Source organism: Mustela erminea, chromosome 1 (assembly GCF_009829155.1).
Source record: "Mustela erminea isolate mMusErm1 chromosome 1, mMusErm1.Pri, whole genome shotgun sequence".
Classification (NCBI taxonomy): Eukaryota; Metazoa; Chordata; class Mammalia; order Carnivora; family Mustelidae; genus Mustela; species Mustela erminea.
The window spans coordinates 14,590,984-14,865,375 of NC_045614.1; the positions used below are offsets into that span (position 1 = coordinate 14,590,984).

Here is a 274,392-nt window from a genome sequence, read left to right on the forward strand (position 1 = left end):
CCACTCTGGCTGTGACGGTAGGCAACATTTAAGGGAGAAGCTCCTACAGCCCCAGGTTGGGGTGAAAACTAAACGAGATCAAGAGGAACTGCTGACCACACACTCTCCTTAACCTTGAACGCACTGGGCTCAATCCTGTTCCAGGGCCTTTACACTGGCTATGCTGTTACCCAGGCATGGGGCTGTCTGCTTGCCGCACAGCCAGCCCCCTATGGTCGCTCAGGTCTCAGCATTGTCCCCAGTTAGATCCTGTCAGGATTCCCACTTTCAGATGAGGCAACAGAGACAAGAGAAGTGGAGTTTAACTGGGTGCAAACTTCTGCAGAGGCCACCTGTGTACCCTGAATGCATTGCCCCACTTCTCCAGGTCTCTCCTGCCCTCTTTGTAAAGCAGATCTGCCGTGGCCTAAGATGAGATGCCCCCACCCCCGCTTTAGTCCCGCATGACCCTGGATGTGACACAGGTTATCTCTGGCCCAGCCGCAAGTGACAGCAAAAGAAGGGACTGGAGGCAGCAGAGTGCGGGGTAGGAGGCTTTATTTCATTGAAGGAGTGGGAGGGAGAACCTGGACAGAGGGCAGCAGGCGGTGTGGGTGGGGACTGACACTTGGACAGGGACTGGGTTGGGGAAGGGCTGCCCCCAGGCCTGTTGGGAAGGAGAAACTGAGGCTGGCCTCTGTTGAGACCTAACCCAGGGGGATGGGGGTGGGGATGGGAATTGGGTCTGGAGGAATGAGGGCCCCCTCCCTCTGGGCTGGACATGGAGCCCGGGCCCTGCCTCACTTTCCTCCTACAGGGCCATAGTCCCTCCTGTCTCACTGGGGCCATGTGGCCCCCACACCTCACTGCTCCTGCCCCAGAGGAGGGGGCTGGATCAGACAGGGCAGTGGACAGGGAGCCTGGGGAAGTTAGGGAGCGCGGGGTGGGGTCCATGGTGTGCAAGGGGGTGGTGGCCACCTGGGTGGTCAGTTCCTGGCAGCGATGACCACGGAGAGAGCCACACCCCCCAGGGCAACAGCAGTCGCCCCAAACAGCCACTTCCAGGGGATGGACTGTGGATAAAGGGGAGGGAAGAGAAGGCTGGAGAGTGCTCAAGATTGATTCCCCAGGCTTCAGCTACTAACATGGCCCCAAAAGGCCTCCCAGCAAACCACTGCCTGACAACGCCTTTCCTACCTTCTGGCAAACTCCTACTCATACATCAAAACTCAAGCCAAGTGTCCCCTGCTCTAGAACACCTCCCCTTCCCCTCTGGAAGAGCTATCTCTGCGCACCCTGAGCCCTCCAAGTCTTCTTCCACCTTCTGCTCTAACCCTGACTGCACAGGGCTGAGGCTTCTCTGTGTTCCCAACATAGTCCAACACAGCCCAGCTGACATCAACGTTTGCAAAATGAAGAAACTCCTTCTGGGTGGCATGCCCCACCCTTAGCCCCTGCCCCTCCTCTGGGAACATCCCTGCGCCTGCCAGCCCCCGCTCACCCAGGCACCCTTGCCAGGACACTTGGCAGGCAGCCGGCTGGGGTTCCCCAGCATTTTCCGGTACAGGGCGGTCTCTGTGCTCCTCTGGGCCGCGTGCTTCTTCACCAGTTTTGAAAGCTCTGCGTGGATCGTCTGCAAGAGGTGGGTGTCAGTTGGGCTAAGAACATGCTGTGGTAGCAGCCAACCTGACCATCGTCTCCGATGTTCCGCCTTTCTGAGGAACCTGGTCACTTTGGGGCGAGGACCACTGGGACACGAAAGTTCCATCTGCTCCTCTCGGGACATCAGCAAAGTAGGGGCTGCCATCTCTATCCCCCTAGGCAACCAGTGGATGGGGCAGAGTACAAGGTGGCCAGGAGAAAGGAAGATTTTGGTAGAAAACCTGAGGACACTGACACTGGCCATGTTGGTAGCACCCTTGGCCTCTGGGATTCTGGCTGGGGAGGGGTGAGCCCAGACCATCTATGCAGGGGTCATAAGGGTCTCAGCAAGCTGGCTGGGGCTCTTCAGTCACCCAGCCCCTCGCCGTCACTGCCTAGGCTAGAACCCCAGGAGAGCCATAGCAAGCAGGACAAGGCAAAGACCACAGGATGACTTCCCAGACAAGCTAGCAGGGTAGGTCCCAAGGCTGCCTGCCTCCTTTCTGCTCACCTTGTTGGAAGGTTCCAGCTTCAGGGCTGCCCTCAGAATGGGGATGGCCTCACTGTACTCCCCTTGCTGGGCCAGCACCTGTGGAAGGAAATGGATGGCGTCATTCTAGAACCACAGTGCACCACGATATTCTTCAAAAGGCCCAGCCTTTGGGGCACCTGGGTGGCTCAGTGGGTTGGAGCCTCTGCCTTCGGCTCAGGTCATGATCCCAGGGTCCAGGGATTGGGCCCCGCCTTGGGCTCTCTGCTCAGCAGGGAGCCTGCTTCCTCCTCTCTTTCTCTCTGCCTGCTTCTCTGCCTACTTGTGATCTGTCAAATAAATAAATAAAAATCTTAAAAAAAAAAAAAAAAAAAGGCCCAGCCCTGCTAGGCTCCTGGTTATCCTGACTAGTCCCAAATCTATCACCCACAATCACACCAGGGACCGCAGCCACCCTTATACCGTCCCTGAGCCCTCAGACGACATAAGTGCCCCACTAGGCTCAGTGTCTCCCAATCTGCTCCCTCCTCTGCATGTCTGTCTCAGCCTTTGCAGGAAATCTGGGTGCTGGCCTCACCTCCTCCCTTGCCACCCTAGCTGGCTCAAGAAGCCAAATGAGCATTTCCAAAGCTTTGACTACAGTGAATGATTCAGAGCCAGCCAATGAGGCCCACCTGAACCATGCAGGTGTCACTGACAAACATGGAAGCCTTGAACTTTCTGAGTGAGCAGGTAGAAGCACCTTGGTCCTCCTGAGGGGAAAACCCACAGCAGATAGGCACAGCATCCCAACAACATTGCTAATACCTGGATCCAGCCATGCCTGAAGCCAACACCCTATAATTGGCAATTCCTAAGTTATTAATTCCTCCTCTTGTCTGAAACTGTTAGGATGGGTCTGTGTCACCTACAACCAGCAGATACAAATGTGAGGCTATAGGAGCAGACAATTCCACTGCCCCCAAGAGCATCAGACCCCTGAAAAAATAAAGATAGCATCTTCTTCCCACGTTTCTACACAGAACCCTACACACAAGTGGTTTAAAAATGCTGATTGGAGGGAAGCCCTGCTCATGCCTCTCATTGACAGGCTAGGTGACCCACCATTTCCTTGTGTCTCAGTTTCCTCAGTACTGCTAAAGGCACTGAATTCCGCCCCCGCCCCCCCGCACCAAACACACATACATACACACACACACACACACACACACACACACACACACACAGGTGGAGATGAATAGCAGATGAGGACAAAAGCAATTACGGTCAAGTCTACACAGGCCAAATTCATCCCTACATTCCACAGCATTTACTGGGCACCCACTGTGTACCTGGCCCTGTTTGCATGGCTAGAGATTTACCAGTGAGTGAAATGGACAAAATCTCCAGCTTCTAATAAGGGACCTAACAGCCACGATGACACCTGCCTCTGCTAATGGCACCACGGTGAACATGAAGACAGGGCAGGGGGTCAGGTGGGTGTGGGGGGGAGAGCTTCCTGAGGAGGGGAATCGGAGCAAAGACCTGAAGGAGGTGAAAGAGGGACCCATGGGGCGATCTGGGGTGTGAACGGCTCAAGCAGAGGGCAGAGCTTGTGCAAAGTCACTAGGGTGGGAATAACCCCAGCCTGGGCAGCAAGCAGTGAGGAAGCTGAGCAGGACGGAGAGAAGGAAGAGGAGAGATGGAGGGGATGGTGGGAGGACCCGATGACCCAGAGTCCCAAGGGATGCAATGAGGACTTGGCTTTTTACTCTGAGACGTGTGAACCATGGAGGATTATATACAAGGAGCAGTCACCAAAGGGCCACAGGGCAGTGTCAGCAGTTAGGAGGGAACTTAAGACCTACGGTTCAAGTCTGGCTTGTCAACAAATTGCTATGATCCAGACCACACCCCAGCACCTGTCTGGGACTCAGTTTCCCCACCTGTATCCCAGAGAGCTTGGCTGGCTGATGCCGTGCTTGTCTCAAATCCAGCATTTGGAACCAGCCCCACTGCTCTGGGTGTGGGGCTATCAGTGGGTCCACTGGCCCGCAGCTCACCTTGCCCTTGCGGAAGAGAGCCTTGATGTTGTCGGGCTGGTGCTCCAGCACAAGGCTGCAGGAGCGCAGTGCGGCTCGGTAGTGGTCCAGCTTCAGCTGTGATGCTGCCAGGTTGTTCAGACATTTCACCTTCAGCTGCAGGAGCTGCTCCTCCTCCTCAAATGTCATGTCCACTGCAACGGGGGGCAGGGGATGTTGGTGTTCAACCGTGGCCTTGGTTACCGCACCGCCAGCCCCACACAGCCAGCCTTCTGTGGAGGGCTGGCCACATTTGACCCCAGGTAAAGGCGCCCCACACACTGTGACCCAGGCCAAGGCCCGCTCCCTCTGGACCTGGTGGTAGAGGGGACTGAGTGGGGAGGGCCTCGGAGTACCCCAGTCCCAAGAGACTGAAGAGAGGGGCTCTGAATTCCCAGGAGCGGGGCCTCCACCGTCTATTCCTTGGAGGACCTCAAGCCTCTCTGGTCTCAGTTTCCCTATTTCTAACACGGGCCAAGACCAGCCCATCCTCAGGGCACTCCTAAGGAGTAAGACCGAGCCTAAGCAATGCGAAGACCTAACCACAAGGCACATGGATTGACATGGTCCCCAGTCACTCACATTCCAACATCTACCCATGTACTATTCTGTTGATCGAGGACATACCGTAAGTCTACAGTGGACTCTAGTCTAAGGGTCAGGAATAGTTGAACATCTGTCCACATTCTGGAATATTCTAGATCATTCTGAGTCTGAGTCCTTCTGTGGCTGGATGCTTCTGGCACGAGTGGATGGCTTCACGGGGCGGGGGGCGGCAGGATTTGACTTGGCACTCACCTTTGGCGCTAGAGGTGATGGCCTTGATGGCGAGGTCGTAGGAATTGGCAGCCAACACGAAGTCGGCCCGCTGGTAGTGGGCATTGCCACACTCCCGCTTCCGGTTGGCCAGAGCCACACGCTCCTGCCCTGTGAGCATTTCCAGGTCAGGCCCATCTACGGCAGTCTTCAGGGTCACCTCCAGGCACAGGGCCGCGTGTGGGGGGATGTACGGGCTCCTGCTGGGGGATGGGGCAAGAGCAGCACTCAGACCCAGCGGCCACCATGAGCAAACCCCAGACACACTGGGTTGGCTAGGGAGCAGGGGGGAAAGGGCGAGGGCTCAAGACTTGGGAGCTGGCCCCACCATCACCCCCTCCTCAGTGAAATAAATGAAAGGGAAATAACTTGCCACCCATGGGCTTCCTGACTTGGTGAGTGACTTCCCCTCCCTAAGTCTGTTTCTTTTCCTATCAATTTGGTGGGCAAAGGGGTCCCCCATGGGGACCCTGCTGGTAACAGGTTCTCACCTGCCCTGGGGGCCATAGCAGTACTTGGAATCAGCAGTGACCATAGCTGTCTCCCCCACATCCATGAGTGGAACGCTGAGATCCAGGGCCTGGTGTGTGGGGGCAAGAGGGTCAGGCAGACTCAGGTACAGAGTAGCAATGCCATGCCCACTCCGACCCTACCACCGCCCTGCCCCCCAGCGGCCACCACCTCCCCTCAGTCCCCGCAGGCCTCCTCCACTCAGCTCCAGACCAGCGGCCAGGGCCCTTGAGCCCTCCCACCTGGATGACGTCACAGTCGCCCAGGGTAAACACCAGCTCTGGCTCTTCCTGCACCCGAGTGCCGTTCTCCAGCGAGGTCTGCAGCTGTACAGTGACTACCTGGCCTTTAGCTGGGCGGCTCGAGCCGGGTGGGCCTGGGACCAGCGTCTTCTTCCGTAACAGCCCGTTCCCTGCCAGGGACCGGGGACGAGCAGCCTATCACCACGCAGGTCAGATGGGTGCTTGCTGCCCCAGCACCCCTCTCCTAGCACCCAGCTGAGCCTCAAAGAGCTGCTCGGCCACTTACTGGGTAGGTGATCCCATGCCCCTGGAACTGTCCCTGGCTGGACACTAGGCATGAAAGGATCAATCTGAGGGGTGACAATTATGGCCTGTCTGACCATTATCTTAAGAAAATTTAGGTCTGGGATGCCTGGGTGGCTCAGTTAGTTAAGCGTCTGCCTTTGGCTCAGGTCATGATCCTGGGGTCCTGGGATTGAGTACCGTACCGGGCTCCTTGCTCAGTGGGGAGCCTGCTTCTCCCTCTGCCTATCACTCCCCTGCTTGTATGCACATACACCCCTCTCTGACAAGTAAATAAATAAATCTTTAAAAAAAGAAAAGAAAATTAAGTCTTGGCCCGGACAAAGAGCTGAGAAAAGTCATCCTGCCAAGCAGAATCAGGCTGGCAGGGATGTCCAGGACAGACTCTGGAGCCACCCTCCACTCCCTCTCCTGGTTCCCAACCAGCCCTTCAACACTGGGCCTCCATTTACCTAGCCATGAAATGGACACATCAGGGAGACCCCTGGTGACACCCAGTGAGCAGTCTGCTTGGTTATCAGAGTCTCTGTGACACCAGGATGTGTCTCTGCCAAAGAAGCACATCACTACACTTCAAAGTTAAGCAGCCAGAGGGCCTATAAGCAACAGTGTCCCTGATGGGCCCACAGCCCATGTCTTCCTCCAAGCCCCAAGCAATCACAGGAATGGCCAAATGGCCATGGTGAACAGCTACAGAGCAGCCATGAGGCCCAGCATCCTCATGAATCCACTCAAGGAACCCGCACAACAAAGAAAGCCACTGTCATCCCACGACCACCACTGAGGCAACTGAGGGCTTACACCTGTGAGGACCATCAGACTAATACCTGCAGTCATCCATATTCCCAGCATTTACCTGGATTCCATAATATTCCACTAGTTTGGGATATACTCTAACTCTGAATGGACCTTTGACTAAAGGTGAGGAACAGGGAAATAGCTGGAGTAGTCTAGAATGTTCCAAAATTTCTGTACTGTTCCCCACTTTGTCCATGCTCTACATCCAGTTTCAGAACTCATCTAGTGGCTCCCTAGGAATCCCTGTGTCTCTTAAGTTTCTGGGCATGAATGGTGGATGTGCTGGTTGGGTTATAAGCAGGCACTGCCTCTTCTCTCAGTAGACTCTGGGCAAATCATGTACCCTCTCAAGGCCTCAGTTTCCTTGGACAGAAGCCCAAATTCTCACCTCAGAAAGCAGCTGCCTCAAACATAAATGGACAGTCAGGTTCGTGCTCAGAGGGAAAGCAGAGCAGCTCTTAATATCAGTAAAGAAGAGCTTCCCAAATTCTAATACAGCCAAGGAAGCTGTCTGCTGGGCAAGCACCTCCATTCACTGAGCCTCAGTTCCCTCATCTGTAAGACGGGGAGATGGTGGGATGCCTGGGTGGCTGATTTGGTTAAGCATCTGCCTTGGGTTTGGGTCATGATCCCGGAGTCCCAGAATTGAGTCCCGCATCTACTTCTCCCTCTGACCCTCTCCCTTCTTGGGCATGCACGTGTGCTCTCTCTCAAATAAATAAATAAAATCTTAAAAAAAAAAAAATGGGGATTTGGTAAGATTACATTATAGGGTCATTGTAAGGCTAAAATATGATGTGTGGGCCTGGCATGGACCCAGTGTTCAGCAAATATTACCTGGTGTTATTTTTATTTTTTGTAATGTTATTATTTATTTATTTGAGACCTAGCAAGAACGAGAGACAGCATGAGCTGGGGTAGGGGCAGGCAGAGAGGGAGTAGCAAACTCCCCTCCAAGCAGAGAACATGATGTGGGGATGTGGGAACTCGATCCCTGGACCCTGAAATCATGACCTGAGCTGAAGACAAATGTTTAACTGACTGAGCCACCCAGGCACCCCAACCTGGTGTTATTTTTAGAAGTGGCATTTCTATCAGCAGTAGAGATGATAACAGTAACAATTTTGCATTATCAAATCAGGATTATTTGACACTATTGTTTTAATATCAGTATTTGTGATCCTATTAACGATGTTTCACTGCCATCATTATTATTTAATATACCAAGTATCAGTACCAGTAACAGTATTTCTCTCTAGTTTCCGGGGTCACTATCATGGGGTACATGATGGGGCATGTGTGTGGGATCCCCCAGTTTCTTTCTTGTAGGCCTTCTCTGAGCAGTTGCAATGCTAATGCATGCTATGAGTCAGAGGATTGAACAAAATGAGATGTCTTCCAGATCTATTTGACCCCTGGACACATTTTCAGAGAAGAGACACTTGTCAGACAAATGCCAAAAAAAGAAGCAGTGGGGGTTGGGAGCTGCCAGCACCTGGAGTACTGGCTGTGTGGCCCTGGGCAGGTGACTCAGCCTCTCTGAGCTGCTCTTAGCAGCTCTGAGAAACAGGGCTAGAACACGACGTGCATGTGTGCATGTGACAATAAAAGGGGTTCTTAGATATGAAGTGTCTCAACCAGTTGCCTGTGGCAAGCGATCACCGTGGTTACATGTTTGACTTCCAAACTACTGCATAGCAGAAAGGGGGAAATAAGGCTCAGGGGAGAAGATGGCCTAGGCCAAGGTCATTCCTGAACCTGAGCTGTCCAGGCCATGTGGGTCAACCCAAGCCACCCCTGCTCCTTACCCAGGATGTCCAGCCACTCATCCGGGGCTGGGGCGGGCTCGGGCTCGGGCTCCATGGCGGCCAGGAACTCTCGGGCCAGGGCCCCAGGCTGCTCGGCCTCCTCCAGTGGAGGCCGCCCCACGTCTTCAAGTGGTGGCAGCTCACTCAGGTCTTCCTCCTCCTCCTCCTCCTCCTCCTCCTCGCCCTCTGCGTCTTCCACCCCATCCAGCACTTCGAAGTCCTCGAGTGGTGGGACCCCAGCAGGCGGTGGGGCAGTGGGCTCAGGCCCCGAGGCAGAGGGCTCAGCACAGGAAGCCATGCTGCTGGGGGGACGGGAATTGGCCCTGGTGGGGGGAATGGATGGGGTAAGAATCCCACCCTCACATTCTCCTCTGCATCCATTCACCCGCTGTGTGACTTAGGGGCACCCGGCCTTAATTTCCTCATCCGTACAGCGGGTAAAGAACAACCCAGGCTTGTCCCACACATCGAACCCTAGCCATCAATCAGTCTCAATGTTAGCTGTTTTACAGCTGATTATTTTTTAGTTTTTACAAATACCCAGAGTAGGAAACATCCTCTGCCCCCATATTTTACAGAAAAGTAAATTGAGGCCCAGAGGGGTAAAGCTATTTGCCCAAGGTCACAGAGCAAGGTAACTGCAGGGACAGAATTTGAACCTGGGGTTTTAAACGCCCAGAGGGGGTTGCTAGGATTTTTTTTAGGGTGACTTAAGTCTCAGGAAGTCTGTTTTTAGAGCCCAAAGGGAACTGAATCTTTACCAGGACTCCCACCTCCAGCTGCCCCTTCTCCTAAGGGTTGCCACTAGAAATCCCAAGACTTTTCTTTCCATACCCTGAATCTAATACCACTCCCCCAATGCCAAGGACCCTGGCCCATACCCTTCCCTGGGAGCCCTTTCTCCTCTCCTCAAGACTCCTGACCACTCTCTCAAAGTAGCCTCCTTTACAGGGGTGGTCAAGACCCCCAAGGGATTCTACAGCCTCCTCTTCTGGCTATGAACAACTGCCCCTCTTCCCCAGGCCCCAAGCTCAGAGGTGGTAAAGCCTGGCTTTCATTCTGATTCTAACCCACAGCATCTCCTCCCTAACCCTCACCTGCCAGCTCCTTCCGGGCTCCGGCCCCATTTTCTGAGACCCTCCCAGCCCCCACCCCCACAATCCCCTGCGCCCGCATAACTCGCCCTCCCCCCTCCCCCAACCACCGCCCCCAGCCTCGGCCAGCTCTCCCCACAGCCGCTCAGTCGACCCGTAAACACCCTGATGTCCCCAGACGCCCCTCAACGGATCGCATCATACCCTACACCCTCCAGACGAGCCCCACACCCGGGCCTGGCTCTCCGTCAACCTCCCACCCAGGCCCCCAACGCCTCATGCCTGTTTGACGCCACCAGTCTGGGGCCCCCGACCCCCCGCACCCCTCGGGGCCCCTGGACCTGCACTTCTCTGCCAACACTGCCCCCACCTACTCCCCTCAGTCCCCTTCGGTTCCCACCCCCAGCCGCCCGCGCTCGGCCGCGCCCCCTCTAGCACTCCGACCCTCCGCGCCCCCCGGCTCGCCTCCCCCCGCGGCCCTTGGCCCCGCCCATCGGCCCCAGCACCCGTCGCCCCGGCACCCAGACCAGCCCAGGCCTGGGCAGCGCCCCCAGCCGGCGCAACCCTGCCGGCGCCCCGGGACACGTGCCTCCGGCTCCGGGACCCCCGCCTGGGGTCCTGCGCCCCCCTCCCCGCCCCCAGCCGCGGCCGCCGCGCCTCGGGAACCAGGCTCCGGCGCCCGGCCCCGCCCCCGCCGTGCCCATTGGCCGCCGCTGCTGCGACTGTAGCATCCATTGGTCTGTGCGCACATCCGTCTCGGAAGCAAGCACCACCCCCTTCCTGCTTGTTTCCGCGGGGCGTTCTTAAAGGGGCAGAGGCTGCCGCGCCACCCGGAGCGGGGGCGGGGGCGGGGGCGGGGGCGGGAGAAGGAGAAGGGGGTCTCCTGGGTGTCTTCGCCAATCAGCGCCGCGCTGCCTACCAGAACTCACCGTTCCCGTTTGAGCTTCATCTTGCTCATCTGAGAAATGGGGATAAACACTCCCATGCACGCACTCTCACCTTGTGGGGCTGTAGTAGGACAGCCCTAAAAGGTGTTGCCTTAAGGAGCTCAGACGTGACAGTCAGTGCAGCTCTGGGACTGCTGGACGAACCACCCTTAAGCACTAATTATAGATATGGACCCAAGGCCTCGAGGGGAGTGATCACCCAAGGGCACGCAGAACCTCTGTCACCCTCGCATGGTCTAATCCCTGAGAAAGCTTTTCTTTTGCACAGAGAAGAAACACAGTTAATGGTTAGGGAGTGAGCAAGCAGGGCTGCTGGAAGGAGTTTCTTCTCCCTGCACCCTCTGCCAGAGGGTGATAAGATACCCATGGCCTCAGGAGAAGGTGGTAGCTTCGATTAGATGGGTTTTTATGGATCTTGTTTTGAAAAGGAGGGGGGACACTTACTCTTCCCTTGTTCTATTTTGTTTCTTTCCCAGGAGTTACCATTTGCAGATCTCCTTCGTTCTTATACCACTCTGCTCCACCCTGGGAAGAATTTTGCCTGTTTTGTCCCTACTGCATCCTTGATTGATGCCTAGCACCTATGGTATGGGAGTTGGATAAATGAATGAATGAATGAATGAATGAGTCACTGGCTATTGGAGGTAGCTAACACCAGAGGAGGTAACTGGCTTTGGAGGTAACTAATCTGTCAGATTGGTGCTCCTTCCAAGGTCACCTCCTACAGGACGACGCTCTCCCAGATCCCCCCAAGGCAAAGCCTGATTGGCTGCCCTCTTAGCAGGATATCACTAGTTATGAAGAATCACTTCATAACTGATTTTATGTCTGTACTATTATTTGACTTAACTCTGCCTTGCCCACTAGGTTGGAAAACCCCCATAGTCTAGGAAGGGTCTGTTGTTTGTCATTGTTTTAGCACCGGGGCCTACACAGTGACTGGCACAAAAGGAGAGGAGGTGGGGGAATTCAGGGAAATCATTGTGGTTGGAAGGCAGGCAAGCTAACCAGCGAAAGAGGTGCTAGGGTGGTGAAGATATGTGAGAAATTTCCTGGGAAAGAACATCAAATAAACCCTGGGCCAGTGTTGGTTCTGAGGGACTTGGGACTACTCCCTATCCATCTCTGAACCTCAATGGTTTTGTCTGTTTGTTTGTTAAGATTATTTATTTATTTATTTGACAGAGATCACAAGTAAGCGGAGAGGCAGGCAGAGAGAGAGTAGGAAGCAGGCTCCCTGCAGAGCAGAGAGCCCGACTCAGGGCTTGATCTCAGGACCCTGGGATCATGACCTGAGCCAAAGGCAGAGGCTTTAACCCACTGAGCCACCCAGGCAACCTAGTCAGTGTTTTTATCTGCATAGTGGAATCTCTTACCCATCCAGCCCCATCTCTATTATAAGGGCTGGAAGAATTGTAATAAACACTGATACTAATAAGTAGACAACCAAATTAAATATAAACTAATAACAGCAACTATTGAAACACTAACAGTAATGGCTGACACTCAGACTTCACAGGTGAAGGCAAACATTCACATGTATTTAATCGTTGTTGTATGAGCCTTAGGAGACAAATGCTCTGATATCTGAAGATCATGTCATTGACTACATGGTATTGCAATTGTCATAGTTTTCCTGGTGAACTCGACTTTTTATTGTTATGATGTGTTCCTGTTTATTTCAGTGTTTCTTGCCTTGGAGTGGAGTTGTCTCATATTAAGATGACACACAGTTCTCTTTCGGCTCATTGTTTTTTCTTTGGCTCATTTTTTTAAAGACTATCTTTATTTATTTGTCAGAGAGAGAGCACACAAGCAGGGGGAGCAGCAGGCAGAGAGAGAAGCAGGTTCCCCGCTGAGCAAGGAGCCCAATGTGGGACTCAATCCAAGGATTGAGTCCCCCCGCCAGGATCACAACCTGAGTCGAAGGCAGATGCCCAACTGACTTGAGCTACCCAGGTCACCCTTGGCTCGTTACTTATTTATTTATTTTTCTTTTTTTTTCCCCAAGACTTTATTTGACAGAAATATAGAGAGACAGGGAACACAAGCAGGGGGAGAGAGAGAAGCAGGCTTTCCGCTGAGCAGTGAGCCCAGTGCAGAGCTTGATCCCAGCACACCAGGATCATGACCTGAGCCCGAAGGCAGATGCTTAACTGAGCCACCCAGGTGCTCCAGCCTCATTTTTAAAATGCACCATTCTTTTGCAACCTTTATCTTCTATCTTTCTGTATCTTTACGTTGTATGTGTCTCCTGTAAGTAGCACAGAATTGGGTTTTGCTTTTTGATTTAGTCTATCTTTTGTCTTTTAACTGGGGCATTTGGCCCATTTACATTTAATATAATTATGGACCTATTTGACTTCCTATGTGTTTTTTCTCTGACTCACTTGCTCTGTGTTCCTTTTCTCTCTCTTTTCTTGCCTTTTCTGGGATTGGATGCATGTTTTTTGGTAAGACTATCCTCATCTTACAGATGGAGAAACTGAGGCACAAAGAAAGTAATTGCCTTGTTCAAGGTCACAGTGATGAAAAACAATATAGGTCAGGTCTCTTCCCCATTGAGCTTTTATTTCACCTAGGGAGCGGGATATTGCACAAACAATGATTCAGGTAAGTATCTAATAGCAGCTGTGATAAGCACTAAGTGGGAAATAAAACTAAAAAAGGGGCAGAGAGCAGCTTCCAGTCCCCAGACTCAGGCCTCCCCCCAACAATGTTCCCATCACTGGTCTGAGTGTCCCCATCACTTTTCACCTTCTCTCTTGAATACAAAAGAGAAAAATATTTTCTTGTCTCTACTCTGCACAAACATTTGGGGCCAACCAAGACCCTTTTAGCCTTGACCTGTACCCCCCAGCCCTTCCAAGACCCTTACGAAAATTTCCTGGCTTCCCACAGAGCCTGAGGGACCCATTGAAAAGCTTGGTTTTTCCAGCATGGGCCACTTCTGGTGCAGTCTGCAAACAAAAGCCATGGTTCCCAGCATCCCGCACCCAGGCTCTTCTCTCAGCACTGGCTGCTGCCTGACTCACAAAGCTCCACAATTCTTTCTTTCTTTTTTCTTTTTATTATTATTTTTTAAGATTTTACTTTATTTATTTGAGAGAGAGAGAGGGCATGAGAAGGGAGAAGGTCAGAGGGAGAAGGAGACTCCCCACTGAGCAGGGAGCCCAATGTGGGACTCCCGGATCATGACCTGACCGGAACCGGAAGGCAGTCGCCCAACCGAGCCACCCAGGCGTCCTCTTTTTTTTTTCTTTTTAAGATTTTATTTATTTATTTATTTGTCATAGAGAGACACAGCGAGAGAGGGAACACAAGCAGAGGGAGAGGGAGAGGGAGAAGCAGGCTTCCTGCCAAGCAGGGAGCCCAATGTGGGGCTCCATCCCAGGACCCTGATACCAATCGTGACCTGAGTTGAGGGCAGACGCCTAACGACTAAGCCACCCAGACGGCCCATATATTTGTATTTTCTAACTCTTACTGCTGAGAGGATCTCTGAGCAATGAATGATACCCCAGTAGCAGTGAGCACACCAACCACCCAGATCTTAGTTTCTCAACACCATTTTCCAAGAAGAGGAACCAGTCTCCCTGGAGAAATGGCTGATTCCAGGGATATTCCAAACCAAACATGGAACAGCTTGTAGTGCTAAAACTAAGGACGTTTTCAGAGAAAGATGGAGACATATTTTTTAAAATATTTATTTGTGGGGGGACAGGCAGAGGGAAAGGGAGAGAGAGACTCTCAAGCAGACTCCCCACTGAGCACAGAGCCTGATCCCACGACCCTGAAATCACGACCTGAGCTGAAATCAAGAGTCGGACACTTAACCAACTGAGCCACCCAGGAGCCCCAAAGATGAAGACATATTAAAAGAACATAGAAGCTAACCTAAAGGGGCAGCAAAGTAAGTAGTGAGTTAATTATAGGGGTGCTGGCTGGCTCAGTCTGCAGAGCACGTGACTCTTGATCTCAGGTCGTGAGTTCAAGTCCCCTGTTGGGCATGAAGCCTACAAAAAAAGAAAGAAAGAAAGAAAGAAATTATTGTAACCCACAAAATAAAATAAATACTCATGAGTTCATAGTGATATAAATACTTGAATAAATGCATAACTAGAGAAGAATGGACAACTCTTGTTTACAATAGAATTCCAATTTATAACTAATTAATAAACAGAAATCACCACAGCAATTTTTGCTGGTAAGAGCCATGGATAGATGCTAAAATTAGTGGATGAAAATACTTTAAAAAAGAAAAAAAAGTAGGGCACCTGGGTGGCTCAGTCAGTTAAGGGTTGGCCTTTGGCTCTGGTCATGATCTAGGGGTCCTGGGATGGAGCCCCACATGGGGCTCCCTGCTCAGCGGGGAGCCTGCTTCTCCATCTCCCTCTGCCATCTCCCCTCCACCTCCACCCCCACCCCCAACTGTGTCGCTGGCTCTCTCTCTCTGTCAAAGAAATAAATAAAAAATTTTTTAAAAGTATTAAAAAAAAAAACCAACTAGGGTATTTGCATGGTCTCTTAAGGTATCTCCCCATAAGATAATTACTGTAAAGGGGAAAATGGTAACTTAACAGTTGAGAAACGGGCAAGCAATACCTTAAGCAAGTAACCAACGTCAACATCGCCAATGATGAGACACATCAATAACCTGTGACTCCAGATATGACATACTGAGAAGAACACATCCCTTCTGTGGGATTCCTGCCAAAAGTGAGAAACTTCCGTCTAATCATGAGGACAAACCCATATCGATGAGTAGTCTACAAAACCAGTACTCTTCCCAAGTATTAAGGTCATAAAAGATTAGGAAAGACTGAGGAAATGTCACCGAGTGGAGACTAAGGAGACATGACTAAACCTAGCATGGGATACTTCCTGGTTGGGATCCTGGACCAGAGAAATGTCACCAAAAGCGAAGCAGGGATTTTTGAACTGGATGAATCTGATTCCCAACCTAGAAAATAGGTTGTCTGGCTCTGGGTAAACCACGGACCACTTTAGCATGGCATGGCCTTGAGGGAGTACCTGTCGCTGCTGGACCTCAGTCTTACTATCTGTTAAGTAGGCTGTCTTTTAGAGTCCCTCACCCACTTCCGGGCTGTCGGGCATCTCAGGCCTTGGAAACCACGCAGGCGCGAGGGGGACTGCTTGATTGGCTATTCGTTGTGACGCACTCACGAGCAATAACAGCACCTAAGCCCCACCCCTTCCTGCCGCGCCTCCTAGCACGCCTATCGGCCCCGTGCACGACGCTTACACGCGCGGTCGCACGCATGGTGCGTGGTGACGTTGTGGCGGCGGGGGCGCCATCCCGGAAGCGCGAGCAAGGCCGCCAGATGTGCAGGTGCTGCTGCCACCGACGCCGGGGCCGAGTTCGGGGTGGGGTTGGGGCGCCGGGGCCGCTGGGTAGCCGGGCCGGGTCGGGCGCCGCCCCCGGGCTGTGGCGGGGTGGGACGCGCCGCTGGCCACATCTGGGCACCCCTCTTGCGTAGAGGCCTCAGTTTCCCCGGACGCGCAGTGTAGTCTCCGGTGGCTCAAAGGGCCGGTTCCGGATCCGGGGCGCGGGAGCTGGGGCCTCCTGTGTTCAGGCTATGCAGTGTCACCCGGAACCGGGCATTGCCCTCTTTGGGCCTCAGTTTCCCCGCTTTGCAGGGGCGGGGCGTGAGGGGGTATGCGAGTCCCACCTCGCTCGCGGGTTTTGCTGAGCTTGGGCCGCCAAATTAAATTCTGTGTAAATAACTGGGTGGAATCACGGCGCCTCTGCCTTGCGGTGTGACCTTGGATAACTGAGCCCACCCGTCTGAGCCGTCGTTGGCCTTGGAGATGGTAGTGTTTACTTCATAGGGATGATTGAGGATTAAATGAAGTGCTGTACAAGTGTTTGCTCCTGTTCTTATAAGTACCAGGGAGCCCCTTGCTAAAATGTTGGTTCCCGGGCCCCGCCCTAGGACTTCGTACTCTCTTTGGAGAAACAGCCAGCTCCGAGCCTAGCTCCTTATCACTCTTGGTTTCAGCCGCCACAGATAGCGCTGTGAGATTCTGATTATTTGTTACTCTCATTTTCTGGATGAGAAAACTGATCGGGGAGGTGAGAGGACTCTCCCAAGGTCACACAGCCTACTTCTCTGCGTGTTTCCCTCATAAATATATTTGGAGCAGAGACCAGAGCCCTTGCTGTCATTTCCACTTTGTATGTGGGCCAGACTATTAGGGAAGTTTTCCTGAGAAAGGCAGCTGGGTGGAGAGTGTGCCTTGAATCCATCAGCCTTCACATCTGGGAGCCAGAGGCAGGAAAGAGCTCTACTTTGAAGCAGAACCCTTTTCTACAGGTCCAAATCTTACACCTGCCAAGCACTAGCTAAGGGGCTTCCTGCCACCGGGCTCTCCCCTTGAGTCCAGGTGTCTTCTTGATACATGATCACGCTTCTTTGGAAGTCTGGATATTGTGGGTGTTGGTACCTGGCACATAGTAGGAATTCAATAAACATAGTGGTTATTGGGTGAGGGGGAACTTCACCAAGTGTGTTAGTTTATTTCCAGAAGGCCCCCAGGGGCTGCAACTAAATAACTTCTGGTCTCCATGCTTTGCAGGGAGAAAAGTACTAGCTGCTAACATTTGTAAATGAGGCAATGTCACACACACACACACACACACACACACACACCCATTCACGTTTCTGGAAAAATTCAGAAGCCTGGCAGAAGTCAGTTGCCATAAGAAGTAACCGTCCTGGCATAGGTGGGCACTAAACATCTGTTCGGATTCACACCTTTGCAGATCCTGTAGACTATGGGCATTTTGAGTTGTGACTCAGGTTTACTGGGTTTGTGGCAATGGTCCATTTCCTCAGTTTCTGAGTCTCAGTTTCCTAATACATAATTAAGGATAACAGTTCTGTGTCTGAAGCTTAGTGGTTTATTTTTTTTTATTTTTATTTTTTAAAGATTTTATTTATTTATTTGACAGAGAGAAATCACAAGTAGACAGACAGGCAGGCAGAGAGAGAGAGAGGGAAGCAGGCTCCCTGCTGAGCAGAGAGCCTGATGCGGGACTCGATCCCAGGACCCTGAGATCATGACCCGAGCGGAAGGCAGTGGCTTAACCCACTGAGCCACTCAGGCGCCCCTGAAGCTTAGTGGTTTAATAGCATACAGTAAGTGCTCAATAAAGTGGAGGGTGGATCAAGTGGGCTCTGAAAGCCCTTCCTGGTCCTGCATGTGAATTTCAACCAATTGCAACTGGGCCTTTCTATCGGCAGTTAAATAATGTGGATCCCAGAGCCAAGCTATGTCAAGATTCCGGGTTTTGCCTGATACCGCCCCCTGGAGGGTGAGTGCTGAACCTGTGGCCCCTTTCTGCCCTGGCATGGTCCAGGAGCCCCCCACCCTCCATGATGGTTATTTGCCTAGCCACAGAGCCATCTAGGTTGCTGCGGCCCACAGCCTGACTGGAATTCTTGGCTTTAATTTGCTAATAAAAGTCTACCGTCAGAGCTGAGTTTGAAAGCTGCCAAGCTAAGTTCTGGTGATCCCTTGCTGTAAGCTGGGTTCTGGGCTGGGCTCTGGAGGCAGAGACATGCTTTGTTCTCTAGAGCTGACATTGTTTTGGGAGCCACAGGTGAAGGGGTCAACTGAGGGGGCACCTGGATGGCTAAGTCAGTTAAGGTTCAGCTCTTGGTTTCAGCTCAGGTCATGATCTCAGGGTCATGGGATCGAGCCCGGGGTCAGGCTCTGCACTCAGGAAGGAGTCTGCTGGAGATTCTCTCCCTCACCCTCTCTCTGCCCCTCCCTACCACTTGCGTGTGTGCACGTACACTCTCTAAGATAAATACTTGTTTGGAAAAAAAAAAAAAGACAACTGATAACCAAGATAATTTCAGGACAAGATGAGCTAATGAAGCAGTAAAACGAAGTGCTAAGTGACTGGAGTCGGGGGTAGTCATCAAAGACCTGGGAGAGAAGATCTGGAGATGCTGATGATTTGAGGGGGCAGTCATGCATATGGGGACAGCAGGTGCAAAAGCCCTGGGATGGGATGAACAAAGTCAGAAGGATGTGGGAGGAGGCTGGTAGATCTGTGCAGGTGGAAGGTGGCCATGGGCTTGGGATCATGGAGATGGGCGGCCATAGAGGTGGGTGGGTGATGGGATTCTGATGTGCTGGGATACAGTTTTAGATATACATCCTCTCAACACCCCTGAATCCTCAGGATCATGAACAAAGCTGAGACTCAGGTGGTTTGACCCAGGACTTACGGTCATGGGGCCCAGGGTTCCCAGCCCCTCCTTTCTACCCCACCTACCCCACTGCCTGGTATAGACTGAAGACTCTCTTCCTGCCTGTTTCAGGCAGCGGAGGAGGAGGAAGAGATGGACCCCCCGGACTCGGCCTCGAGGGTCTTCTGCAGCCGCATCCTGAGCATGGTGAACACAGACGACGTCAACGCTATCATCCTGGCTCAGAAGAACATGTGAGTGGTGGCCAAGGGCTGTGGGCCCCAGGCGTGGGAAGGAATTCACCCGCTGGCCAGCATTCTTGCCCTGCCCGCCCTTACCCTGGGCCCACACTGGTGATAAAATGAAGGAAATGAGCAAATCTGCTGGCTGGCTCCAAAGTAAATTCCTTCATGGCCTGGAGGCGAGGCCTTGGCACAGGAAGCAGGGTTTTGGGATGGTTTCACAGCTGTGGATGGCTTGGCAGGGGCCGCAGCAGCTCCTGTCCCAGGGCCTGGGGGTGGGGAGTTGGGATAGGAAGGGGCTGCAGGAGGGGATTTAAGGAAGCCAGTGAGCTGGTCTCTGTTAGGAGCCTGGTCTCTGAGAGCCTAGGCTGTCTCTGGAGAGTACCCATGGTCTTTTGGAGGGGCCATCAGTAGCTTTTACCCTCGTTGGGGCTTGGCACTGTGACCACCACAGCCTCACCCTAATTCCAACCTGCTCTGTGGGGAAGAAAATCTTGCACAATCTGGGGTAGAAGAACAGCCTCCTGTGGCTTTATTTTTGTGTGTTTAAGACAAAGCTTTTCCTGCCATTTATGACACAGCACAGACCTGATACCCTTGCATTTCTCTCATCCAGTGACAGGGGTGCTGGCTTTGTCTGGGTCAGATTTAGGCCTGCCCTGGTGAACTCCCACAGTGAGGGAAGACAAAACTAGACACGGACCTTCCTGGCTCCATGGTGTCAGGGCTGGGCCAGAGGAATAGCTGGGTCTAGAAGGTCAGGGGAGTTGGAGTCAGAGTCTGCTTGCTGGAGTGGGGTAAAGGCTACATGGTAGGGTTTTGAAGGTTGAATAGGAGTTTGCTAGGTTGCTCAAACAGTAGGGAGAGTTCTGCAGGGCAAGGGAACAACACATGAAGAGGTCATGGAACAGGAGGGAGCTTAGCATGATTAGTTTGTAGGGCGTGGTTTGTAGGGCTGGTGCCTTCTCTCTGCTGCCAGGCTGGACCGCTTTGAGAAGACCAATGAAATGCTGCTGAATTTCAACAACCTGTCAAGCGCCCGCCTGCAGCAAATGAGCGAGCGCTTCCTGCACCATACAAGGACCCTGGTGGAGATGAAGCGGGACCTGGATAGCATCTTCCGCAGAATCAGGTGGGTCCTCAGCCCCTCCAGCCCTCTGCCTCCCCGCTCTGAGCCTCGGGTTCCTCCCCTCTTCAGTGAGGACCATGCATTCCACATAACAGAGCAATGGGGACATTCATTTGTTTTATGAGGCTTCAGCACTCACTTAGCATCTGAGAAGATCTGAGCTTCGGGAAAGAAAATCTTGAAGTTTCTGAATTTAAGTTTTATTTATCTTTCAAAAAATGTAACATAGCAGCAGATGCATCATGCAAAAAGGCAGGCAGGTGCAGCCAGGGAAAGGCAAGCCTCTGGTCCTCCAGTCCCCAACTCAAGTCTTCTCTCAAGAGGCCTATGTGATTGCTGGGTTTTGTGGGTCCCCTTCTGAGCTGTTTCCTGTGAGGACAGAGAAAAATGATACTCCAGTCCACAGGCACGCAGAACACTCCTGCAGCACCTGGAGCCAGATGAATGCCACCGCTGCCAACCATGGTCACGTGGCCGGGTCTGGAATTAGCCAGAGCAGCAGCTGGGCAGCCGCCCCCACACCCACTGGCACACTGGGGAGCAGAAATCAGGAGACAGGCCAATTAATTCCTTTATAAAAGCATATATTTTCTGGGGCATATCAAGCTGGTTGCCTAGGCATGGTGTTTGGGGGTGAGCAAGAACCCTTCAGGTTGGCGCCCTTCGTGCGTATCTGTGTTGCCCAGGAAGAAGACAGTTGTTTCTGCCCCTTGGGTGGGGCACCCAGTGGTGGTGGTACTTCTGGGAGGGACTGGTTGGCCATAGTCACTCCTTGACTATGAGAAGGGGTCTTTCCATCCCAAAAATCCCTTTCTCATTCTTTGTAAACATGACTTCATAACTTTGGGGGAAAAAGGAAAAAGAGCAGGTTGAAAATGAAGCAGGCCTTTCTCTGTGAATGTCTGTTTAACGCGTGCAAGTGCTCAGTGTCTGGGGTGTGAATCGTCACTCCTGTCCCCCAGACACTCTCATCTCACTGATGGGGGACAGGGTGGGACAAGTCACCCATAGGAGTGACTGCTGAGGAGGGGGTGAGGAAGCTTCCTGGAAGGTTATCTGGGCAGAGGAAGGTTGGACATAAGAAGAGCATGGCAGGTAGAGGGCCCAGCCAGACCCAGCACTGAGGACCCACACAAGCTTGTGACAGCTAGGTGGCTGCCATCTGCCCTGTGGGTGAGAGGTCTGCAGGGTTGAGCACGTGGGCCGGCCTCCCTCCAGCTGAGAACCAGAGAGTGACAAGCAGTATGTGTGCGGGAGGTGGGCAGTTCCCATCCCCACCCACCTAGAGCTGGCAGCAAGGGTTCCTTGCACCAGGCCCAGCCTGTCTGCTTGGCAGGTTCAGCCCTGTATGCCTTCCCTTCCCCTGCAGGACGCTGAAAGGGAAGCTGGCCAGGCAGCACCCGGAGGCCTTCAGCCGTAAGTGTCACCCAGAGCTCCTGTCCCCCACGCCTGGCCTCTGCACCCGCGGATGCCTGTGCCTTCATCCCAGGGCTTCCTTCTAGAAGGTCACCTCAGGGGCTGACACTAAGCCCAGGCCCTGGTGGCCAGTAGATCCAGAGAGACCTGGAGCAGGGGGCAGGGATGGAGGTGCTTGGCTGGTCTTGGCAACTGGTAGAGCAGGTGCCGGGACCAGGATCCCCTCCCTGGGGAGAGGTTACATGGGGGAATGTGGATAAGAAAGATGACAGTCCTTGCCCAAGTGGATGTAACATAGCCCTATGAGCCAGGCTCTTACCTGTAATTCCCCATGAAGTGGGGGCTGTGAGTAGCCCATTTCGTATAGGGGAGACTGTGTAGCCTAAAGGAGCAGTGACCTCTCAGAGGAAGTGCAGCATCCCCCATGCTGAGCCTCAGTTTGCCCCCTCTGCCAAATGGGCCAACATCTCCCTGTCCCAAGGCTACTAACAGCTGTGGGCACAAAGGCAATGCTGTTGGGGCATCTGGCTGCCTGAGTCAGTGGAGCATGCAACTCTTCATCTTGGGGTTGTAAATTCAAGCTCCACATTGAGTGCAGAGCTTACTTTAAAAAAAAAAAAAAAAAAAAAGGCAATGCTGTCATCAGGCCTGGTTTCTAGAGCAGAATGCTGAGGCAAGGATGGTGAGAGGACTGGCCCTGGCCACACAGTCAAGAAGCCAGAGCCAGGCTCAGGCTTGACCCCAGAGAAGCCAAGTCCTGGCCGCACCTTGCAGGAAAACCTCTCACCTGCCTGGGCCTCAGTTTCTTCCTCTGTAAAATGGGCCGCATTATCCCCCATGGGGTGGCAGGGGAGCTGTCAGGGGTCATAGGCCCAGGTAATCCCTCATCGTGGTGCCCATCACAGTGACTAAGCCAATTCCTGGCCTCCATCCCCCAGACATCCCAGAGGCATCCCTCCTGGAGGACGAGGATGAAGACCCCATCCCACCCAGTACCACGACCACCATTGCCACCTCGGAACAGAGCACGGGCTCCTGTGACACCAGCCCTGACACCGTCTCACCCTCCCTCAGCCCTGGCTTCGAGGACCTCTCCCATGTCCGGTCCAGTTCCCCTGTCATCAATGGCCGAAGCCAGACGGATGATGAGGAGACACCGGGCGAGTAACACCATTCCCTGGTGCCCCGAGGGGTCTCAGGGCAGTGGCAGCACTCCCCCGGTGTCTGCGGTGGCAGCAGGTAACCCTGCCTGGAGATCAGCAGCTTTGCCACCCTGTTTTGTCACCCAGGGCTCCCCGGGGGACCTGGCTCCCTCTGGGGGTGTGGAATTCCTAGGGGGTCTGTCCTTCCTGCTTCCTCATTGAGAACATCTGTCTTCTGCAGACCCCTCTGCCAGGCCAGGGGATAACCAGCTCAGTTGGAGTTGTTGGGCAGGGTGTAAGGGAGCTTTTCCAGAGCCAAACTTGAGGTCTGCTCTAAACAACATTTTTTTTTTTTTTTAAAGATTTTATTTATTTATTTGACAGAGAGAGATCACAAGTAGGCAGAGAGGCAGGCAGAGAGAGAGCGAGGAGGAAGCAGGCTCCCCATGGAGCAGAGAGCCCGATGCGGGACTCGATCCCAGGACCCTGAGATCATGACCTGAGCTGAAGGCAGCGGCTTAACCCACTGAGCCACCCAGGCGCCCCTGCTCTAAACAACATTTAAAGGCTCCCAGAGACCACAGCCAGATAGCCCCTGCCCCAGTGCCCTGGTTGAGACCTCCTCAAAGTGGACCAGCACTGTCTTGTCTGAGTTCACCCCTGCCCATCCCTGTACCCACTAATTCTGGTCTCCCTGTCCCTTTTTCCAACAAAAGTATTGAATACTGTCTCCAATAGGTATCTCAAGGAGGTTTCTGAGATAATTGTAGAAGGCTCAAGATGGAGGCTGGCTATTCAGCTGCAAGCCTGATAAGGCCTATGTTTCTCTGACCAGAGGTGTGAACCTTGAAGGCCCAGCAGGCCTCTCACAGGGCCTCCATGGAGCAAGCTGAGCCACCTTGGAAAACAGAGTTAAACGGAATATTTTTGTACCCGATGTTTACAGATGCTATTGGGAAGTTATCAATAAAAAGACTCTGTTACTAAAAAGGGAAGGGTGTACTTAACAGTGGCTTCCTTCCATCCTGGGGCCCAGCAGGCCATAAGGGGAACAAGTGCAGGATGTGAGACAGGAGGGGTATGGCAGCCAGGCACCACTGACCGAGAAAGAGATGTGTCCGCTCTTGGTGGAAGTCTCCAGTGGTAGCAACCTTAATAACCCAAGTTCCTATCACCACCTATGTATACTCACACATGCTGTTCCCACTGCTCACAACACTGTTCCTTATCTCTGTGAAAAACTTCATCTGCCACAGGGAGCTAGGCTGGGTCCATTCCTCAGCAGACACTGTGTAGAGTTTCCTCATCTTTTAAGCACTTAGAAATTGTCACTAAAGGCATCTTCCTAGACCCAAGAGTGTGTGCTTTTGCCTGTCGATAGGGGGCGCTGGTAAGCGTTCAAGGAAATAAAGAGCCACGCTGCCAAACCCATAGGTAACATCTCAGCCTTCTCCCTTATCGCTCCCGGCACTTTTTAGCTATCCACGAGACTCCTTAGTCCTAACAGAAGTTATCCTTGGCCCAAACACCCTGGGACGCACCCCATTTTCTTGAGTGAATGCAGCAGCTCCACCTGCCGTCGCTGCCCTGGTAAGCGCCGCCTTGAAATTTCATCTGCGCACAGAGTCCAGAAAGTTTTCAAACAACTGACTCCTGGTGTTAGGTGGCTCCCAAGGGTCTCGCACGTCCCACCCCCGTGCCTCCTTCTAGCTTGCCTGTCCTGACTCCGAAGTCAGGGACCAGCTGACCCCCTGCTTCATTTCTTTGCTTTAGCACAAATGGTCTCCTCTCTAGTCAGCAAGCATTCCCCGAGAGGCCGCTGTGTGTCATCAGATTTTGGCCAACCCACAGACAACAGGTGGAAACACCTGGAAAGATGAAGTCGTCTCCTCACGTGACCTGGAAGAAAAGGCCCGAGCCCGGAAGCGGGTTGGCGACACTCGCCCACAGACGCCACGGCTTCGTTCGCCAGCACCTAACATGGCAGCAGGGCGGGGCCGGGGTGGGGTAAAACGCGCGGCGCGGATTGTGACGCAAGTGCGCAGCGTGCTCGGTGCGCAGGCGCTCTCGGCGGCAACTCGGCGGTTTCCGGTTCCGCCGCCCTCTTTCTCTTCAACGAGGTGGCGGAGCGGTTTGGTGGCGGCGGCCTTGCGGATTCGCGCCAGGTGGGGGTCGGGCGGTAGACTGGGGGGGGCTGCGGGCGTTCGGGTAGCGGAGGAGGTGGCCCAGAACCCGTCCGCGCGGCCCGGGTTCCGCAGGACAGCCGGGTCGGCTCAATTGGGCGCGTGGCGCCGGGGTTCCGAGCGGGACCGGGCCCCGGAATGCGAACCGGCTTTTGGGAGAGGGTCCTGTGTGCCCCGCCAGCCCAAGCTGTCCCACAGGGCCTGGGGGCGAGGATGGTCTTCCTGGACAAATCCTTTAATGGAGGGGTGGTATGAAGTGTATAGCTTTTTTTCCGTGCCATGTTGTGTGCCAATCGACTTAGAATCATTAAGTTTTCTTCCCCTGCGAGGTTTTTTCCTACCTTTTTCTTCCTTCTACCTGCCTTATTTAATATATCCGTAAGGAGAGGGTGGTAGCGCCCACCTTCAAGGGTTTTTTGTCGCGGGTGTTGAGGGACGACGATGGAATTATGTGTAAACAAGTACCTGGCACGTGGTTGGCAGATACTGTTTATAGGTTGGAGCAGACGCAGGAAACGTGGTCTGGCGAGTTTGACTATAAACTCGGAAGGAAGCCAGGGTGTTGGGTGTCTGAGCGTGGAGTTGGAGAGAACTGCAAGGCAGGAAAGAGTGTTGGAGGGGTGGCTACTAAAATGGAATTCCCAATCAGGTTGCAGGAAGGGTTGCTTGTGGAGCAAATGTGGCTTACAGAGTGGTAGGGAGGGGAGGGTGGGGAGATCCCATCTCCAGACCAGACACCAGAAGAAAAGCTATAAAAGCAAAATAGTGCCCCCCGCCGGGTACTTCTCATTCCATCATAAAAGTTGACAGAATCTGGGGTGCCTGGATAGCTCAGTGGGTTAAGCCTCTGCCTTTGGCTCAGGTCATGATCTCAGGGTCCTGGGATAGAGCCCCGCATCGGGCTCTCTGCTCAGCAGGGAGTCTGCTTCTCTCCCTCTCTCTCTGCCTGCCTCTCTGCCTACTTGTGATCTCTCTCTGTGTCACATAAATAAATAAACATTTAAAAAAAAGAAAAGTTGACAATCTCATTTGCTCGGCCCAAGAAGCGTAACCACAGCCCTCATTCCCATGAAGCACACTTTGCCACAGGGGCCCTGGGGTAAGGTGGAGGAAGCATGATCCTTGATTATAGGACAAGTTTGGGCTGCAGGCTTAGAGGGGTGAAGGAAGCAGGCCCTGGGGTGAGCCTGTAGTTGTGCTTGATGCTGGCACAGGGGCTGTTGGGGCCAAGGCTTGCCAGCCTCTGAGCTCAAGCTCCTCACACCTGCAGTTCTCACCCTTCCATTTCTACTTTCTACTCTCCAGCAGACGCAGAGATGCAGATCTTCGTGAAGACCCTGACGGGCAAGACCATCACCCTCGAGGTTGAGCCCAGTGACACCATTGAGAATGTCAAAGCCAAAATCCAAGACAAGGAGGGTGAGTTGGGCTGAGTCCAGAGGCTATCCCGCGGGAGTCCCCAGCCCAGAGGAGCCATTGTCATGTGCAAGATGGGTTGTCTAGACCTCAGCCTTGGCCAGGACTTGACTTGTGTGAGCTTGGGAAGGCAGCTTGTTCTCGTTATCTTAGTTTCGCTTTTGACAGATTGTGGGTAATGCCAGAGCATCCCTGTGGATTATGGAGAAGCTGCCAATAAAATGCTTGCCAGAGCCTCAGTAACTGAGCTTTCTTTTCTCCAGGCATCCCCCCTGACCAGCAGCGTCTGATTTTTGCGGGCAAACAGCTGGAAGATGGCCGCACTCTGTCAGATTACAATATCCAGAAAGGTACTAAGGATAGGGTGGCTGGACAGGGCCCAGGAGGTCTAGGACCCAGGATCAAGCTTTGATGGCCTCGTTGGCAACGCTGGGGGGGGGAGGAGAGAGTGGTGGCTGTCTTAAGGTGAGGATCAGATGAGGCTGATGAATTTTCTTTTTATGAAATAGTTTTCATTGGAGGCAAGATCTTAACTCCACTTCATTTTCCAAGTGGCAGTGGTTTCTAATGTTCTTGCCTTTTTTTTTTTTTTTTTTTTAAAGACTGTTTTGTTTAAAAATGCGGTAAAATGGTATCTGGCTGGCACAGTCTATAAAGCATGGGGCTCTTGATCTCAGGGTTGAGAGTTCAAGCCCCATGTTTGGTGTAAACATTACTTAAAAATAAAATCTTAGGGATGCCTAGATGGCTCAATCGGTTAAGAGTCTGCCTTCAGGGACGCCTGGGTGGCTCAGTGGGTTAAGGCCTCTGCTTTCGGCTCAGGTCATGGTCCCAGGGTCCTGGGATCGAGCCCCGCATCGGGCTCTCTGCTCAGCGGGGAGCCTGCTTCCTCCTCTCTCTCTGCCTGCCTCTCTGCCTGCTTGTGATTTCTGTCTATCAAATAAATAAATAAAATCTTAAAAAAAAAAAAAAGAGTTTGCCTTCAGCTTACGTCACGATCCCAGGGTCCTGGGATTGAGTCTCCCATCAGGCACCTTGCTCAGTGGGGAGGCTGCTTCTCCTCTGCCTGCCCCTTTTGTTTGGTTGTTTGGTTTTTGAGGGGTAGGTTGTTTGTTTGCTTGTTAAGTTTATTTGGGGCACTTGAGTGGCTCAGGAAGGTTAAGCAACCGACTCTTGATGTCAGCTGGGGTCGTGAGCTCAGGGTCCTAGGATCCAGCCCCGAATCAGGCTCAGCAGGGAATCTGCTTGAGGTTCCCTCTCCCTTTTCCTCTGTCCTTTCCCCTGCTCATGCTCTCTCTCTAAAATATTTTTTTTTAAGATTATTTGTTAGAGAGAGCGTACAAGCAGGCAGAGTGGCAGGCAGAGGCAGAGAAGCAGGCTCCCCAATGAGCAAGGGGCCTGATGTGGGACTCGAACCCTGGACTCTGGGATCATGACCCAAGTCCAAGGCAGCTGCTTAACCAACTGAGCCACCCAGGTGTCCCTAAAAAAAAAAAAAATTTTATTTTTTAAAGAAAGATTTTAGGGCAGGTAATCAGGATTGGAATCAAGTCCAGCATCGGGCTCCTTGCTTGGTGGGAAGTCTGCTTCTCTCTCTGCCTGCTGCTCCCCCTGCTTGTGCTCATATGTGCATGCGCATGCGTGCTATCTCTTTCTCTGACAAACTCTTTAAAAAAATAAGTAAATTAAAAAATACATATTTTTATTAGGAGTCACATGCTCTACTGACGAAGCCAGCCAGACACCCCCTTGATATCCCCCCCCTTTTTTTTTTAAGATTTTATTTATTTGTCAGAGAGAGAGAGAGAGAGCATAGGCAGGCACAGTGGCAGACAGAGGCAGAGGGAGAAGCAGGCTCCCTGCAGAGCAAGGGGCTGGATGTGGGACTTGATTCCAAGATGCTGGGATCATGACCTGAGCCTAAGGCAGCTGCTTAACTGATTGAGCCACCCAGGCGTCCCTTGATGTCCCTTTTTTTAGGAACTAGATTTAATTATTTTGCTCAGCAAAGTGAAAGATCATCTTTGCACCACTTAGAAGTAACCTTGTTTGTCAGGAAACCCCGATGCACACTATAGTTGGCACATGTTAGCCTCAGACTCCCCAAGGGCTAGTGGGAAGCAAGATGGAGGTTCTGTGGGCTGGTTCTTGCCAGTGTGTCCATCTGTGTATAGAATACCCCATCACATTTGAGGAGCTCTGGTCTGGGGGACCCTACTCTACCTGAGGTGCTGGGGCCAGGCTCAGTCACTGTCTCTTTTGAACCCGCCCGTAGAGTCCACCCTGCACTTGGTGCTTCGCCTCCGGGGTGGCATCATCGAGCCTTCGCTCCGCCAGCTGGCCCAGAAATACAACTGCGACAAGATGATCTGCCGCAAGTGTGTACCCTGGGGGGAGGGGCGGCCCTGGGAAGGAGGGTGTCGGGTTGGGCTGTGGCCTCACCACTCTCTCGTCTTGTGCAGGTGTTATGCTCGCCTGCACCCCCGTGCCGTCAACTGCCGCAAGAAGAAGTGCGGCCACACCAACAACCTGCGCCCCAAAAAGAAGGTCAAATAAGACCCCTCCACCGGCTCTTTCTTTGCCTGCAAGGCGGCCTCCTGCCCGAGCCCCAAGGTCCTGGCGCCTCAATAAAGTTTCCCTTTCATTGACTGGAGCAGTAACTGGTGTCTGCGTGGCTGGTCTGTCCAAGGGAGAGCTGGTTGAGTCGTGGGTCTCTTCCTTGGAGACTCCCTGCCACTTGATTGTGCATAGCCCTTGAGTGTCCTGTGTCCTTTGGTTCTGGTCATCTCACTTGTATAATGTGCTGTGGTCTCTCCCCTCTGCCACATACCCTGATGAGCCTGCACATCTGGGTTTTGTCATCTATAAATGGGACTAACCCCCAGCGCAGGCTCTCTAGGGACTGCAGGTGAGCCACATCACTGACAGCGCCCTCCTTAGGCACTTTGATGACGTTCATGCCTGTGCCCTGGAGGTGTCGTGCTGTGGGTAGGTAGACACCCCACCTCGTGTAAGACCTCTGGTCTCTGCTGAACCTGAGGAGCACCTGTGCCCTACCTGATGCCTGTGACATCAGTCTTGGTGGGGTGGGCCTGGGTGTTTCTAAAGTTTGTGCTGATGCTCTTGAGAATAAGGTGAGCTTTGTAGTTCCCGGACTGGCCCTGGTAAGGCCAGCCTTTTATTCATCTCAGGGTGACTTGGACTTGGTGTCAGATGACAACCCAGGGCAGTGATACTGTTGTACTCCTGACACCCGGAGTGCCTGCTGAAGGCTGGTGTCTCAAGTTTTTCCACAGGTCTCCCTGTCAGCTGCCCTCTGCCCCCCAGGATAGGCTGCCAACATCTTTCTGGTCTAATCCCACGTTTATCCCTGGAAAAAAGCTTCCCAAAGCTCAGACTACAGAGTGTACCCCCAGCAGAAAGCTCTGAAGCCTGCCTTGCACTTAAAGTGAGACCTTGTTGGCCTTGCACCTACACCAGACTCTGGGCCTTTGCACAGGCCCTCTTCAGGTCATTTCTGAGGAAGGCACATAGTACCTGCCAAATTTGTTAAGCAGCTGGAATACGGCCTTTTGGGCTCTACAGGATCGGAACCACTTCAAATCCAGTCACAGCCATGTTACCATGGAAGACAAAATGTGACTTCTGGGGTTTTGTTTTCTTTATTGGAGTGAGGACAGGATGTGAGGGTGACATGAAGTCAATATTGGGGTAAATGTATACAAGCCGAGGGATGCCCTTGCTTTACATTCGAGGGCAAACACGATGAAAAGAAATGCTCGCGTTCGACGGGAACAAGCAGGAGGATAGGTCAGGCCTAAGACCGCGGTCTTTGCTGCAGGTCTTCAGGTTTCGCTTTCGGCTGGCCACCTGCTTGGAGTCGAAAGACCTCCGGGCCTGCAGGGGGCGCCTGGCGCAATGGAGCGCCCTGGTCCTGGGCGGGGCCGGGGCTGCGCAGTCATGATCACTGCCAAGGCCTCGGTGGACTCCGCTGTCCCGTCGGTGCCCGGTGCTGCGGTGGCTACCGGTGTCCCGGAGCGCGAGGAGCCAGCGTGGCCCTGGGTGAGCCCGGGCTCAAGCAGGAACAGGCGCGGGGTGGGCGGTATAGGCTTGGGGGGACCGGCTTCATGCCCCAGCCATGCCCCCTGCTCCGTAGAAAGATGCCCCGATCCGGACGCTGGTGCAGCGCATCCACCAGTTGCAGGCTGAGCGCGCGCAGGCCTTCCGCCGGCTGGAGGAGTAAGTGCGGGTGCAGGGGCGGGCAGGGGTCGCAGAGTGCAGCCCCCGGCCGGCTCCGGGGATGGCCGTGAGCGGGGGCGGAGCTGGATTCCCCTGCGGCTGCGTTGTCAGAGGTGGGGCGGGATTCGCTGGGGGACCAGATCTCTGCTTTCCCCCTCTGGAACTCAGGGCGCGGCCCCACTGTCCGGTGGACCACTGCGCGTGGCGCCTCTCCCTTCCCCAGGCGCAGGAGTGGGCCCATCTCCGGTTACCCTGCGGGAGTCAGAGAGCGTCCTCCACACTCTGGGGTCCAAGGACACTTGCTGGGGGCTTTCAGGTGGCCAGTGCGAATGCAGGGCCAGGAGAGCCTGAGGGCGTAGCCTCAGGACCCCCACCTGCCGCAGAGGCCACCTCCAGTACCAGCGAAGCGGTCCTCCCTACGACTTCCCGAGCTACCGGAGTACGGTGCACGAGGTGACCCAGGCCTTCGCCGCCGCCTCGCGGGAGGTGCTGGCGGTGGAGGCCGAGCTGGCCGGACCCAGAGGGCAGCCGCTGCTCGCGAGCCATGTGCGCAGCCTACAACAGCTGGAGCAGACGCGCCTGGCCACGGTGAGGCCCCACCCCCAGCCCCGGTCCCCTGCACAGCGCCTGGTCTCTCACGGCCCACTGTGCGCCTCCGGCGCCCCTGACCCCACTTCTTTCTTTCCCACCTCAAAAACTCCACTAAGGTTTCACTTGGGATTCTCTGGCCCTGATCTCTCCAGTCCTTCTCCGGGTCGTTCAAGTTTTGTTTAGTGCCAGGACGTGCCCACTTCATCTCAGCACCCCCTCCCGCAGTCCCCGCGCTTTGCCGGGAGGCCCAGTGCCCTCCCACTCCGCTCCTACCCCTTTGGCAGTGCCCATTGCTTCCGTTCTGGTTCTCAGCCCCCTGAATATTGGAGAGAGTGAATTTCCACGGCACACCCGGCCTTGAGTAACCCTGTATCCCAGCCTAGGTTCTGGGCCTGCCCCTCCGCGGGGCGTTCCAAGGCCCCGCCTACTCTGCCCTTACAGCCAATCCTGGCCGAGACACACTGTTCCCAGACCAAACCCACGTGAGGCCACGCCCACATCGTCTCCAAACTAGGATTTCCAGACCACGCTTCTTTTAGGAGACCCCAATCCCAGTCTAGGTGTTCTGCCTACTTCCACCCTGCCTCATCCTGAGCAGACGAACGCCTGCTCCACCCCTGCCCCCAATTCCTGGCTGAGCCTTCTCCGCTCTTCCCATGCCACGCCTTCCTGCGACCATACCCACGGGGCAGCACCCACACACTCTAGGGCCTGACCACTGGGTCCTCCTCAGCAGCCCCTTTGAATCCCAGACTCCTCCCGTGCAAAGTATCGCCCCTTGAGACTCCGGGTCATAGCTCCCTTTCTGGGCGCTTCTGTGTCTCCCTTCCTGATCTGTGTGGGAGGGCCGGAGGAGGACCTCTGCCAGTTATGATGCCCTCCCTGTTGCCCATACCAGGTGGCTCTGCTGCAGCTGATGGGGGCACCAGAGCTGTCTGAGCAGGAGAACACTCTGGAGATGCGCCAGCTGAAGATGAAGTGAGCACTCCCTCCCAGTGGGCTGGTGGTGGTAGCTTTGCACATGTACCTTTAGGCACCCGTTCCTAGCTAGGGGTGTCCCCGAGCTGGCACAGTCACACCGGCTTGACCCTCTGGACCTGCACGCAGCCCTCAGGGTATGCACACCAGGGCCCTTACCTGGGGGTACCAGACATACGCACACATTGCCCCCAGGACCTGCACCCTGCAATTTCACACCAGACTCACTGTGCATTTCCAGGACACATTTGGGCACCTCACACATGCCAGTCCCACTCCCATGGCTGGACTTAGAGCTTGGACATGGTTGCCCAGGCCCACCAGACACAGGCTGCACATTCCTGCCCCCAGCCCTGCTCCAGCACGCACAAGTGCACTCCCACTTGCTATATGCTCTGTGACACAGCACAACCTTCGGATGGCACCCGCCCAAGATGGCTTTTTCCTCTCTGCCCACTCTCACCCACAGACTACCCCTCCTCCCTGGCATCCAAATGGTTCTCTTGGCCACTGGTGCTGCCTGGAACTTAGGCGGCAGGCAGGAGGGCCCGGGGCTTGCCACAGCCCCCTAGGAGCTGCGCAGTGGCGGCTAATTTGCTCCATCTGGGTTTTATTTATAGTTCCCATCCACTCTTGTAGGGTAATTAAAACCATGGAAGCGATCAGCGAGGTTCTTCAGGACCTTAGATTTGATGCAGAATCTGTTGAGTGATGGAGGCTCCCTAGGGACACGCCGAGGGATACGGAAAATGGGGTGAATGGCACCCAGCCCACCCCTGGACTGTCAGCTGGCTGGGGGTCACACGCCACCGGGTTGCTGACTGCCCTTGAGTTTGCTGTGACTCCCACAATAAAGGACCTTTCATTTTCAGCTGCTCCACTGTCTCTGTGTCCTGGGGTGCTGGGATGGGTGTCACTGGGGAGGAGGCCCCACAAAGCCAGGGATGCCAGGTGAGAGACCCCCCCTCCCCCCACTCCCAGTAGAAATGGCATTTTGAATCACACCCTCCAATGAATTTAAAACCAGATCTTTCACATCCTGGAGAGTCTGAAATTCTGGGACCCAAAGACTCCAATGCCATAGGGCCATTAGGATTCCTCATGCTTCCCCTGAACACCACAGCCCCTACCCTGGGCCAGTCCAGCCCGAAACAGCTTCACAATCAGGGCACCTAAATAGCTTGTTTATTTAAAAAGACTTTGGATGGTGTGGGGGGAGCAATGACCCCTCTTCACCCCCAGCCCTGGGAGGGGTTCTGGGCAGCTTAGCCAACCCTCATACACACACCCACTGGAGTTGCACCCAAGAGTGGCCTCACGTGGAGACCAAAGATGTTGTTACCCTCAGAATATCCACCCCAGCTCCTGCCGAGGGTGCTTGGGTGCCCTGAGGCGAGGGTACAGAGTTAGCCCCCAGTCTGGGTGCGGCCCCCAGGTCTCCACGCAGCAGGGAGGGTGGCCCCAGTCCCTAGAGCTTATCTGGCAGGACCTGCAGGCAGAGGGGAAGCCAAGCTAAGCAGGGAGTATAGGAGGGGCCAGTACCACAGAGCAATCGAGGAAGCCCCAGTTCAGGTCCTGGCCCCATCACTTTCAGCTTGGGGACCTCTGGTAGGGTACTGCCCCCTCTCAGGGCCTCAGTTTCCCCCATTTGAGAAGTAGGAATAATTGTCCCAAGGGGTACCCTGTGGGTAAAACTCTTGGCGCAGAGTGAGCATGCAGTAGGCGCTCATACTGGGGCGAGTATGTTCATTCCTGAGGATTATATTCCACTTTGGACATTTTCGGGGGTCAGATGCTTTTACTAGGCTGAAGGCCACAGGACCAGGCGACCACTGGGTGGTTAGGTAAACGCTGATAAATAGGAGAGGGAGGAAGGGATTCCATCTCAGCAACTCTAAGGCTGGGGGGAGGGGGGCACGGCCTGTGGCCACTAGGAGGGGCCCTTGTCTCCCTCCCTGCCCACCCACCCAGTAGGGGTGGGCTCCCCTTACCTCTCGTCGTGCCCCGTCTGCCCGAGGGCAGGATCCCCTCGTCCTGTGCTTGGAAGGAAGGAGGCAGTGTCTGGGGGCTGCGGACCTCCCCCCGCCCCCAATCCGATTCCCTCCCTGCTCCCACCACTCCATCCCTCGCCCGCCGGTCTCTCCTTCCTACCTGGTTGCGGGTCTTGTGTGTCTTCTGCATCCAGGCTCGCCACTGGTCGTAGAGGCGGAAGCTCAGGTTCGAGCAGTAGGCGTGCTTCTTGAGCCAGCCCAGGAACTGCTTGAGCTCGCGCCGCACCGGCCCCGAGCTCGGCTCGCCGCCCCTCGGCTCGCACGCCCCGCCGCCCGGGCCCGGGCGCTCTGGCGGGGGAAGCGGCAGCATTACGGCGCGCCCGCCAGAGGGCGCGCGAGGGCCGGAGAGGGAGGTTCTGCAGCTCCGCGGAAGGTGTTTCCCTTGGGCACCTCCCTCCCGGGTGTCTCCGCGGGATCGGGTCCCTCCACCGCCCAGCACAGCAGCCCAGCTGAGCCCAGGAGGAGGTGGGAGGCAGGGGAAGGAGGGGGCACTTCCCCCCTGTCTCCTGCAGGAACCTGATTCCCGTGGTCTGAACCAGGTGTGAGTGAAAGGGAGGGGAAGGAGGAGAGGAGCCTGGGCCAGAGGGATGAGACCCCGACCCAGAGCAAGGGACTGAGAAAGGGCGTCACTAGTGAGGAAGAGCTTGAGAGAGAGAGAGAGAGAGAGAGAGAGATGAAAAGATGGATACAAGGTGAGACAGGGAGCTGTGGGGAGGGCCAAAGCAACAGGGGACAGCCAAGGAGACGCAGAGGGACAGAAAAGGGAGAGGTCGAGAGAGGGCTGCTGCAGGCAGAGACAGAGACCATGTGTGTGGGGACACAGAAACCCAAAAAGGCAAAAATACAGAGAGATACAGGGTAAGAGAATGACAGAGGGATGAAGGGAGCCGGGGGCGGGGGGCGGGGGTGTGAGCCGGGAGGCAGTCCCCAGGACAGGCCTGAGAGCGCGAGCCAGTGGGGTGGGGAGTGGGCTGGGAGGGCCAGGTGGGAGGCCGGCCTGTCTGTCCAGCTGCCGGCCGCAGCCAGCCCCTAGCAGGCCGGCAGATAAGGACATCGGCCTCACGTCATAAATAACGCCGGGAACCCGCTGACAGGCCCTGGCACGGCCACGGCCCCCACCGCCCCTGCTGGCCTCCCCCGGCCTCCCCAGCCTCTCCAGCGGACGCAGCCGCCTACTGGCTCGCGTGCAAGAATCGCAGGTGCTGGGCACGAGCAGGGGCCAAGGCGCAGGCCCCTCCCAGCCGCGCTAGATCCCGCCCACCCCCAGAACCTGGAGGGGCCCAGGATGAGGGCTGGGGAACTGGCTGGGAGCCTGGCTCTGCCCCTCCCTGGCTTTGGGACCCCCTCTGGGTCTCAGTTTCCCCATCAACCCACAAGCATGGGCCTGGACTTCCAGGAAACTGAATTCAGATCCCTGTGTGGCCCTGGGGGCTTGGCTGAACGTCCTAGGGGCTCAGGGTCCTCACCTGAGAAAAGGGATTCCCTTGGGGTGAAATCATGGGGGAGCAAGAGCTAGGAGGCTCAGTAACTACTACCTGCAAACACTGAGAAGGCGCCCACCGTGAGTGAACTTTTCTTGGGTTGTCTCATTTACCCCTAACAATAGCCTGATGCGGGTATGATTATTATACCCACTTTCCAGATGGAAAAGCTGAGGTCAGATATTTCAATTAATGTATTTCATAACATTTCACAAAGGAGAGAATGGAGGATCATGGGCTTAGAGAAACCCCAGAAGGGAAGGGGTTCAATCAGACCCAGGCTCCTGGTTGTCCCCACTCCCCTGCTTGGATCGAAGGGGAACCCAAGGGGTGCCTGGGTGGCTCATTGGGTTAAGCCTCTGCCTTCGGCTCAGGTCATGATCCCAGGGTCCTGGGATTGAGCCATGTATCGGACTCTCTGCTCAGCAGGGAGCCTGCTTCCCTTCCTCTCTCTCTGCCTGCCTCTCTGCCTACTTGTGATCTTCAAATAAATAAAACTAAAAAGAAAAAGAAAAAGAAAGAAGGGGAACCCAAGACCCATTAGAGGGAGAGTTGGCAGCCAATCAGCCACAGAGGCAGAGGTCTCAAACCCACCTGCCTTTAGGGGCTAGGGAGGGGATACAGGTGGGTAAAATGGGCCAGGTGGGGAACTGGAAAATGAGACCCTTGAATGAGGAGTGCTGATGGGGGCTGTGGGCACACTCCAGCTGTGTCCTGTTACATTTCCTTGCTTAAAGATGCTATTTTTAGGGATGCCTGGGTATCTCAGTGGTTTAAGAGTCTGCCTTCAGTTGAAGTCATGATCCCAGGGCCCTGGGATAGAGGCTGGCATCGGGCTCCCTGCCCAGGGGGGAGTCTGCTCCTGCCTCTCCCTCTGGCCTCCCCTCCCAATCCGTGATCTCTCTGTCCTTCGCTCTCTCTCTCTCAAATAAATAAATAAAATCTTAAAAAAAAATAAAAAGTTTACATTTTTAAGCACTCTCTACACCGAACATGGGGCTCGAACTCACAACCCCAAGATCAAGAGTCGCATGCTCTTCCGACTGAGCCAGCCAGGTGCACCAACACTTTCTAGATCATTCAATTTTCTAGGAAACCAAGGATATTTGTGTGAAAACTTCCTGGTTTTGAATGTCTGCAAGTTGGTCACTTTTTTTTTTTTCTTTTTCCAAATAACAGGTCAAAGAAAATGGACCTAAGGGCCACCAATTTGAGACCCCTACTCCCTCAGAGGAAACAAAGAAACAGAGGCTTTGGCTGATTTGGGATGGGTCTCCCGACCACCCAGAGCTATGGGGGTGCTCACCACTACGAGGGGTGGAGGCGGCCGTGGGGTGGCTCCACTCACTCCAGATCCCTGCCTTCTTGGAGCCGTAGATCCCGAAGGGATTGCAACGCACCTGCACGAAGTAGACTGTGCCTGGCTTCAGGCCGGCCAGGCGGCACGAGGTCTGGTTGCTGACATCGTCCACCACCTGGTGGCCATGGCAGGGTCAGAGGCCAGAGGTAGGGGTGGGGGGTAGGGGAAGCACGAGGTGGGATGGGGACCAGGGGAGAGGGGGTTCGATTGTCAGGCACCTTCCAATCCACGCTGTCCTCCACTCGGTAGCGGATTTGGTACTTGGCTTGGAAGAGGAAGTCCTTGAGGGCCGGTGGGGAAACCCAGCGCACACTCAGCTGGTCCTCCAGGCCCCCAACACGGCTCACGTGCACATCGGGTGGGGGATCCGTGGTCACTGTGAGACGGGGCAGGGCAAGGCTTCATCAGCCAGCCGTCCTTGCACATGGCCAGCCCCCACCTGGGTTCAGATCTCAGAGCACATGGCTTGTCGGGGGCACCTGCCTCCGTCCTGCCCTCTACCCCCTCCCTGCTTCCAGCCGGGTGGATTACATTAAATAATGTTTGGGAAACACTCAGCACCTAGAAGCATTCAATTAATGTTAGCTGTTATCACCATTATTATCTATGACAGGAGAAATATAATCCTATCTTCGGGGAACTACAGAAAAGCAGCCATCTGCCTGGCTGATGACATTGTTCTTATTATGCCCAGGAGCTCAGGGGTCAGCAGGCTGCCAGACCCCTGGGAAGCTCCTCCTGACCCCCCACGGCCCACCTGCACTTCCAGATCCTTCCTACTTTGCAGAGGTTTTCAATATGACAGCCTTGCTGGTGCAGAGGGGAAACTGAGGCTCAGAACCTGCTCACTGCAGCTTCAGGGCTTGAGGAAGCAAAGCAGGAAGCAGACTGAGGTGGGGGGCGGCTACCAGCCTTCTGGGGATCCTTCTGGGAGCCCGGTGGGCAGCACGGAGGTCTGGCCTCTCCCCCTGAGGCCTTAGTAAGGGTCTGAAAGGGTTAAGGCACAGGCCTGCTTGGGGCTGAGAAACACCCTAATTAGATTAGGCCCAATTCTGCTCGCAGATCATCTGTTTCCTGCCTCCCGCCTGCGCACCCCCCTCCCCAGCTCCAGGCTGAGGCTTCCTGGGGCGCCTCCCCGACCTGGGCGCCCCCTCCCAGCTCCCCCCGGGGCCCCCTCCTGCACACCTGGGCTGCCGAGGGGGAGAGAGCCAGGCCAGGTGTTCTCCACAGAGTGGGGGTATCCTGGCTGCTTCAGGGGACTGGGGACCTATGGGTGGATGCCTTGTTCCTCTCGGCCCCAACCAGCAGGTTCGGGGCTGGAGCTGCAGCCCAGAGCTGAGCTAGGAGAGGGGGTGCAGGATCCCTTGTGGGCCTAGTAGTTGGGGTGGGGGGCTCACCCACATCCAGGATGTCCAGCGTGAGCACATCGGAGCGGGCTGAGCCCAGCCGGTTGGTGGCCTCTACCCAGATCTCATAGGGGGTAAAGAGAGCCAGGTCCTTGGGGATATGACAGGAATGAGGTCCCACCGTGTGGTACTCCTCACACGTGTTGTCCTGCCCGTACCACCTGCGGGGCAGGAGGGGGTGTGAGGACACTCGGAGGTCCTTTCAGGCCCTCTAGACCTCCCCAGGGCAGCCCCGGAGTGCAGACAGGACACCAGGTTTGGAGACCGTGGGCTTTAGCCAAGACTAGAACACGTGTCACCCAAGGGCCTCCACCGACCTCAGCTTGTACTTGAGAGAGTAGTTGGTGTGGAGGAAGGTTTCCCCGTGGGCCCCCGGCGTCCAGCGGCATGTCAGGTCCTTCATGTTCTTGGACCAGCAACTGATGTTGAAGGGTTTCTCTGGGGGCACTGGGGAAGGGTGGAGGGTGTGCAGGGGGCTGAGGGTCTGGACCAGCCCTCTATAGGTGGAAAAGTCGCTAGCCACCAGCTGGGCCCCCACCTTGGAGTGGAAGGAGGGTGAACAGAGTGGATGTTGGCATGACAGCCTACCAGGGATCCCTTGGGGACAGGGCGTGGGTGTTCTAGGTCCTCTCTCCACCCCATCTGCGCCACCATGCCCACTGTCAGTCGTGGGCCACAGGGCCCATGGTCCATGCCCCTCTCCAGAGGGAGACGCTGCCCACAAGAGTTACCCCTAGTTATCATGGGGGCCCACTTACAGCCAACATAGAGGCAGGAGCCCGCCAGGATGCTGCCGTCGCGAGCATGGCACACGAGGTTGTCACCAGACTGCTGCCTGGATCCGTTGAGGTTGGCCAGGGCGAGGGCCAGGGTGGACGTGTTGAGCACACGGGAGAGCTCAGGGGCTAGACGGCGTCCATTGAGGGTCCAGTAGAGGCCCTCGGCGGTGGCGCCTGGTGGGTCCCCATGCACTGAGCATGTGGCCTGCAGGGAGGAGCCGATGAGGAGCGTGGGGTCCTGGGGGCTGATGACAGCCATGTCTGGGGTCAGAGAGGAGGGCCTGTCAGGCCTGAGATGGAGTCACTCTGAACCCCCCCCGCCCCCGCCACCACCATACTAGGACCTCCAGGACCCATGGCAGTTCTGTGTGGGAGCCTTTTCCTGTTGTCTCCCTCCCATTTTACAGATAAGGAGACGGAGGTTCAATTAGGGCACATGACCAGCCCAAGGTTGGTGGCAGAAGCAAGATTCAGCCCTAGAGCTGTGTGATCCCACAGCTCAGGTCTTTCCAAGCTGTTTCTTCACAGACTTGCTCAAGGCTCTGGGAGTGGACACAGAACTCAGGCATAAATGTCCATCCAGATTCAAAGAAATCTAGCTTGGCACATAGTTCTGGCAACTATCACATTCTACTTTTTTCTTTTCTTTTCATTTTATTTTTGGCAATTAGAAAGAAAAGACTGGTATCCCTAGAACCTCACACATAGTCTTTGGAGGGAAAGATGCTTCGAAGATGGAGTACCGTGACTCATACTAGAATCCTGCTTATTTTATGGATGAAGAAACTGAGGCTCTGAGAAATCATCTCTTGCCCAAAGTCACTCAGGAAAGGGCACACAATTTAAACCCTGATTTAGTGGTCTCCAGAATTCTGCTCTGTGCTGTTACCGGAACTGAAGAAGGCTGAGGCAAACTCTAGGCTCCCAGCCCCTATCCAAAGGGACTTGGCATTGTTGTTCTTTCCTTCAACTCATTTTTCATAATCTGCAAAATGGGAACAAAAACCCTCATGATCCCTAGGGCCATTGTGAAGATGAGATGGAAAGTGACTTCCTAAACAGGATTGTGTATGGACTGGGTGCTGGGCACGAGGCTCTCAGGGATGCCGAGTCTTCCCCTTCTGGAGGTTAGAACCTAAGAGGAGTCTGTTTTTATCCAAGGAGAAGTCAAGGTCCAGATAAGGGCAAGGGCTTTCACAGATACATGTGCAAGACCCTGCTACCTCTCTCTGAGCCTCAATCTCCCCATCTGGGAATTCGGCATCACAGTATCGACTACGTGTTTGAGAGGAGTGAAAATGTCTTAAGGACAACCCTGTGGGACCATTAAGCCAGGCTGACCTGGGTTCAAGTGCCCCCAGTTCACTGGAGACAGCTTGGCCCATTCGTTTTATTTCTTTGAGCCTCTGGGAAGGGGCCTCTCCCTCCACCAAGAGCAGCTGTGAGGACTTATTCACTCACTTGTTCATTCATTCATTCATTCATGCATCCATGCATGGAGCACCTACAGTTTGCCTGGAGCTGGGGGCACAATGGTGACCAAGATACTCAAATTTCCTGCCCTTATAGGCCTTGAATCCAAGGGATCAACAGGAGAAAAAGCAAATAAATATCTAAGAATAAATAAGGAAGAAAGTGAAGTACATATTAGTGGTGGCAGCTCAATGGCCCAGGAGGCCTATGTGGGGAGGCATTAGAGCTGAGACCTGAATAAAGTGAAAGAAATCACCATGAAAATGTCTAGGAGAGAGTGACCAGGTGGCGGGAGCAGCAAGTGCAAAGGTCCTGGGGCAGGAGTGGTGGGGAGTGAAGTCTAGGAGGTCAGTAGTGCCAGACCTGGTGGGGAGGGGTTATTCCAGGGTTCTGCCCAGGGGATGATTTACATTTTAAAAGGATCCCCAGGCTGCTGTAAAAAGGGACTGGAGGTGGGGGGAGCAGCAGTGACAGCAGGAGGTAGCCCAGCTTCTCTGAGATGACAGCCAAGGAGAGGGTCATCCTGGCCCCTTGGGAGGCACTCTGAGTGCTAGCGGCTGCCCTGTGCTGGCCCTCACAGCCCCAGATGGGCGAGATGGGGTCCACGCCGTTCTCCGGCCGGCCCTCATAATTTTCCGGGGCAAACTTGGCTTGAGGGCCATTTCTCGCTGGAGCCTGGGATCACAGTTGCGTTTGGGGCTTGGCCCAGGGCTCGCCGGAGGTCTCAGCGTCCGTGCGAAGGAGCCGACTGAGCGGGCCAGAGTCGAGGAGGCGGGGGCGGCCGGGGGCGGGGGCCAGGGGGCCGCCCCGGAGGTCCCAGGCAGCCAGCCGCCCGCTAATTCGGAATTCCTTCGGCATGAACTCGGGCGTGCCAGCGTCTCTGCCCTGGCCCACCCACCGCTTCCTGCCTGGGCCCCCCCAGCAGGGTGGGAGGCATGGCCGGGCCTGCCTGGACCCCAGGCCCACTCTCAACCCTTTGGGGGTAGGTCACGCCCCTCCTGCCCCCCACCCGCCAGCAGGGTCTAGCCAGGAAGGGGCTCTCTGGGGGGTCTTGGCTGGGGGGCACTGCCCCTCTGCCACACCCGCCTGGCCTGGGCTGGCGAGGATTGCCAGCCAGCAGCTGCAGCTGCCCTCCTGGGGCTGGGCGGGGGGGCGGGGGGGTGTACAGGGCGGGAGGGCAAGGCCAGGCGGGCCTGGACAGGCCAGTCCCCCCCCAACCCCAGGTTCCACCAGAAAAGGTCAGAGGGAGGACTTCTCCTGGGACGTTGGTGCCAATCCCAGCTGGAGCACCTGAGCCACTGGATTCCCCTCTCCTGTTCTCAGTTTCCTCCTCCATAAAATGGGAGGAAAATAAGTTCTACCTGTTGGGGAGATTAATGAGATGAGATCGCCATATCCAGGACCCAGCACATTGCAGGACCTAGGAACTATTAAGGTCACAGCCCCTCCCAGCTCTGGGGTCTCAGCTGGCTCCCAACTCCCTTCAGGCCTCCCCAAACAATGGGCCAAGGCACCCAGGCGAAGCAGCTGGGAACAGCCCACTAAGGTTGTGGGGGCCCTTGCCTGGTTTGGGGGGCCTCCTAGAAGGTTCCCCAAAGCAGATCCCTGAGCTACGCTTTTGGACAGCCCCCCCCACCCCCCTTGCTCCCTGCCTCCCTGCTTTTCACACAGAGCTGGGGCCTTTAAAAGTTTTTTCCTTCTCCCTTCCCAATCTGAAGCCACTGCCGTTATTAAAAAGGAACACCATGTGTTTTAAAAGGGAAAAGTGTGAGATTCTCTGCAAGCAAGGCAGGAGGGTGGCCTCCATCCCGGGGTCCCGACAGGGGTCCCATCTCCTGTCCCGCTGGTACCTGCAGATACTTTACGACCCACCCGCCTATTGGTCAGGTGCTAAGACACACCGTAAGTAGAAACATATTGCTGAGGTGTGAGAATCTTTTATTTAATTTCTTCCCCCTTAAAGGAAAAAACACACACAACAGTCCCCCCCAACCTCCACCACCTTTGCCTGCCGCTCCAGGAGCTGGAAAACAAAGCCGGCCACGGAGAGTAGCCTTTACAGGCGCTGCTCACTGCCTAACGGAGCTGCCAGGAACCCCAGGATGTCCTGGGGCATCCCCTCACCTGCCCAGGCGCCTGGGGTGTGCTGGGCTTTCAGCAAGTGCCCCCCAGGAGGTGCCCAGACCCTGTCCTTTCTAAAGACGCACCACAGGAAGCTTGCAAACAGCTCTGTGCAGGGTGGGATGGCCTGGGGAGCAGTGTGTGCTGGCCCGAGTGGACATGAGCGCCTGGATCGGTGCGTGGAGTGGTTGTGAACGTCTAGGGCAAGCTGTGCCTGCGTGTATACCCCTGTGCTGCCTCCCCCAGCGGAATGTATGTGACCACGAATGTGTGTGTGTCAGGGATGGAATGTGTGTGTGCGCGCCCCGATGGTGTGCGAATGTGCATCTGGGATGCAGTGTGCGCTCATCTGAGGGCGAGGGTGACGGGCCACAAGCCAGTGTGTCTTTGTGTGTCTCTGGGTGTGTCCCAGAGAGGGTCTGGATGTAGAAACGGTGTCCTGGAGGGGGTGTACTTTGGGTGGGGGGACAGAGAGTGCCGCGGGCCAGGAGCTCTTGACAGGCCAGTGGTCTCGGCCTGCGAGGCTGTGGGTTCCCGGTCCCCCTCCCTCCCACCAAGGCTGGGCCCGCGGTGCCCTGACTCGCTGGCTCCTGCTCCCTCTCACTCTCACCCACTCGCTCACAAAGATTTCTCTCGCTGGAGGCTCTCAGCCACGCGCAGCCCGGCCAGGAAAGGTTCCGAGCCCGCCGGTGGCTGGGACTCCCCGGACCCCCGCGCGCGGGGTCCCGCCAGGGGAGGGCGGCGGCGCCGGCCCGCGGAGAGGCGCGTCCCCGGGGACCCCGGGCCGCGCGCCAGGCGGCCAGAGCGGCCCCCCTCCCGCCGCCCCGCCTTCCTCGCGGGGCTCATCCCTCCACTGGTGGGGGGGCCCGCCCAGGGCCAGCACCCAACGCGCCTACCGCGTGCGCCCCTGCCCGGGAGCGGTGCCCCTCGGTCTCTACGGCTCTAAGTCCGCGGGAGCTGTTGCGTGCACCCGCCGGGTCCCGGAGTTCAGAAAGTCCCAGGCCGCGGCCCCCCGACCCCCCGGGTCAGGGCCGGGTATCCCCGGCCGGGCGGCCCAGGTAAGAAGGCCTAGGGCGCGGAAGCCGGACCCTCGGGACGGGGGACTGCGGCACCGTGCGCCCCGCAGGTGAGGGCGCCCCGAGGGCCGCGCCGGGGGCGCCTTCCTTTGTTCCCGGGCCGTCCAGGTGGCGCCCGCGCCCCCTCCCCCCGCAGCTGCCCCCGGGGCGCACGCTCTCGGCCCAGGCGGGAAGAAGGGAACAGGACGCCGGGTACTCACGGGCTCCTGATCCGGCTCTCGGCGCCCCGAGGACGCAGAGTAGCAGTAGGGGCAGCAGCAGCGGCGGCCGCCGCGCGGATTGGGCGGCGGGGCCCGAGCGGCCGGCGGGCATGGGGCCGGCGCTGCCGGGGGCGCGCGGCAGGAGGCGGCGGGCGGCGGCTGCGGCGGCGCGGGGTGCGGGGCTGGAGGCTGGCGCGGGAGGGCGCGGGCTGGGCAGCCCGCACGTCGCTGGGCGCGGGCGCGGAGGCCGGAGCAAGTCTGAGCAGCCGAATTGACAAGGCGCTAATGCGCCGCTGGCCCCGCCCGGCCCCGCCCCCGGCCCGGCCCGGCCCCGGGGGGGCGGCGGGCCCCGCACCGGCCTCCCCGCCGCCCGCCCGCCCGCGGGCACCGCGTGCCCCACCCGTCCGGCCTCCGCCCCGCCGCGCACCGCGCGCGCCCTGTCCCGCGGCCCGGAAGCCCCCACTCAGCCCCTGCCAGCCTGAGAACTCTCTTTCCAACCCAGCCAGCTCCAGACTCCCCACCCCCAATCTGAGACCAGGCGCCCCCAATCCCGTTTCCATACCCCTGCCCACTTCCCTGCACCCTGCTTTCAGCCCTGTGCCCCTTAAGTGTCTCCTGCGGCCCCCAGCCTTGGCCCGCTCCTCCCCCCATCCTGTCTCTGCCCCCACCCCAGCTTTTGGCCCCGCCCCCCTGAGTGGTCCCTGAGCCCCGCCTGCTCCCATTTCCAATCCCCCTTCTTTCCCAGGGGCCTGAGAGTTGCACACCCCCAGCCCCACGCCCTGGACGCCGGGGTCCCACCGCTCTCTCGGCCCAGCGCCCCCCGCCTCCCATTTCATCCCGCCTCTCTTCGGTGATCTGCGCGCAGCCTCGGTCCCAGGCTTTGCTGGAGGGAAGACTGAGAAAAAGCTGGAAGGCAACGGAGTCCCGGGCCCTCGCCCGGGCTCAGCTGTCCCATTCACGCAGGACAGGGCTGAGTTTCCTCGGAGGGCTCCCGGGGACCTTAGGAGAGAGCTCCCGCGTGGATAGACGGGGAGAAATGGGTCTCGGTGGGAGCGCGGACCGGGGTTTGCCCAGGTCCCGCCAGTGGGACGGGAAGGATTCCCAGGAGAGCCGTAAGGAACCCTCCCGACTCAGTGACACCCCTCCCCACGGAAACATCAGTTCAGCGGCCCGCGGGTGGGGTGCGCCACGCAGTGAGTAATCGCTCCGGCGGCCGCCGCCCGCCGGCTCCAGGTAACGCCGGCTGCCGGGAGCGACGTATAGTCTGTCTTCCTTTTTTTTTTTCCCCCTCCCTGCGCCGGGATCCTTCTCCGTGTTATTATTCTTGGCCACTGCTTGGGTTTCGGGACCCCTCCTGGCCCAAGCGCCTCACCCCCCACCGCCTTCCTCTCGGTCAGCACCCGATACGGCGCCCAAGATAGAAGGGCTCCCGGCCTTCAGGGTACCGGGTGCTTGAGACGAGATTTATTTCCAGGGACGCCTCCAGCCCGGAGGTCTGAGTCTCAGCCCTGCCCCCAGCGGTGTGCCCAGAGAGAGGAAGGGCTCTAATTCCCCCTTACAGAGGGGTTCCCTTAGAGGCCTAGACCCTCTCTCCATATCCCTAACCAGCCAATGGGGTAAAAGTGTCTGAGGATGACTCAGGAGCCCCCACCTTGTTTGGTCAAGGTTACCCTCCTCCCCTCTTACTTGGATTCCCAGCTCAGACCCCAGACTGTCAGAAAAAAAGAGGATTGGAGGACAGGAGGCTCTGCACACACTGGGGACTCACTCTGCACACCCACAATCTGGATTCTTAATGGGTTTTATGAGAGGGAGACTAAAGCCCTGGAGTGATACACTGCCCTTCACAGATGCAACCAGGCCTCTCAGCCTCAGTTTTCTGCTCTGTACAATGGGCAGCTCCCAGCCAACCTAAGGTCTTCTGTGAGAAGATGCAATGCTGCGGCGCCTGGGTGGCTCAGTGGGTTAAAGCCTCTGCCTTCAGCTCAGGTCATGATCCCAGGGTCCTGAGATCAAGACCCGCATCGGGCTCTCTGTTCAGCAGTGAGCCTGCTTACCTGCCTCTCTGCCTACTTGTAATCTCTATCAAATAAATAAATAAATAAATAAATAAAAAGATGCAGTCCTACAGAAGGTGTCACATTCTAAGCCCTTGGCACAGCTCCCAGCACTGGGGGGCATGTTCTCTTGGAGCAGGGGTGGTCCCCAGGCCTCGGTTTGTCGCCTCTGAAAAACGGGGCCATAGCTCCATCTGCCAGGTGATGCAGAGGGTTAAGAGGCAGTGGCAGTTCTTAACTAGAATTGCCTTTCCAGGATACGCACACCCCTCCCCCACAACCACTGCCCTGCGAAGTTTGACTCTCTCCCCAAGGACTTCAGGCTTCTTCTGGAGGGAAATCTTAATGTTTTCCCCCCAATCTCTGCTCCTCCTCCAGTCACCCCCGGGTTTTGGGGGAAAAGCTCCCCCATCCACCCAGGTGCTCAGGCCAGAGACCTGGAGGCGTGCGTGACAACTCTCTCCTTCGCTCATCCCCCACGTCCAATCCATCAGCAAATCCTGTTGGCTCTGATTCCAAAACACATCCCCATTCTGAGATTCTGACCCCTTCTCTCCACCCTGTCCAGGTCCAGGCCCCACCATCTTCCTCTAGGATGGTGCCCGGACTCCTCCTGGGCGTCCCCGGTGACCCTCCTGCCCTTCCTTGTCTGCACGACAGGAAGAGGAAGCTTTTAAAAGAAGCAAAGCAGGTCTTCTCTGCCCGGCCACCCTATCCGCCCCTCCTCTCCTCCATTCTCCTTTTCCCTTTCCTCTCCCTCACTTCGCTCCAGCCACTGCAGCGCTGTTTCCCCAAACACACCAGGCTTGTTGCTATCACAGGGGCTTTGCAGATTTGCTGTTCCCTCTGCAGGGATGCGCTTCCCCAAAATCTCCTCCCCGCCCTGCTTAGGACCTTCTCTTCCATCAGGTTACGGGTCAAGTGTCACCTCAGAGGGGTCCCCCCATCCTTTCCAGGCACCCTTCATCCCCTTCTCCTTTTAAAATTGTCTTCGTAACACAGTTCTTTGAACATTGTCTTTGAACACTGTCATTCTCTTGAGACTTTTTTTCTTTAGACTGTGACTGCCCTGAGACCCATTAGGACCTCATGCTGGGCCCAGTGAGGGGCTCAATGAATAGTTGCAAAAAATGGAAGGATGGAGAATTCTCGGTTCTTCCTAGTGGCAAGAAAACTCAGTCCCAGTGAATCGTGCTGCCTGGGGTCCCAGTGAGGCCCACGCCCCCTGACTTGCTCGGTGACCCAAGCTGGTAGCCATCCCTCTCTAGTCCTTACCCACAGAACGGTAAGGATCGTTTGCCCAGCTCTGCCCTGGAGCAGGTAGGTACTCTCTCCCCTGGGTAACCTTCACTTCATACCTTTGACTTTAAGGAAAGAGATTTGACCCCCAGGTGCTTGCTTCCCTATCCACGGTTCTCCCAGAGGTTTAACCCCTTCCTTCCCAGTCCCACTGCCTTTTGCACTGGAAGGGGAGCCAGCATTGACGGAACTTCTGGCAAATATTGACCCAAGTCCTTGAAGGTGGCTGGGAATGTACAGATGGAGAGAGGGCCCCACCTAGGATGGAGAAGGGCTCCTCCTTAGTCCACACACTCTGCATCTAAGGATTAAGTTGAGGGCGAGCCTCTGGCCCTAGCTCCCTGTATAACTGAAGGGCATTGAAGGGACCCTGGGGAGAAGGCAGCACCTTCAGTGGCCCATAGGAACCCAGAGCCCGTGGGAGGGGGTAGAGCACAGCACCGCCTCTCCCATGCTGAGACCTCCATGCTCAGGGCTTCTCAGTTTGGGATTAGCTGCCCGTGCTCCAGGCCTGTGTTCCCAGGAAGCGGGGCCAGTCAGGGTCCAGACCTGGACATGGGTTTGGGACAGCAGAACTTAGGTTCAGGACCTGGGTGCAGGAGAAGGTGGGGCTTCGTTATTTCTACCCTGGAGCTTTAGCCTGGGTAACTGGGATGCCTAGGTTCAAAGCTTTGTGCACTGAACTTGAAAAATTCAGACCCCATAGGCAGTGGAGCTAGGGCCTCAGGAATGCCGCCTAGGTCTAGGTCAGGGCCCCTGCGCACCCGCCACGGAGGCCTGAGTTCCCTGCCCCTCGGCTTCCTGGAGAACCTCAGATGTCTGGGTTCTAGGAGGTGCCAGCTGCGGTGTGTGTGAAGGGGGTAGACAGCTGTGCCCCTTTCCCTCCCCCACTCCCCCACTCCACGGCCCACTGTCAGCAAGCGCCGGCGCCACCGAGCCGTGCCTCCTCCTCAGCCTGTACCCGGCTTGAGGGTGGGGGTCAGCGGGGTCGTGGTGAGGGCGGCAAGGGACAAAGGGCGCTTGTCCGATGCCCGCCCTGACCTCGGCCGCCGCTTCCCGGACGCCCGGCCAGCCGCTGATTCACGCCCAGGCCGGCCGCAGCGCCCCGCGCCTGCCGCCCCCGGCCGGGCCGCCCCGGGGGGTAGGAAGTGGGGGGGGCGAGGGGCGGCGCCGAGTCAACTTTCCCTCTTAAGCCCCGAAGGAATGTCGGCGGATTTCCTGAAACCCGACCCCGGCCGCCCGCCGGCCCTCCCGCCCCTCACCTGGACCTGCTCCCTCGGGAACGGCAGGAGGGGCGCGGGGGCTCACCTGGGGGGCCAGGGTCAAGTCCTCCTTCCGCTCCCGCCCCCAGCGGCCTCGTAGAGCGGAAAGGGGGGTGGGTGGGCGGCAACCAAGCCCTCTCGCTCCCCTCCGGCAATCTAGGCCAGCGCTCCAACCTCTCCAGCCTCAGTTTCCCCTTCCGCAAGAGGATGGGGGGAGTCTTTCCTTCCTGTTGCGCTTTAAGTGACGCCTCTTATGTCGAATGCCCCAACCTCCGCCCCCCTCTCTTTCCTTCTCTCGCTTGTATCCGGGCCCACCCCTTTTTCCACCCTCAGCCTCAGTTTCCTCATCAGTAGATTAGACAACGCTACCGGTACTTCCTTTTAGGTTGTTGCAAGAAAATACCTGGGAAGGGCTTTGTTTGGAATGAACGAAGTATAGTAATTGTGGAAGACGCTTAAGCGCGCAGGGCTCTGAACTGACATGTGTGGGCTTGAATCCTAGCCCTGCTGAGGGGTCCTGGAGCCTAAGTTTCCCACCTGTGAAATGGGAGACAGCATTGGTCTTAACCAATGGCTATTTCCCAAGGCACAGGCCCTGACTCGCGGGAGGTTAGACGCGGGGTTCCCTCGCTTTCGCGAAAACCGCGGGCGGGAGGCCCTTGCCGCAGGGTCGCCGCGGCGCAGCCCAGGAGGGGCGGGGCGGGGGAGGGGCCGCGCCGGGATCCAGATGTTCAGGGTCCGCCAGGCACAGCCGCGCCTGATTAAGCCACGTGGGGGCCCGCCGAGGCCGCGGAGATGAAAGCGCCGCGGCCGGCCAGGGGAGGGGGTGCGCCAGCCCCCCCCCGGGGTCCCTTCCTCCTCGGCCGGAACCTGCGGCGCCCTCTGACCTGCCGACCCCGAGAGGCTGCCGCCCCGTCTGTGGGGGCGGAGCGTAGAAGCAAGAAGCCAGGCGGGCGGCAGCGCAACCTCGGCAGGCACCTGCGCGGGGCTTGCCAGCAGGGGGGCGGGGGGGTCTTCTTTGCAGGGGTCCAAGGCTTAGGGAGGCGCCCCCCCCCCCCGCTGCCTTGCCTGGCAGAGAGGAAGCTAGGGAAACCTCTTAAACAGAGATTCATGGGGCTCCAATCCATCATCTTGGGGTGTGGCTATTATGGAAGCCAGAAGTGTCCCTGTCCGAAGTTTTCCCACAAGAATTAGGACTTCAATTCTAATTCACCCTGCTCCTACTTGCACCTCTGTGTCTCCTCCCACTCAGCCCCGGACCGAGAGGCCCCCAGTTGGAGGGTAGACAGCGCTAGATCCCCCAGGCCAGTGGATCAGGGCTGGCCCAGAAGCCGGCAAGGCTGGGGGGACCTTGAAGGGACTGGGAGGGCTTCCTACAGGAGGCAAACCAATTACAAAGTTGCCACCCCTTTCACTTGGGTGGCAAGGGACACGATGCCACAGACCTTCCAGAGGCCCTGGTTGCTCCAGCGCTGTGACCCTCACTCATGTCGCTCCATCTCCAGTGTCTAGCTCCAGCATCACCGCCCTCTTACCTCCTCTTCCAACACTCTCTTTCCCGCCTCGGGGCACTCTCTATTCCCTGTGCCTGGATTGCCCTCCCCGCGAAGCCAGCTCAAATTTTGCCACCTCAGGGAGGCCCTCCCTGAATCCCCTGGCCACGAGACACCCCATCCCATCACCCTATTTTTTTCCTTTTGGCCCCATAGCGCTGGCGGAGATCCTCTAGCCCGTGGATACGAGGGAGGTGTCATGGCACCATCGAGATGGGACAGGCGGCGGGGATCACCGTCCACCTGCCTCGCCCCACCCGCACCCCGACGGTGCAGCAGCGCGGCTCCCCCGCCCGTTCTCCGCATCCCCCGCCCGCCCTTCCCAGGCTGCCTCGCTCGGGTGACGTCAGCGACCCGGTCCCCGCCGCCGCCGCTGCATCCTCGGTGCCTGCCAGGAGCCGGCGTCCCCCGAGCCCCTCGCTCCGGGCACGGCCATGGCTTTGGTCTCACTGATGCCGCCGCTGCTGCTGCTGCTGTTGCTGCAGCCTCCACCTGCCATCCCCGCTCCGCCCGCCCGCGACCCCTTCGCCCCGCAGCTCGGGGATACGCAGAGCTGCCAGCTGCGGTGCCGCGACCGCTATCCTGGTCCGCAGCTCTCGCAGGTGAAGCGCTTGCGGCGCCAGCCAGAGGAGCGGCGATCTCTCCGGTGGGGGAGGGGCTGGGGATGCGGTTCCCTCCGCTGCGAGCGCGAGATAGGGGTTCCTCCGAGCGGGAAGGAGTCGGAAATGGGGGTTCAACAATAGAGGTGGGTCCATCTGGTGAGGGAGGGACTGGGGTCCTTTCTATCGAGGTCGGGGGTCCCTCCGAAGAAGATGGGGGTTGTTCCTCCCGCGGGGGAAGGACTGGGGGGGGTCCCTCTGTCCCTCTGATAGGGGAGGGTTTGGAGATGCGAATCCCTCCGATGAATGCGGAGTTGGGGGGGGTCCTTCCAAGGAAGGAAAGGAGAGGGGATCGAGCCTTCTTAGGCCACCTCGCCGGCTCTGGCTGTGCACTGCTGCGCAAAGACCCTCGGGGCGCCCATCCCCCACCTCCCTCAGGTCTGATAATCCTTTCCTCCTCCTCCTTCCCCTCCTCCTCTTTCTCTTTTCCTCCTCCTCTTCCTCCTCCTTTCCACATCCTCTTCCCTACCCTCCCCAAGAGCGAGCTACCAGCCCCCATTCACATCCTCACCCACCAGCTGGATCTCCATTTTCCCAGGCCAGAAGAGATGACAAACCTCCTCCTCTTACCTCCTCCCTCCTTCCTCAGGCCTGAGAATTCCCCTCAATCTCTGTCTTCCTCCCGTGAAGCCTTGGCGTGGGGTAGGGTGGGGAGGGAGAAGCATTTCTCTCCAACTCATCCATTTTACAACCATTGCCCAAATCCAGTGTCCTCTACCGTCCATTCCCCTCTCCTTTCCTCAGCGCTAAGAAGCCCTACTAATATTAGCCTTCCCTCCCCACCTCAATCACTCTGGATCTGGGCAGTGGTGGGGGGTGAGGGGGAAGGGAGGAGGAGGGAGAGAACAACAAATCTTCTATCTCCTGCTCTGAGCCTGTGCTTCCAGTGCAAACCTCCCACTACCCCTCCCCCTGGCCTGAACCCCATGTCCCCTCTCCCAGGCAGAGCTGGAGGAGGAGGACCCTTCTGAGTCCCCCAATGAGTATGACAGGGCTGTCCTGATCAGTGCTTGTGAGCGCGGCTGCCGCCTCTTCTCCATCTGCCGATTTGTGGCAAGGAGCTCCAAGCCTAACGCCACCCAGACTGAGTGTGAAGCAGGTGAGGGCCAGGGGCAGTGGGGTGGGGTGGGGTGGGGTGTGTGTGTGTGGTGTAGTGGCCAGGGTGGGGCGAGGTGGCCTGGGAAGGGTCACTCCCTAGTCACCCCTCCTGCCCCTCCCCACCTCCTCCCACCCCCAGCGTGTGTGGAGGCCTATGTGAAGGAGACAGAGCAGCAGGCCTGCAGCGAGGGCTGCTGGAGTCAGAACCCGGAGCCGGAGCCTGAACCTGAGCCTGAACCAGAACAGAAGGTGGGCAGCCTCCCACTTGTGGCCCTGGGAACACCCCCCGTCCTTTCTCTCCTCCCTAAATCCGCACTCATGTCTTGAGTCTCCCAGGCTCTGTCATCCATTCTGGGCTTACTAGGGATTCTCGATGGAGTCTTGTCTTGCCTCAAGCCTCAGTAATCATCTCTGTGATATGAGAAGGACCCTCCCCTCCCACCACCGTACAAGGAGTAAATGGCAGAAAACAGCTCGTGCTTATCCATCATTGGTCCTGGTCCAGGCCCCAAAACAGCCTATCTCAAATTCCTCATGCCACCTAGAGGCACCTGGGACAGTGCAAGTCACTCTCATTTCATGCCCACAAAGGAACTGCCCAAGGTCACATAGTTAGGGCTGGGCAAGACCTAGGATTTAAGGCTGTGAGCATGCCTCACCTCACCCATCTTTAGTGTTATCAGAGCTAACTTTGTTGAGCCCCTACTGTATGCCAGGTGCTGGTCTAAGCACTTTCCTTTTGGTGAACAGGTGGTCACTGTCATGGGGGGGCGACCCCTCAGAACTGAGTTTCAGGGAGGAGCTACTCCCCTACCCCAGGGAGAGATAACTGCTCACCCATCACGTCTATGAGTGAGTCTAGGAAACACTGTGTTGGGGGAAACTAAGGCACAGGAAACCACTTATCAGAGCCAGAGACCCCTGAACTAAGATTGCCCAGAAAGCTCCTCACCTTCACCCATTTTCCTCCACCCACTCCAGGACTTCATTGTTCGCAAAAGCACACTGTACTATATCATTCCTTCCTGTTCTGAATTCTCTCCTGATGCTGTCAAAATAAAAGTGAGGATGTGAAATTTTTAATAACAGCAGCTACCATGTATTACACATTGGTGCTGTGCCATCGTTTAACTGAACTCTCATAACAACCCCACGATGGAAGAGAATCATCCCCATTTTAGGGCTCAGAGAGGGCAATCCCCTTCTCCAAGGGCAACAGCAAGCCAAATACCACGTTCATGGCATCAAGCCCCAATGCCCCAAACTACTTAGCAAATTCCGGTCCCAGTGAACTCCCTCAGCTCACTCCCCTACCTTGGTGACATGTCTATGGCTTGGGTCTTCCCTTGGCAGAGAAAGGTCCTGGAAGCTCCAAGCGGGGCTCTTTCGCTCTTGGACTTGTTTTCCACCCTCTGCAATGACCTTGTCAACTCAGCCCAAGGCTTTGTCTCCTCCACCTGGACGTACTATCTGCAGACCGACAACGGGAAGGTGGTGGTGTTCCAGGTGAGGGGTCTGGCCAGGGCGGTGCCAGTGCGGTAGGTGGGTGATCGGGTTAAGAAGGTGGGATGCATTTGCTGTTGGCTCATGGGATGCAAAGTCCTCGGGTGATCAATGTTTGGACCCAGCTAGATTCAGGGCTTCACTGTCTCACTCCCCTCTTGAGTCCGCTTCACTTTGTGGTGGTTGTAGTCCCAGGAAAGCTCTTCCCTCCTGATGGTAGATGCCAGAGGGCTAGGGTATAACATCTCTGAAGTTTTAACTCGATGGAGACTTACTCTGATTGGCCCTGGCTGGGTCATGTGACCATCTCTCATCCAATCCCCGTGATTCTATTGACCTAGGTAGCGTTCCTACTTCAGGAGCTAAAGGATTGGGTCTGCATTGGGATGCCTGCAGCAGCAGGGAACCACAGCCCCCACAGAAGGGTTCCCTCGGCATCGTGGAACTATGTGTCAGCTGGTCATGGGACAATGTGACCTAGAGGGGACACAGAGATGTGCTTCCCAGGGCCAAGGTGGTGCCTTTCTAAATGGCTCTTCTGTGCTGTCTTGTTCCCAACCCAGACCCAGCCTGTGGTAGAGAGCCTGGGGCACGAGGGGGCCCGTCTGCAGCGAGTAGAGGTGACCTGGCGGGGATCCCACCCTGAGGCCTTGGAGGTGCACGTGGGTAAGGTCCAAGGCTAGACCAATGTTCCTTCCACAGGTAGCTCCACTGCCATAAGGAATCCTAGTGGCAAATGAACCCTGGGATTTCATCTCTCAACTCTTAGGGTTCCTTGGTCCATCTTCCAGGGTTCTATGATCCATCTCCCATGATTCTGTGGTCTGTTTCCCAGGATTCCACAGTCCATCTCCAGGGTTCTGTGATTCTTCTCCTGGGGATTCAAAATCCCTCTCCCAGGCTTCCCAGGTCTACCTCCAAAGGTTCCATGGTCTGTCTCCCAGGGTTTTGTGATTCATCTTCTTAGGTTCTGTGGTCCAACTCCTAGGGCTCCCCGGTTCCATGGTCAATTTCCTAGGATGCCACGGTCCATTTCCCAGGGTTCTGATCTCTTCCAGGACTCCGTGCCACATTGCCTTAGGTCCTGGTCTCCTTTCTCCTCTCCTGGCTGCAATGGTCTCTTGGGGAAGGCCTGGGGGCCACTAAGAGATGACCTGTCTCTCAGACCCCGTAGGCCCCTTGGACAAGGTAAGGAAGGCCAAGATCCGAGTCAAGACCAGCAGTAAGGCCAAGGTGGAATCTGATGAGCTGCAGGACAACGACTTCCTCAGTTGCATGTCCCGGTGCGTGGCAGGGCCCTGGGCGGGGGGATGGGAGTGTAGCTGGAGGGGAAGGTCTCCCAAAGCCCACTGGAACCGCTGAGCCTGCCTTCTGGGCTGGTCAGGCGCTCGGGGCTCCCTCGCTGGATCCTGGCCTGCTGCCTCTTCCTTTCCGTGCTGGTGATGCTGTGGCTGAGCTGCTCCACACTGGTGACCGCACCTGGCCAGCACCTCAAGTTCCAGGTGAGTGGGACCTGGTGAAGGGGTGGGAGAAGGGCCGCTCCTTGGCCCTGAATTGGGCTGCCTGCTCTCCCCAGGCGACAAGATCCCCTGACTCCTTGTGTGACACTGGGCAACTTGCTCTACTTCCTTATCAAGTTGGGGGTGGGTAATGCCAGTCCTTAGCTGGGGTGACCTGAGATCGGGGTGGGAAGGAGCCTCGGCAGGGTGGGGGCTCAGTAGCCTTCCCTCCCTCCCTCTTCCTCCCCCTGCAGCCCCTGACCCTGGAGCAGCACAAGGGCTTCATGGTAGAGCCAGACTGGCCCCTCTATCCTCCCCCGTCTCATGCCTTTGGGGACAGCCCCCCACCCTACAAGCTGAAGCTGGACCTGACCAAGCTGTAGGTCTCGATTGGCCCGTGCATCGCCCAGTGCAGGGGCTCCTTGGGCCTCGTTTGTCCTGTGCCCAGGAGTCCAAGTCAGGGTAGGACCATCCTTGGGCTCCTCCACTGCCCCCTCCTTCTTCTTTCTCCAGTCCCACTCCTTGCCCCTCTGAGTCCTGGGATCGCCATGCCCCCATAGGGCGGCGGGGGGGGGGGGGGGCGGGATCTGGCCTTGGTCCCTCCTTGCTCCCCCCTTCCCCAGAGCTTTCTACTTTTGCCTTCTATCTTGTAGCTTCTTGAGTATTCAATCCCCAGTTCTGTGCTTCCTCCCTCCCACCTCCTTTCTCCCTTGGAGGGTGGGGGCTGAGGGCACAGGGGAACCACCCTGTGCTAGGGCACCCTCCTTTCCCCCACCTCACCTCCAGAGATCCAGTCCTAAGAGAAGAGGCCCCTGCGAGAGTTGGTGGTGGGCAGGTCCAAGCTGGGAGGGAGGCTGAGGCTGGGTTTGCAGCATGGGGGTCGGGAGGAATAAACCATGTATATAAAAGATATTTTGGACTGAGCCTACTTCTGTTTATCTTTCCATCTGCCCTTGGGAGAAGAGCCTGAGCATGGTTATGGCCCCAGGCCACTTGGCCCTTTCTGAGTTGGGGACCGCCCTGGGAACTCTCCGTGGCTTCAGGAAGGACAGCGCCTCTGCTGCTGCCCAACCTGCACCACGCTTCCGACTAGGGAGGTCCCCGGAAAAGTGGCCTTTGTTAGCTGCTTGGGCCGGATGGGTCGATACCCCTTCTTGCCTCCCTTTTGGGGTCCCTCCTCTGAAATGCACAGGTCGAATCTTAGGAGGATGTTTGGTTAATGTTGCCGGCATCTGGCTTCCAACCCCCTTTCTTTCAGGTGTGGGGCAGCTTCGGGGCATTGACAGTGGGTCCTAGCCCTTTCCCTATCCAAGGGATCCAGACTTGACCTTGCCCTGTACTTTGCACTTGAGAACAACCTTGCAGGACAGGAGCAGCCTACCCTGATGAGGCCATGGCCTTGGCTTTCTATCCTTCCTGTCCATTCTGCAGACTCCCGGAGATCTTCCCAGAAAAATCCTCTTTTAGCTTCAGTCAACTGGAGTGGTGTCTTTCGATAGCAATCAGAGATTCCTGGGGAGAGTTTCAGATGAGGGGTGGGGTGGTCAGTGGGGTGAAGGTTTTCACAGGCCAATGGAGGCCTATGGGTGACAGGTGGGTAGGGGTGGGGTGTTAGAGGGAATCAGGTAGGACTGATTGTCAGCCATCCATCCACCCTTCACCTTGCCTTGTGTCCCAGGAGATCCACCTGGGCTCTGCGCCTTCTGCTAGAGTCAGCTGGGGAGGGGTTGGGGGTGGGTGGGGATCAGCACAGGCAGGAGGTAGGGGGAGGGAAGATTGGGAAGTCAAGGTGTTTCTCTCCTAGTGTTCCTCCCTACACCCTCCAACCTTCAGCCTGTGCCTGGTCACAGCTCCCCACCACTGCTCACCTGGGGTGGTGCACCCTTCCTGTCTGTTACCCAACCCTGCCCACACCTTCACTACAACTTCCCAAGCATCCTTTCTGAGTAGCTCCTACTTCCTGCCAGGACCCTGCGTGATACCATGAACATCACCATTCAACATTCAAAGACAATTTCGCACCCCCCCCAGGTATTGTTCTGGGTCCTGGTGGGGTTTGAAGGCACCCCCTTGGAATGTCACCAAGAAATGATACCTGGGCGGAGGTAAGAAGCAGCTGAAGACCAGTGACGCCCAGTAGAACTTCCTGGAATGATGGAACTATTATGTCTGCAACACCTCCAGCCACGTGGCCTTATGGGTCCCTTGCTATGCGGCCAATGTAGCTGAAGTACCTCATTTCTCATTTTATTTGGTTAGGGTTAGTGTACATGTAAGGTTTATCCTTTTTTTTTTTTTGGTGGTGGTGGTGGTAAAACAAATATATCACATATTTTAATCAGTTTTTTTAAGGTTTATTTATTTTAGGGGAGGGGAGAGGAGAGAATCTCAAGCAGGCTTCCCACTGAGCGAAGAACTCAATGTTGGGCTTGATCTTATCACCCTGAGATCATGACCTGAGCTGAAATTAAGAGCTGGACACTTAACTTACTGAGTCACTTAGGCGCCCCCAAATTTTTAATTTTTTAATTGTAATTTTAATTTTAAAAAAATTATTTTTTTGAGAGAGACAGAGGTCGTGAGAGAAAGCATGAGCAGGAGGGAGGGGGAGAAGCAGACTCCCAGCTGAGCAGGGATCCCAATGCAGGGCTCGATCCCATGGGATCATGACCTGAGCCAAGCTTAATTGACTGAGCCACCCAGGTTTTCCTATTTTTAAATTTTTTTTTTTAAAGATTTTATTTGTTTATTTGACAAACAGAGATTACAAGTAGACAGAGAGGCAGGCAGAGAGAGAGAGAGGGAAGCAGGCTCCCCGCTGAGCAGAGAGCCCGATGTGGGACTCGATCCCAGGACCTGAGCCGAAGGCAGCGGCTCAACCCACTGAGCCACCCAGGCGCCCCCTATTTTTAAATTTTAAATTTGTATTTATTTTTAAGTAGACTTCACACCCAGTGTGTAGTGCAATGCAGGGCTTGAACTCACGACCCTGACATCAAGACCTGAACTGAGATCAGTGGTCAGACGTTTAACTGACTGAGTCACTCAGAAGTCCAAACTTCTACATATACCAGTGAGGCACGCCCCAAATCTGGCCACACAAACATCTCCAGCCACATCTATGGAGGCTTTCCCCATCGCTCACTGTGCTCCAGCCACAGTGCTTCTCTCTGGCTTCCTGGAGCCCACCCTGTTCTTTCCTGCCCCAGGAGCTCTGCATCTGCACGTGCCTATGCGAAGAACACCCTCACGGACCTGCTCTGCCCAAGTTCTCATCTTAAAGGGCTCATCCTCAGCAAAAGACATCTTGGCCTCTCAGAGTGGGCCAGCTTCCCCTGTTATCCCCATGTTCAACTCCTACCCCTACCTTTACAACATTCATAGCTAATTAATAATCACTTGTTTCAAGGTTGGCCTGTCTTTTTTTTTTTTTTTTTAAGATTTTATTTATTTATTTAACAGAGAGAGATCACAAGTATGCAGAGAGGCAGGCAGAGAGAGGGGGGGGGGAAGCAGACTCCCCACTGAGCAGAGAGCCCCATGCAGGTCTCAATCCCAGGACCCTGAGATCATGACCTGAGTTGAAGACAGAGACAACCCACTGAGCCACTCAGTGCCCCCAAATCTTCTGCGTTTAAAGGCTTTCAGTAGGGACACCTTGGTGACTCAGTAGGTTAAGCATCTGCTTTCGGTTGGGATCGCGTTCTCTGTCTGTCTGGTTCCACACTCAGTGGGGAGTCTGCTGCTTTCTCTCCCTCTGCCTCTCTCTTCTCCCCACTCATGCTCTCTCCTTCTCTCTCTCCCTCTCTCTCAAGTAAATAAATAAATAAAACCTTGAAAAACAGAAAAATAAACGTTTTCAATACTCTCCAACCTGGCAGCCACCTTTCCTGTTATATCCCTCCTACCTTTTGGTCTGAGGACAAAATGGGTCCTATCCTCACTGTTTCCTGCGGTAGCATCAACACCAACCCGCTGTCCAGCCTCGAGGCCTTTGCTGTAGCTGCTCCTTCTGCTTGGAAAACTGTCAGATTTGATAGGAATCTACCTGGCACTTGTTGCTCCCTTCTTTCTTCTTCTTCTTCTTTTTTTTTTTTCTTTTATTTATTTGACAGAGAAACAGCAAGAGAGGGAACACAAGCAGGGGCAGTGGAGAAGGAGAAGTAGGGGGAGAGGAGGGAGGGGAGCAGACCCCCCCCCCTGCTGAGCAAGGAGCCCAATGCGGGGCTCCATCTCAGGACCCTGGGATTCTGACCTGAACTGAAGGCAGACGCTTAACCAACTGAGCCACCCAGGCGCCCCTCTTTTCTTCCTTCTTAGCCGAGCTCTGGTTTGGCGTGACCAAGCTTGCGTGGCTTAGGGGAGGCTGAGCAGCCTGACCCGAGCCTTCTCAGGTATTGGTGGGATTTACTGGGACAGAGGCCCGCGCTGTTAGCTGGGGTTGCTGAGCTGGGAGGATTGGTTACCACTGCAACAGAGTCCACCAGAGGGATGGAGAGAGACCACATCTTCATGACGTTGCTGTAAGTCCTGGATCGAACATGCTCGAAGTCCACCCTGTCCCCTTTCTTGCCTTAAGCCAGTTCACGTCGAGCTTCTTGGAACTAAAAACTTGTGACTGGTCCCAGTCCTTTCATCTCCCTCTTCTCTCTCGGGATGGAGCCCCCAAAGGTAGAATAATTCGTTGTTTTTGTTGTTGTTGTTGTTGTTTTTTTGTTATTTGTTTGTTTGTATGTTTTGCTGCTGTGTGTCTAGTATATGAATTCTGGAAGCTCTGGTGACCAGAGTGGAGTGGCTCATGGATGTGGAATGAATAATGCCAGGTAGTGTAGGGTAGAAACTAAGAGCACTGTGGGTGCGTGGTGTGGGGTGAGGAGTCCATTCCAAATATGTGGTGAGTGATGGTTGCCCAAAGAGTTGGCAGCTGACTTGTTTGGGCTTTGAGGGATGGATAGAATCTGAGAAGGCAGGGTGTCCAGATATGGGGCTGTGTTAGACGCGTCCCAGTGGTGTGTGTGTGTGTGAATGTATGTGTGCAGAGAAAAGCAATGTTCACTCATATCATCTACCCTTCTGAGGGCTTTGCTTACTGCCTACAAGGCCCGCATGGCCTGGCCCCTGCCACCTCCTGTCTGCTTCTCCCTCTTTTCCTCTCTTCTTGATATAGCATGAACCTCAGGGCCTTTGCACTGGTATGCCCTCCACCTAGAATTCCTTTTCCCTGGATAATCTGGCCCTGGCCCTGGATTCTTTTTTTTTTTTTTTTTTTTTTTTTAAATTTGATTTTCCTTTTTCTCTGAGGCCTCCTGTATCAGCTCATCATTGGCTGGGTCTTTCTCCTCCACTGACTTGTTTATGGCTCTAGGATCATCTTCTTCGTTACCTCAAACTGGATGCACTGAATGGCGTGATTGGATCTGGTGTGACCTCAGCACCCAGACTTTTGAGGAATCCCCCAGCAGGACCACCTGGGAGCTCTGGGGAGACACTCCAAGTGCCAAGCCAACGCCTTCAGTCTCCTCTGCTGAGTAGCTCCTGGCTCCTTCTGGAGTCTCAGGAATGAGAGGGCCTTTTGCCTCTGTCCAGGGCTCTTCCAAGGGGGAAGCACCAGCCAAAGGGACCTTGTGAAAGGTCCAGAGCCCTCTGAGTCTCAGTTTCCCTGTCTGTCCTCCTGCTCCATGAATCATCTGGGAAATTGCCCCCTCCACCCCTTCCTGTGCTTTCCTCCCGCACTGATACAGGCCTCATGGAAGGTGGGTGGGTGGCTGGCGTCATGGCATAAGGCAGGAGTGCCCATGTGTCCCTGAAGTGTAGCGTTGTTATGGCAACTGGCGGTCCTGGTTCCCTGGTGACAGGCCCCAGTTCTGGGCCCAGAGGTGGTAATCTGTCCAGGAAGGGAGGGAGGGAGCAAGGTGTGCCTGGCGACACTCATAAACAGATGGAGGAAAGGATAGGGACTAGGGGTGCCCAGGTGGCTCAGTCATGTAAGCGTCTGCCTCCCATTCAGGTTATGATCTGAGGGTCCTGGGATTGAGCCTCGCATGGGGCTCCCTGCTCAGCGAGGAGCCTGCTTCCTCCGCTCCCTGTCGCTCCCCCTGCTTGTGCTCCCTCTCGCTCCCTCTGTCAAATAAATAAATAAAAATCTTTTTTTTTTTAAAAAGATTATTTATTTATTTATTTGAGGCAGAGAGAGAGAGATCACAAGTATGCAGAGAGGCAGGCAGAGAGAGAGGGGAAGCAGGCTCCCCGCCAAGCAGGGAGCCCGATGTGGGGCTTGATCCCAGGACCCTGGGATCATGACCTGAGCCGAAGGCAGAGGCTTTAACCCACTGAGCCACCCAGGCACCCCAATAAATAAAAAACTTTAAAAAAAAGAAAGAAAGAGGGGCACCTGGGTGGCTCAGTGGGTTAAAGCCTCTGCCTTCGGCTCAGGTCATGATCCCAGAGTCCTGGGATGGAGCCCCGCATCGGGCTCTCTGCTCCACAGAGAGCCTGCTTCCCCCTCTCTCTCTGCCTGCCTCTCTGCCTACTTGTGATCTCTGTCTGTCAAGTAAATAAATAAAATCTTAAAAAAAAAAAAAAGAAAGAAAAAAGATGGGGACTCATGTCCTTCCCTTGGGGCAGAGTGGAGGGACAGTTCAGGCTGGATCCCAGCTGGGGGTTGCCCCAGTTCCTTCTCAGGGCCAGGAATGAGCCCAACAGGGAAGCTGAAGCTTAGGAGGGGAGGGTCCTTTGTCATGTAACACTGCCCACCACCCCCTTCCCACCCAGTGCTGCCAGGCTCCCCGTGGATCCTGGCACTCTCCCTCCTCAGGATCCCCTCACAGGTTGTTCTCTCTGCCTATAAGTTTCTGCTCTCTTCCTGGCCAGCTTTTCAGCCCAAATATCCCCCTCTGACCTCCAGGCTCAGCCTGGCACTCTAAGTCACTACGCCCCAAATCAAACCTCTATCATGTTGACAATTAAGTTATTGCTTCTTTGCTTGTGTGATGATTGGTTTAATAAATGTTCCCCCTGCCAGATGCGACACACTAGCAGTCTCGGTCACAGCTGTGTCCCACACACCAAGGAGGCTGCTTTCAATACGTCATTGTCGACACTCTCCCTTCTCACTCCAAGCCTTGCCTACAACACCCTAGACAATGTGGTCTCATCTCTGTCTCCCAGGCTCTTTCTGGCATCAGGCTCAGACCCTACACATTACTTCTACCTGGAATGTTCTGAAACATTCTGGGCCCTTCTACAATGTTCTGGAATGTCTCAGAACATCTTAGACCAGTCTGTTCCCTGCTTTTATTAAAGCTGGGACATCACCTTCTCAAAGAGGGTCTCCCCAACCTCCTAATTAAAGCAGTCCCTTGTCTAACTGGTCACTCTCAGCCATTGCCTTTATGACAGTTACCACCTTTTAGAAAGGCCCTCATCACTGGCCCATTTGTGTCTCAGGTTTGTCTTTCTCCTTGTAATATACACAGCAGAGTCTTCTGTTATGACCCCCATGCTATTGAGTGGAGGAGTCAGGAATGAGACTAGGAGTTGGGACCATTCTGATGCTCTCCTGCTGGGGCCTTGGGAGACTTACTTACCTCTCTGAACCGCAGGGTCTTTCTTTTTAATTAAGGTGTCATCTGCAAATGGCGAGGTGTGCCCATTTCACAGTTCCACGAATGTTCACACTTCTATGACCCAAATACAGAGCATCCCCCAGCCCCGGAGGACTCCCTCATGTCTTCTTCCAGTTGGTCACCTCCCAGAGGTAGCCCTGGGTCTGACCTCTATCACCTTGGCTCCATCTGACCAGTATCATTTTTTGTTTGCTTTTTAATAAGTCAGCTTTAATGAGACGTAATTTACATCCAACGACACAACCATTTTAAAATGCCCAGTTCAACGAGTTTTGACAAATGTAAACCTCCCTGTTCCTCCATCGCCAAGATATAGAATGTTTCTATCACCCTAAGAGCTTGTGCCTCTTTGTGGTAATAGCCTTTCATCCCCAATGATCTGTCCCCCGTCACAGGTTAACATGGCCCGTGCGTCATGTTACTTTACATAAACGGAGTCATATTGTGTGTCCTCTTTGTGCCTGCTTCTTTAACTCAGCATTGGTGAGATCCACCTGTGGGATGTACACGGTGGTGCTTGGTTCTTCTTCCTTGCTGTATAGTATTCAATTGTGTGATTGTGTCACCGCTTGCTTACCCTCTGACCTGTTGACAAACCTCTGCGATATTTCCATTTGGGGCTCCTATGACCACTTGAGTTCATGTCTTTGGTAAAACCATACCTTCCTTTCTGTTGGATAAATACCTGTAGTGGGTTAAGTGGTATCCCCACTTAACTCACGTCCACCTGGAACATTAGAACGTGACCTTATTTGGGAATAGAACCCCTGCAGATGTAATTTAGCTAAGGATCCAGAGGAGATAGTAATAACTGCTTCCTTCCCTTTGTGGTTCTGGTGAGAATACACAGTTTGGGGCATTGAAAATACTCTGTAAATGTAACTGATTAAAAAAAAAAGTGACAGCCAAGATGCAACCTGTCTCCATCTATCTTTATGATTTTATTTATTTATTTGACAGATAAAGATCACAAGTAGGCAGAGAGAGAGAGAGGAGGAAGCAAGCTCCCTGCGGGGCAGAGAGCCCGATGTGGGGCTCGATCCCAGGGCCCTGGGATTGTGACTGGAGCCGAAGGCAGAGGCTTTAACCCACTGAGCCACCCAGGCGCTCCTCCATCTATCTTTAAAGTCGAGTTTTTCTGCTTGTCCCCAGCTGGAGTCACACACAGATGGGGACCATCACCTCCCGTAGGAAGAGCCAGTAGAGGCTGGGTTCTGGGGTGATGGTGGGGATACTGGGAGGCCTGAGAAAGGCCACAGGGCTGAAGGTAACTAAGGTGAAGCCAAACATAGTCAACACAGGAGAACCCCATTCATTTATTCATTCATACATTCATTCATTCACCAACAGATTTGCTACCAATTGATGTAGGATGTAGGAGTCTAGGATCCTGGCGAGGTCCCAACCTAGACACAGGCTAGGCAGCCAGGCTGGGCAGAAGGAAAATAACCCTCCTCTGCTGGGCAGCCAGGAAGGCTCCCTGGAGGAGGAGACCTGTGGTGGGTGTGAAAAATGTGGGAAGATGTCCAGAGACCTCTGTGTCCCTCACCTCCCTGGAAGCCAGCAGTCTGGAAACAAAGTGTTGGCAGGCATGCTGCCTCTGTAGGCTCTCGGGGAGAATGTTTCTTTGCCTCTTGGAGCTCTGGTGGACCCAGGTGTTTTCTGGCTTGTGACAGCATCACCTCAGTCTCTGCCTCTCTCTTCACATGGTCTTCTCTCTGTTTGAATTTCCCTTTTTTTTTTTTTTTTAAGATTTTATTTTTGGGGCGCCTGGGTGGCTCAGTGGGTTAAGCCGCTGCCTTCGGCTCAGGTCATGATCTCAGGGTCCTGGGATCAAGTCCCGCGTCGGGCTCTCTGCTCAGCAGGGAGCCTGCTTCCTCCTCTCTCTCTCTCTGCCTGCCTCTCTGCCTACTTGTGATCTCTCTCTGTCAAATAAATAAAATCTTTAAAAAAAAAAAAAAAAAAAAAAGATTTTATTTTTAAGGGGTGCCTGGGTGCTTAGTCATTAAGCATCTGCCTTTGACTCAGGTCATGATCCCAGGGTCCTGGGATTGAGTCCCACATCGGGCTCCCTGCTCAATGGGGAGCCTGCTTCTTCCTCTCCCACTCCCCCTGCTTGTGTTCCCTCTTTTGCTCTCTCTCTGTGTCAGATAAATGAATAAAATCTTTTTTAAAAAAAAGATTTTTTTTAAATTTTAATTTTTTAAAAATATTTTATTTATTTATTTGACAGACAGAGATCACAAGCAGGCAGAGAGAGGCGGATGCAGGCTCCCTGCCGGGCTCTATCCCAGGACCCTGGGATCATGACCTGAGCTGAAGGCAGAGGTCTTAACCCACTGAGCCACCCAGGCACCCCAAAGATTTTATTTTTAAGTAATCTCTGCACCCAACATGGGCCTCAAACTCCCAACTCTGAGATCCAGAGTCACAGGCTCCCACTCTAGCGACTGAGCCACCCAAATACCACCCTCTCCCCCCCACCGCCCTGTCTTTCCTTCTTTTTATGAGGATACCAAGTTATGGGGTTTAGGGCTCACCCTACTCCAGGAAGATCTCATCCTGAGATCCTCACATTAATTGTATCTGCCAAGACTCTTATTTCAAAAAAAGTCTTTTTGAGCCTCCAGGTAGATATGTCTTTTGGGGGGACACCATTCACCCAGTATACTGAGAGTGTTTGTTCAATGTCTTTTCAGCGAGACTGTTTCCTCGAGGGCGGGGCTTCCTTCGTTTTGTCTGGTACGTGTGTCCCACGTCCACCACGGGGTCTGGTGAACAGGAGGCCAACAGCAAACTCTTGCTGAATGCCTGATTAAAAGAAAGGAGAAAACGGAGCCCCAGCATGGGGCCCTGGAGAGGCCTTGAGCCTCAGAGTCAGAGAGTAAGGGTCCCATTTCTTGCTCCCGAGCCTTGGCAGCCTTCTTCCACTCTCTGAGTCTTGCTTTCCTTGTTTTGCAAAGTCATCGTGAGGACCAGAGGAAAAGTCTGGGGGTCACCAGGCCCCAATAGGCCCCTAGGAGATGTAGCTTTGGTTGTGGTAGGAAAGGACACAAGGAGGTAACCTTCTAGACTGCAGGTAATTTAGAGAAGGTGGACCTAGCTCAGACCTGCCTTGAAGGAGGCACTGGAGGTGCTGCCAGCTGAAGTGACAGAGAGCCCAAGATCAAAGGCAACTGTGTTTATTCTTCACTGAGCCCACGCATAATCCTGGAAGGAAGTGGTCTATATGCCCCTCCTTTTTTTCCCACCATTGAAGCGAGAGTCACATCATGTAAAATTCACCATTTTAAAGTGAACTCTGTGATGGCATTTAGTGCATTCACAATGTTGTGCGATTACCATGGCCAAGAAGAAAAGAGAGTCCTTGCCCCTTGGGGACCTGACATTCCTGGGGGAGGATGGATGGTAAAGAAGAAAAGGAAATACAGGGGCATCTGGGTGGCTCAGTCATTAAGTCTCCCCTTTCAGCTCAGGTCATGATCCCAGGGTCCTGGGATAGAGCCCTGCATCGGGCTCCCTGCTTGGTGGGAAGGAAGCCTGCTTCTCCCTCTCCCACTCCCCCTGCTTGCGTTCCCTCTCTTGCTGTGTCTCTCTGTCAAATAAATAAAATCTTTAAAAAAAAAAAAAAGAAGGAAATACACGACAGTTCCTCAGAAAGTTCCTCCAAGAGCTACCCTGTGATGTAGCAATTCCATTCCTACAGAGGCACCCAGGAGAAGTGAAAGCAGGACTGACCTAGTCACAGCAGCGCTAGTCACAGTTCATAGCAGCGCTAGTCACAGTCACCAAAAAGTGAACACCCCAAATGCTCATCAGTGGACAAATGAAGAAATGACATGTGGTCCATCCGCACTACAGGATATTACTCAGTCATAAAATGGAAGGAAGCCCTGATAACATGCTATGACGTGGAGGAACTTTGAAAACACTACGTTGAGAAGGTCACGTGCAGTAGAATCCCGCATGTATGAAATGTCCAGAATAGGCAAATCCATAGAGACATGGGGTGCCTGGGTGGCTCAGTGGGTTAAGCCTCTGCCTTCAGCTCCCGTCATGATCTCACGGTCCTAGGATAGAGCCCCATATCTGGCTCTCTGCTCGGCAGGGAGCCTGCTTCCCCCTCTCTCTGCCTGCCTCTCTGCCTACTTGTGATCTCAATCTCTCTGTTAAATAAATAAATAAATAAAATCTTAAAAAAATAGATTTTAAAAAATGCATAGAGACAGAAAGCAAACTGATGGTTCTCAAGGGCTGGGGGTGGTGGATGGGGATTGACTGCCCCTGGGGACAATGGGACAATAAATTTTTTTTTTTTAATTTTATTTGTTGGGGCACCTGGGTGGCTCAGTGCATTAAGCCTCTGCCTTTGGTTCAGGTCATGATCTCAGGGTCCTGGGATCTAGTCCCTCATCACAGGGAGCCTGCCTCCCCGCCCCCTCTCTGCCTGCCTCTCTGCTTACTTGTGATCTTTCTCTGTCAAATAAATAAATAGAATCTTTAAAAAAAAAAGATTGTATTTATTTATTTGACAGAGAGAAAGACTACAAGCAGGGGGAGTGGCAGGCAATAGGAGAAGGAGAAGCAGGTTTCCCGCTGAGGAGGGAGCCTGACGTGGGGGTTGTTCCCAGGACCCCAGGATCATGACCTGAGCTGAAGGCAGACGCTTAGCCAATTGAACCACCAGGCACCCCTCAATTTTATTTCATTTTAATTTAATTTAATTTTTTTAAAGATTTATTTATTTATTTATTTGAGAGAGAGAGAGAGAGAGAGAGAGAACGGTGGGGGGCAGAGGGAAAGAATCTCGAGCAGACTCTGTACCAAGTGCAGAGCCCAAAGTGGGGCACGATCCCACACCCTGAGATCTTGACTTGAGTTGCAATCAAGAGTCTTAACTGACTGAGTTCCTCTTATTTTTCAATTTTATATTTATTTATTTATTTATTTGACAGACAGAGATCACAAGTAGGCAGAGAGGCAGCAGAGAGAGAGGAGGAAGCAGGCTCTCTGCTCCGCAAAGTGGGGCTCGATCCCAGGACCCCGATATCATGACCTGAGCCGAAGACAGAGGCTTTAACCCACTGAGCCACCCAGGAGCCCCATATTTTTCAATTTTAAACAAAGGAAAACTGAAATACCATGCAGTTATGGGGAAAAAATCAAGCAGTGGTTGGGACAGAGAGTGGGCGTGGGAGGGGAAAAGTACCGAGAGCCACCATGAACTTGGCGCTTACCACCTGAGCTGCCCTGAGTGCCCTATGTTTACTTCATCCTGGCCTTGCTCTGTCCTACAGGGATACTTTCAACATGTGGAAACTGAGGTATAAAAAACTATAAGGTATATTTTATAAGGTATAAAAAGCATCCTGCCCAAGGACTTGAGGCTTGCACGAAGCACTTGTAGAACAAAGGATAATAGCAAAGATAGCGGGCGTTTGGGGCGCCTGGGTGGCTCAGTGGGTTAAGCCTCTGCCTTTGGCTCATGTCATGATCTCAGGGTCCTGGGATGGAGTCCCACATTGGGCTCTCTGCTCAGGTAGGAGCCTGCTTTCCCTTCGTTCTTTCTCTGCCTGCCTCTCTGCCTACTTGTGATCTCTGTCTGTCAAATAAATAAATAAAATCTTAAAAAAAAAAAAAAGATAGCGGGCGTTTGTCTTGTTGACTGTCTCGTTGACAGAGAAGCAAAAGGAGGCGCTGGAAGCATCAGCAGCTTTTTGTGAGGTTTCTCAGTGGGGAAGGGCAGACGGGGCACATGCTGGCCCCAGCGCAGGGCTAAGGGAAAACAAGGCATCCCCCAACTTCCAGGCCTCCATTTCCTCCTCTGTAACACCTGGGGGTTACAAGGAGGCCTCTGAACTCTGACCTGGGGCTGCAAGGCCCACAGCTGGTGTGGAGCGGGGGAGCAGGTGGCGAGGCCCCCGCCTCTGGGAGAACAATGCCAGCTGTGGGCCAGATGGCGGCCAGACCTGTGGACGCTGTCTGCTGTGTCCTGCTTCCAAGCTCTGCCAGACCACGGGTCAGCATTCTTGGAGGAGGGTGTGCAGTAACCTCCATGGGCCCTCCTGGTCCCCTAACCTGCCTGTGTCCCATCCCAGATATGACAGCCACCAATCAGGCTTCAGTCTAGAACCCTGGGGGAGGTCCCCTGCCTCACTCTGCCTCACCCTCATATCCCATCTGCTGCATCTCCTGTTGGCTTCACCTGCAAAGTATATCCCAGCTAAGACCACGACCCCCCCCCCCTCCCTGGCCACTACCTTGGGATGAGCCCCATCACTTGGCCGGAATATTTGCCTTCTAAGTAACATCCCTAATTCAAGATATTACCCCTGACTGTTGGTGTTGGTTACACCCCTCTGCTCATAAGCTCCCTCCCCGTACTCTTCATTTCGTGCAGGGGAAATGCTTCCATGGTGGTCCACAAGGTCCTCTGTGACCTGGAGCATACCACTCATCCCTACCCACCCCATCTTCTCCCCTTTCCCTCTCCCTCAATTTTCCCCTGCTAGGCAACACTCCAGACATGCTCCTGCCTCAGGGCCTTCGCACAGGCTGTCCTGTGCCATGTGATCTTGGAATACCTAGTAGGTCCCTTGCTCTATGCGTCTGCAGCATGCTACATGTAAGCACACAGCCAGGGGCCCAGGGAACCTCTCCTTGCTTATCTTCAGCCATATGTCTGTGTGTCTGACATGTGGGGCGAATCTTGGTGTTTATGAAGTGTGAGTGCATATGGATGCCATTGACTGCAGCTGTATGTGTGGCAGGCGTGTGAGCTGTAGTTCTCCGCTGAGCGGAGTTTGATGCCTGCATGGGGTTCATTTGGAACAAAGGCTCAAGTGCCAACCTCGGGTGGGCAAGGGTGTATGTGCAGAGCTTGCCAGAACTTGAGCTGCTCACGCATGCACAATTCAGCATTTATAGAGTGCTTATTGTGTGCTGGAGAAGTCAGCGGGACCCCTCAGCACCTGATATCTGTCAACTTGCACGATGTCAACTCCTGAGCATTTAACACAAGCAATTGAGTATCTACTGTGTACCCACCTGATCCTTTGTGGCAGATGGATCAGTTGAGTCTGGTTCTAGCTGCAGGAGCCCACCCAGGCAGCCTCCTTGCTTCCTCCTTGCCCCATGCATGTCTAACCCTCTCTCCTAGCACTGATTGCAGGGAAAACTCTGATCTTCATTTGGACACCTGGACCCTGCTCGAGGCTGCACGAAGGGAGGGTCTTCCAACTCAGAAGGTGTAAGTATAAATGGGCACAAGGCCGGAGAGAGGATCCTGGGAACTTGGACCCTTCTAGGATGGAGATTTCAGGCTTTCAGTGGATTGGGGGTGGGGAGTGGGAAATGTCCTTGAAAGGCTCTGGAAGCTTTACAAAGCACTTGCTGGCCCTGGGCTCCATGGGGTCTGGAGTGGGGAGCAATGAAAGAAGGAAGGGGAGGAAAAAAGAAGGAGGGAGAACAAAGAGAAAAAGGAAGGATATAGACGCACAAACTTAAGCATTGGCTGAAGATTGGGTAATTGGGGAACTGGAATTTGGGGAGTTCAAGGCCATTGGGTCTGGTGGTGTGGGCTTTGGGGGTGTAAGTATGGATATGAAGGGCCTGTAGGCAAGAATTTGGGGGGATTGGGAGTTATGATTGGAGTAGAGGATGGGGGAGATAATCTGAGGGGAGGGGTTTGGGGGTGTGAAAACCAGAATTGTGGATGAAGCAGGAGGCTTGGGGATCTAAGGGCAGATGACTAGGGTCTGAAGGTAGAGGTTTTTGGGTTTGAGGGTGGAGGTTCTGGGAGGGTAGATCAGGGGACGGTTGGGACCCAAAGCCCGGTTGGAAGTCTGAGGCCTGAGCAAGGGATGAATTCCCACATCTGAGGGAGGTCTTGGGGAGTGAGTGGTCATGGAGGGGAAGGGAAAGTTATCAGAGCTCTAGGATCCGCTTCTTCTTGTTCCTCCCATCTCGGCCTTGCCCCTCCCCCTTCGTAGAATAGACTCCTCCCAGACCTGCGGCACTTCACCTTCGAGCCCGCCCTTACTTTCTGAGCCCCCTCCCAGGTCCCATCAACCCCTCACAACTCGCCTTTGCCCCGCCCCTGCCCGGAGTAGGCCCCGCCGCCTAGATAAAGCCCCGCCCCTCATCAAGAGCCCGCCCTCCATCCAGGCCCCGCCCCCTCCCTCAATTGAGCGGGCCCCTGCCTTCACAGTTCCCGCCCATCCGCAGACTCCACCCTTCTCCGCCCAACTCCACCTCTCGTTAGGCCAGGCCCCATCCCGAGTCCAGGGCCCCGCCCCCTGCAGAGCCGACCCGGTGCCGCCCCGCCCCCCCCGCGTCTCTGTCTCCCGGGCCGGCGCGCGCGGCTACCGTCACTTGAACGCGCGGCGGTGGTGGCGGCGGCGGCGGCGGGAAGATGGCGGAGTCCGGTGGCGGCGGTGGCGCTGGTGGCGGCGGCTTCGGCACGGGCCCGGGCCCCGAGCGCCCGAGCAGGTGAGACCCGTCCGCAGGCTGGGCCGGCACCTGCCCCGGGGCCAGGGTGACGTGTGGGGAGTCCTGGGGGTCGTGAGTACTGAGGAGCCATCTGGGCCGGCTCGAGGGTCTTTACGGGGGATTGCGGGCTTTAGGGGGTCATGGAGTACTGGGGGGACCGAGGGCTGCTGAAGGGCAGCTGAAGGCGGGCTGGGGACCCCAGGACCTCGAGGTATCTGCATGCGGCCCTAGGGGTTCGAGGAGGCATTGAGGAGCATGGAAGTCTGAAGGGAAAGCCATGGACTCCTGACTGATGGGACCATAGGGGAACTGGGGATGCCAAGGGATCTGGGAGGCAGAGAGGGCCTGAGGAGGGGGCCATGGGCCGTCTTGAGCTTGTTGAGGCTGTCTTGAGGACTCTAAAGGAGGGGATTGATGGAAGCTTGAGGGGCTGAGGCCTAAGGCTTCCTGGAGTGTGCTGTAGGACCCTGCCCTGAAGTGTCTAAAGGTGGTCCTGTGGGCATGCGTAGGGGTTCTGTGGAAGGCTGGAGGTAGGGCCTCAAGTGAATCTGAGGGCCTGAAAGAGGCCTAAAGGGCCTAGGAAAACCTGAAAGGGGAGGCTGAGGTTGCTGCCCAGGGGTCCCAATGAGTCCTTTTGGTCAGGGAAGGGTCTGGACTTCCCGGGGTCCTAAGTGCCTAGGGTGGGTCTTGGAGAACGTGTGGTTGGTGAGAAAACCCTGAAAGTCTAAGGAGAGTCCATCCTTGGTGCTCCGGTCTTCCATCCCCATGGGGTTCAAGCTAAAGGACTTAAAGCAAGGTCTTGCCCACAGACCAAGGGGGCAGAATTCACCCCCTTTGGTCAAAGGGAAGCTCCCTTTTCCTTTGCCCAAGTCCGGAGACGGGTTGCTTGAACCCCAGAATTGGTATAAAAATTGAAGGTGTTGATATGCATTGTTATGGCTTTTCAGAGGGGAGGAACATCTCCCTTAGGTAGCACAATCTCCCTCTTCTCACAGGGCCAGCATGGCCCAAATCCTCCCATCCTGGCCTCCCAGGAAAGCCTGCCACCTTCGATCGGCCAAAGAGGAAATCTGGGCTCTTCCTTGATGGTGAGCTTATGGGAACAAATAATTCCAGTGTGAAAAGCGATGAAGTTGTTTACTACTTTTGTCCTGTGGAGGCATTTCTCATTGTGGAGACTTGGGCTGGTACAGGCCTGAAAGACCTGATGGCTTGAGGCATGATTTGGGCTTTAGAGGCCTACAGTGGGGAGTGAGGAGAGATCAGAAGATTTTAAGACATTCAGAGGGTAGATTTGGCAGGGCTTGTTGACCAGGCCTGAGGTGACATGTAATGAACAGATAGAAGGGGACAGCTAACCCCAGGTCCCTGCCTTGGGCCCTGGGATGGGATAGTCTGGGGGCAACAGCAGGGTATAACTTATTACATACCATATAAGTCACTTATTTTAGCTGAGCATTTGATTGAGCTTTAATTAATTTATGGCATTATGTACTCTTTAAAACAATCCAGTTTTTTGAGAAGGTTTCCATCACCCCAAAGAGTTCTCTCAAGTCCCTTGCAGTCAATCCCCAGCCCTCAGACACACCCTGATCTGCTTTGCTCTCTAATTTTGCCTTTTTAGAAATTTTATATGCTGGCAACCCTACAATATGTGGATTCTTATGTCTGGCTTCTTTCCCTTAACTGAATGGTTTTGGAAGTGCAGCTAGGTTGTCACAAGTATCAGAAGTGTTTTCTTTTTCATTGCTGCAGAGTATTCCATTGTGCGGGTGGACAGTTTGCTTATTCATTTACTGGTTAGTGGACATTTGGGTTTCCATTTTGACAATTACAAATAAAGTCCCTGTGAACATCCAGATATGCATTTTTTCATTCTCTTGGGTAAATACCTAGGAGTGGACTGACTGGGTCCTATGGTAGATTAGGTTTAGCTTTTTAAGAAACTGACAAGCTGTTTTCCAGAGTGACTGTACTATTTGGACTTCTACCAGCAAATGTACAGGAGTTCCAGTTGCACTGCGTTCTCATCTTCACTTGAAGTAGCCAGTCTTTAATTTTAGCCATTTTAGTATATACTGGTATCTTATTTTGGTTTCAGTTTCTATCTCCCTAATAAGTAATGATGTTAGACACTTTTTCATGGGCTCATTGTCTATTCATATCTTTGGTAAAGTGTCTTTTCAAAGCTTTTGCCCATTTTCTAATTGAGTGGTCTTCTTATTGTTGACTTTTAAGAATTCTTTATATATTCTGGCTACAAGTCCTTTATCAGATATATGATTCGCAAACATTTTCTCCCAGTCTGGCTCCTCTATCTTTCATTCATTCATTCATTCATTCATTCATTTTCTTTCTTTCTTTTTTTTTTTTTTTTTTAAGATTTTATTTATTTATTTATTTTTATGAGAGAGACAGAGAATAAGAGAGGGAGAGAGAGCATGAGAAGGGGGAGGGTCAGAGGGAGAAGCAGGGAGCCTGATGAGGGACTCCATCCCAGGACTCCAGGATCATGACCTGAGCCAAAGGCAGTTGCTCAACCAACGGAGCCACCCAGGCACCCCTCATTCATTTTCACTCATTTTCTTAGTGATATCTTTCACAGGGCAAAATTTTGTCATTTTGATGAAGGGCAAGTTTATCAGTGTTCTTCCCTTATAGATTATACTTTTAGGGTCATATCTAAGAATAGTTTCTTTTTTTAGATTTTATTTTAAGCAGGCTCTGTGCCTGGCATGGAGCCCAGCATGGGGCTTGAACTCATGACCCTGAGATCAAGACCTGAGCTGAGATCAAGAGTTGGATGCCTAACTGACTGAGCCACCCAGGCATCCCCTAAGAAATCTTTTCTAAATGGAAGCACTTTTAAAAATATATATTTTATTTATTTATTTTTAAGATTTTATTTATTTATTTGACAGACAGAGATCACAAGTAGGCAGAGAGGCAGGCAGAGAGAGAGGAAGGGAAGCAGGCTCCCTGCTGAGCAAAGAGTTTGATGCGGGGCTGGATCCCAGGACCCTGGGATCATGACCTGAGCCAAAGGCAGACACTTACTTAACCAACCGAGCCATCCAAGTGACCTGGAGGCACTTTTTAAAAAGACATTTCCCCCACTTCTGAGATTCCCATTTGCCCCCCTCCATCCATCCTAGTGAAAAATTACAGTTGTCCGGAGCAACTGATAGGAGAGGGGCTCTTATCCCTGTGGTGCTTGAGTGGGGCAAAGGGCAAGAATCCCTTAAATGGTGAGATGGATCATGTGGGAAGAGGAGCAGGTTTTTTTGTTGTTGTGGTTTGTTTGTTTTTTAAGATTTTATTTATTTATTTGAAAGAGAGAACACAAGAAGGCAGAGAGGCAGGCAGAGAGAGAGGGGGAAGCAGGCTCCCCACCAAGCAGAGAGCCCAATGCGGGCCTCGATCCCAGGACTCCGAGACCATGACCTGAGCTGAAGGCAGACGCTCAACCCACTGAGCCACCCAGGCACCCCAAGAGGATCAGGTTTTGAGGGGGATTGTGGCACACAATATTTTGCCAGGGATCCCTTGAGATATAGAAGCCCTTGTAACGTTCTTTGATTCCTTCCTTCATTTATTCCAGAGGGGCCAGCAAGGCCTGGTGTATCACTTGCCCATGCCTCATTTCTCTTCATCCTTACCCACTCCCGGGTCCTGGCGTCTCAGAGCCATCTGCCTGACCACCGAGCTCAGTTAGCTCCCAGAATGCTTTTCCTGGTCACCTTGGATTGTTCGGTAAAATTTATATAGCATAAAACTCACCTATTAAAACTGAACAATTCCGTGACATTTAGTATGTTCACGATGTTGAGCAACTATCCCATCTGTCTAGTTCCAGAACATTTCCACCACTCCAAAAGAAAATTCTGTACCTATTGGCAATCATTCCCTATTCCTCCTACCTCAGCACTCTACAGCCATTCATCTCATTTCTGTCTCTATAAATGTACCTGTTTCATAAATGGAATCATACAATATGTGACCTTCTGTGTCTGGCTTCTTCACTTCGTATGTTTTCAGGGTTCATCCGCACTGGAGTGCGCATCAGTACTCCATTCCTCTTTAGGACTGTGTGATACCTCACTGTGTGGACAGACCACATTTTGTTTAACCATTTGACCAACAGATGGACATTTAGGTTGGTTCCACCTTTTGGCTGTTTGGATAGTGCTCCTGTCACCACGCATGTTCCAGTTTTTGTTGGAACTTTTTTTTTTTTTAAAGATTTTATTTATTTATTTGCGAGAGAGAGAGAACACAAGCTGGGGGAGCGGGAGAGGGAGAAGCAGGCTCCCTGCTGAGCAGAAAGCCCGATGCGGGGCTCGATCCCAGGACCCTGAGATCATGACCTGAGCTGAAGGCAGAGGCTTAACCCACTGAGCCACCCGGGTGCCCCTTTTGTCGGAACACTTGTGTTCAGTTTCTTGGGGTATGTATCAGGAGTGGAGTCGTTGGGTCATATGGCTGTTGTGTGTCCTTGATCATGTTCTCTCAACCCAGTGCTCCTTGGTGTGTGTTTATTAGTGGAAATGCTAATCTGCCTCATGCTGTCATGTGCCTGGAGCAAGGGTTGCACAGACGAAGTAAATGTTCAAGAAATATGGCTGGAGGTGGGGAGGGAGAGAGGAAGGGACGGATGAAAGGGGTGTGGAAAAGCTCTCTAGGGCTTGCAGTCTGGCGGGTAGGATGTCCCTTCTGTGGGATTGGGTCAGTCCTTTGCCTTTTCAGGGAGACTTGGGGGGTTGCGGAAGACTGGGGGAGGCTGGCCTTATCCATGAGGTTGGTTTTACAGTCTTCCAGGAAGCGCCTGCATCTGCCTTTTTGTCCCATGAAGGGCTTTGTCATTTGGCCAGGGATGGGGGCGGTTCCTGTCTTCCCCTTGGCCTTTCCAACGGTCCCACAACTCAAGAAACTGTCCTCAGGAGGGACTGAGTTCCTCCATCCCCCACCGCCCCCAGCGTTATATAACTTGTTTGTTCCAACTTCACTTTTCTGCAACCAAGGGGGAAAAAAAGAAAGAGAAAAGCTTATTCTCCTTCCTTCCCATCTCGAGGGATCAACAAAAAACTCGTTGCCTAGTAGAGATGGTTGTTAATAACCAGGCCGAAGCTCCGGGATGGTGGGAGTGTGGCTGTCTCAGCCGAGGGCTTGCAGAGGGGAGGCGGGGTCTTAGCTGTAGGCTCACTCACAAGAAAGACACTTGTTCTCTAGTGGCCCCCCGCCCAGCTCCACCTCAGGCCTTCCACAAGGGTCCAGGCTCAGGAGGGAAGACAAGTTTATGGCCATGTTGGGGGTTGAGTGGTGTGTGTGGGGGGGGAAATGGAGGAACTCTCCTGGGAGTTGGATGTCCCCAGCTAAATTCCGTCACTGTGAGGTACCTGGATGGCTGAGTTCCGGAGGCTTCTTGCCACAGAGGCTTTTCAGATGTTGGGTTGTTGGCATCCTCACTCCTCAGCCCATCTTCCCAAAAGGTGTCTGGAGGGGGCACAGTCTTGCTGACTCATGCAGCTCCTGGGGGCTGAGACGAAGGCATCAGGTGAGCGATGTGCTTGCCACAGGTGTTTCATGGGCAGTTAGGGCCCACAGTGTGAGTGGGTTCAGCACAGTTCAGCGAGGCAACTATCTGCTTCTGGCTTGGTGACCTTTACTTGTTTAAACTTTCTTAACAAGCTCTCTCTGGCAGTGTCCTAGATTGTAGCCACTCAGCCCTGAGGCCCTGGAAGAGTCCAGTCCCCCAAACCTTGTGTGAAAGATTGGGGGACCTTTTGGCCTTCTGAGAAGGTTCTTGTTCCTTTGGCTTTGTCCTCTTTTCAGCGAGGAGGGAGGTATAGGGGTTTGACCCTGCAGAGATGGGGCCTCAGCTCATCCTCTTGAGAATTCTGGGAGATTTGGTGATAGCAGGTGCCTTATCAGACCCACCTGTGTCTGTGGCCCCTCCTCTGGCGAGCAGGGCCACCCCACATACTCACTGTGCACCTTGGGCATGTCTATAACTCTCTGCACCTCAGACTGCTCATCTGGGAAGTGGGACCATAGGCCCACTGGGCAGGGTAGCTGGGATAAAGGAAGCTGGGGCCAGGGTGTAAATGTTAATGCAGAAGTGGCTGAGTTAGCCTGCAGTCCTGTGTGCCGTGCCCGCATGGGGCCTGACAGGGCTGCGGGCTGTTGTTGGCAGGTCTTGCCTGCGAGTCAGTGTGGCAGGTGGGGAGAAAGAGAAAGTTGGTGTATTAGTCCATTCTGGCTGTGGAATACCCAAGACCAGGTGGCTTATAAACAACAGAAACATGTTTCTCAAAGTTCTGGAGGCTAGGAATTCCAAGATCGAGGCACCGGCAGGTTTGGTGTCTGGTGAAGCCACTTTCCAGTTCAGAGATTCCTGTTTCTTCAGTGTATCCTCACCGGGTCGAAGAGGTAAGGGGGCACTCTGCGAGTCCTCCTCCCCCTTTTAAAAAAGACTTTAAAGATTATTTTTTTTTAAGTAATCTCTACACTCAATGTGGGGCTCGAGCTTATAAGCCTGAGATCAAGAGTCACATTCTCGGGGCACCTGAGTGGCTCAGCCATTAAGCATCTGCCTTTGGCTCAGGTCATGATCCCAGGATCCTGGGATCAAGTCCTGCATCGGGCTCCCTGCTCCTTGGGAAGCCTGCTTCTCCCTTTCTCACTCCCCTCACTTGTGTTCCCTCTCTCACTGTGTCTTTCTCTGTCAAATAAATAAAATCTTTTTTTTTTTTTATAGATTTTATTTATTTATTGGACAAAGAGATCACAAGTAGGCAAGAGGCAGGCAGAGAGAGAGGAGGAAGCAGGCTCCCTGCTGAGCAGAGAGCCCGATGCAGGGCTCGATCCCAGCACCCTGGGATCATGACCCAAGCTGAAGGCAGAGGCTTAACCCACTGAGCCACCCAGGCGCCCCAAATAAATAAAATCTTTAAAAAAAAAAAAAAAAGAGTCACGTGCTCTACCAACTGAGCCAGCAGGCACCCCAGGGTCCCCATTATAAGGGCACTGATCCCATTGATGGCTCCACCGTCATGACCCAATCACCTCCCAAAGCACCCCCCTCGGCCATCTTAGTACCATCACTTTGGGGGTTCGATTTTAACATATGAATTTCATGCAGTTGGGAGGATGGTGGCTCCGTTACTGGGTGGTCATGAGAGAGGGTCAGTGGCAGGGGCGGGAGGAGAATGGAACATTCCGGTCCAGGCTGCTTCTGCAACGGATGGCTCCGTGCAGGCCTGGCACCTGGCAGCAGAGCAGAGCGCACCTCTGTGGGTCTCTGCAGAGTATTGGGATGGGGGCAGCTGAGTCTGAGGCAAGCTGTGGGGAGTGCTGGGCTGGAGGCGCTAGAGGGCTGGGCCAGGAAGCTCAGCTCCTCCTCAGGGAGAGAGGCGCCCCTTTCCTCACCTTCTCGCCAGCAGGGCCCTGGGAGCTCATGATGTGCAGTTGCTCTGCAGACTGCTCACTTCGCCCTGATTGTGGAGCATTTGTCTCACAGCTGGACCGCTTCCACCTGGTAGCTGCGACTCCCCTGGGGGACGGCCTTCTTGTCGTCGGCCATTGGGGTGGAAAGGTTTTATTAGCCTCCGCTATCATAGTGCCATCTCCAGGGAGCCCACGCCATGTGTCATCCTGCTTTTCTTCACGCCAGTTATTTTTTATTGCTGATCCGCATGGGAGAGCTTAGTGAGACCAGGTCGGAGGTTTGTGCTCGCATACCCCCACCGCCCCAGATGCTTTAAAAGTGGGGCTTTCTCTGCACTCCTGCCCTTTGGTCTTAGGACATGTTGCAGACTTGGACTTGAAGGCCCCAGAGAAAGGTGGGAGGGGTAAGGGGACGGGGAGGAAGGACCCAGATAGAAACAATTCATCAACGGAGGTGACTTCTGGCATCCCTGGCTCCTTTCTCTTGTGGTCAGGACTCATTTGACAGCTTTCTCTTCCGCTGGTGATCATCGCATGGTTCGTGTACGCCTGCTGCTGTGCTTGGTGCTGGGCATGTGGGCCCCCAGGACAGTCCGGCCTTGCCCACGTGGGACATGCCAGCAGGGTTAGCAAGACAGTTGTGCAGTCATTTCTCCATGCTTGCCATAAATGATCCTGAGGCCAAGTGGGAGGTTCGTACCTTTTCTGGGAGGTTCTGAGAGCCTCCTCATGAATGAGGTTGAGCTGAGTCTGAGGGTTCATGTCATCAGCTTAGGGGGAAGTGGGTCATGAGGAAGTAGATTATTTCCTGGGTATAGGCAAGTGGCATGTGTAGGTACTGAAGGAGGAGCAACCTGGCTTTTCAGGGGTCATGAGGGCAAAGAGGAGCTGGAAGAGGTGGGAAGGAGGAGGCTGGGAGCCGGAGTGGGGGGTGTAAAATTTGAATGGGGGCAGGGACCTGGGTCAGATTGTGTTTGGGAAGAATCCCTCTTTTAAGAGATAAGGGGGCCCAGGCCTAGGTGGGAGTTGTAGAGATGGTAAGATAGGCATGAGTTTTGGGGAAAATTCAAAACTGAACTCATGCCATGTGCTGATCAGCGGGTCACTGGCTTTCAGGTTTCCTCCAGGGACGGAGGAGTGAGTGCTGGGGAAGAACTCATCCAGCAGGGAGGCAGGCAGGAGGGAGGATGAGGCCCCACTTGCCTGCGGCTGTGTTGCCTGTGAGCACCCAGCGGAGATGGGAGGCAGAGGTGGACATCTGGCCTGGAAGGCTTGAGGGCTTGTCTCTACTCTGAAAAGCCCTTATGCCTCTTCTTGCTCAAAGGCCTCAGGTCTTCCAGCGAGCAGCTCCTGGTCCCCGGAACGTCCCTTCTTCTGAGAAGAGGCTTTGGCCTAGCCTGAGCCAGCCTGGGAGGTCTCCCCAGTTACAGTTTTGCCGCCCTGCTCTGAGCTTTGCCTGGAGAGCACTCACCACACTACTATCGCCTCCCCTCACCTGCTGGCGCATCGTGCTGGTTCCACCTTTGAGCCACATCCCCGTCTGGTCCCTTCTTGCATCTCTTCTTCATCCCTGCTCTGAGCCACCATTGGCTCTTGCCCTCTAACTGCTGCCCCACACTCTGGCCAGTGAGCGGGTCCTTCCCAAGATAGGTATCAGACCACATCACTCTGCCTGCCACCTGCCAGGGGGCAGGGTGGTTCTTCACTCTCAGAACAAATTTTACTTCTCCATGTGACCCCCGCTCCCACCCTCATAGTGAGACCCTGCCCACCCGTGGGGCCCTCCGTGTTTCCACAGCCCTGCTGTTCTCCCAGCAGCACTCCTCCGGCCCCCCTCCTGGACGTTTGACCTGGCTCTTCCTTGGCTGGAGTGTCCTCTGTCCCAGTGCTTTGCACAGCTCCACCGTTGCCTCCTCGGGGCCTGGTGGCTCTGTCCACCTGCCTTTCTGCATCCGTTGCCCTGTGCTCACAGTACATTCTGTAGGCTTAGAGACCCACATCCCCTCGAATGTCTGCTCCCTGGGGCAGAGCTTTGCCGTGGTAGCCCTGATTTGCTCCAGCAAATACCCCAACACATAGTCTGTGACAGGATTTTGAGGGGACCTGGCCTGACCTAGAGGCTTCTGGAAGAGCCTGATGCACTCTGCTGGGTGGGGATCCCCCTTTTCCTCACTGTATTTAATGGCATGGTCTGGGTAGAGAAACAGAGGCAGGCATGTTGGCAGTGAATCAGCCCATTAGAGTAGAAGCCAGTGAGCAGTGCTCTTCTGCGTGTGCTTCGTGTAGTTAATGAACAGGATCTCAGCCCTGTGTGCTGAGGACGGGAAACGGCCAGCCGCTCTCCCTGTCCAGCTGCCTTCAGTGGGGAGTGGGGGCCGCGGGGTCCCCACTGCCGGCAGAGCCGCCTCCCTCCTGTGGTAGCCGCTCCGCAGCTGTGCAGCGGAGCTCTTAACACTTGTTAACCCCAAGTCTCCAGTCTCTTCCTCCTGCCCCCTCCCCTTCCCCATTTCCCTCCAGGGAGGGCTACTCAGGATTCACAGAACTCGTCCCCCACGGCTAGGAGAGCGCTTCCCCAGCATTCCTCGTCTGCGGAGCAGGAGCGGGTGTTGGGGCGCCGCCAGCGCGGTTTCAGAGCCCCGGCTGACCGGCCAGTGGCTGATTCCTTCGCACACACCACCTCACCGCACACTGAAAATATTGTGATTCGGGAGGAAGTAACCGGCACCTTTGGGGAATCGCAGACCTTTCCTGTGAGGGAAGCAGCTTCCGGAATTGAACAGCTCAGCCTAGAGGAAATCTTGAGGGGCGGACCTTTGGGGTTTTAAAGGCCTCGAGGGGGGTCACCCGAGATCGAGATCGAGGCTGAAGATGTTTTCTGACGCCACAACTGCAGAATTCCACAGGGGTCAGAGACGGATCGGGTGGGAGCGGGCTGGGCTGCATATCCGGAGAGCTGTCCTCTCCATGGGATGTTCGAATTTGAAGCAGCCTGCTGGAGGAAGCGGGAGCAGAGAGACCCGATCTCCAGAATCTACTGAGATACTGGAGTTGCGAGTAGGGCGGTCTCCCGAGGTGGGGTTGAGGAGGTGGCGCTGTGTCCTGGAGGCGGCAGGCACGTGAAGGAGCCCCACTGAAGCCCCCCGAGGCAGCCCCCACATAGAAAACTGACAGGACTGTGTTTGAAAGTTGTAACTGTGTGCTTGCCTCGGTGAAATCTGGTGGGTTTTGGGATGGTGTCTCTTGCTCTTTTCTCCCCCTCTCTGTCATGCAAGGCGGTGAGGCAGGGCAGTTGGGAGCACGCTAATGTTTACGCTCCACGTGAGTCACTTACAGAAGCAAGATGTGGTGTTTTTCTTGCTGAGGCTGATGGCATCGCACGGCCCTGCAGCCCCAGCCTTGGGCTTGCTTCCAGCATTTTAGCATTTAGAGTTGCTGAACTTTCGCAGTGGGGGACACGAGGAGCTTGCTGACCTTTCGTGGGGAGCCGGCTGTCTTGTCACAGGCGGGCAGGACTTAGGCTGGGTACCGCCACTACCCACTTGCTGCACATCGCCCAGCTTGGACTTCCGCCCTGCCCCCCACCCCCGTCCCCCCTCCCATCCCCAGAGTAGAAAGCCTGTGTGCAGGCAGTGCAGGGAGAGGCGGCAGCTGGAGAAGCGGTAACTCCCTGGTGGTTTTTTTCAGAGGCTCATCTGGAACGTGGTGGACAGGAGCCCTGGACCAGAGTCTTCTGACATTGAAGGTCCCCTTTGGTTATGAGTGCCAGAAATTCAATTCTCTGCCTTCAGTTAGAAAATAAAAGTTCATTGTTCACATTAAAAGAAAAAGTTCAGGGAGAGTTCTAGTTTTAGGTACATTGAGATTCAAGTCTGAGATGATTCCCTTGGACTCTGTGACTCCTTTCTCTCGGCTCTGCCTTCCCTCCTGGTTCTGCAAGGTGACCTGGCCTTGCAACCCCAGGGGGAACACTAATCTCCATTCTGATCCCTCCAGCAAAAGTCCCAGGGAAGGCTCTGATTGGATCACACGGGTCACACCCCGATCCTGTGGCCAGGGATCTGGGAGGCTCTGATTGGTCGTGAGTCTCCCTTTTCAACCCAGTGATGGGGTCTCCTGATTCCTACCCCTGGGGAATAGGAGGTTCCCTGAGGAAAACAGGAGGCCCTTATCAGAAGAGGGGAAGGATGTTGGCACCCCTAAAATGATAGCAGTCATGACAGGCCTCTTCCCATGCCTCAATCTGTGCTGCTGTTGGAAGGGCCAGGCTGAGCCATCTCCGTATCTGCATCTGCCTGTGCCTAGCCCAGCACCACTGGTCGTGAGCATGTGCCGTTTGGTAGAACTGTCTCTTTTGGGCCTCAGCCCCTGTCCTTCCAGGTGAGGTAGCCGGGCTGGACACTGAGATGCTGGAATTTGGCAGTGCTGGAATCGCACTGGGTTTATTGATTGAGTGATGCTTTGGGCCACGTAGTCATGCCCCTACTTGCCTGACCTGTAGAGTGAAGAGGTTTTGCTTATTCGAGTGGCTCCATTTCCAAGCCCAGTGCCATGTGAGGGGATGGGCTCTGCCTGGGATCAGCCTTGTGTCAGTGGGTGGGAACAAAATAGGCATGGCCTCAGCCTGAGCCTGGTTCACTAGCTTGTCCCTGCCCCTGCCTCACATGGAGGCTGTGGAGAACCCTGGCTGGGTCAGGAGGGCAAGCATGGCCATAGGGGAGACCTTCTCCTTTCTGAAGGCTTGGAGGGTAACATGGCAGAGGTGCATGGAGGAGCTGGCGGACTTGGAAGTGTGGCATAAGGAGGAAGGTTGGGTCGGGGGACAGGAGGAGTCAGCCCTTCAATATGGGGAACAGTATGAACAAAGTGTGGAGGTCAGACATTCTAGAAAAAAATCCTGCTGAGTGCTTCCTGGATTGAGCCCAAAGGATAACATACCCAGTCCCAGAACTTGGACCAGAAGGTTGCGTGGAGGGGATGAAGAGAGCAGATCTCTGCGGTATATATCTGCAGCGAGCAGAGATATGAGTCAGGCTCCAGCCAGCCCATGCTGCCACCTGGTAACCGTCAACCATCCACCTGGCACCTCACCCATCCATCTACCCACCTTTCCACCCACCTATCCATCCGTCCATCCATCCATCCCTCCGTCTACTTACCTACCCACTCACCCATTCAGCCATCTAGTCAGTGGGCATGACAGCTCTGAGCACGTGGTGCCAGGTGCTGGGACACAGCAGGAGACGGAACCTGCCCTGTCCTTCCCTGGTGAGGCTCCTGTTTCAGCCTTGGAGAGCTAGGCTGGAAACGGATGGTGCACCAGACAGAGCACTGAGAGGGAAGGCAAATAGAGCTGGGCTGGGGTCAGAGAGACACAGGGGCCCGGGTGAGGCTCTTGCAGGGTGACCTGGCAGAGTGGGATTGTGTCCCTCCTAGTGGCTGGAGGGTTGGTGGGATAGTCCACATCCTTGTCCTGCCTGCATCGAGGAGCCACATCCTGCCCTTCCTGCTGGCCAGCTTTATATGCAGTCATGGTTCAGTGCCCTTGGTGAGTGGTCTCAGCCCAGCTTTGGTCTCCCCATCTGTATCATGGAAGTGATATGGGGCCTACCCATCTGAGGCTACAGAAAGGCCGGCACTAGCCAGGGCCTCTTGTGTGCTGTGTGGCCTTGGGTGGGTGCCCGAACCTCTCTGTGCTTCAGTGTCCCCATCTTGATAATAGTGGTATCCTCCTTTCCATATTGCCCACCAGGAGGTGAGCTGGGAGCCACATCTGCACAACCCTGGCCCACAGCCCTGCATGGAGTAGGTGCTCATTCTGCAGGGCAGGGAGGGGTAAAGGTACGGTGAAGGCAGAGAGCTTGCTGCTGGTGAGGGAGGTAGGGTCTGGAGGTCCACTTTTCTTTCTAGGCTTGAGAAATGGCCAGAGTGGGACAGGTTGGGGATTGGAGGAGTGCTGCTCCTGGGTCTTCCTGTCCATCAGCAGTGGCTAGGTCCCTGGATGTCCTAGGCTTAGTCAGAGGCTGGTGTGATGGCACAGGGCCCAGGCAGGGGGTCACAGCCCAGCTTGCGGGACACTGGGCTGACAGTGGCCCATGAAGAAGGAGGCTGTGGAGGACCACGGGGCACTGAGGTAGGAGAGTGATGGGATTCAACATTGTTGACTTGTGCAGGTGGGAGATGGGCAGTGTCGGCAGAGTTCTGATTGTGACCCAGTGAATATTTGGGGAATGCAGGCCTCCATGTGGTTTGTCCCTGTCATAGAAGAGCGGGACATCCGAGCTGGCAGCGCTTGCCTTGAGTGGAGCTGGCACCTAGACAAGTCCGGGCTCTGTGGACATGGAATCTTGGGCGGGCTTCTGGGTGGGCTCGACGGGGCCTCGTTGTGAGGCTTGTGCTGTGTGGGGGCACACCCCAGCCACTACTCCCAGCCCTGAAGAGTTCACTTCTCGGGATGCCTGGGTGACTCAGTTGGCTAGGGTCTTGCCCTCAGCTCAGGTCTTAATCTCAGGGTCATGAGTTCAAGCCCCGTGAAGCTTTACTTCTCTCACCATGCTGGGTTCTTGGTCCTTGGGAGGGTTCGGGATGGTTCTTTCAAGGTAGATGGGGGTTCCAGAACCTCTGCCTGCCTGTCTTGATGACCTTTCCACCCTTAGGCTCCCCAGCTGTCACGTGGGGGCTCTCTGAGTTGCCAGCCCCCGGGCCCTGCAGGGGGCATGGTTACTTCCTACTGGGAACTCTTTGACACCCCCTCTCTTCTGTCACCCTGTCACTGTTTGGTGAGCCCAGACAGGCAGGAGCCAAGGACATACACGTAGGGAGATGGCTGCAGTGGTGATGCCATGAAGAAGGTGAAGTGAGCAAGTGTGGCCTGGGGCTCTTTGCAGGACCCTGGGAGGGCGTCTTCATAGGCAGCGTGTTTCCAGGATGGACTCAGAGGGCTGTGGCCGTGCCCACGCCTCCGGTACTTAGAGGCAGGTTGGGTGGGAGGGAGCGGATGAGACTCTGCCCCTGTCCATCGGCCTGGTGCACCTGCCCTCCTGGCACAGATCCACTCATGGGTGCACAGATAAGCTTTGGCTCTGGGCCTCCTGTTGAAAATTATCTCAGAAGATGTGGGGGAAAAAAACAGCATGATGAGCAGGAATGAGAAATAAACAACCACTGATGGCATAGAGAGGGCCCAGGCTCGGTGGGGCGCATGGGATCCAGGGGCCCTGGCTGGATTTCTTCTCTCCCTTTCTAGGTCTTTGTCTCTCCCCCCCCCCCCGCCGGCTGTCTGTCTGCGTCTGTCTGGGTCTCAGTCCCTTGCTCTCTGAGTCTTTGTCCCCCTGGATCTCTGCTAGTGCTTTGGTGTCCTGGCCTGTGGGGCCACTGCAGTGAGGACCTTCTTCTGCTGCTGGGCTCCATGCTTGTCCACTCAGAAGCCCTGGTCTTTTGTCTGTTCTCCTGGGAGCCCAGGGATCAAGCCCTTATCAGGAGGGACAGCCCCAGGCATGGGCCTGTTGCCCTGCGAGGGGTGAGGAGGGCGGGCCTGCCTCTGGTGAGCAGTCCCAAGAGAAAGCACACTGACGTGAGTGTGGGGGCTGCCGGCCAGCCTGAACATTTGAGGGCCCGTGCAAGGTGCCAGAACATGGTGATTCTATCCTTTGGGCTGGGAGCACAGTACCCGGAGCTGTGAAATATTGTGGTAACCGTGGCAACAGTAGCTGGGGGTGTCTGCCTTTGTTGGGCATATGGGACTCTGGTTCAGATGCACTTTTACCCACGGAGCTGCGTGCCTAGGAGCCAGCGCCTGGGGCTCACCAGTCAGCAGGTTGTGGTAGAGCAAGAAGTAAAAGCCAGTGCTGGAGCTGCTTGCGACTGGAGGGGCTGTCCTGGGCCTCAGTTTCCCTGTCTTGGAGTGGGATTCATGAAGTTGCATGCGAAGAACCACGCCTGGCCACCCAGCACACACTCAGTCAGTGGGCCTGCCTTGTTAAGAGTCAGAGGTGGATGGGAGGGAGAAGGCAGAGAAGTTTCCAGTATGGCTGGAGGACAGGGGGTAGGGGGAGGGTGTTGTGTGAAATAGGGCAGAGGGGTGGACCAGCTGGCCGCCAGAGCTTCTCCACCCACCCCGCCTCTGGGTTCTGTCTCCCTCCCTGGGTCTCTATCCCCCTTTTTCTGGTTTTCTGTTTGCCCCCCCTTTCTCCGGTCTCCCTCCCCACTTCATTCTGGGTCTCTGTCCCCTCTCTCTCCTGTGAAGTGCAGCATCTTCCCTGCTGGTGCAGCCGGGACCCTCGGGTGGAGTGGCCTGGAGCTCCCTGGTACGACTTCGGCCGGGGTGTGAGCCAACCAGCTGTGCTGCGCTGCTGTGCTCCATCGAGCCACATGGACAATAAAACCAAAATTGGCTTTGAAAGTGGAAGTGCTCTCCGTTTTGAGGGGAAGTGAGGGAATTTGCATGTCAGAACAGTATGTTAAAGGGGCAATACCGTCAGACTCTGTTCTGGCCCGAGCTTTGGGCTCCATGTGGGGGTGGGAAAGGATTTTACAAAACCCCAAAGAAATGTTTCCATGAAATTCTTTCTTGTTCTTGCCTTGCCTTTTTTTTTTTTCTCAACATTCCAATGAAAAGAACTGTTCCGGGGCTTCAGATCTCTCCTGTAGGGTTGAGAAACCAAGCATGGAGACCAGGGCCAGCAGCCAGATGAAGGCAGGACTTGGGGAGCACCCACCCCACCAGGTGTCGCTTCCAGGGCAGCCCCCACTTCCACTGTGGGGCCCTGTCACTGGGGTACGGGAACCGCAGTTGGTGTGGCCCTGCCCTTCTTGTGGCCTCCCCCACTTGGACATCTTCTCTTGGGCTGGGTCCCCCTAAAGCAGACCCTCAAACAAAGATTCCAGCCCATGGTGTTTTGGGGGTGACCCCACGAAGGACTGGTGTTTTGGGGGAAAGGAGCCCACACGGGGCTGCCAACCAGGAGCTGGAGACAACATGGGCAAAGGCCTTGGCTGTCTGAGGACCCCCAGGGGATTGTGGACGTCTTGCCATGGGTGGTCCACTCAGGGGTCTTTACCCTACCCAGTCCCACTTTACATTAGCCCTGGTGTAGGGGAAACTCCAAGGGACGCAGTGGCTGTGTCCCCAGGTCCAGCATAGGCCTGGACCTGGCCAGGGGTGCCTAATGACAGTGATAGGGGATGCACTATGGGAGTAGGGGGTCAGGACAGCCTTGAGCCCAGGCCAGGCCTGAGGGGGCACGCATAGCCCCTCAGAGGCCAGATCCAGGCCAAGGGTGCAGCTGGGGCGGCAGTAAGCGGCCTCCAGAGACGTCCTGACCCGGCTGCTGACGCATTGGCTCCGATGACTCAGTGCGGGTGACCGTGGCTCGGGTGGCCGTCTGGAGACTCGGACAGGCTCAGGGCTGCCGCCGCCGCCTTCCTGGGGGCCCGTGGCCCCGCCGCGCCGGCCGCCCCCTGTCTGGGCTGGCCTGAGTAATGGGTCCTTCCCTTAGTCATCGGTCCCAGGCCTCAGCCCTCCCTCCTCCTCCTGCCCACCTCCGCCCAGCCGAGCCTGTCTGTCCTGGGGACTCCAGCCCCTGCTGGCTTCCTTCCTCCTTCTCTGAGCTCCCCAGAGGCTGTGAGGTGTGTGGGGGGTTTTGATGGGGGCTTCAGGGACAACTGTGCCATCTGTGAGATGAGAGGGGAAAAACAACCTCTTGGGTACTGTGAGCCTTGCCAGGGGCATGAGGAGAAGGGCCTGGAGGAGGACGAGGTATGTACAGAAAGGGACCATTTCCTCCCCACACAGTGTATCTCAGGCCTCATACCTTGTAAGCAGCTGTGGAGTGGACTTGGTTGGGGGCTCTGGGTGAGGTATGTCCTAACTCCTGGGTGGGAGCATTTTCATGCTTGGAGTGTGCATGGCCTGTGTGCTCAGCTGAAGGTCAGCCCTTTGTCAGAAGGTACAATAATTCTTTATACTCCTTTGGAAGGTGTTTAGCTTGTTTCTCATCTTTGGCCCCCAGAAACGGTATTTGGTGAATATCCTCCTGGATCCATCGTCTTGCATATGTAAGTATCCCTGAGATAAATCTCACCAGACTTGCTGGATCAAAGATGTAAGGCTTTAGAATTTTGCTAGCTCTGTTGAACTGCCTTCCTGGGGATTCTTCCACTTCACACTCCCACTGGGAACTGATGTGAGTGTCTAGTGCCACACAGCCAATGCTTCTGCTCACCTAGGGGTGAAGCCACTCCCTTGCTGAGTGCACTTCCCTTATTGTGAGCCATGCTGACTCTTAGGTCTCTTTAGTCAGGTGTGCTTCCTTTCCTATGAACCATCAGCCCACATCCTTTGTGTATCTTTCTGTGAGATTGCTGGCTTTATATTGATTTTTTGGTGCTCTTTATATATGGAGGACCATGGCAGAAATACGTCCAGGCACCAACAGGCTCCAGAATGAAGTTGCCTCTGGTATGAAATCTTTCTTCTGGTGGAAGCATGTGTGTGCATGACAGTCCCTGGAGCTTAGAGGAAAGCACATAAAGTCTTCTGGCCTTGCTTCATAATCAATCAGAAACTTCTAAGAAAAAAATGAAGCTAGCTGAAAGCAAAATGGCAAAGACTGGGGTGTGGGGGGGACACATGTACAAAATTTATGAGGCAAGGTGTCCACAGAGAGGACCTGCCATGTGCCAGTGCTCTGTGGGTGGTTCCAAGCTTCAAGTTTCTAAGCACTTGGCACCATTCAGGGGCATGTGGGTGGCTTGTATGGGTGGCGGCGGGATGTAGCCCCTCACTGGGCCATGCCACCTTCTCAGCCCAAAGGGAAGCCAAGGGAAATATCTGCGGCCGCTCATTTACCAGGAGGTGATGGGGACAAGGGGGAACCTCACTGCAGCCCTATGACATCCGTGATTCATTTGACAGACAAGAAAGTGAAGATCCAGAGGACTAGGGTATGTGCTGAAGTCACAGAGCTGACAGATGGCAGAGCAGGGGTTGGAATCTTGCCCTCTCTGCCTCTCACACCAGTAGCCTGATGGAGCAAGGGCTGTGGTGTGGCCCTGGCAGGCTTCCTGGAGGAGTGTGTCTCACTCACTTAGCTGCATCTCCCCACCTTTGCGTCCTGGACCAACCTTGAAACACTCTGCTTAGGGCCAGGCTCTGGATGTCTGGGATTCTGAGGGATCCTGGTTAGGAAGATGGGATGTTGAAGCTCTCTAAGTGTCACCTTCTTATACCACCACCACCACCCCCCCCCAGCCTCTGCAATGTGGAGTGGGGTCTATGGAGAATGGTACTGCCATCCCCAGGGTGCCCACACCTGCTGAGTCCGGTCTGGGTCTTGATGTGGTCCCTGGTTATTCACACGCATGGTGAAGGTTGAGATATGCCTCTTCTCCACTCCCTGGCCCCGCTGGGGAGGCCCCAAGAGGTCACACCAGCTGTTCCTGGCCTTTAGGCCACTGTGCTTCACAAAGAGGTTGAGTGCTGGCCTTTGGCAGTAGGGCCCTGTGGCATAGGGGAAGGTGGTTCCCGGTGCTGTCTTGGTGTTGGCCGGGCCCCACTTGGGGCTAGAGGGAGAGGGTGGGCTTCTCAGGGTAGGCCTTTTGTGGAAGCCAGGCCTTTGGGGCCAAGACCCAGGATGCAGCCAAGCCCTCTGCTCCAAGGGAGAGGCTGGGTGTCACTGTCTAACAGTGGGGGTGGCAGGGCTGGGGACACCCCAACTTTCTGGCCTCTGCACATTTCTGCTCTAGGCTCCTCTCCCCTCCCCAGCTGTGGGACGCTCAGAGCTGCGATGTGAAGCCTCTTCTGGATGATTTGACTGCTCTGGGTCTCCATTCCCCAGACTGTGCAGCCAGTGAGGCGAAGGCCTCTCCATCTCGTTCATTCTGTGTGTTCCCACCCATGGGAAAGGGGCAAGGGGCTGACAATGGCAGTGAAGTGAGAGGAGGGCAGGGGGTGGGGGCTCAGACCTGAGCACCTCAAGGGTCCTTAGAGGCTCCTATGGCATGTGGGCTTATCTCAGGCGGTCTGGAGGCCTGTTGGGGGGGTTGGTGAGAAGACCCAGTGGAAGCCCTTCTGGAGGCGTCCCAGTCAGGGCTGTATGCTGGAGGACAGCCCTGACCAGAGGATGGGTGCACTTTGAAGCCTAAGGGTCTGTGAACCAGTGACATTCCCTTTATGATCTGCAGAACTTGGGTGGATTGTGGGAAACTGGAAGAACAGAGACTTGAATTTCCAGCAGCAGCCGGGTCAGGCACGGTGGTCTGGACGTAACAATATGGGAGGGGAACGGAGGCCTGTGAGGTGGGCATCCCCTCCACCTGGCAGGGAGAGGCAACCAGACCAAATTAGAGACTTGGGCCTTCTGGGCCTCTGTGGCCTTCAGGAGGGCTGTAGGCCAAATCTTCTGGGCAAACCAAGGCTCTGGCCACCGGCACCTCTGGCGTCCCCGCATTACTGGCCCAGGGGAGCACGGTGCTGAGTTCTGAAGCATGCGCTACAGCCTCCCACGGGTGGGAGGTCTGCCAAGTGCAACCATGTTCCCCTGCCGCGTCCTGTGTCCCCCATGCCATGTCCCATGTCCCCTTCTCCCACACCAGGACCCTGTGTACCTTGCAGGCCTGTGGTCAGCACCCTAGGGCCTGTAGCTCCTCTGGCCCTCAGTTGGTTTGCCCCCCTTTCCTGAGGCTCTCATGGAGGAGCCACTGAGCTGGTGGTCTGCGCAAGTCAAGGACCATCAGCTGGCAGCAGCTGCATTGACTGAGCGCCGACAGTATGCCCTGGCATCAGCTCTTCTGTCCCTAATATTGTTTTGGGAGCTGCTGGACAGTGAGGGCTGAGGAGGCTTCTTTCTCCTGCTTTCTTGGAAAGACCAGTGCCCACATTCCTGGCCCTCATTTGTGGGCAGGCGTCAGTCCCAGGAATGGGAAACCAAGTTCCAGAGAGCTGGAAGCCGTGGGGAGAAAGCAGAGTACTTGGCCTTGGCCTGGAGTGGGTGAGGGATGGGCTGGGAGAGTCCTGGTGGGGGTTCTTGACCCCACAGTGGCCTGACCCTAGAGGTGATGGCATTGTTCCCTCCTGTTGTGTTCGGGGGGGTGAAGTGATGTAATAGGGCCCCCTAAACCATTCATTCTTTAATATAGTCAACCAGTTTTTCAAGACAAAACAGCAGAGGGGACAGTGGCGCTGGAGGGGAGGGGATGTGGGGGTGAGCAGGGCAAGGGGGGAATAGAAGTCCTCATATACTGTGAGGGGGCGAGGGCCATGGCGGATGGCCATGGCAGGGTTTTATGCAGACCTGAGAAAGCTCAGATACCCTTTTGTTTAGTCTTATTTATTTAATCTGATGTGAAATTCACATAACATAAAATCTACCATTTCAAAATGAACAATTCAGTGGCATTTCGTGCATTTACAGTGTTGTGCACACATCATCTCTATCTAGTTCCAGAACATTTCCCTCACCCCCAGACGAGACCCTGTGCCCATTAGCTGTCACTCCCCACCCGCCTTCTGCAGCCCAGCAACCACGAATCTGCTTTCTGTCTCTGTGGATTTGCTTGTTTGGGACATTTCATATAAAAGGAATCGTACAGTTTACGCCCTCGCGTGACTGGCTTCGTTCACTCAATGTGATGTTTTTGAGGTTCATTCACGTTGTAGCGTGAATCAGCTTCATTCCTTTTTATGACTGAGGACTATTCCGTTGTGTGGATGACCACACTGTGTTTACCCATTTACCCTTTGGTGGACATTTGGGCTGTTTCCACCTCTTCTCTTTTTTTAAAGTTCATTGTTTGTTCTAAGAAGACCTTTGCCTCCTGAACGGTTATTTTGAGGCGCAGCAATCTCTGTTTAACTTGTCCCCATCCCCCCATTGAACTACCCCCATAGGCAAACCCATCCTCTTAGGGTAGATATTCTTGGTTTTGTGGCTTCCCCACAATTTGCTGAGACTCACCCCCTGCCCGCTTCATTGGCCATGACAGATAGGGAGATCCCACCCACTCTGTCCCATCCTGAGCCTGGGTTCAAATCCGGCTGTGTGGTCTTACAGCTCTGGTCTTACAAGTTACTTATTGTGTCCTTATCCTTGGGAGGTAGGACCAATGGGCTTTTCGCTTCCATTAGACAGTCAAGTAGACCCCAGAGCCAAAGTCTTTGGAAAATGACTTTGTGGTTGTGTGGCTGCCCTCCCCTGGGGTGCTCATTGGAGCACAAGGGGCTCACTGGGCAGGTGTCCAAGTAGCTGGGCCTCCAAGGCGGTTGGCCTCTCTTGGCCTGTGAACCACCCCACCCCCGACCCTGGGGACCAGAGCTGCCCTCGAAGCTGTAGGTTCCTCCTCCACAGCCACACTGGGGCTCCGTGCCAGCATCTTAATCCCACCCTCACCCCCTGCAGGGGACGGACAAGGGCTTTGCCCTCGGGGGCGGCTTGCTAGGGCATGGGGGTGCAGTGATGTGACACGGAGACTTGGTCTGTCCACACTATGGAATATTACTCAGCCATGAGAAGGATGACACGACAACATGGGTGAACCTTGTGACATTCTGAGCGAGAGAAACCCCATGCGAAAGGCCACACAGTACCTGACTCCATTTATGCAAAGTGTCCAGGAGAAGCAAATCCAGAGACAGAAGACAGATTGGTGGTTGCGAGGGGCTGGTGGAGGGGGGTGAGGAGAGACTGCTGATGGGGATGGGGTCTTATTTTGAGGGGATGAAGATTTTCTGGAACTAGCTAGAGGTGGTGGTTGCGCAATGTTGTGTATGTACTAAATGTCACTGAAGTGTTCACTTTAAAACGATGAAGTCATGGGGTGCCTGGGTGGCTTAGTGGGTTAAAGCCTCTGCCTTTGGCTCAGGTCATGATCCCAGGGTCCTGGGATCGAGCCCCGCATCGGGCTCTCTGCTCAGCAGGGAGCCTGCTTCCTCCTCTTCTCTCTCTCTGCCTGCTTCTCTGCCTACTTGTGATCTCTGTCTGTCAAATAAATAAAATCTTAAAAAAAAAATAAAACTATGAATTCAATGTGACATGAATCCTAGCTCAATTAAAAACCAAAATGGGCATTAGAGCCTCCTCAGATCCTAGGAGAAACCCTGGCCTTTTCACAGGTGGCAAATGGAAGCCGGAGAGGTGATGTCCCTTGCCAAGGCCAGTTGCCAGGCGGGTGGCTAATGAGATGGGGACCCCGGTTTTGTGTCTGCTTCTCCAGGGCCAGTTCTGGTGATTTTGCCTGTGCCTGGGGCAGCTTCAGAGCCCAGGTGGGCCAGCCCAGTGTCACTGGGCAGAGATTAGACAGACCTCAGGCCTCTGAGCTCAGCCCCCACCTCTGCTCTCCTACAGCATGGCTGACAAAAATGGAGCTCTCAAGTGCACCTTCTCAGCGCCCGGCCATAGCACCAGCCTCCTGCAGGGCCTTGCTGCCCTCCGTGCCCAGGGCCAGCTGCTGGACGTTGTACTCACCATCAACAGAGAGACCTTCCACGCACACAAGGTGGTCCTGGCCGCCTGCAGCGACTACTTCAGGTGAGCCCAGGTCTCGGGGGCTGGAGAGTGTCCCCCCCAGCTAAGAGGGAGTGACCTCAGCACCAGCCAGCCAGCCAGCCAGGATGGCTGTGAGGAAATGTGGCTGGTGTTGGTCACATATTCAGTAAATCTGAAGCTTTTTCTAGGTTTATAACTTTCTCAGACTTTTGGGGGACATGGTATAGGCAAGCAGAACATGCCTGGGGGCTAGAGGTGGCCCCTGGTACCCAATTAGCTGCTTCTGCCCTGGGGGAATAGCAGGGCTTGACCTTGTTTTCATTCTGTCTTTACTTGACACCTGTGTGTACCAGGCCCTGTGCTTGGCCGTGGGGATCCAGCAAAGACAAGACAGACGTAAGTCTCTGCCTCCATAGGTTCCTGTACTCAGGCTGAGTCATAGGAAGGACGCCCAGATGGGGGTCCCCATGCATGCCAGGCTGTATCGTAGTCCCTTCACAACAGGTGAGGCCTTCCTGGGTGTACTGGTCAGTCTGCTGCGAGAGCCCTTTCCTAAAATCCCCTTCCCTGTGCTGGGCTGTGTGGGGGAGTGAGGGCCCCTTAGAGCAGGACTAGGGCCGTTCTCACCAGCTGGGGACTGTCATGGGCTGAGGACAGTCTCCCTCATTTCCTCAGTGACCAGCTGGCCAGTTCCTCCTGCCAGGCTGTGACCCTGCCAGAGAGAGCTGGGGTGCTGTCCTAGGGGTGGCTTTCTGACCCTGCTTTGCCAGTGGTGGCTGGGGCGACCCTTCAGACTGTCTCGCAGAGCCCCAGCTTAGGTGCGTTCCGAGGGCTGCATGGTCCTCGAGGCTAGGGTGGCAAGGCTGGGACGGCTTGCCTGCTGCGCCCCCCAGCTGCCCGCCCCCCAGGCCCAACAAGGCTGTTCTGGGGAGCTGGAGCAGCCAAGCCATCTGGGGCGCCGTGTCTATTTTTATTCTGGATTTGGGGACGGGTGGGCCGGCCCAGCCAGAAATGCCCTTTAAAGGCTCCTCTGCGCTGGCACTGCAGCCGGCGAGGCCTTAAAAGGCAAAGCTCCCTCCCGTCGCCGTGGCTGCCTCTGCCTTCGATGGGCTGATGGGACTCATGGGGACAAGAAGGGGCAGGGTCCGAGGGGCTGCCCAAGTGCTGCTCCTAGAAGGCTCCATGGTGCTGTTGCTCAGAGTGTTGGGCAGTTGTTAGTTGGCGGCCCCACAGCAGCATCCAGCTCAGCTGTCCCCACTCTGGGACCTGAGCCCAGGCCACACTGAGTGTGTGACTGGGGGACAGGCATCTGTTGAATGAATGGATGAGGGAGGTTCCTTCTCCTGGGTCAGCCATCACAATATGTGCTTGCCCCATGATAGAAACCTCTTATGCACTCCCAGAGGGTGTTGGGGTTCTTGCCCCTCTTCCTGTTGGGGCTCCCCCAAAAGCCAGGGGGTGCTGTGACCCAGGTCCTGTTTCTCGCACTGGTGCTCACATCATTAACACCACTTGCCAGAGCAGGACAGAAAGGCTGACAGCTAGTGTCACTCACTCCCTGGGGTTGGGGGATGTCTCACAGTGAACTAGGGCTCCTGTAGGCCATTCTCGGAGGGCTTTCCTGTCTGGGCCTCTCTCTAGAGATGACAGTGACCTCCTAGTAGGTGCTCTGACCTGGGGACCCTCATCCCTTCCCCATCTGTGGGTGATGGGAATGAGACTTGGGCTTGGGGTGGTGGAGACACATGCCCACATGTATCTGCTGGTGTTGGTGAGGGGCTGGCCTCACCTGACCTCACCTCACCTCCTGAGGTCAGGATAACCATGGTGCACAGTGTTCTTGGGGTTCTTGGGGTCCCCACCCTCTCCTGAGCCTGCTGTATGTGTGGTCTTAACAGGGCTGGGTGCCAAGGTGGGGGTGGCACTTGCCTCACGGCCAAAATCAACGTTTGGCCTTTTCCTGCCCTCCTGTACCTGCCCCGCCATGAGTGGCCCCCCGGCCCCCTCCCTCTGAGCCAGTGTTCCACACCTCTGGGTAGGCTGGACGTACCCCCACACAGAGGGGCCGAGGGGGGAGCTGCTGTTTGTAGGAAGACACATGGCTTGGGTGGATTAAAAATCCTTTTCTTTTCTACATGTCTTTAATGAGCATCTGGCCTCTTTCCCCTGGTTGGCTGTGCCCTGCTGGTGGTGTCCAGGGGCCAGTCTATTCCTGGGTGGCCATGAGGCCCCCTTGGCAACCCCGAGCCCACGTGCTGTGTTTCTGAACTTCAGGGCCATGTTCACGGGTGGCATGAGGGAGGCGAGCCAGGACATCATCGAGCTGAAGGGTGTGTCCGCCCGTGGCCTACGGCACATCATCGACTTTGCCTATAGTGCCGAGGTGACGCTAGACCTGGACTGCGTGCAGGATGTGCTGGGTGCGGCCGTGTTCCTGCAGATGCTGCCCGTGGTGGAGCTGTGCGAGGAGTTCCTTAAGGCCGCCATGAGTGTAGAAACCTGCCTGAACATCGGCCACATGGCCACCACCTTCAGCCTGGCCTCGCTCAAGGAGTCCGTGGATGCCTTCACCTTCCAGCACTTCCTGCAGATCGCGGAGGAGGAGGACTTCCTGCACCTCCCGCTGGAGCGCCTCGTCTTCTTCCTGCAGAGCAATCGGCTGCAGAGCTGTGCAGAGATCGACCTGTTCCGTGCAGCGGTCCGCTGGCTGCAACACGACCCAGCCCGGCGGCCGCGCGCCAGCCATGTGCTCTGCCACATCCGCTTCCCGCTCATGCGCTCGTCGGACCTGGTGGACAGCGTGCAGACGCTGGACATCATGGTGGAGGACGTGCTGTGCCGGCAGTACCTGCTGGAGGCCTTCAACTACCAGGTGCTACCCTTCCGGCAGCATGAGATGCAGTCCCCACGCACGGTTGTGCGCTCCGACGTGCCCTCCCTGGTGGCCTTTGGGGGCACGCCCTACACCGACAGTGACCGCTCTGTGAGCAGCAAGGTGTACCAGCTGCCTGAGCCGGGTGCCCGCCACTTCCGGGAACTCACCGAGATGGAGGTGGGCTGCAGCCACACGTGCGTGGCTGTCCTCGACAACTTTGTGTACGTGGCCGGGGGCCAGCACCTGCAGTACCGCAGCGGCGAGGGCGCGGTGGACGCCTGCTACCGCTACGACCCGCACCGGAACCGCTGGCTGCGCCTTCAGGCCATGCAGGAGAGCCGCATCCAGTTTCAGCTGAACGTGCTGTGTGGCATGGTGTATGCCACGGGTGGCCGCAACCGGGCGGGCAGCCTGGCCTCGGTGGAGCGGTACTGCCCGCGGCGCAACGAGTGGGGCTACGCCTGCTCTCTGAAGCGCCGCACCTGGGGCCACGCAGGTGCCTCGGCGGGGGGCCGCCTCTACATCTCCGGAGGCTACGGCATCTCCGTAGAGGACAAGAAGGCGCTGCACTGCTACGACCCTGCCACCGACCAGTGGGAGTTCAAGGCACCCATGAGTGAGCCCCGCGTGCTCCATGCCATGGTGGGGGCTGGCGGCCGCATCTATGCCCTTGGGGGCCGCATGGACCACGTTGACCGCTGCTTTGACGTGCTGGCGGTGGAGTACTACGTGCCTGAGACGGACCAGTGGACCAGTGTGAGCCCCATGCGGGCCGGCCAGTCGGAGGCTGGCTGCTGCCTACTGGATAGGAAGATCTATATTGTGGGGGGCTACAACTGGCGCCTCAACAACGTCACGGGCATCGTGCAGGTGTACAACACGGAGACGGATGAGTGGGAGCGCGACCTGCACTTCCCAGAGTCCTTCGCAGGCATCGCTTGTGCCCCTGTCCTGCTGCCCCGGTCAGGGACCAGGAGGTAGCTCCTGGCACCCCTGGGAGCCGGGCCAGCCTCAGGCTGTCTCTGTAAGGTGTGTGCTGAGCGCACACTGGGGCCGAGAGCCACAGAACCACCCCTGGTCTGTGGCTGACGTGGTGGGGGCTGACGCCTTGGGGCCTGCTGCATTGATAAGGCCCCCTCCTGGGGTCCCTCCTTCTTTCCCAGAGCAGATCCTGGCTTTGTGCCCACTGAGGGAGGCTGCCAGCGATGAGGCTGACGTGTTGTGGCAGCAGAGTCACACCTGAGGAGGTTTCTTTACCTGCCCCATGTCCCCACTCGGAGGGAATCAGGGTCTCCTTTGAGATGTGGTTTTGTGGCTTTGCCCCACTTCTCTCCTCTCCCAGCTTGGGGGCCTCAGACATTTGGATATGAGCTCCTTAACGTCAATCCCCAAATCCCTGGTTTGCGCCCTGCCCCACTCCCAAGTTTCTTGCACCATCTATTTTTTTAAAATAAACACCACCCCCAAACTCTAACATATGGACGTCCAGGAGCTGGTGAGGTGGCAGGGAAGCACCCAGCTCAGGGTTGACCTCAAGGGTGGGCATGTTTCTGCCTCCAACAAGTCCAGGCTGCTAGGGTGGGTGGGAGGGTGGCCTTGGAGGAGTTTCTCATTTGTCTCCATGCCTGTTCTCAGTCCCAATACCTTTGGTATGTGCGGTTGTCCACTTTCAGAAGGAAAAAACATGCCCAGCTCTCAGAGACGGTCGTCACAATTGTCCAGCCTTCCATTTGGCGCTGGGTGTCTTGTGGGGCCTTGAGGAGGAACGGGCTGAGATGGCCCCGTTACCGTCCTTGCCCCCTGGTTCAAGGGGGACACCTGCTTTAGAACTCACAGTGTGTCTGCATTCCTACAGGTCTCATACTTTTTATTTCCCTCCCTTTCTCCAGCCCTCCACTCCTGCCTTGTCCCGTGTGCTGGTTGTCGTGCCTCTAGGCCTGCCTGGGCCCCCTCAGCAAGGGAAGTCAGGCGAGTGGTGTGGCCTGTTCTTTTAAGGGCTTCGCGACATCTCTGGCCACATCTGTTTCGGTGTCAAAGCTCTAAAGCTGTTCATTTTTATTATTATTTTTTTTTTGGGTGGGAGGGTTCTGTTTTGCTTTTTTTAAGACACCGGCATTACTGTCTTATAAATGGGATTTGTACCCTCGGGGCAACTTAAAGTGTCTCTTGCTGCTAATGCACGATTGATGTTGAGTCTCTGTGACCCACTCACCGTGTAAAGAATTAACCTCCTATCTTAGCAGATGTCATCTCCTAGTATTTTCCTTCATTTAATAAAAATGTTTTGGTGAAAAGATGGAGCAGGCCCAGTGCTGAGCTTGTGGGGCCTGATGGGTCACAGATTCCTCATGTCCTCTATGTGGTTAGGGGCTCCCCTCCCCTCTTTGCCCTTTTCTAGCATTGTGGGGGAGCAGGAAGGGGGGCTGGCCTTTGGCTCAGGGGTGTGGGTCAGTGAGAGGTATGGCCAGAACTCCTACTGGGTGCCTGGAAGACAGAGGGCAAATCTGTCCTGGGCTGGGTGGCCTTTGGAGAGACTCTCTCCAGGTTGTTCCATGGGCCCGGTGGCTTGGCCCCTTGCCACCAGTCAGCCCCCAGCTCCTGGCAGGTTGTCTCCATCTGCTCAGTCCTGGGGTGTGAGATGGGGGAGCTGGGGAGCCCCTCTCCCTGGAGGGCATGGTGGGGGAGACGCAGGGCAGGTCCTAAAAGAAACACGAAGTCATCACCGTTCCATATGGGCGTAAGAGCTCTGTGAATTGCCCCCAACCCCTGCTCCCGTGGCTGGCCTCGCCGCGAACTGGGCTGTACGTTGGTGGAGAAAGCTTCCTGTTCACAGACAGCTTTCTGAGAGGCGAGGTGTCCAGGGTCACCCTCAAAACGCACCCTCAGGCCTGGTGCTCCTGTACAGCGGCTATCGGGGCCCCAGAGGAAGGCTGGATGTGTGGGTGGGGGGCAGCGTTGAAGTAAAAACTTGGTTGGGAACCGGGAAGGAGCCCATGCTGCCAGGGGCATTGAAACGAAAGCAGGAGCCCTTGGGGACTTACCAGAACATTCCAGTCCCTTTTCATCCCCCCCCCAACCTGAGCTCCCCCAAGGAGAACCCTTCCCTGCTAAAGGCATGGCCCCTTCAGGGGGGCAGTGAGAATCTTTTGCCAGCTGCAAGTCCCCCCAGATCAGCTCACACCTCAGAACATCTTGTCCCCAATGAGCTGGCAGGGGTGCCGGCGAGGGGGGTGGGGTTCGGAGGGGCTCTGCCGTATCTAACCGGGTCGATTGTGCATAACCGTCTGGGCTGGTTCATGGAATGTTCTCAGGGGCCCCCTGCCCCTCCCTCTTCACCACCACCCCCCCCCCCCGCCGGAAGAAAGGAAAATTATTTTTCGTATTGTAAACTTTAAACACGAAAAAGCTGTTTTTAATTTAGCAGAAACTGGCTTGAATCTTCACTTTGTGAACGTTTGTGTCCTTCAGAGAAAGGCGGAACATGCCTTTGCACACACATGCTTATACAAATGCACGCACAGGCGTAAGCTCACATGAACACCTGCACTCACGCACTGTGACATGCACACTCACATGGTCACAACTGGTGCTCACACGGAGCCTTGCTCAGATGCCCAACGACATGCTCACGTGCTTGCTCACACAAACACACACTCACCCTTGGACCAGCCTGGGCCTCTCTGCAGAGCACCCTGAAGGGGTCTCGAGCCTGTCACCTCATCTCCTCCCTTTACCTTCCATCCTGGGCACTGGGGCCATGAATGGCCAGCCACTGCATCTAGGGACTGAACTTGGGAAAGCCCGTCTGCTTCCAGATGGCCTGCTTCCCCACCAAGGCCCTGGATGCAGCCGGCAGGAGCCTCCCTCCACACCTGGGCTCGGGCTGTGGGAAAACACTGTCTCCGGGGACGGTGGGATTCAGGCCCGCTAGAGGCAGGCCAAATGTGACTTCTGGGGCCTCGCAGCAAGAGAGGCCAAGGGGGCCTCCGGGGAGCTGTGTGAGGTGGGAATCTGCCCCGGACCTGGCCAGCTTGGAAACCTGCCCCTGGCTTTGTCTCCAAGAACGTAGCTCCTTCTCCTGTGTTCCCACAGGCCCTGGAGATTTTGCTTCTCATGGTGCAGACTCGGTGCACGGGTTTTATTAGGGGCATCTGGCCTTGGAGGCACGGTCCGAATGTTCACCACACAAGCGAGAGGTCCTGGGCTGGGGAGGTGGGAGCAGAGCTTCATCCACTCCATGGTCTGTGGGTACCATCTGCCTGTGGACCCCACAAGCAAGAGGGCCATGAAGCCATACTCCTGCCTACAGCAAGGCCCCAGCTTACATCTTGTGGCTGACCCTGGTTATTGCCATCCCGGCAGCCATTTCTCCTTCCTTGCCAACAGAGCCCTGATTTGGTGCCAGCAGCAGCGTGCCCAGCCTCGGGGGTTAATTTAGGATTTGGCTGAGCCATTCTTGGCAACGCCTTTTGCCGGGGTTGTTTTTGATTTGGGCGTTTCCCAGATCTGGCCAGCAAGCTTTAAGGGGAGGTCTGGGGTGGGGGTTTCTGGACAAGAGAGAGGCCTTATTGCCCCCTTCTCTCCCTTACTGCTTCCTTTGAGGACACGATGCCAGGAGCTTCTGCAGCCATCTTGTGGCCATGAGGAGCAAGTTAAGTGAGGTGTAGAGATGCCGCCTCCCAAAGCCCCCAAATCACAGGGCCACCTGTCCCACCCTGGAAACCTCTGACTGCCAGACTCCTTTTTATGAGAAATCACAATGCCTGTGTTGCTGAAGATACTAGTGGTCAGATATTCTGATACTTGTAACTCAAACAGTTTCAAAATTATAAATGTAACATGCTGGGGATTGCCCATCTTATATAAACCAGGGTTTTTATTGCAAGCAACAGAAACTGCCTCAGGCTGATTTAAATGGCAAAAATGTGCATTGGAAGGCTGTTCATTTCCTTACAAAAGAGGCAGGAAGGCTGGAAAACCAGGCTCAGAAAACAGTAGAAACGTAGGGGGCGAGGCAGCCAGGGCAATCAGCTGAAATCATGCCGGGGAACTGGTTGGCGGGGACACTTTTGCCATCACCATGGACTCCAGATGCCTCAATTGGCACTGCCACCTGCCCTTGGCACTCAGCCACAGCTGCCCCTAAAAACCAGATGCCCATCTCGATGCTGCTTCTTTGCACCACTTGCTCTGAGTGCAAATATCCTGTTGGCCTAGCTCACATCCTGTATCAATGCTGTAGCTGCCCAGAGAGTGGGGAAAAGGACGACCTAAAGTGTGTTAGCTGCCACTGCTGGGTAACAAACAGCCCCATGTCTCAATGGCATGCAAAAACGGATGTTTGTTTCTCATGTGTCTGTGACTGAGCTGGAGGGGGCTTGTTCTGGGCTGCCCTCGGCTGGGCATGCTCTCTACTCCGGGTGGAGTAGCCAGGAGTCTCAGACCCACCTGTCCCACAGCCTTGGACTAGCAGCTGACCAGCATGCTCTACAGTGCTACCAGAGGACAAGTGGAATCACGTGAGTCTTCCAAGGTCCCGATTGGGAAACATGTGATGTCTCTTCTGCCTGTATGCCTTTGGCCGAAGCAGATGACAGGGTCAAGTCCAGAATCAGGGCTGGGGACGTATCTTCAAACTTAAGAAGGTAGACCTGCATAGGAGTGTTGCAAAGGCCGGAACACAGGAACAAAGGGGGACAGAGAGGCCCATCATTTGATCAGTCATACCAGTGGCTTTGAGGCTTGTTAGTGGGGCCTATTTGACACTGAGGACTCCCCAGACTTGGACAGGGACTCAGACACTGGGCCACCAAAAAGAAAAGCCAGCTCCGTGACTCCTGCAGCCAATCTACCCCCTGGTGGCCGACCCCTTTTCTGTAATGTAGGTTGTGGCTCTAAGTGTCCTGGGTTTTTGGGCTGCAGGGAAGGGATCTGTGTGGGGAGTTCAGTTGGAGCGTGTCCAGGTCTCAGGCAACATGGTGTCATTGGAATGCCTACCCCAGACATCCCCTCAGCATGGGTGGTTTCCAGGGAGCCAGTGGACTGTTGGCTCTGCCCCTGTCCTGCCATCCCATAAAGCTGTTCCCTGGTTCCCTGTCCCCTTAGTTCCAGCTTCTTGTTACCCTCTTTGGCAGCCCCACCCTGTTCCCCCTTTAACCTACACTCAGCCTGGGATGGGGGGACAAGGGGCTTAGGTCCTCAGCAAACCCCTTCCTATTCTATAGTAAAGGGTGCGTTCCATGCCTGACCATTTCTGGCTTCCTTCAGGTTCTCCCCTTTTGCTTCGTAATCAAACCTGGCTCTTGCTTCGCCTTTTCAAAACTTTGATGAGGGCCTGGTTTGGAAGTCAAAGACGGGCCCTGGATGGTTTTCCTCTTTGCCTTCCCGCTCCAATGGCCCGAATTCACCTCTATGCAATGTGGGTACCCCGGATTGACTAAGATTCCATATAAGGCAGTGCAGAAAAGCAAGGCACGAAAACTAACATCTCGAGGTAGGGTTTTCTTCCCTAACAGTTATTGAATGCTTGCAAGGAAGCAGGCGCTGAGCTAAGTGCTTTACATGCTTTATCTATTTAATCTTCCCAAGAGCCTGCAAGAAGGAGTACCACTGTTCTCATTTAATACCAGACATCCTGGCTCAGAGAGGTGAAGTCACTTTTCTTTTGTCACACAGGTGGAGAATTGGTAAGGGCGGGACCACAAAGGAATGCTCAGGAGTTTAGGTTTATTTTATTTTATTTTTTAGAAGATTTTATTTATTTATTTTAAAGATTTATTTGTCAAGGAGAGAGAGAGAGCATGCGCACAAGCAGGGGGAGTAGCAGACAGAGGGAGAAGCAGGCTCCCCAATGAGTAGGGAACCCAACACAGGACTCAATCCCAGGACCCTGGGATCATGACCTGAGGTGAAGGCAGACGCCCAACCGAATGAGCCACACAGGCGTCCCTAGGTTTATTTTATTATTATTATTTTTAAAGATTTATTCAAGTAACATCCACGACCCCAAGACCAAGAGTCGTGTGCTCCTCTGACAGAGCCAGCCAGGTGGCCCAGGAGTTTAGGTTTTAATTTAGGATGTATTTAGAAGCTTTATGCTGAGGAGTGCGATAGTCTGGATGCAGAGGAAAGGCCTTCTAGGCAGGGAGAGAGCCTGTGGCAGAATGCAGCCAGGCTGGAGTTGTGGACACGAGAAAGGGAAGAGTGGGAGCTGATGCTGGGGAAGCGGGCCAGGAACAAAGGAAGCTAGGCAGAACTATGAAGCAGAGGATAGAAAACCGTATCCTGCATGCAGCAGAAAGTGGCTTAAAAGGACTCACTTCTTAGCTCACACTTGGATGTGCTATGTAATTAAAGTGGAACTAGTCAACAATTGGACCCTCTCAGACCCTTTGGGTCAGGATTGGCTGGAGAAGGACCCAGGACTGGGTGACCCTAGAGGGAGGAACACAGCTCTCCTTAGGGTTCGGGATGGACTTTCTGGACGTGGGGGCATTTGAGGTGGGTTTTGAGGGGTGAATAGGAGTTTCCCAGGCAGAAAATTATTCACTTAACAAACACTTCCTAACTCTCCCTCTGTGCCTAGTTTTCTGTTAGCTCTGGGGACCCAGAAAAACAAAATGAATAGGCAAGTATAAAATGAGGCTTAGGGGCACCTGTGTGGCGCAGTCGGGTTGAGCGTCCAACTCGTAATTTTGGCTCAGGTCATGATCTCATGGGTTGTGAGATCGAGCTCCTGTGTCAGGCTCCGAGCTTAGCAGGGAGTCTGCTTGTGCGCTCTCTCTCTCTCAAATAAATAAATCTATTTTTTTTTTAAAGATTTTATTTATTTATTTGACAGAGAGAGATCACAAGTAGGCAGAGAGGCAGGCAGAGAGAGAGAGAGGGAAGCAGGCTCTCTGCTGAGCAGGGAGCCCGATGCGGGACTCGATCCCAGGACCCTGAGATCATGACCTGAGCCGAAGGCAGCGGCTTAACCCACTGAGCCACCCAGGCGCCCAATAAATCTATTTTTTAAAATGAGGCTTAAAGTACACAGAACCTTCAAGGGATAAAGAATAAGCCTTAAGACTAAGGAATTGGTATGTCTCTGTCCTTTGTGCCTCAGACAGGGAACTTAAGCCCAGGAATGTTTGGGTAGGGTGAACATACTTTCAGCTTCTGGTCTCAGTTGGTCTAGCAGGGTGCAGACAGGACCCTGGAAACAGCTGCCTTCAGAGAGTGGGATGTTCCCAGGTCATGAGACACACACAGGGACAGATTTCCGATAGGCCCGCAGGGAGGGTCTCTCAGAGGAAAGACCTGAAAGATGAGAAGGTGGAGGGTGCCACGATGCAGAAGCAGTTAGCAGAGGCAGCAGTGCATGCCGAGATCTGGAGGTGGTACAGCAAGGAGGTTGGATTGGCTGGAATGAGAGGCCAGGGAGGCGGAAAGGGGATGAGGGCCTCCTGAGTCGACAGGAAAAGTGTGGATTTTTTCCTAAGTGTGATGGGGAGCATGAGATCCACCCTGATTTACAGAGACCATGGGCTGCTCCGAAAAGCCCGCCCAGGACACACTAGCGTTAGCAGCTTTCTTTGATGAGTGAAGAAAGCAAAAACAGTCAGGGTTGGGTTCTGCCCTGGTCACCAGACACTTCAGCCTCGCCTTCCTCGGGACTGGGGGTCAATGGAGCGGGAGGAGGGCTTGGGTCACTGTCCGGCCATTGCACAATAAGCAGGCTCACAGCTTCCTCTGACTCATCACCAGGGTTTAGGACAGATTGGGTTACTGCCTGGGTGTGGGGTGAATGGGGGTGAGTAGGGTGAGCACTGGCTCTTCACCTCTGCGCTGCGGGCATGGCCCAGTTCGGTGACCTGATAACCCCTGCTACTACCAAATCTTTTTTGTTTTCTCTGCCCAGAAACTGGCTTAGTGCAGGCATATGTAAGTGATCAGGGTAACCAGCAATTTCTGAGCACTTGTGAGCCAGGCACCTGACATGTATTAGCAGCATTTAAACCTTACAAAACCCAGTGTGGAGAAGGAAGCCAAGCTCTGCTGTCAGACGTGAGGGCTAGTCCTGGCTCTGGCACTTAACTTGGTACAGGCAGCTGCCATTCCTGCTCTGTCTCTATTTCCTCTCTAATCTTATAGGATGGTGGCTGGAACTGGAAGTCGTATTTGTAGAATGCCCAGCTCTGCACCTGACTCCCAGAAGCTGTGGTCTTAGCTCTAGAGACAGAAAATAGATCTCAAGCCAACTCCAGCAAAAGAGAGAATAAATTATTGGCTCGTATAACTGAAAATCCAGGAGAGTTCAGCTTCAGGTATGGCTGGATCCAGGAGCTCAGTGTCTCTCTAACTTTGCTTCTTTCTCTCTGTGTACGGTCACACTCTTGGGACATCTCTCTTAACTAGTGACATCTGGCACTGCAAATTTGTGTTATCCTTCAAACCAGCCATCCAAGCAAAAAGGCGCTTCTCTTTCCAGTGGTTTAAGCAAAAATTCCAGAATTGCATCTCACTGGGCAAACAGAACCACATGCCTGCCCTAGCCAATCGTGAAAGCAAAGCAATGGGCCCTGATGATTGGTAAAGACTTTCAACTTGGGAAGGCGTGTTTGTGGGGAGAGAGGGTAATGAAGCCCATGCCATCTACATATCATGGACTGAAAATTGCAGAATGTTCCCTGAAGGGCAATTGGTTGTTGGCACCCAAAAGAGGAGGGCAGATGCTTGTTAGTCAAAAAGGTTAGAAGACCACAAAAGGGGGTACCTGGGTGGATCAGTGGGTTAAAGCCTCTGCCTTTGGCTCAGGTCATGATCCCAGGGTTCTGGGATCGAGCCCCACATCTGGCTTTCTGCTCGGCGGGGAGACTGCTTCCTTCTCTCTCTCTGCCTGCCTCTCTGCCTACTTGTGATCTCTGTCTGTCAAATAAATAAATAAAAATCTTTAAAAAAAAAAACCACAAAATGACTCAAAACCATTAGAACAAAAAGGATAAAATAAAGTAATAGTAGTGCCCAAGACAATCCAAATTAAAAAAAAAATATATATATATATATATACTTAATATGGACATTTCAGCAAATAGTTGTAAAGTGTGAATAAAAGCATGTTCAGAAAATACTGGTGATCCCTCTATGATCACCACCAGCAACCCCTCCAGCCATCCCTTACCCTAGTAAGAAGTATGTTTTTAAAAAATGAATCTATCTTTCTTTCCTGCCTTCTAGTGTGCTTTTTGTTTAATTAGAGGTTTCCCACTATTCCCTAGCTGCCCCTCTTGGCTCCCACCCTGTCTGTGCCTGGAAATCCCTGGAGCCTTCTGAAAATAAACCTTTGATATTGGTGGTCATGGTTCCTCCACTTGGGAAGGAACAGTTAGATGTGGGAGGGAACAGTTAGATGTCAGAAGTTTTTTATTTCCCCTGGTCAACCTCCTGCCACTGGGAAGACCCTGCTACCCTTTTCAGTGCTGGATCTAGTCTAGGTGGGGTTTCTGGACCTTTCCTATAGCATCCCATGGCAAACCTGTGGTCCTTCTGCCTTAAGGATCCAGAAAATAGAAACTGGTCAAGTAAGGTGATGGGGAAAGCAAGGTGTTAACGATGATGCCTGGGATTTGGGACCGTGGGGGCTGCTGACAAGGTTCAGGCCTCAGCTCAAATACCAACCCCCCCCCCCCACTTCCCTGACAGTAGTGGCCCTGAGCCTCCCTCCCTATCATCGATGTCCTGCCAGTCCAGGGGCATCTGGGTGGCTCAGTTGGTTAAGCATCTGCCTTTGGCTCAGGTCATGATCCTGGGATCCTGGGATCCTGGGATCAATCCCCACATCAGGCTCCTTGCTAAGCAGGGAGCCTGCTTCTCCCTCTTCCTCTGCTGCTCCCCCTGCTTGTACTCTGTCAAATAAATAAAATCTTAAAAAAATAAACTCTGCCAGTCATTACTAGTTTTCTTTCTAAAAAATATTTTATTTATTTGACACACACAAAGACACACACACAGCATAGGCAGAGGGGAAAGCAGGCAGAAGAGGAAGGAGAAGCAGTCTCCGGCTCTAGGGAGCGTGATGTGGGCCTTGATCAGAGGAACCTGGGATCATGACCTGAGCCGAAGGCAGAGGCTTAACCTACTGAGCCACGCAGGTGCCCCTAGTTTTACTTTCCACATCACAATGATTTCCATCAGAAATGTTCTTGGGTCATTTTTTGGTTGGTTGTGTTTGTCCCCCTCCCTAACTGCGCACCCCGTCAGGTCAGGGAGCACGTCTGCTTGCTCACGCCTTTCCCCCACTGTGCCTGGCACATACAGGCGCTCAATAAATATCGTTGAATGAATGAATGCATGAATGAGCATCTCCCTGAATTGGTCTCAAAGCCAAACTAGTCCGAGCCCCAGCTCAGCATCGGGGTGCTACCTGTCCTTGTGGGTTGCTGGCCCCATCCTTGTAAATTGGAAGGTTTTGGGTCCGGCGGTCTCCTTGGGGGCTCCAGCGCCCCAGCCCGCCCGCGAACCACACTTGCCCAACAGCCGGGCGGCCGCTGTCCAGCGGGCCAGGAGTCTACTCACTACGCATGTGCTCAAACCCTAGTCTTTTTTTCCAGCCTCTCCTCAACCCCCGCCTCTTCTGTTGTACCCGAGCGCGCCGCTAGGGCGTGCGCATGCGCTGTCGCCCCCGCGCCGCGCGCCGCTCCCGTACGCCTGCGCCGCACTCACGACCACCCAAGGCGCCTGCGCACTGCCCGCCGCCCGCGGGCCCGGCCGGCGCTTGCGCGGTGGCACTGGCGAGTGGGGGGGGTGTGAGGAGGTGGAGGAGGAGGAGGAGGAGGAGGAGGTGGCGGCGAGAAGATGGCGACTTCGAACAATCCGCGGAAATTCAGCGAGAAGATCGCGCTGCACAACCAGAAGCAGGCAGAGGAGACAGCGGCCTTCGAGGAGGTCATGAAGGACCTGAGCCTGACGCGGGCCGCGCGGGTAAGGGGGCTGTCTGCCCCGACCCTTCGGGGCCGGGAAGGAAGGGAGGGAGGGGGCGCGTGTCCGGCGTGTGCACGGGGCGGGGGGCGCGCGGCGGGGGCGGGGCGCGCGCGGCTGGGCGGGGCTTGGCACAGCCTGAGGGTACAGGTGTCCCTCCGCCCCGGGCATCGTGGGCGGGACAGGTGCCCCCCACATCACCGATATCTGAAAGGGTTCAGGTGCCCCCACATCACTGCTACCTGGAGGCTGGAATAGGTGTCACTATATCATTATTATTTGGAGCGGACAGTGGCCTCTACCTCATTACTATCTGGAGGGAGTAGGTGCCACCACATCCTTGTTACCTGAGGAGGGACAGGTGTCCCTACATCCTTGCTACCTGAGGGGGTCAGATGCCTCCATATCAGTGCTACTAGGGGAGACAGGATGACACCGTGAGGTGTATGAACTGGGAGCTGCTTGCAAGCATCATTGTTACCTGGGCAGGGGGCGATAGATGTTCCCACATCGTTGGTACCTAATGCGGGGAAAGTGTCCCCACATCATTGCGACCTGAGGGGAACAGCTGTCCTCACATCATTGCTACCTGAAGGGACGGGTGTCTCTGCATCTTTGTCACCTGTACCTCCACTCCCTGGGTGTTAGAGGAAGGATAGGTATCTTCATTTGTAATCTGTAGACTTGAGGTAGGGTAGGTATTTCTCCCTTTCGGATTATCTGAAGGAAAGTTTTGGTGCCCTCTTCTGTGGGGACCTGAGGGTGGTCAGGAAGACAGATTGTGCTCATCCTGGAGCTTGGAGTGGAGACAGCTACCCCTTCCCCATGTAGCCCATATGGTGGGGACCAGGTTGTGTTCCTCCCACTGAGACAAGGGACAGCTGGCCACGGATGGCTCCTGGCCGCTCAGGACCAGGGTGGAGGGACAGTTCTTCCTCAAGTTGCTTGCTGTGTTTGGCGTGCAGGGGCAGGCCTGGTTACCTGCTCATCTCACCTGGGAAGCTACTGTGGGCCCTGAGAGGAGTTGGAGGCTTGGCTCTTCTCCTGGGCCCAGCTCTCTGGCCACATGAGTCCACTGAGGTCCCAAGCTCCTCAGTACTCTCTTTTGTCAAGTCTGTCTAGCGGGTCCTTCCTTGTGTGTCAAAGAGGAGAGCATGCTTTGCGCAGGTGACAGTAAGTCTCTGCTGCATTCCTGCAGAGTGGTGAGACCCTCCCTGCTGTCCTGCATCCTGAGGTCTTGGGAAGGGTTTGAATGGGAGCTGCGGACACCCATATGGCTGGTTTCTGGATTTGGCCTCTGATCCGACTGTCCCAGGCCGATGTACCTCTGTGACATGAGCCTCAGTCTCTGATTCTTCAGGTGGAATTTTCAGTCATACTCTTTTCTAATTAGCACCTAGTTTCTCTGTGAGATCATGACCACATAGGCTAGAATCCGTATCTTCATTTCTGTGGATTTATTTTGTTCATATTGATGGGGTGCTTACCATTGACCAGGTACTTGCCCCAGCAGCTTATGTTCTTGGTTAGCATGTAGAGGAAGAGATGGCCGGTGAATGAATCAATGAAAGCAAGCAAGCACCTTGAGTGTCCCCATAAGTCAGCGCTGCGGAGGGCAAGAATGTCCACTTTATCTTGTCTCATGCAGTCAGTGTATGTAGTGTGACAGGAAGAAGAGGGTCATACTAGGTTGATGGCTGTTTTCATGACTGGAGGTCTGGTTTCTGCATTGGGGTTGGAAATGTATTACTGTTTTTAAAAAGGTTTCATTAAAATAACAGCTTTATTGAGATCTAGTTTGTGTACTGTAAAATTCACCTGTTGAAAGTGTAAAAATTAGTGGTTTTTAGTGTATTTTACAGACTTGTGCAACTATCACCAGTGTCTAATTCCAGAACACTTTCATCACCCTCGAAAGAAATCCCATCCTCATGTGCAGTCACTCCCCATTCCTCCTTCCCTCAGCCCCTGGCAACCACCAATCTGCTTTCTGTCTCTATGGATTTACCTATTCTGGACATTTCATATACATGGGATCCTACAACATGTGGCCTTTTCTGTCTGGCTTCTCTTCACTCAGCATAATATTTTTCAGGTTCATCCACATTGGAGCGGGTATCAGAGAACTTCATTGCTTTTAATGGCCAAGTAATACTCCCTTGAATGCAGGGAGCACATTTGCTTACGTGTCATCTATTGATGGTGTTAGAAAAGATTTGTAAGATATGTGGACAGTCATTCTTTTGGTCCTGGTAACCATTTTTTGTCTCTTTCCTCCCTGTCACCTTCCTTTACACTGGGAGTTGGGCGTGAGCGCCGGGCAGAGGTGAGCTAACACGGGATCTTGTGAGAGCAGTATTCTGTACTAGGGGGTGATTCTGTCCTGCAGGGACATTAGGCAGTGTCTGGAGACATTTTGGTTGTCTTGTCCAGGGGTGGGGTGCTCCTGGCATCTGGTGGGTAGAGAATAGGGATGCCGCTCAACACCCCACGATTCCCGGATGGCCCCTACCGCAGAGAGGGATGTGGGCCCAAATGTCAGCAGTGCTGAGGCTAAAAACCCTTCAGTTTGGAGGAAATGTTGGGGGGGTGGGGATACAAGCTTTGCACCTGGGCAGCTAGAGTTCAAAGCTCTGCACTCACCTGGATGGCTGGGCCATCTTGGATTGGCTGGTGGCTTTTCCCACACCTGGTAGCAGGATGGGCAAGCTCTCTCCAGGCCCTTTGGGCTGTTGCGTGTGATGAGTGGCACATCCGCAGTGCCTGGTGCGGGGGAGAGAATCCACGGGATGCGGGCTCCCCTCCCGCCCTCCTGTGGGTGCAGCCTTCCCCTGTGATAGACGCCAGAGTGTTGCCCATACCTGAGAACAGGTGGGATGTGACTGGTTCTGTACCTCCTCCTTCCCCTGAATTCTTTAGGACAGCATGCCTGAGTGTCAATCTATAGTCCTGGGTGGTGATAGGCATGCCATTACCACATGAAAGCCAGTGGTAGTGCAGCCTGATGTGAAAATCTGTCCTGTGACCTTACCCAGGGACAGGGACCCTAAGGACCAGGTCAGGTGTGTGGATGAGTTGTGATGTCAGTGAGACCACTTTGAGGTTGCAGGGTAGAAGGATCAGTGTGGGAGTATTACATTCTTGCCCTCAGACTTGGGGGGGCGGCCGGAGGTGCAGGGAGGGCTGTGGTGCTCTGCTGTGTGACTTTGGGCAGGTCTTGCAAGCTCTCTGGGCTTTAGCATCTTGACCTGCAAGGTTGGGGCAGCACATATCAGGGACTGGCCAGGGACCATGTTGGGTGCTGGGGAAACAGCAGCATCAGAGGCACGTGAGGGCCTTGGTCTTGGGGAGCCAGGGTGGTTTTAGGGGGGACAGGAGAGAACTGCTGCAAATGAATAAAATGGATGTTCTCAGAAGCGACAGAGTGACATGTGGGGACTGGCCGGGGTGGAAGGTTGACACCCCGACAGTGAGATGGAGCCACCCAACATGGGGGAAAAATGTCCCAGGTGAGGGACAGGCAGGCACAGAGGCCCTAAAGTGGGAAAGGCTTGGCGAGATTGAGGACAGATCAGAAGACAGTGAGGCTGGCACGTAGAGAGAGTGAGAGTCAAGGTGAGGTTGGCGTGGCTTGGCGAGCCCTGGATTTCACCGAGGGAGGGGCCCCGGGAAGGTTTGTGATGGCGAATGGCTTGATCTTTTGCTTTATTGAGATATATTTCCCCATATAGTCAGTTTGTGCACCGAAAGTGTACCATTCAGTGGTTTTTAGCATGTCCACAGAGGTGTGTAACCATCACCAGTCAACTTTGAAGTGCTTCCATCACTCCGAAAGGAGGCCCCACGCCCTCTCCCCCAGCCCTGGGCACCCACTCATCTGTTTTCTGTCTCTGTGGATTTGTGCATTCCGGGCATTTTAAATATGTGGAATCGTGAACCACGAGGCCTCTTGTGGCTGGCTTCTCACTCAGCACGAGGTCTTTGAGGTCCATCCACACTGTAGGGTGTGTCAGGCCTTCATTCTTTGTAAAAGTAAATTGTGGTAAAATGTATAGGTCATAAAATTCACCACCTTCGGGGCGCCTGGGTGGCTCAGTGAGTTAAGCCGCTGCCTTCGGCTCAGGTCATGATCCCAGGGTCCTGGGATTGAGCCCCGCATCGGGCTCTCTGCTCAGCGGGGAGCCTGCTTCCTCCTCTCCCCCTCCTGCCTCTCTGTCTACTTGTGATCTCTCTCTGTCAAATAAATAAATAAAATCTTTAAAAAGAAAAAATTCACCACCTTTACCGTCTTTAAGTGGACAGTTCCGTGGCAATGAGTACATTCACGGTGCTGGGCACATGCGTCATTTCCTGTTTAAGGCTGCATATTACTGCTTTTTGTGGCCCTGCCATGTTCTGTATACGCGTTTATCCACCGGTGGACATTTGGGTTGTTTCCACCTTTGAGCATTGTGATTGTGACTATCCCTGCCACGGACTTCCGCGCCCGGGAGCTTGTGTGGCTGCAGCCCTTCTTCTCCCTTGAGTGTGGACCAGGGAGCAGAGGTCACATGACAGGTGCCAGGTCATAGGGTCACTGTCCATTTAACCATCTGAGGACTCTTCATGTCTCACGAAGGTGGCTATGGGCTGAACGGGACAGGGGGTAAGAGGGAAAGCAGGCAGACAGCGAGAGGCTGCTGTGGCACCCAGGTTTGGGATCGGGGAGCAGGCTTGAACAGGGAGGTGTTTATGGCGGAAACAAGGGTCAGGGGCTTTGGGTGATATTTCGGCAGCAGAGCCGCCCGGATGTGCAGGTAGATCTCCTGTAGGGGAGTGAGGGGAAGGAGTATGGGTGTGTCACCTGCCTGGTGGGGGCTCAGGACACAGCAGGATCTGTGTGTGACCGATCACTAAGCATTACAGGGAGCGGCCCCTGGGCCAGAAAAAGCCCACACGCAGAGCAAAGCAGTCCGTGGTGGCCCCGCTGGGGCTGCCAGTTATGGCTGCACTGAAGGAGGGTGTTCTCCCGGCCCTACCCTGCTACGGGGGTGGCTCTGCACAGGCTGGAGGAAAACGGGTCCCTGGGCGGCAGGCAGAGCGCAGCGGTGGCTCGGGTTCGCTGAGCGTGAAGGCCGCCCCCAGTCCTGGCCCCAGTCCTGGCTTTGGCACTGTTTGCCTCTGTGCCGGCTGCTTCAAGTGTCTGGTGCCATCTGCAGCCTCAACACACACGCACGCAGGGCTCCCCGAGCTGCTCTGTTTGAGAGGCTGGAGTGAGCCATCTCCCGCCCCCAGAAAGCCCCAGCAGGCTCAGTGCTCTCCAGGTTGTGAGCTGCACGCCGAGGATCGGGTTGAATAGGATGGGGGCCTCTCAAGAGATTTGTCCGTGTCCAGACCCCCAGAAACTGTGGCTATGACATTTAGAAAAGATGTCTCTGTAGATGAAATTAGGGTAAGGATCTTGGGATGAGTTCATCCTGGATTTATGGTGGTCCTGAATCTTGTGACTGGTGTTCTCGTAAAAAGTGGACACATAGGCACGCTCAGGAGAAGGCCACGTGATGGTGATGATGGAGGCAGAGACCAGCGTGATGCTCCCATGAGCCAAGGATGCCAGGAGCCCCCAGAAGCTGGAAGAGACCAAGAAAGATCCTCCCCTAGAGCCTTGGGAGGAATGCGGCCCTGCCTAGATCTGGATTTGAGAAGTCTGGTCTCCAGAACTGTGACAGAATAAAGTCCTTTTGTTTTATATTGCTCAGTTTGTGGTCCTTTGTGACGGTGGCCCCAGGTTGCTCTCTCGCTGGGCTAAGGCAGAGTCTGGGTGCCTTGTTGAAACCATCTCAGGACAGTGGGCCTCGGGCTTATCTGCAGATGCACACATCTGTCCTTCTCTGGGCTGGTCATACAGGTCGTGTGGCCTTTACCATTGAGGCCTAGAGGGGACCCTTCATTCATCTATTGTCAGGAACTGGGGACCCTCACCCCATTGCTGGCCCCGAGCCAAGGGTGTTTAAGCCAGAGGGATGATACTAGGAGCAAGGCCCAGGGGCGAGATGAAGGTTTATCCTACGGCAGTGGATCAAGTTAGCCCTCTTGGTTCCTGATCCCTGCCTGGCACCATGTGCCCTTCACTAAGTCCCCTGATTCTTTTTTTTTTTTTAAGATTTTATTTATTTATTTGACAGAGATCATAAGTAGGCAGAGAGGCAGGCAGAGAAAGGAGGAAGCAGGTTCCCTGCTGAGCAGAGAGCCCGATGTGGCTCGATCCCAGGACCCTGGGATCAAGACCAAGCTGAAGGCAGAGGCTTTAACCCACTGAGCCATCCAGGTGCCCCAGTCCCCTGATTCTTGATGCCCAGCCCCCCTCAGAGAGGAAGTGTTGTCTTCCTCACCATACAGATGGGGAAACTGAGGCCTAGTGTGGTATCCTAGCTGGGAAGAGATAGAGTTGGTGCTCAGCCCCAAGACCATCACACACAATGTGTCTAAAACAAGGACTTAAAACCACAGACTGGAACCTTCTGTTGCTTGCCAGAGCACATGTGGTCTCACTTGGGCCTTGATTTCTCTGAGATGTGGTTGTTTCTGCCGCTAAGCACATGTTCGTGCTATGACCCAGGCATACATATTTCTTGCCGTTGACTATTGTTGTCGCAGAGGTGGTGGCTCTGGGGTGCATCACATGCCCCTTCGTGTGTGACCCATGGCTCTTCTCCCTCTGAAAGTCACTGCCTAGATCAGACTGGGTGTTCCAGCTCTCCACAGCCCGCAAGAGACAAGCTCCTAAGGTGTTGTTTGGAAGGAGGCTTTGCATGGGAGTCCCAGCACTTTCCCAGCCTTTCCATGCATGCTTCCCACAGGTGACTTTTGAGTGTCCCCCACCAGCCTGAGGTCCTATGCAGAGAACCCCTCCCAAAGCTCACACCTAGCCCCAGACACCCCTAGTTTCATATACACTACAGATCCAGGAAGGCCTCCTGGATTCCTCAGAGCACGTGGGCCCCACCTCTGCGCACTGCCTAGTGAAACCATATTCAGGGCAGTTCCTGTCCTGAGCATGTCCCCATGACGTGAAAACAGGGGCTCAAGCAAACACTTGCTGGGCGAGGTTCACGGGCAGGGGGCTGAGAGACAGGCATGGGAACAGAGGGCTTAGTCCTGAAGATGCCTTCTCACTTTCTTGACTGTGACCCAGGTGACAGGGTTAGAAATTACTATTTCATGGCATCCAAGCACCCAGCAACAAACATGAAATCGAAATAACTTTCTCCAAAGAGTCCTGCCTCCCCATCCGTGGGGGGAAATTTGATAAAATCCGTTCCCTTCTGTGTAACATAGAATGCTAGTGGGAACTCACTGAATTGATTTCTAACCCCACTAATCCGGAGTTGAGTGACTATTCTTGTTTTTGTAAATAAAGCTTTATTAGAATGTGGCCATGCCCATTCGTTTATGCCTTATCTATGGCAGAGTTGAGTCATTTTGACAGAGGCCACATGGCCTGCAGAGGCTAAAATATTTCCCATCTGGAGATTTGTGGAAGGTTTGCGGGCACCAGGACAATGGGTCTGGCCCACAGCTTGAGACCTTCTGACTTAGAGCAACAGGGAAGGTTGGGAAGATGGTGGGCGGTGGTTCTGTCACTTTGGGGGCCTCTAAACCACCTATGAGATAAAGGATGCAAACTCCTGGGCTCGCCCATGATTCTGCTTCTGCAGATCCAGATCCGGGGGGAGCCTGAATTCTGAGTGGGGGCCCGAAGAGCCAGCCACACAGGCCTCGCTGGCAGTACTGTGCCCTGTGGTCACCAGGGCTGTGCCACGCAGAGGGAGAGTGTCGGCCTTGGTTGGGGGTGTGAACCAGCTGCCTGGCCCTTGCTTGGTGGCACAGTGGTATTTGTCGGTCAGTAGAGCCAAGGAAGGTGTTCCACTGTCACTGGTCCTAAAGCTGGCCCGGGGGACAGTGCAAGGTGACTCTTGTCTTTGGTTTGGACCTTTTGGTCCTGGTTGGGATTAATTAGATTTTTCTGGGTTAGAGCTGGGCCATTGCAAGCGCTGTGGAAGGGTGCACATCAGTGCTTTTCTTTCTTTCTTTCTTTTTTTTTTTTTTTTTTTAAAGATTTCATTTATTTATTTAAACAGAGAGCGAGAGAGCATGGGCAAAAGCAGGGGGAATAGCAGGCAGAGCACACAGAGGGAGAAGCAGGCTCCCTCCTGAGTGAGGAGCCCGATGTGGGACTCGATCCCAGGACCCTAGGATCATGACCTGAGCTGAAGGCAGCTGCTTAACCAACTGAGCCACCCAGGTGTCCCCACATCAGCCCTTTTCTGCTGCTTTTCTGTGCTGGGCGCTTTTTGGTCTTAGCTCAGGGGTCTGGGGCTCCTTCTGGTGCTGTTCCATGAGACGAGGTACAGGTACCTCAGTGGTCAGGATTAAGAGACCGTGGTGCTGGTGATTTCTTTTTAAATGGGACCCTCTGGAAAGTGCCATGCTGATGTCAGGGGTGGGATCCCTGGGGAGAGACTGGCTTGAGTGCAGTACCAGGGAAGCATCAGAGACAAATGGCACAGGGAGGGCTCACCCCGGCCTGTTCTGCCTCCAGGGGCATTTGGCAACATTGGGGACATTTGAGGTTGTCCTGACTTGCGCTGGGAGGATGCTGTTGGCATGTGGGGGGTGGAGTCTGGAGATGCTGCTCAGCACTCCCCAGTACCCTGGACAGCCCCAACCCAGAGAAGGATGCAGCCCCAGGCATCTGTGGCGCCCAGGTTGGGCAACCCTGCTCTTGTAGCCCCCAGTGTGCTGGGATTGTGCAGGTGCGGAGGGGCCGGGTTGAGGCCCCACATCCAGAAACTACAAGCGTGAAGCCTAGTGACAGGTAATAACACCCCCTGGGCAGCTGATGGTCTTCTCCCTGGTTTATAGAGGGGGAAACTGAGGCTTGGAGAATGTCACAGCATTAGAGACAGGTGAGCTGGGATTTGACCTGAGTCTTCTGTGTGTTTTTGCTCTTCTCATGCTGCTCTGGGACTTTGTCAGCTGGTCAGGGTGGAGCAGAGCCTGCTGGGCTCCTGAAACCCTGCGTTCGGGGAGCATAGGCAGCATGGGCAGAGCAGCTGGGAGGGAGGCGGGGCAGGTGGTGGAGGACCCTGGGCCAGACCCTGTGTGTGGGCCATGGGGAGCCATGGAATGTTCTAGCAGGATGGTAACATGAGTGACACAAAGATGCAGGGAGAGGCAGGAGACAGACTTGCTAGAGCCCATGTGCATATGCCCAGTGGGTTGTTGTAGTAACCCACGAGGAAGCCTGCTGCTTCTCCTGTTGCACAGATGAGAAACGAGTGGGAGGAGTGATTGGCTCCCTGTGCGGAGGGGCTCCCTTTGAACCCATGTCTGAATCCGGGGCTCATGTTTCTCTTCATGTAGGTGCAGAGGACCCTGTTGTATGCTGAACTTCCATTCACATCCATCTGTTGAGGATCATGGAGGTTGTCCCTGGTTTTTTGCAAACCAGACAATTGTTAACATTTGTCCCCATGGATGCATGCACCCAGCATGGCCCCACCTGTGTGTCCTTTTGCCCCATGGCGGGGAGGGGGCATAGAGTAGCTTGGGGTGGGCAGTGGGGCAAAGAGAGGGCTGATTTGGGATACTTAGCTGTTAATGATGACAGAGTTAATCAGGAGGTGAGAGGAAGGAGGGCAGGGTGGAGGCTCCCTGGCTGTGGTGGGGGAACCAGAGAGAAAGGGGCGGGGGGAGAGTCCCGCTGGGCCTTGGAGCCTGTGGGATGGAATGGCCCCTGGTCCTGGCTGGGCTGTTTCTGACTCCCTGCCCTGCCTCCTGCTACCACATCCAGCCCCATCCTGGGGCAGAGGTGGGTGGCTTGCCCTGGCTGGGTGTGGCCCCGTGCTGCTAGCTGGATGGGGGTCCAGGTGCACAAACAAGGAAGCCACGGCCTGCCTTTTGAGCCAAGGACACAGAGAGAGTCAATATTTATTTGCCAAATGGAAAGAGAGTGCAGAAAGTCTGGGGGGATTCTGTAGCAACTGTGCCCCCCCCCCCCAGGGCCACGGCTGCTGGGCTTCTCCTTGCTTCCTTGCAGGTGAGTTTAGACCTGGCTGAGCTTTCTCTGTGCTCTGCTCCCTCTCTGTGAAGCAGGGGTTCCAGTGGTCTTGGTCTGGTCGGACTGAGATCAGATTTAGGTTATTGCAGGTGGCACATCCAGAATGGGGCCAGCGGGGAGATGCTCACTGCGTGGTCGCTGCTGCTGCTGAGATTCTGGAGGTGTGTGCACAGTGAACACATGGTGGCGCTCAGTAGGCACTCCTCTGATGGGCACACTGTGTGTGTGTGAGTGCTTAGCGGGTGCTCGGTAGCTCTTGGCAGCAGGCACACGGTGCACTGCAGGTGAGCACACAGCTTACAGTCAGCAGGCAGTTAGCCTGCACACAGTGTGTACTCAGCAAGCATTCAGCAGGCACACAGTGTGTACTCGGCAAGCGTTCGGCAGGTGCGCAGAGTGTACTCAGCAGGTGTTCGGTAGGCTCAGCATATACTCGGCAGGCGCCCGGCAGGCACTCAGAGTGTACTCGGCAGGCGTCCGGCAGGTGCGCAGAGCCTATTCGGCAGGCGTTCGGCAGGTGCTCAGAGTGTACTTGCAAACACTTGGCAGGCGCAGCGTGTACTCGGCAAGCGTTGGGCGGGAGCACAGCGTGTACTCGGCAAGCGTTGGGCGGGAGCGCAACGTGTACTCGGCAAGCGTTGGGCGGGAGCGCAGCGTGTACTCGGCAAGCGTTGGGCAGGCGCGCCCTGTGTACTCAGCATTCGGCAGGCATGCAGAGTGTACTCCGCAAGCGTCTGGCGGGCGTGCAGCGTGTACTCGGCAAGCATTGGGCAGGCACGCAGAGTGTACTCAGCAAGCATTCAACAGGTGTGCAGAGTGTACTCGGAACGCAATCGGCAGGCGCGCAAAGTATGCTCAGCATTCGGCAGGCACAGCGCGTACTGGGCAAGCGTATGGCAGGCGCGCCGCAGCGCGTACTGGGCGAGCGTCTGGCAGGTGTGCAGCGTGTACTCGGCAAGCAATCAGCAGGGCCGCAGAGTATATTCTGCATCTGGCAGGCAGAGCGTGTGCTAGGCAAGCGTCCGGCTGGTGCACAGTGTGTACTCTGCAAGCGTCCTGCAGGCGCACAGCATGTACTCGGCAAGCATTTGGCAGACATTTGGCAGGCACACAGGATATACTCAGCAGACACACAGTAGGCGCATAGTGGGCATTCAGCAGGTGCCAAGCAGACACTGAACTGAGACCTCCCTGAGGGCCGGCCTGTCTCCAGTTCATTCTGGAATTGCTCAGGTGCAAGTGTCCTTTAAAAGGGCCAGTTTCTCATCACACAGTCAGGCTTCCCCGTCTTATGTAGCAGGAGTGTGATGTGTGTTCCTCTTCACGGTCTGGGAACATATCCAAGGTGCTGAGGGGCCAGGAGCCTGGTGGGGTGCATGGTGGTCTTACTGGAGCTTCAGTATGGCTGAACAACTTCAGGGAGAAAGTGTGAGTATTGACCAGGCATGGTGTGTTATGGCATGGACTGCAGACCCATATGGGCTTGGGGCCAGTGGCCCTGGGGCAGCAGTGGTGCCCTGGGACGGAGAGTAAGAAGCATCAGGATTGTCCAGTGAGGTCTCCCTGCGGTGACCATTCGTTCAGTCAGAATTTACTTACTTATTTTTAGGGATTTTATTAATTTGAGAGAGAGAGCACACACATGAGTGAGAGGCAGAGGGACAGACAGAAGGAGAAGCAGACTTCCTGCTGAATAGGGAGCCTGATGTGTGCTCCCTGAGATTATCATTCAGTATTTATTGAGCACCTACCCTGTGCTTTGTCCTGGAAAGGCCTTGCAGAACAAGTCAAAGGAAACAGTGGCCAGCTAGCTGGTCCTCAGCCCTGAAGTCATGGCTCTAAGAGAGTGAAATGGGATGGGAACCCTTTGGGGGAGGTGACGTTTGGGCTGAACCCAGGAAATGAGGATGAGCCATGGAGATTAAGAGTGTGAAGCTTGTCATGGGGGAGAGCCTGACCTGACCGAGCTCAGTGAATGGATTGCTCCTGGGCCCTGGTCAGTGGTCAGGGTCTGGTAGTGGGCTGCTCTGGGAAGGTTTTAAGCAGGGCTCTGATACAAGATGTCGGTTTAGCAAAGATCCTTCTGGCCATACGGGTGGTTCAGGGGACCCAAGAGGGGGCTGGGGTAGGGGTCTCCCCCCCGACCCCGAGATCATGGGTGTTGAATTCATTACAGACCAGGACTTGCTGACCTGGGAGATGTTCTTTCATCCTAGAATCAGGAATCTGATTCTCCAGGAAGGTGATGGGGGCAGTTTATATTATATAGTTTCGATTTTGTACTCTGGTGGCTCCTGGGCTGAGGAAAGGCATTTTTTTTTTTTAAAGATTTTATTTATTTATCAGAGAGAGAGAGGGGGAGAGAGCAAGCACAGGCAGACAGAATGGCAGGCAGAGGCAGAGGGAGAAGCAGGTTCCCTGCCGAGCAAGGAGCCCGATGTGGGACTCGATCCCAGGATGCTGGCTGGGATCATGACCTGAGCCGAAGGCAGCTGCTTAACCAACTGAGCCACCCAGGCGTCCTAGGAAAGGCATTTTTGCAGTCGAGACCTGGAGTCCGAATTTCATACGCGAAATTCCTCTTTGTCTTGTGGTCCCAACCTGACACCCCACTGGTCACAGTGTTTTCCCCCAAAAGGGGGTGTGTGGCATCTGTCCAGAGGAGTGTCTCTGCTTTGAAGGACAGTTTCCTGTCAGCTGTTCAGTGGACCAGCACCCATTCCCAGCCACAGCCTCAGAGCTCTGTGGTCCCTCCCTGACTGCCCCGGACTCCCCTGTCAAGCGGTGGAGTCCCCTGAGAACTCTCGAAGCTGCCTTCCCTGCCTGCTGGGCTTGCAGGGGAGCTCTCTGCCACACTTTTTTTTTTTTTTTAATTAAAAAAAAAAAGAAATTATGTTTCAAAACTTCGATGAAAGTTGAAAACAAAACCCAAAGCACTTCCCCTTTCTTCTGTGCATCTGACACAGCTCACCTGGGCGCAGAGGGTGGGTGGGTGCGTGCCAGCTGGTCATTTGCCTGGAAATCTCAGGGAGGAAGTGTTGGCCCAGCCAGGCACAGTGCCCGGGGCTGGCTCTGCAGGGCCAACCAGTCCTTGGGCTGGGGGGCTGGATAGCCGGGGACCGGGGGAGGCAGAGCACGTCCCAGCCTGGCTAAAAAGCGTCTCTTGGTAAGTTCAGTGGTTCTCAAGGAACTGAAGGAGCAGGCTCCTGTGGCCGTCTTCTGTGGGTCCTTGTGCACCTGTGAGCAGCGTGCTTCCTCAGTCCCTTCTGTCCTCCCAGGCAGGCAGGGTTTGATAGCTGTAATTAGGACGGGAGTGGCTCATTAAATCATCACAGAATCAATGTGGAGCCCGGGGAGTGATTTGTAGGCCCAGCAGCCTCAGTCTTTGCCTGCAGGTGGCGAGGAGATGCTAATTCCCTCACCGCTGGCTCAGCACATGCAGCGGGGGGGAGCCCTGGGAGTCCACAGCCGGGCCCTGCTGGGGGCCACTTGTGCCCTAAGAGCCTGCCCATGGCCCTGCCCTGTCACCCCAGTGGCTGGCCAAGTGGCTCCCTCTGGCTCCAGCCCTGCCTCTGCGGACTTCCCTCAAATGACTACACTTCTCAGTGCCTCAGTTTCCCATCAGTAGAGTTGCACAGCTTAGGACATGCCTACACCAAGTGCTTGACTCCTTGCCTAGCTGGCATCAGGGTGCTCTGTGGGGCATTGTGAGGGCAGGGTCTTACCCTTTGGACCCATATGCCATGGCTTGACATGTGACAGATTCCACGATGTGGCTTCGGAACCATTTGCTTGGTTTCATTTGGGGGCTGGGCAGTGAGTGTATTCATTTCTCTTCATTTTTTTCTTTTTTCCTTTCCTTTTTTTAAAGATTTTTATTTATTTATTAGAGAGAGCGTGCACACACAAGAGTTGGGAGAGGGGCAGAGGGAAAAGCAGACTCCCTGCAGAGCAAGGATCCCGATGTGGGGCTCCATCCGAGGACCCTGGGATCATGATCTGAGCCGAAGGCAGACGCTCAACTGACTGAGCCACCCAGGCACACCATTCATTTTTCCTTTTGAGATAGTTTTCGATTTGAGAGAGGAGTACAGACCGTGTCCATACCTCCTCACTCCCGCCCTTGAACATGTCACGTGACCAGCATGGGCTGGTCAAACGAGGACAGTGGTGGCACTCTTCTATTGACTAGGCTCCGGACTGCATTTGGATTTCCCCCAGACGTCCCACAGTGACTTTTCTCTGGCCCAGGATCCCATCCAGGCTCCCGTGTCATGTTTGGTCATTATGTCTCCTTGGTCTCCAACCCACGACCATTGCTCAGGGTTTCCGTGTCACCCGTGACCTTCCATCCCTGGATGAGAACTGCTCAATCTCTTTGTTGTTCAGGGTGGTTTGTCTGATGTTTTCTTGCAATTGAGCTGAGGTGGTGTGTTTTGGGCAGGAATCCCACAGTGCTAATTTTCTTTTTATATTTTTCCGTTCCTCAAATTGTGGTAAAAAATGTACATAAAATTTACCATGTTACTCATTTTTTTAAAAAAGATTTTATTTATTTATTTGACAGAGACACAGCAAGAGAGGGAACACAGGGGGAGTGGCAGAGGGACAAGCAGGCTTCCCGCTGAGCAAGGAGACTGATGTGGGGCTTGATCTCAGGACCCTGGGATCATGACCTGAGCTGAAGGCAAACGCTTAACGACTAAGCCACCCAGGCGCTCCTTACTCATTTTTAAATCTGTGGTTTGGGGCACCTGGGTGGCTCAATTGGTTAAGCATCCAGCTCTTGATTTTGGCTCGGGTCATGATCTTAGGGTTGTGAGGTCGAGCCCTGCGTTGGGCTCTGTGCTCTGTGGGGAGTCTGCTTGGTATTCTCTCTCTCCCTCTCCCTTTGTCCCACGCTCCCCATCCCCACTCATGCATGTGCACTATCTCTCTCTCTCTCTCACTCGCAGATCTTAAAAAAGAAAGAAAGAAAGAAAGTACGTGTGTGGCTCTTGGGCATTAAACACATTCTTACTGTGGTGGTACCATCCCCGCCGTCCATCTCTAGGTCTTCAGAGGGAACTCTTTGCCGTTAAACGCTAACTCCCCATCCCTTCTCGCCCTGCACCTGGTGCCTGCTATTCCGCTTTTCTAGCTCTATAAATTTGACCACACTCCTAGAAATGGACTCATAGGATTTGTCCTTTTGTGACTGGCGTATTTCAGTCAGCATAATGTCCTCAATGTTGCAGTGCGTGTCTATGTTGTAACATGTGTCAGAATTTCCTTTCAGGGTTGAATAATACTCCATTACATGTATGCATCACATTTGATTCATCCGTTCCTCATTCATCTGGGCACTTTTTTGTCTCTTTCAAATAATGGTGCTGTGAACATGGGGGTACGAATCCCTGCTTCCATTTTGGGGGTGTATACGCAGAGGCGGGATTGCTGGTTAATTTTGTGAGGAATCGCTGGAATGGTTTCCACAGTGGTTGTGCCGTTTCACATTCCCACCAGCAATGCACAAAGGTTCCAGTCTCTTCACAGCCTCACCAATACTTGTCCTTTTATGGTGTGTTTTTTGTTTTTTGTTTTTGGGGTTTTTTTTTAGATTTTATTTATTTATTTGACAGACAGAGATCACAAGTAGGCAGAGAGGCAGGCAGAGAGAGAGGAGGAAGCAGGCTCCCTGTTGAGCAGAGAGCCAGATGCGGGGCTCGATCCCAGGACCCTGGGATCATAACCTGAGCTGAAGGCAGAGGCTTTAACCTACTGAGCCACCCAGGCGCCCCATGGTAGTTTTTTTTGTTTTGTTTTGTTTTGTTCTGTTTTGTTTTTGGTATCAAATCCCTGTGGCTGTGAGGTGGTTCCCATTTTGTTTTAGTGTGCATTTCCCTAATGTTGAGTGACATTGAGCATCTTTTTGTGTGCATGTTGGCCATTTGTAGATCTTATTTGGAGAAATGTCTATTCAAGTCTTTGGCCCATTTTTGAATTTGTTTTTTGTTGTCGAGTTCTGGACACATGCTGGATATCAATCCCTTATCCAGTGTACGATCTGCAAATGTTTTCTCGCGTTCCTTGAGAACAGGGCCTTTACTCTGTGTCCGTTGTGTCCTTCATAGCACAAATGGTTTTAATTTTGGTAAAGTCCAATTTATATATTTTTTCTTTTGTTGAGTGTGCTTTTGGTTTTATAGCCAAGAAGTCACTGCCAAATCTAATATTATTAAGCTTTTCCTCTTTTTTTCTTCTGAGTTTTATAGTTTTAGCTCTCAGTCTTTGATCCATGTTGATTTTTATATATGGAATAAGGTGTGAGTCCAACTTTATTCATCGCATGTGGAGATCCATTTTTCCCAGCACCTCGTTGAAAAGACTGTCCTTTCTCTCTTGAATGATCTTGGCACCCTAGTCAAAAATCATTTGACCATGCATGCAAGGGTTTATTTCTGGGCTTTCTATTCCATTGGTTTCTAGGTCTGTTTTTATGCCGGTACCACACTGTCTTTGTTACTGTAGCTTTGTAGTAAGTTTAGAAATCAGGAAGTGTGAGTCCGCCAACTTTCTTCTTTTGTAAAGATTGTCTTGGCCGTTCAGGGTCCTTTGAGATTTCATATGAGTTTTATGGTAGCCTTTTCTGTTTCTGCAAAAATCATTGCTGGGATTTTGATAGGGATCGCACTGACTCTGTAGATTGCTTTGGGCTGTGTTGTCATCCTAACATTATGAAGCCCTGTTCTCCTCCATCCGGCTGTGTGACCCTGGCAAGCATATATCTGGGTCCTGTCAGGTTGCCCATCGCCAGTCCTCAGATGTGCTTGTGGACGGGGTCAGCTCTGTCAGCGCATGAGGAGCCCTTAGGACTGGACCTGCACGGGTTGGTGCTCTGAGGAGGAGGTGGTGTCTGCGGACTGGCTCAGGGAGCCACTGACTTAGAGGCAAGAACAGGCTATGGGAGGGTGGGGCCGAGCTGGGAGGGCTGCCTGGAAGAGGAGAGCTCTGTGGTGGGACACGAGAGGGGTAAGGCGAGGAAGGGTCATTAGAAAGAGGAGGAATGATGTGTATGGAGGCACAGATGCTTGAAGAGGGGCTGTCTGAGGCCTGACTGTGGCATAAGATGAACCTCTGGAGGGGGCAAGTGGTGAGAGAGGAGTGAGGGGTGGGAGTCAGATCTGGAAGGGCCCTAAGAGCCAAGGTGGGGAGCTTGGGCACTATCCAGAAGCTAGCTGATGTGGTACGGAAGGGGAGACTCAAATTAGCTTTGGGTTTTAGGAAGAGCTTGAGAAAAGATTGGTTGCTGGGGGGAACAAGAGACCAGGTGTGGGAGGCACGGGGTCTTGGGGAGCTCAGGAGCTGTGAGAAGTGCCTGCCAGGCTAGTGAGGGCGTGAGGCCCGATGGGGGTACAGGCTGCAGCACAGGTAGGTTGTGGTGCCACCTGCCAGGGCTGGGAGGAACAGGAGGGTGGAGTGGAGGATTCAGGAGGAGACAAGCCTGGTCAGTGGGCTGCTGAGATAGAAGAGGTTCCTCTGAGCATCAGGGGGCATTCTGAGGGCAGGGCCAGGTCCCACTCGGGAGCTGCTGGCCAACTTGGCATTCAGGGCCTCCCTAGGAGGGGTGGCACATGAGGGACACAGAGGCCTGAGCCCTTGCAGAGTCACATTTGAAGGGGTTGGGGGTGACCACAAGGCACAGGCCAGAGGAGGAGCCGTGGGGTGAGGGGCGGGAAGGGATCCTCTTGTGAGGGCGGCCATGGGTGCCAGGCTGGAGAGGCTTCGCCGGTGAACGGATGTGTAACCAGTACCTGCTTGGAGCCTGCTGGTGCTGGGAGGTGCGGGACTGCAGCTGCTCCTGGAGCAGTTGGTGCCGGGTGGCGCATGGGGACAGCCACATGGAGCACAGTGGTTCCCGAGTATGTGCGTAGTGGGTAGGGGGAAGGTGCACCTTGTAGGGGCACAGGAGCTACGGAGGCTTGGCATGGGGGGCATGTGCGTTAGAAGGCGGGCCCAAGGGGATGGTCCTGGGAGTTCCCCAGCTTGTTCTCATGTTCCCTCAGGCATGATGGACTTCATCCCAAGGGTGGTGGCGGGAACCCTGTGGTGCACAGGTGTGGGGCACAGGTGCTGGTGCAGGGAACAGGTAGGGTGATGGGAAGCAAGGACAGCTGTGGCACCTTTCGTGATTCTCAAGTAGCCACACTGGACATGAAGGAGAGAGACATCAGGAGGAAGGCTGTCCCATGCCTACATGGGGGCGAGAAAGGGACAGACAGAGTGTCTGGCCAGGGGCTGTATCCACGAGAAGCTGTGGACAGGAGTTGGGTGAGCCGACCTGCCTGTGGACACCCTCGTGGGACCCTTTGGGAAGCTATAAATCCATCCACGGTGCATCCTAGGAGCACTTAGCCCCTGGGACAGGTGTCTTCAGGTTCTTCCTGCCCTGGGCAGTCTTCCTTGTATCCGGACAGAAGCTGATCAACCAGATGTCCCATTGGGCCCTATCCTGGAAGGTACTAGAGTCAGGGGTCCCCTCCTGATCTGCCCTGTGTCCATTTACCAAGAATGAACCACCCTCTCCCACAGTGCCTACCTCACCCTGGCCCCTCAGTCCAGCTCCTCCTGGCACGGAGGACCCTGTGCAAGGGAAGGTGGCTCAGGTCACTTTGCCTTAAATCTTTCCAGTGGATTCTCATCATATTCAGAGTGAGGGTCCCATGAGGCTCTGAGCCTCCCCCTGCCCCAGCCTCCTTGTTTACTGGTGGGTGGCCTGGCCCCCTTGTCCCCTCCATGCTGGTCCTCCCCCCATCGTGCTCATTCTGACCCCAGGGCCTTTGCACTCTCTGGGCCTCCTGCCTAGAGTCCTCTTCCCAGCTCCAGTGTCACCTCCTTGGCCACCTGCCTGCTCCCCCCTGCTTCCCCCTCCTATTTCCTGCTTGTTTTCGGCACAGGCCCTCTTACTTGGAAATCCTCAGGCTCCTTCCTTTTTCTCTAGAGCACAGCAGGACCTGTTTGTGCTTTGTGCTTGGGGGCAAGCTCGTGAGTGGGTAGAGCTTGTCCTCAGACACTACAGGGCTGCTGGCTTCCTCTGCCAGCCTCCTTTCCAGCACCTTTGGGTGACAGATTCCCTCTGTTTCCAGCTGCCTGCCCAGGCCTCCCGTCCTGCTGACCCTAGGCAGTGCCCTTTGGACCCTCCCTGGAAGGGACTGGCCCTGCCTGCTGGTTCAGACAGGCAGGATGTTCAGGGACTGCTGGAGGGCAAAGCCAGGAGCCGGTGTGAGCAGCTGGGCTTCTGGGCTGTGTTGGGGTGTTCCCTCAGGTGGGTGCTTTGGATAGGGGTGTAGTGCGGGCTGCCCTCCTGGAACCTCCGGCTCTTGAGCAAGCCTCAGGTAGGCCTGGCTGCCGACCCCTCTGCTTTTACCACTGCCGTGCCCTGCCCCAGTGCTTGCTCTACAGGCCTCTCAGCATTCACTCACGCCTGGGCTGCTAATGGTTAAATGCTGAGCAGGCAGCAGTGGATTTCTTTGGGGTTTTGGCTCAGGGTGAGACCTGCATTCCGGGCCTTGCTTGGCCCACATGCAGCATCCTAGCTCTGCACCTTCCCGTCCCAGTTGGCCTGCTTCTTGGGGTGGGGTGGGGGCTTCCTCCCTCCAGGCCTTGGGTCAGGCCACGCAGCTGCCGAGCTGGAGTGAGGGCAGCAGGGATGAGCTGGGCTCGGAGGCCCCGGGTCTGCAGCCAGCTGGGTGACCTCAGGCTGTGCCGACCCTCTTGAAGCCTGGAGTTGGGTGTGGGGTGCAAGGGGACCCATGATGCCTTTATGCCTGGCCCTGCACTGACTGATGAAAATTCACCAGCCGGGAATCCAGGCCCTGAGTTGTTGGCACTTCTGGTGCTTTAGGAGAAGCCAGCAATTCTGGTGTTTAAGTTAATTTAAAAAAAAAAATTTTTTTTTCTTTTAAAGTTGGCCACCAGTTCGCATTCTTTAAAATGCTTCTCAGACCTCAGGAAGGCCGCAGCTGCAGCCACCGTGCTCCTGCCTGCCAGGTGGTAGGCTCTGATGTGGGCCAGTGGACCCTGAGGGCGTCTGGGTTGCAATGGACAGGTGGCTGTGTGACTCCAGGGATGGGTGCCTTGTGGGTCCCCCATTCCTGGGCTGCCCACAGAGGGAGTGTGCTGTGGACAAGGAGCCACGTGGCCTAGGCCCTCTTGCAGGCCATGGGCTTCCTCTGGGTACACACACGAGGCCACAGTGGCTTTCCAGTTAGATGACACCACTCTGAGGGCAGGGACGCTGTCCTTGGGACAGTCCCCTACCCATGCTTCTGTCCCAAAGGCACAGGCTGGGGATGAGATACTCTGGGCCCTGCCTGCTGCTCACCCTCATGCTGACATGCACTTTGCTCTTGGCCAGAATGTTGGGAATGCTATTCATCTCTTCTTTGTACTTTTTTGTGTGTGTGTTTGGCAAAATTCACTTAACAAAAGTCACCATTTTTTTAGCAAGCAGTTTAGTGGCATTTAGTACATTCACAATGTTGTGCCAGCACCACCTCTGTGCTCCCAGAGCAATTTTATCACCCCTGCAGGAAGCCCCAGCCCCCTGAGGAGTCAAGGCCCCTCCTGTAGCCCCTTGGCACCACTGGCCTTCGCTATGGGTTCATGTGTTCTGGACATTTCACGTAAACGCGATTGTATGATCTGTGGCCTTTTGCATCTGGCTTCTCTCAGTGTGATATTTCTGAGGCTCCCCCACGTTGTAGCATGAGTCTGTGCTTCATCGCTCCTTTTTATGGCTTAGTAATATTCCACTATGAGGATGAACCACATCTTATCTGTCCATTCACCCATCGGTGGGCCTTGGGGTTGTTTCCACTGCTTGGTTATTGTGACGAGTGCTGCTGTGAATGTGTGTGTATAAGTATTTGTCTGAACACCTGAGTTCTTTGGGGTCTATACCCAGAAGTGGAATTGCTGGGTCTTATGGTAATTCTGTGTTTCACTTTTTGAGGACCTACCAGATCATCTCCCGAGAGCAGATGTGTAAACACCTTATTTTTAAAAATTTTTTAAAATTTTGTTTTGTTTTATCTTTATTATTTTTTAAAATTAACATATAATGTCTAATTTGCCCCAGGGTACAGGTCTGCACACCACTTCTTCCATGCCCCTGGCTGCACCCCTGCTTGGGAGCTGGGGCTCTGAGCCCACTTCTGGGTCTTCCACCTGCCCTCCCCACGTGCTCCTGATTTTGTTGGGTGTGTTACTACTTTACATTGTTGAGGTTTGTGGCATTTGCTCATGGCCCTGTAATTGTAAAGCTCACTGCTGGTTGGTCTTAGCTCAGCATCCAAGGAATCGATGAAGGTTGGGATTCCTGCCCTGGTGCATTTGGAATATCCCATGTGTGTGCTAGGAAGTGAAGGCCTAGGGATGTGACGCAGCACACTCAGGGCATGGATCGGAGTGGGGAAACCCTTTGTGTGCGCAGGGGTCGCTCCTGGGTGCTTATGCCATGGCTGCCCTTGAGTCCCCAACCCAGCTGTGCCCCAGACCCATGCAGTCCATTCTCTGCCCTAGCGGGAGGGCGTGTGAGTGTAGAAACCACTTTGAAAATAGCAGCCACGTGGTCCCCGTGAGCAGCCTGTGCTGGCTTCCTGTCTGTGCACGGGGGCCTGCCCAGGGGCCTCGGAGTGAGGGTGCTGGCCAGGGCCCACATAGCACCCCCATCGGCTTGCAGCCTATGCCACGATGCCAGGCAGGCCGTCTGAAGCAGGGGGTCATGGGGGCACCAGATATCACATTGGTTCCATTTTCAGGAAGGTGGCTTAGTGTGCCGACAAGAGGGAGCCCCCTCAGTGGAGTCTGAGCAGCCTCCCAGTGTGGACCTGGGGATATATTTGCAACAAAGCGATGCTCTGGGAACAGACCAGGGCAGCCTTCTGTCCACTGATCAGATGTGTCTCCTGGTGGGCCTGTGCCGTGCTCACCAGAAGGATTTCTGCGGAGTTTTCAGTATTGCAGGATGGCAGGACTGGGGCATTGTTACCCCCCATCTGCCGTCCTAGGGCTGGTGATGACCTCAGGGGCCTCCATCCCGCGGCCAAATCCTGTTGCCTGCACCTTTCTTGTCCTCCTTCAGTGCCTCTGAGGGCCCCTGCTGCTCCCCCTGGGCTCTGGGGCGCATGGCCTGAGGGCAGTCTTGGGGAGGTTCTTCTGGGAATATTCCCAAGGTTCTGGTATTGTGTGTTTTAGTGCCTAGGGGCTGCCGCAGCAAATGACCACAAACTGGGTAACTTAAAACGACAAGAATTTATTGTCTCATATCCTGGAGGCAAGCAGTCTGAAATTAAGGTGTTGCCAGGCTCCCTCATTCCTTCCGGGAGCCCTGGGGGAGGAGACTTCCTTGACCTCTTGCAGCTTCTCGCGGTTCCCATCGTCCTCAGCCTGTGGCCGCATCACTGTGGCATCTGCCTTCCCCGGCGTGTCTCTGTCCCATCATATCAGAAGGACACCCATCATCGGGTTAGTGCCCACCCCACTCCGGAGTGGCCTTGCTTAACTTGATCACATCTGCAGATAACCCCATTTTCAAAGTCACATTCCCCTGTCCAGTGGTTAGGATTTGGACATATCTTTTTGGGGGGACATAATTCAGCCAGCAACAGGAGCTCTGTGAATGAGGCAACAGCACGGTAAAGCCTCTGAGCCCAGCTCGGGGTAGAGCATCCCCCTCGACCGCCTGACACCCTCCACGGACACCCCCGTCTTCCCACTCCACCACACTCCTCGGTGCACTGGCATCACACTCTGCCTTTGTCACGGAACTTTCAGAGCCCAGAAGAGAGTGCTGTTTGCCCGTGTGCAGGTGGACTGGCATCTTTCTGAGTTGTCCTGGGTCTTGCGGTTCATCTTGGCCGAGGAGTTAGCATGCCTGCCCTGCTTGGCGCCGGCTCGTGTTCCTTAGCCGGGCTTGCCGCGGTTGGTGCTCCTGCCCAGCGTGGCTCCCGCTTTGCTGTGGTGCGCGGCTGCCGTGTGCATCCCTGCGGTCCTAGCCCAGGGCATGCATGCTGTGAGATGCGGGGGGCCGCAGAGAGGGCTCGATGCTCTGGGCAGGCACCACACTGGGCTGCAGGCGGGAAGAAGCCTTGGGGGCTCTGAGGATTCCACGGGGGTGCACAACAGCCGTGCCCCCCCCATCCTGCAGCCCAAGGAGGGGACCTTGGCCCAAGGATCCTTGTTGGAGGTAGTGCTGGCACGCAGCTTCTGTGGAGCCTGGGGTAAGTGTGGTGGGGGGGAGCAGGGCCTGTGCTGGTAGAGGCTCCTCGGGAAGTGGGGGCCAGAGGGCCCAGTGAGGAGAGGCCCTCTGCTCAGGTAGGCAGTTGGGCGAGACTCTGGTTGCCACCTCCAGAGGGGGTTGGGGATTGTGGAGTTGATTCAGGTGCCCAGGCGGGAGACTTTTGCATTTTTGGAGCCAGAGGTGCTGGGGCTCAGACCTGGTGGGTAGCAGTGGGAGCAGGTGATGGCTGGGGGTGGCAGGGCCTGGCACTGGAGCAGGTGTGGGAACAAGTCGGGGGACTGTGTCCCAGGGGACAACAGGAAGGTGTGCACAGGTCAGTGTGCATAAGTGAGCGAGCATGCGCATTTGTGAACAGGTGTGCACACAGGAGAGTGTGGATAAGTAGTGTGCACTTGTGTCTGTGTGTATGCCTTCGGCAGCTGGGTATGTATGAACACGTTTGTGTTGGTGTGTATGCCTGGGTGCGCATGCGTGCTTCTGTGCATACACATGTGAGGAAGAGTGTGAGCATATGCTCGCCTGGGCTGTCTGTACAGTCTCCTCAGGAGCATGCAGGCGCTGGGTGGGAGGCATGAATTTGGGGGCTCCAGGAGGATCCTGACAAGCGTGAGGTGGGGCAGGAAAGAGGGCTGCTGCATTAGGGAGTGGGCATCCAAGTGGGCTTCATTCAAGGGCCGAAGAGGGTGTCCTCTGACCCGGCATTCGCTCCCAGGGGGTCTTCTAGTTTACGGGGGGTCCAGGGTGTGTGGAGCTCAGGACAAGGTCTCTCTCTTCCAGGTTCTCTGTCCTGGGTGCATTAATAGCTTCCAGATGGCAGTCCTCGGGGTCAAGCCCAGCTTCAGTCCTCTCAGGAGTCCGTGAAGAGGATCAGGGTTGCCACCGTACCCCGCATGCAGGGGCAGAACCACTGTGCGCTGGCAGAGCCAAGGGGCCAGGCCTTCCTGTCCTCAGGGGCAACCCCCATGCTACCCCAGGCAGCTGTGACACTGCTCCTGTCCTCCAGGACCCGGGGACGGAGGTAGGGAGCTGATGAGGCTTGGGGATGAGGCAAGGCTTCTTGGAGGAGGGGGCTCGGTGTGCTAGCCCCAGGCTGGGACACAGCCATCCCAGAGCTGGGCAGGTGGAGGGGCCGGCACAGACAGAGGTCCCAAGGGCGAGGGACTTGGCCATCTCCTGGAGCAGGAGGAAGAGCCGGTAGGAAGATGGCAAGGCTCGGCCAGCATGGTAATGCGGTCTGGTTTGATTTTCATCGGTCATCTATTTATTATTGAGGTGACTTTGAGAGAACATAAAATTAGCCATTTCAGATGAACAACCAAATGCCACTTAGGACATTCACAGTGTTGTACAGCTGACACCATCATCTCATTCTGAAATATTTCCGTGACCCTTGGAAGGAAACCCCATCCCCACGAGCAGACACTCCCTGCCCCACTCCCTCAGCACCCGGCACCTGGTGATCTGCTTTCTGTGTCTGCGGACATGTCTGTTCTGGACGTTTCACATGCATGGAATCATGAACCATGTGGTCTTTTGTGACTGGCTTCTTTCACTGGGCATGGGGTTTTTGAGGTTCTTCTGGGTTGTAGCATGTGTCCGGGCTTCGTTCCTGTTTATGGCTGAAAAATTCCATCCTGTGGATGCCCTCTGTTCTGTTTATCCATTCATCTGGCGGCAGACCCTTGGGCTCTTCCCACCTTTCTGGCCGCTGGGAACCTGGGTGTGCAAGTGTGGGTGTAGCTGTTAGTCTTCGTTTTGTTGGGGTGTGTGCTGAGGAGTGGAGTTGCTGTGTTGTGTGGTAACTCTGTTTAATGTGTTCAGGAGCTGCGAAACCGGGGTCGGTTTTTATTTTAAGTAGGGTGGCAACCTACTGGTGTGTTTAAAACAGGAGTGTGAGGTGGTTTGTACTTCATTTTTTTTTTAAAGATTTTATTTATTTATTTGACGGAGATTACAAGTAGGCAGAGAGGCAGGCAGAGAGAGGAAGGGAAGCAGGCTCCCTGCTGAGCAAAGAGCCTGATGTGGGGCTCGATTCCAGGACCCTGGCATCATGACCTGAGCCGAAGGCAGAGGCTTTAACCCACTGAGCCACCCAGGCGCCCCTGGTTTGAACTTCATTAATCAAGAAAAGGAGAGGAAGCGTTCCTGGCAGCGGTGTGCAGGGAAGAAGGCTTCAGGCAGGAGAACTGGGGAGGAGGTGGTGTGGGTGTCCCGGTGTGAGATGACACGGGCTGGGACCAGGGGTGAGTCGCACGTGGCCCTGGAGGTTAAGTTGCTGGGAGAAGGGGGCCTGAGTAGACCCCTCGGTGTTCCCCTGCCAGCCCTTTACCTCCTCAGGGCAGTGCTCAGGCTTGACCCCAGCCCATCCTGGCAAGCCCTCCGGCCTCACCTCTTCATGGTCTCTCTGCCATGTCACCTGTCCAGCTACCTGAGCCACACATGGTTCTGTATGGGGCCCGTTTCACGAGGCTGAGCTTGTGGTCTGAGGGCAGTGAGGCAGCTGGAGGGCCGACCCTGCTCCGTCCCCTTACCTGCAATGGGTGCTGCCCCTGGGTATTTGGGGTCTTGGGGGGCTTGGGCAAGACAGGTATTCAGGGGGTACAGAGGGGGTCTGGGTGGCCTTCAGGATCCTGCCTTCCAGACCACAAAATGGCTTTCGTTGTTATTATGTAACTCCATAGTTGTGCTATGTCTAAAAAATGGAGCATAAAGCTATTTTGGGCCCGTGGTAATGAGGGCATCTCGCTTTTGTCTTATCTTCCCGTGGCCCCTGCCAGCCATCTGGGGGGAGGCAGCATTGAAGGAACTGCTCGCAGGAGCTGGTTTCCTCCCAGAACCCCAGCAAGGCTATGTGTCAGCATGTGGGTGCCGTTTTCAAAAATCATTTGTTTGGTATCAGCCCGCGGCTGCTGCTGGCAGACCGCCCTGCGGTACCTGGGATAGGGGAGGCTGGTAGGCGCTGCCCGCCTGGCAGGGGAAAGGCTGACTTCCATGTCACCTCTGGGACCCTCCTCCCCGAGGCCGGTCGTGCACCTGTCACAGCCTGCTTTTTTCCAGGTGGGCCGGGCCGGGGGAGGTGTGGGACCCGCTCTGGCGGCAGCATCCCCGTCTGGCTCCCTGCCTCGGCCGGCTGGGGGGCCACTCACTGGGAGGCAGCCCCCGTTTCTAGTGGCCAGCGTTCCGGCTGGTGATATGTGTTATCCAATTGGTGACAAGATTTAAAATTAAACTGCGAAGGATCTGTTCCCTCAGCTACAAATAGAGACGTGTACTCGCTCGCTCCAGAAGCTGCATGCACCTTCGGGCTGTGTTCAGAGTCAAGGCGGAGAAAGGACAGGTTTTAAGTTTTCTCTCGCTCTCTTCTACGTACTGCATGCATGTACGTGTGGGGTCTCGTGGACATTCTTAGTGTCCTGGGGCCACTGTAATAAATAACCACAAAGTGGGGGGCTTAAACACCGGAAACTGATTCTCGCACAGTTCTGGAGGCCAGAGGTCCAAAATCAGGTTGTCGGCAGGGCTGTGCTCCCTCCAGAGGCTCCCTGGGAGAGATTCCTTCCTTGCTCCCTTGCAGCTTCTGGAGGCTCTGGCATTCCTCGACTTATGGCTGTGTCACCCAGTCTCTGCCTCCGTCTCCGTGTGGTCCTCTCCGTGTCTGTGCGTCTCTGTCTGCTCCTTCTCAATAAGACACCAGTCAGGGGATCAGGGCATGTCCTACTCCAGTATGCTCTTGTCTTAACTAATGTCATCTTCAGTCTCCAAATAAAGTCACATTCCCAGGAACAGGGTGGTCAGGACATGGATGTAGATTTTGGGATGACGCAGTTCATCCCACAACGGATCCTCCACCGGGTGGGTCCCCTGGCCCTCGGTGCGGCCCACGGAGAGGTACGGCGACATACCTGCCTTACATTCAAGCACATGGGGGTTACCTGGGTCACACTGAGGCCAGAGGCTTAGCCAAGTGTGGGTGGGGTCTCTGCTGTCTGGTCCCAGAGCCATGGGTTTTGTGGACAAGCACTGTGGGCCCCTGATGTCTGTGCACAGGCTTACTGCATCCTGGTCACCACGTGACGCTTCCTGTGGGAGAATCATCTGTGCACTCCGTCTTACCGGAGAGCCCTGTGTTGCAGATAGGAAACTGAGCCCAAATGATTACAAACTGGGCTGTGATACTTGGCCAGGGACTGGCAGGCCAGGGCTGGGCACGGACACAGGCCATGTGCACACCAGACACCCCTTGCTCCCCGTCAGTCTTACAGCAACCCTGGTGGAGCAGGTTGCATGGTATCCCCCAGACATCTGTGTCTGGGTCCTAAGCCCCAGAATATGTGGCCGAGACCCACTTTAGAAAAAGGATCTTTGGAGATGTGACTAAGTTAAATACCTGGAGATGAGATCATCTGGAGTAGGGCGAGCTCTGAATCCAATGAACTTGTGTCCTTCTAAGGCCACGTGAGGACAGAGGTGGAGGTTGCTGTGAGGGCATCCACAAGCCAAGAAGCACCAAGGATTGCCAAGAGCCCCCAATGCTTAATTTAATTTAATTTAATTTTTTTAAGATTTTATTTATCTATTTGACAGAGAGGGAGAGAGATCACATGTAGGCAGAGCAGCAGACAGAGAGGGGGAAGTAGGCTCCCCACCTGATGCAGGTCATGATCCCAGGGTCCTGGGTTCGAGCCCTGCATAGGGCTCTCTGCTCGGCAGGGAGCCTGCTTCCTCCTCTCTCTCTGCCTGCTTGTGATCTCTCTCTGTCAAATAAATAAATAAAGTATTTTTTTAAAAAAGATCAAATTTATCATATATTTTTTGGAGATTCATCTCCTTTATTTTGGAGGAAGAAGGCAGGCATGTAGTGGGGGAGGGGCGGAGGGCAAGAGAATCTCAAGCAGACTGCCACCCACATCCCTGCCCCCCTGCCAAGCGTGGAGCCTGATGTGGGAGCTTGATCCCAGGAGCCCGAGATCATGACCTGAGCTGAAACCAAGAGTCAGACGCTCTACCGACTGAGCCCCCCAGGAGTCCTAAAATTCACCGTTTTTCAGTGAACAGTTCAGTGGCATTCAGTGTATTCACAGTTGCCATCAGGCTATCTGTCTCATTCCAGAACATTTTCATCAATCCCAAAGAAAGACCTGTCCCCCTGAGCAGTCACTCTCACTCCCCACCTCTTTGCTCTTAGCCCCTGGCACACACGTATCTGCTTTCTGGCTCTGTGGATTTGCCTATGCTGGACATTTTGTATACGTGGAATCACACATGGTGTGGTCTTTTGGGTCTGGCTTCTCTCACTCAGCATAAAGTTCCCAAGGTTTGTCCATGTTGTAGTTTGTGTCCGAGGTTTCCTCCTTTTTATGGCTGATTGATGTTCCACTGTACAGATGGGCCGCATTTTAGTTACACCTTCATTGTGGGGTTGTTTCCCCACCTTGGCCGTTGTGAATGGCCCATCTACAGTTTATACGTTTATTTACCCCTGACCTTCAGCCTCCCCACCATATCTGTCCCTGTCTGCCCCGGTGTTCCTGCCCCTGAAGCCAGTGCTCAGGAAGTACCTGGGAGCCAGGTGTGGATGCAAGAGGCCCTGGGAAGGGTGAGTGTCCGTCCTCCTAAGGCCAGCAGGAACAGAGCACTGTGGGGCCATGGGGCCGTGGGGCTGCCCAGCCTCGGGACATGTAGCACCACCACACTCCAGTTTAACATGACAGTTTTAACGTGACACAGTTTAACATGTCAGATGTTTGTGGCTGTGGCCGCTTCAGGGCGGCGTTCCCAGCAATGGGCTTGGTGCCTGCTGGCTGGGGGACCCTGTGGGGAACTCTAGGGCATGTGCTTATCTGTTTGGTGTTTCCTGCCTTGGGGCCCTTTGGGGGTGGGGATGCCTAAAGAGCCATGAACCCTTCTAAGCCAGAGGGAAGGGGGAGTTTTTTAAGCAGGAGGGCTGCAGGGCCCAGATGGACGGAGAGGGTTGCCCGCTGGCCGCCATTGCCTCAGAGCCCCTGGAAGGCCAGACACGAGTCAGTGCGTCAACAGTCGTGACCTCCCGCATCATGTGGAGGGAAGTGTGGTGCAAACACAGGTCACCGGCAGCCTCCTCGGGGCCCCCTCTTTGTGGAGGCCAAGACGACGCGACAGTGACAGCCGTTAGGTCTCGGGCTGGGGCGGAGGTATGTTGTTTTTTGTGCTTGCGGGATGTCAATTTCATGTTCACGTTAAAAGGAAGAGGTAACGAGGTGCTGTCTGTGTTTGGGGGGGTTGGGTTTCCTGGTATGAGGTTGGGCTTCAGGGCCTACCCACCTGGCCTCAGCTTCCCCTGGGCAGGGGAGATGGCAGCCCGTGTCCTGGCTTAGGGGCACCATGCCTGTGCGTGTCTCAGGGCTGCTATAACGAGGGACTTCTGCTACAACAGCAGAAGTTTGTTTATCCCACCATCTGGAGGCCAGATATCTGAAGTCAGGGTGTCACAGGGCCACGCCATCTCAAGGACTCTGGAGGAGGATACTTCCGGGTCTCTTACAGCTCCTGGGGGTGCTGGTAGTTCCTGGCTTGTACTGTGTGAGCCCAATCTCTGCTTCCATCTCCACATGGCCTTGTCCCTGTGCATCCTTATAAGGACACTTGTCTTTGGATTGAGGACCCACCCGGCAAACACAGGAAGATTTCTTCTTTCTAATATACTTATCTTAATTTACATCTGCAAAGACCCTGTTTCTAAATAAGGTCAGTCACAGGTTCCGGGGTGAGGATGGGGACATGAGTTTTCCAGGGCTCGCGTGAACCCACTGCACGTACCTGAGTTGACCCACCTTGAGTGCTTCAGTGACACCCCCGTGACGGGGAGACACGTGCTGGATCTTGCTGTTACTGTGTTCTTGACTTTGTCAGTTTAGGGGCTTCCAACCCTGTTGCCTGCCCACCCCCCACCCCGTTTGCCTCACCATGGTTACCTGCCCCTCCCAACCTCATGCCCTTTTTGGAGGGGCCTCTCCGGAGCTGGGGAGGCCCCTCTGTCTTGAGTATACCAGGGTGATGTCTGTGACCTGCTGTCCATATGTGGGATCACACACCTGCCACTCCCCTGACCCCTTGGCCTGAGTAGGGGGAATCTCCTCTCTAAACTCTGTGGGGCCTCATGGGGCACCTGGGTGGCTCAGTCTTAATTAAGCATCTGCCCTCTGTTCAGGTCAGGATCCCGGGGTCCTGGGCTCGAGCCCTGCCATCAGGCACCCTGCTCGGTGGGAAGCCTGCTTCTCCCTCTCCCACTCTCCCTGCTTGTGTTCCCTCTCTTGCTGTGTCTCTCTCTGTCAAATAAATAATAAAATCTTAAAAAAACAAAAAACCAACTCTGTGGGGTGTCTGCACCCTGAGCATCCCCCTTCCCCAGCACCATCCAAGTGGGCTGTCCCTCCCCAGGGTCTTTGGGGAGCCCTCCCCATTCTCACAGAACCCCTCACTGTCCAGATCATTGCACTGGCCTGTGTTCAGGTTCATGTCAGCCTCTGGCCTGGAGGGGGTAACATGGAGTGTTGGGCCCTCCTTTGAGCTCAGGTGGCCTTGGTCACTCCAGTTATATGGTTCTCCACAGCCCTTCCTGTGTTCTGGAGAATTCCTCTCCTGTCCCAAGGGGCATTTATGGGGCTGCTGGCCACCCTGCTCCCCCACCTTCAATCCCCCCCAACTCCAGTGTCTAGCCCACTTGGGGACATCCCTGGAAAGGGAGTGGCCTGGCCTTACCCTAGGGCTGCCTGTGCCTGCAGGGACGGATCTTTGCAGAGGGGCCTTCCCTCCATGGAGGCGTACGTCGTCTCTTCTCCTGCGTGGAGGCTCCGCCCTGGCCTGGCTCGGTCCTGCAGAACAGTTTAGCTCCTTGCTCTGAGGACTGATGGTGCAGGAACATCTTTGTGCATAAATCCGCATTTTGGATGATCTCCCTCAGGAGAGCTTCCCAGAAGTGGAATTACTGGGTCAGAGGGCAGGAACGTTGTTCAGGCTCCCTACAGACCCTGCCAAATGACTCTCCAGACGCTGCCGGCCACCTGTCTGGCAGGGTCCCAGTTATTTCTGCGGTGGCTAATGGGTGCTAGGTGGGTCCACATGCCACCCACCTTTACCCCTCTACCCTCCGCTGACCAGCGGAAAAAACGGAGGCTCAGGAGGGATGGGCACTGCCCGAGAGGCCCAAGGATTGGCTGCAGGAGAAACCCGGGGGCTTGAGCCCGAGGGTGCTGCCGTCGTGGGAGGTTCTTGGCAGGAGGTCCGTGGCGACACAGGATGGGGTGACTATGATGGGTTGAAGGGTGTCCCCTGCCCCCCAAATTTGTGTCCAACCAGAACCTGCAAATGAGACCTTTTTGGAAATAAGGTCTTTCAGATGTCATCAAGTCAGTGTGAGGTCGACCTAGAGTAGGGCGAGACCTTAGTCCAGAGACTGGTGTCCTTACAAGAAGGCAGCACCTAGACACACAGGCAGAAGGCTGTGTGAATGTAGAGGTAGGGGTCAGAATGAGGCGTCCACACGCCCAGGGATACCACGGAACTGCTGATAGCCTCCAGAAGCCAGGAGAGAGGCCTGGATAGATTCTCCGACAGGCCTCCGGAAGGGTCCAGCCCTGCCACACCTTGATTTCAGTTGTCTGTCCTCTGGCCTGCTGAGGGAATACATTCCTGTTGTTTGAATCCCTGTGGCGTGTGGTCCTCTGTCACGGCAGCCCCAGGAAACTTGTTGAGTGCCCAAGAGTGAGAGTGGACAGAGAGCCTCTGGGGTCAGGATCCCTGCCCTTGGAGAAGCTCCCGTTTCCCAGGGCCCTGCCGCCCACCCTGTCCTCACCCCTCTCCCTCTTTCTGGCTCTTTGTTTTTGTTATGAGGCGAGGAACTTGATTGACTTTGTCCCGCACTTTATTCCCAGGCTTTTTCAGCTTGATTAGCTGTGTAGAATGGGTGATTAGCTGTGTAGAATGGGTGGTGGGGGAGCAAAACCCGGAAAGAGCTGCAGGGTCCAAATGGTTTGGACTTAAAAATATCAGCGATCTAGATCTTATCGTCTCCCGAAAGCAAATCACACTAGGACGTAGTCATAACCAGCAGCTCGAAGTGACTTGTTTAAGCCTGGTCTTTAGAAGTTGACTTGATGCCATTTGCCTCCTTCTTGAGTCCTCCTGGCCATGAGTCCTCCAGCCCTGTGGCCTCCCCAGAGCCTCTCGCCGAGGCTGGGAGAGCTTCCAGAAGTCACAGGTGAAGCCAGCTACCCCTGGACCTTTGGACGGGGCCTTGATGTGTGCCGGGGCCAGCTGCCTGTCTCAGGGGACGCTGGCCAGCAGCGAACATGCTCGGCTGTGCTGTGGGAACCGGCACTCAGATCGTTGGGTGGTGGGGTGCCTCTCGGGTGTCGGTCACCCTGTCCCCTGTGGGCCAGTCGGCTTCCTCTTCCATGGCCACCGTGACGTGGAACTAGGGGGAGCAGATAGGGGAATGTAAAAAGCCGCCGGAGCAGTGTGGGTTGTCCGTGGCCTCCAGCAGATGACAGCAGAAGGCGGCCTGCATCTGTTGTTGGCTGTGCTGGTGGCGCTGGGCTTTGCTTTTGAGCCACGTATGGACCCTGTCAAGTACTGCCCCATCTCCCACTTGGGGCCCTCACGCCTCCTCCGGGCCTGCCTGGGCTTATACAGTGCAGAGGCGGGTGAGTGAATGCTAGACCCCCCCCTGGCCTGCTGTGCGTAGCCCCGTGGGGTCCAACAACGACGTGTTGCGACCCTGCAATCAGTATGTGGGTGAGGGAATGAGAGGGGTCGTGCCGCCCAGGCCCCAGCTCACCAGATCCCACCCCAGGCCTGTAGGCTGTGGTGCCCTCACGCCGGCGGGAGGCCCATGAGCCACAACGTGAGACCCCACATTCTTCTCACTCCACCTCTTGCAGTCCCCAGGACCTGGGGCTGGGGTTGGCATGAGGTCATGGATGGAGTCTCCCATGACCTAACAGGGAGTTGTGTTTTGGGGATGGGCCCTCTCGCTGCTGCTGATGTGCCGAGACTCCCTTGGCTGGTGAGCCCACTGTGGTGTTTCCAGCCCCCGAGTCACTATCCCTCGTGCTGCCCCGGTCTGGGCCCAGCACTGCCCAGCCTGCCCCTCCGCAGTGCGCGCCCATCAGAGCTGACCTGGCCTTGTCCGTCCTCCCGCTCTCCCTGGGCCTTCACTTCTGCCCCTGCTGTTCCCTCTGCCTGGTCCCTTCCTAGCTCATTCTTTGTGGGTCCCCATGGTCGGCTTTCCCCAACTGTTTAATTTTCGGGTCCCCTCTTGCCCCAAGCTTGGCTCTGAGTGGCCCTGCCTCCCCCTGGACCCTCATGGACTCTGCTCTGCAGCGGTTCATTTCCTAGGGCTGCCACAGCAAGGAACCGTCAGCTGGGAGGCCTAAAATGACAGAAATCTGTTCTCTCAGAGTTCCAGACAACAGAAGTCAGAGGTCGGGGTGTGGGCAGCATTGGATCCTTCTGGGGCTTCTGCAGGGGGATCTGTCCCAGGCCTCTCTCCCAGTTTCTTGAGGCTTCCAGTAACCTTTGCAGTTTCTTGTCTTATGGCTACATCACCCCGATCTCTGCCTCCATCTTCACGTGGCCTTTTTCGTGTCTCTGTGTCCTCTTATCTTTTAAAGAGTGTTTTTTTTTTAATTAATCTCCACACCCAATGTGGGGATCGAACTTACCACCCCAAGTCTGAGTGACGTGCTCTACTGACTGAGCCAACCAGGTGCCCCTCTGTGTCCCCTTCTTATAAGGACAATGGTAATTAGGGTTTAGGAACCTCTTTAAAACCAGGATGATCTCATCTCAAGAGTCTTAACTAATTTCATTTGCAAAAACTCTCTTTCCAGACAAGGTCCCATTCTGAGGGTCTGCTTGGGTGTGAATCTGGGGGACATTGGCCAGCCCAGTGCAGGGGCTGAGCTGATCCACCTCAGGCTGTTCCTGCTCTGTCACACACCCTCGCAGCCACCTGAGCTGCTCTCTGGGTTTTCTCCCCCCGCGCCAGCCCATACCCCAGGCGAGTAGCAGCGTCATTTTATATTGGGGCAGTGGTGCCCCTGATTTCCCACCATCATGGCTCGCTAGCCCGGAGCATGCGCTGTTTGTCATTCTCACCTCACTGACCCTGGGGCTCTCCAGGACCAGGCTCTGGGCACCTCATAGGCCGCCGCACCCTGCATCCTGGGGGCTCCTGCTGGGATACTTCCGGGGTCCCCGGGCTTTGTTTGGGACTGGCTAGCAAGGAGTGTTCCCAGAGGACTCAGCCTGAGGTTTCACATTCCAGGGGTCACTACCTGGAGGTAGGCTCTGGTCCCTGAGGTGATCACAGGGGCCTGTGAGGACAGGCCAGCCTGCCAGACGGACACCGACAGGCAGCATATCTGTGAGAGGGTGTCGTGCACTGAAGCATGTCCCCCAGATTCCTACGTGGAAGCCTTAATCACCATCGTGCCGGTGTGTGGAGACAGGGTGTGTGCGGAGGAGGTGACTAGGGTGCATTGGGGTCATAAGAGTGGGGTCCTCATCTGCTAGGACAGGCATCCTTATGAGAAGAGGGAGAGCGAGGAGAGAGCATCCTCTCCACCCGCACGCACCACCCGGAAAGGCCACATGAGGACACGGAGAAGGTGGCTTTCTGCAAGCCGGCAGGAGGGCTCTTACAGGGACGGCACCCTGGTCTCGGACTTCTAGCTTCCGGAATTGGAGAAGTAAGTGTCGTTCAAGCCGCCCAGTCTGTGGCATTTTGTTGGGGCGGCCAGAATGAATACAGAGGGTTATTTTAGAAGGAGGGGGTTGAGGAGAGCTTCTTAAGGAGGTGATGTTTGAGCTGAAACCTAAATGATGAGAAGGAGCTCCATGGAAGTTTCCAGAAAAAGAATGAGTTGGGTGCAGGGGCCCAGAGGCAGAAAGCAGAGCATTTGAAAGGACCTTGTGGGCCTCGCTGGAGAAAGTCCCTGGATTGTAACTGAGGCCCCCTTCTGTCACCGAGTGACCTCAGGGCAAGCCTGTTGTCCCTCAGTGTTTCAGTTTCCCCCCTTGTAAAATGGAGGTGAAGCTGTGTCTCCCCGTCCCAGAGCTGCTGCAAGTCCCCACCCAGGTTTGGCTTGCAGCCGGCTGGCAGGGCCGGGGTCTCGTTCACAGGGAAAGAGGCCCCCGTGAGCCAGCTGTGCTATGCTCAGGCCCCGAGGGACCCTTCACACATCCCAGCCGGAACGTCTGTGCTCAACAGCCGCCACCAACAAGGGAAGCAGAACGTGCTCACAGAGGACCCTCTGATTCAGTCGGGGCTGGGAATTTGGCAGCGGCAACGGAGCCTGATTAAAGGCATTCCGAGGCGCACTCGGTGTTTGTGTATCTGGTTCTGTATTTACACTTTGGGAACGAGTGAGGAGGCAGCTGGGGAGTGTCTCAGTCGGCCGGGGGGCCGGGGGCAGGGGTGACTCAGCCTGGAATCCACGCTCGGCCACACGCCTGTGACGCTTTCATTCATTCCCTCATTCATTCAGTATTCCCTCCCTCACTCAGCGGACGCTAGATGAGCCACTCCAGCGTACCAGCACGCTTCCGCGGGGTCAGCCGGGTGCTCCTCCCAGCAGAGCCCTCTCAGGCCGCCAGCGGGGGCGGGGGGACCGCCAGCGACGGGGGACTGGGGCAGCGAGGGACTTCAGAATTAACTCACAGTGTACCAAAGAGCTGACTCTGAGATCTGGAAAGCTCCTGGAAGGAAACAGAGGTGTGAATCAGCCCAGACTTAGCTGAGGAGATGGGTTTTTATTTTTTTAAGATTTTACTTACTTGTCAGAGAGAGAGAGAGCACAAGCAGCGGGAGCAGGCAGAGGGAGAAGCAGGCTCCCCGCTGAGCAGGGAGCCTGATGTGGGGCTCAATCCCAGGACCCCGGGATTATGACCTGAGCAGAAGGCAGATGCTTCGCCGACTGAGCCTCCCCGGCTCAGGGGTGATGGGTTTTTAGATATGACGGTAAAACAATAACAGGGACGCCTGGGTGGCTCAGTCGGTGAAGCATCCAACTCTTGATCTCAGCTCTGGTGTTGGTCTCAGGGTGGCGAGTTCGAGTCCTGCATTGGGCTCCATGCTGGGCAGTTCATTCCCTCATTCACTCCTAGCCGTTTACCCAGAGATTTGAGGACAGGGACTCAAACAGATACTGGTACTTGCCTGTTCCGTCACAGCAGCACTGGTCACCATTGCCAAAGGGCAGAACCAGCCCAAATGTCCATCAGCAGCTGAACTGGTAAGCAAAATGTGGTCCAGCCCTATGATAGAGTATTATACAGCCACAAAAAGGAGCAGATACCAGACACGTGCTACAATGTGGATAAACCTTAAAAATGTGGATAAACCTTAAAAATGTGGTTCTGAGAGAGGAGCACCTGGTTGGCTCAGGCGGTAGAGCACGTGACTCTTGATCTTGGGGTGATGAGTTCGAGCCCCGTGTTGGGTGTGGAGATTACTTTAAGAAAACAAAACAAACAAACAAAAAAGTCGTGCTGTGTAAGAGAAGCCTGTCATAAAGGGTCACATGTGATTCCATTTAGGTGACATGTTTAGAACAGGCAGATCTGTAGAGACTGAAGGCAAGGTGGTGGTTGCCAGGGGCAGGGGGATGGGACTATTGATGGGAATGGGGTCTCCTTTTGGGATGCTGGAAATGTTCTGGACCTGGACAGAGGGGATGGTTGCAACTAACACTGCATGCGTACTGTGTGCCACTGAACTGTACACGCGGAAAGGGTGCACTTTTCTGTTATGTGACTCTTACTTCGATGAACAAGTTGAGAAGGACAGAAAAAGCCATCACGGACCTTCCTGGTCGGGTACCTGTGCATGCCCAGCTGTCTCCCTCAGAAGCCCAAGTGCTCAATGCTCTCCAGAGAGTGTTTACTCTGCCTTCCTCTCCCAGGTGGATCTTTGCCTCTGCACTTGGGCAGTGGCCCTTCTCCAGTCCTATGTGGTTGTGGCAGAAAAGTGATCCCTGCTTGGGACTCACAGTACACCTCAGTACGTCCTACACTTGTGTGTTTGTCCTGACAGAGGTTCCCCCTGTGGATGCCAGGCCCCTCCATTGTGCCAGGGTCCTTGTGGGGCTGACAGATTACAGGAGAAGGACCTCAGTCCAGTGGGTTTGGACCCTGAGCTGTGGAGCAGGGGATCCTGTGTAGGTACACGGCATTGGGGTGACCCAGTGGGGGAGGGGTGCCAGCGTGAGCACCCCGAGGCAGCGACCTGCTCTAGTGGTGGAGAGCAGAGGGCCAGATCATGCACGCCTTTTTTGGTGGTGGCGGGGGTGGAATCAAGGTCCATTTGGAGCACACAGCTCCTCTCTGGGCCTCTGTAGCATGGCCCCCACGCTGGCCTTGGCTTTGCGGAGGATAGAGCTCAGCCTTCAGCAGGTCTGTTCCCCTTAATCTCATTAGAAGGCCAGCCAGTTGCCATGGCGATTGCTGGGTGGGGTGGGGGGGAATGGGGAAAGCCAAGGGCAGCTTCATCTAGAGAGTGAGGACTGGGCGGGGCTGGCAGGTAGGGGTGTTGCTGCACCCTGCGCAGGGTCCTGGAGGACTGGGGGGCTGCCCTGGAGAAGTGTGGGTGTTTGTCACACCAGGCCTTTCCAGGGCCACCGGCCCCCATTGCCCAGCCTTGTGGCTTCCCCTCTGCCTTGCTAGAGATACCAGCAGGTGGGGGATGTGTCCAGCAGGCCAGCAGAGGCTGTGGGCATAGACAGAGGTGGGGGATGTGCACTGTGCTAGAGGATCAGCAAGGTGGGGCTGGGAGAGGCTGGAGAAGCTGCTGTTTACTTAGGGCTGGTGTCAGGTTGGGACAGGGGAGGGGACTTTGTGTGGGATAGTGGAGGGAGGTGGTCTAGGCCTGGGCTGTGTCAAGAAGTGGGGATGCCCTGTCTGGAAACAAGGGTCCTCGGGCTGGGGCAGGAACCCAAGTGGCTTTGTACGGAGAGACTTGTGTTGATGGCATCAGTGTGGTAGACTTGTCCTCAGAGCGATGCTGACAGGAGGCTCCCTGGGGAGCAGGTGTGCTCTTATCCTTAATGCCACATGGCCTCTGACACTCTCTGGTCCAGCTGCCTCCTAGTCTGCGGGGTCACGCAGGGGTCAAGTTCCAGAAGTGAAGTCTGTGCCCTGCTCAGCCACTCCCAAGCTGGGTGGCTAACAGCCTTAGGCAGTTCCCTTGCCCAGTAAGTCTTGCTTTTCCCATCTGGAAAGTGGTGTGTACTGGTGCTGCTCTCAAAAGGCCTGTCTTGGGCGCCTAGGTGGCTCAGTGCGTTGGAGCCTCTGCCTTTGGCTCAGGTCATGATCTCTGGGTCCTGGGATCGAGTCCCACATCCGGCTCTCTGCTCGGCGGGGAGCCTGCTTCCCCCCTCTCTCTGCCTGCCTCTCTGCCTATTTGTGATCTCTCTCTGTCAAATAAATAAATGAAATCTTTGGGGAAAAAAAAAAAGGCCTGTCTTGGTTGAATTGTATCCCTCCAAAACCTCTGTCCATGTGTTTACCCCAGAACCTGGGAATGTGCCCTTATTGGCAGGTGGGTCTTTGCAGATGTAGGTAGACAGCTCAGGATGAGATCATTCTTGATTGGCGGGGGGGGGGGGGGGGGGGGGGGGGGGGATCCTGAATCCAGTGACAGCTATTATAAGAGAAAGGAGAGGGAGATTCGAGGCACACAATGGGGGAAGGTCACGTGGGGATGGAGGTGGAGACTGAAGAGATATGGCCACAACCCCAGGAACCCTGGAGCCACCAGGAACTGGGACAGGCCTGGGACAGACTCTCCCTCAGAGTTTCAAGAAGGAAGGAACCAACCGTGCCCACACCTTGATTTTGAATTTCCATCTCCTGAACCGTGAGAGAGTAAATTCTTACTGTTTTAAGCCATGCTATTTGTGGTCATTTGTTACGGTAGCCCTGGGACGCTGAAGGTGGTAGGACTATTGTTGATACCTTAAATCTGAGAAGGAGCCGTGGCAGGGACTCAGGGACACTCGGGGTGCCATCTGTAACGCTTGGGGTGGGGAGTCGTTGAGTGCAGGATGGCCAGGGTCTGCGCTGTGCTTCTAGGCCATCCATCGTGGATCAGATACCTCTGACCCCAGGGCCTGCTGCTGCTTGCCCAGTCAGTTCAGACCTGAGAGCAAGGGAGTTTGAGAGGCAGGGACTGCACATGTTGTTCTGGAAAGATTTGAGCCTGCGGCAGGCTTGTGGGAGGTAAGGCAGACACGTGGTACTATTTATGGGGGTTCTGTGACCACGCACAGTCCTGTGCTGGACACAGTGTGACCAGCACACTGTGAGTCTTGAGTCCCCACTATTTGGTGGGGCCCGGATGAAGATGGTGGACAGGGTCCCAGTACAGCAAACCTGATGAGACCCACTGGAGGCTTCACACGAGTGGGTCTGGGTCAGCCAGGGATGCCAGCCTACCTCCACTTCCCTAATTTTGTCCCAGTAAGGCAGGAGGGTGGCTTTAGGGAAAGTTGAGTGAGAGGTGTTGCGGAACAGTCTTTGCAGTTTTTCTGTAACTCTAAAACCTCTGCGATGAAAACTTTATTAAGAACAACACAAACCAAGCTGGAGGCTGATGTGATAGTGACTTGGAGGGGCTGCTCCCTGGGTGGGGTGTCAGGGAGGCCCCTGTGGGATGGGCATGGAAGGGGGGGCTGTCACAGGCCAAGGCCCTGGGGGTGCACAGACTCAGGGTGCTTTGGGGCCAAGGGGTGGGGAGAGCAGAAGGCAGGAAGTTTAGGTACAAGCATGGGAAATGAGGCACTCACCCACCCTCAGCCCAGGCGCTCTGAATCTGGAGTGGAGGCCACTCTCATAGTCGGGAGGCGCAGACTCCTGCCCCAGGCTATCGGACCACAGGCCGCAAGCAAGGGGGAGCCCTGAGAGATGCAGGTCTCCTCTTCTAGCACCTGGCCTCCAGCATGTGATGGCCTCATGTGGGCCTCACTTCCCCATCTGCACTGCCCTTTCCAACAGCCATGTGGGTGCGGGGGGTGTTGGGGGAGGGAGGCATCCAAGCCCTGTTTGACCTTGAACCTCTAACTGTATTGGGAGCCATGTGGGCCTTCTGATAGGCGCTTGTGCGGTCTCCAAATGGGCCTGTTACCTGGCTTGTGAATGTCGGCCTTCGAGAGCAGGAACAGCGGTATTCAGTCATTCCCTTACTCAGGTGTGCACACGTGTATTTGTTCCACGAGCAGGTGCTGCTGAGTGACATGCCATGGCTTGGATGCTGGGTTTATGGAGCTCTGTTGGCGAGGCTTGTGCCCCACTAAGGGCAAGTGCCATTTGGGGGGGACACAGAGTGAGGACTGCTGGCTGGAAGGATGCACGAGGGGCTGTGGCTTGGCAATAGCGAGAGGCTCGAGCTTCAGCCTTTAGCTCATCAGGTCCTGCCTCGTGATGTCACTCTGCTGTCCTTCCTTCCCAGGCAGCAGGTTCTTGGGCAGGGCCCCGGGCTGGCATCTTCTCACCTCATTTCCCGGCTCCTGGGGCTTCCTGGCCAAGCCTAGGAGGGCAGTCAGCTCCTGCAACATTGGGGGGGAGCCCCAAGATCACACTCAGGTCAGCAGGTCACTTGAGGGACACAGGATTCGCGGAAGCTGTTAAATGCTCACACTTAGGGTTTATTACAAGCGAAAGGACACAGGTTTCAACGGCAAAGGGAAGGGGTGTCTGGGTGGCGTCCTGGAGAGTTCTGTGCATGAGCTTCCGGGTGTCCCCCGTCTGTGGAGTCGTGTGGACAGCTTTCAGTTCTCCCAGCACCCCGTGTGGCCACACACATGGTGTATTGCCATCCAGGGATGCTCCCTGAGCCTCGGGGTCCCGGCTTTTTACTGGGACTTTCATGGACCTGGCTGACTGCCTCTCTAGCCCTACAGGGGGCGAGCTGATTCCACGTGGCCCAAGACCCCTCCCCTAAATCACACTGTTGGCATAGACCACCCAGTGTGGCCTGAGAGTGCAGGCAAACAAAGAGAGTCTTGTCAGGCAGAATGTCCAGAGGGCTTCCACCTCTCAGGCACTGGGGACAAAGACCAGACCTCTCCAGGCCAGGTAGACACTTTCCTGTGCTGTCAGTATGCACCTGGGAACAGGCACAGGGTGCCCCAAAGAAGTGCAGGGCCCCACACACCTCCCACTCCAAACCCAGAGGCTGTGCTCCAAAGCCTGACAGTCCTGGAGCAAAGCAGGGAGGCGGGTGGGAGGCCGTTGCTAGAAAGAAGGGCGCAGAGGTGGGGCCTGGGAGGGCTGGTGTCCCAGCAGCGTGCGAGCGTGGGCTTCCTGTCAGTCCCCGGTCCTGTAGATCATCCCCAACACCAGGCTCTCTCTGGCCTGGAACATGGCGGCTCTGTGGAGCGCTTGGACAGGATGCTGGGGCTCCCTGAGCTGGCAGTTCAGCCTCTGACAAAAATACTTGTTTTGTAAGCACTTCATGTGCCACATGCCAGGCGTCCCTACCCACTCCTGGACTAATGGGAGGGGGAAACCGAGGCCATGAAGGGCAGTGGGGGGGTGGAGCACATGGTTCTTGAGGGCTGGCTGCAATGCAGGCTTCTGTCACAAGCCTCAGACACAAGCCTGTGGGTGTCTTTGGTCTGAGGTGACTCGTGCCCAGGCAGGGGTGGGGGCCCTACCCTGCTTGGTCTCCCCCTGCCTGTGGCCAGAGGCTGGCCTATTTCATCTCTCATGACTATAGGGTAGGAGGGACACAGTGGGGTATTTACAGTGAGGTCTCTAACCATCGGAGACGGATCCTGGGCTGGGCCCCGCAGACCCCAAGAACCACCCGCAAAGGATGGAATGGGGTCAGTCTCCCTCCTGACTCCACTGTCGCTCACAGGAAACAGCTGTTTACCTGGGTGAGGTACTCTACTGGGCAGGCGGCCAGTTCCCGAGTCTCACTTCCCCCTCCAGGATCCTGGGGCCCCCCAGGAAGCAGGGGCCGGCGTGGGAGAGTGGGGCGGCGCGGGCAGCCAGCTCACGGAGCGCTGCCAGGAGCTGTTTGTGAGGGAACGTGAGCCGGCCTTGTTGTGTACACAGTATCGACCCTAGCAACCGCCCTGGCCAGGGCCAGAGCGGACGCCCACCCTCCCTGAGTGCCTGGCCACCACCTCTCGGACACGACGCCTGCCTCCCAAGGGAGCAGGACAGGTGTCGTGGACCATCAGCCCTGCAGGTCACGAGTGGTGCTGACTACACCAGGGACCCAGGAAAGTGGAATCAGCTATTCGAGGGAGAGAAGGTCAGGTCCCAGCCTCACCTCAAGGCAGCCACGGCCAGTCAGAGAGCTGGGCTCCTGGGTCTTAGGTGTGGCCCAGTGGGACAGATCCTTATGTGAATGACGGGGGGAGGCCCATGCAGGCATCCAGCCATCCCAGATGAAGGCCCTCTGCTGCGCCCAGCTCCAGGGAGGCCAGCAAGAGAGGCAGAAGGAGTCTGGGGGCTTGGGCAGGACCCCTTACCACTCGGGCGGGATATGGCCGCCCTGCTTGCCCCATGTGTGTGGCCGGCGGGATCATACACCCTGTGCTTTGAAAGGTAGCCCTGGGCTTCTGAGCCAGCCCCTCTGCTTCAGGCCATTGGAAAGACAATTCCTCGTGTGTCCTGGTGTCAGCTTCTGATGTCTGGCCTCTGCCCCGGGAACACAGTCTTTAGCTGTGGAAAGAAGTGGCTCCCCTGCGTGGGTGAGGGGCCTTCTCCACGGGCTCTGGGCTCCAGGTCTATCTGATACTGTCTTGCTCGTTCACAAACGATGCACGGGAACCAGCAAGGCTCCCTGAGTTCATGAAGGCAGCCCCCTCAGGGCCTGCTGCCTTGCCTGGGGAGAGCTGCCTGGGGCACTGTGGGTTTCTGGTTCTGCTCTTTGGGGTGGAGAGACATGGGGCTCTTTTGAGTATGTGAGTCACAGGGTCCCATACCCTCTGTGACTGGTGCCATCAACCCCATCGCTTGGTACCTTTCTGGGCGCCCCCCTGGGGTGGCGCTCTTCATGATGTGCTCAGGAAGGCGTCGGGCCTGCGTTGCAGCTGCCAGCTTCTCTTACAGCTCCAGCTCCAGAAGTCTCAGTACCTGCAGCTGGGCCCAAGCCGGGGCCAGTACTACGGTGGGTCCCTGCCCAACGTGAACCAGATCGGGAGTGGCACCGTGGATCTGCCCTTCCAGGTGAGCCCTTGCCCACTACAGCTTCCCACCTGGTGCACATTGTATCCAGGTCCCACCCTGGCCACAGAGGGAGCGAGCCAGCGTGTGTGTCGGCTGCTGCGGAGAGCTGGGGTCACCAAATAATTGGTGCAGCTCGCCTCCCCCGCCCCCACCTACTCTTTTCCTGTCCCTGGGACAGCTTGGCCAGGCCTTCCCTGGATCCCCCTGCCTGTCCTCTGTCAGCAGAGCCCGCAGCGAGGCTGTGGTCTGGCCCAAGAGCGTTTCGGCAGCCGCTACACCTGTTGGCCGGCTGTGCGGCATCGGGAACCGCTCGGGGCCTCTGGGGCTTGGCTCCATCCTGCCTCACTAATCCGCAAGCCCAGCAATTCTCAGAAGGAGGCCCTGTGGCCTGACCCCACTTGTCTGCAAACGTTTCTTGGCAGGGATGCACACAACACGGCTCCCGCAGGCCACACAGCCGCCGTGCACGTCCTTATCATAAATAATGAGAGATAAGGCCCACCACCTGGGTGCAGGACTGGCCTCTTACCCCAGACTGTGCCCTGACCCTGGTCTGCAGATGGAAGCAGGGGTGAGGTGGGCCTGGGAGCGGGGCCGGGAGCTGGGGCCACCCCTAGCTTGTGTGGGCTCTGTAGGGACAGGTCCACCAGACGGCCACACACCTGCCCCTTTGTTGGGACAGGGCCTCAGAAATAGCCATGTCTATCCATGTGTTGACAGGTCAGGTGGAGCCCAGCCTGTCCCACATGGAGCTTAGTCCCCCACCCACCTGAGTCACTCCCCAGTTTCTCCTCCTCCCACACTACTGCTGGAATGCAGCAGGGCACTGGCCTGGGGTCCCCTAGGCTGGCTCGGGGTACACCTGGCTCAGCCCTGTGTCCCCCGGGCTTCTCGGAGCATGGCCTTCCTCAGATGGCCCCCTTGCAGGAGCAGACACATGGGGCCGTTGTGCCGATCCTGAGTGTGCTCCAAGAGTCTGTCCTCTTTGTCAAGGCCCTTCCTAGTTTGCGTTTTTCTCCCCTCTTCCTGCCTCTCCCCTTCCTCTGTTTCCCCCATCTCCCTCTCCCTCAAGAGGAGCATCTCTCTGGGCAGCCCCCGAGTACGGCCATGGCTAGTGCCGGCATAGAGCCTCCTTGGGCCAAGGGTGCACTGGGGCCTGTTGGGCATCCCGCTGGGGGGCCGGACGAGGCAGGAGTGTCTCAAAGTCTCGGTTCTTTGCATTTTCAGCCCAGCGGATATCTGGGGGAGGCCCTGGCTGCGGCTCCTGTCTCTCTGGTAAATGAGCCCCTGGGCTGAGGCCTCGGCGTCCCTGGCACGTGTGCGGGTGCTGGGTATCCCTGTGTGGCTACCCCAGTGGCCTGGCGGGAAGTGTCCTGTCTGCCAAAAGAAGTGGACCCACGCTGCACCTTCCCCTGCCCTGTGTGGGGGAGCGTGCGTGGTTGCGTCATGAGGGCGAGGCCCCCGCCTGGAGGATCCGAGCATGGGCATCAATGCTGCATGGTTCGTCCCTGTGACACATGCACATGTGTGTGTGTGGGTCCCAGGTGCGGCCTGGTGAGCCGGGCTGTGGCCGGGCCCGAGCTTCTCTCTGCCTCTGGCTCTGCTTCAGCTGCCTTGGTTTTCCCCCCGGCCTTCTAGGCGTCTCTGGGAGGAGATGAGCAGCCCCTGCCCTCCGTTGTTTATGCCTGGATGGCAAGGTTCCCACCTTCCCTCAGTCTCTGAAGTCTCCAGGCCCAAGGCCTTTCGGAGGCAAAAGTGCAGAAAGACCCAAGCTGGCAGGATTCTTTCTGGGTCAGGGAGAAACAGGGGGCCCCAGACTCCAGGGAGAGCTGTCAGCCCTGAACATTGGCCCAGGCATTCGGACGGGTAGGGAAGAGCAGTGTTTCCAGCCAGTGACAGTCTTCCGGAAGGAAATTGCTTTTGCCTGACTGCCCAGAGAAGGCAGAAGGGCTCGAGGGCCAGATGGCGGGGTGGGGGTACTGGCTGCCTCCAGAGCTGGCTAAGGTTGCCAGTCTCACCCCAGTCAGATGGCAAGGGGCCTGAGGGGTCCAGAGCCCCAGGGCAGGCAGGGAGCAGACTCCCAGGGGCCCCAGGGGCATGGAGCTAGGAGAGGGAGCAAGGTCTGGCTGGAGGCCTCGTGCCAGCCCCAGGTGCTGGAAGGAAGCCCCTTCTGGCCCAGCCTCGGGCCAGGGCTCCGGAAAACGCTTGCACTTGGCTCCCATGGTGGAGGGATGAGGTGGTGGGGGAGGGTGTGGGGAGCTCATCTCAATCAAGACCGGCCAGGGCTCAGTTAGGAGCCTCTGGGGAGTCAGCACTTGGCCAGGTGGGCCCCTTGACGTCCTCAGCTGGAAGCCCTGGGGGCTGTCTTTTGGCAGGCCCCTCCAGGGATGACGTAGGTGGGGAGAGGAGGCCAGCCAGGCCCAGAGAGAGAAGGCAGAGGCCTGTCTGCACCTGGCGAGGCTGGGGGGCGCTTGGGCCGTCTGCACCCCTGGCACCCCAGCCGGCACCGGGCCCCAAGCTTGCGCTGCCCTGCCTGGCCCGTGCATGCCAGCCGCACTGCACGCCTGCCGCCCGGCGCCCAGGATCCCCGGCTCGCCCCTACCCCGGCAGCACTCAGAGGCTGGGGGCCCTGGCTGTAGGAGGAAGCCTGTCTGGGCTATAGAATGGTGACAAAGGGTAACTCAGGATTGGGGGGCCCTGTGGTCACATTCTGGGGGCAGAGCTGGGTTGGGTCTCAGGCCATGGCTGATAACTGTTTGGGTTTCTCTCTCTTTTCTGGTCTCCTTCTCCCCACCTCCCCACCCCGCCTCGCCCAGACACCCTTCCAGTCCTCGGGCCTGGACACCAGCCGAACCACCCGGCACCACGGGCTGGTGGACAGAGTATACCGAGAGCGTGGCCGGCTGGGCTCGCCACATCGCCGGCCCTTGTCAGTGGACAAACACGGACGGCAGATATCTTTTACCCGGAGGACGGAAGGGGGGCTACTGGTGACTGCAGGACCCGGAGTCTAGCTGACTGAGCTGAATAAGGGCTCCCCCCGTGCTCCGGGGCTCCGGGCAGCCCTGGGGAGGGTGCACTTGTGGGGCAACCCTGGCAGAAGTGGTGTGGCTAGCCGAAGGGCCTTGGGCTAGGGCCGGGGCCCATGGGACTGAGGCCCTGGGCTGCTGGGGTGTGCAGGCTGCGGGGAGGGTTGGGGAAGGTAAGGTCGGACCCACACTGTGTTGGACGCCTGGCTGGGCAGTGGAACCCAGAAAGACTGTGACAGGGTGTCCACATGTTGGGGCCGTGCAGAGGGCAGCCCAGCCGAGGCAGCCGAGCCGAGGGGGGTCTGAACCAGACCCAGACATATCCAAGGGAGGCTCCATCTGAAGACAGAATTCTCCTCTGCACCTTGGCCAAGCAGAGATCATCAAGAGTTTCTCCCCCACCCCCAAGACTTGGCCGCCCCTTGGTGCTTGGCCAGCCAGCACGCACCCCTCCCCCCATCACCAGAGTCTGAGCGGCTGCTCTTGGGACATGCACCCCCCACCCCAAGCATTTGAGAACAGAGAAGCCTGTCATTTCCCACTTCTCATTTCCGTGGCTGGGGCAGCCCGACCAGCTGGGCCCCAGACAGAACCCTGGGGCCCCGGGAGCCACCCTGTCAGCCTAGAATTAAGAGTCACGACCCAGGTCAGCTGAATGAAACTCCCCACTGCCCCCCACGGGCCCCAGTTTCTCAGCCGAGGCCCCTCTTGGAAGGGGCGCAGCCCGCACGTGTGCTTGCAGGGGGTGAGTGCTGAGTGCTAGGTGGACAGGGCCGAACCCCGGGGGCTGCTCGCAGCCAGGCAGGAAAGGCCCCCGCCCTGCAGCCCCAGCTGTTTTCAGGCTCCCAGCAGCCTGGCCACGAGGTTCCTGGGGCTTGGGGTGGGGCCTGAGCCAACAGTGCTGTCCCCTTAACTCACACTCAAGCGGACAGCTGCCCGTACGGCACCGTGTACCTCTCGCCGCCCGCGGACACCAGCTGGAGAAGGTCAGTGACCCAGAACCGGCCCTCAGCCCTCTTGTTGGAAACAAAAACAAACTTACATCATGCTTGTGCTTGGAAAACCAGTATGCAGTCACTTTAAAATGACAAAGCTAAGAAGTCTTCAGAAGTTTCTAGAAATCAGCTCTATCCTTATAATACCAAGGTCATAGCTTTGGAGTCTTCCAGGGATTTTTTTTTCTCTTTCCATGACTTTTTTTTTTTCTTTTATAGACAGAGTTGCGATTAGGTTGGATATTTAGTCTTGTAACTTGCCTTTTTCCATTTAATGTTATATTATGAGTGGTTTCTCATATTGCTGAACAGTCACTGAAAATGTGATTATACAAGTATTATATATTTATTAGCAGAAGTTTAGGAATACACATAAGTGTACCTAGAAGGGGGAAAAAGTCAATAGTGCCATCATCTACAAAGATTTAGAATAACAATAATATAGTTAGTGTTAATGCCCACAGCAAATAGTGGGATAATTGTGCACCAGTGTGAATATGCTTATATCATGGAAGTGTATACTTAAAAATGGTTAAAATGGTAAATTGTATGTTATATTTATTTTACCACACATAAAAAAATATGTAGGTGATTTCACCGAAGACTGAAAGTTATTTTAAAAAACCTATGTGTATGTATGAAATATAATTATATGATGTATCATTCAGTAATGTAATTAAATTCCTGGGCATGTATCGTATATCAGTTTTAACCATCATAGTTATTAACTGATACAAAATGCACAGAGCTTTGGGGAGCTTTGTGGAGTTGGTACTTTTATTCTCCACGTTTTAGATATAAGGAAAGTGAGCACAGAGAGGTCAGGAGACTTACTCAAGGACACACAGCTGATTGGGGGGGAGCCGGGATCCGGACCAGCTTCTCATTGCTTGTATGGCCCCAGGGTCAGAGGTCAGCTGGCCCAATCCTTTGTAAACTGCTCTTCTCCTTGAACTGAGTTTCCTCCATGTCATTCTCCGTAGCTAGGATGTCCCTTTTGGATTCATGCTGCTCTTTCATCCCCAGATTGCCAGCCGTGTGGCTGGACCTGCCCAGCTCCCCTTGGGTGCCCACAGTTTTCTGGGTACCCAAGGGGCTCTTCTGGGGACCATCCCTCCAGGCATATGCAGCTGGGAGTACACTGAGTTACCCCATCCCTGGTGCAGAAGGCAGAGCTCCTAGCAGCTCTCATGCCACACCCCCTCCCCAGGGGCTGCATTCTTTCTGGGTTGTTCTCTGAGCCTCCTATTGCTGCCTCTCCTTTTTGCTTATTACACCTGGTTTGCAACTGAGCATCCTGGGGTGGCACAGTTGCCCACTGGTGTTTGTCACCAGAAGGGGACACAGTGATGGGCTGGGCCTTGTACTCCCAGAGCTGGGCCATTGTGGGACCGTGGGGCCCCTTCTCCAGAGAGTTTCAGGAGGAAGGCACCAGTGTTTCCCTCAAAGCTGAGAAGCCCACAGACAGGGTGGTAGTGGGGAGGGGCTGGTGGGAATGGAGGGGCATTTCTACTGTAGCTTTTTGTCTTCAGCAGTCTTTGCAGATGAAAATCAGGGTCACTGCTGTGGTTCTTTTGAGAAAAGTGTGCCTGTGGTTTTATGCAGGTTTAACAGCTCCCAAATACCACTCACCATTCTCACCCTGTCCCATGAGCATATCATGGATAGAGTGGGGCCAGGACTATCCCTTTATCCCCGTTGGGGCCAAGCCTCACTGTATCTCTCTTCTTCTCAGGACCAATTCTGACTCTGCCCTGCACCAGAGCACAATGACACCCACCCAACCAGAGCCCTTCACAGGCGGGTCCCAGGACGCACACCAGAAAAGAGGTATTAGCAGGCACGTGGGCTCCCAGAGGTCACAAGCTTATAGGTGGAGAGACCTGCCAGGGAAGAGTCAGTGGGTGGTATGGGACAAGGGGAGAGGCTTGAACATGTTCAGAAATGGTGCTGCTTGAGTTGGGTTTTGAGGAGTGCATAGGAGTTTTCTGGGCGGAGAAAACTGCCCCTGCAAAGACTCATTGGCTTCCATTCATGGATTCAGGGCATGGCCATACAGTATGCGGGCCTTGCCGGTTCTTTTGGTTGTAGAGGACAGCCAGCCCCACCAAAAGGAGGCATTTATCAGCTCATGACCAAGCAGTCTAGACCTAGATGTCTGCTTTAGGTGCAGTTCAAGTCAGGGCTTCATGCTGTACCACTTCCTGGCTCTGCAGCTCAGAAACCTCCTGGTTCACAGTCTCTGGGCCCATTCTGCCTCCTGTGGGTTGAAATGGGGCCAGTCCTTTCCCACCTCTTCCCTACTCTCCTCTCTGGGCTCTGTGTACCAGTAGCTAGGGCAGATCTGTACCCAGGCCCTCAGCCCCTCCCCAGAGCTGGGCACAGGGACAGTGTCCCTGGGATCTTCTGGGAGGGTGCATGCCATCTTAAAAATTGGGCAGTGTTGCCCAGAGAGGGGAGCACAGTGCTGTGAGGCTGCAAGAAACCCTACCCAGGCTTGATCTGCCCAGAGACACAGAAGCCAGAGAGTTAATCACATTCCGTTAAGGTCCGAACACTTCCCAGTTTTTTGGGTAGCATTGCACTGTGTGAATGTGTGAACATACCAGGGAGATTCTGCTGGTAGAATGAGGATTATCAAGCAGATCTTCACCCCTTGAGGGGCGGGGGTCTTTGCATGTGCCATCGTCCCGGGATCCCCGCTCATCAGACAGTGAAGGTGATATTGCAGAAAGAATGGGCTCCGTACTGAAAGCAGGAATTCCAGGTGTCCTGGGGGTAAAGAGAACAGGGCACCAGATGCTGCCCTCCTGTTCCCAATATTAGGAGCCATTCTGAGGGGGCCGTCTCCTTGATGGGCTCCCCAGGAAAGTGAGACTTTCAAGGTAGGCTTTCCAAGGCAAATGTCATTATCCCTTGGGACTCTGTGACCATGGAAGGGAGTTGCAATGCAGGGGCCCTTGATAGTGCAGAGTCCAGCTGTCCTCGGGGTGGAGAGAGGGGAGACATGTCACCTGCTCCCGTTTCTCTGGAAGGGACCCAAGCAGTGACAGGGTGAGGAGTTAGCCTGGCTGCCCTCCCACTCGTCACAGCTGCTCTCTTTGGGTTTGAAGGAGGAGGAGGTGACCCATCTGGCTGTGTTCAGTGTAGCTCTATTGCAAGCGAAAGACTGAACCTCCAAGAGGCATAAAGAAACTGGGTCTCATAAAGAAAATGTTTAATCTCACCTTAACCAAAAGGTCCAAAGAAAGGGGCCTTCAGGCATAGCTGGTTCCAGGGCCTTAAATGATGCCCATCCAGTCCCTCAGACCTTTCCTCCCCTCCTCTCCTCCTGTGGGGCTGGCTGGCATTGCAACTAATTCGCGAGGCTGCAGCTACAATGAGTGGATCAGTCAACCTCAGGCTGACACTGAGCATCATGGGCTGGGAGACAGGTGACCACAAGGTGGCAGGTGGGGCAAGAGTCTGGAAGAATTTCTCTGCTGTTCTCTGCAGCCTGAGACCTCCAAAGCCTGTATCAGTCCCATGGGAGGCAGAAGTAATACATGTCCTCAGCTCCAGAGCTCCTATTTTCATTTCTTTTTAAGTCACAGGGTCTCTAGTTTATTTATTTATTTATTTACTAGATTTACCTATTTGAGAGAGAGAGAGAGAGCATGCTCATGCTTAAGCAGGGGGAGGGGCAGAAGGAGAGGGGGATAGAGAATCCCAAGCAGACTCCCCACTGAGTACGGAGCCAGATGTGGGGCTGGATCCCATGACTGAGATCATGAGATCATGACCTGAGCCAGACCGTCACCTGACTGAGCCACCCAGGCACCCCCACTTATTTATTTTTTTTAACTGTCCTTCCTCTTGCTTTGCATGAAACCATATTTTGTACTTGAGTGCAGTCCCCAGAAGTTACTGTTGGGGCGGTTAGACTGGTGTCACAGTCATGATTGTGTATGTCGGGGCAGCTCCCCCCTTGGTGCCACATAGCTTCAGAGTGAAAAGGTTGTGATCATCCTTCTCTCCCCACCCCACCCCCAGTCTTACTATTAACAGTTCCAGGAATGGAGGAGACCACGTCGGAGACAGATAAGAATCTTTCTAAGCAAGCATGGGACACCAAGAAGGTAAGAGAGTCCTAAGGGCTTTTAGAAATGATTTTCCTTCTTGATCTTTTTTTTAAGTGTAGCCTGGCCCAAGGTGGAGAATTAGCCTATTGGGGAAGTTTTGCCTTCCCTCAAGTGTAACCTTCACACAGATTTGACCAGTCATATAGGCCCTTTTAACATGAATGGCAGACCTGTCAGGCTGGCAGAAGCGGTGAAAAATGAAAACCCATGTTTGCCATGGCGGAGTGTGTACTGAAAGTGCAGCGGTTCAGAGCTCGGCATGGCCGCTCCCCAAAAATGCCCAGAGTGCCCAAGAATGACGTGCAAATTCATGAAGCATTTCGGATTTCTGTGTATGGTATTGGCTGTGAACTAGACTTACTGTGGTGACCACTTCACAGTACATACAGCTAGCGAACCATCGTGTGACCTGAAACTAATACAATGTTATAGGTCTGCTATAGCTCAAAAAAAAAAAAAAAAGAAGTCAAAGCTATGGAGGTTAAGTGACTTGTCCAAGGCTATGAAGATACTCAGGGTTTAGAACTTGTACCTCCTAATTCTGAGCCTGTGATCTTCCTACTAACCCCTAGTATTGGGTCATCATCAATGTTTATAAATGTTGATGGTCATCCTTAAAACTTTTATCCATCTGCACAGTAACTACAACGTTTATTAGACTACAAAGTCTACTTGGAATTTCCAATTGAGTTGGGATTTCTGTATAATTTCCAGGTCCAGAAACAAATTTCTGAAGTTCAACCTATAAAATGTCTAGTGGTAAGATAGAATTTGTGCCAAGAATACAGATTTCAAAGAATTTGCATAGAACAAGGTACACTTAAAAACAGAGCTATTTTGAATATTAAAAAAAAAAGAACTAAAACCCATTGCTGGTCAAGTTGTGGTGAATGGGGCAACAACATGAATTGCTCATCCCCTTCAGGGAATCGTAGGGAGGTGACAAATGAGCAAACCGATGTGTTCCTCAAAGGCATGTGTTAGAGCTTTTGGAATAAACTGGAAACAACCTGAATGTTCAACAGTAGAGGATTTATAATGAAATTATCCTTTGTCCCTTGTGGAAAGTTCCACATATGTGGAGTAGGGATTTTGTTTTTTAAGTAGGCTCCCTGCCCAGCATGGAGCCCAGTGCAGGGCTTGAACTTATGACCCTGAGATCAAGACCTGGAGTCAGACATTAGGGATGCCTGGGTGGCCCAGTCTGTTAAGCGACTGCCTTTGGCTCAGGTCTCGATACCAGGGTCCAGGGATTGAGCCCTGTGTCAGGCTCCCTGCTTAGCTGAGGAGTCTGCTTCTCCCTCTCATCTCCCTGCTCATGTTCTCTTTCCCTCTCTCTCTCTGTTTTTTCCTCTTTCTTTCTTTCTTTCTTTCTTTCTTTCTTTCTTTCTTTCTTTCTTTTTCTTTCTTTCTTTCTTTCTTTCTTTCCTTCCTTCTTTCTTTCTTTCTTTTTCTTTCTTTCTTTCTTTCTTTTTTTTTAAAGATTTTATCTATCTATTTGACAGAGAGAGAATGACAGTGAGAGCAGAGGGAGTGGGAAAGGGAGAATCAGGCTTCACACTGAGCAGGGAGCCTGATGCGGGGCTTGATTCCAGGACCCTGAGATTATGACCTGAGCCAAAGGCAGAGGCTTAACCCACTGAGCAACCCAGGCACCCCCTCTCTTAAAAATAAATAAATAAATCTTAAAAAAAGAAAGAATAGGACATTTAACCGACTGAGCCACCATTCGCCCCCGGAGTTAGGATTTCTGATGGAATTTTGGAGGCATGAGTGATGCTTCTTATAATACTGTTGTGTGGAAAGAACGGGATAAAGCTATTTAGAAAGGTGTACAACACTTAGAAATGGACAGGCACACCTCATTTTATTGCACTTTTCTTTACCGTGCTGTGTTTTTTTTTTACCAGTGGAAGGTTTGCAGCAACCTTGTGTTGAACAAGAACATCGGCACCATTTTTCCAACAGCAGTTTTCTCACTTTGTGTCTCTGGGTCACATTCTGGTAATTCTCATGGTAGTTCACGTGTTTTCATTATTTTTTTTAAAGATTTTTCCAAAAAAGATTTTATTTTTTTATTTGTCAAAGAGAGGGAGAACACAAGCAGGCAGAGTGGCAGGCAGAGGCAGAGAGAGAAGCAGGCTCCCCACTGAGGAAGGAGCCCGATGCCGGACTGGATCCCAGGACCCTGGGATCATGACCTGAGCCAAAGGCGGCAGCTTAGCTGACTGAGCCACCCAGGCGTCCCAGATTTTTTTAAATCTATTAGAGAGACAGAGAGAGAGAGATGGGGGGAATGGATGGTGGGGAGGGGCAGAGGGAGAAAGAGAGAAAAGCAGACTCCGTGCTGAGCAGGATGCCGGATCTGAGCTGAAGGCAGGTGTGTTTTAACCAACTGAGCCCCCCCCCGGGTATCCCTGTTCTCGTCACTGTATTTGTTGTGTGATGTTTGATTCATGATTACAACTCGCTGAAAGCTCAGATAAATGCTCAGCATATTTAATTAAGGTACATAAGTTTGTTTTTGTTTTTTCATAAGTTTTTTCAGATATAGTGCTGTCACATACTTAACCACTGCAGGAGAGGGTGAACATAACTTTTATATGCACCAGGAAACCAAAAATTTCACTTGTCTTACTTCGCTGTGATACTTATCTTATTGGGGTGGGTCTGGAACAGAACCAGCATATCTCCCAGATACACCGTCTACACACAGATGCCTGGGGACATGTGCACGGTGTGGGGGCGGGGAGGGGGGCAGTGTCCTCTCCAGTGGCAGGTGTGGGCGCCACCGGCAGCCCTTATCCCTGTCTACATCTTCCAGTTTTAGATAGAGAACACGTGTGATTTTTGACATGTTCAGGGAAGAAAATAACTCAAAAAGAATTCTGCCAACCCCGACAGAATTGTGGTTGCAGAGAGGTGGGTAAGGACAGACATCAGGATCCTTCCGAGTGTTCAGTGTGCCACTGAGCCCTCAAGCGAAAGCGGCAAGTGTCGGTGGAAACACACTTGACATCCTGGGAGCGCGGAGAGGGTAGCAGACCTCAACATCGTGGCCCAGCTTTTAACTGCCTCGTGCGCAGATGCGTTCTGAAGGATGTCGGCAAAGGGATTCCGTTGGAGTCACTGGGAGTGGGGTGGCGTTGGGGGGGCAGGCAATGATGGGTGAGTTTTTAATACTGTTTAGAAATCTGCTGTTATCTCCATAATGTTCATGGGAATGCTTTTGAAAAGATTCTTTAGAAAGTCATTGTCTTCATGCTTTGCAAAAATCCGGTAATGAAGCGAGTGTTTACTCACAGAATTAAGGAGCCCATGGCCAAGTAGAAACCCGTTCCTCTGGCATACTCTGCAGAGGCTTAACCCTCCTGGTCGCACACCACCCCTCAGGATCCCCAGTCACTGCTGGCACACCCCCGCCACCTGCCCCCGGCCTCCCCCCACCCCATACATGCTGGGCCTGCGCATAGAGGCTGCCAGCCCAGCCCCCCACCAGTGCATCCACCTTCTTCTAGCTGATAATCCCCAAAGAACACATCAGCCTGAGGGCCTTCGAGGCGGATGGGGAATTAGGGAATGTGACACAGCTGGAGCCCTCACATCAGCACTCGGGGCTCTGTCCAGTCACGTCTGCTGCTGTCTGAAGAGTTCTCTCCTTTGTCCTTGAATGAGAGTCTAGGGTCTCTGCCTAGAGCCTGTAGTTCTCAGGTGACCTAGTGGCCCCGGCTCGAGGGCGAGAAACCAGGGCCTTGCTGCCAGCGGGCTTTCCCTGGGACCCCTCCCCAGCCCACAGGGCAGCCAGAGTCTTCGACCTTCGTCCTCAGGTGGTGGGGACGTGGGCTCCATGGATCCCTGTGAGAGCCAGAACTGGGGGACCACTGGTAAGTGAATCCATTAGGGGCGTGGGCAGCACCCTCTGTGTGTTTGTTGTGCTGTCCCGCTCTCCCCAGGAGCTCCACCGCTCTGATCTAGGAATGGAATGGGGAACCAGCCTTGGGCGCCTGGGTTTCCAGTGGTGCCATCGCTGAGCTGGTGTCTGACCCCTGTGGCATGGCCCTGGGGTTTTCAGGTGTAGAGTAGATAAGGCACGTTCTCCCTCAAATGTCTGTTCTGACAAGGGACCTCGTCACCTCTGTCTGCTGCCCCCACCTTAGGGGCAGGTGGAGCTAGGCTAGGATGTGCCTGTTGCCCCCAAGGGCAGGTGCTGGTGGTGGGAGCGGTAGAGACTCCTCTGCGTATGACTCTTGCTTTTGCCCCTGCACACGTCCAGGACAGGCCTCTTGGCTTTGAGGCTGCCTGGTTCTGGTTTTTGAGACATCGTGGGACCTTATAAACTTCCCTTCTTGCTGGCATGGTCAGCTGCGCCCCAAGGAGCCACGGTGCCTGAGGAGGCCCGCTCAGCCTCTATTGTCTTTTCTTTCAGGCGGGGTCCAGGCCCAAGTCCTGCGAGGTCCCCGGGATCAAGTAAGTGTCAGCAGGGCCCGCCCTGCATGCCCAGGGCTGGTGGGGCTGCTCCGATGACCCCCTGGCTTCCCGTCTGCTCAGGAGGCTACAAGTCCTATAAGAGGACTGCCCCGCGCTGGCGGCTGTCTAACAACCCTCACTGGGTGGGGAAAGAAGGGGCCCTCCTACCCGTCCCTGCATGCAGGGACTGAGCCCTCTCTCACCTCCACTCAGCCTCAGCTGGCGCGCTTGTCAGCCCCAGCCTGTCCTGGGCCAGGAGGACCCTCACCCCAGCCCCCTCTCCTGCGTAGATAGGTTGTTTCCCAAGGTCCCACTGGAGGTGCGGGCCAAACATGGCAGCACCTGATCCCAGGGTACCATTCTCTGCCTTCTGATGTTTTTGGGCCAGTCTCCCCCCCCACCCCCTCACCCCCCACCACAGCTCTTGGGGGAGAATGGGCCGGGGCGAGAGCTCACCTCCCCCCCCCTCTGTCTGGCCTTCCCCCCAGCATCTTTCCATCCGCTGACCAGGAAAACACTACAGCCCTGATCCCTGCCACCCACAACACAGGGGGCTCCCTGCCCGACCTGACCAACATACACTTCCCCTCCCCCCTCCCGACCCCGCTGGACCCTGAGGAGCCCACCTTCCCCGCGCTCAGCAGCTCCAGCAGCACCGGCAACCTCGCAGCCAACCTGACTCATCTGGGCATCGGCGGCGCCAGCCAGGGTAAGGCCAGGCCAGGCGGGGGCAGGATTGCCTTCCCCGGCAGAGCGCAGCATCTAGCGGAGACGACACGTGGCTTTGAATGATGATTTGGCAAGGTGCCCTCCAGAATGCCGGGTACCAGGTGGGAGCTAGAACCTATCCCAGGGGCTGGGCATTTCCCAGTACTGCCTGGGAAGGCATCCCAGGTGGAGGGCACACAGCCTGGAGGTGGGAAAACTCCCAGTGTCCCCAGGGATCAGACAGTGGTTCTGAGGGGAAACTGGGTGAGTCCAGAACATTCTAGGAGGGGAGACCCCAAGGGTTTCACTTGTGGGGTATACCAGGCTTTTCCCCTGCCTCTCCTTGTCCTCAGCTCTTCATGGAGGGACGGGACCAGGCCTGACCTGCTCCGTCCACACTCCCTCTTGCCCAGTGGCTGACGGTGTCCCCTGCTTGGGACACTCCAGCCCAGGCCATGTCCATGGGGACATCCCATGGGCCCATCACCTTCCTCATATCTTCCGGTGCTGCCCTAGTGCTCCTCCCCTAGGGATGAGCAGCTCTGTTTCCCAGTGGCTTGCCTTCTTCTCTTGCCTGCCCTGACCTGTGGATGCATCCCCTTAGCCCCACCATTAGGACCCAGCCCAACCTGGAGCTCCTCCACCTTGCGTGGCCTCCACCTGTCTTCCCTCCATCTGAACCCCAGCCTCTTCTTACCCAGAATCCCCTCGTGACTCTTGTCTGCTCAGCACCTTGCACGGGTCCTCATCTCCCTCCCAATGAAAACCCAAGACCCCTGGGGTCTAGGAAGTCCAGTTCACCCTCCAACTTGGTCTCCGCCCCCACCCCTACCTCTGTTGCCTACACCATCTTCTGTCCAGCCAAGCAGGGCCTTGACACATGCTGCCCCTCTCCCACAGTCCTCCTCTTCCTCCAGGTGGCTGCAGAGCCCCTCACCCACTCCATCCCCACTTATACCTCCTCTTCTTGGTGAGCCATCTTGGTCCCCTGCCCACACAGCCTTATCCCCGGTCTCACTCTGCACTGCTTTCTGCACTCACCTGTTGCTCTTGAGTCACTCCTTTGCTCAGGCCGAGCTCTCCTGTGTCCCCACTAAGACTTTGCTGTCCCCAAGTTCCTGCTGTCATTCTGCACCCATGTGGACTGTGGGATGTGTGGGTTTGCATCCAGGGAGGAGATAAGGCAGCCCCAACAGCCTTGTGGCGGGACAGGCAGGATGGGCTATGGGGGCACCCCTCTGTGAGTCCGCACATGTCAGGACTTGGCAGCCAGTGCGAGCACAACCTTGCTGTGCCCTCTGTCCCGCCTGGAAGCCAGCGCTCATCCCATCCATCTGCGTGTCACACCTCTGCCCCAGGTGTGATGGGCAGCACCATGCGGGGTTTCGTCACGGAGAACCACGTGCTCCAGTTCACATCTACCACAGCCCTTCTGGCTCCGCAGGGAGAACGGGCTATCGGGAGGGGCGGCAGTGCCAGGGCAGGGCCCCATCAGACGTTCTAGAGAGACTTCCGGGTGAAGTTGGCTGGCTTGGGAGCTGGGTCAGTGTGGGGAGCAGAGGACTTGAGGAGCCTAGAGTCATTCCTGGCTTTGGTGCTGACGGGGCAAAAGTCAGGGCAGGGGTGCCAAGAATAATGTAGGTGTTCCTAGGATTCTAGACAAGAACATAGAAGCCGGCACAGTACAAAGGGGAGCAAGACCCTGGCCTAACACTGAGGCTTTGTTCCTGCTTGTGCACCCCTGGCCCCGTGCCCACCCAGGTTCAGCCACTAGGCAGAGGGCACCAGCCCCTGCTGTACTCCCCCCAGCCCCAGGAAGGCCTAGAAGACAAAATGAGCAAATACAGGAGAGCCTGGGACCGACGGCCTCCTGAGAGGTGGGTGGGCAGGCAGCACCCACACAGGCCTGCACGAAGCAAGAAATCAGAAGGTTGGCTCTGGGGATGCCGGTGGGGGGCCCCTTGTGCAGATACCGCTGTTTCCTGGCCCCCCGTCTTTCTCCTCACGTCTCGCCGTGGCCTCTAGAGCACTACCCCCTCCTCCAGAGGGTCCTTGGCAGCCCCCCAGCACCCGCCCGGGAGCTGTGCACCTCCGGCCCACGCCGAGTCTAAACAAGCACAGGAAAACACAACACATGTGAAAGCCATAGACGCGGGAACAAGCGCAGACCCCGAGTGTGGGGCCCAGACCCTGGCCCGCCTGGCTGGGAGTGTCAGCCCAGTAATGTCTGACATGTGTTCGGTTGTTTGCGAACCTGCCGCTCGAGCAGCTCGCCTGGCAGGGGCTTCACTTTCTGGGCGCATTTTAAATCAGGCCGAGCCGCCGGCCCCTGGCACACGTGGAGATCACCCCCCCCCACCACCAGCCCACCCGCCAGTCAGAACGTGAGCCCCTCGAAGAAAAATGGGAGGTGTCCGCCGCCAGGGAGACAGCGGCCCCTCTCGTCCTCTTGAATATTTGCTGAGGTCGTTTTCCTGGTCGTCGGCCAGAACCCGGAGGAGGGCAGGCCCGGGTCCTCCTTCCTGGCACAGCTCCGAGGCCTGCCGGCCCCGCACTCAAGGCTTGCGTGCCTGAGGCTGGGCCCCTGCCACCTGGCTTGCCCTCCCCTGGCAGCTCTCCCTGCCCGCCCCAGACTTCCCTTCCAGCTGGCCTCACTCCTTTTCCCAAAGGTGATCCAGGTTGCCAAAAGGAATTCAACAGCAAGGCGTCTGTCCACCCTCCTGGCCCAACTGGCCTCTCCCAGGGTGGTGGCCCGCCCAGTGTGAGACCAGGAGCTCACCCTGCAGCCCAGCAGAGGATTAAAAACCCCCTTGTATTCCGGATAGACAGAGGCTGGCAGCGCAAGCACAGATGCAGCCTGCCGGTGTATTTTGTCTGGCCTGTGGTTGCGTGCGTGATGTCTGAATCAACATTTAAAAATCAGGACTAAGTACATGTTAAGACTTGGGATTTCTGGCTTCTCTTGAAGAATTGGAAGGCCCAGCAGTGGTGGGTCGAGGTTCTGTGCCTTGAGATGGTCCGGTTTGCCCCCAGCCCCTGTTGCTCCCCTGACCCTGTCTCTCCTGGCCTTTGCTTCTGCTGCTACTGGGTCCTGACATCACTGCTCCCTGGGTGTAGTGTGTTCTCAGCCTGGGGACATAAGGGCCGTGGATGCTCAGAGAAGGAGCAGCCCGTGGGCCTGATCTGAATGTCTTCCTACCAGATATCTCCTGGACTCTGCCTACTCAGGCTTCCTGTCCATGCTGTGCGTGCAGCAGCATAATTCTGGGGCCCAAGGTCTGTGCATAACCTGGAAACTGGAGCTCTGCCTTGGGAGCCCTCTGAGGTGCCAGGCCCTCCTGCGGTGCACGGCTGAGTGGAGCTGCCAGGGCGACTGAGGGGAAGTGCAGGCGTGACCAGGCTTGCCTTGCACAGTGAGCAGCTTCCCGGGGTAGAGGGAAGGCTGCCCATCCTCTCCCCTCGGTGCATGCTGGGTGTGCTCCCACTGACCTGGGAGCCCGCTCTCTCACCTGCTGGAACCAGGTTGATCTGATGCCCTTGGCAGATTGGGCCCAGCCACCCTGGGTGAGTCAGGCCCCTGCATTGGCCTTAACTGCAGGCCGGACTGTCTTCTGAGCTTGCTCCCAGCCTCACCAGGAGCCTCACAGTGAACTCTTGAGGGTGGCTGTTACCATCTCCATCTCAAGGATAAGGACACCAAGTCTGGGAGATCAAGCCAAGCCCCCAGGGCTCTCCTAGGCATCATCAGGAGGCCTGTTGCCTCCCTGGCACAGTGCCCCAGGATGGGGCAGGCCCCAACTGCTGCCACACTGAACTTGACCTCAGCTCCTTCATGACAGACGCATCCAGGGATAGGATTGCTGGGGGAGGGGCGCAGGGTGAGGGAAAGTTCAACACGGAGCCTTCCTGACGGAGCTCAATCAGGAACGTAGGTATTGTAAGAAGGTAGAGAGTGATTGAGTTTCCAGCAGGACTGGTGGTTCAGCATGGAGAGCACAGAAGGTGGAGAGGTGTGTGGGGAGGGGCCAAAGGAGCAGTTATAGGAAGGTACAGTTTTGTTGGAGGAGGATAAGGAGAGCATGAGGCTTTAGAGAAACTGCAGCCTCTGGACAGGACCAGCTTTCTTTTTTCTTTTTCTTTTTAGGTATTTTATTTATTTGAGAGCAAGCGCACACACACTAGCCAGGGAGGGAAGCGGGGGCAGAGGGAGAAGCAGACTCCCAGCTGAGCAGGGAGCCTGACTTGGGCCAGATCCTAGGATCCTGGGATCATGCATGACCTGAGCCAAAGGCAGACGCTTAACTGACTGAACCACCCAGGCACACCCAGGAGCAGCTTTCTTGAAGCTAACCCACCCCCAAGCCAGTGTAGGCAAAAAAGGGCACTGATTATCTCCCCAAACCAGGAAGCTCCAGTTAGGCCGGATGCAGGGCTCAGGTGCCGCCTCTACCCCTCAGCACCTGATTCTCCTGCTGGCTCTTCCACTTGCAGCCATGTGATGCACCTTCCTACACAGCTCCAGATGTCACTCCTTGGAGTTCATCAAAAGTCCCAGGGCAGGCTCTCATTGGGCTAGTCTGATAACATGTCCATCTGGGAGCCAATCATGTGGTGGTCCAGAAGCAGGGAAGTGCTGATTGGCAGGACCTGTGGGTCACACCCCTCTTGGAGGGATGGTAGGATCAGTGGGAGAGTGTTGACCAACATGGGGATAGGTCAGGAAGGAGAACGGAGCCCACACTAGTCTGGGGCCTTGGAAGGGGCACCCTGGGTTTGGTGATGAGGACACAGTGGATTCTGTCTGATTGATTGGGCTGTTCTCAGCAGTGATCGTGGTGTTTGAGCGGCCCTCTGGAGGCTAGAGTCATGCCCGCCCTTCTCTCCTGTCCTCCCTTTCAGGGATGAGCACACCAGGCTCCTCACCGCAGCACCGCCCGGCTGGCGTCAGCCCGTTGTCCCTGAACACAGAGGCGAGGAGGCAGCAGGCCCAGCAGGTGTCATCCACCCTCTCCCAGCTGTCACCCATCACTCAGGTGTGAGGGCCTGGTGGGGTGGGGGAGGTGTGGCCAGCTCTACCTCTCTGGGAGACCTCCCCATCCTCCCTGGGGGTCATAGACTCCTGAAGACAAAGGTTCCCAACGCTTTTGGCTGTTTGTCAAATTTTCAAACACACGGAAATGGAGTGTTTTCTGGCCTGTGTGTTTTCTGTATGTGTTTTCTTGGCCTGGAATCTCCCATACCTGTCACGGGCGGATTCGTGTGACTGAGCATTCTTCATTGTGCTACTTTCCCTTGAGGATCTAGTTGAAATTCTCTGAAATAAAAGTTTAGAGTTATTTTGTTAAACATTTTTTTTAAAGATTTTACTTATGTATTTGTCAGAGGGAGCACACACAAGCAGTGGGGAGCGGCAAACAGAGGGAGAAGCAGGCTCCCTGCCGAGGAAGGAGCTCGATGCAGGACTCGATCCCAGAACTTCCGGGATCACGACCCTAGTCAAAAGCAGACGCTTAACCAACTGAGCCACCCAGGCACCCCTAGAAAGCTTTTTGTTTGTTTTGTTTTTTGTTTCAGTTTACCGTAATTTTGTTTCATTTGCTTTTTTGGTAGCTCGTGTGTGTTTAGGATGAAAGGATAACCTTTCATCTAGGTTATCCATCGTGCTGGCATACGATCATTCATAGCACTCATAATCACTTTTCTTAAGTCTATAGTAATATTCCCACTTTCATTTTTGATTTCAGCAATTTGATTCTTTTTTACTTAGTTTATGCCCACAAAACAAGTTAGGAAGTATTCCCTCTTCATCTGTTTTTTTCTTTTTGGGGTGGGGGAAGTGTTTGAAAAGCACTGGTGTTGTAAACTCTTTAAATATTTAGTAGAATTCACCAGCAAAGCCACTGGTCTGAGCTTATCCTTATGGGGAGGGTTTTTCTTTTTTAAGTTTTCATTTAAATTCCAGTTAGGTAGCATACCGTGTTGTAGTAGTTTCAAGTGTGCAGTACAGTGATTCATCACTTCCACACATCACCCCGTGCCCATCACAACACGTGCCTCCTTAATCCCCGTCACCTGTTTCCCCCATTCCCCCACCTACCTCCACCTCTGGTAACCAGTAGCTTATTGTCTGTAGTGGAGTCTGTTTTCTTGGTTTGTCTGTCTGGCTCTCTCTTTCTCCCTCTTGCTTGCTTGCTCTGTTTCTTAAGTTACACGTATGAGTGAGATCATGGGGTATTTGTCTTTCTCTGATTGACTAATTTCGCTTAGCATTACAGTCTCTAGGTCCACCCATGTTGTTGCAAATGGCAAGATTTCAACTTTTTTTAATGGCCGAATAATATTCCATTGTTTATATACCACACCTCCTTTACCCATTTATCAATCAGTGGACACTCGAGCTGCTTCCATGATTCAGCTCTTGTAGGTAATACTGCCATAAGCATTGGGGTGCATGTATCCCTTTGAATAAGTGTTTTTGTGTATCTTTGGGTAAATCCCTAGTAGTGCAGTTGCTGGATCATAGGGTAGCTCTGTTTTGAACTTTGAGAAACCTCCATACTGTTTTCCATCGTGGCTGCCCCAGTTTGCATCCCCACCAACAGTGCAGGGCTCCCCTCTCCACGTCCTCACCAACACCTGTTGCTGCTTGTGTCATTGACTTTAGCCGTTGTCACAGGGGTGAGGTGATATCTCACTGTAGCTGTGATTTGCATTTCCTTGATGGTGAGTGATGTTGAGCGTCTTTTAACGAGTCAGTTGTCATCTCTATGTCTTTTTTGGAAAAATGTCTATTCATGTCTTCCGCCCGTTTTTTAATTAGATTATTCATTTCTTGGGTGTTGAGTTTTGTAAATTCTTCCTGTGTTTCAGAAACTAACCCTTTATCAGATATGTCATTTGCAAATATCTTCCCTTGGGAGGTTTTCGATTACTGATTTAGTCTCCTTTCTTGGTGTAGGTCTATTCAGATTTTCCATTTTTTCTTGAGTAAGTTTGATAGTTTGTGTTTTTCTAGGAATTTGTCCATTTTTTTTAATCCCTAAAAGATAATATTTTTGGTGTTTTGTTTTGTTTTGTTTTTTGATTGAGTAAAGCAATAGAAGTTTGTTAAGTAAAGATACAGAAAAAGCTCTCCAGAGTGAGAGGGGTCCCAACAGGGTCACCCACCAGGGACCTTCTGAGCCTGAGTAGGTACAGAAGGGGGTGCCCACCTCTCCGTGTGGGGCACAGCTGGAGGAAAGGCTCATGGGAGCAGAGCACTTACAGCTGGATTAGAAGTCCAGGCCCCCTCCAGCTGTAGCCTAACCCTCTGTGACCCTGGGCAAGGTCTGCCCTCTCTCAGCCTGTGCTTTCCCAGTCCAGGCTCTGGATGTCCCTTTGTTTACCTGTGACATCTTTGGTGAGCATGTCAAGCATGGGGTGTTCCCAGGGACTAGGTACTCCCAGCCTGGCCCCTCCTGTCTCGTGGCCTCCCCCCTGATGCCCTCCTCTTCCCCCAGGCTGTGGCCATGGATGCCCTGTCTCTGGAGCAGCAGCTGCCCTACGCCTTCTTCACCCAAGCAGGCTCCCAGCAGCCGCCGCCGCCGCAGCCCCAGCCCCCTCCACCGCCGCCACCCGCGTCCCAACAGCAGCCACCCCCGCCACCCCCGCAGGTGCCTGTCGGCCTCCCCCCAGGCGGCCCCCTGATGCCAAGTGCCAGCTTGACGCGGGGGCCCCAGCTGCCCCCACTCGCGGTCACGGTACCGTCCTCTCTCCCCCAGTCCCCCCCAGAGAACCCAGGCCAGCCACCAATGGGGATCGACATTACCTCGGTAAGCCCAGGATGGGGTTTTGAGGGGCCTTGCTGGGGCGGTGGGGGGGGGGCTCATGTAGGAGTATCCCAGAGGCTGTGGGGGGCCCCCACTGGGCTCCCAAGACCCAGAGACACTCAGGCATCTGGCTGAAGCTTCTTCAAGGTTCCACTTCAAGGCCAGCTTGGCCAGGGGTCAGGGCTGAAGCAGATACTGCTGGGCTGAGGTCGTCATCTCATGTGTATAGATGGGGAGGCTGAGATACGAGCAAGGATCATTTGACCCAAACTTCACTCGAGATGGGCCACCTGTGTCTGCTGCCAAGGCTCCCCCATGGTCCTTGATGCCCAGTGCTTCAAGCTTTCCCACCTGAAATGGCTCCTTGGAGGCGGGGAGGACGCAGAGCTCTTGGGGCCTGGGGACAGATTCTGGGAGCCTGAGGCACAGGGGGAACTTGGAGGAGAAGGGATAAAGCTCCCCTGTGGTTTAAGCAGCATGGTGCAGGGGCCCAGAGGTGCAGGGTAGCCCACGGGCCTGGGCCTGGGTCTGGGCTCAGGGAAATGGGTGCTAGGTTTTGACCTCTGCACCCCCAAAGCTTCTTGTTCTGGCTTTTGCCCTGGTGTCAAGGGGCTGATCTTTGGCCATATCCAAGGAATAGGGACCACGTTTGGAGTACAGCAAGCCCTCTCCACTCAGGCCATTGGCTGTCAACCCCAAGATAAATGTCTTCAGACTATCTTGTGCTCTGCAAAGACTAGACCCCCCTGACTTGGGCAGCCTGGTTGAATGGAGACCTGTTTCCAAGCTGCTCTGACCCCTCATAGGGCAGACCCTAGGGGTCCCCGGCCAGGAAAGTGTGCAAGCCTTTCCTTTGTCAGACGCACAGCTGGTATGGGAGCAGTCCTGATGGTGGAGCCTGCCTGGGGTCACCTCATTCCCTGAGTGGTGCCTCACTTCTAAGCTGGGCAGACAAGGGAGGCATGGGTGTCCGGGCCAGGGGCACAGATATCACCACCCCAGTCTTGCAGGCCAGCACATCTGCACCCAGGCACCTTCACCAGGGACTTCCTGACTTCCTTGGGGGAGGGGCTCTGGTGGCCACTTCCTTGGGTTTGTGCTGACTCAGCCAAATAAGGAGAATGTCCCTCTGGACATTTTCCTCTTTTCAACCCTGAAAAGGCCCGGGCCAGTCATTGCCAAGTGACCATGCTAGTGCTTCCAGCACTGATACCCTGTTAACTGAGCCCCCGTGCCGCCCCTCCCCTCATGCTCCACCCCTGTCCCAGACTACTTGGAACGGGCCACTGAGGAAATGGAGACCGAGTGCTTATGGGGCCCTGGGCTGGTCCTCTGGGTCTCAGTGAACAACAGGCCCGGAGAAGTCAGGCAGCCTGTCCAAAGGCACACAGCATGTCCTGGCTAGACTGGGAACAGAGCAGGGCCTAAATCCAGGTTCCCAATGCCGCCCATCCTGTCCCTGGGGAGAAGCCAAGCCACCCCCTACACCACCCCCACTCCTTCAGGTGAGGAGGTTGCTACCCCGTGGAGGTCTCAGGACAGCATACTCATCAGGCTTGTCTCCAGTGACGCTGCTGATCGAGACTGCCCAGTGCTGGCTGTCCTGCAGTGTGCCCCAGATGGCCTTTGCTGTCGGTTCCACCAGCCCTCAAGGTGGGCAGGACGTGCCCGCGCCCAGGGCTGGAGCTCAGAGAGCCGAGGGTGCTGCCTGGAGTCGGCAGGCAAGGCAGCACCTCCCTGCCCTGCCCTGGGCCTCCTGTGCCCTGCTGAGTGTGGGTGTGTTTGTACACACGTGTGGCAGTGTGCACAAGTATGTGGGTGTAGGTTGCGTTCATGTGGGTGCTCTGGAGTCCGCCGTGCCCCTCCCCCAGCCCTCCAGTGTGATTCCAGGAAGCTGGATTCTCTTGACACCACACCCCAGAGCCCCAAAAGGTGCCAGGCTCAGACTGGGTTCAGGGACCCACACTTCTGGCAGATGCTCCCCTGCCAGGTGGGGGGGGGGTCTTTGGTGGGGGTGGCCAGTGGGGAGCAGCCAATCCTAGGACACCAGGCCTGGGGCCCCTCGCGCGTCCTGACCTGTCTGTCGTCACAGGCGCCGGCCCTGCAGCAGTACCGCGCTAGCGCCGGCTCCCCGGCCAACCAGTCTCCCACCTCGCCTGTCTCCAATCAAGGCTTCTCCCCGGGGAGCTCCCCGCAAGTAAGGGACGCCGCCTCCCCTCTCCCAGCGGCCTGCACTCCAGCCCCAGCATCGATCCCCCTGCCTTCTGTGCTGCGCGCGCCTCATTCCATCCCATCTCGTCCAGTCGGGTGGGGCCGGGAGCAGAAGGCCCTGCACGCCTCCCCTGGCCCAGCCCAGGAGCTGCCACATTCCCTCTGTGTCTCTGTGGCCTCTGTGGAGACCCTCGCCTAGAGGTGGCAGGCTCCTCCCTCGCATTAGTGATCTCAGTATTGGCCCCACCCTGGTCCCTTGCCTGGCAGGCAGGGACACCTCCATGTGTGGCTCAGAGCATGTGTCCCACAGCCTGTGCACCCGTGTCCCTGCCCCCCACACCTGCCCACACGAGGCTCTCAGTGGGGTGGGGGGAGGTGTTCTCCTCCCACTTTGGGGGGCGTAGCTGAGGTGACAGCTGGCCTGTGGGTGGGGCCCCGACTCAGGTTCTCCTGTCTGCCTCGCTGGAAGGCGGGTCCTCACAGGAAGCTTCTCTGAGTGGTAGTGCAGCCTCTCAGGGCCTTCTGTCCTCGTCTCAACAGATGAGGAGACTGAGGCTTTCTCAGGCAGTGGAAGGGCTTGACCACATCATCAGACTTGGCTTTCCGCCCAACACCATTGGACCCCAGTTTCTGATGCACGTACATGCACACATACCCCCCTCTGGGTTCCTCAGAATTTGCCTTGGTGCTGCTCTCAACCCGTGGCCGAATTCCATCTGGAACATTCCACCAGAGGAGAAGAGGTGCCCACAGAACTACATCTGGGCTCGAAATTTCCATGCTGCAGAGCCTCCTCAGGACCCTGCCACTCCATCTGCAAAATGTCACCAAGCTGAGAGACTCCCAAGAGCTGCTGCCATAGGGCAGTGCCCGAGGCTCTGAAGCCTCATTCTTGGCCCAGAGGGCGATAGGACTTTCCTTCCCTGCTAAAGAAGGGAGAGGAGCTGTCCTACCAGGCAGGACCATGCAAGAACAATGTCGGGCTCCAGGGCACGTGCCCTTCTGTCCCCATATCCCCAGTTCCCAGAAATACACCCAAATTGGGCCCTGTGTTGAGATTGTGGGTGTCCTGTTCAGGAAGGCTGTCCTCATGGTCTAATCTGCCATAGGAGGGGTCCTGCTGGGACCATCGGTGTGCAGCTTCTTGCTCCACAGCCAGGTGGGCAGGGTATTAGTGAGCTCAGAGAAGCCAGAGGTCGGCCTGGTGTCTGCCAGCTCTAGACCCATCCATGTGGGCTCTCAGCTCTGTGGCTCCGAAAAGTGTCTTGTCGGGTCACATGGTGTCACAGGATGCTGAGGGAAAGGAGAAGCAAGTCCAGGCAGGGGAAGGAGCAGGTGCCGCCTGTTCCTGGGGCTGGACCTTGACTCATGTCCCTTTTTACATAGGAAGCAGGACAGGAATTTAAGGGTGGAGCCGATCTCTTGGGAGAGGTTTGCGTAGACCAAAGTGGGTTCGTCTATCCTAGGCAGGAAGTGTGTTGTCATCTCGTCAAGCCCACGTCTGTGTGTCTGTCAGTCTGTCCATCCATTCACTGGGTGCTGGCGAGGGAGGTGGGCCGCTTAAGAGGCTGTGAGGGCTTTCAGGTTGTCCGGAGTCGACCAGACCTGGGCTTAAGATGGCCCAGAGGCTCGCTAGGGGGCAGACTGTGCTGGGTGGAGGCCAGGCCTGGCTTCGCACTGCAGCTGGGGCTCTAGGTTGCATTCGGTGGCCCTATGGGCCAGGACCTCCCATCCACAACCTCCCCAGCCTCTCAGGTACACGTTCTATCTGTCTGACCATACCCTGGCCCTTAGGCAGCTGGCCTTGGGTACTGTGTTCCTCCCTTCCACTCTGAGTGGACCCTTCTGGCAAAGTCTAATGGCAACTTCACAAAAGAAACCTTAGCCTGGGTGCCCTGCTTGTGACCGCCCCTTTGAGGCCAAGGCCGTGGAGATACACAGAGATAACCCATAGACACAGATAACCCAGGACAGGAAGCAGTCCTCCTTTATGGGGAAACCCAGCCACAACCTTGCAGCTCCCTTTTCCAAACCTGAAGCTGGCTATATTTAGGGCAAAGTGGGCTTTTTTGCCACATGGGCTGTTTTTCTTTCTGCTCTCAGCTCACTCACCAAGGAGGAAGCAGAGTTGGGTCTGGGCTGCGGATGTGTTTCCTGAGGCCTGGTGCCGCGGGTGAGGTCTGGCCACACTGTCCCTCCTCCCTTGCACATTCCACCAGGCTCTATCCTGCCATCTCTCTCTGGCATCATGGGAGTAGGCAGGAGCTCCCAGCTCCTGTCCTGTTGTCTCTACTGCCTGTGAGGGTCCCCAGTCCCCCGCTCTTCTCCCAGCAGCAGACCTGGCCCCCGGCTGGCCTTGGAAGAGCAGGAGGTGGGCTCCCTGCCCACCTATGGGCCCTGGGGTCCCCCAGGCAGCAGTCAGGGGGAGATAGCCGGGCAGGGGGCTTTCCGTGTAACTGTCCTGTGCTTGCTCAGCCAGCATCTGGCTCCGTACACCCGTCCTGTCCACGTGTATATGGCCTGCCACCATGTCCCATGTCTCCCCGGGGGCCTGACAAGGGTCACCAAGTGCACTGCCCATCCTGAAATTCAAAACACCTCCCTCCTTGGCCCCCCACGTGTTTTCCTCTGGAACTTGTTGGGGAGGTTTCCTGATCCCTTTGGGCCCCCTGTCCTCTATCCGATGGCAACAGGGTCACCCGTACTTGGGCTCAAGCAGAGGAGATGGGGATGGTGCCTTGGCTCTTGGGGTAGAGAGGCCCTCCAGGAGCAGGCGGTGGAAAGAGGCATCCTGAGATGGGGGGCACCTCTCCTTCCTGGAAGGTGTGGCCTCTCTCCCAGGAGGCCTGTGAAAGTTGCTCAACCTCCTTTTTCCTGAGTGCCCTCCAGGAGGTTCCAGGGGCTTCCCTATGGGCACAAGCAGCCTGTGGGAGGCCCCCCATCCCGGCAGCCCCCGACCTGGTTTTGGGGACCATGATGACAGCAGGCCTTTCTTCTGTCTGCAGCACTCCTCCACCTTGGGCAGCGTGTTTGGGGACTCGTACTATGAGCAGCAGATGGCGGCCAGGCAGGCCAATGCTCTGTCCCACCAGGTGAGCGGGTGCCCGGGTCACAGCGCCCACAGCAGACGCTCACCCGGACCCCGCCCGCCCCTCGGGCGTGAGCTTCGCTCCTAAGGCTCCCTCCTGTCTCCAGGCCTTGGAGGGGGTGGCTTGGCTTCGCCTCCCCGGGCACTTGTGCCATGCCCACAGGATGAGGCCAACAGCAGGGGGGTGGAGGGAGGGCAGCAAACAGGGACAGGCAGCTGCTGTAGCATCGGCGCCTCAGCGTGGGCCGTGCATGTGGGTTTGCCCGGGAGGCGGAGCTGGCTTTGCGTGGAAGCAGGGTCAAGGGCATGTGGGCATGAGAAGGGTTGGTCGCTTACTGGAGCAGGTCACTCACCCATCCATCCTTCCATCAATCCATCCATCCAGCAAGCCCTGAAGGGGCAGTGTGTGGACAGGCCCGGGCAGGGTCAGAGATGGAGGAGGGGGAGACCCTAGACCATAGGGTCTCCTAGTCAACAAGCCCTCTGGGCATAGGCACTGGGCATCCCCCTGAGGAGCTGGTCCCGGCGGCTGCCGGCTGCAGAACGGACCAGCCAGCAGCAGGCAGGGCCTCAGCAGGGCCGGCCTCATGCCTGTGTGCTTCCACCCCCCAGCTGGAGCAGTTCAACATGATGGAGAATGCCATCAGCTCCAGCAGCCTGTACAGCCCGGGCTCGACGCTCAACTACTCGCAGGCGGCCATGATGGGCCTCACGGGCAGCCATGGGAGCCTGCCGGACACGCAGCAGCTTGGCTACCCCAGCCACAGCAGCATCCCCAACATCATCCTCACAGGTGAGGCGCCCCTGGCTGTGGCATCCTGGGGCTGGGGAGGGCTACTCTTGGGCACAGTGCCTCGATTGGGCCTGGCAGCTGCAAAGGGCCTCATCCCCAGGAGAGATGTCCCTGCCCTGCAGGATGAGCCATGCCATGACCAGGCCAAAGGGGGTCAGACCCCACTGATCTTGACCTGTTGCTGGACTGTGTGGAATGGGCCCTGGGGGGGACACTGCACACTGGACCAGGCTTCCTGTGTCCCGTGCTCAGAGCAAGGACAGGACAGAGCCGGTCACTCAGCCCGCCATGTGTCCTCTGCCCCATTAGCTGAGTGTACTAGGGTCACAGGTAACGGGGATGGGCCCTGCCCGGCAGGGCTCTTGCCATGCAGCCAACATACCTGCAACCGCCCCGACACTGCAGTGAGCATCCCCAAGCAGCCCAAGCGAAGTATATGTAAACAGGTCCCTGCTCCGTGCAACAGAGAACCCAGACCCTTTGCTGCCCCCGCCCTACCCTGTGGGTTCTGGATTTTACCAAAAGAAGCATTTTCTTATAAGCCAGCACTGTCTGATTGAGAGTGACACCCCCTGGTGGTCCCACTGACATCTCCAGGATGGAGGAGTCCATGCCAGAGCCACCCCCCCCACCCCACGCCATGGTGCTTCCTGCCTACCTTGGGGGTGCAGGCAGCGGTCCGCAGCAGGTGCTCTGGGAACGGTAGCTTCCAATGCGTGAGGAGGCTTACGCCCCTGTGATTGCCCCAGTGGCCCAGAAAGACTAGAATTTTCATACCCATGTCTCAGATTGGGAGACTAAGGCCTAAGGTGGCACTGCAAGTAAAGGAGAGAGCCCAGGGTTGACTGGCTCTTTGGGGAGTGGGTGGGAATTCAGCACACCCCAGGCTACTTGTCAGGGATGCATGTGAAGGCGACATCCTGGCAGAGCCTGGCAGAGCGGAAGAGGACCCAGCCCAGGGCTTCGCAGCCTTGGCACTGCCAGTATGTGGGGCTGGATCTTTCTCTGGGGGTGGTGGGGCTCACCGTTAATTCTGAGGTGCTGAGCAGTATCCCTGCTCCCCACTCATGACAACACAAAATCCCCTTAGTTGTCACCAGTGTAACCCCCAGAGGGCCAACCCCCATGTAAGTACCCTGGGGTGGCCCAAGCCCCTCTTCCCTGAACATTGACAGGGGGTCATCGAGGCACAGGGTGTGGGAACAGAGAGTCAGGGCTGTGCTGAGACTTTTGTCCTGTGCCCCCCCACCCCACCCCCAGTGACGGGAGAGTCCCCTCCCAGCCTGTCTAAAGAACTGACCAGCACACTGGCTGGGGTCGGTGACGTCAGCTTCGACTCCGACAACCAGTTCCCCCTGGACGAACTCAAGATTGACCCCCTGACCCTGGACGGACTGCACATGCTCAACGACCCTGACATGGTCCTGGCCGACCCGGCCACCGAGGACACCTTCCGGATGGACCGTCTGTGAGCTGCACACCCGGCACGTCGCCGCCCAGCCCCCGGCTCCATCACCCCGCCGGTCAGTGGTCCCGACGGCGTCTCCCTGAGCCCAGGGACGGCCGCGCTCCGTCCTTCGCAAACGGCCGAGCTTGTGATTCTGAGCTTGCAATGCCGCCAAGCGCTCCCTGCCCACCCGCCCGTCCCACCCCCAAGCTGTCCACCTCCCTCGGGAGGCCGCGTGTCACCCTCGCGGACCCTCCCTGCGCGTGCTCTCTCAACCCTCACCCTGGGCCATGAGCCGTCCCCCTGTAAGATGCGGAAAACGTGTTGGGCAGGGCCGCCGGCCTGGAGGGGGCGCTGTGGTCCACGGCGGCTGTGGGCTGAGGTGCATTTTCCGACTGTTTGTCCAGCTCTCACTGCCTTCCTTCGTTCCTGGTCCCCCCATCCCAACCCGCCCGCTACCCCCAGCCCGAGGTTAGGTAGCGAGCCAGCCCCACCCTGCCAAAGGGAGAAGGTGCCAGAGAGAGGGGCAGACACAAAGTGAAATAAACACTATTTTGACTGCTGTCTTTTATATTTCTGAGCACATTCAGAGAATGCTACGCTCCGTCCCACGGAGGTAGAATATCAAAGGTGTGAACAGAGCATGGCAAGCAGCTAAATCTTCCTGGGACCCGCACTCCCGCTTTGCCCGCCCCCAGCCAGGTCCCTCTGCGGCCGCCTTTGCCCCAAAAATGAAGCCCCTGGCCGGGATGGAGGGGCCAGCTGGGGGGTGCATGTGGGGACCGCGCGTGTTTCTGGGGGTTGTTTTCATCTCTCAACTCGTTCTCATCTTTTCTTCTCTGTACCGTGGTCACTGTTACTGTTGTTTAAAGAGCGGGGTGGGGTGGGGACTGCCAGGGTGGGTTTTGTTGTGTTTTTGTTTGTTTCTTTCGGTTTGTATTTACACTTTGGTTGTAGACGAGTAGCTGACTCCTTCAATCCAGTACTTTCCTGAGAGCATGTTTTTATTCCGGAAATCCCGTGTTACATATTTTTTAAGCTAACCGGACGCGGCCTGCGGCCTGCCGGGCCTGAGCTGAGTCTCTGGCCACTTGAGCTAAGGCTGAGTGAGGGCAGCTGGGGCCTGCTGGGGTCCCTGGCAGAAGCTCCAGGTGGCTGGGGGTGCCTCCCCTCCAGCCACATGACAGACTTCCAGGAAGGAGCCACGGCTTTTATTAAGGGTCCCTCGAAGGCCCACCCCTGCCTGGTCGTCCTCAAGGTGCCTGCCGCTCCTCAGGAAGGACTAGGCCCAGACTCTGAGGCTGGCGGCAGCAGCAGCCCCTCTGCCTCCCCTCACCGCCCCCCCTCCCCACCAGGGATGAGGCTGCCCTCTCGCCCCGCCCAGCCTGGAGAACTGGCTGACATTCATCCCTTCCAGCCACCCCTGTCAGGGCTCCTCCCATCAGGGCTGGCTCCGGAGGCCAAGAGCAGTGTGTGTTGTAGGGGCAGCCTTCCAGGAGGCTGAGGTGACCCTCGGGGCACAGCCACCGTACTGGGGACTGTCCCTGGGCCTGGGAGGGGGTGACAGGGCTATCTTTATTTTCTGTCAGCTGCCCTGGGATCGGAACTGCTGTCTCAGTCCCTCCAAAGCTGCACCTTGAGCGCTGGCTGGCTCTGCAGCCTGCAGGCTGGGCTGGCACCCTCTGCTCGGTGCGTTTCTCTATGGCGTCCCAGCCACTGTCTCTAGGTCTTTTGAGCCCTCGGCTCTGTCCTCGCGGGAGCCAGATTCCATCCTAGTCATATCCCTCCCTCTCTTCCCTCGGCCAGGCCATTAGCATCTGGCCAAGCAACTGGGCAGCCCCAGGCGTGAGAAGACCCCGTCCTCAGTCAGTTAACCCCTGCTGCCCGCGTCTGGGCTGGGGGACACAGGGTTGGTCTGTCCAGGTCGGGGGCCCAGCCTCTTACCAAGGCAGGGGCTGGGAGCAAAGAGTGAGACTTTTTCTTCTTCTTCTTCTTTTTTTTTTAAAGAAAAAACTACATGTACATAGAAGAGTTTGATTACCATTAGACTTGTGTGTAGAACTTTTTTAAAAATGGCCTTAATAAAACTACAAGCAACCTTCCTGGATGCAATTTTCAAAACAAGGCATTGGGGACCCCCGTGAGGGAGCCTCGTCCGCCCGTACTTCCCACCTGCTCAGCGCCTGGCTCTCAGCACAGGTGGGCAGGAGAGGGTGGACGTCCACCCCTGCGGTCCGTGTCCAACAGCCCCTTGGCTTGGGGGGCATGGGAGACATTGTATTTACATGGCCACTTTCGCCCAGGAGGGGCGTAGGTGCAGTTTTCCGAGGGAGGGGGTCCCAGCCAGGAGCCAGTGGCCAGGCATCCCTGTGTCCTCAAAAGGGTTCACACCCCTGCCTGGGCCTGGGCAGGCCTCCTGAGGTCGTAGCGGGGGATTTTGCTTATTTCGTAAATATTGCTTCTCTACTAAGTATTCTTGAATTGCCAAGATTTCCTGAAACAGGACAGCCTAAGGGAACCAGCCCTTTGACTTGTGATGTGAAATACTGTGATTTCAGGCGAGCTGCGCCGAGAGGGGTGGGCCGGGGCCCCTGAATATTGTACATAGACCCGCCGCCTGTGTCCTCGCTCATGTGCTTGGGACAGGCCTGGATGCTCAGCCCGCGTGAAGTCAGAGGCCAAGCCAGTCTGTCCCCCTGCTGCTGCACCCCCCCACCCCCGAGTGCTCTCGATTTTAGTCCCTTCAGCTGTGTGACCTTCTGCCCTGGGAACAAGCAGAACAGTGTGTTCCCACCTGCCTCAGTTTACCCTCTGTCCCCCAAGCTCCCAGGACAGTGAGTTGTTTACCCCCAGGGAGGCTTGTAGGTCAAAGTAGAGCCTGGGATCAGCCCCTCTGTGTCCTCCAGAGAAGAGGGCTTCTGCCCCTGTCCCCTCAACACACACCCATCAGAGTCACCCCCACAGTGTCCAGGACTCATGTGGGGGAGGAGAGGGGGTCTTGTTGGGACCATATTCCCTGCGACAGGTATCCATGCCAACCTCCATCCCCACTGAGTCCTTTCCAGGGGAAGACAGGCAGTGCTCTTCAGGACGTGCTGTGACCCCCTCCTTGTTCTACTCATACCCCCCGGCTTCCTCCCAATGCTCTTCTGGGCAGGAAGGGTTGGGGGTGCCAATCCCTTGGGGCAAGGAGCCCTGAGACCCTCAGTGGAAAGCTCAGGAGGCAGGTTGACCCTTCCACAAAATTTAGGGGCGCCCAGCTGATAGATTCAAGAACTGTGTATGCTCTCCTCTGGGGGACAAACCAGAGCAGAAGGTGCCCTAAATGGGGTAAGTCCAGTCTCCCCTGCCACTGCACTCCAGAGGACTCCCTGGGAGCAGCTAGGCCTAAGGGAAGGGCATCCATGTGTGTTTGTGGCCCTTTCCCCAGATGCACCTCCATGCAGATCTCCCTTTGGGCTTCTGAGCCACCTGCCTGCCCCGGGCTTGTGCCTTGAGGGCAGGGGTCCTGCCTTTGCAGCTCTTTTCTTGTCTCTTTTGGGGCTTGGTGGGCTGGGAAAAGGGGTTCTGATGTCTGTGTTTTGGCCCGATTTCTTTGGGTGGCTGAGCTCCCCAGAGAGTGCCTCGCTGGGTGGGCCCTGTTGCGAGGCCCATGTGTCATAGTGGGGCAGGCAAGGATGGGTGTCCAGCACGAGGAGACCCCCCGCATGAAGGGTGAGAAGGCTCCACGTCCATCCAGATGTCCTGGGGTGGCGGTCTGGTTTGTGGGCTGTGTGCCAGGTGCTAGCTGCGGCCTGGTCAGGCAGGATGGGAGCCAATGCCCGGGCTGTGGGGAGCTGGGTTGCCTACCCCCATCCAGCATCCTGGACCTGGTGAGCCCCTGTGAGGGACTGTCCTTAGAGGGGCCCTCAGTGGAGCTGAGGACACATGGAAATGCTCCCCCCTCCCCAGACCTCCACATCTCAGCCAACCCTGAGCTGGTTCATAACCAAACATCCTTCCAGACTCCCACCCCCAGCTGGATTCTGGGTTTTCTGCATTTCCAAAGAAGGCATCCCCACTCCTGGGTACAGGCTGGGTGTGGTAAGGCCTGTTGGTATTGGGAGGCCTTCCACCCCCTGCCCCGGTCCTGACAAAGCAGCAGCAGCACCCATCACCTTCCCTGGGATCTGATGGAGCCCCAGGTCAAAGGCCACAGAGGTTCTCAGTGTGGGGGTAGAGTGTGGGAGCTGCAAGGTCGAGGGTACCTTGTACCCCTGGTCTTGGCCCATTGCTCCTGCAGGTGCCACTGCAGGGAAGGGAGCTCTGGCGATCAGAGCCAGTCCCACTTGGCTTGAAGAGCTGTTGGGAGGAGGGGGAGGGGTGTACTGTGTGCTTCCCCCACTGCTGGAGGCCTGCCTAGGGTGAGTAGGCTGTGGGGTCTGTTGCTGCCCCACCTCCTGGGGGTTCCCGATCATTCCCCCATCAGGCCCTGCCTGGCTGGAGCTGACTCTGTCCTTGGTTTCTCTTGATCTTTGGTCTCCAGGGTTCCCGGTTGGGTGGGGCCCAGGCACCTCTCATTACCCTTCCTGTGCCGCAGGCAACTGGCCACAGACCCGTTCTCTCCGAAGTGGCCTCTCCCCAGGAGGGAGGTGGGGTGACCTGAACCCCCAGGCCTGAGCACTGGAGTACTCTTAGAGGTATTGGGGTGGGCCATGGGTAATGCTAAAAAGACCCTTGTGACCCAGGCCTCAGCTTCCCTCCTGTCACTGGCTCAGACCCATGGGTCTTAGGGCCTCCGGCTCCTCCCTGGCAGGGTCAGGGATAGGGGCTAGACATGAGAGCGTTGCTGGCTCCAGACAGTTCCCTCTGCCTTCTGTCTCTCGGCCAGCCCTCCACATCCTGTCCCCAGGATGCCACTGACAGGCAGTACTTGTAGGGGAGTGGCGTCGCCCCCGTTTAGCAGGGTTCTGGAGCTCGGGGGCCGTCAATGCCCAGCCCATCCTAGCCCACCACTTCTGACCTCTTGCCCACTCGGGACAGGTGGACATAGCCGTGGCCTTTGCCACCAGGCCCTGAGAGGAGGGCTTTGGCAGCCAAGGTCCACCTGCCCCACTGTGCCCCACTTTAGGAGAGTGCCCCCCAGGGGGCCAGGCGGGCCCACTGATATATGCAAACCGCCCTCAGAGCTCTGCTCCGCCTCTGTTCCTCTGTCTGCAGGCTGGCTCTCCCCCGCCCCCAGCATGTACACTCTGCTGTGGATGTCCCATGGGCCGTGGGTTGGGTGCCCACGGCGGGTGGGGGCGGGCGGCTCAGGGCGCACTCGGCCGGCCCCTGCCCATCCCTTCTGGCGTGGACGCTTTTGTCTTTGTACCTTTGCATCCTTTGTAATGAAACATAATAAAAATCCAATGTTTTCGTCTCTGCCTCCTCCCCTTTTTTCCTGCTCTTCCCCCCCACACCAGGGACAGAGCCTGGGCCCAGTCAGACAGGCCAGGTTGGGAGCCACACACAGGCACCCCACACACACACAAAACACACACATGAATATGGACACACAGACATGAGGGCCTCATCCCCACCCCTAGCCAGCTAGTCAGGGCTAATGTCTGAAAGGGGAAGGACCCCCACCCCATCATCCTGGGGCAGGCACTCCATGGTGGAAGCCCGTGACTTCAAGTGGGTGGAGTGCCGCAGCAGGCCTGTGTCCTCCCCCGTCAGGGTTGGACACCCCTAGTTGGGTCGTTGGGCCCTAACCAGTCAGGAAGGGAGTCAGCCACAGGCCTGGGTTTGGGGGTCCCTGTCCCAGCACTCCCTCTGAGGCCCCCCCACCATCTCCCCACAGCAGACCCAGCAGCCAGCCACTCCACCACCCACACTTTATTCTGTCCTCCCTGAGCCCCTCTAGGACAGCCACCCCTTGGAGCTGGGTGTCGAGTTCCCTGCTTGTCGCAGCGAGGGCAGCCACGAGGGTGGCCATCTTCCAGCAGTGGGTCGCCACCCCCCATCCCTAGGCCTGCAGCAGCCTCTGAGTCTCGTAGTCCTCTGGGATGGTATCTGCAGAGAAAGGGCAAGCAAGTGAGGAGAAATGAGCTTGGGCAGGGTGAGCGCCACACCCTCCCCGGCAGGACGCGCCCCTCACCGTTGCATCGGTAGCGCAGATTGGCCCAGATGATGTTCTCTTGGGAGAAGCAAAAGACCCCCAGGCGGCCACCCCGCATGGTTGTGTCCAGGACCACGTTGCTGTCGGCCACCAGCTCAGGGCCCTCGTAGAACCGCACCCTGTGAGGAGGACGGGCTGGTGAGTCAGGGTCCTGGGCTAGGCCCTCCCTTCTGAGGCCTTGGTGTCTGCCTTGGAAGATGGGTCCCCTCCTATCCCAGGGTGGGGGGCCCTGTGCCTCCCCCGTGCCTGGGCCACATTTACGGCAGGTGGGGCTGCTGAGCTGAGCCTGTTTCTCGGTGTGAGAGGATGGATACAGCACCTGCTAAAGCAGAATGCCCGGACTTGCTGGCCATGCGGAGTGGGGACCAAGAACAGAGTGAGTGGGACCCCACCTTCTATCTGATGACCTGCTGTGCCCTGGGTCTTAGGATGTGTGCCACGTCCCTGAGCCAGACACAGTGAATCTAATGGCGCATATCATTCCCATTTTACAGATCAGGGGACTGAGGCCCCCTGAACCTCCAGGAGCCAGGACAGAGCAAGGGACTCCTGGTCCACCAGCAAGGGGTGGGGACCCCACCTAATGTAGCCCACTTGGGGCCGGTGCTGCAGGAACCAGCGGTAGGATGTCTTGTCCTTCCAACCCACGTTGCGGGGGTCCTTCCACAGCAGCCGCACCTGGGATGCTGTGTCCCCAGTGTGCCAGAGTGCATTCCGCAGCTGTTCCCCAGGGCCTGTGGAGGACTTCACAGCCTGCGGAGCCCAGCAATGGGGGAACAGAGTCAGAGACCGCACCAGCTACTGGAGACCCCCAGAACCCTGCCTGCCAGAACAGGTGGGGAGCTGCAAGTCTTGGCAGTGGGGTGGGGGTGGGGGCTTAGGGTTCCTGGATGGGAGACCAGCAAGAAAGCTTTCTTGAGGGTCACGTGGAGATTCATAGGTGGGATACAGGGGGCAGGAATGGTCCAGGATCTCATGAGAGGATGTGGGAGTCCATGGACAGGTTTGGGGTCTGAAAGGATTTGGAAGGGTCTGCAAGAAGACTTAGTGACCTACAGAAAGTCTTGGGTGTCCATGGGATTAACTGGGGGCTGGAGGATTTGGGGGATTTACTGCAGGGTTTTGTGATATACTGGGGTCTAGAGGTTCTGCAGGAGGATTTGGAATCTGAGAGAAAGTTTAGGCTCCATGAGTAGGTTTGGGGGCCTAAAGGCAGACTGGGGGACCTCAGGGAGTGTGTGATCAGCCTGTGGGAATCCAGAGGAGGTCTGGGAGGACTCTGAGATCCATAGAATGATGCTGGGGGGCTGCAAAGGCTTTGGGAGTCCAGCGAAGGACTTAGGGCCTCCTAAGGAAGGACCATAGGGACCTAGAAGTGAGGTAGGGCCACAGACACCTTAAGCTGAATGCCAGGTTCAGCCACCGCCCGGAAGGGATTGGCCTGCCAGTATGTCTGCTCCATCTGCTTCCACATAACCACATAAAAGCTGGAGCTGTCCTGGTAGCCAAAGATGAAGCCTGCGTAGTCGTCATCCGTGACCGTGTTCACGTGGAATGTGCCTTCGAAGTCCACTCCATTGAAGGCCGTGTAACCTGGGCAAAGAGAGGGGAGCGGTGGGGCTCCGGGACGCTAGCCCTGCCCCCACCCAGCCCTACCTAAACCCGCGCCCTGTCACCCCCCCACCCTGGATTTCCACTTGCCTCCTAGACCCGGATCCCCACTCCCCAAGACCAGCCATGACCACTCCCCTAAGCCTGCTCCAACCGCCAAGGACCATGCTCGCCAAGGACCATGCTCGTTCAGAGTCCAGAACTGTCTGGCCCCTGAGCCCAGTCCCAACCTGGCTCCGCCTTTCCTGAGTTCAGCCCCGCCCCCGCACCGCCCTCCTCTGACCCCACCCTCTACTCCGCTCGCCGCACCGCCTTGCCCTTCTCGGTGTCTCACCCACAGCCAGGCCAGGATCGCTGTTCATCGTCTGCACTATCTCCATACCCTGAAGGGGTCAAAGGAAGAAGGGCCTCAGGCTGGCCGCGGGGGCCCTCGGTTCCCCCGCCCCCAGCTTAGAACCCTCTCCCATCGCCTTCTGCCGGGGCCAGGTCCCAACCTGGTTGAGCACCACCCAGTTGGGATCTATCTGCGCGTCACCCTCGGGGTCCAGTACGACGGTCTGGAAGGCCCGGAAGTCGGTGAGGGTGACCTCGGCGTTCTCCGGACACACATCGATCTTGTCCACCACCTTGTCCGCGTCGAAGTCGCCCTGGCACGCATCGCCCACTCCGTCCCCTGAAAGACCCGGACGGTGGGGTCAGCGGCAGCCCCGCCCAAGACCTAACCACGCCCACACCTGCCAAGGTCCCCACACCAGCCGCAATCCCACCACAGGCCCCGCCCTCTGCCTTACGGTCTGCGTCTTCCTGGTTTGGGTTGGGCACCAGGCGACAGTTGTCCCGACTGTCAGGGACTCCGTCGTTGTCGTCATCCTCGTCACAGGCATCACCCTGGCCATCGTGGTCCGAATCCTGCTGGGCACTATTTGGTACTGTAGGGCAGTTGTCCCGTGAGTCCTGGTGCCCATCCCCATCCCTAAAATTGGTGGGTGGGACACAAAGTGAGATTTCCCAGAGTGCTGGGTCAGGGCCGCCCACCGTCGGTCCCACTCCCACCCCAGATGGTTTCCTTACTGGTCTTGGTCGCTGTCACAAGCGTCTCCCACAAAGTCGTGGTCTACATCCCTCTGGGGAGGAAGAATGCAGGAGTCCAAAATCAGGGCAGGAAAATTCAGAAGCCTCCCACCCACCCCCAGTTCCAGAGCCAAAGTCATCCTGACCCCACGGAACAACCCACCACCACCATGCTTAGACTAGAGTTCAGTCTCCTTAACTAGCGTGGAGCTCGTCTCAGGGATCTGACTTCGCTGGGGTGTGGCCTGTGCTCACCTGGTCTGGGTTGCTTTTCTGGGGACAGTTGTCACAGGCATCCCCTACACCATCACCATCTCTGTCCTTCTGGTCTGAGTTGGGCACCCTTGGGCAGTTGTCCACCGTATTTCGGATCCCTGCGAGAAGCGGGGGTACAGCACAGGATCCCAAGATGGGGGCGGGGCCAGGCTGACCAGGAAGGCAGATGCAAAGCACGCCTCTCCAGTAGATACAAGTGCTCCTGCAGGGACCTACGTCTCAGAGACTTAATGATGGACAAGGGGTGAGGGAACAGGCTCTCACAGGGAAAGCTCAGGGGCACCCTCCACTGGTACTGTGAATGCACCCTGAGTGTGAAGACACTTAGGGTGCCAGGTGTAAAACTGGCATGTCCCTGGCCCTAAACCCCAAGCTCGCGTCCCTGTTCTTCTACTTATTCCCGGCAGCATCTGACAAAGGGCCCACCTCCCCCTCCTCCAAATGTTCCTGCCTTTCACCCTCTGCGTTGTGTCCCGGGTTGCATTTTCTCTGCCCACCAGAGCACAGCCCACCGTCCCTGGACCCCAGGACAGGCTCACCCGCTGCTGCTTCCAAAACTAGCCGAGCCCCGCCCTCAGGCAAGCCCTGCCAGCCGTCGGTGCCAGCCCTTCCCTCTCCCCTCCCCCTGCTGCAGCGCTCACGATCGCCGTCGATGTCGTCGTCGCAGGCGTCGCCTTTGCCATCCTGATCTGTGTCCTTTTGGTCGTCGTTCTTCTGGGACCGGCAGTTGTCGCAAGCATCACCCCACTTGTCGCCGTCTGCATTGCGCTGGTCTGGATTCCGCACCAGCTTACAGTTGTCCTGGGGAACAGGGCCGGTTAAGGAGGGGGGATAGGCCTGGAGGGGCAAATGTCACTCCCCTGTCCAGCCCATCTCCGAGGACCCCCCTCCTCCGCAGAGACGCCCCATCCCTCCCGAGCCCCCGTGGCCACATCTTCTGAGGCCGCTTCCCTCACCCAAGACACACACACACCCAACAGCCTTGCCTAGGACCCGACGTTGGCCCCACCTGCTCATTGAGGACCCCGTCCCCATCGGCATCCGGATCACAGGCGTCTCCAATGCCGTCGCGATCAACGTCCTCTTGCCCAGAGTTGGGCACCGTCACACAGTTGTCCTAGGGGCGGGCACAGCCGGCATGAGGGGCGTGGTCGGGGAACCCCGCCCACCACCGTCCATTTCACGCCTTTCAGACCCCGCCCACCTTACGGCACTGGCGTTCTGAGCAGCGAAGCTTCTCGTCTGGGAAGCCGTCCAAATCCGTGTCTCGGCCGCAGAGGAGCCCGTTGCCCGCCCAGCCAACGACGCACTGCGGGTGGGATAGTGAGTAGGTGCCCCGGCGTGATAGCCACCCCGCCTCACCCCTGCATACCCACGCCACACCCCTCCTTGCCCCCCCAGCACTCACCACGCACGATCGCGAGCCATCGCGTTCCAGAATGCAGTCGGCTTTCTCGTGGCACGGGCTGGGCGTGCCGTCGGGGCAGAAGCGTTCTGAGCGCCGCTTGCAGCCAGATGTCTGGTCGCCCACGAAGCCAGGCTGGCAAGGGCCGCACTGGAAGGAGCCCTGGGCCCGGACGGCGGGCAGTGAGCTTGGGCTGCCTACCACTTCGCACCCACCCCGTGTTTCGATCCTATCCACTCCTCCCGGGCCTTACCCGGGTGTTGACGCACACGGAGTTGGGGACACAGTTATGCTGCCCGGTCTCACACTCGTTGATGTCCGTGCAAACCTGGATGGCAGGGAGCGCAGAGGTCACCGCCCACACGCACAAAACCCTCAGACCTCCCTTCCAGTTCATGTCTCCTCTGCATCCTACGTCTCCCCTTTATTCCTCCCCCAACCTCAACCATCCTGATGAGGACCCTTCCTCCATCAGTCCCCCAGGCCCCGGACCCCCACCCCTTCCCGCTGAAGCGAGGCAGGAAAATGGCCGCAAGACTGTAGGACCAGTTTATTAAACAAAACGAATCCCCCATTCCCTCCTGGAGCCCACCCCTCCACGGCCCTCACCTGCTTGTTGGCCTTGGCGAAGGCCAGCCCCACGCCCTCGTGAGCCGGACCGCTGTACCCCGGCGGGCAAGCCTCGCAGCGGAAGCCCGGGCTGGTGTTGATGCAGCGGACGCGGGGGAAGCAGGGATGGGCGTTGCACTGGGGGAGGAAGAGTCACGGAGGGTCAGAGGATGCAGGTGGTGGGCCCCCTCGAGAGCGGAGCCTCAGGATCTTTCGGGCTTAAACTTAGAAAATTCAGGGACCATCAGCCAGCACTTGGGGGTCGGGGGTGCCCTGTGGGGCAGAGGCCATCGTCCCAGGGGTCAGACACGACTTTGCCTTGATGGGGCCAGGGGAGCGACCTGGCGGGGAGAAGGGAGTGCCTGGAGGGGCCTGTTCCCGGGAGCCGATGAGCTGGGTGTTGAAGGGTGGGGGAAGGAATTGCGAGGGCGGGCGTCCCCAGCAGAAGGGGGAAGTGGTCGTCGGGGCGTGCGTGCCCGGCGGTGGAAGCGTCGTCCCGGCGGGGGCCTCGCGGTGGTGCAAGGGCCGTTGGGGCTTGTGAGCCCGGGAGGTGAGGGGGGTCGTTGGGGCGGACCACTCTCGGAGGTAGGAGAGTGCTCGGGGCGGGCGTCACTGGCCACAGAGGGGTTTGGCGGGACCGGCGTCACTGGTGGTGAGGGAACCGGTCGGTGTGAGGGCCCCCTGCCGGCAAGGTCGTCTGGACTTGGCGCCCCCAGAGGTGAAGGGGTCCTCTGGGTGAGAACCCTCAGCTGGGGAGGAGATTGCTGGGGAGGTGGGTAGTTGCGGAGGCAGGCGTTAGGGGGATCGTCCGGGCGGTGGGGGGCGGGGGGGGGCGAGCGCACCTCGTTGACGTCCACGCAGTGCGAGCCATTGCCAGTGAATCCCGCGGGACAAGGTCCACAGCGCGCGCCGCTGGAGGTCTGAGTGCAGACCACGCCGGGGTAGCAGAAGCCGGGCGCGCACTGGGATAGGGGCCGCACGCTCAGACCCGGTGTGCGCGCGGGCTGCATCCCTGCAGGCAGTGATACAGGGCAGGTCAGGGCCACGCCCCGGGGCGGAGTCTATGGGACCACGCCCCGTCCTGGGCCCTCTGAGACCCCGCCCCGGGCCACGCTCCCTGCCCGCCAGATTTTCTCAGTCACTGTATCTCGGCGCCCGTCCGTTTTCGGCTTCTCCCTCAGCGTCTCTGCATCTCCCTGCATCTCTCGCACGGCCTCTGCTTCTTTTCGTGTGTCCCTTCCCATAATCTCTGTCTCCGCTCCTTGTTCGCCTCTCTCCATCCCTCGTCCAGTCTCTCCATCTCTGTCTCTCTCTGTCTCTTCCTCTTTTCCTCCCGGTCTTTCCTTCGCTGTCTCTGCCTTTGTCTCCCCATCTCTTCTCCATCTCCCGCCTGCCACGTCTCTGCCGCCCCAGCGGCGCTCACCGCACGCATCACACTCCATCACAGTATTTTTCAGAAACGTGATCTCCTTGACCTGCGGTGCAGGAGGATGGAGTGTAGTCAGCGGGGCCCCATCCTTCTCTTCCTCCCTTGGGTCTCCCCTCCCCCTCCCCCAGACTCCCTTTCCACAGGCCCACTCACCACCCTCGGATCCTCCCTCTCCCCTGCACACCGCCCCCCCCCCGCTCCGTACTCCCTATCCTCCCCGCTCCACCCCTCTTTCCCAGGGACTTCCTTTAACCCCTCACGAACCCCTGTCTTCTCCCGGGGAAACTTCTACCCCTGGGACTCCCCTTTCCCCCCTTTCTACAACTTCTTCCCCGATCTTGGTACCCAGAACCTTCTCCCTCTCCACCGGGACCTGCTTCTCCTATCCTCCTCCCCACCCTCCTCTTTCAAGCCTCTCCCCTCCTCCGCGCTCCCTGTGTCCCCACCCTGGCCCGCACCTGCTGCCGCAACAGCTCCCGCACGTCCTGCAACGCCGCGTTGGTCTCCTGAAGTTCCCGAAGCATCTGCGGGCCCAGATCTCCACCTGCTGCGCCGACAGGAGGCGCTGATGGGGCATGGGGGTTTGGGGACCCCCCACCATCAATCCTCACCGCAACGCGGCAGGGACCCGGGACGCCCTCATTCCTTGAAGTCCGCCCTGCTGCCTGCTTTCTCCGTCCTGCACGTCCCGATGAACAGTCCCCGAGCCCCTAGGAGCCTCGACCCCAGGCCTCTTGGGTCCTCCGGTATGGTTGGGGGTCGAGGCCACGCGTGGGGGAGGGGGCGGCTTACCTAGTGGTATCTGGCGCTGACCCGATGCGCCGAGGGCGGCCAGGGAGAGAAAGAGAACGCAGGCGGCGGCAGGAACCATGGCGGCGGCGGGGAGCTGGACTGCAGCTCGCTCTCTGCTGCCCACGAGGCCCTCGGGGCCTATTTATCCCGGCGGCGCAGCCGGCTCCCGGGACGGCCCACCCGCGGCCCTGCCCAGAGTCCAGCCGCAAGGTAAACAGATGGCGCTAGTCTCAGCGTTCAAGGCCCCGCCCGGTGTTACTGAACCTGGACACGACAGGGAAACTGAGTCACGGGGGAAACTGAGTGTAGAGATCGGTGGCGCGGGTCGTCAGGTGGGACCACCCTCTAGCCTTCTTTAACTTATTTATTGAGTGCCTGCTGTATGCCAAGATTGGGACATAGCTGAGTACCAGGCGATTCCTATGGCTGCTCCCCTCAGCTCACACTTGGAGAAACAGAGTCAAGGCAGGCTAAAGACTAGGGCCTGCACCCCCCGACTCTGCTTTAAGTCAGGCTGACTGGCCCTCCACTCCTTCCTCACTTGCTTCAAAATGCAGCCAATGACGTCTCTGTGCTTCAGTTTCCTCCTCTGTACCATGGAGGTAATAAGTTTCATTGTTGATGATTATCATTATAACAGGAAAATGGGGGCTCAAGTGAGAGTGGGGACTCTTGGGTTCCCTGCCCAGGTCTAGAGAGTTGCAAGTGGGTCCCCGATCGGCTTTATGGTCTTCTCTGTCTGTGGTTCTCTGGCTGGTGAGTGCTGGGGGACAGCCTGGTGGTGAGCCCACTCAGTTTCCCAATCTGTGTAATGGGCTGTGTGCAGGTCCATCCTCAGCAGGGGAGTGCACAAATTCAAGGGCTCCAGCTGGAGGAGGTCTGGGGGGGGGTGGCCAGGGCTTCTGTTTGTGGAGACCTCGCCATACCTTCCGAGCTCCGCTCCAGCTGCTGTGGGAACAGCCTGTAATAAAAATAAGAATTACTGCTAATCAGGAAAATTGTTCCTCCCAGCTCCTGAGCTACAAAACACTTCGACTTTCTGGGATTAACCCTCTCCACCTCACCCTCCAACTGCTCGAAACCTCTATTGTATAGATCAGGAAACAGAGGCTGGGAAGGGGAAGTGGCTAGCCTAAGGTCCCTGCAAGGGGCAAGAATGAAGTCAGAGTAGGGTCATAGCCAGATCTGTTCTTCTGGAAGGCTTCAGAGAAGTCACTGAGGGCTTCCCGGAGGTGGAAAGGAAACCTGAAGGAAAGGAAGGACTCAGATCAACAGAGGGAAGGTGAGGACAGCTCCAGCAGAGGAAGCACCTATGGCTTGGAGGTAGAGAAATTTCAGACACATTTATTTCTTCCACAAACACACAATGAGCATCTACTATGAGTCATGACCTAGGCTGGACTCTTGACACAGGATGAACAAGACAGATAAGGCCCCTCCCTCTAGGGGAGCCCAGGTTGGTAGGGAGGCAGCTGCATTATCCCCCAAAGAGGGTGGAGCTGCGACAGCAATACACAGGCAACAGTGGGAGCTCCAGTGAGGTGCCTGACCTAGCCTGGGGTGGGGTGGGGTGGGGAGGATCTAGGTAGGCTTTTCAGAGGAGGAGGGAACATGAAACCAGGAGCAGGAAGGTGAGGAGGACATGGCCAGGCCAAAATAAATAAATAAATAAATAAAGGTGGTAGGCATTCAGGTAGAGGAACAGAATATGCAAAGGACCTGTGACAGTTTCGAGCATGGTCCATTAGAAGGAACGATCTTAGGGTGGAAAGATGTTGGGGCTCAGGAGATGCAGTACCAGTGGTGTGGAGCTGGGCTGTTTTCTAGAGCAATAGGGAGCCACAGAGGCTAAGTAAGAGGGGATGGGTCTGGTGAGGAGACTGAGTGGGAGCAGTCAGCCCCAACCTGGGCATTTCTAGTGAAGCCTGTGCCCTGACAGTGCCCACCTTGCCTGCTGCCTGTGGCCGGGCCATGAGCTCACCTCCTGTTTTCCTTGGCTTTCAGCACACCTGGGGGCCGCTCCCGGCTAGTACTGGAATTCTTGGGAAAACCACAAACTCCAGCAGGACCTGTGGGCTTGCGTGTGCCTCATGCAGCTGAAACAAGGGTGCATGGAAGCCAGCCTCTGCCACAGGCTGGACACGAGGCTGGGACTTGGATGCACGTGGCCTTGTTCAAGGCCAGGCCATGGGGAGATGCAGGGAAGAGCATTCCAAGCAGGGGGAATGGCAAAGACAGAAGTCCTGAGGATGTCCCAGTTTGCAGATCAGAAAACAGAGGCCCAGACGAGCAGTCTGGTTTCAGGATCCTGCCTCCTGGATCTCACCGACCATGAAATCCTCCTTCCAACCAGTGACTTCTCTTGAGAACACCACACTGCTCACATTACAGAATAACTTACTCTAGGTGTCCTCCCCAGTCTTGGCAGATACTGTTCCCCATCACCCCGAGCACCTTCTTCCATCCTTCAAGTCCAGGATCCGATGCCTCCTCTTCCATGAAGCCCTCCATGCTCTTCCTGGGCCAGGCTCAGGGGCTGGTGCCTGTATGACAGCCTTCTGGGACCCCTGACAGAATATTCCTGGCAGAAAAGGCTGGGGTGGCCTGACTCAGGGAACTGGGATTGTTTGTTTGGTTCTGTCTCTCACAGCCTGGGGATCCCTCGGTGCTGAGAGAGGAGGCTGGTGAACTGTGAGATTACCTATTGGGATTAGCAGATCACTTCTTATTCCTTATTATTACTGGGACATCATTATTATTACTAATAGTAATACCTGCCCCCACTGTACTTTACAACGGACTTGGGGGCCACATGGTCTACGTTCAAATGTTGGCAGGGCGTAGTCTTGCTGTGTGACTTTGGGCAAGTTGCATGACCTCTCTGTGCCTCAGTTGCCTCACTTGTAAAATGGGGGTCGAGAGACCATGGTGGAGAGAATTGAAGGAGCTAACCTGTACTGGATGTCTGGCTCCTGCGTTAGCCTTGTTTTGCCATATGGAACGTATATCCTGTGTCACTTATACCTCCGATTGTCCTTATTCACATTTTCCTTAGAGAGGAGACGAGACAGCTCGAGGTCACACAGCAGGAATTAGAACTGGGGAAGGCAGGACCCCTAAGGCCTTCACACACACCCCCCCCATTGCCCTTGGCCCCAGAATCTAGACAGAAGAAATGCTGGCCCAAGCACCTCATTAGCTGTGAAGATTCTGCTGCCCAGGACTGCCTGGCCTGAGCCTTTGGCCGGCCGCCCCAGCCAGCTCCCCTTCCCATCACGCCAGACCCAGTGGTTCTGGGACCCCGGCCAGGATGGGGCAGAGGGGCTGGTGCCTGTGTGATGATGGGGCCCCGGGGCCCTTCCTGGCAGGGGTTTGCTGGGCCAGGAGACATGTGGGCGCCCCCAGCTTAGCCAGCCGCCTCTCCTCATGAATCCAGAGGGAAAGTATGTCGGGAAGGCAGCTGCCCTGCCCTGGGCGGGCCCGGCCACAGGCCCCGGGTCTGGGGAATTCATCAGGGCCATGAGGGAGGCCACTTGGCCACCGCTGCATCCGTAGCTGAGATCCCGACCCAGCCTGCCTCGCACGGCCCCACCGGACCCATCGGACCCATCGGACCCAGAAGGACCAAGTAGCTGAGGGTATGGGAGTGGGTGCCAGGGTGCTACCCAGACACTGGAGTCAGGCACACCCATCGTGACTTACGCTGTGAACTTCAGGAAGCCCCGCCCACACTCCCATTTTCCGTCTGCCCCAACCCTGTCCCAGTCCGGTCCTAGGAAGGTGCTGATAAAGAAAGGAGATAACAATAAATATAGTGGCTACAATTTTATTGGGCAAGTGCCAAGTGTTCAAAACCTTGCCACACGGCATGTGTGGCTTTCCCCTTTCTGCTCCCCCAACCCCCGCCCCAGGGGTGGGGAGCAGGGCACAAGCATGAAGGTCTTGTTTTCCAATATGGGGGCTGTGGGTCACGTAGCCCAGCTCTGCTGTGGGGCCTGAGGCAGGTTGCTTAACTTCTCTGTGCCTTGGTTTCTTCTTTTTTCTTTTTTGGAGGGAGGAGCAGAGGCACCTTCAAAAGTTTATTATCATGGAAATTTCGAATTCCCAACATTTGTGAGTTGTACTGAAGAGTCACTGCCAGGGAGAAAGTACTGGAATTGACCCAGTCCGATGTGACATTCAGCAGGAACTGATTTGGGAGAAAGAAGTTAGAATTTTCCAGAGATAACTGTGGCAGGGCGAATGAGCACCCCGGTCCTCTCTCCTTGCCTCTCACACTGAAGGAGAGTTTTGTGGGGTAATAGGAAAACCAGCCGGTGTCTGTGTTACAGGGGGACAGACAGTCTATGGGGCTAACTACACAAGTTTTGTTCTCTCTCTGTTAAACAAAGTGAAGCACAGAAATGGCTAAAGTTTGGGGCACATTAACAGGAGCAGTAAAAACTGAGATGAAATGGGGACAAGAGCCCCCACATCGTAGGGGTGTCAGGAGAACGGAATAAGTTAGTCCATGAGAAGTGCACTGAGCACTTTTCCGTGGGGGCACTCATGAACGTCCCCACTCTACAGATGGGAAAACTGAGGCTCAGAGAGGCAGGTTCAGCCTGTTGCCTCGGTTTGGGCACTGGACGCGCAGAGAAGGAAGTCACCCACTCCCCTCCCCACGAAGGCCATAGGGAGAGGGTCTCCCACCCAGACTTCTGCAGCTGTCCAGAGGATGGGTGGGTGGGCAGCAGAGAGCACAGGAGCCAGGGCCCCAACCCTGATTCCTCATCCTCCCTCCTCCTGCCCCTCTCCCGTCCCCCACCCCAGCTCATTAACAGGAGGCCCTTGTTCAGGCCAGGGATGGATGGCGCGGGAGGCCGAGGGCGGGGTGTGTTTACCCACCGGCGGCCTGGCAGGCAGAGGCCCAGACCAGGGCATGGGCCAGTTAGGGGAGGGAGGGTTCTGGGCAGGGAGGAGCCCCAGCCCCAATGTAGGAGGACTGGCATACTACAATGGGTGCCAAAGAAACAATTATCAATCAGTGGGATGAAATCAGACCATTTCATCCACCATACAGACCCCTTGCCTTGTGGCCCACAGGAAGGAGGTGGTCTTGGCGTCTCAGCCCCGAGGTGCGTGATCTCAAAGGTGGGCAGGTGCACGCGGTGGCCTGGAGGGCTTGCCACTCGGAAGGAGGAGCCGGCTGGTCTGCAGGAAACGAAGCCCAGGGGTCAGGGAGGCCACTGTGGGGGGACGTTGGTGCCAAGACCAGGGCAGGTGAATGGGTTCTGGCTGATGAGCAGCCCAGGCAGAGGGCATGACAAAGGCAAGAGCCCAGAAGTGGGAGGTGTCTGATACATTGGGGGTTCACAGAGAAGGCAGGTGTGGCTGGAGCAGAGAGGTGAGGAGCACTGGAGCAGGGAGGAGGGCCGGAGCCCAGAGCGGGGTGTGGTGATAGGAGCCCTGTGCAGGGACAGAGCCATGAGCCGTGTTTGGGCTCCGCAGGTGAGGAGGTGGATGGCTGGCTGGCTGGGTGGACAGATGGGAAGGATGATGAGTGGATGCGTGACTGGATGGGTAGATGGATCATGGATGTTTCTATTGCTGGATGGTTTTGGATGGTTTGGGGATGAGTGGCTAGATGGATGGCTCACGGATGGATGGATAGATGGATGGATGGATAGATAAATGATGGATAGGCAGACAGATGGGATGGCTGGGTAGGTGGATGGATGGACAGTCGGGTGGTTGGGCAGATGAATGGATGAGTGCTTAGGTGGGTCGGTGGCTGGCTGGCTGGCTGGCTGGCTGGACCCCCTGGGAGCCTCTCTGGCAAGATGGGAACCCCATTCAGAGATCACTATACGGAGTCAATGAGAGAATGAAGTTGAGGCACACGGTGGTTGTTTTTTGCCCATTCTCTCTCCTCTTTGCCCTGCCTGAGACAAAGTGCAGTGAATAGTTAGGCCCTCACCACAGCCTCACTGGCTGCCTCTCTGGGCCTCTTACCTTTCAGCTCCTCCCCATGTCAGGACCTTTGCACAGGCTGCCCTCTGCCTGGAGCACTCTTCCTCCTGCTCTTTACCAGGCTGACCCCTACTTACCCTAACGTAAACTTTACTCCCTCAGGCCAGACCAGGCTTTCTGGCCCATGTGTCCATATTAACTTTCACCACAGAGCGAGACTGAGGTGTTTAATGAAACCGTTCAGGAATGGCCAAAGCACAGCAGCTTTCAGGGGAGTCTGAGAGGGAGCTGTGGGATGAGGACAAGTCCACGGGGCCCTCTGGAAAAGGGGTGATGTCACTGTTGCTGTTGGTCCACGTGTTGCTGGGGAGGGGTCCCTCAACACCCAGCCCATGAGGCTTCCTGACTCTATTTCCCACTGGTGTGAATGACTTACTCTTTTCTAGAGTCATGAAGTTCCACGGAATCCAAGAGTCACGAGACCACAGAACAAAGAGACACAGAACTTAGGAATGACAAAGTCATAGTGTCCTGGGTCAGTGGGGCCAGAGGACCACAGGATGCTAAAGCCACAGGACTGTGGGATCCTAGAGCCAAGAGACCATGGTCTTACAGAGCCGTGGACCTGGGGTCACGCGGCTGTTAGACAGTAGGGACCCAGAGCTGTAGGATGGTGGAAGCCACAGGGCCCCAGGGAGGCTGGAGACAAGGCCAGGGGGCATCCCCGAGTCCAGCAGAACTGCCCTCTTGGCCATACCCTCGCCTGCCAGCTGCCCAGGGAGGCTCCCGGAGGCTGCAGGAGCTATGAGGCGGTTACCACCCCCCACCTCTGGAACAGCCACAGGAGAGAAAGACCACGCCATGTGCCGACTCCTGGAGCCTGCCAGCCGCCAAACACTCAGTGAGTCCCTGTGCCAGGGCCAAGTGAGGCTCTCCAGGTGCCTGGAAACAGTGCCAGCCTCCGGCTGGGCGCGCCAGGACGCTGAGTGCTCAGCAGCAAGTGGAAAGAGAATCAACGAGTTACTTCTACATCCATATCCTTTCAGAAGCCAATAGCAACAAGGCACGGAGGGGAGGATGTATCCTGGCTGCATCCCCCTCGGGGGAGGGGGCAGTAAACTGGTAAGCTGCTCCTCCCCCCCAGCACCCAGCTCTGCCCATGCCAGCAGTCCTAGCCCAGACACATCCGGGTCTTAATGAGCTCTCCTGAGACGGCAGCTGCTCACCCAGCAGACCCCACACCTGACACCCAGAACAACCAGTCTGTATTGGAGAGGGGAAACTGAGGCCCAGAAGGGAAGACAGTTGGCCCAGAATCACAGAGGGCCAGAGCCAAGACGGGAATCCAAACTGATCAGATGCTAAGCGTGAGCTCATCAGCACCCAGCTGGGCTGCTTCTCAGAGCCCTGGCCATCTTCCTCCTGAGGCCCTGGCAGTTTGCTTGAAGGTGGCACAGCACGGAAGGTGGGAACAGGGGTCATGGCAATTTCTTCCCTTTGCAGATCTCAGAGCACCTTGCTCACAGGCCTGTGATAGGCAATGAAACATCATCCTAGTGAGGGCATACTGGGACCTGGTGTTGCTAGCATAGCGGGACCTTGCCCCCCCCCCACCATCTTACAGATGGGAAAGCAGAGAGCCAAGAAGTGAAGTTTGGACACTCCTGAGGGCCCCAGGACCTTCAGTGAGGCTGACACAATGGGGGCATGGGCAAGAACAAACTTCAGCTGAATTTCAGAAATGCCAAGTTATAGGGAGAGAATGCCCATCTCTTACTGCCTTACCCCAATTGCAGGGTTGCCTTCAGGCATGGCTGGATCCAGATCCTCAAATGAAGCCTCCAGGATATGTGTCTCTCCATCAGCTGTCTTCTTCTTCCTTTATTTTTAACATTTTTTTAAAACTACTTTTTAAAAAATATATATATTTTTAAAAAATTTATTCATTTCACACACACACACACAGAGAGAGAGAGAGAGAAAACAAGCAGGGAGAGCAGCAGAGGGAGGAGAAGCAGACTCCCCACTGAGCAGTGAGCCTGATGCAGGGCTCAATCCAACGGCCCTAGGATCATGAGCCGAGCTGAAGGCAGATGCCTAACCAACTGAGCCACCCAGTGCCCCATTCTTCTTCCTAAAACAAACAAACAAACAAAAAACAACAACAAAAAACAAAACACAAAAAAACCCTTGTGGTAACATACCCATGACATAAATTTATCATTTCAACAATTATAAAGTGTACAATTCAGTGGTTTTTAGTGCATTTGTGATGCCCTGCAGGAATCCCTTCTGTCTCAGAACATGTTCCTCTTCTCCAAAAAGGAAACCTGGTCCCCATTAGCAGGCACTCCCCATCCCCTCCTCCACCCCCTGGCAATCACTAATCTGTTTTCTGTCTCTATGGATTTCCCTGTTCTAAATGTTTCATATAAACAGAGTCGTACAACTTGTGTCCTTTCGCGTCTGGCTTCTCTCACGGAGCGTGTCCTCAAGGTTCATTGCCGTTGCCGCTTGTATAGGAGTTCCGTTCTTTTTCACGCCTAACTAGCATTTTACTGGACGCACGGACCACATTTCGCGTATTCACTTCGCGTATTCATTCAACAACCTGGGTTGTTCCTACCCTTTTGCGATTGTGCGTAATGAATGCTGTGATTGCGTCGGCGCCAAGTGTCGTTTGAAGACCTGTCTTCAGGTCTCTGGAGTATGTAACTGGCGGGAGAGATCCCTGAATCCTGTAACTGGATTGTCTTTCTGAGGAACTGCCACCCTGTTTTCCACGGTGGCCACGCCACGGACACTCTCTCCAGCACTTCCGGAGGGTTCCGGCTTCTCCGCCACCCGGCCAACACTCGTTTTCGGCTTGTGATGACGGCCATCCTAGTGGGTGTGAGGTGGAATCTGATTTTCATCTCCCCGCTCAGCTCTCTTCCAGCCCCTCCGGGTGCCTATTTCTCCAAGCCAAGGTCTAAAGGAAACTGAGCGCCTTTCCCCTGATAGGCCCAGCCGAGATCTCGGGGCTGACTCTCATTGGTTCAGCTCAGGTCCCACGCCCCTCCCAGGACCAATCACCGTGCTCTGGCCCGAGACTGCCTCTCTGGGTGGGGCGGGTGGGGGCCCGTGGTGGTAGGGAGCCCCTCCTGGATTTTACTGTGAGTAGGCAAATGGTAGAGACCGGATTCCCCCACCCCTCACTCTTGGGCTCCAGTGGGCTTTCTGGATCGCAGGCTCTTACTTCCGACCTGCTTTTATGGGGGTGATTCTGGCAGCTTGCCAAGCCCCCATCCTCCCCTCTGTCTCTAAACACTAAGAGAGGCCCTTCTTGCTGCCCTCTGCCCTTGGGAAGCGTGGTGATCCCGGCACTGACCCAGGCTTCCCTGGAAGGGTGCCACTGGGGGCGGCTGCAGGCCCAGCCAAAGCCCTTCCCTACTCTGGTGGCCTCTTGACCTCTCCTGGGTACCAGGCAACCTTGAACATCACAGGAAACAGGCTTTGCCCAGAATGGCGCTGCTACCGCCGCCTGTTATTTCCAAATGGCTGGCGGGTAGTGGAGGAGCCCACAGGAGGGGCCTCCTCACCCCATCGCCAGTTCCAAGGTAGCACAAGTGATGTTCAGCTCCCTTGCTCCCAGCCCTGCTTCAAGCCCCAAAGGGCTGAAGAGGGCAGAAACGGCAGAATTGAAGGGAATCTGTAAGATCAGGGCGGTGACGGTGACCCAGATGGTGGTGGGGGAAGGGAGGTAGGGAACAAACAGAAGCCTAGAGAGGGTAAGACATTTGCTCAGGCCACACAGTAGACAAGGCGGGGATCTGATTCCAAACTCTAGCCTTTTCTCCCTTAAAAAAAAAAAAAAATCAGCTTTTTTTGTAGTAAAAAACACTAACATAAAATTTACCAACTTAATCGTTTTTAAATGGCATCAAGTTCACATTTTGTGCAGTCATTTCCAGAACTCTTTTCTATTTCTTTTAAAGATTTTATTTATTTGAGACAGAGAGAGAGTGAGAGAGAGCATGAGAGAGGAGAAGTTCAGAGGGAGAAGCAGACTTCCCGTGGCTCTGGGAGCCCAATGTGGGACTCCATCCTAGAACCCCGGGATCACTACCTGAGCCAAAGGCAGTGGCTTAATCAACTGAGCCACCCAGGCACCCATTTTTCTTTCTTTCTTTCCTTCTTTCTTTTTTTTTTTTTTTTAAGATTTTATTTATTTATTTGACAGAGAGAGAGAGATCACAAGTATGCAGAGAGGCAGGTAGAGGGAGAAGCAGGCTCCCAGCTGAGCAGAGAGCCCGATGTGGGTCTCGATCTCAGGACCCCGAGACCTGAGCTGAAGGCAGAGGCTCAACCCACCAAGCCACCCAGGCAGCCCCCTTTTTCTTTTTTTAAAAAAGATTTTACTTATTTATTTATTTGAGAGAGAGCACATGTGGAGGGAGGGGCAGGACCCTGGGATCATAACCTGAGCCAAAGGTAGATACTTAACTGAAGACCCAGAAGACCCGATTTTATTTTATTTTTTTAAAGATTTTATTTATTTATTTGACAGACAGAGATTGCAAGTAGGCAGAGAGGCAGGCAGAGAGAGAGAAAGGAGGAAGCAGGCTCCCCGCCAAGCAGAGAGCCCGATACGGGGCTTGATCCTAGGACCCTGGGATCATGACCTGAGCCGAAGGCAGAGGCTTTAACCCACTGAGCCACCCAGGCGCCCCAGAAGACCCGATTTTAAACAACCAACTTGCCCCTGTGTCCTGGAGGATTTGGGACCACCGGTGCTCCAAGCTGGGTCATTAAACGGTCCTGTAAGAAGCAGCTTACTCTCAGTTACTCTCAGAGGTAACTATTTCTCTCCCCATCACAGAGATGGAAAAACCAAGGCTCGGGGATGGGACAGCCCTTGTCCAGCGAATCCTGCCTTTCATCACACCTGCCTGGGAGGCTGTGAGGGCCGAGCCAGCCTTGGCATGTCTGACATTCCAGTCCTTGGCACCTGGGGAGAGGGGGTAGGTAGTGGGTGGGGGGCTTGGGGCCCAGTATGTGCTTCAGGAGAACTTGAGCGTGATGTGATTCTAGAGCAATGCCCCATTGTCCAGATGGGAAACTGAGTCACCCAGGTAGAGAGAGACTGGGATCCAGTCTTATGCCCTCTTGACCCCTGTCTCTGCTCTTGAATGGGGGCCCCTGGGCAAGTCTCAGGCCTGTGGGCTGGCGGGGGTCCCGGGACCTGTTTTTCCACACGGCGCTGGGATTGATGCTGGGAGGGGCCAGGTCTCAGGGCTGGTGATTATTTTTTTAACCTTTGTTGCAGCCAGAGACTCAAAGCCGAAGCCGTCCTGCACGCCCCCCCACCCCCGGCCGGGCAGTGGCCAGCGAGGCCACACGGAGTCCTGACCCACTGGACGCCTGGCCGCTGGGCCTCCTCAAACCGCACGGTCACAGGACTGCATCCAACTCCACATCTGGACTTTTTGATTTGGTCCTGGTTTCCAGCTGGAACAAAAGGACCTGGGTGGGCCCTGCCTCTTGCACAAAAGTTGGGCGTCAAGGGCTTGGCCCATGCCCCCTGCCTGTCTCTCCCTGGTGGACCCCATCCAGGCCCGGCCACCAAAGGCCACTCTTTGCCTGTAGAACCCATGGCTCTATCTGGAGCCTGGCCATCCTAGCCCAGGCACATGGGTCCAACCAGACACCACAAGTACAAGGCCAAGGTGGGGCTGTTGGTCCCTGACGTCATCCCTCCAAGTCTTCCTGTCTCAGGCAATGACCCCACCATTCACTCAGCGCCCGGCCTGAGACCTGGGTGGTGTCTGAGACTCCTCCCTGGCCCCCTCCATCCAGTAAAAATATCCAAATTCAACCACTTCTCCTCTCCTGCCCGCCAGCCCTGGTCTCTGCCCTCCCGACTCCTGCCTGGATGCCGGCCCCAGCCTCCTCCCCACGGCAGCCACAGGGGATGTCTCAAAATCATAAATCAGATTATGTTCCCCTCCCTCTCCCACCCTTCATGGCTCCCCATTTCTCTCAGAATAAAACCCACTTTCTCTCTGTGGCTTACAGAGCCCCATGTGATCTGGCCTCAGCCCATCCCTCTGGCTTGTCTCCTCCTCCCTTGCTCTCTGAGCTGCAGCTGCGCCAGCCTCCTCCATGTCCGTCCAGCACCCAAGCCCTTTCCTGCCCCAGGGCCCCACGAGTCATCCGTTCTGTCTGGAATGCTCATCCTCCACATCAACATGATATCCTTCTCTCCAACTTCAAGTCTCACCTGAAATGTTAGCCCCTCAGGGGGCCTCTCACAACCCCTGAGCAGAAATACCTCCCACTTTCTTCCGATACTCTCCAACCTTTGGAATTATCATCTTCTTGTGTTCATCCAAATATAAACTATGTTTGCATACCATGGTGCCTGGCACGTAATAGGTGGGGTTGTGTCTTCTTGGGGACAAAAGGACATACCAGTCCCAATGACAACATTTGAGAAACATCTATCTTTCCAAGGCTCCCTGACCTCCCCCGCCAACACCGTGGGATTTAAAACCAAGAACCGCTGGGAGGTGCCTGGGTGGCTCAGTGGCTCAGGGGCTCAGACCCCGCCTTCACCTCGGGTCATGATCTCAGGGTCCTGGGATGGAGCCCCACATCGGGCTCTCTGCTCAACAGGGAGCCTGCTTCCCCCTTTCTCTCTGCCTGCCTCTCTGCCTGCTTGTGATCTCTGTCTGTCAAATAAATAAATAAAATTTAAAAAAAAAAAAAAAAAAAAAAGAGGAGCGCCTGGGTGGCTCAGTGGGTTAAAGCCCCTGCCTTTGGCTCAAGTCATGATCCCAGAATCCTGGGATCAAGCCCACATCAAGCTCTCTGCTTCCTCCTCTCTCTGCCTGCCTCTCTGCCTACTTGTGATCTCTGTCTGTCTAATTAAAAAAAAAAAAAATCTTTATAAAAAAAAAGAAAGAAAGAGAATATTATCCTTTAAAAATAAATAAATAAATAAAACCGAGAACTGCTCTCAGTACATGCCAGGATGGTTGCGGCTGTGATGAGGGGTGCACAGGCAGCCATGGGGGGCCGGGAAATGGGACCTCTAAGTTCCAGCTGAAGGAGAGATAAGAATAAGTCAGGTCCAAGGCCACAGAGGGTGCTTGGGGCAGCAGGCCCCAGATGAGAACAGGCAGTGTTCTCAGAACTGGGTTTGGGGGTGCCCGCCCCACATGGGATGAGGGGAGACAGGTGACAGAGCTGGATGTGATGACAGCACCTGGGATGACAGTGTCTGGATTCCATCCCAGGGAAATGGGGAGCCCTAGGAGGTCAGGGGGCAGAAGACCAAGCAGACCTATACCCCCCTCCTGACCTGTGCCGGGCCCTTGGAGGCTCTCTCCCCAGACCTCAGCACCCTGTGGGTTCAACATGCTCATGCTCGCTGAGACCGTCTCCAGGCAGCTTTATACTAATACTTGTGGAGAACCGTCTCCGGCCAGTGAGGCCACCCGCCATCCCCGCCACCACAAAGCTCAGGGAGGTCTGTCAGTCCTCAGGATCCTTCCAGACCCGGATAACTCCCTGACAGCTGCCCGGCCCTTCCCAGCTCCCTCACTCTCCCCTCAAGACAGTTGGGTCCCCCCAAAGCCGCGGGTCTGGCCAGCACCTCCCAGCCCTCAATGGTTGCTGAAGACCTCTCTCCTTATTCCCCTGGAATTTTCCTTACAGGCCCTGCCAACGCCTCCAGAAACATATTAAAGGAAAATGTTTCCAGTCGAAGCAGGGCTGTTTTATGGCTCTCGGGACCAGGAGTCTGACCGCAGAGTGGAAAGGCCTCGTCATGCTGTTCTTCCTTCTACAGAGGGGCTCGGACCCCACCCGCCCTCTTCTGCCCTCCTTGGAGGTCTGGGCTCTGCAGAGAGTCTTTACCTGAGCAAAATCCCCTTCACGCCTGTCCCCCAGACTGGGGTGAAGTCCCCAGAGGCTTGGGCTACAGCCAGGGGCTAATGTATTTTCCATCGTGTGTTCACTCAACAAACACCTGCTATTCTCCCACTGTGCACCCGTCCCTGTCGGGCGCTGGGGACCCAGTGGGGACAAGAGGGGACCCGTCCTGCCAGAGCTCTTGATTGTCCTAAGACAGTGCCGTGGAGAGTTCTATATGTCAACGCGGCTGAGCCCTAACGCCCGGTCAACTATTAAACACCAGCCCAGGTGTTGCCGTGGAGATCTTTTTGTGCACGTGATTAACATCTACGCCATTGGACCCTCAGTAATTGGGGGGGCCTCCTCCAGTCAGCTGAAAGGCCTTGAGAGCAAAACTGAGGTTTTCCTCAGGAGGAACAAGGTCCAGCTCGTCCAAGATAAAGCCAGACCCTCGCTGATGTCGGGACAGACTTGAGTCAGTAATGGACTGTTGCATTAGGCAAAGGGCCCGGGTGGGGGTAGTGAACTCCACCTCAGTTGGGCGTTTTACAGGGAGAATGGGGGAACGGGGAGGTGGGTAAGGGGGACTTCAGAGTCAGGGAACGTGACCAAGTACCAAAAAAACTGGAAGAAGGGAGGGCTTGGTCCTTGTGGATCCCATCTGGGTTCGCTAACAGGTGCTTCTTAAAGTTTGGCCCCCGAGGCTGGGAAATGGGGCCCTCAAACGGGCAGTTCTTTGAGCAGCTTTGAGTTTTCTCAGGCAGGTACTCTAAGAGGGGCTAGGGCCATCCTAGGGATGTGGCCTTGAGCCTTGAGACACCATGTTAATTTCTGTCCGAGTCTTTAGAGGCCAAGGTTCAGGCCTAGCTGAGAAGTGGGTTCAGAGGAGCTGGGCTTGAGTTTGGTTCTGGAGAGTCTCTGCCAGCCTGTGACGACAGCACCAGCTTCTATCTGGGTCTCTGGGCTGCCTGCCAGCCCTGCGAATTTCGGACTGGTGAGCCCCGGAGACTGCATGAGCCAGCTCCTTGCACTAAGTCTCTTGATATACGCAAATCCTGGTGGTTCCCTCTCTGGGAGAACCTGGTTGCCATGCCAGGCAAGGTGGTCAAGTCCCCACTGAGTCATGGGGATGGTGAACAGGGTTAACAAATGTCTCTCCAGATGAGATGGACAGGCGGCCACTGAAGGTGTCTCTTTTGTTGTTGTTGTTTTTCTCAACGATTTTATTTATTTATTTGACAGAGAGAGAGAGATCACCAGTAGGCAGAGAGGCAGGCAGAGAGAGAGGGAAGCATGCTCCCTGCTGAGCAGAGAGCCCGATGAGGGCTCAATCCCAGGTCTCTGAGATATGACCTGAGCCGAAGGCAGAGGCTTTAACCCACTGAGCCACCAAGGCGCCCTGAAGGTGTCTCTTAATCGACATCCAGAACCTGAGAAAGGAAGAAGAGAGGAGTAGGGCGTTGAGGCCGGGTGCTCCAATAAAGAGCCTGTTTCTCAGGCCTGGGCTAAACAAAAGAGGTGGTCATGACATCCCCAGGTCCTTCCCCACAATGACCTGTGTGCAGTACTGATCTTGAGTCACCATTCACCACAGAAGGGGGTGCCCAGACATTTCAAGGATGGTCAGATGCAGAGGCTGAGTTGATGGATCCCTAGAGACCAACAAGTCCTATGGCCATCTGCAGACGGAGAGCTGGGGGTCCGGGTAATGAACAGAGTCCTGGAGAAGGTTGGGCTCACAGCGGACCGGCTCACTGGGCTCCCAGTGTGCGATTAGAGCTGATGAGAGCTGGTGGAACTTCCACTGACCATGGAGCTCCTGGCCTGGGGCATGAGAGTGGGGAAGGCTGGAGGAGGTCTCTGAAACTGCCCCCCAACTCCTGCCAGAGCAGTAAAAGATAACTGCTATGGCACTGGCCAAGAGGCCACCATCAAAGGCCTAAAGAATGGAGGCGTGATTCCCTGTACCTCTTAAGTGACTCCTCCAGTCAGCGTCTGCAGATACTAGCTGAGCCCCTGAGAATGACCATGAACCCCCACAGGCCCGAGCGAGTAGCTGCCTGCATCCGGCTGCTGGGCCATTGTGGGGAGCCTTGCCAGAGCTCATCCCTGTTACGTGGCCTGTGCCCGGGGCTCATGGCTGCTGGCTGGGTGAACACATTCTTTTCTCGTTCATTCCTGTGAGAAAGAAGGATGGCGGGAAAAAGGAAAGAAAGGAAAAGGGATGAGAAATAGTTCACATTCCCATGAGATGGACAAGAATATGCATTTATAGTTTTTGCCCCGGAGCTAGGATCACCAGATAAGATACAGATGCCTATTCTGTTTGGGGGTGGGGGGAAGTTCTGGAACTAGATAGCAGTGGTGTTTATGTAACATCGTAAATGTACTAAAAGCCAATGGATTTGTCCGCCTAAAAATAGTTAAAATGGCAAAGTTTATATTGTGTGTTCTTTACCGCCATGAAAAAAGAAACAAAAATATAGGACGCTCAATCTGAATTTGAATTCAGATCAACAATGAATTTTTTAAGGATAACTATATCCCAAATGTGTCTGTTGCTCAACAGGACTAATCATTAGGGAAATGCAAACCCAAACTACAATGAGCTATCTACATCCCCATCCAGGGGCTGCCATCAAGAACACCAAAGGCAGAGGCACCCAGATAGCTCAGTTGGTTAAGTGTCTGCCTTCAGCTCAGGTTATGATCCCCGACTCCAGGGATGGAGCTCCGTGACAGGCTCCCTGCTCAGCCTCTCCCTCTCCATCTGCCTCTTCCCCGGCTCATGCTCGCTCTCTCTCTCTCTCTCTTTCTCTCATAAATTAAAAAAAAAAAAAAATCTTAAAAAAACCCCACTACTAAATGCACCTTTAAAAATGGTTAAAATGGGGGCACCTGGGTGGCTCAGTGGGTTGAGCCGCTGCCTTCGGCTCAGGTCATGATCTCAGGGTTCTGGAATCGAGGCCCGCATCGGGCTCTCTGCTCGGCAGGGAGCCTGCTTCCTACTCTCTCTCTCTCTGCCTGCCTCTCTGCCTGCTTGTGATCTCTCTCTGTCAAATAAATAAATAAAATATTTAAAAATAAAAAAATTAAAATGGTTAAAATGGGGGCGCCTGGGTGGCTTGGTGGGTTAAAGCCTCTACCTTCAGCTCGGGTCATGGTCCCAGGGTCCTGGGATCGAGGCCCGCATCGGGCTCTCTGCTCAGCGGGGAGCCTGCTTCCTCCTCTCTCTGCCTGCCTCTCTGCCTACTTGTGATCTTTGTCTGTCAAATAAATAAATAATCTTAAAAAAAAAAAAAGGTTAAAATGGCAAACTTTCTGTTGTGTATATTTTACCACATTTTTAAAAAACCATAAGTGAAATTTGCTTCTGTGAAATTCAAATTCAAATTCTGGGTGTGCTTTTTAAAAAGCTTGGTGTGTTATCGGGGTGTGTGTTTGTCTGTGCTGATAAATCTGGCACCCCGACACTCAGTGCACATTGTCCCTCCTGCGTGGCTCGGTGGGGGGTCATCGGAAGGGAAGCTGAAGGGCAGTGGAGGGACATCCTTCCCCACAAGCAGAGCTATGAGGGAGACCGTGGCCCCCCACTTTGTCGGGAGGGGATGTGACCTTGGATGAGAGTATGCAGGGATGCCTGGGCCAAGGCCGCAAGGAAAAGGACACGGACAAGGAGATCAGGGGTAGAGGCACCTGTGGGCCAACGGGGCTGGACTAAGCCTGAGGATTCTTATCTCAGCAGCGATGTCCTCCAGAAGGCACCCGCCACGAAGGGACTTGGAAGCACCACACAGACCACACGACGTGGCCGGGTGACGTTGGCTGTCTTGGTCATTTGTCACGTGACAGGCTCACGAACAGAGCAGTCATGAGTTTGAAAAGGGGCGACACATAAGCCAGCAGCAGGCACCCCACTCACAACGGTGATCCAGCTACCACTGCTCTGGAAGTGTGCAGCGCACCAGCCACAGACAGCAACACTGAAATCTGGCAGGGCCCAATCGGAGGACTCCTTCCACCAGGCCTGGACCTTCTCATGGCTCCCACTCCCAAGCCTCTCCCCATCCCCCTTCCTCCCCTCCTTCTCGGGGTGGCACTTGCATGGTCTGATGGCCTGGCCAGCCTCCATCAGCAGCACTCCCCCCAAACCCCTTAGCACATCTACTCCCTTCTAGGGGTGCCTGGATGTAAGCTCCTTCCACAGACATCATCCATGTCTGGAAAGATGCATGTCTACCGAGTCTCCCATCATTGTACGTGTGAGGGTCCTGAGGGTACACTTCCCATGCCCCAGCGTGTGCTGATTTTCCCACTGACAGCATATCCTGCAGGTAATGGCTCATCAATTCTCCCAGCACTGTTTGTCCTCTTTTCATCGGGGTGACATTTACATGACCTGAAATTCACCATTTGAAAACAGACGATTCAGGGGCATTTAGTACAATTGCAATGATGTGGCAACCATCACCTCTCCGCTTTCAAAGCATTTTTTAAAAGACATATTTATTTACTTTAGAGAGAGAGAGAAAGAGACCACAGAAGCAGGGGAGGGGCTCAGGGACAGGGAGAGAGAGAATCTCAAGCGGACGCCGGGCTTGATCTCATGACCCTGAGATCACAACTTGAGCTAAAATCAAGATTTGACCACTCCACCAATGGAGCCACCTCGAGTAATTTTGATCAGTCCCACACAAAGGCCCCAGCCCCATTAGCTGTCACTTGCCATCCCCCTCCCCCAGTCCCTGGGACCCACCATATCTGCTTTCTGTCTCCATGGATTTGCCTGTATTGGACATTTCATATACATGGAATCCCACAGGATGTGGCCTTTTGTGTCTGGCTTCTTTCCCTCCACAGGATGTTTTCTAGGTTCATCCGTGATGTGATGTGTATCCGGGCTCTGTTCTTTTTCATGGCTCAGTAATATTCCAAATGCACATGGACCACATTGTTTATCCACTCCTTTGTTCATGGACACTTGGGTTCTCTCAACCTTTGGGTGATGCTGCTGCTATCGTACATGTACAAGAATCTCATTAAGACCCTATTTTCACTTATTTTTTTTTTAATTTACTTGAAAGACAGAGATCACAAGTAGGCAGAGAGGCAGGCAGAGAGAGAGGAGGAAGCAGGCTCCCCGCTGAGCAGAGAGCCGGACGTGGGGCTCGATCCCAGAACCCTGGGATCATGACCTGAGCCGAGAGCAGGGGCTTTAACCCACTGAGCCACTCAGGCGCCCCCTATTTTCACTTATTTTGGGTACACACCCAGAAGTGGGATTTCTGGGTTGTAAAATAATTCTATGTTTAACTATTTAAGGAACCGCCAAACTTCTTTCCACAGCGGCTGGCCCCATTCTACACTCCGGCTGGCGGTGCGCGAGGGTTCCAGCATCCCCACGTCCTTGACAACACTTGTTATTTTCCATTTTGGACAACGGTCCTCCTAGTGGGTGTGACATGGTCTGTTTTTCTTTTTGATTCTTTTCTTCACCTCCTGACACACTATGCTGGTTACTGGTTTCCAAGGACTTTGCTTTTCGTCCGTCCCACTGCTGGAAGAGGCCACACAGCTCTCTGTGAATGGGGGACAGTGACATGGGCTCGGGGCCTCTAAGAAGGCGTTACTCAGTTTCCCACCCTAGCACCTTCAAAAATAGCCATGGTGGAATTTCACCCAAAATACATCCCGGCATGCAGCCCGCTGTGGGAATAGAAGGGGGTCGCCCAGGGCTGCCTTCCTCCTCAGAGCCCTGCCACCCACAATAGGAGCCTTGAGTCTCTGTGGGAACCAGAGCTTTGAGGCCACGCCAAAACCCACCTCTCCAGATACCCCAGTGTATCCCCCCAAAAAGCAACGTATGGTCAAATTAGAATTAAGGTGACCACACACTGTCCTCCCACACAAGACCTGCTGTGACCCATCATCACCTTCAAAGGGGCCGTTCAGCGAGAGGAGAAGGACTATGAAACATACACACATGCCTCTTTTTCTGTTCCCCACCAGTGTCGCCGGGGACTCGGCCACACAGCCATGCTCCACAAAGGGCTCCTTTGAAGCAAGAATGGGGCCACAGTGGGGTGCCCACAAAAACCTACAAGAGCCCACTGTTCTTGCGGGGGAACCCTACATGGGATCTAGGTTTGCAGGAACTAGCTTCATCTCAGCAAGGGCAGGGAGAGGGCCACCTCTGTGGGAGCCAGGACCCCAAGAGAGGGGGTTTCAAAAAGGCTGGTGGCAGGTCTGGGAGAAAGCAGCTTCCCGATCCTAAATCTCCTTTCTCCAAAGTCGTGAAACTTTCCTGCAGCAGCCACAGCCGCTGCTTACCCTTGAGGGACCTCTCTTGGTACAAGAGAAGAATTCCAGTTTCCTGGACTTGGAGGCTGGCAGGGAAACTCAGGAGGGGCTGGACCAGGATGTGGGCCGAAGCTGTGAATTCGGGACTGGTGGGTGGATTCCGAAGTGCAACCTGAGCTGGGTGAAAGTCACCAAGTGGGATGGGCCTGGGATTGGCCAAGAAGTATCCGGGACCCAGCCTGGGCTCACATACACACACACTCCTGTGGTGGAAGCCCCGTGGGACTTTGGTATGGTCTGAAATGATTTTTTTTTTTTTTTTTTAGTTTCAATGATGCATTGTTAAAATACAGACAAAACAAAGCAGAGCTGAGCATTTGTATAAGCCAGTGCTTGATGGCTGTGAGCCAGACACTGCCCTAAGTCACACACTGTGGGTCGTTGGGGACCCTCGAATCCCATTTCACGGTTGAGGCCGTGAGAGGTCAAGACATCTGAGAGAGGTCACACAGCAAGCCAATGGCAGGGCAAGGATGTGAATCCAGGCCTGTTCTACTTAACCTAAACTCATCAATAGGTTCTCCTCTGTGGCTAAAGTGTACAATTTTTTAAAAATATTTTGTTTATTTATTTGACACAGAGAGCAGGAACGAGCAAGTGAGCATGAGCTGGGAGAGGGGCAGAAGGAGAGGGAGATGCAGACTCCCTGCTGAGCAGGGAGCTCCATGCTGGGCTCGATCCTGAGACCCTGAATCAGGCTTAATCGACTGAGCCACCCAGGTGCCCCTAACGTGTATAATTTATTCATTTGACTTACATCTATACCTATGAAACTGTCACCAGGATTAAGATAGTGAGCACAGGGGCACCTGGGTGGCTCAGTGGGTTAAAGCCTCTGCCTTTGGCTCAGGTCATGATCCCAGGGTCCTGGGATCGAGCCCTACATCGGGCTCTCTGCTCTGCAGGGAGCCTGCTTCCTCCTCTCTCTCTCTCTCTGCCTGCCTCTCTGCCTACTTGTGATCTCTGTCTGTCAAATAAATAAATAAGATATTAAAAAAAAAAAAAAAAGATAGTGAGCACAGCCATCACTCCCGAATGTTCCCTCCTGCCCTTTCTCATCCCTCCCTCTTACCTCCCCTAGGACAACTTGTGATCCGTTTTCTGTCCATTTGCAATACTCTGCACTTACAATACACTTTCTACCACGGCAGATGAAAGGAATCTTGAGTGATGGTCCGGCTTCTCTCACTCAGCATAATGCCCTGGAGGTACATCCCCGAGGGAGTTGCCAGCTTCCGCCTTTTCAATGTTGAGAAGTATTTCATCCATGGCTTCATCCATCATCCTGATGATAGACACTCAGGTTGTTCCAGCAGGGAACGATTACAGACACAGCTGCTGTGAGCAGTCCTGTACCCGGCCCTCAACGGGCACCTGCTTTCATTTCTCTCCAGGAAACACCAAGGTGGGGAAAGCCTGGCTCCATGGTAGGTCCCCCATGAACCTGGGCAGAAACTGCCAAGCTGCCTTTCCAAGCGGCTGGGCCCTTCTACATTTCCAGCAGCCTGGACGAGAGTCCGGGTCCCTCCCCGTCCTCACCAGCACTTGTTCATGTCAGCTTTTTCCTGTTATCCTGGAGGTAGGAGTTCACGGCGGTTGACACAGTGTTCTGGGGTGTGAGGTTTTATATTCTACTTTTCTGTTTTGTCCGATTTTTTTTTTCTTTCCCAATGTCAAGAATATGTTACTTTTATAGTTGTGGACAACTCCATCTCCTGCACACAAACCTTCTGGGTGTTTCCCAAATAGGAGAAACACACAAACATTAAATGCTCATAAGACAGCGGCTTAGTTTTGCTCGGAAGTCGCATTAAAGGTAGAAAGTTTCCTTTTAAGGTGATGAAAATGTTCTGGAACTAGAGAGAGCTGATGGTTGCATAACATTGTGAATGTACTAAATACCGCTGAATTGCCTAACTTTAGCCAATGTCTTACATTTTATGTCATGAGAATTTTTTTTTAATTCAATTTTTTAAAATTCAATTTTTCGGGTCACCTGGGTGGCTCAGTGGGTTAAAGCCTCTGCCCTCGGCTCAGGTCATGATCTCAGGGTCCTAGGATAGAGTCCTGCATCAGGCTCTCTGCTCAGCAGGGAGCCTGCTTCCCCACCCCCACCGCCTGCCTCTCTGCCTGCTTGTGATCTTTCTCTCTCTGTGTCAAATAAAATAAAATAAAATCTTTAAAAATTTTTTAAAAAATAAATAAATTCAATTTTTCTAGAAAGGTGCATCAGAATAACCTGAGTACCTCCATGAGATACCACTTTGCTTCCAGTTGTTTGGGAAAAATGACCAAGGGAGACAACACCCAGAGTGGTGGGAATGGGGTTTCCCAGAGAGAGTCTCACCGATGGTGGGGGACGCGTTGCTGGTGTGTGTTACGGCGCTGGCCGTGTGGAAGCCAGCTGGTTCTTCCTCCTGGAGTGGAATAGTCACACGCCCTGCAATTTGCCCAAGAGGAGTTGCTGGCTGTGTTGGAGGTGTCCGCAGCCGGGCAAACCTGAAATCTACCTCTAGCCGAAAGGAGGTCAGAGAGCCATCTGGAAGTGTACCCCAAGGGCCAGGCACCAAAGGGGCCACAGCTCAGACATAGAACCACCATGTGAAGAGGAGTAAAGCTCCCTAAGATCAAGCTAGCATGAGCACCTTTATAAAGTGAAACACAATCCAACTAAAAATGTATACGCATTTCTTTTTCTAAGCAGGCTTCATGCCCAGTGTGGAGCCCAATATGGGACTTGAATTCACGACTCAGATCAAGACCTGAGCTAAGATCAAGAGTCAGACACTTGGGACGCCTCTGTGGCTCAGTCAGCTAAGCGTCTGCCTTCAGCTCAGGTCATGAATCCAGGGTCCTGGGATCGAGCCTCCCATTGGGCTTCCTGCTCAGCGGGGAGCCTGCTTCTTCCTCTGCCTGTTACTCCCCCGCTTGTGCTCTCTCTCTGACAAATAAATACAAAAAATCTTAAAAAAAAAAAAAAAGTCAGAAGCTTAACTGGTTGAGCCACTCAGGTGCCTCTATTTGCCTCTTTAGTATCAAATAGGGGTACAAAAAAATTAGAGCATAAGGGCTGAACAGGGGGTTCGAGGTGAGCACTACTTGGTAGGGGTCTTAGTTCGCTGGGGCTGCTGAAACACGTCACCACGGACTGGGTGGCTTTCACACTAGGAATTTATTCTATCACAGTTCTGGAGCCTGGAATAAGGCATCAGAGGGACAATGTTCCCAGCAAAGACTCTGTCTGGTGCTTACTGGCCTCTTACAGCCTGGGGGGGCTCAGGCATTCTCTGACTTGCGGCCGTATCACTCCAAACTCTGCCTCTGTGTCCACACGGCCTTCTCCCTGTGTCCACAGCCTTCTCCCTGTGTGTGTGTCTCCTCTTCTGTCTCTTGCATGGACACCTGGCGTGGGATTCAGAGCCCACCAGGATGATCTCCTCTTGAGGTCCTTCACTTAAGTACATCTGCAAGGACCCTTTTCCCAAATGAGGACACATCTGGAGGTTCTAGGGGTCAGGACTTGAACCTCCAGATTGGAGGACCACCAATCGACCTAGTATAGGAAGCAAATGTTAATTACCGCTTGTTAGGTTTTTAAAAAATGACTAGTAACCAAGTAAACAAAAGTGGTCATAGAACCTCTAGTGATGAGAATTTGGCCAGACCTAGCATTATTTTCTTTCTCATCCTTTCCATGTGATATCCTTAAAAAGCTCTTATGGGGGTGCCTGGGTGGATCAGTCTGTTAAGTGTCTGCCTTTGGCTCAGGTCATGGATCCCAGGGTCCTGGGATTGAGCCCTAAATTGGTTCCGTGCTCAGCAGGGAGCCTGCTTCTCCCTCTCCCTCTGCCTGCCTCTCCCCTTGCTTGTGCGCATGCTCTCTCTCCCTCTGTCAAATAAATGAATAAAAATGTTAAAAAAAAAAAAGAGTATCCAGGTGAATCCCACCCTCTTCTCCCCCAGTGTTGGATTCAATGTAGTGTGTTTCACTGCTCTGAGCCTCAGTCTCCGCTCTTGGAAAATGGGCCAATACCACCTACTCTCAGACTTCCCATGGTGACAGTTGTCAGGTGATGCTATCCCCGTGTTTGTTTCATGGGAGGGGTCTCTCAACCTCAGCGCTTTTGACGTTTGGGGCCAGATTTCCCTGGGGTAGGAGAGGGGAGGAGACTGCCCTGTGTGTTGTAGGACTTCTAGCAGCATCCATTGCCTTTACCCGCTGGATGCCCATATAGAGTTGCCAGAGAAAGAAAATAATGCTAGATTCAGCACATACAAACCCAGGATGCCTGGAGTAACTTTGAATTTCAGATAGACGGAGTAATTTTTTAGCCTGAGTATATTCCAAATACTGTATGGCAAAAACACTGACAAGGGTGCCAACACAATTCAATGCAGAAGAACAATTTCTTTGACAAATGGTCCTGGGGCATCTGGACATCCTCACGCAAAAAAATGAAGTTGGACCCCCACTGTACACAAGAACAAATCTCTGCGACCTTGGATTAGGCAACATTCGCTTAGAAATGACCCTGAAAACACCAGGTGATAACAGGAAAAACAGATAAGGTGGACTTGATCACAATTTAAAACTTTGGTCCTGCAAATAACACCCTCCAGAAACTGAAAAAGACAACCCACGGATTGGGAGAAAACATTCGCGAATCATACATCTGATAGGGACTTGTATCCAGAAGATAGAAAGAACTCCTTCTGGGCAATAATAAAAAGACAAATAATTTAAAAGGGACAAAGGACTCAAACAGGCAGTTTTCCTCCAGAAAACAACCTTAAAAAAAAAAAAAAAAGGAACAAAATCAGAGGACTCATACTTCCTGATTTTGGAAATCACTCCCACTCATAGTAATTACGATGGAGTGATACTAGCATGAGCATAGACAAATGGAATTGGGAATCAAGAAGTCAAGCCTGACATTCACAATCCGTTGATTTTCAAGAAGGGCCCTATCTTAATCTGCTTGAGCTGCTATAATCCTATAGACTTTGAGGGGGTGGGATTAAACACCAGACATCCATTTCTCTCTGTTCTGGAGGCTGGATGTCCAAGTCCAAGGTGCCAGACAATGCGGTTCCTGGTGAGAACTCTTTGTGGCTTATAGATGGCCACCTTCTTGCTGTGCCCTTGCCTGGCAGGAGGGGGGACGACACGCTCTGGTGTCTCTTCTTATAAGGGCACGAATCCTGTCATAAGGGCCCCACTCTCATGATCTTGTCTACCCCTCACTACCTCCCAAAGGCCCCACCTCCAATACCATTGCATTGGAGGTTCGGGGTTCAACCCATGCTGTCCATGATCTTTCCCCTTTCTTCATATGTCCTTTGATACAGAAAAATTGGCACTTTTCATCAAGTCCAGTGGTCTAGTTTTCCTTTGGCTGCTGATGCTTTTACTGTCAATGTCTAAGAAACCTTTGTCTATTTCAAGATCACACAGATTAGCCCCTGTGTTTTCTTATAAGAGTTAAATGTTTTTAGCTCTTCCATTTCAATCTTGGATCTATTCTGAGTGAATTTTTGTGTATGATGTGAGGTGGTGCTCTGAATTCTCTCTCTCTCTCTTTTACCTGTGGATATCCAGTCGTCCCAGCATCATTTACTGAAAAGAATATTTTCCCCCATATCATGGTACAGAAGTCAAGATTCTCCAGAAAAATAGAACCAACAGAACAGAAAGTGAGAGAGAGGGAAAGCAGGAGAGGGAGAAGGATCAAGGGAGAAGGGAGGGAGATTGAGAATTTATTTCAGACAGCTGGCTCACATGATTATAGAAACTTGGCCAATTCAACATCTTCTGAGTAGACCACCAGGCTAGAGACTCAGGGAAGGTTGCACTTTGAGTCCAAAGGCAGTTTCCTGGCAAAATTCCTTTTTTCTTGAGGTCAATCTTTTTCTATTAACTCCTTCAACTGATTGGATAAGGCCCACCCATACTATGGAGACGAATCTGCTTTTCTCAAAGTCTGCTGATTTAAGGTTCATCTCATCTAAAAAATACCTTCATGGAGACATCTAAAACAATGTTTGAGCAAACACATGGGTACTGTGGCCTAATGAAGTTGACACAAAAAATTAACTATCATAAGTCCACCTCTTCTCAGCTGGGCAATCATATACATGTCCTAAATCATATTTAATCTTCAAATAAAGACACTAACAAGGTCATAATTTCACCTAACATGAACAAATCTTCTGAGTACAACCAGAAATGCACTAATCCTTTCTCCAGAAAGAAGGCAAGGGACCTTGGGTGATGTTTATTCTTGACCTTGATATCCTGTAGGTTAAATACTATGATGTGAAACTGACAACACTTAAATGCTATGATATAACGTCAATACATCACGTCACATGAGAAGAGGAGCAAAGAAGGAAGGAAACAAAGCTATTTGCTATTTACATTATCCACACACCTTCGTAACGAAAGAAGGAAGAAATACTCATGCCCATTCTAGTCCTCCTCTCTGAGACTGGTCTCATGGGCATAGCTGGTATTAACTGTCTTCTCCCACCACCTATTCCATATTCCCTTTGCCCCCAGCAAGCTCCTGAGGGGTCATAGTTTTTCACTTCATGGGGTGAGCCAAATCTTGATTCCTGAAGTGTCTGGGCCGTGAGCGGTCCTGGCTGAATTGCATTGCAGTTTTCTATTGACCTTAATGGTCATGCTAAAGGCATGGTAATTCGAAGAGGTAACTTCATGGACCTCCCATATTCCAGAGCAGACGTGCTCCTTCTTACCTGCATTGCTAGTTGCTGGCCATCTCTCCTTGGTGGTCAGGATCAGTCACCCCTTCCAGGCACAATAACTCCCTTCTTTGCCTGTTAATTTCAAGGCATGAGGAATCTGGGATGGCCAGGTGACCCTCTTAACTTCCAGTTCAGTGGGATCATTGTTTCTCCTGATCTACGCATTCCTCCCTTTGGAATGAAGACCTTTAGGCTGGGAGAGCATGAAGTCACAGGGACAGGAAGCAGAAACTTCACTAGTGGGTCACTAGGGGTAATAGTTCCTAGATCCTTGATTCCTGGATCCTTGAACCTGGTTGGGGGAAAATCAGCCCCAGATACTGAACACTGATTCCGAGCCCAAGCAGCCTCCCAGAGAAACGTGCCCCAGTCCTACAGTGTAGTACCACTCGTACCTGAGTCTTCCTATGGCTCTTCTACTGCTCTACTGAACCAGCTGCTTCAGGGTGGTGGGGAACATGGGAAAACCAGTGAATTCCATATGCATGGGTCCCTTGCTACACTTTCTTTGCAGGGAAGCAAGTTCCTTGGCCTGAAGGAATGCTTTGGGGAACACTGTGATGGTGGATCCTTCCCATAATGGAACCACCTTAATCAACCTACCACTAGGTGGCTGGCTGATGATGTCCGGGAATGGGGCCATACTGAGGGCTCAATGTGGGTCTCGGCTACACGGCAGCCAGCCATGGCTGCAGCCAGACTAGCCTTGGTGAGTGGAAGTCCATATTGCTGAGCGCACGCGTAACCTCCATTCCTGCCGCATGGCCACGTGTTTCACGAGCCCACTGGGCAATAGCAGGGGTGGCTGGGGAGAGGGGCTGCCTGGAATCCATGGAACCCGTTATCCTATCCGCTTGACTGAAAACCCTCCTCTGCTGAGGTCATTCTTTGGTAAGCATTCACTCAGGACATAAATATCTTCACACACACACCCCCATTCCGGGAGGTCCATGCACATACCGCTTTCCCAGATTTCTTTGTCATGAATTTTCCAATCGCCTTCCTTCCAATTCTCCGACTGTCCAAACAAACCATCCGCAACAGCCCATAAATCAGTATAAAGTTCCCTGTTTGGCCATTTCTCCTTCCAAGCAAATGAACAACTAACTGCATTGCTTGAAGCGCCGCTGGCTGGGAGCACTTCCCTTCACCTTCTGGGATGTCCCCAGAGGGATGGTAGTGTTGCAATTGTCCCCTTCTGAGGGTGACTGCCTATTATAGAATCCCGGCCTCAGATGGCTTCCTCTGTGAGCCCGTCATAATGACCTTCACAGGAGGCCACAGATACAGATACAGAAGAGAGAAGGCAGCAGAGGACACGTGGGAACCATGGGGTTCCCCATGTGGCTTACTTCTTCATGTGGTTTACCTGAGCCTCTGGGATCTGCTTGGGCCAGATCTTGTATATACACCACTTCCCTTTGATGGTAGAGGGCTACTGTGCCTATCCACCTTTCTGGGTTGCCGTGTCAGACGATATCGTCTTCATGGTGGGTAGCTTGGTTCACGTGGTAACTTCGTGGCTCGTGGTGTAGTATTCAGTCATCACTAAGGCCCAGTAGCAGGCCTAGAGCTGTTTCGTGAAAGGAGGGGACTTATCTGCAGAGGAGGGCCAGGCTTTGCACCGAAATCCTAAGGGCCTGCGCTGTGATTCTCTTACAGCTCCCCATCCAGCCACGGCCACTTTGAGCGCCATCGTAACTGCTCGGCCTCGTGGCTCAAGTGGCAAAACTTGAGCTAGGTTCTTTTAGTCACCTAGTAAACAAGCCAGAGGAGCATACCCAAATGAGGGATCTGTTGTCTCCAAAATCAAAGGGCCCGTTAGGCATTGTGCTTCCTTTTCGGTTGTGGTAGGGGACAGATGCAACAACTTAACCTTCGCCTTAGAAGGGGTATCTCGGCATTTCCCCACACTGCCGGGTCTCTAGAAATTCCACTTAGAGGGGTGCCTCGGTGGCTCAGTGGGTTGAAGCCTCTGCCTTCGGCTCAGGTCATGATCCCAGGGTCCTGGGATCGAGCCCCGCATCGGGCTCTCTGCTCAGCGGGGAGCCTGCTTCCCCCTCCACCCCTGCCTTCCTCTCTGCCTACTTGTGATCTCTGTCTGTCAGATGAATAAATAAAATCTTAAAAAAAAAAAAAAAAAGAAATTCCACTGAGATAGAGGGTCCCTGAAATTTTGTCAGATTGACTTCCCATCTTCCTGTATGTGAATGTCTTGCCAATAAGCCTAGAGGATTTTCTCCTTCCTTGCTAGGCTCAATCAACATAAGGCTACTAATGTCATGGCCCCGCGTGGTATCTCGTGGAAGGATGCCTGATACCTGAATTGTGACATAAAGGCTGGAGAGTGGGTACAGCCCTGAGATAGGACCAGGAAGGTTTGCTGCTGGCTTTGCCAGCTGGAAGCAAACTACTTCTGGTGGGCCTTAGGGATAGGATAGGAGAAAAAGACATTTGCCTGCCCAAGAGCTGCCCACCAGGTACCAAGGGGTGTGTTCATTTGCTTCAGCAGTGAAGCCACATTGGTAGAGCGGTTGCAATTAGCGTTACCACCTGGTTGAGCTTGCAGTAATCCATCAGCCTGCCCCCAGCTCCGTCCGTCCTCTGCACAAGCCTCACAGAAGCGTTGAATGGGAATAGAGTGAGAATCCCCACCCCTGCATCTTTTAAGTCTTTGGTTGTAGCACTGATCTCTGGAATTCCAAGAGTGTCTCTTCAGTTTACCATTTTCTTAGGTGGAAGAATTTCTAGCGGCTTTCCCTTTGCTCTACCCCCTCCCCCCATAATAACCCTTACTCCACAGGTCGGGGAACCAATAGAAAGATTCTGCCAAGTGTACTTATTCCAACCGGTTGTATTCCAGAACTGGGGAAATAACCACAGGATGGGTTTGGGGACCCCTGGACCCACCTCCAGAAGGCCCGACTCTGACTGGCGGACAATAGTGGTGTTTTGGGTCTCCTGGAATTAGTGTCAGTTTAGAACCAGTGTCCAGGGATCCCTGGGTGGCTCAGTTGGTTAAGCATCTGCCTTAGGCTCAGGTCATGATCCCAGAGTCCTGGGATCAAGTCCCATATGGAACTCCTTGCTCAGCGGGGAGCCTGCTTCTCCCCCTGTCTGCTCTGCCTGCCACTCCCCCTGCTTGTGCTCTCCCTCTCTGACAAATAAATAAAATCTTAAAATAAGTAAGTAAGTAAGAAAATAAATAGAGCCAGCATCCAGTAATCCCTGAGAAGTCTGATTATTCCCTTTTCCCTAATGCACAGTCACCCTGGTAAAGGGCCGGCCATAGGTCCCATGGGGGATGCTGAGAAAAAGATTGATAGTATAAATTTTCAGTAGTATACTGGGGTCTTTCCTCAAGGTGACCCTGCCTCCCTTTTATTCAAGGGACTTAGGTTTGTGAACTGACTCAAGTCCGTCTAGAAATTGACTGAGGGGCTATGACTCTCTGTTTTTATGATTCAAGTTAGACTTTTGTTCACTGGATCTAGAGTTCCTCTGTGTATACAGAACAAATAAGAATTTAGTAAGTTTCCCATCTATTTCACCTGTGAGAGTACCATGATCAACTAGACCAAACCACACACTATTCTGTGGGTCAGACTTTTCTGATTGCTCCTTTGACTCTGCTATCCGTTATGGTAACCACACTTACCTTGTCTTTGGTAATTGAGGACCACCACCGGGTCCCTACCACCCCAAAGTCCAATTACTCTCTTTACATTTAGGTTCCCCAAGTCAGGGGCCACAGTTGCCACTCTAAGTTCTGGCCTACAGAGACGAGTGATCAGAGAGCTCATCTCAAGGATGCTGGGGCTCTCCCCAACCCCTGCTCCCACAAATTCACCTCTCACAGTCATAGAGAAAAGTGTGTCCTCTGGAACCTCTAAAGGTGGTCTTAAACAGCAATCCACTCTAACATTCCGATCTCTGGTAAGTTTTTGACTTCTTTTCTCTATTGTAAACTATAGTTAACGTTAAATTGTTTATTTCTCCTTTAGATTTTATCGCATTTATTTATTTATCCCATACATTGAAACATTTATTGTTATATAATGTTCTTTGTCTTAACAATTTTTGTCTTGCATTTATTTTTTTCTGATATTAGTATAGCCAATTCAGCTCTATTTTAGTTTTTGTTTGCATGGACTATCTCTTTCTATATCTCTACTTTCAAGCTATTTGTGGTTTTTTTTATATACAGATTTTATTTATTTATTTGACAGACAGAGATCACAAGTAGGTAGAGAGACAGGCAGAGAGAGAGGGGGAAGCAGGCTCCCTGCTGAGCAGAGAGCCTGATGCAGGACTTGATCCCAGGACCCCGGGATCATGACCTGAACTGAAGGCAGCCACCCAGGTGCCCCAAGCTATTTGTGTTTTTGAGTCTAAAGTGATTCTCTTGTAGACAGCATCTAGTTGGACCATTTTTAAAAAAGACTTTATTGGGATGCCTGGGTGGCTCAGTTGGTTAAGCAGCTGCCTTCGGCTCGGGTCATGATCCCAGCATCCTGGGATCGAGTCCCGCATCGGGCTCCTTGCTCGGCAGGGAGCCTGCTTCTCCCTCTGCCTCTGCCTGCCATTCTGTCTGCCTGTGCTCGCTCTCTCTCCCTCTCTCTCTCTGATAAGTAAATAATAAAATCTTTAAAAAGAAAAAAGACTTTATTTATTTGAGAGAGAGAGCATGAGCAGGGGGAGGGGCAAAGGGAGAGGGAGAAGCAGAGACCCTGAGATCATGACCTAAGCCAAAGGCAAACACTTAACTGACTGAACTACCTAGGCACCCCTAGTTGGATCATTTTTTTTTTAAGATTTTATTTATTTATTTGAGAGAGAGAGAGAGATCAGAAGTAGGCAGAGAGAGAAGGGGAAGCAGGCTCCCTGCAGAGCAGAGAGCCCAACATGGGGCTCGATCCGGGGCTGGATCCCAGGACCCTGAGACCATGACCTGAGCCAAAGGCAGAGGCTAAACCCACTGAGCCACCCAGGCACCCCTGGATCATTTTTTTAAAAGCCGTCTGACAATCACTGCCTTTGATGTGAAGAGTTTAATCCATTTACATTTAAGAAATTACTGATAAGAGCTTATTGCTGTCCTGTTGCTATTTGTTTTTTATATGTCTATGTCTTCCCCGCCAACAATTTCTCCATTATCAACTTTTTAAATGTTAAATAATGTTTCAGTGTATTATCCAAAATTTCATTTTGCAAATGTGACTGTATGTAGAAATTAAGGAGGAAATTCCTAGAAGTGGAATTGCTAGGTCAAAGGATGGGAGGAGGAGGCATTTAAACTGATAGGTGTTAGTAGGTGGGTTTTAAATGCTTCTATCAATCTAATTGAATATTTTCCAAAGAGGGCTTTGTGTTTTATTGAAACCATCCATTGGTTTGTTGGAATTTCCTCTTAAACTGTGACTTCCTGGGGACCTAATTATTCAATTACTATATTCCCACATTTTAATGCATGGTAAGAGGCCAGAAGATGTAAAGAAAGAAAAAGGAACCTCTTATCAGGTAGTGACAGGAATATTGGAAAATGAGGAACCAAATAGGGTCAGGAAATTTTAGTGTAGCTGTGCAAACCCAGGAGCCCTGTGAACTGACTTCAAGCATTTAGAGGGCCCCAGAATCTTGCTACAAAAAGGGAAGCGGAGGTTGGGAGGTTCTCTGAGTCGCTATATAAAAAAGGAAGTTGAGTCCTCGAGTTAAGTTAATAAATCAGCAGCTGAACTTGGACAAACTTTTACTGAACACTTACTGTGCGGTGGCATTATTCTCTCCTTGGGGAAGACTGTGTGTGATGTGAACAAAGCCAACCTCTGTCCATGTGGAATTTTCCTTTATAAATACTTAAGGTAGTGAATAAATTCATGTATTCTACATCCCATTTTTAAAAATATTATTTTTTTTAGATTCTATTTTTAAGCAATCTCTATACCCAACATGGGGCTCGAACCCACAGTCTGGAGATGGAGTGACAAGCTACATTCACTGAGCCACCCAGATGCCCCCTTCATCCCATCTTAATGGACAGTATTTCCTTAAAGGAAATTCTAGGCCCAGAGAGGACAAGTCACGTGTACAAAGTCACACAGCTGGCAGGTGTCCAGGTCTGAATTTCACCGCACAAGTGCTCCCAATCACTTTGTTATAAACTGCCTCTGAATAGTAAGATTAAAAGTTATGTAGTTATAATTAATAATTACAATATGTCATGTTATTATAGCTAATATAATTATTATATTAATAGTTAACATTATTATTATGATTATCGTCGGAAGCAGCAGCAATCACCATTACCCTGAGCCAGGCTCCGTACTAAGGACTATCCCCATTCCTTTTATTCAAGCAATAAATACTGAGCACTGGTTCTGTGCCAGGCAACCCCATTTTACAGATGGGGAAACTGAGGCAGGGAGCTTCTCTCAGAGATGGAGGTACATTGTCCCTGCCAAGCCTCCTCAACTGGGTGTTCCGACACCACCTTTGTAAATCAACCAGATAGTGCTCAATTAAGCCGAGGCACAGTCGCCGCCCCTACGGAAGCAACCACCGCAGCCACGCCGCCGGGCGCCACTGAGCAGCGGTTGGGGCGGGACCACGTCCTCGTGCGGCCCGCGAGGCGGCGGTTAAAAGCCCCGCCCCCCGCGCGTGCGTGCTAGGTGTTCCGCCGGCCTACTCGGCTGCGGGCGTCCGGGCGCGGTTGGAGGCGTCCGCGAGGAGCGCGCGCGCCTGCGCCGGCGTCGGGCTCGCACACGCGCACCTTCGCCGGCGTCGGGCTCGCGCACGCGCACGACGGTGGCGGCGGCGGCGGCGGCGGCGGCGGCGGTTCCTGCCGGGGGCTGCGAGCGGCGGGCGGCTCCGAGGGGAGAAGCGGCTCTGAGGGGTTCGGCGGCAGCGGCGCCTTGGCACGCGTGGCTTTTGTCCCGGCTCGCGCCGCGGCAGGCGTTTCAGTCCGGTTTAGGAGCGTGGGCGCGGCGGCGGCAGCAGCTCGAAGCCTGCGGCCTAGGCCTCAGCGCGGCGGCGGGCTCGAGTGCGGCGGGGAGCCGGTCTGAGGGCCCTACTCGGCGGCACCATGAGCGTGGAGGCGTACGGGCCCAGTTCTCAGACGCTCACCTTCCTGGACACCGAGGAAGCCGAGCTGCTTGGCGCCGACACACAGGGCTCAGAGTTCGAGTTCACCGACTTCACTCTCCCTAGCCAGACGCAGACGCCCCCGGGTGGCCCCGGCGGCCCCGGAGGAGGTGGCGCGGGCGGCCCGGTTGGCGCGGGCGCGGGAGCTGCGGCCGGACAGCTGGACGCGCAGGTGAGCTGCACATGGCGGCGCCGGAAGCCCGGGCCGGGCCTCGGCGCCCGGGAACTTTCCCCGGGTCCCACACTCTGGCCGGGTCCGGAGTAACCTGTCCCTGGTCTTCCACTCAGGCCCGGGCTGACCTTCCCCGGGTCCCCCCATTCCAGCCGGGTCCGGAATAACCTGCCTAGGTTCTCGGTCTTCAGCCGGGCCCAGGTAGATCTGTTTAGAGTCCGGCTCTGGTTCGGTCCGGATGATTTGCTCAAGACTATCTCAGGCCGCGTCTTAGGTCACCAGCCCGAAGTCCCTTCCGGGCGTGTCCGAGGTGACCTGCCCTCGGTCTGTCCCTGGCCAGGTCGGAGGTGATCTCTCTCCGGGTTTCCCTCCTGCTGGGTTCGTGCCTTGCTCATGCCGGCTCCCGGGGTGGTGATCTGCCCCGTTCCCCTTGTGGCGGATTCGTCCTCCCTGCCCCACCCCCCACCTGTGGTTCCCCCACTCCCCTAATCATGCCCGTTGAGCCACGGGTTCAAATTTACCCGGGCTCGGGGACCCGGGAGAGGGGAGGGTCGAAGCTCCCAGAGCAGAAACGGAATTTTTTCCTCCAGTGGAGAAGCTCATACGCGGTAACTACTGAGATTATTCGAGAGACAGGTTGCGTTTTGTTTTTCCTCCTTGCATTGCCTGTTGCTGAAACCGACCTGTTATGTAACTCTACAGCCCTGCCTTGGAAAAGTTAGGCTTGAGTTTTTTCCTCCAGTGGGGTAGTGATAGTGGGTTTTACATAAATGGTACTGCCACGTTGGACAGTTTGTTTTCAGTGATGTGAATGTTCAGGGAAAGCTACTTAAGTATTTTAAGTTTGGGTATGTGTTATGGGAAGTATCACGCTCAGCCTTCTTGAACCTAGGCCCCTGCCCTGAAGATGCAGAGGGAACTGAGTGGGGTCTTCGGCTGGGATCCCTTGTCACAGGAGTCCCTTGGCATGAGGACCCACTGTCAGGGCTGGGGGAGCCACCCCATCTCAGCCACAGTGAGCTCAGACTCTGGGAGGGCTTGCATTCTAGTTGATTGAGTCACTCCCGTGGGTAGACCACCCACTTAGATTTTCTTTTAGCCCCTAATAGAAGCAGAAAACATTTGACTCATTCTAACCCCAGATTCCTTAAAAATAGATGCCTGATGGGCGGAGCATCAGGGAGACAGGTGTGCAAGTATGTATGTTTTTTCAGTTTGGTTTACATATGGTGGAGGAAGGTAGAGTCGGGAGAGTTTGCCTGGAGAAATCAATGAGCTGTTGGAGGCTCATAACAACACCTGTAGTTTCATACTCTGTAGACCTCTCTTGTTTCCACAGCTGTGAAAAGGGGGTATAGGAGTTTCATTTTTGTTGTTTTTAAACATACACGAAATCTGGACTCATGTTTAGGTGGACCAGATAGCGCTGTCTATAACTTGTCTAGAAGGCTGAGGAGAAAGAGCTCTCAGTTGAGCAGTGTGCCATGATTCATGGCAGCTCAGGAATGGGAAAGGTAATTGTTCTATTGGAAATTCTTTTTAAACTGAACTAATGTAATACAGCAGCTCTGACTTCAAGTTTTGTTCCTTGCATTCTGTGTGCAATTAATTGCAGGGTGTGTCCTTCTCTTTAAGTTGAAATGATCTGTTTTTCTGCACCTGGACACTGAGCTGTGTAAAATAAGACCTTAAAACTCTCCACTGTAGGTAGATGTTGAGTTGAGCTCACTTGAGTTCTGATGACATCAGAAGGCTTTATCCTTCCTTACCTTTAGTTAACTCTGATGACCCACTCACCTATAGCCTACCTCTTGTGTTTGGGAAATGGGAGTAATTACATTTGTATCACAAGAGAAGGCCCTGAATTTGGGGACAGAAAAGTCTGAATAGAATTGGAAAATGGAAAAAAGTTGAGTATCTCCTGTGCCAGTTGGTGGCATTGGCTGCCTACAACATCTGGGATTTTCCTTATTTGTCCTCAGGAGTTGGCTGTGTAGCTAATGGTATGATGGGGCTTTCAGAAAGACTCAAAAAACCCATTCTGAATGCCTTTTGATTTTATCTTACTGGGTGAGTGGCTGTGACTTATCAAATGCTGTGCATCCCCTTTTGTTTCACAGCTTTCTTGAGATAGAATTCATAGACCATAGGGTTTGCCCATTTAGAGTGTACAGTTCAGTACCTTTTAGTACTTCACAGGTGTGCAGCCATCTCCATAATCAATTTTTGGACATTTTCAGCACCCTGAAAAGAAACCCACACCTCTTAGCTTGTTCGTCCTGCCTTCTCCAACGCGAAGCAAGCACTAATCTAAATGCTCGGGTTTACCTACTGTGGACATTTGCTGTAAATGATAATGTGTGGTCTTCTGTGTCTGGCTTCTTTTCACTGAACATGTTTCAAGGTTCATCCGTGGTGTAACACGAATCTACTCCCATTTCTTGCTGGGACTGAATAGTATTTCATAGTACAGACAGACTACATTCTGTTGATCCGCTTACCTGATGGTGAACATTTGGGTTGTTTCTGCCTTTAGTTGTTATATAAGTAATGCTGCCGTGGACATTCATGTGCAAGTTTCTGTGCGGCGGTAGGTGAGTTTGCTGGGTTGTGTGGTACCTCTGTGCGTGACCCTTCCAGGAGCTGCCAGACTATTTCCCAGCATGCAGCCACATTTGATACCAGTTTTGCTTAGTTGGTTTTACCTGAAAGTTTGTTTAGAGGCGGAATGTGTGTCCCTGCCAGAGTAGGAGAATGGCAGGACTGGGTGACTCCTGCTGAGCTCTGAGTCCATTCAAATAACACTTGTTTTCTTTTCTTTTTATTAATATATGTATTATTTGTTTCAGGGAACATTTGTATTCTTGTTTAGGAAGTAAAACTGGTATTTCTTAAAGCCCTTGAGATCCTGGGATGAAAAGTGCTGACATAATCCTGCCAAGTGTCTTAAGATACAAGGGACCATTTTCTTTTGCTTATCTAAGTCTCTCCTGGGCCATTTCCCTACCCCTCAAAGGGCAGGAAAGGTAATTTCAGAAGTGCTTTGCATAATAGCTGGTATTACAAACCTTCTGCCGTGTCTAGTTGTTATATTTCCTTTTGATGGTCACTACTGTCATGTTTTTTTCAAATATGGAAATTACAGTAAAAATCTGAGTTGGGAACACTACCTGACTTTAAAAGAAAGAAAGAAAAAGAAAGAACGAACAAACTATTGATACACACAGTAATGTGGCTGCATCTCAGAATAATTACACAGAGTAAAAGTATTGTGACCAAAAAAGTGTATACTCTCTGATTCTGTTCATAAAAAGCTCTAGAAAGTGCTAGCTAACTAGTAGTAATAGAAAGCAGATCCGTTGGGGGGGGGGGGAAGGAGGAAGGGATGACAAAGGGCATAAGGAGACTTGGTGGTAGATGTGTTCCTTATCTTGATTGTGGGTGTTTACATACATTGATGTATGTCAGTTTATAAAATGTACACTTTAAGCCTGCACTGTTTATTGTATGTCAGTTATACCCCAGTGAAACTTGAAGACCACCCAGAGATACCACTACCCACTCATAAGAGTGGCTCAAATTTTTTAAAAGGCTGGATGGAAAACCACTTGGAACTTTCATACCTTGCTGGTAGAATGGTTCACACCCACCTCTGTGGTCCAACAGAGAAGCAAAGGCAGTTGTCCACACGTGGAGCTGCTCTGAGTGTTTATAGCTGCTTGGTTCGTGAGAGCCCCGGATGGGAGACAGCCCCAGCAGCCATCCGCAGGTAAACAGATCAGCAGAGGCTCCTCATCATTTGTAGTCTTTTCTAAGTAGACTCCGTGCCCAGCTTGGGGCTTGAACTCATGACCCTGAGGTGAAGCATTGCTCGCTCTACGAACTGAGCCAGTCCCTATCGGTTGTAGTCTTGAGTACATACACTTGGGCTTCTTTTTCCTATTTAAGCAGTGAGATACTTGGCTAAAGAGTTGCTACTTGGTCTTCAGAACCATAGTTTGTGACTGCCTTCAGAATTCATCGTGGAAGGTACTGTGCTAACGTATTCATGACCGGCTAGGTAAACAGATCATCTTCTGCTTACTGGCATGTAGCTTATGAAGAGGAGGAATGAGTTTGATACAGTCCAGGGGTTCCTGAAAGTGGTGAGTTAAAAATTTGAGTGACTTTTTCCATCAGGTTTCATGAACACTCAGTTCAGCTGTGATATAAGCACACCTTGAGAAAATTGGAGATAAAAGGCTGATAACCTTGCAGGAGCTCTGGCAAGTGTTCGTCCGGCACTTTCCCCTTATTGGATTTCCTGGGTTTGTTTCCAGATGGTTAGAACTCTATGGGCGATTAGGGGAGAGGAAGGGCTTCTGTGTCAGTCACATAAGCAAAATGACTTCTTACTTTATTTACCCCAATTTCTTAACCCAGATTCAGTATGATGGAAGGCAAAATTAACACTAGTACAATATCAATATATTTTTTAAAGATTTTATTTGTTTATGACAGAGAGATCACAAGTAGGTGGGGGAGGTGGGGAGCAGGCTCCCTGCTGAGCAGAGAGCCTGATATGGGACTCAGTCCCAGGACCCTGGGATTATGACATGAATTGAAGGCAGAGGCTTAACCCACTGAGCCACCTAGGCATCCCTACAATATCAGTATTAACCAAAAACGTTCTCTTTCTGGCTCCCACAACAACAACAACAGAAAGGAGACATCTTTCTAATAGCTTTATTGAGGCATGATCACATACTGTAGAGTCTCTTGTTTGTATGTGTGCAGCTCAGTGTTTCCTAGTAAATTTGGGGAGTTTGATCATCCCACAGTTGTTCATTGTCTTTGATTCTCCTTCACTTCTCTTTTTCTTTCCTTCTTCATTTTTGCTCCTGTTAATCTTTGTAGTGTATTCTCAGTGGCTCTAAGGTAGGGAAATGGAGTGATCCTGTGCTCAGCCATTCCCAGCCACATGTTGGGGAGATTCACCGCCCTGTGTGCTGGGCCCTCCACTTGAGCCTGGCCACACTGCTTTCAGGGTGAACCTGGGTGCCCTCATATACCTGTTCATGTTTACTCTTGTCCCCACTGTACAGGCTGTCAGGTCAGCCTCTTTGGCATGGTCCTTGGCTCTTGCCACTCTCAGCAGTTCTTACCTCCTTGCCTTGCTGAGCTCTGTGAGGGCTGGAGGTCAAAGTGAATCCTTTGCCATCTGTAGTTATTTTGTTAGAGATGACAGGTGCTGGCCAGACTGCAGTTGACCTTAGGGATCATGAGGACCCAGAAAAGAGAGTGGTTTGCACTGCACAGGGAAAGCTTTTATAAGTAGTGGTCCTTGAGTTGTTCAGGAAGGCATGCCTCCTAGGACGAGGGGTGAGCATGGGGCCCTACACTTGGCTTGGTGTAGAGGGAGAGTGGGTGCAGACACAGGCAGGGATGCCATGCCAAGGGGCTTGGGCTGAATTGTGGGGCCTCATGGAGCTGTGGAAGTGCTGGGACCTCACTTCTTGGAGAAAGGGCCCTTAGATGGTGGGTCAACACAGCAGAGTGTGGGTAAGGCCAGAGGGGAGTGCAGGCAGAGTGGCATGGTGCTCAGATGTTTGCCCATGTGCGCAAGTGAATGTGCATGAGCTACCACTCTGCCAGGTGGCCAGAGTGGCCACTCCTCCTGGGACGGGTTCACTATACTGGATACTCTGTTGGCCCTGAGTCCTCAGAAGGAATTATAGCTAGAGCAGACATGAGTTTCTGTGTGTGGTTTTCATCAGGCCCCCCCAAGGGTGAGGCAGGGCTCTCCTCTGATGGGAGGTGTGGGGTGGTGCTTCTGGTTAGCGGAGCCTTTGGAGGCACTGCCCTGAGAGGAAGGGCAAAAGACCCCACCAGGGCAGCACGTACAGAGGCTGGAGGGGGCAGATTCTGGGCTGTGGCTCTCAGCTGGGGGGGCAGTTGGGGTGGTCACCGTGGCAGGGTGGTCTTTTGGTGGTGGGCAGTAGTCCTGACTACAGAGAAGGGTCCTGACACCCAGCTCTGCTCAGTGGGACCCAGAACAGATTGTAGCCTAGAAGGTGCAGAAGGGCAGCGAGTCTGGCTGAGTCTTTGGTGTTCCTTTCCAGGTCTCAGAGTCCCCCTCTTGGAGGGGGGTGCTTTGAACTCTTCTTGCCAGAGGAGCTATTGTTGAGAACAGAACCCTGCTACCTCTGATAAATACCGAGGTCCTAAGTCCTGGGACGCCATGGCTGGGAAAGGGTCATTGTGCCATTCATATGTGTCGGTCTGGTAGCAGCTTGTGAGCTGGACTACCGAGGCAAGCCAGGCTTCTAAGGATCCCTGCAGACTGTTGCCAGGATGGCTTCTAGACATAGGAGGCTTGTTGAGCTCTGTGCGCAGCCCTTTGTCACAACTGAGGACGGCACCTTCCCCTCGGCTTAGCTCTTTGCAGAGCTCAGCTGCCGGGATGACAGTGAATCTGGGGAGGTGGCTTTCTGTATCCTAGACTGGAAGGTGTTTCGTCAGAGCTGTGCTTGTTTTCCTTTACTCTTTTTTTGAGTGTGTGGCTCCATGGAATTAACCTGGATTCCAGGAGGTCACCTTGTCCAGCCGTATTGTGTAAAAATGTTGATTATGAATTCTCTGTAAGTAAAACAAACCCTGATACCCATTTCCTCAGTTCAGCGATTGTGAAGATTTGCCTCTCCCCATTTCTCTTCTAAAACAAATCCACCTCGTCATTTCACCCTTCCTTCTGAGGTTGAGCCGTATGAGTTAGTGATATCCAGTCACTGTGACCTATTGTATTTAGCATGCAATTCTAGAAACGAAAGGCATCTTTCAGGGCACCTGTGTGGTTCAGTCGGTTAAGTGTCTGCCTTCAGCTCAGGTCATGATCCCAGGGTCCTGGGATTCAGCACCCTGTTGGGCTCTCTGCTCAGCAGGGAGCCTGCTTCTCCCTCTCCCTCTCCCACTCCCCCTCCCTCTCTCACTGTGTCTATGTTAAATAAATAAATAAAATCTTAAAAATTAAAAAAAAAAGCATCTTTCTCTCACAGCACTGCTGTTGTCAGAGGAACAGCATGACAGTGGTTTTTCTGGGATCATCTAATACATGGGGTTTCCCTGACTCCACAGTCACATTCTCACTAGTCAGAAAATGACTTGGCTTGGTCTGGTTCTTTGTGAGGTCCAGTATTAATGTGATTGTCTTGTCTCCTGGTCCTGCTCTCCAGGGCAGCCCCTTCCTCTTCCTTTAACACCCCTGAGGTGGGGTTCAGTCTGGGTCATTGTCCTGTGAAGTATCCTGGTTTTTGGACTGAACCCCTATCACACCCTGGCTGCTCCCTGCAGGTGTGGAGTGGGCTCCTTTGAGAGAGGTGATCCCCAGGGCTGGGCAGGCAGGGGCAGCCCAGGATGAGCTGGAGATACTTTGGACATGTCAAGGATACTTGGAGCATTGAAATGAGCTATAGGGCTGAACTCAGCATGCTGACCAGAGAAAGGGTCCACTATAAAGGGAGAGGCCAGTGAAGATCCTTTTCCCTTTCCTTTCCTCTTTGTTTCTTTCCTTTTTTTTTTTTTTAAAGATTTTATTTATTTATTTGACAGAGATCACAAGTAGGCAGAGAGGCAGGCAGAGAGAGAGGAAGGGAAGCAGGTTCCCTGCTGAGCAGAGAGCCTGATGCGGGCTCGATCCCAGGACCCTGGGATCATGACCTGGCCGAAAGCAGAGGCTTTAACACACTGAGCCACCCAGGCGCCCTCCTTCTTTCTTTCTTAAGATTTTATTTATTTGTCAGCGACTGAGCACAAGCAGGGGGGGTGGCAAAGGGAGAGAGAGAAGCAGGCTCCCCCCGCCCAAGCAGGGACCCCCCCCCCCCCCCCCCGCCTATGCTGGGCGATGACCTGAGCCGAAGGCAAACGCTTAACTGACTGAGCCACCCAGGTGTCCCTGAAGATCCTTTTCATCTAGAACCTGGGGACCACTCTCTCAAGTGGGACCATGTGACGTCATCTTTGTGGGTCAGAAATGGTTGACTCACAGCTGTTACGTGTGGTTAAAACTAATGAATTGAAGGCTAAAGAGACATAACAGGTCTTGAATGTAAAACACTATAAAGGACATTAGGATTTGTGGACATTGGGGAATTGTGACTATGCTTATTAGATAGCAGTATTCTGTCGGTTTCATCAGTATTATTCCTGAGTGGGAGGCTTGTGATTGTGTGGAGAAAGTGCTTGTCTTGGGGCCTGTGACTCTGAAATGCATTGGGAAGATAAACGTGTGTGTGTAAAGCAAGTATGGCAAAATATGAGTGACTGATGGATCCAGGTGATAGGTGTGTGAGGTGTTCATTCTCTGTAGTTTTGAAACTTTCTGAGAAGCTAGGGGGAGGCCAAAACTTCTGTTAGCCTTTTCCTGAGGTGAGGCTCAGGGGTTCTGCCACTGCCCCCCTACCTTGGGCCACACTGAGGGAAAGGTGATTTCCCATTCTTTATTTAAACCTTGGGATAAAAGAATACTTGATGAATTATTTTATATTCCAGCCTTTAGGCTTTTGGATGTGAAGATACAGCCTACACTATGAGGGCCTTCTGGGGTGTGGGTGCTGGGGTGATAGCAGGGACACTTGCTATGGGGCCCCACATGGGTCAGGGGAGGCCTCCCTAGGAGATGCCCTGTGCACTGGGATCCAAAGAACTGAGAGCCAGCCATGCAGAAGAAGTCAAGGGACAGTGAGTGCAAAGACCCTGTGGCACTGGCAGACTCAGGGACTGAGGGACTGTGAAAGATCCATTTCTTTCTGAGTGGTACAGTACTTTTGGCGTAAAAATCTGTAGCCTAAAAGTTCTTACCAGCAAATTAGGAGTAATTTTTGAATTTACATGCTTTTCCTCTGTGGGTCTGATGTGACCTCTCTTCCTATTACTCTGCTGTGCACAGTCTGAGTTCTGTAGTCAGTTGTATGAAACAGTCCCTGGCAGAGAGTGTCTGCAGGCCTTGATCAGCTCATTACTTCAAATAGTACGCAGAGCAGAGGTGAAGAGGGACTCCTTTTCCCAGTGATGTGGTGCCTGGAGGCAGGCTTTGCCTTTGGTGGTCCTGTCCTTCAGTTTAGCAGGCACTGGGGTCCTGGCTGGAAGTGCAAGGTTGATAACCTCAGAGGACAAGGTCCCTTCTGTCCTCCCATCATGTCACCTGGCATGGGTTGTGGACCTTCTCTGTGCTGGGCACTCTCTAGTGCTTTGTTTTAACTAATTTAATTATAGTTTCTAAGGTCAAATGTATTTTAGAAGTTGTTTATCTTAAAACTTTCCAAAGAGTAGAGGGAGAAACTAACAAGCCAGCTGTAGAAGTCAGTTTGTATTGTGGCCAGATCATAGCTGGGGAGGAGTGGGGCTCAGTGGGAGCTGGAAGTGGGTGTGTGGAGGCGGGGGGGCGCATGTACACGTTTCCCAACCAGGAGGCTACAGGGCTACTGGGCCTTGGGAAATCTGGACTCTTCTTTCCAGCCTCCCCAGCTTTAGAGAGGTGTGGAAAGTCTACCTGACCTTATATCTGTATCATGTTGTCTCCCAAGAGTTCTGAGAGCAGACCCAAATTTCCTGCCCCATATTAATCGGAAGGGGTGTGGTGTTGTACAGGGAGCCCCCTCACGTGGCTGGTCAGGATGTGTTCTCCGCTGGTTCATGCCTCCCCCTGAGGAGGGGAGGTGAACTAGGAGCTGAGGCCCAAATGGGGCAGGTGTGGATTGAAAGAGGGCCCCTGGGTGGTGTGCACTTTTCTATATTACTCTAGGTACTAATTCTGTTATTTAAGGGAGGTAAATATTCAGATATCACCAAGGGCATTTATTTATATGTAAAAGCTTATGCAGCCTGGTAAAAAATTTTATGAGTTGTTTTAGACAAGGAATCTGTAAGCATTTTCTTAAAGGACTAAATAGTAAATATTCTAGACTTTGTGGGACAAGAGGCAAAATTGAGGATATTATTAGTTATTTAATCCAACCATTTAAAAATATAAGTACCATTTTGAGCTTGAGAGGGGGAGTCCTGCATGCTAATTCCTTACTGGACTACCTTAGCCCTCTGTTGATCCTAGGTTTTACGGAGTTTTTCTGCTGAGATTAGATTGGAAAAGTAGCACATTTCTCTTTGGAAAGGTGAAAGCTGATCAAAGTTAAGTCATAGAAGGTGTCAATACCCATTTATCCAAGCTCAGGTTACCAGAGCTATGGAAAGAATAGTTTCAGATCAAGTAAAAAGAAGTTCAAGTTTCATAATATTCTTAAAAACTCTGTTACCTCAAATACTTGATAAACTAGTTTATTGGGTTTAAGGGGTCACAAATGTCGGTTTCTAATTGCTGCCTTCTGTATTGTGATATGTGTACTTCCTTCACTGCTGTTAAGGTGAAATCCAGGTGCCATAACTTGGCTACAGAGTTTCGGAAAACCAACCAGTGAGTGTGCCTGGGCACAGTCACACCAGGAGTGACCCCTGCGGGTGGCCTCACACTAGCGTTTCCACTGCATGTGTCAGGAGAAGTGTTGTGAAACAGAGAGGTGACTTTTTGAAGTGATGGCCAACTATCAGAATTTCAGAGCACAACTCAAAAAATCAAACAGTCGATTAAAAATGGGCAAAGGACTTCTTTTTTCCAAAGGAGATACACAGGTGGCCAACAAACAGGTGAAGAGATGCTCAGTTTCATTCTTTATCAGAGAAATGCAGATCAAAACCGCTGAGAGACATCACCTCGCATTCACTAGGATGGCTATTTAAGAACAAACAAAAATGATAATGGGTATTGAAGAGGCTGTGGAGAAATTTGTAATCCTTGTGCACCGTGGGTGGGAATGGAGAATAATGTAGCTTCTGTGGAAAATACTATGGCAGTTTCTTTTAAAAAGTTACACAGAGAATTACCATAAGATCTGGCAAGCCCACTTCTGGGCATATCCCCAAAATTTAAAGTGGGGACTTGGTCTTTGTATACCATGTTCAGAGCAGCCAAAAGGTGGAAGAAACCCAAGAGCCCACTGAAGAATAAATGGATAAACAAAATGTGTGTCTATTTAGTGAAATGTTACTCGGCCTTAAAAAAGGGAAAAAAATTTTTTTATTTAATTAATTTTTTTTTTTTTTGAGAGAGAGAGAGCATGTATGTGCAGCAGTGGGGGGAGAAGATGGAAAGGTAGAGAGAGAGAATCTCAAGCAGGCTGCACACCCAGCTCGGAGCCTGACATGGGGCTTGATCTCACACCCCTAAGATCATGACCTGAGCTGAAATCAAGAGTCAGATGCTTAACTGACAGAGCCACCCAGGTGCCCCAGCCTTAAAAAAGGAAATTCTGACACCTGCTACATAAAACATGGATGAGTGTTGAGGACATTGTGCTATTTGAAACAAGCCAGTCACAAAAGACAAACTATGAGACATTTATATGGTGTCTCTAGGGTAGTCACATTCACAGAGACAGAAGTTAGAATGGTGGGCTCTGGGGGCTAGGGGAGGGTAATGAGGAGCTGGTGTTTAATGGGGACAGATGAAAATTGGGCAGATGGAAAAGTGCTGGAGAAGGATGGTGATGATGGTTGCAGAATAATATGAATGTACTTAATGCCACTGAGCTGTGCACTTAAAAGTGGTTACAGTTGGGATGCCTGGGTGGCTCAGTTGGTTAAGCGGCTGCCTTCGGCTCAGGTCGTGATCCCAGGGTCCTGGGATCGAGTCCTGCATCGGGTTCCTTGCTCAGCGGGGAGCCTGCTTCTCCCTCTGCCTCTGCCTGCCACTCTGTCTGCCTGTGCTCACTCTGAGAAATAAATAAATAAAATCTTTAAAAAAAAAAAAAAAGTGGTTACAGTGGTTTGCACACAGTTTTAAAAAGAGATCAGGGATTCCCAAAGAAGTGCTTGTAATTATGTTACAGCACCATCTTTGCATTAAAATTCAAAAGTTGATTTTGATTTTTCTTTTTTCAAACAAAGTCTAGTTTTCTTCCATTTAACCTAGTTGTTGCCTACATGAAAAAAGCACGTTAAAGTAGTGGCAGAAGCTGTGAAATGGGGTTCGGGTCTGGGCTGAGACCATAATAGACAAAGATGTTGACCCCCTACTTAACCCAAATTCACCACTGCAATTTCCAGAATGCCCCCTAGGGCATTCTCCATTCCCACCTGCCCCCCTCCATCCCTAAATGAACTGCTGTCTTTTTTGTTGTTGTTGTTAAGATTTTATTTTCTTATTTATTAGAGTGCAAGTTTGTGAGTGGCAGGGGGCAAAGGGGGAGGTAGAGGAGGAGGGAAGGAATCCCAAGAAGACTCAGCAGCACGGAGCCCAGAAGCACAGGCTTGATCCCATGACCTTGAGATCATGACCTGAATCCAAGAATCCAAGGCTCAAGAATCCAAGGCTCAACTGACTGAGCCCCTTAGGTGTCCCCGACTGCTGTCTTTAGAATCTTAGAGGTGACTTGGCTGGAGCAGTGGAGAGGGAAAGGCCCTGTGGGCACTGCTGAACTGAGCTGCACTGGCCTGAGCTGGCCCCACACGGCATGGCTCTAGGTGGCAGGGGTTCTTGGAGGGAGGGGGGCTGGTGTCTGATCCTCTCCCACAGTTCAGAGAAACCTGGCACCTGCCCTGGGGCTCCTGTTATTCCTCCCTGTCCTTGTCACCACTCCACACCCTTGCCGCCTGACCCAGCCTCATATGGGAGATGTGTCATCCCCACAGGAGGGGGAAGATAACAAGGACTGTTGACTGCCACCCAGGGTTCCTGGAGATGGCTTTAGGAGTGCCTGTTACTCTGGCGAACTGAGTCTGTGTGCCTCTGAATGGACATGTGAGCTCAGCAGAAGTGCCTGTGAAATTCATGGCTTGTTGTTAAAGTTGCCTGTTCGTACGTTTTTGCTATTGTAACATATAAAAGGTAATATGTGTAGTAAGGATATAGCCTGAGTTCAGAAGGTAATCCTAAACATTGAACTTGTTCGTACGTTTTTGCTATTGTAACATATAAAAGGTAATATGTGTAGTAAGGATATAGCCTGAGTTCAGAAGGTAATCCTAAACATTGAACTTCTAATTCATAATGAAGATGGTCTGCTCTCTGGAAAGGGAAACTGGCAGCAGAGGAAGTATGTTGACTAACGGGGTACCTGCTCTCTCACATCTTCAGTGGACACAGCCTTTTCTTCTGGCTTAGGCTTTGGTGGGAACCTTCACTCTGGTGGGATTCCAGGCCTTGTGGCCTGACATTGTGCAACTGTCCCCAGAGGGGATTGCAACTGCTTTGTATAAAGTCATCTTGCTCCTTGCGGCTCCCCGTCATGGGAACAAAGCATCATCTTCAGCATCCCAGTTTGGTCATGGCTCCATGGCCAGGTGGGGTTGGACCTGGATATGCAGGAGGCAGGGTGGATGACCTAGGCCACCAGCACCCTGTTTTTGGCCAGGTAGGTTTAATAGGGAGGTGGGAGAGTGTGAAAAGTCCATTCAGAAGAAGCTGAACTCTCTCAAGGTGGAGAGCCGGCCAGCGCTTCATGGGAAGGTTGTCATGGCTGCTCATTCGGGGGGAAGCTGTGGGCCTGGTCTAAGGGGCGGAGAGCTGCAGCCTTGCATGGTGATGCTGCTGTTCTGCTGTAGGTCGGTGGACCAGAGGGCATTCTGCAGAATGGGGCTGTGGATGACAGCGTGGCCAAGACCAGCCAGTTGTTGGCTGAGTTGAACTTCGAAGAAGATGAGGAGGATACCTATTACACTAAGGATCTCCCTGTACATGCCTGCAGGTAAGTGCTGATGGCGGAGGCATGGACTTATGTCCTAGAGCTCTTGCATTCTGAGTGGGTATGCTGGCTTTGGAAGCCCATGTAAGTTGATGGATTGTGACATTTGTTAGTACAAAATAAGAAGGTTCTTCAGGCCAGTGTATACATAGTCCTTGTTACTGGGCAGGAGGGTGGAATCAGCCCTCTCATACCCGATTCACCCAGAGGCCTTCTCTCAGGTCCTGGTGGGTCCCAGTACCTGTCCCACTCACTCATTTGAAATGAATTACATTTGGTGAGGACTTGGGTTTAGAGAGTAAAAACAGCAGCTAAGATTTCTTTTACAAATAGATGATTGTAGGATACTTTAAAATATCTGCCTCTCTGATGAGTTCAAAATTCCCCAAAAGTTGGTATTAAATAGCCAGTGGCTAGAACTGCTTGTTGACCAAATTTGGAATTCTCACCTAGAGCAGGACCCATCCCTTGTATCTGGACCCATAAGATGAGACTTGTGTTTAGTTTTTTGTTACACATACACAAGGAAATTGAAACCAAAAGAGATGAATTGATCTTGTTCAGGGCACTTGGCCAGTCAGGCCACTCTGGGCCTGAGCCATGTCACTGTCTTGCCGACCTCCCAGGCCACTGCTCCTTGGAAGGTTGTACCCACCACAGGACAGAGTGCTGCTCTGTTCCCTGCTTTGTCGGGAGACTTTTTTTTTTTTTTTTAACTTTATTTTGGGTTTTTGTTTTTAACTTTATTTTGGCTCTTTTCTTACTTGTTTACAAATGTTTTTACGTATGTGTTAATGATGTCTTCGTGTTCCTGTTATCTACACATTTGCCGAAGAAGTGGTTCTGGTAAAGCTGCAGGTGCTTAGTTTGCATATGCCCTTACCCACTCGGCTGTCCCCATGGTGTGGGGGGTTGGAGGGAAGGTTCTTGGCTGGAGCACATTATAGTTTGAGACTGAGGCTTGGCTTCATACACATACAGAATTCTGTGGTGAGCTGGTTTTTGTTTTTGATGTGTTTGTTGGTTTTCAGAAGAATGAGGCTGGGGGCTCTCTCGAGGTGCTCCTTGCAAGCTTGAGCTCAGGCTGCAACCCGCACCCGGGGACCCTTTGCTGCTGGGTCTGAGCTGAGCGTTCCCAGGAGCATGGCGCCCTCTGCCGGGAAGTGGAGCGTCTTTTGAACACAGCGTGGTCCCAGCTTAACTCTGTGTGCCCCAAGCCAAGGATGCTGATTTCCCTGCTTAAATCAGGGCTCCTGAAACTTAAGTCCAAGGTGGGGTAGCTAGGGATTGCTTTGGGGTGTCAGACTTCTGCTGTTGGGTTCCCCTGGCACCTTCCACAGCTCTCATCCCCCACCTGGCAGAGGCTTTGCTGTTTCCTAGGGCCTCTCTCTCGGGAAGCCCCACAGCACCCTGTACCCCTTCCCTGCATTTGCAAGATCAGGACGCCTCTGCAGTTAACTGATTGGATTTTGCTAGTGGGATCGTTGGGTTTGAGTATGTGTTTAATGAAAAATTTTAAAATGTTGTAAGAGGAAAGAATTTTACATCCTGCCAAATTAAAACCAGAGAGAGACCTTCCAGCTTTAACTGTTGATGTTTTGACTTTTTTAGTTACTGCGGAATACACGATCCTGCTTGCGTGGTTTACTGTAACACCAGCAAGAAGTGGTTCTGTAACGGGCGTGGAAATACTTCTGGCAGGTAGATAATCAGACCGCGCATGTGTCTTTAATCAGTGCTGTGCTCAGATTTGTGTGTAAATTATGGAAATGTTGAAGCAAAAGCACAATATAAAATCACGCTAACAAACCTGGTTTTTTCCCTCCTCTGTGACTGGTTTAACTTGAAACAGATGGTGGTGTGTGAATGCCTTAATGTATTTACCCTTGATTTATTCTCTGTGGTTCTTTTATTATGCAAGTAGGGTTGGCTTAATTCTCATTCCCAGTTTTTATTTATATTTTTCTGCAAGATGAGCTCCTGGCACACCCATTCATCTTCATTACTGGGTGCCTGGGGAGGATGTTCCCAGGACAGTAATGGGCATCCATGGGAGCCGCTTCCTGAGAAGGCTCCCTCTGGCCTTAGCTCATCGGAGCAGTCCTGAGGCTAATACGGGCCAGATCCTGAATCATCGGATTAAATTAAGTTCACTTGACTATCGTCTCTGGGCTTCCCTTCCTGCTGTTGATCAGCAGCAGCTGTGACTAGGTCTCTTGTTTTGTGTTTTGTGTTTGGGGTGAGACCAGTTTTGTGCTGGTGCTTGGATTTCAGCACAGAATCCAGTCCTGTGTCCCTCCAGAGCTGCCGTGTTGTGTGACTGCTCACACTACTGTCACAGAGAAGCAGAGCAGAGTCTTGTAGGCCTCCAGGCCGCTAACAAGAAAGCAGCATCTTCTGGGGTTCGTGTTTTGGAGACATACAGTGACAAAAGCCCATAGGCAGGTTTATTTGCACAGAGTCCCCACCCTTCCTGTGTCTTCCACAGCTGCATGCCAGGGCTCACCATCTTGTGCTGCCTGAGGACACAGTGGTCAGATCTCGAGTCGTCTTAGAGTTAGCAATGCAAACTGTGGGATTCTGGATGAGGCAAAATGGGCTGATGTTTAATTCTACAGATTTGAAAGAAAAAGTGTCTTCAGGGTAACCAGATTCATGTCCCATTTTCAGAATGTTCTGGGTAATTTCATCATTACTGTGGTTGCATTAGTTCCTCTCCTTCAGGAAAAGCAATTAAATAAAACTTCTTAGCTGGCAACCCCATCTTCCGGTCAGCAGAGCCAAGATCAGGGAAGTTAGTGAAAGGCCTCTAAGAGAAAACAGACTCCATCAGCCAGCACTGAGTGTTTGCATGAGGCCAGATGGTAGAAACGATGGGACAGCCACTTGCCTTCAGGGAGCTTCCAGTATAATGGGGTGAGGTGGGTGTAGAAAAGACGGGAGGAAGTCAGTCTGGTAAAATGCCCAGTTGTGACAGTTTCAGAAGAGAGGGTGCTCTGTGGGTACAGAGAGTGGTGACAGCTGGTTAGATAATCTGACTGGCTTCCTGGGCTAGAACAGGCCAGAGAGGGTTGGAATGTGGAGCCTGAGCCGAAGCTTGCAACAGCAGGGGTTTCCCCGAGGTGCGGCCAGGTGGTATCTGACAGACCCGCAGCATGGCTGTAGGTAGCTGGGGGAGACTAAGGCAGAGCCGTGCACCATGCGTGGACCCCAGGCGAGGCCAGCTTGTCTTAGGTGGAGTTCATAAGCCCTGGGTGTCGGTGAGCTGTGTCCCGGAAATGGGAGGGACAGCAGAATCCTGGCCACGCGGCAGCAAGGAAGGAGCCGGGACAGCGTGGTTTCAGAAGGTTCAGAGCCGGCCCTGTGCTTCCTGAGAGTAGCCCTGAGCCCCGCTGCTCTATATTTTTTACTGCCCTCAGGTTTCTAATATGTTTGGTTATCAAGTTTCCTGGCCTGCAGCAAGGTAGGAGGGGCTGTTGCTCCTGGAAGCAGACACAGGGACCCGGAGAAGCAATGGAAAGCAGCAGCAGCCGAGAAGCCTCAGCAAGCCGAGAGGAGCCATGGAAGGGGCAGGCCTCTTGCCTCTCTGGGACAGCAGCTTTGGCCTTAGCCATAAGTTCATTCACGCCCTGTATGGAGGATTTCAGAAAGCGGGAACTAAAAAAAAAAGGAGGCAGGAACTATGTGAAACATGTTAGGAAAGTTTTCCTTAAAGGCTGTTCAGCGGATTGATTTTTGCGCTCAGTGGGGAACCAGTTCAGGGGCGGGCTGGTCCCCTGGGACGCCAGATGGATGAGGTGTGACCGCCCCTGCTAATGGACTGTGAACGGTACCGGAACTTTTAACGGGGGGCTCGAAAATTGGAAGTGGTGAAAAGCCAAACTTTGGGTGTTAACTATTTATCATTTCCTGGTTTCAGCCACATTGTAAATCACCTCGTGAGGGCAAAATGCAAAGAGGTGACTCTGCACAAGGATGGGCCCCTGGGGGAGACAGTTCTGGAGTGTTACAACTGCGGTTGCCGCAATGTCTTCCTCCTCGGCTTCATCCCTGCCAAGGCCGACTCAGTAGTGGTGCTGCTGTGCAGGTGAGGGGCGGGTGCATTCAGCCCCAGTGGGCGGAGAGGTGTGAGGATATTTGGGGGCTGGGACTAGTTAGAGAACTGGGAATGCTGAGTAACTCTTCTGGGGTGTGTTCTGGTTAAATCATAAAAAGAATTCTGTAACAACAGTGTTAAGAGTTTTGAGAGTTCAGAGCTCAAGTGCATGGGGAGAAGCAACGTATTACTAACAATTTAAAGGTAATACGATCACATAGTAAGATGTAGGGAACGTCACTTTGGGATGAAAGGTAAGCCTTGTGGGTGGAGGTCCATCCTCACCTGGGCTCTTCCCGCCCTCGGTGTTTCTGTAGGCAGCCCTGCGCCAGTCAGAGCAGCCTCAAGGACATCAACTGGGACAGCTCCAGTGGGCAGGCCCCTGATCCAGGACCGCTGCTTCCTCTCTTGGCTGGTCAAGATCCCTTCTGAAGCAGGAGCAGCTGCGGGCCCGGCAGATCACTGCCCAGCAGATCAACAAGCTGGAGGAGCTCTGGAAGGTGAAGGGCCTGCCGAGAAACGCAAAACTGCCTCAGCGTGGTTCTGGTCCAGGGAGAGCTGCTGGGAGTGTTTCTGGAACAGGAGATTCCAGAAGCAACTTGAGGGAGAGACTGCAGTCTTTACCTGGAATGGCCCTTTGGTGGAATCCCACAGGCACCTTCTGCTGGGCCTCTGGGAAAGGACAGCTCTGGTTGTTGGAATTTTTTCTCTTATTGCAGAGGAGGAGGGAGAGCAGAACTGGCCCCTGGGCGGCTGTGGGTGCATATGTCAGGGGGAGCTGGGCCTGGGGAGACAGGACTGTGGAGGGTGCTGGGAGACCTTGTTGGGGCCTGTAACGTGTCTGAGCCAGGGTGACTCCAGGCCAGGGTTGAATGTTCAGGGGAAAAGGGGTCCAGGTCACAAAAGTCAGAGAAGGCAGGGCCCACAACGGCTGGATGAGCAGAGGGGAGGGGCTTCCTGGTTGGGTGGTGGGGTGTCTTGCCCTGCCCGACAGACCCAGTTCTCTAGGGAAGCCCTTCTCTGGTTCTGGCTGTTCAGCTTTTATGATAAAGTTTTGTAATTGGGCTATAAATTTAATTGCCTGTGTAATCCAGAATCTTTTTTTTCCTTTTTTTAAGATTTTATTCATTTATTTGACAGAGAGAGAGATTCACAAGTAGGCAGAGAGGCAGGCAGAGAGAGAAGGGGAAGCGGGCTTGCCGCTGAGCAGAGAGCCCGATGCGGGGCTCAATCCCAGGACCCTGGGATCATGACCTGAGCCGAAGGCAGAGGCTTAACCCCACTGAGCCACCCAGGTGCCCCCCATAATCCAAAATCTTAAATGTGAATTTATTTTCACTTTGAGTGCAAGTCAAAATATTTCTCAAGTGTCTCTAGCAAGGTACCTTTCTGCTTCGATTTTTGGATGGCCAGAACTTTTTTTTTTTTTTAAGATTTTATTTATTTATTTGACAGGCAGAGATCACAAGTAGGCAAAGAGGCAGGCGGTGGGGGTGGGGGAAGAAGGCTCCCTGCTGAGCAGAGAGCCCGATGCGGAGCTCGATCCCAGGACCCCGAGATCACGACCCAAGCCGAAGGCAGAGGCTTTAACCACTGAGCCACCCAGGCTCCCCCCTTTTTAAAATATTTTATTTATTAGAGAGATCACAAGCAGAGGGGAGGGGAAGAGGGAGAAGTAGACTCCCCGCTAAGCGGCGAGCCTGATGCGGGACTCAATCCCAGGACCCCAGGATCATGACCGAGTCGAAGGCAGATGCTTAACTGACTGAGCCAACCCAGGCTCCCCAGAACTCTTTGACTTTTCCTGTTTATAGCTACATAGCCCAGATACTGTTCTCTCCCTGCCAGAGAAGAGTGTGTCACCCCTATTGGTGCAGTACAGGGTGAGGAGGAAACTGGGGGGCTGGGGGAAGAAGAAGGGCCTCCCCTTTTGTTTACACAGAGAACTGGTGGTCTTCTGGCAGCCCCAAAGCGGTATTCTCTCTCCTGGTTCAGGGGCTAGGCATTTGTTGGGGAACGTAGCCATTTGATGGTCTAGGTGTGTCAGGCTATGTCCCTGGGGTGACATCACCAGTATTTACCCTGCTGGTGTAGCCCTGGGCAGGGGCAGGGGTAACGGCAATGGCAAGGACTGAAGGGTGTGCAGAGACCCAACCAGTGTCTGTGTCCCTGTGCCCCGTACACTTCCCCATACGAGGACTCTCCTCCTGGGGTGGATGCCACCGGCAACGGTGCCCTCTGTACGATGCTTGTTCTGACAGGTATGAGCTTGTTCTGACAGGTGACGGATAGGCCTTGCTCTTCTAGGGACTAGTGAGTCTGCTTGTAGTTCCTTTCGTATATAGGCGAAAATGGGGAAGAACAGGCGCGGTGCTTGTCTTCTAGGAAAATCCTTCTGCCACCTTGGAGGACCTGGAGAAGCCAGGTGTGGACGAGGAGCCGCAAGCACGTGCTCCTGCGGTATGAGGACGCCTACCAGTACCAGAACATATTCGGGGCCTCTGGTCAAGCTGGAGGCTGACTACGATAAGAAACTGAAAGAATCCCAGGTGATTGTGTGTGTGCAGGAGGGTTTCGGTCATTTAACAACAGCATCTCTCCTAAGTCTGGGGAGGGCGGTTTTCCTCTGCAAACGGCGGATGCTGACAATGGGCCGAGGCGCAGTGCCCGGAGACGGACGGTGGATTGAGGGCAGGCGAGGGAGCGACCCTTGGGCTGATGCCTGGTTGCTCGGAGCTAAACACCGGCCTGAGTGTTTTCTGATTTAAAATCCAGCCAAATCTCTCACAGTCAGGGTTGCGTCCTTTGCCCACGGCTGCGAGAGCCCGGGCCGAGGAGCCTGTGGCACAACCGAGGGCACTTCTGGCACCGGTCTCATGAAGAGCCGTGTAGGAAGCGGGAGCTTCCGAGGATCGGCCGCCAGCTGCTTCTCCCTCCGCAGTTCACAGAGAAGCCGCCTCCGAGAGCAGCCGTCGAGTGGGGTCTCCTGGTCGTCTGGAGCGGGTTCTGGGGGTCCTCATGGCTTCTGTCCTGGATGTGCCCTTGCTGGTATTGCAGGCGGTTGGCTGCTGCACGCGGCACACTGACATCGTGGCTCGTGAGGGCGCCGTAGGGCGCGCAGCTGTGGAAACCCAGACACGAGGAGTCCAGGCCCGTGTCTGTGTCTCAGGCTAACAGGGCTCTTATTTTTCATGTGCTCAGACTCAGATAACATCACGGTCAGGTGGGACCTGGCCTTAACAAGAAGAGAATCGCCTACTTCACTTTGCCCAAGACTGACTCTGGTAATGAGGATTTAGTCATAATTTGGTTAAGAGGTGATTTTAAGTTTTAAAATATTTGTGACCATAAGTAGCATAAAATTCCTAGTTTCTCCCTTGTAAAGTGTCCCTTAATTTGAACTCTTCATGATGGCAGCCTCGGCACGTGTTGAAAACGCTAACTTTCTTGCTGTGTTTTCTCTGTAGATATGCGGCTCATGCAGGGGGATGAGATATGTCCTGAGGTACAAAGGGGATCTGGCGCCCCTGTGGAAAGGGATCGGCCACGTCATCAAGGTCCCTGATAGTATCCTTTGCGTACAGAATGGGTGAGCTTGTCCTGAGCACAGGTGGCCTGCATGGTGGTCACCGCAGGTGGAGGAAAGGGCATCGTAGGCGGCCTTGGCTCAGGGGGCCCCTCTGACTGGCATTTGCCACTGAGTCCTTGCTTCATTTGTGCTGTGCGGATGTGTCCAGCTCTGCGCCCCAGGGCTCTGGAAGCTCAGTTGGAACCCCGGCTGGGATGCGACTGCTTCATGCTGGGCGCTGCCCTCGCGCTCACAGGGAGGATGTGGGAGCTGGCAGTCGGGGGCCTGGACCCCACGGCGGCATCTGCTGATGAGGGTGGGCCAGGTGGGCGGTGTCTGCTAATGTTTGGCCACAGAGGAGGCTCTTTCTCCCCGGTAACCCAGTGAAGGCTCCTCAGAAAGGTAAACCCAGCTTTTGACAACGACGAAACTTAACTCAGTGGCACAGATTATGGCGATGAGATCGCCATTGAACTTCGGAGCAGTGTGGGTGCGCCTGTGGAGGTGACGCATAACTTCCAGGTGGATTTCGTGTGGAAGTCCACCTCATTTGATAGGTACGTGTGCCTTGGCCCCTGCAGGCTCTGCTGCTCTGCTTCCGTGCCTGGCCCAGGGCGCGGCTTCTGCCTCCAGCGTCTCAGTGATCATCCTCGTCTGCGAGGGCTGTGTTGTGCGCGTCGCCGACCTCGAGTTCTCCTTCCAGGATGCAGAGTGCATTGAAGACGTTCGCTGTGGATGAGACGTCTGTCTCGGGCTACATCTACCATAAGCTGCTCGGGCAGTGAGGTGGAGGACGTGATCATCAAGTGCCAGCTGCCCAAACGCTTCACAGCACAGGGGCTCCCTGACCTCAAACCACTCCCAGGGTGCCCACCTGCCCCGGGGCGCGGCGCAGTGCGGGCCCATCTGGCAGGGCCTGCTGGGGCGGGCGGTTCCCACCACTCCCCAGGTCTGGCTGCCACCTCACGACTACCTGTTATCTGAAGGTTAATGCTGTCAAGACTGTGCTGCAGAGGACCGCTGAGTTTGATCCAGGGACCACCAGGCACAGGGAAGACAGTGACCTCTGCCACCATCGTCTACCCACCTCGCTCGGCAGGGCAATGGGTGGACTCGGGGTAGCCCAAGGTGGGAAGAGAGAGACCCTGTCTGCCAGGACGCCTGGGGGCCCCTGTTACCTGGCATGCTGGGTTTTACATTATTTGTATGAGAACATTATTTGTATGAGATCTGGCCCTCTGTGTTGCTCTTCCCAAGCAAGCCTGCTGCTCCAGTAAGGGCCGTGGTGGGGCAGCAGGTATCGGGCCCGTACGCATCACGGACTTTGAGAGTCTTTACGGTGCCGACGGGGGTAGAGATGCAGGATTCCATTAGTAGCGTAGCTGCACATGAGAAGCGTGTCAACCAGGTGGGAGCTGGAAGCTCCAGACCAGTTGGGTTTTTTGCTTCTTCAGCTTGTTCACTCCTGACTTTAGTCTTAGGTCACAAGTTGGGGGACTCCACTCTCTGGAGAGTCAGAAAAACAGTCTTAACAGTTAGCATTTCCTGAAATTTTCTCTGGCTGAGCTCTGAGACATTTGTTCACCTTGTGTTGAAGGCCTGTGCTCGTCCTGTGCTCCAAGTAACATAGCTGTGGACCAGCTTGACTGAGAAGATCCACCAGACTGGGCTGACGGTCGTGCGCTCTGCGCCAAGAGCCGTGAGGCCATTGACTCCCCAGTGTCCTTCCTGGCCCTGCACAACCAGATCAGGAACATGGATAGGTGGTTTGGGGTAGCCTGCCTCGAGCGTGGCACGTGTCCTGGGCGCGGTCCCTGGCGACACCTGGCTCCCTGCCTGCTGACGTGTCACGGTGCTTCCAGCATGCCAGAGCTGCAGAAGCTGCAGCAGCTGAAGGACGAGACGGGGGAGCTGTCCTCTGCTGACGAGAAGCGGTAACCGGGCCCTGAAGCGCACCGCCGAGAGGGAGCTGCTCATGTGAGCTCTTAACCACTGGGCTGCTCGGTTCTGTTTGGCTGTGGGACCTGTTTCAGTGTGCCGGGCAGACCATGGCGCCTTTACGGCAGTTTATTTTGCTTTGAGAAAACGTTGATACCTCCCACGTTTGCCTTCCTCAGTGGTTGCACATCTTGGGCCCGTAGGTGGGTCTGGAACCACTCTCTGCTCTTTTATAACAAACCAAGCAAGGTTTCACCAGCTCTGCACTGCCTCTCGGAGGCTCTCTTGAGGCACAGAACCACATCTGTGCTGAGAGGTTTTCTTGATGAAGCTAGATCATTAGGATCTCAGAAGGTAGTGCCACTACAAGTCTGGATGTAGATATTGTCCAGGTTGGGACAGCGGCCTGCTTCCGTAGGTGTCAGGGAGGGCGCAAACCAGTGCCCTTCCCCACCTGCCCTTGGGGACCTGGTAGCATTTACCATGCAGGTTCCCTGATGTTTTGCCTGCTCTCGTCTTCAGAACGCAGATGTCATCTGCTGCACGTGTGTGGGTGCAGGGGACCCGAGGCTTGCCAAGATGCAGTTTCCGCTCCATTTTAATTGACGAGAGCAACCAGGCCACTGAACCAGAGTGCATGGTCCCTGTGGTCCTTGGCGCCAAGCAGGTGGGCCCATTCAACCGTCGTCCTGTTTGAAAAACCATGTGTGTTCTCTCTTTCCAGTTCCGTGTCCATTCTCAGCGCTGGGGGGTTGTTTTTGGTAATGCTTTGTAGTGCTATGTGATGTCTTGGCAGAGCAGAGGGGTGCCCAGTGGGCTTACTGAGGGTTCTTGGAAGGATGGGTTCCCCCACCTCTTGTGGGTCCTGAGTGCAAGTCTGTTGTTCCATGTTTAGGTTTCCCCTGCTATCCAACAGTAAAGCTCTGCCTTGAAACCTCTCACAAGCCAAAATGGGATAAAGTGAAGAATATCCCTGCTTTCTGAAAATTCATATTACACTGCTTTGCTTTACAGAAGACTTCCGGTAGTATCTGTTTCTGACAACCAAAAAGAAATGATAAGATTTTTGCTTTTACGACAAACGCTGTTGCCATGCTAACCGAGGTCTTTCATAAAAGAGAAGTGATGTGACCAAGCTTGTTTGGGAAAGCTGGATACCTGGATGTGGGGGCGGTTTCCCGTGCTGGTGGCTCTTACTGCTTGAGTCCTACATGACTGGGTGGTCGTAGAACACCAGGGCCCTTTCGTGCCCCACTACGCAGACGTCTCCTGTTTCATACTTGAGATCCTCACCTGTGTGGGCCTCTCACCACAGCTCATCCTTGTGGGCGATCACTGCCAGCTGGGCCTGTGGTGATGTGCAAGAAAGCGGCCAAAAGCGGGACTGTCTCAGTCGCTCTTCGAGCGCACTGGTGGTGCTGGGCATCCGCCCCATGCCGCCTGCAGGTCCAGTACCGGATGCATCCCGCACATCCAGCGCCTTCCCTTCCAACATCTTCTACGAGGGCTCCCTCCAGAACGGCGTCACTGCAGGTAGTGCTCAACCCGCAGTGGGGGGCCAGAGGGAACTGAGCCTGGCGAGATGACCTGTTGTCACTGCCTAAGTTGTCTTATGTGGTGATCTCGTGTGTAAGGGGCACCTCAGAGAGGTACAGTGGTCTGCGGGATGGCGTGTCCCCCCTGGAGTGTGGAACATCCTTGGCATGTGGCCATGGGGGAGCTTGACCTGGTGAAATGCAGAGTCACTACCTGAGAGCTCACACCTTGGGCTTATCACACAGCAGACAGAACGGGAGGTGGCAGAGCTGACTGTTCCTCCCACTCCTTACCCTGTTGTTCTCGAAACCCGGGCCCTGGGGCCTTCACAGGACGGAGGTTAGAACTACCCTCGTGATAATACTGAGGCGTTGTATGCCCTTTTGCCATGAGGACGCTCGTGCTGAGGGTGCAGAGGCAACCCTGGAGGGCTGCTGGCTGGTGCCTTGGCATCAGTGGGGACAGTGCTGCCAGACTGCCATGTGTCGTCACCGCCACATGCTTGCAGCAGGCAAGACCCTGAATGCCTCAGTGACGCGTACTCACTTTGTGTACATCCATATGACCCTGTGCGTGTCGAGGTAGGGAGCTCTTCTAAGACACTTGGCAAGTATGGTAGGTGTTTTAAAAGGACTCAGGGACACAGTATGGTCGGTCATTCAGACTGAGGTGTTCAGCAGGTTCTTCCCAGAAATGATCAAAGTGAGTCAGCCTGTGGCTTCAAGGAAAACAATTGACAATACTTATCTCCAGTGATAAAACCTGAGGACTCAAAATGAAAAGCAGAATTTTGGAAAACTCATGTTCCTGATCTGGGCCAACCAAGTCTCTACAATGTCGAGTGGCTTTTCTGATGAGATCTGTGGTAGTGACAAGTGTCTATGAAGTGTGTGAGTCTTTGGGAGCTCTGACTTGGTGAACAAGTACTTTCCATTCTGATGGCCCACAAGGATGTTACAAAGTCAGAGGCAATCCCAAGGGCAGGCAGAGGAGAAAAAGCCATCATCACCAGCCTGCAGGGTGACCTCCTATGCAGCTTTGGTGTGGAGTCAGACAGAATCCCACGGTTGTGGAGAAAGTTATAAAACATTCTTCCCTTTTCCAATTCCGTCCCATCTGTGAGGTCCGATTGTCCTACTGCGGGGGCTGATGCGAGACTGTGCACAGAAGCAGTCAGCCACAGCTGAGTTGTTAGAAAACTCGAGATGTATATTTTCGTGGGAAATACTACTTTTCATTAAAAATTTTTGCTGATATGTTTATTTTTAAAGGAATTCATAAGTATTTTATGTTTCTGGGTTTTAAAATGTAGTAAATGTCACTAGATGTAAACTATGGAAATGGTAGCTGCTTGGATTCCTCAACTTTTTAGGGCATATAAGGGATCTTGAGACTGGCATTCTTTTTTTTTTTTTTTTTTAAGATTTATTTATTATTTGACAGAGAGCGGAAATAGAAGCAGGAGGAATGGGAGTAGGGAGGGGGCACTGCCGAGCAGGGAGCCTGATTCGGGGGGTTGATCACAGGACCCTGGGATCGTGACCTGAATCGAAGGCAGACATTTAACTGAGCCACCCAGGTGCCCCGAGACTGGCTTACTTTTTCTTCATTTTTAAAAAAGATTATTTATTTATTTATTTGACAGAGATCACAAGTAGGCAGAGAGGGAGAGGAGGAAGCAGGCTCCCCACCAAGCAGAGAGCCCCATGTAGGTCTCGATCCCAGGGCCCTGGGATCATGACCTGGAGCCAAAGGCAGAGGTTTTAACCCACCTAGCCACCCAGCCGCCCCGAGACTGGCGTTCTTAATGTCTGTTAATGCCAGCAGCCTGCCATGTTGGCCTTGGTCTGGCCTACCACCTAGGTGAGATGGAGGCTGAGCGTGTGTGCCTTGGCCAAGCTGTGCAGCATGGTGCCATGTGGTCCTGGGAGTTGATGACACTATGAATGTTCCCGTCACCATGACGCTTACAGCATTGCTGGTCCATGGTGGTGGCGCTAGGAAAGGCCAGGCTACAAGGAACTTGTTTGCAATTTGACACAAGTTGGGAAAGCCAGGCTCAGCACTGATTCTGACCCTTGCTGGCCCTGCTCTGCCTGCCTCCATGGTGGCAGATCTGAGGGGCAGGGAGCAGGGGTGGTGGTGGCTTCTCCCTGTGGTGTCCTCTGTGCCCAGCACATGGTCAGCACCTGCTAAGTACATACATGTATATATATATATTTTAAGATTTATTTATTTCAGGGGCACCTGGATGGCTCAGTGTTAAGCCGTCTTCCTCAGCTCAGATCATGATCCCAGGGTCCTGGAATCAAGCTCCACATCAGGCTTTCTGCTTGGCGGGAAGCCTGCTTTCCCTCTCCTGCTTCCCCTTCTTGTGTTTCCCTCTCTCACTCTCTTTTTGCCAATACATAATAAAATCCTCAAAAAACAATAACCGGAGCACCTGGGTGGCTCAGTTGGTTAAGATGCTGCCTTTGGTTCAGGTCATGATTCCAGGGTCCTGGGATTGAGTTCCGCATCAGGCTCCCTGCTCAGCAGAGAGCCCACTTCTTTCTCTCCCTCTGCCTGTCGATCTGCTTACTTGTGCTATTTTTCTGTCAAATAAATAAATAAAATTTTTTTAAAAATGAAAAGAAATTAAAAAATAAAAAAAACAATAATGACGTTTTTTATTTTAGAGATGACTGAGCATGAGCAGGAGGGACAGGGAGAGGGGAGAGAGAATCTGAAGCAGATCCCATGCTGAGCTCAGAGCCCAACTCGGGGCTTGATCTCACGACCCTGAGATCATAACCTGAGCGGACACCAGGAGTTGGAAGCTTAATTGACTGTGCTGCCTAGGCACCCTGAGTACACATTTTTAAATTCTTCATTAAAGTATAAAGAAGTGCCCAAGTCCTAAGTGTTCAGCTTAGTGAGTCTTCTCTAAGTGAACACATCTGAATAACTAGAATCTGAACCCAGAGTACAGCCTAATTCCCAGAAGTACCCTTGAGGTCCAAGGTGGCCCCTGCCCAAGGCAGTGCTGGCACCCACCCAAACCCTTTCTTGGGGTAGCCTGACATCAGCTGTGGCGGGAGCATTTGCACTACAGAAATTGGAGGCCATGGGGCACCTGGGTGACTCAGTCACTAGGCGTCTGCCTTCGGCTCGGGTCATGATTCCAGGGTCCTGGGATCAAGCCCCACATCAGGCTCCCTGCTCAGTGAGAAGCCTGCTTCTCCCTCTCCCACTCTCCCCCTGCTTCTGTTTCCTCTCTCACTGTGTCTTTCTCTGTCAAATAAATGGATAAAATCTTAAAAAAAAAAGAAAAAAAAGAAATTGAAGGCTGTAATAGACCAGCCCTGTCCCTACTACCCCCAGTGGTCAAACATTCTCCAGCAACCCCTCGGCTAATGTGCCACTGAGCTAACCTGTTGGCTACTGCCCTCGCTAGAAGGATAGAGATGGACGTGGACTCTTTCTCAGCTTGACATAAAGTGGATCATTGGTGTTAGGCTGTTTTGATGCAAAAACGCCATTTTTCTCATGCTGATCTATAGATTAGATGCAGCTCCACAATTCCCAAAGAGGTCAGTGGGGCAAGTGAATGGACAAGCTAATTTTTGAAATTATAAGGAAATACACAGGGCCCAGAATAGCCAGGGTGCACATGAAGAGCTCTGTGGAGGTGGTGGCTTACATGGCCAGATGTCCCGAGTTACTACAGAGCTGCCGTTGCTCAGGTAGTGTGGGCACAGTGCCCAAGGTAGAATCCAGGGGCAGAACCACCTGTTCGAAGACTTTGGTCTGTGACAGGAAGAGATGGACTCAGCAGTGTCATCCACAAAAGCCAGTTGGAGGGATTTATGGGTCCTTTAAGGCACCGCAGTAAAGCTTCTAGAAGAAAAAATGTATTCATGACCCTGGGGTAGGCGGAGATTTCTTAAACAGGCCACAGAAAGCACCAGACGGGGAGGTAATGTTCAGGGAGTGAGCCGGCTTTGTGCAGTGTGCAGCTGGGTGTTGGTATGCACAGCTTCACTCCCTCCGGGGCATTTCGGGCCAGTTGGACCAGCTTGGGTGGCCTCCTCAGGGCCCCACTGACCGGGGTCTCTTGCCTGAAGCCTGCTGCTGACTGCTGTAGCACGGGTTTCTGCACTGTTCCCTTTGTATGCAGTCAGAATGGGCAGTGGCTTTCTTCTCTCATGGGAAGTGTTGCCTCTTTTCCCTCCCTGGTGATAGCGGACCGAGTGAAGAAGGGGTTTGACTTCCAGTGGCCCCAGCCTGATAAGCCAATGTTCTTCTACGTGACCCAGGGCCAAGAGGAGATTGCCAGCTCAGGCACCTCCTACCTGAACAGGTAAGGGGAGACTCGCCCTTGGTGTCTGCCGGCTTCAGTGGCAGCTTGGCGAGTAGCCGCTGGCCGCTGCCCATGTGTTCGTTTTCTGCCATGGTTCTGAAGCTTCTCCTAGCCCTCCTTGTTCCCGCTGTGTGTAGACACTTAAACCAGCAGCTGTTTCCACTTTGCATCTTCAATGTGTGTTCTATTGAGCAGATACTGCTAAGCCCACGTGTGAGCCTCCCCCGTCCCCTTTGACTCCCTTGGTAAATGGTGGGGAGCCCGGCTCTGGGCGCAGCGGGCAAAGCCTTCTCAGGGCTGCCCTGGACGTGGAACTGCCCCACACCTCCCGTGGCTTCCGGCCTCGGTCTCCAGGCCCGCGGGGGCAGCCGAGGAACTGAAAGGTGGGTTTTCCTAGGACGGAAGCTGCCAACGTGGAGAAGATCACCACGAAGCTGCTGAAGGCAGGGGCCAAGCCCGACCAGATCGGCATTATCACCCCGTACGAGGGCCAGCGCTCCTACCTGGTGCAGTATATGCAGTTCAGTGGCTCCCTGCACACCAAGCTCTACCAGGTGCGCACGCCCAGCTGTGCCTGCGGCCCTTGCCGCCGTCCTGGGAGGGCATGTGTTCCCTTTGGATTTTTCTCAGGATGGTTTTCAGAGCAAAACTGAAAATACTTCCAAGTTGAACCGTATGGTATGATTACCCTCTGGCCTTATGGTGGATGTTACGTGGTCATGAAAATGCCGTTCCCTCTTGCACCATTGTCTGGGTGAAGCATCCAGGGTTTGTGTGCTGGAAGGGTGCGGGACCACAGGATTCTCTTTCTCTGCAGAGATGAACCAAAACACGAAGTAGCGCCCAAGTGACCATGTCAGGTGGTCTCTGTTTTGTTAACTTGGGTGCCGTCTAAGGGCTTTTGCGGCAAGGATGTGTGCTTTTATTATTGGGAAACAAATTGTCACAGTTTAGAAAACAAGCAGAGCATGGGAAGGCCAGGAGAGAGGGGCTGGGGACCGGGAAAGCCCAGGGGGAGTAGGTCCAGCCAGAGGGGCTCCCTCCTTGCTGCCGGAGGCTGGCGCTGGGATCTCTGTAGGCTTCAGGTCCCAGGCTCCTTGGTGGGACTGGACAGTTCATCCCAACAACATTCCCACAGTCTGAGGGTTCTTAAAGGCAGCCAGCTGGCTGACTGCGACCATGGGTCCCTTGTAGGAGGTGGAGATCGCCAGTGTGGACGCATTCCAGGGGCGAGAGAAGGACTTCATCATCCTTTCCTGTGTGCGAGCCAACGAGCACCAAGGCATCGGGTTTTTAAATGACCCCAGGCGGCTTAATGTGGCCCTGACCAGAGCGAGGTATGGAGGACTGTGTCCTGTTGGGCCTTGCTGGTGGCAGGTGCCTCCCTCCTGCCACAGGAGTTCCAGATTGACTTTTCCCTGAAGCTGGGAGGGTCTGCCCAAGGGCTGCTGCTGGCCTGGTTCGCTGCCTCCTCCGGTTCTCCTCCCGCCACAGCTGAACTTCAGGCCCCACGTGGGTGTCACTGAGCTTCGTCAGTGCCAGAGCTCAGAGTGCTCCCAAGAGGTAGTTTAGGGAGAAGTCGTCCCGACGAGGTGCCTTTGTTTCCTGTTTTGGTGGGCTTGTGTAGCCTCAGTTTTGTGGGCAGGGTCATCTAGGCCCTTCTGTCCTAAGCTCAAAACCCACTAGTGCAGTTTGTATCTCTGTGAAGACAGTTAATCCCTGAATCTTATCTTTTGGTCTTGTCTATGTTTTTAGCCCTAGAATGTAATGTGTTTTGAAATGATGATGATAGCAGAGGGGGCCTAGAGAGAATAAGGTGGCTCTTCGTCACCTTTGAGTAAAACCAGACCACAGCTACCCCCATACCAGCCTGAAGTCAGGCTCGCTTCTTCCATTGGTTCCTTTCCCTGTCGGGGCACATTGGTGGTTATTTGTCACCGCCTCCCCCTTCTAGGCTGCTGTCTTGTTTGGTGGCCAGCCCTGGGGTATGGGGGTCCTGAAACAGCTGGGTGGGGTGAGCGTCCACCAGAGAAGCCAGTCCCCGGCTTGGTCACTGAGGTCTGTGCCCTGGCCTGTCGGGCTTCCCGAGGCCACAGAGCCTGCTGGGGCTGCGGCTGACTTCCCAGAAGGCCAACCCGTGGCTCAAACAAGGAGGCTCATCTGAGCTCCTCTGCTCATGGAGGGGTTTTTATGTCTGGGCACCTCCGAAGTTGTCTGCAGATACGCCCGGTGCGCTAGGGACAGCTTGCCTGGTGGGCTCCAGCACCAGGTCACTGTGACAGCAGTGTGCTCGTCTGGGCCCAGCGCTCATGGCGCTGTCAGAGGCAGATGGGGCGCGAGGAGCGCATCCTGTGACCTTGGGTATGGATTTTGGGCTTTTGTTCTGTCTTGCTTCACTGTGTTATGTGGTGGTCTGCATACCATGCAGAGCCTCAAATGCCTTGTTTTTGTGGCCACGCCTTGCAGGTACGGGGTCATTATCGTGGGCAACCCGAAGGCCCTGTCCAAGCAGCCGCTCTGGAACCACCTGCTGAACTACTACAAGGAGCAGAAGGTGCTGGTGGAGGGACCTCTGAACAACCTGCGCGAGAGCCTCATGCAGTTCAGCAAGCCCAGGAAGCTTGTCAACACCATCAACCCGGTGAGCGGCCGCGGGTGGGGTCGGGGGCCCAGCCGGGCTGCTGTTCCCCGCAAGTGTGAGCTGAGGGCAGTCACACGTGTCCGTGTGGCCTGTTGTCACGGATCTCTCCCGTCTCGTGTCTCCGAAGCTTTCCAATTTGGCCTTTTGGGTTGTAAAGTCCTGGGTGGCAGCTAGGAGGTGGACTGGGCAGTGGGAAACCCTGTGAACCCAGGGTGCTCTGGGGGACCTAGGAGCTGGTGCTGTTTGAGGTGAAGCCCGAAGACAGATCCGTTCAGCTAGGATCTGTGGCACTGTCGCAAGACTCCACGTACCAAAGGCTAGGCCAGTGGAGGAGGGGTGGGCGAGGCCCAGAGCCCAGCAGTCAGCAAGCCTGGGGTCGGCCTGCAGCTCGGCCTTGGCGTGGCCTGGCCCCCAGAGCTTGAGAGAGTTCTTGTGTCAAGGTGGTAAATTCCTCACCTGTGTGAATCCTTGCAGGGAGCCCGCTTCATGACAACAGCCATGTATGATGCTCGGGAGGCCATCATCCCCGGATCGGTCTACGATCGCAGCAGCCAGGGTGAGTCTGCTTTCCGGGGGAGTGCACTGGCCCTGTGGGTGTTGATTGTTCCCACGTCTGCAGCTTTTGGCCCTGTCACTCCTGGGGTGACCTCCCAAGCCTCCGTCCACAGAAACTGCGTGACAGAGCACCTTCTCACCTTCTCTTGTCTGAAATCAAAGACTTGGTCTTTGTCAGTGTCTACATACGTTGTGGTTTTTTGTTTTTTGTTTTTGTTTTTTAACTGTCAGAGCTTTGCTTGTGGAGGTTTGCAAGCAAATACTGTAGTTCTGTCTGTTTGCTCCCGGGCCCCAGGGCGCAGTGCTCCCTACCCACCCTACACTTGGTTCACCCACTCAGTTAGGGGGGCCCCCCTGTAGCTCTCCAGGCCGCCCACAGACTCAGTTCCCGTTTCACCGGCCTTCCCGTTTCCGCTTGCTCTCCTGTATGGGGTCTCTGTCCTGGGGCTGAGCCTTACCCCTGCTGTGTGCAGCACCTCCTCTTGCCTGAGCCGGTGTCTAGATGGTTCCCATTCATCCCCCAGGTCCCTGTCCCCTGGGACCCTTCCTTGCACCAGCCTCTACAGAGGGTGACTCGCTCACCTGGGTGCTTGGTGCCACAAGCCTGCATTTTACACTGAGCTTTGTCGTCTTGTGGGTTCAGTGGCCATCCTGGGGCCAGGGCAGCCCAGCAGTTCCTCTCACTTGTGAAGTAGGCAAGCCACCTTTCCCTGCTTCCCTTGTGTTCTGGTTGCTGGGCTCAAGTGACAGATGTTGCCACATCCAGTGAGTTGCCGCGTAGGAACACTGGGCCCGTCTTTCATCCTTGAGCTCCCTGTGGATCCAGCTAAGGTTCTTGGCCCCGGAGGGCGGACCAGAAGGCTATGCTGTCCTGCCTTGGCTCCCTTTGACTACCCAGCCCTTGGGAAGCTCTAGACACTGACAAAGACCAAGTCTAGCCTAGCCCGGGGGTGCCTGAGGGCCTGCATTTTCAGTGGGATCCACTGGTCTTTCCACTTAGGTGTTTTCTTGCTTTTGGTGGTTATGGTGGGGGTGTGTGTGTGTGTGTGTGTGTGTGTGTGTGTGTGTGTGCAGGTAATGTGAGCTTAACTTTTTTTTTCAGTTGGAAATGCATCACAGCTTCAGTCTTTTGGATGCTTACAGGCCAGGGATTCTCCAGTCCCCTGGGAGAAAAGTCCTGTTCCCAGGAGCCACCCCTGGGAGGCTGTCCAGAGTGGGGGTCGAGTCGTGAGATTCTGTATCACTGCAGTGGCTTTGCTGTCAGGCTGCACCAAGAAACCCTGTGACAGCAGCGGCAGGATGAGAGTGACATTCCAGCTCCTCAGCATTCATTCGTGGCCCAGGCGTGGGTGCAGTGGGATGTGGTGGTGACACCCGCCGTCTACCTTGTGTCTTGCAGGCCGGCCCTCAAACATGTACTTCCAGACCCACGACCAGATTGGCATGATCAGCGCGGGCCCCAGCCACGTGGCCGCCATGAACATTCCCATCCCCTTCAATCTGGTCATGCCCCCCATGCCACCGCCAGGGTACTTCGGACAAGCAAACGGGCCGGCCGCAGGTGAGCCGCCGGGTGGCTGCTCATCGTGAAAAGCACGCTGGCACCAAAATTTTTTCACGTCTGGGCTTCGGGCAGCCGGGCTTGTCGGCTGGGTGCAGATCTCCTTCAAGGAACCTGGACTGCTGTCTTTCAGGCCGGGGTACCCCAAAAGGCAAGACTGGTCGTGGGGGGCGTCAGAAGAACCGCTTTGGGCTCCCTGGACCCAGCCAGACGAATCTCCCCAACAGCCAGGCCAGCCAAGACGTGGCGTCGCAGCCATTCTCCCAGGGCGCCCTGACCCAGGGCTACATCTCCATGAGCCAGCCCTCCCAGATGAGCCAGCCCGGCCTCTCCCAGCCCGAGCTGTCCCAGGTGAGCAGGGAGGGCAGGGCTGCTGGGACTGAGCCCACCCATTCACCCCTGCAGACCTGAGCACCGCTCTGTCTGGCCGCCCTCAGCAGGGGGACGGCAGGGTCTTAGCGAAGCTGGATGACCTGTGTCGGATGGTGAGGTGACCCATATGGGTTTCCTGCCACTCAGATTTCAGAACCGGGTTTTCAGATCCTTCTCTGGGGTAGGTTCTTGAGGCTGGAAGGATGTCAGCACATCCTCCAAGGGGATGCTTATCTCCCCAATTTTGTTTTCCAGGACAGTTACCTTGGTGATGAGTTTAAGTCACAGATTGATGTGGCACTGTCGCAAGACTCCACGTACCAAGGGGAGCGGGCATACCAGCACGGCGGAGTGACAGGGCTGTCCCAGTACTAGAAGGCAAGCTGACCCCTGCAGGAGGTCTTTATCGGGATCTGGACATGATGGGAAATCAGGGAAATGTGTGGTAGGGGTCTCAGGTCCCCAGGAGGCCAGCTTGTCCTGTGCATCTGCTTGTGGTGGCCGGGGAATAGGGGCTTCATCCCAGCTCCCTACATGGTAGTCTTTTGCGGAGTCCTGGAGCTCCGTGAGGAAGGGGTGGATGTGGGAGTCCTGGCCTCAGCTACATGGGGCACCTCCACACGAGGGGCTTCAGGGTGCCATTAAGACCTTGACGTAGGATTCCCCTGAATGTGGTGTGACCAGAGCTGGGTAAACCTGGGCCCGGGTCCTCTACCCGTGTGTGTGCCGGGTGAGTGGGGTGGTTGGCTTCCTTCTCTTTGGGTGGGGAGTCACTAGTCTGGGTGCCCGGCCAGCCTCCGAGGTCCCGTTTCACAGACACACAGTGGAGTGGGGGGAGGAGCCCTGCACCTGCGCCCCCCCCCCCAGCTGCTCTGATGGCCCCTTGCCCTCCTCCCTCCCTGCAGGTGGCAGCGGAAGAGCTAAGCTATGTGGCTTAGTCCATCAGCATCTTATTCTGGGTAATAAAAAATAAAAATAAATGGATACCTGTTTTCCACTGCTAAAACTGAAGCACCACTGTGAGCAACAGGAGAGGGAGAGGAGCACCCGAGGGAGAGAGGAGCCCGAGACAGAGCGAGCGCCCACTGCTGGCCCGCGGCGGCGAGGAGAAGGAGAAGGGAGAACGGGAGGCAGGCGGCCGCGGAGGACCGCCCGCCAGCGAGCCCTGCCAGCCCCGCTCGCCAAGGAGGCCCAGCGCTCGCCGCGTCCACACCTGGGTCTGCGACCAGGGCGGAGGGAGGAAGACCCTCATCTCAGAGTAGCCCTTTCCTCTGTTCTTTTCTTTCTGTTTCTCTTTTATTGAAAGGGGACTACGTTTTAGCAGGAAAAACTTCGCATTTCTGTGCCGAGCAGGCTCCTTGCCGGGGCGGCCGTGCAGGGAGATCCCCGCGGAGGTGTGGGTTCTGTCCCCGCCAGCTCTGAAACTGCCCTGGTCACGCTGCCTGTGTTCTAAGAGGGTTTCATTTAAAGAAAACACGGTGTTTTGGGGTTTTTCTGTTTGTTTTTTAAAGATTCTTTCAAAGGAGTACTGAAAAATATACTTTCCTGAGTTTGTCTCTCAAATCTTAGTGGTGGACCTGGGAGATTCGAGAAGCTTCCAGAAACGAAGTTTAAACAAGGCAACACATCTCAAGATTAGGATCAACACCTGTTACGGGATCGCGAGGAGAATTTTTGTTTTCAGATTTAGCTTCCAGCGGCTTCTCCCTGCACGTCAGGGCGGTGAGAGAGCACAGTCTCGTCCTGGGCCAGGCAGCCCCAGTCTCCGCTGGACTCTGAGAAGCAACGTGCTTCCCACGCGCCGCGGATTCGTGCCTCACCCACCCTGGGCCGGGCCTTGGGCAGGACTGGCCGGGAGGCCAGAGGGTGGGGAGGTGGCGGTTCCCTGACCAGTGGCTTCTTCCCCGGGGTCCTTCCTGAGGATTTGGTGGAAGACAGCAGCCAAGAGGACCCGTCTCCCGGGAGGCACCCACAGTCCCTGTGGCTGGTCGGACACGCCGAGCGCCCCACCTACCTTGTTCTCTACCCCACCCTCCAAGTTGGGAGACCTTCTGCCTGTGGGTACAGCTGTGATGGGGTGGGGTGATTTCTGCTTTTTTTGGGAAAAGGAGTTTCAGAAAAAAGTGGGTTCTATGCCGAAGGGGCTTGGAGCAGTTTGTCACCTTAGCTGGTAGAGGGGGCCTCTGTGGGGTCTGGGCCAGGACTCAAGGAGCTGCTGTAGCGGGGAGAGCCACCCCCAGCTCCTTGCACCCCGTGGTGGGATAGTAGTCTCCCTGACAACCACCTCTTTGGGGACCATCCCCTGCCTACCTAGGCCCTGGTGACCCTACACCGCCCCCCCCCTTCCAGCTTCCCCATCCCTGTGAGGCCGACACTGGCCCTTATCGAAGCCTCCAGATTCCAGCTTGTACTTGGGAGACGGGGACACACAGGCCACCTTCCTTCTGGCAAGGCCTCTTATTTATTACCATTGCTGTAGGGCTTTCGGTTTCCCCTTCTTTTGATAGGCCACATAGAGGCATAGAGTTTGGATAGGTTTCCGCTATGACCCCTTGTGCGACACACCCCGTGGGCAACACCTGCGCCCCGCCCACCTGCCCTGTCTGTCCTTGCATGCTTTGCCTCCGCTTTGTGCTGTTTGCTTTGTTTCTCCACCTTCATAGCAGCAGTTCCGTTTTCCAGATTGAGGAGCATCTGTACCAAGGCAATGTAACTTTTGATTTCTGGTCGATTTGTTTTAAGCTCTATTGTCACCAATAAAAATCTTAATAAACAGCTCTTGTGTTCACACCGGGGAAGATGAACTGCAGGGAGATAGCAGAGCACTTGGCCTGGGGACCTGGCTGGTTGGGAGCCTTGGGGTCACCTGGACAGCAAAGCTGAGAATGACCAGATCTGTGCGGCAAGGCTGTTGGGCGGGGGTGACCTTGGCCCCTGCATCTGGCAGCAGCTGGGCCTGCAGTGGGCAGCTCCTGGGCTCTTGGGTGGGTTAGTTGATGGGCTGCCTGGGGATGGGGATCTGGGACCCCAGCCCTGGCAGAGATGGGCAGGTGGGGTCACTGGGTCACTGTCCCACCACCCTGGCAATGGGTGATGGTGGAGGTGGCTGCTTCCTCTCCCACCCCTACGTGACCAGACGAGACTGGGGAGCGGACCACGCAGTATTTTATTGTTTGGGCCCCCCTCTGGCTCCGTCAGCGGCAGCCACACTCATCCACCACCATGTCCTCGTAGTGCCGCAGTACCACGTTGTCGCTGTTGTCGAAGAAGAGCACGGAGATGGGCGACAGGCGCGCAGGCACGCAGCAGGGCAGACCGCCGGCGCCGGGGGCAGCCGCGTGCATGAGTGCGCGCAGCACGGCGTGGTTGAGCGGGGGCGAACCCGCCGGGGCCCGACAGCGTGGCCGGGCAGTGCGCAATGGCCCTGGCAGTAGTTGGCCAGGAAGCCGCGCGGCGCAATGACCCAGCGGTGCCAGCCCACCTCGCGGAAGCTCACGTAGAGCCGCCTCGTGCGACACGGCGCCCCCGGGGCTGCCGCCCACTGCGGGCTCAGCTTCGCGCCGCGGCCGGGCCAGTGGTGGCACAGGCGCGGGTCGAGGGTCACCAGGCAGCAACGAGGCCTCGGCCAGGTGCGCGCAGGCGGCGGGGGCCCGGGGACGCAGCGCCAGCGCCAGGCGAACGCTGCGCGGCGCCGACGTGTTGCGGGGCCAGGCGGCGCCCAGCAGCTCGGCGCGCACCGGCGTTCTCCAGGGTGGGCACCGCCTGACGGAGCAGCACCGGCCCGGCGCCCGCGACCTGGCCCTCCGCCGCCTGCCTTATGCTCAGCTCCCAGCTGGCCGGCGCCTCAGCCGCCGCAAAAGCGCAGCTCCAGGCGGGCTCGGCTCGGGCGCTCTGCAGGTTCCACGGCGGACAGATCGGAAGACGACGGCCCACTCAGGGCACTGCCCCGCGGCCCAGGCGGGCTCCGGGAGCCGGGTGGGCGCACCTGGGGAGGCAGGGAGAGGGCTGGGCTCGCGCTGCGCCCCCGCGCCCTGCCTTGCCTCCCCGCGAGGGGGTTTCTGCTGCGGACCGGGAAAAGGTGAGCCCCCGGGGCTGGGGGCGCCAACTGTTAGAAGGCGTCAAATGGTGTGAAGTGGCGCGCGGGACGGGGGGGCGGGGAGGGGGGGGGCAGGGCATCCATTGCAAGTAAGAGGAGGCCCGGCCCGGGTGCAGGGCGGCCTGCCTGCGGGACCCAGGCAGGGCGAGAGATGAACGGATGCCTGGGGCCCCTGGGGAAGCGATGCTGGAGAGGTGGTATCTGCAGGAAAGGCATCAAATGGTGTGAAACAGCGGGGGGAAGGAGAGGAGAGTGGGGGCAGGGCTTCGGCTGCAAGCTAGGAGCCTTGCCCAGTGCAAGGGAGCCTGGCCTTGGGACCATTCCAACCGGTTCCCGCAGATGCCCACGGGGAAGAGGCCATGAAGTGCGGGCGGGTCCAGATTTCTCATGGGCTGGACGGGGTGGGTGCGGACATTCGGAGGTGCTCTGGCTTCCCCCACGCGGCGCTGGAGGCTCGTGGCGGGGCGCACAGCGGGGTCTCCGCCTCCCCGGCACACGCCCCGCCAGCACCGGCCCTACTCACCGCGGTCCGGGATGTGGCGCACGATGTTTCCGGCGACCCCCAGCTCCTCCACGTGGCACGGTCTCAGGGTGGTCTCCTGGGGCATCCGCCGCGGGCCCACCCTGGCCTCCTGGGGGTCCCGGTGGCGGAAGAGGCGCCACATGACGGGGGGTACGGGCCGAGGCGTGGGGACGCCCCGATGCACGTCGGGCAGCCCGAGAGCCTGGAGCAGGGCGGCGGCGGGGCCCGGGGGCGCTGGGGCGCGGGTTGGGGGCAGTGAGGGCAGCAGCATGGCCAGGAGGAGGAAAAGGACGCGGCGGCCAGGACGGTAGCGCGGCGGTGACATTTTCCTCGCTGGCAGCAGCCGGACGAGTGCTCAGGAGCCGCCGGGCACCCTCGACTTGCAGGCTGGGGGTGGGGCCGAGGTCCCCGGAGGGGCCCGGACGGAGGTCTGGGACTGGGCGGGGTCAGGGTCCCGAGGGAAGTGGCCGCGGTCCTGAAGCCGGACGGGGATAGACCCCGGGGGCGGGGTCTCGGGGGATGAGGGGCAGGGGTCCAGAGGGAGGTGACCCGGAGTGGCCAGGGCCCAGGTGGGGCGGAGCTGGACCCAGCCAGAGTCCCGGGGAGGGGCGTGGTCGGTCCCTGTGGAGCATCGTCGGGCGGGGCTGGGTCCTAAGGGGAGGGACGGTGATCAAGGAATTCAGAAGCGCTTGTCTTTCACCAGGCCGTTCCTCAGCGGCTTCCTGGGGGGGGCCAGAACCGGGCCCAGGTTAGCCCCGGGACCCATGTCCCCGCATACTGCCCTGTCTCGCCTGCATCGCCCTCCGCATCCCTTCTTCCGGCCAGGCTGCAGCCCACCGGGGTCCCTCCTCCCTCCCACACGGCCCCTTCCGCCTAGTGGCCAGGGCGTCCCAGAGCCTCCCAATTAAACCCTCCTCTCTCCTCCCTCCTGAGCTACCCACCGCCGCCGGATGGCTTTTGCCCCGATTTAACCCCACCACTTGGGTCTGGATAAACACTACACTTTATACTCCTCCCCTTTCAGAGAGTGGGCAAAATTGGCCAGAGCTCCCTGACACTCCACCCAGAGTAGGACAAAAGCAAGTCTTCACAGCCCCTATGATTCTCCACCCACTGGCCTCTGTCTGCATCTGCCACAGCCCCTACTTTCCTTCCACGTTCTGAAAACAGATTATGCAGCGTTTAAAAAAAAACTCAATCAATATGGTAAGTGTCCACCAGAGAAAGGCCCCTAATTTCTAAATCACATATGGCTTGCATATTTCAAACTATAAAGATGTCCTCTGGGGGCGCCTGGGTAGCCCAGTCGGTTAAGCGTCTGCCTTCCGCGCAGGTCATGATCTGAGGGTCCTGGGATGGAGTCCCACGTTGGGCTCCCTGCTCAGCAGGGAGTCTGCTTCTCCCTCCCCCATCCCTCTCAAATTAAAAAAAAAAAAAAAAAGTCTTCTTCACCCCAATGTTCCAAAAAGTCGACACTGAGATTGCTGCTGTGCGCACCACTGTTCTCCATCAAATCCATTTTCCCTACCTGAATTAGTGGCAGGTCTGGGTTCCAACTCGGGGTCTGCCCAGGACCACCTTACCAGATTCAACGAGGGTTTCCGCCCCTGCTCCTTGGTGCCTTTGTCAGCATCTGCTGGTGCTGAAACAGCATCTTGCTGCGGCTTACTGGTCATGGCACTGGCTACTGCTGTTCCCACTTCGGGGAGCCCCTCATGCCTTTGCACATTGGTCTGTGTCTTTGCAGAAGTGGGTTCTACGGTCCGGCTTATGACATACATATGTATTAAGTTTTCTGAGCTGGTACTATATTCTCACGATCTAGACATCAGAAAGCACAGAGAACTCACAGTTTGCCTGGACTGCTCCTGGAAATCAACCTGGGCTTCCTGGCTGTGTGTAGCATTTCACACACATCTTGCTGGTATCTCACACCGATCCTAGCACACGAGGTTGTTACCGACCTCTGCATCCCCTCATCTCGAAGAGCACTCTAACTCGGAGACCCTTCCGTATAAGAAACTAGATGACCCCAGTCACTTTAATTCATTCTTCCCTTGGTCTGGAGCCACTGGGTGTCCCTTCCTGGGAGCATGCATCCCGTCCTCTGCCCACTTTCCCGGGGCCTTGCTGCTGCCCCTGGCAGGAGCCGTTGATCTGTGAGGTTCGAGATAAGCCCCTAGAGATAAGCGCTCAGGTCTGTCCTGTGTTGTCTGTTTCTGCTTGCTGGTTCTCCAGATGGAGCAGAGGTGGGGGCTCGTCTCCTAGTTCCATCGCTAGATGCCACAATCTCCCTTTACAGCTCTGGTTTCATTTCGCAGCTTCTGCTCCTGCCTCAGGCTGATTCGAGATACACGAGTCTGCGCTTTTCTCCAGATGGTTATTCTGACGGCTCTTCCCTCCCAGTGATATTTAGGACTGGAGCCTATTTCTATTCATGGACTCAGCTCTGTTCCGCACTGTTTTCGTTCCTATACTTTCATAGTAGGTTTAATACATTCAAGGATCTGCACCACACCATGTGACATTCTATCAGAACTTTTCCGATGATGCTGGTTTATTTTCCTGTACAAGCTTCCAAGCACCCCTCCCTGCTCAAAACCAGTGTTCGTGTTAGCATTTGGCGTGGGGTGGGGGTGTGTGTGGCTTCTCTATGATGTCAGATTTGCGCTTTTTGGTTTCATCGCACCATTGTGGGGGCAAGAGAATCAGAACAAGGGCGGAGACCAGACGGAGGTGAAGGCAGGCAGCATCTTGGGAGGACTCTGGCTATTTCCTCAGAGCTAAGGAGGACAGGGAGTGAGGGGACTGGTCATGGCACTGGCTACTGCCAGTGGTTTGGCATGATTTCTCTCCACGGCAATGGGCCAGTGTTCCGGACGGGTGGTTTGGGGAGGGAAGGGGGGGGCTGATTCCAGATAGTTCCACAGATGCTGGGAACGTCAAGCAGACCAGGAGATAGAGAATGGCGAGTAGAGGAGCACCGAGAGCTAGGGGAGCACCCTGGAAGTCAGGTGAATTAAATGAAGGGACTGCAGGAGCGGGAGGCCACGGGGAAGTGGTGGGGGCCGCAGGGCAGAGCTGGGTGACAGCCCTTGATGGCTGTGGAGACCAGCAGCCCCTGAGGCGACAGTGTGGACTTCAGACCAAGGAGCTGGGTCAGTACCTGGGTCAGGAGCTGGGCACAGGGCCCCCTCCAGAGGGCTGATGGCGGAGGTGGGGGGCGCGGGGGGTGGTGATGGTCCCTGAGGGTGGTCAGCCAGAGGAGCAGGGGCTCTGGGAGGCAGAGGGAGTGAGAAGAAGCAGCTGGAATGAATGGAGCTGGGCGCCCCAAGGAAGGGGGCAGTGCTACTCACTGGCCAGGTCCTGAGTTACTCCACTGCGCTCTCCATTGTCATCTCCTTACTGTTCTCAAACCTTGTTGAATTTTCGTCCACGCAGTCTGCAGGATCCTGGTTCTAGGTCCGGGAGATGTCTCCTGTGGCTGGGTGTGGTCAAGTCTGAGACAGCCTGTGCTCGAAAGGAACGTCTGTTCGCCCTGCTTCTGAGCTGCTCGATGACGAGTGAGGACTACCTCCCGTGGTCCTGTCACGCAGAGATTTAGGACTGTATCCCGTGGAATGTTCCAGATCAAGGATTGCATCTGAATTTCTTGTCCTGTCCTTTTACTTGCAATGTTCACATACCCTGGACTTGAAGTCTTTTAACCAGTGGAGAGGTGAATTTAAAAAAAAAAAATCTTGTGGGGTGCCTGGTGGCTCAGTGGGTTGAGCATCTGACTCTTGGCTTTGGCTCAGGTCATGATCTCAGGGTTGTGGGATTGAGCCCCGTGTGTGTGGGTGGGGGGGGGGCGGTCCACAGCAGGGAGTCTACATGAGTTTCTCTCCCTCTGCCCCTCCCCCTTGCATGCTCTCTAAATAAATAAATAAATAAATAAAAATTTCTTTAAAACAAAATAAATAAAAACCCAATTTGGGGGACGCCTGGGTGGCTCAGTTGGTTAAGTGGCTGCCTTCGGCTCAGGTCATAATCCCAGCGTCCTGGGATCGAGTCCCACATCGGGCTCCTTGCTCTGCAGGGAGCCTGCTTCTCCCTCTGCCACTAGCCTGCCACTCTGTCTGCCTGTGCTTGCGCTCTGTATCTCTCTCTCTCTCTAACAAATAAATAAAAAAATCTTAAAAAAAAAAAAAAAACCAATTTGGGGCGCCTGGGTGGCTCAGTGGGTTAAGCCTCTGCCTTCGGCTCAGGTCATGATCTCAAGGTCCTGGGATCAAGTCCCACATTGGGCTCTCTGCTCGGCAGGGAGCCTGCTTCCTCCGCTCTCTCTGCCTGCCTCTCTGCCTACGTGTGATCTCTGTCAAGTGAATAAATAAAATCTTAAAAAAGAAAAAAACCAGTCCTGTACTGTCACGATTATTCCATGTCTCCTTGTTTGGTTGTGTAATGTTCGAGAGTCTACCCTCTTTGTTGTGCATTTCTTATCCTACGTTTACTAACCTTCCCTTTTTGCATTTATTTATTTATTCTTTTGGGGGGGTGCCTGTCCTGAGTTCCTCTCTACACCCTACTAGCATTCCCGGAAGTCCTTAATATAGCCTAAAGGTAATCCCCGCCCACTTGCAAAGGGCAAAGGCCCCAATCCCATTTCAGCATTTACTACTTCAGTTCTCATTTTTAAAAGCTCCAATCAGGCATTTAAATTTTTTTTACCCAGACATGTGTCATTTCTCCTGCTGGTCTCCCTCTTGGGATAGCTTTCCTGTGTTCTGAAACATACCCAATGAGATCTGCGGGCGGTAAACTTTCCTAGTTTTTGTTCCTGTGGGTGTCCTGTCTCTTCATTGTTTGTTTATTTTTTTATTTTTTTAAAGATTTTATTTATTTATTTGACAGAGAGAGATTAGTGTAGGCATGGAGGCAGGCAGAGAGAGAGAGGAGGAAGCAGGCTCCCTGCCGAGCAGAGAGCCCGATGCGGGACTCAATCCCAGGACCCTGAGATCATGACCAGAGCCGAAGGCAGCGGCTTAACCCACTGAGCCACCCAGGCGCCCTTGTTTGTTTATTTTTAAAGATTTTGCCTACACCCAACATGGGGCTTGAACATAGGACCCTAAGCTCGAGAGGCCTGTGTTCCACTTACAGAGACAGCCAGGAGCCCTCAGGTAAATGTTTTCAAAATTGTGTATGAGATTCCCAGTTGCTGGTTCCTTCTTTTTGACATTGGACAGGATAGTTCCCTCCACACTTGACCAAGGTCCCTCGCTGCTGTGTCATTGTCACGTAGCCCCTTCTTGCTGTGTTTTGCACTTCTTGCTGTGACATGTTTGGGGCACAGATGCCTTTTTATTCATCCTCTTTCTGATTTGTGTCTTTTACGTTGGAAAATTCTCAGCCCTGCATCTTCTCGTGTTGTCTCCGCTTCCTATCAGAACTCGGTGAGGCCAGGTTATTCTCACAATTCCAGCCGTCATCGCTTCCACTACGGCCACTGCAATCTGGGTCACTTTGCAGCTTTCAACTTCCTGATTCTCTCTCTAGCAGCATCTAATTGTATGAGCCTTAACATCCGCAGTGGGTTGAAGGGCGGTCCCCAAAATGGTCTATCCACATCCTCATCTCTGGAACCTGGGCAGGTGACTTGATGAGGAAAAAAAGGCTCTCTGCAGATGTGATTAAGTGTAGGAATATGGGCTGGGATCAGACTGGACTTAGGGCGGGCCCGAAATCAGAAGACAAGGGTCCTTGTAAGAGAAAAGAGCTCTGAGAAAAGGTCATGTAAAGACAGAATGGGCACTGGAGCGTCACGGCCAGAAGCTAAGGGACACGTGGGGCCCCTGGACGCTGGAAGATACGAGGACGTGCTCTCTGCTGGAGACGTCGGAGCGTGCACGGCCCCGCTGACAATGTTAGACTTCCGGTCTCCAGAACTGTGAGAGACACATTTCTGGTGTTCTAAGGCCCCCTCCAACTCCTGGTACTTTGTTAGGACAGAACCGGCAACGCTCTATGACACCTGATGTCATCTCTGATGGTCTTTCGTGCTTTTGTTTGTTTTTTTAATAAAACGTTTATTCTAGGGTAATCGTCAGTGGGCAGAGATGTCGTGAAGGCAGGCCGGGTAGCCATGGGGTAGCCCTCGCCTGGTTTCCCTGAATGTCACCGTCTCACACCTCCACCGTGTATCTGTCACAACTAGGACACCGAGGCCAGCTACGAACGAAATGTAGACCTTATTTGATTTCACGAGTTTTTCTGCCGACGTCCTTTTGTTTTGGCCCGCCAGCCCATGCCGCATTTAGTCACTGTGTCCTCGTCTCCTCCGACTGGGGACAGTGCCTCAGTGGCCTTGCTTTCCATGACCTGAGGGTCTGGGGGGGGCGGTCCTGACCACCCTGGCAACACGCTCCACACTCTCCTTGCTTCTTACGCCACGTTACACGTTACACCTGACTGTGCGAACCCTGGCCAGCCTCGGGGAACTGAGTTCTGCAGGTGACTG

General features: G+C 54.6%; 12 protein-coding genes and 1 long non-coding RNA gene across 35 annotated transcripts in view; 8 read left to right on the forward strand and 5 right to left on the reverse strand.

Annotated features, from left to right (window-relative positions):
• Positions 1-520: 520 nt before the first annotated feature.
• FKBP8 (FKBP prolyl isomerase 8) lies at positions 521-10,441 on the reverse strand. 2 transcript variants are annotated; one of them, XM_032316232.1, is made up of 9 exons: positions 10,331-10,441; positions 8,648-8,970; positions 5,739-5,908; positions 5,478-5,566; positions 4,969-5,186; positions 4,153-4,325; positions 2,132-2,209; positions 1,481-1,612; positions 521-1,052 (listed from the first exon to the last, which is right to left on the reverse strand). In XM_032316232.1, the coding sequence occupies exons 2-9, from the start codon at positions 8,943-8,945 to the stop codon at positions 966-968; spliced, it is 1,245 nt and encodes a 414-aa protein (XP_032172123.1). In that variant the 5' UTR covers positions 8,946-8,970; positions 10,331-10,441; the 3' UTR covers positions 521-965. The 2 variants fall into 2 exon arrangements, with proteins under 2 accessions (XP_032172123.1, XP_032172114.1); XM_032316223.1 differs by having other exon boundaries at positions 4,969-5,189.
• A 5,490-nt stretch (positions 10,442-15,931) lies between these two features.
• On the forward strand, positions 15,932-25,008 carry KXD1 (KxDL motif containing 1). Of its 5 annotated transcripts, none has more exons than XR_004279624.1 (7): positions 15,932-16,041; positions 17,957-18,027; positions 19,046-19,167; positions 20,135-20,287; positions 21,654-21,700; positions 22,639-22,939; positions 24,616-25,008. XR_004279624.1 is itself a non-coding variant. In XM_032316287.1 (6 exons), the coding sequence occupies exons 2-6, from the start codon at positions 17,986-17,988 to the stop codon at positions 22,866-22,868; spliced, it is 594 nt and encodes a 197-aa protein (XP_032172178.1). In that variant the 5' UTR covers positions 15,932-16,041; positions 17,957-17,985; the 3' UTR covers positions 22,869-23,183. The 5 variants fall into 5 exon arrangements, 3 of the variants coding, with proteins under 3 accessions (XP_032172178.1, XP_032172195.1, XP_032172206.1); XR_004279623.1 differs by lacking the exon at positions 24,616-25,008 and adding an exon at positions 23,581-24,273; XM_032316287.1 differs by lacking the exon at positions 24,616-25,008 and having other exon boundaries at positions 22,639-23,183.
• Positions 24,900-29,101, forward strand: UBA52 (ubiquitin A-52 residue ribosomal protein fusion product 1). Of its 3 annotated transcripts, none has more exons than XM_032316339.1 (5): positions 24,900-25,007; positions 26,331-26,444; positions 26,705-26,791; positions 28,717-28,819; positions 28,904-29,101. In XM_032316339.1, exons 2-5 carry the CDS (start codon positions 26,342-26,344, stop codon positions 28,995-28,997), a joined length of 387 nt encoding a protein of 128 aa, XP_032172230.1. In that variant the 5' UTR covers positions 24,900-25,007; positions 26,331-26,341; the 3' UTR covers positions 28,998-29,101. The 3 variants fall into 3 exon arrangements, with proteins under 3 accessions (XP_032172230.1, XP_032172236.1, XP_032172245.1); XM_032316345.1 differs by having other exon boundaries at positions 24,909-25,007; positions 26,334-26,444; XM_032316354.1 differs by lacking the exon at positions 24,900-25,007 and adding an exon at positions 25,257-25,274.
• Positions 29,102-30,369: 1,268 nt separating this feature from the next.
• On the forward strand, positions 30,370-33,125 carry REX1BD (required for excision 1-B domain containing). The gene is made up of 5 exons (XM_032316328.1): positions 30,370-30,503; positions 30,598-30,680; positions 31,064-31,268; positions 32,170-32,249; positions 32,889-33,125. The coding sequence occupies exons 1-5, from the start codon at positions 30,402-30,404 to the stop codon at positions 32,959-32,961; spliced, it is 543 nt and encodes a 180-aa protein (XP_032172219.1). The 5' UTR covers positions 30,370-30,401; the 3' UTR covers positions 32,962-33,125.
• On the reverse strand, positions 30,844-44,462 carry CRLF1 (cytokine receptor like factor 1). Of its 5 annotated transcripts, none has more exons than XM_032316274.1 (9): positions 44,197-44,462; positions 39,306-39,587; positions 38,865-38,994; positions 38,539-38,708; positions 37,360-37,517; positions 37,088-37,256; positions 34,401-34,588; positions 34,241-34,283; positions 30,844-30,932 (listed from the first exon to the last, which is right to left on the reverse strand). In XM_032316274.1, the coding sequence occupies exons 1-9, from the start codon at positions 44,306-44,308 to the stop codon at positions 30,928-30,930; spliced, it is 1,257 nt and encodes a 418-aa protein (XP_032172165.1). In that variant the 5' UTR covers positions 44,309-44,462; the 3' UTR covers positions 30,844-30,927. The 5 variants fall into 5 exon arrangements, with proteins under 5 accessions (XP_032172165.1, XP_032172150.1, XP_032172143.1 ...); XM_032316259.1 differs by lacking the exon at positions 30,844-30,932 and adding an exon at positions 33,418-33,738; XM_032316252.1 differs by lacking the exon at positions 30,844-30,932 and adding an exon at positions 33,418-33,738 and having other exon boundaries at positions 34,241-34,288.
• Positions 44,463-50,695: 6,233 nt separating this feature from the next.
• On the forward strand, positions 50,696-56,038 carry TMEM59L (transmembrane protein 59 like). The gene is made up of 8 exons (XM_032316369.1): positions 50,696-50,969; positions 51,969-52,125; positions 52,264-52,373; positions 53,478-53,630; positions 54,191-54,293; positions 54,793-54,910; positions 55,012-55,129; positions 55,381-56,038. Exons 1-8 carry the CDS (start codon positions 50,802-50,804, stop codon positions 55,507-55,509), a joined length of 1,056 nt encoding a protein of 351 aa, XP_032172260.1. The 5' UTR covers positions 50,696-50,801; the 3' UTR covers positions 55,510-56,038.
• Positions 56,039-71,119: 15,081 nt separating this feature from the next.
• Positions 71,120-103,767, forward strand: KLHL26 (kelch like family member 26). 4 transcript variants are annotated; one of them, XM_032316483.1, is made up of 4 exons: positions 71,164-71,241; positions 88,695-88,740; positions 94,026-94,208; positions 96,441-103,767. In XM_032316483.1, exons 3-4 carry the CDS (start codon positions 94,027-94,029, stop codon positions 98,020-98,022), a joined length of 1,764 nt encoding a protein of 587 aa, XP_032172374.1. In that variant the 5' UTR covers positions 71,164-71,241; positions 88,695-88,740; position 94,026; the 3' UTR covers positions 98,023-103,767. The 4 variants fall into 4 exon arrangements, with proteins under 4 accessions (XP_032172353.1, XP_032172374.1, XP_032172361.1 ...); XM_032316462.1 differs by lacking the exon at positions 88,695-88,740 and having other exon boundaries at positions 71,120-71,241; XM_032316470.1 differs by lacking the exons at positions 71,164-71,241; positions 88,695-88,740 and adding an exon at positions 79,944-88,441.
• Positions 103,768-108,767: 5,000 nt separating this feature from the next.
• CRTC1 (CREB regulated transcription coactivator 1) lies at positions 108,768-186,667 on the forward strand. 9 transcript variants are annotated; one of them, XM_032316401.1, is made up of 16 exons: positions 108,768-109,002; positions 152,487-152,603; positions 153,831-153,878; positions 155,420-155,557; positions 156,557-156,618; positions 158,363-158,457; positions 160,660-160,745; positions 165,175-165,215; positions 165,704-165,924; positions 170,823-170,956; positions 173,423-173,734; positions 175,824-175,928; positions 178,046-178,120; positions 178,948-179,034; positions 179,643-179,823; positions 181,084-186,667. In XM_032316401.1, the coding sequence occupies exons 1-16, from the start codon at positions 108,877-108,879 to the stop codon at positions 181,293-181,295; spliced, it is 2,040 nt and encodes a 679-aa protein (XP_032172292.1). In that variant the 5' UTR covers positions 108,768-108,876; the 3' UTR covers positions 181,296-186,667. The 9 variants fall into 9 exon arrangements, with proteins under 9 accessions (XP_032172292.1, XP_032172303.1, XP_032172317.1 ...); XM_032316412.1 differs by lacking the exon at positions 153,831-153,878 and having other exon boundaries at positions 108,769-109,002; XM_032316416.1 differs by lacking the exon at positions 178,046-178,120 and having other exon boundaries at positions 108,770-109,002.
• A 446-nt stretch (positions 186,668-187,113) lies between these two features.
• COMP (cartilage oligomeric matrix protein) lies at positions 187,114-194,734 on the reverse strand. Its single transcript, XM_032316385.1, has 19 exons — positions 194,606-194,734; positions 194,272-194,357; positions 193,808-193,859; positions 193,227-193,396; positions 192,385-192,522; positions 192,029-192,103; positions 191,779-191,937; positions 191,575-191,679; positions 191,380-191,487; positions 191,012-191,171; positions 190,350-190,468; positions 190,095-190,147; positions 189,815-189,996; positions 189,518-189,696; positions 189,358-189,406; positions 188,809-189,005; positions 187,993-188,165; positions 187,392-187,531; positions 187,114-187,306 (listed from the first exon to the last, which is right to left on the reverse strand). The coding sequence occupies exons 1-19, from the start codon at positions 194,682-194,684 to the stop codon at positions 187,260-187,262; spliced, it is 2,271 nt and encodes a 756-aa protein (XP_032172276.1). The 5' UTR covers positions 194,685-194,734; the 3' UTR covers positions 187,114-187,259.
• Positions 194,735-228,337: 33,603 nt separating this feature from the next.
• On the forward strand, positions 228,338-266,062 carry UPF1 (UPF1 RNA helicase and ATPase). The gene is given in 41 exon segments (XM_032316573.1): positions 228,338-228,896; positions 242,526-242,668; positions 244,277-244,366; positions 246,585-246,752; positions 247,079-247,139; positions 247,141-247,194; positions 247,196-247,261; positions 249,147-249,206; positions 249,208-249,255; positions 249,257-249,313; positions 249,965-249,989; positions 249,992-250,045; positions 250,229-250,260; positions 250,262-250,328; positions 250,778-250,886; positions 251,033-251,111; positions 251,113-251,183; positions 251,306-251,345; positions 251,347-251,412; positions 251,414-251,436; positions 251,927-251,939; positions 251,941-251,970; positions 251,972-252,011; positions 252,014-252,092; positions 252,192-252,264; positions 252,266-252,310; positions 252,790-252,852; positions 252,854-252,934; positions 253,583-253,675; positions 253,677-253,703; positions 253,705-253,737; positions 253,740-253,800; positions 258,028-258,145; positions 258,543-258,699; positions 259,340-259,482; positions 260,612-260,786; positions 261,261-261,342; positions 262,741-262,902; positions 263,036-263,253; positions 263,530-263,652; positions 264,180-266,062. Coding segments are annotated over 40 exon segments (3,357 nt in total). The 5' UTR covers positions 228,338-228,665; the 3' UTR covers positions 263,650-263,652; positions 264,180-266,062.
• A 360-nt stretch (positions 266,063-266,422) lies between these two features.
• GDF1 (growth differentiation factor 1) lies at positions 266,423-268,246 on the reverse strand. The gene is given in 9 exon segments (XM_032316511.1): positions 266,423-266,663; positions 266,666-266,791; positions 266,793-266,851; positions 266,854-266,881; positions 266,883-267,020; positions 267,022-267,130; positions 267,132-267,190; positions 267,192-267,259; positions 267,894-268,246. Coding segments are annotated over 9 exon segments (1,107 nt in total). The 5' UTR covers positions 268,219-268,246; the 3' UTR covers positions 266,423-266,468.
• A 6-nt stretch (positions 268,247-268,252) lies between these two features.
• CERS1 (ceramide synthase 1) overlaps positions 268,253-274,392 on the reverse strand; it is a 17,932-nt gene continuing 11,792 nt past the window's right edge. Inside the window, exon 7 of the mRNA XM_032316552.1 lies at positions 268,253-268,615. Within this exon, the coding sequence (XP_032172443.1) occupies positions 268,573-268,615 (43 nt within the window). The 3' untranslated portion in view covers positions 268,253-268,572. The remainder of the gene's footprint in view (positions 268,616-274,392) is intronic.
• On the forward strand, positions 270,044-271,618 carry LOC116575281. Its single transcript, XR_004279678.1, has 2 exons — positions 270,044-271,051; positions 271,335-271,618. It is a non-coding gene; the product is annotated as an uncharacterized LOC116575281 (long non-coding RNA).

Excerpts from the sequence above, each read along its gene's own strand:
- FKBP8 (XM_032316223.1), bottom strand. The coding sequence starts at position 8,945 with ATGGCTTCCTGTGCTGAGCCCTCTGCCTCGGGGCCTGAGCCCACTGCC. Across the intron at positions 1,613-2,131 it reads AGCTGGAACCTTCCAACAAG|ACGATCCACGCAGAGCTTTC; the intron begins GTGAGCAGAAAG and ends CACCTCTTGCAG. Across the intron at positions 1,053-1,480 it reads GTCCTGGCAAGGGTGCCTGG|TCCATCCCCTGGAAGTGGCT; the intron begins GTGAGCGGGGGC and ends CTTTATCCACAG.
- KXD1 (XM_032316287.1), top strand. The coding sequence starts at position 17,986 with ATGTCAAGATTCCGGGTTTTGCCTGATACCGCCCCCTGGAGG. Across the intron at positions 18,028-19,045 it reads CTGATACCGCCCCCTGGAGG|GCAGCGGAGGAGGAGGAAGA; the intron begins GTGAGTGCTGAA and ends TGCCTGTTTCAG. Across the intron at positions 20,288-21,653 it reads AGCATCTTCCGCAGAATCAG|GACGCTGAAAGGGAAGCTGG; the intron begins GTGGGTCCTCAG and ends CTTCCCCTGCAG.
- UBA52 (XM_032316339.1), top strand. The coding sequence starts at position 26,342 with ATGCAGATCTTCGTGAAGACCCTGACGGGCAAGACCATCACCCTCGAG. Across the intron at positions 26,445-26,704 it reads CAAAATCCAAGACAAGGAGG|GCATCCCCCCTGACCAGCAG; the intron begins GTGAGTTGGGCT and ends TCTTTTCTCCAG. Across the intron at positions 28,820-28,903 it reads GACAAGATGATCTGCCGCAA|GTGTTATGCTCGCCTGCACC; the intron begins GTGTGTACCCTG and ends CGTCTTGTGCAG.
- REX1BD (XM_032316328.1), top strand. The coding sequence starts at position 30,402 with ATGATCACTGCCAAGGCCTCGGTGGACTCCGCTGTCCCGTCGGTGCCC. Across the intron at positions 30,681-31,063 it reads GCCTTCCGCCGGCTGGAGGA|AGGCCACCTCCAGTACCAGC; the intron begins GTAAGTGCGGGT and ends CACCTGCCGCAG. Across the intron at positions 32,250-32,888 it reads ATGCGCCAGCTGAAGATGAA|GGTAATTAAAACCATGGAAG; the intron begins GTGAGCACTCCC and ends CCACTCTTGTAG.
- CRLF1 (XM_032316243.1), bottom strand. The coding sequence starts at position 44,308 with ATGCCCGCCGGCCGCTCGGGCCCCGCCGCCCAATCCGCGCGGCGGCCG. Across the intron at positions 37,518-38,538 it reads GCTGGACATCCTGGATGTGG|TGACCACGGATCCCCCACCC; the intron begins GTGAGCCCCCCA and ends CCCGTCTCACAG. Across the intron at positions 34,101-34,240 it reads CAGACGGGGCACGACGAGAG|CGTTTACCTAACCACCCAGT; the intron begins GTAAGGGGAGCC and ends CCTATTTATCAG.
- TMEM59L (XM_032316369.1), top strand. The coding sequence starts at position 50,802 with ATGGCTTTGGTCTCACTGATGCCGCCGCTGCTGCTGCTGCTGTTGCTG. Across the intron at positions 50,970-51,968 it reads CTGGTCCGCAGCTCTCGCAG|GCAGAGCTGGAGGAGGAGGA; the intron begins GTGAAGCGCTTG and ends CCCCTCTCCCAG. Across the intron at positions 53,631-54,190 it reads GGAAGGTGGTGGTGTTCCAG|ACCCAGCCTGTGGTAGAGAG; the intron begins GTGAGGGGTCTG and ends TTCCCAACCCAG.
- KLHL26 (XM_032316462.1), top strand. The coding sequence starts at position 71,165 with ATGGCGGAGTCCGGTGGCGGCGGTGGCGCTGGTGGCGGCGGCTTCGGC. Across the intron at positions 71,242-94,025 it reads GGCCCCGAGCGCCCGAGCAG|CATGGCTGACAAAAATGGAG; the intron begins GTGAGACCCGTC and ends GCTCTCCTACAG. Across the intron at positions 94,209-96,440 it reads GCCTGCAGCGACTACTTCAG|GGCCATGTTCACGGGTGGCA; the intron begins GTGAGCCCAGGT and ends TCTGAACTTCAG.
- CRTC1 (XM_032316401.1), top strand. The coding sequence starts at position 108,877 with ATGGCGACTTCGAACAATCCGCGGAAATTCAGCGAGAAGATCGCGCTG. Across the intron at positions 155,558-156,556 it reads TGGACAAACACGGACGGCAG|GCGGACAGCTGCCCGTACGG; the intron begins ATATCTTTTACC and ends ACTCACACTCAA. Across the intron at positions 179,035-179,642 it reads CCAATGCTCTGTCCCACCAG|CTGGAGCAGTTCAACATGAT; the intron begins GTGAGCGGGTGC and ends TCCACCCCCCAG.
- COMP (XM_032316385.1), bottom strand. The coding sequence starts at position 194,684 with ATGGTTCCTGCCGCCGCCTGCGTTCTCTTTCTCTCCCTGGCCGCCCTC. Across the intron at positions 194,358-194,605 it reads TCAGCGCCAGATACCACTAG|GTGGAGATCTGGGCCCGCAG; the intron begins GTAAGCCGCCCC and ends TCGGCGCAGCAG. Across the intron at positions 189,697-189,814 it reads AAACCAGGAAGACGCAGACC|GGGACGGAGTGGGCGATGCG; the intron begins GTAAGGCAGAGG and ends CGGGTCTTTCAG.